Source organism: Lissotriton vulgaris, chromosome 11 (genome assembly GCF_964263255.1).
Source record: "Lissotriton vulgaris chromosome 11, aLisVul1.2, whole genome shotgun sequence".
NCBI lineage: Eukaryota > Metazoa > Chordata > Amphibia > Caudata > Salamandridae > Lissotriton > Lissotriton vulgaris.
Window position 1 is genome coordinate 392,700,531 of NC_141699.1, and position 288,358 is coordinate 392,988,888.

General features: G+C 44.2%; 1 protein-coding gene across 9 annotated transcripts; it reads left to right on the forward strand.

Annotated features, from left to right (window-relative positions):
• The first annotated feature begins 21,957 nt into the window (after window positions 1-21,957).
• On the forward strand, window positions 21,958-224,135 carry LOC147679851 (calcium/calmodulin-dependent protein kinase type II subunit beta-like). 9 transcript variants are annotated; one of them, XM_086943404.1, is made up of 14 exons: window positions 21,958-21,996; window positions 34,768-34,842; window positions 65,499-65,539; window positions 67,675-67,746; window positions 88,752-88,796; window positions 97,246-97,294; window positions 102,739-102,867; window positions 142,253-142,375; window positions 154,039-154,167; window positions 160,042-160,161; window positions 187,465-187,540; window positions 205,321-205,415; window positions 212,535-212,769; window positions 223,594-224,135. In XM_086943404.1, exons 1-13 carry the CDS (start codon window positions 21,972-21,974, stop codon window positions 212,765-212,767), a joined length of 1,212 nt encoding a protein of 403 aa, XP_086799530.1. In that variant the 5' UTR covers window positions 21,958-21,971; the 3' UTR covers window positions 212,768-212,769; window positions 223,594-224,135. The 9 variants fall into 9 exon arrangements, with proteins under 9 accessions (XP_086799530.1, XP_086799531.1, XP_086799536.1 ...); XM_086943405.1 differs by having other exon boundaries at window positions 65,502-65,539; XM_086943410.1 differs by lacking the exon at window positions 160,042-160,161.
• Window positions 224,136-288,358: the final 64,223 nt, after the last annotated feature.

Consider the following 288,358-nt stretch of genomic DNA (forward strand, 5'->3'; position numbering starts at 1 on the left):
CTAATCTAAATTTTCAAGTGAGTGTAGTTGCGTGTGATGCATCAATGTCAAGTCCTGTTTTAAAGAAGGGTGCCAGTAACACAAAGCCTCTGTCTAGCTAAGGCACCACAGTGGCCTGTAACACCACCAAGAACATCACCACACTGACTGCCAACTCATGGAATGGGCCATAAGCTTGCACATTTAGATCTTGCTGCAAAAACAAGAAAGGCAGCTGCAGTTTTCTGCATCTACCCCATTCCCAACGGTTCACTGCTGGAGCCATCACCATGTGGTGCTGTGAGCAGCCAGGTCATAACTCTCTGTGGCAGCTGTGACCACCACTAACTGCCATCTGTTGCATCCGGTTCCGAGAGTGCTGGCGCTTTTTAATAGCAGACTAGTACTCTGACAAGTTGAAGTTGGCTTGACCTTTAGTACCGCTGGCACTGCCCTAGTCAAGTGTATTTCAAACAAAATGCGATCCAAATTATCCACGAGAGCAAGTGAGGGGATGCCCCAGGCTGGTTCTCAATCATTCCAGAAGAAGTGGGCCACGAGCCTACAAAGAAACCTCTTCTGTGATAAGAACAGAGACCAGTAAACAGCCTAAGTGACCTAGAGAGACGAAGCAGTTGGTGACCAAATTCTCATGAGAATAGCAGATGGTATGTGCAGGTAGGACCATGCTGATCCCCTTCCCTGCCTGACCCATGCATTGCAGAGCAATAATAGATGGGACACCCAAACATCAAAATCTGTGTGGATCTTAGTCATCATGAAAAGCAGGTGTGCATAGAAGCTATGGAATTCGAGCTGCCCATAGTTTCTGACACTGGGAGCATAGGAGGCTAACAGTTTCCCAGGGACAGCGATGTCCATACTGCCATCTTGAAATAGGAATGGCTATGCTGTACCTATCGACATCTTCGTGTGTGCGAAGCAAAATGTTAAGTACCCAGTACCCAGAGAACCTTCAAGCACCAGAGATTGACATGTAAGCAACTCTTTGCCAACCTTTCTCATCTTTCGGAAGCCAACGGACAAAAGACTGCAAATGAGAAAAGCTGAGCAGAAGAGGCAGCTAGCTGGCAATAGTCTCTCAAGGATGCATTCATGAACACTAATTACTAACCGGCTGAAGGAAGGGTGTAGAACCCTCAACACCTGCTGTTAGCTGACCATCAAAGGTAGAAAGAAGTAGATGGCCGTTGAGGAGCAAAGTAGGAGATGCTGTAGGCCTGACCACAAGCTGGAAAGGTGTGTGTAGGCCCAACAAGAGCAACACCTAAGAAAGCATGGACATAGAGACTGTCTACTGACCATGGTAGAGAGTAACCATTCAGGAAGAGAGGCAGATCTGCTTTATGCCCAGATGTGGCCCCAAAACCTCATTGAAACATGACTGGGGGCAGAAGAAACAAAGATTCCACTATCAAATTCTTTCTGCAACAGGGCATAATCCACCGCACAGTCAATTCTGAAGGAGGTATGAGCATGGCCATAGCACAGAGGATCTTAGACCCCCAAGAGAGAAGAGACCAGTCTATCACCAGAGATCTTCTGCTGCAAACCTTCTGAGAAACGAGAGAAGAGATAAAGGCTATAGAAACTGACCTACAAAAGAACTTGAACGATATTTGGAAGAATATCAATGAGCCAGCCGATAGTGATCGATCTAGATACAAAACTTGATGAGCAGGTTGACAACTGTGAACATCTTCAGTGGACTCTAGGTTTAATGGTGAGCGACCAGTACCTTCCTTTTGAGGAGACTAGCCAAATGGAGTGACCTTGGGTGGATTACCGCAAAATTGGTTGCTGTACCTAGGGAGGAAGGTTAAAAGTGTTAAGTTACTGGTGGAGAGCGTTAAGTTTAGGGGTGCATGCTAGGTGAATATTCCTGAATTATCTTTTATAGAAATAAAATGCCAACAAAGGTGTTTTAAACTAAAACAAACTGTAGCAGATCTTGCACATTCCCAATTAGAAGACTTGCCTTTTTCAGCTTGCAGGTTTGTAATTAAAGACACTGCAGTGCTACTGCCTAGCTTGCATTGACTAGGTTTACACATGTGCAGTCTTTTGGGTTTTCTTTTTACCAGAAAGTTGTACATGGTCATAAAAATCTTAATTTTACTTGTCTGAGTACACTGAAATGACTGTTGCACTGTGTATAAACACCAGTCTGTTTCAGACCAGCAAGGATGATATCGATCTGTGGCTTTATTTGTACTGAGTAACAGTAGTGTCCTACTGCATATATGCACCAAATCCAGATAGTCTTAAGATAGGTCTGTCTTACCATTCATTCACAAAGAAAGTTTTCTTTCATGTGGTATTTTAGGTATATTTGAGCATTTTGTTTACCAACTGGGCTCAAAGGTATATTGAGCATGGTCACACGCAGAGGAAATGAGTAGTAATAGCTCATATCTGCCTTTTCCCAGATTCCCTAACACATATCTCTGTGTATCTCCTCAGTCAAGAAATGTACCTATATTTAAGAAACCTTCTCTAGATCATTTTCAGATGCCAAAAGATTTCCCTTCCTTTAATGGCAACAGGGTTACATTTCACATGACATTACATGACATCTCTTCCTGTGAGGCAGTGAGGGTCAAAGGTTGTATGATGTCACTTCCTGTGGTGACAAATGTTGAATATTTGTTACAACTGCTACCCTAGCATTTTTTGTGAACCGACAGCCATGCTTTAAAGTCTATTGACATGTCCCCAGTCATCATTTATCACATGAAAATAGATGTGAACGTCCAAAGTAGAGACATGAAAATGCCTTTGCAAAATGGTAGAAGGATGTTTATTAATATAACCTTTTCATTCTCTAACCTTGTAAATAACTTTTTATATCAATTAAAGAATAAACTAAATAATCAAAATAATGTAATATGTGATTGGGGTAAAAAGTTCAATAAAAAAAAAGATGCCAACAGTGTTACAAGAGAGGCAAGTTTTTGATTGATTATGTCTACAGATACATTCCTTGTTTATTAAAACATTTCTGTCCAAACTTTCAGGTCTTCGTCCAGTTTATAGTCAATGTGTGCTTTACTCGTGCGTGTTTTCCCAACAACTGACCGTTTAGCAAGATTGATGTGCCATCAATTATATTCAAGTCCCTTTTCCAACAACCAATGGATTGCTATTCATCATTTTGCAACGATTAAGAAAGAGAAATTCAAGATGCTCAGGTCCTGTCGGCCTTGAACCCCGGAGAATAGATGGTAGCACTGTCCTGCTTCACACTCCCAAATAATTGAAACACAGCACTCCCACATGGAGAGCCAAACACGGCAAAGCAAGAAAACACCTGGAAAGGGGGTTCACTCTCATAAAATGAGGCAAATCAATAGACCGTTATCAGAATTAAGCGTGGGGTTTTATTTGTGCAACACCCTCTAACAGAAAGGGTTTCTCTGATGTCAAATGAAACAACATGTAAATATATATATGTGTGCAAGCAATAGCACACTTACAAGTAAACAAATGCAACTGTTAAGTGCATGGGATAAAATACAAGCAGATAATAAAGATAATACTGGACGTCCATTGCTAGAAATAAGCATTTAAGTAATCAGACACAAGGAATCAAAGGAAAGTATGAGAAGATATAAAGATATACACAGAAAACATCATACGATTATGACCACTGGAGACTTGAATGTGCACACAGACACACTCACACATCACAATGCCAATAATCAGAAAAAATACATCACCGGCTGCAATAACTTCATCTTAGACCACACCAGACTGGGGACTCTCATCTGGGATCAAGATACTCCGCAAGCCGGGAACTGCCACACTGAATAAGACCCGTCCGTCGCTTAAGGTCAAAACAAAATCCCGCTTTCCAAGTCAAGAAACCTCAGTTTTATCATCTCAATGCACTAGAAGATTCCGAGAACCTCCTGCACCAAGGAAACTTACTGGAGTTGGCCCATCTCCCACAATCATTTCAAAGGCAAAGGAGTTCTCACTCATTCTTCTGTGCTCCCACATGTTCCAGCCCCTTATCTTAGTGATGAAGCGTAAGTAGAAAACCTCTCCAAAAGTACAGAAAACAATATTGAATGTGAATGTTCTAAACAACGCAAGTAACCTGAGGGCCTGCTTGTGTTTGCAAAGCTCAAGCTAGACTGAGTCCGAATTCAAGTTTGCATGAGAGCATGTCAAAGCCAATAGTGAAAACTTCATAACACTTCCCAACGAACAACCTAATGCACATTTGTGTACCACTTCTATAACACTACATCCCAAAACAGAGAAGTACATTCCACACGTTTCTCTCTCTCATGCTTTCAAACACACATCCCAGACATTCTGTTCCTGGAAAGGCTGTGCTACTCTTTGACTTGAACAAAGAAGGGTTTGGCTTAAGCGCAGTAAAGCTACGCCACATTTATAAACAATTGCCAATACTGCTCAATTATTATCTTAAAGAACAAAAAAGCTGAGCACCTCGTTCTCAACTTAATAGACCACTCTTTCAGTCTTAAAATGTATCTCAAAAATCTTTTATTTATTTGAAGGAATTTTTTAGTTATTTCTTTTTACTTTTAAACATCCGACATTGATGTATCACAAACTAAAGTGCTACTCTTTGAAACACTCCCATCCTGAAGATACACAGAGACACAAAATGAAGTCTCAAAGCCATGCAAGTGCAAAAAACGTGTAAAGAGTAAAGTAAAACACCTAAAGTCAATTTAAAACAATGGTAGTCCAAGGTCATCGTGTAGTCCCAATATATAGGAGTGCCTCTTGCACTACATTCCGCCCCATGACCTTTGACTATCATAACATATGTATCTAAAATCCACTTTTTAGGTGAAAGCACAAACATAAAATGAAGCACACATTAAAACAGTGACATTCTAAAAGCATGACACACATTACTATAAGGGTTCCGTCTAAAATAATTCATGTATATCCAATAATAACTCAGCTACAGAAATAAATGTGTGATGAATACACAAACATAATCAAACGTGTTAAATTATTAATGCTTTTAGTGTTATAAATGTCTAATCCTGGGACGTCTACTATTAAAGCAGCCAAACTTATATCTGCTAAATGAACTTCAAAATATTTTCATCAAGCTGAACAGTTTCTCCTGTAACACTCTGGATATGCAATGCTGGATTCAATGAAAATATCCTTCACCAGTCCTAACTGTGTAAATGTACACAGCCTTCCTTCTACATTTAAAACAATATCCTTTTCAAATTTTCATTTAAAAGGACTCATGAAATCATTATTTTTCGTTTTCAGAATCAGATCAGTTCAGACTCATTTGAGCACATTCAAAAACATTCTGTGCTAGGTAAGCCCATCTGGTTGATTCAGCCAAAGGATGTCGACAACTGTGTCATTCTGCACTGTCAGGTGGTCACTTCAGTATTTAGGGCTCCCACACCCTCACAGCCCCGCTCAGACATAAGCACCCACACTCAGGGCAGGGACAACAGGTACACCAACACTTCGGAGTATGATCTAGAAAAGAAACTAGCATCACTCTTCTTGCAAAAAACATTTTCTCCTTTTTCTGTTTTAGGTCTAATGAAAACGTTTTATTGTTTCTGTCTGCACTGTTCTCAGCTGGTTCTTGGAAATTATCTGGGAATTCTACCCACACTTTGGCCTCTGGATTCTTAGTAGTGTTGTCAAATCCTCCTTTCCCTCACACAGTAAGAAGGGCTGGTGCAGTCTCCTTCCTGACTATCTCTCCCTACACTGCTGAATAAGTGCATTCTTGATCATTTGGCATGGACCAAGGCAATCCATCTGCCCGATTTGCGCTGATAATTTTCCTTTTTCTAACAAGCCCTTCACCTACTGTGGGACCGGCCTGTGCTGTGTATGCTGACAAATAGTAATCACAGTTCTAAGTAAGTCTAGAGGAATATGCATCCCTTACTTCTCTGCCCAACTGTTAGTGTCTTCGGCTGCCAATGGTACATATTTCTGGTGTTCCAACTTAGTAATTCCCACCAATGTGGAATTCTTTGTTGTCACCTCTGCCTCCAAGATTTTAGCCTTTTCATCTAGAAGGAAATTAAAGCATCTGTCTAGTAAATTTATGGGACAATGAGCGTCTACATCATACACAGTAACTGCTTTGTAGTAACATTCCCCAAATTTCTTGCCACAACTCCTTGTTCCACTTCACTGGGGAATCCTGTCTCAGGCAACTCAAACACCACCCCTAGATGATTTTGTACTGGGACCTGCACCAGCTGTCAGTGCAAAACTACAGCTTCTGCCTGTATATACCACTTGATCATCACATTTGCTTCTTGTGCCTTACCTGTTCTGTATAAGTCAGAATGCAGAAAACATGATGTTGTACATTCAGACAAGAGTGAAGTAAAACACCTAAAATCAATAAAAACAATGGTAGTCAAAGGTCATCAGGTGGTCCCAATATATAGGAGTTGCTCTGGCACTACAAGCACTTGACTTGTCGGATACATGTTGTCATATATCCGTCCTCCAGGCCTTACCAGTGCTACTGTTAAGGTCAGGGGTTACAGTGTTCCCCTACTTTGACGATGGGCTATTGAAGGCAGGCTCACCCCAGGTAGTCTTCACCCACCTTCAGACTACCATGGACCTCCTGCATTTTGGAGGTTTCATTATAAATGTGCCGAAATCATACCGGGCTCCCTCTCAGATGCTCCCTTTCATTGGAGCCATCTTGAAAATAGTGCAATTTTGCTCCTTTCCCCTGGAGCAGCGAGCCCAGAATATTCAGGCTATGATACCGAGGTTTGAGACTTTATCCTAGATTTTGGTGAGACTGACTCTCAGGCTGCTGGGTCTCCGGTTCTCTTGCATCCTTCTGGCGCAGCATGCCTTGTGGCAGATGCGGGCTCTGCAGTGGTACATGAAGTCCAAGTGGGCTGAGAATCAGGTTAATTTCTCTGAATTTGTATCAGATATCGACTGCAATTGCAAACAACTTGTAGTGGTCGGTATGAAACCATGATTTAGTCAGTGGCAGACCCCATTACCTTCCCCACCCAGATCTCACAGTCCTGACAGATGTGCCACTCTTTCGTTGGGGCTGCCATCTGGGAGAGGTGGCGATCCGAGGACACTGTCTTCGGCAGAGTCTCTGCTCCACATCACATTTTTGGAGTTGAGAGCGATTTGTTTGGCATTCAAAGACTTTCTCATCCCCATTAAGGAAAAGGCTGGTTTAGGTAACAAACAAGGTGGTGTTGTAGATCCTTTGCCAGGAGGCTCTGCCCCTCTTTACATGGCTGGAACGCCAGGACATTTTCCTGGGCGTGCATCACCTAGCGGAGTCTCTAAACAGGACAGACAAAATCAGCCATCAATGCCTCATGGATCATGAATGGCATCTATATCCAGAGGTGGTGCAATGTCTCTTCCACTACAGGGGAAGACTTTTGTTAAATCTATTTGCCACCACCAAGAACAAGCAATGTCAGCATTGCTGTGTGTTGGAGTTTCCAAGGTGACTACCGGAGACCAGTGGCGGTTCGTCAACTGGGGGCGTTGGGGCGTTGCCCCACTATCCATGGACGACCGTCACTGCTATCACAACATTTGTCTGACAGTCTAAAAAAAGTAAAATTATGAGCGCCGCACAAGCAGTAAGCACATGCCGGACCGGAGTCACAAATTGTGACGTCATCCAGTGCGATCGCGGAAGGTGTGGGGGCGGGCCTGCAGCAATGAGTGTCATGTGGCAGGCTGGCAGCGTCGTAACAGGCAGCAGTCAGTGTGTGCGCATTTAGGACAAGTCATTTTTATGACTTGCCCACGCATGCGCACACTGGCAATAGCCCCTTCCCTCCTCCTCCTCGCCTAGCCGTGACACAGGCAGAGACCCGGGGGAGCCGGGTCTCAATATGGGCAGTATTAGCCCTGCTCTTAAGCCAATCCTGGCGCAGTGGTGATGTTATGCCTGCGCCAGGATTGGATGAGTCCACACGCATGAGGATGGTGGAGCTGCCGCGCGTGGGTCTCTTCGAGTCGACTAACGACGTGAGACTGTCTGAAAGCACTGGTAAGTTAAGTTTTTTTAATGGCTGCTGGCCTGTCTGACTTACGTTACGTAACTAAACTAGTTATCACCGTCAGACATCAGTCACTCACTTAGAATAACAAGTCAGTGAGTCACTTGACTTCTTTAAAATAGCCAGCCAGGGACTTTCAAGTGAAAATGGCCCCTGTCGCCTCAATGTTAAAGTGAGGGAGGTATATTTATTTCCGCTCAGGGCCTCGTTCTCGAGCAAGAGCCAGCTCTGCCGGCAGCTATTACTGACTACTAGGACCCCTGGCCGATGTTTGCTCCTGAACAAGCATCTCTCTGCCCACCTCGAAGAATGAGAAAAAAGTGAGCACACTGTCACTCTCCCAGACCTCGCCAGCATCAGCAAAGCCAAGCCTCACTTGGCACTAGCCGGAATTTATTACGGAACGTTTCTGAAATTATTACAGCAGGTCGGTCCGTCACTGAAATCTGCAATTCAATGTATACCTGAGACCTACTTTACAGGGTTCTGGTTTAAGGAAATAAATCAAAGCAGGCTATGTGGGGTTGTTTTTGCACGTGTCCTGCAATGTGACATGCTTTTTAGTTGGCCCTCGTTCACTAATTATCTGGCCTCTAAGCACTTCTTGTTGCAGATTGCAAGTTAGAGGTTATGGGTTTTACCATATAGGGCAACTTCTTGGGTTTAGGAACCCGATGAAGCGCAGGTGTGTATGTCTGAATGTGGTTTGAAGGTGCCCCTTATGGTTGCGCATCATTGAGGGGGGATCGGTTTTGCCACCGACTTGCCAACCCGAGGCAGACGAAATGTAAGCTATTAATGCCCCTGTGGAGTGCATCCGAGGTGGGCCCTGATCTTACAAACGGAACCTAACTTGTGCTGAACTATATAAAAGCTGATTGCTACTTTTCTGGAAGAAATCACTTAAATATATCTGAATGATGGTGCAGGACCTGTGAGTGAGTCATAAAACTCGGACAAGACCATAGGCATGCCCCAAGGGTGTGCAAGTTGTTTTTTTAAATATTAGCTTTCTCAAAACAAAAAACAAAACAAAAACAGAGACCGTTTCTACAGGAGACCCCCCTTCCTCCACTATCAGTCACAAAAGCTGTGCAAACACTGCCCTGTATGGGACCCAGACTTCAACACATCAGGCCCCAGATCCTGCAGGTGGAGAACCCCCAGCGAAATTACTTCTGCCATAGGATAATAAAGTATGATTAATTCTTAAAGAGTATTCTTCATGGCAGAGAATTCACCTGCTCACAAACCGGAGGATTTTTTCTTAGCACCCAACGCTAAGGCAGGCTCTTTTTATTCCTGACCATTGCATCCTTGAAAACAACAGTTTCAGGAGCCTGATTAGAAACAGGGCCGTTCTTACACTAAATCTTTGCGTGCTGACATCCGGTAATATTAGAGTGTTCACATGCATTAGAGAGGTGCAACGCAACAATAAATGTCTCACTCTAGTGGACATTACTGATTTATTTTGCCCTAGGTTACTTTTGAAAGCGGTGGGTGGTCATACACAACGGCTCATCTGGAACCTTGCTTCAAAATTCCTCAGAAATCAGTGGCATACCTGGACGTAACTTCACAATTTTCTAAGAGGCAAAATGATTTTCAGACATGCGGATATTGAGTGATTAGCAGCTTTTTAAAAAGGCAATACAATCAGGATCACAGTGCATCTTGATTAGTCATTCATCCACCAATTACAGTCTGTTCTAATGGAGGATGGCGAATCTGTCTAATGAGCTAGGTACCAAGCAGCCGAGTGTACAGGCCGAGAGAAACAAAGAAAGAGTGAATGAGAAGGAGCAACGCCTCCTTCACTTTCAGAAGCAGGAGCTCAGTCTACAATGTTTTGCATCCCCTTTAAATAAGGTATTACGACTGTCCTCCCCTTACTGACGTCTCCTGTCCTTTGGGGGCATCATAGCCCTGGCGATTACAGGTGCAGCACACAGGCTGTGGATGTCATGAAGGGTACACGGGCTAAGGGCCTGTGCACAAACATTCACTTTCTACTGCTAACTGTCCTGTGAGTTGATAAAGTTTGAGAAATCCTGTTGTGTGAAGGAAGATTGGCAGATTGCAAGACTACTGTTCGTTCTGTGCAGAGGGGCAGTTTTTACCAATGCTTATGCTATACATGTTACATGGGAAGTAACCTTGCCCTAACTGGGTTTCTTTTGTGTGTGGAGGAAGTTGGCCTACTGCTAATGTTGCTGTGTATAGCTGAAGCTTGCCCCACTGTTAAACATGTTTTGTGCGCAGAAGCCTGCTATAATTCTGCTTTGTGTGAGGAAGCTGGCCTCTTGCTGCTTGTTTTAAAGAGTTTGGGTGGGGGAGTTTTGTTGCTGGCCTAGTTTCACTCTACGTTGCTTGTGGGTGTGAGACCCCGACCACCGAGGCCAAACATGCTCTGTTAGGCTCAGAATAATGTGAGGGCTCAGATACCCATTTGCGGGGTCCTGAAGGAACAGAGCTGTGCAGCTAAAACACGCTTTGGCAAGACCAATAGGCCTGGATATAACGTGCAAACACAGACATACACAAATGCGCAGTGGTGCCTACGTGCATTTACATACATTAGTAGATTAAAACTAGGTGTGCTGGTTTTGCTAATGCTTGTTTTATGCTGCTGTGCTTCTTGCCACAAATCTAAATATCGAGGGATAGGCTTGGTAGCTCCATCGGCATGCCCAGCACATGCATGTAGCACAGCACTGCATCATGAAACGTGCCCTGGGTACACAAGAGGGAGGGATGCTGGCGGCAGTGGTCGGACACTGCAACACTGTAACCTGCCCTGCTCTCTGCCATTACCCTATTGGGAACCAACACTTTAAACGACTTACCTTCCCCTATCAGTCATGAGAGAGAAAAGAGAAAGTGGTGCAATTGTCACCCCTCTGGCTGATAGGTGGGCGCGGTGGGCTGTTAATTAGGCATATTCATTGGGATGACAACAATCTGCTGAAGTGCAAATACAGGCACGTGTGATCGAACGAGTGAAGAAGACTCTTTGTGAATGGGTGACAGCGACGTTAAGAGGAGCGTCAGATGTGACGTCAGCAGGGGGTTGAGTGATACATTGGCCGGATTCTGAAGGGCATGTTTTTTTAAGAACGTTAAGGTTTTGTTGAAAGCATGAGGGTGCCATTGTTTGACCTTTAATCTTAAAATTGCGCTATCTTTTTGTTTGTGGGTAGATTGTTTTTCAGCTCCTCTGATCACTGGAGGGATTGAATCGTAGATATATTGCAGTGTTTATACTTCTGCTGTATGTTGCTGTATTTGTTTTCACTGTGATGTGGTTGCAAATTCGTTTTTGATCAGTGGAGGAGGCCGATCAAACAATGGCCTTCTTAAACAATGCAGGCTGGTATACCTCCCGAGCAACATTGTGCTGGTTTCATCAATTTTGCATTGTGCAGGTATGTTATGAATATTTGTATAGCACAATAATCCCCCAGGATGGTATCCAGATGCTCAGCAGGTGGTCAGACAGCTGTCTCCTGTAGGTTCATCGAAGAGCCAGCGGTGTATGCTTGACAGTGAGAGTCTGGCTGAGCGGCATTGCCTGGTGGGATATGTGAAAGTGTATGGGGCTGTTCAGGTATGCAGGGCCGGTGTAGTGTTTTGTGCAAGGTGTGAGCAGTTTGAATTGGGTGTATTTGTGGTTTGGGAGCCAGTGTAGTCCTCTGAGGTGTGGGGTGAGATAGTTTCAGTATGAGTCTTGCTGCAGCATTTAGAATGTTCTGGACTGGAGCCGAATGAGTGGCTTCTCAGTGATTTCTGCATACAGAGTGTTGCCATAATTGAGTCTGCTGTTGAGGTAAAAAGACAGACTATCAAAAACAGAAATATCATGGACCAAAATATTGTGCCAAGAATATCGAGAACACAAATATCGCAAAGGAACGTTTCTGTAGGTAACAAAAGTTTTACTATATATAACTCCCAATGCATGTGCCTTGATGGTATATATATCATCATGTTATGTAGATGTGGAGTTAAGAAGGATACATCTATACTTACATATTAGCGCTTACCTCTATATTTTGGTCCTCGATATTTTGACACAATATGTCTGCACAATATTTCTGCTTTCGATAAACTGTCAGTGATCCTGCTGGTGATCAGTGCCTGAGTAACTGTTTTACTTGCTACATAGAATCTTGAGGAAGTGGAAGCAGGTGGAGGTCACTGCATTTATTTGGGCTGTCATGTCAAGCTTGTTGTCCAAGATTATTCTTAGATTTCTTACGTTGGTGTTGGGTTTGGAGGGTCCTGGGTTAGTTTGCCTGGGCCTGGTGGCATCATACTGGGGTGCCGTGCCTGATTTGAGCAATGCAGCCAGGAAGTGGCTATTTTTAGCAGGCCTTGGCTGACTCATTAACATCAACGAGTCAACATAATGAGTGGGTTTATTGAAATGAGGGCTATAAACTTGTGAGATTGAGAACAGATTACTATAGGAATAAGTCCCAATGTTGTGAGTCTTACTGTGGCACGGGAATGCCACTGTAAACAGAACAAGCATTGGCATAGCCAATATGTCTCGCCGTTGGGACCTAATAAAGGTTTAGCCATGCAACACTTGATGTTGTTGCACTAAGGATATTGTTAATGTTTTTCCTAGAGAGAGATCAGAGTTTTTGTCTAATGGAAGTTTTGATTCACGGAAAGGTAGCACAGAAGGTTAATGTGCCTGCTGCAAGAACAAGCTTGTTCAAAATATTGCTGACTTTAACATTCAAGTAATTGAAAAATTTGCTGCGCTTAAAGACAGACGTGCTGAATTTAGATACAAAAAGTAAATATGTTGAATGGTGATAGTTTGTGACCTGTTTAGTTTGTTTTTATTTAAACTGCAAACAACAAAAGAACCATCTGTTAAGTTCTCAGCATTGTATATTGAAGTCTGTTATAAAGCTCTGTGGTTATACTGAATAAGCAGCTACCTATGTTATATGACAGCTCTTTAATAATGTGATACCTGCACTTTCACAATTGCTTTATTAACCTTCCTGCTTTCTCAAATTTGCTTGAAAATGCACCATTTTTCCACAATTTTTTCAAAATTTTCTTGGGGGGAATTCCCCCCGAACCCTCCTTAGGGGTTTTGGGTTCGCTCTCTCGCTACGGTGCAGTATGATTATTAGTTTCCGCCCACCACTTTCAAATGTCACCAGCCGCCACTGCCGGAGACCAATTTAGTCTTGAGTTACTCATGACGCCTTTCCGCAGATAACACTCCTGCCCAGAGTTCTAAAGAAGGTCAAGTCATCTTTATAGCTCTGGATTGGGCATGGAGACAATAGTGTGCTAAACTCCTGAGCATAGGTGTGCCGATCAGGCTGCCCCTTCAGGAGAATCTCCTGCCACAGCAACAAGGTAAGGTTCTGTGCGTGAACCTGCGCACGCTCCCCCTTCATGCTTGACGATTGAGCTGTGGCAGTTGAGTCTTTGATCTCCCTCCGGAAGTCTGTGAGGTCATCTTAGCAGCCAGGCGTCCCTCTACAAAGACCATATATGCCTCTCCGCTGAGACAAGTTTGTGGCTTGGTGCACTGAAAAGCATATTGACACTCTTTCTGCACTCCCGCCTGAAGTATTGGTGTCGTTTTTTCATTAGCCTGACGAGGCCTGTGCTCCAGGTACAGTTAAGGGGTATCTTTCAGTCATCTCTGCTTTTTTGCGTTTGCCGGATCCCCCTGTTCTTCCAAGTCAAACCGGTTTTCTGCACCCGTGCCTGATTTTGCAGAAGGTGATTACACCTTTCCACTTCGGCCAAAGCATCCCGCTGCCTGTCTTCTTTGCTCCACCTCACCCATTCAAGGAAGTGGAGAGAATCCACCGCTTTGACCCAAAAAGAATGTTCTTCATCGATCACACCAAAGCACACTAAGTGGACGATCAGCTCTTTCTTGGGTACTGGATTGAAAAAGGGGAAAGCAGTTCAGAAACGGACCATCTCCATATGGATTGTACTCTGCATTAGGATCTGCCATGTATTGGCCAAGAAGCAAGGCCCCTGAGGGCTCGCAAGCTCTTCCTCAAGACCCAAAGCTGCAACCACTACATTAGCTTGTGGAGTCCCCGCCCTGGACATCTGTCTTCCACACGTTTACCAAACACTGCTGCCTTGACAGTCAGGTCTATTGTCATCCAGGACTTTTTGGTCTGAGCGAGTTTGCAGGCCCACCTCCGTGGAGGCATTGCTTTGGTATCTATTCTGAGGTAAGGAACCTGTGGCTAGAAGACTCTAGCAGATTAACAAGTTATACAGTAGAGATTTTATCTTGCCGCCGATTCCCTACAAGCCTCCCAGTTTCTGAAGGCCATTCTTCCTACCTAAAAAGGTTCCTATAAGCCCTTCGTTTCTGCACACTAGTCAATCAGCCTTCTGATGTGACTCCGTGCTTCTGGCGTGGAAAGAATCATATAAAGAAAGTGATGTCAGAGCGCTGGGCGACACCTATATATGCATGCACAGGTCACATCAAGCACAGACGACTGACTGGGAGTTGATCAGCGACCCCCTCCCCTACCGGTGCGCAGAGGTACTGCTCAAGCTTTTCCGGACCTAATCTGACACCCAGGAAATATTCTAAGGGAAGGAATCTGTGGCTAGATAGTCTTTACCAGATAAAGCATTACCAAAAGTAAGTAACTTGTTCTTTGTGATGAAGACAACCACTGCTCCAAACAGTTCATCACGTCTTAGTATACATTCTTAGTATACATACAATGTAAAGTAATTTGCTGTGTCTTTTTAGCACCTTGGCCTGCCCGAGTGCACAGTGGAAATTCTTTGAAGGACAACTGGTGTGAGGCGTAGTCTGTGTAGGAATTTTAAATGGGCTTGTTTGTTAATACCTTAGTGTATGCTAGTATTGTGTTCCAATTATTTTTGGGGATTGGGCTCAGTCTCCTTTCCATTTGGATTTAATCATTAATAGATGTTTGGGGCATTCAAACTTCAAAGCATTGTATAATCCAGAAATGAGGCTTTATCCTTGCGTCGACAGCAACCCCAAGAAAAGACCAGATTTTGAGGGTCTTCTGGGGAGCCTTTCCCAGGTGGCATGTGCCCTGAATATAACGCTCCAGGTATATAACGCTACAGCTTGACAGATAGCTGAAAATGACCCATTGAGGCCCCCTTTGTAGCTTTTTCAAAGGTGCACAGGGTCTCCTCCTCATAAATGTTGCCCTTCTTGGTTACAGTCTCCATCGAGCCATTCCATTGCTTTAATTTCCTTATACAAACTACGAAATTGCGATATTCGCTCTAGAACGCCCTTAGTTGCAAGTTTGCAACTCTTTGGCAAAATTAGGACATCAAAGTGGTTATATGCGACACCCTACAGCTGTGTGAGAAATTGATAATTAATTTCTGCGTCACCATGCTGTTGGCCAGGAAACTCAACAAGCCACTCAGAGAGACAGACACTGCTCTGTGCAGACAGATAGTAGCACTCTTTTAGACACTCCCAGGTTGCCCACCTTGCAGACACCAGTTTTATTCTAGGTTCTGCAATAGCCCAAATGAGTGTAGATATGATTGTGTCCATCTCCTGGAAAGTATATCTAGGAATTAAACAAAATGCATCCGGAAAGACATAAAGGCACTGAGGCCTGCCCAATATCTGAAGGTGCTCATTTCTGCCAATCATTGTAATTTCTTCCAGAACTACACAGAGCTACACAGAGCACACAACCCATATTATGGTTAAAATATTCTTAGAACTTGTGCAGTACTTTAATACCCAGGTATTTGAAATGCCTAGTCTGCCACTGTAATCCCAGATCAGGCAGTGCCTTGGCAATCGTATGGGTCAGGGTACCCAGTGAGGACATTTTTAATTGATACTGTTAGCTTGTAGTCCACACAAGTCTCCATAATTGTTAAAAAATAGCAATGTTGCTGGAACTGTATAGGTTGGGTTTCTTGGGTAAACTAATGTGTCATCTGCACATAAGGATACTGGATGTGGTGTTTTTCTCAACTGTGATTCTCATTTCGCTCTTCTGTAGTGCAGTATACAGACCCAAAGCTCCATTATTAAAGCAAACTAGAATGGTGCATTGAATATCCTTGATTGGCTCCGTGCCACCACTGTCCGAGGTCACCATTATGCTTTTTCCTCTGGCTTGTGATCTGGAGGAAAGTAATCTAATGCAGTTAATGTATAAACCTAGATTAAAAGTGTCAAGGACCTAGAACACGAACTCCCATTTCTCCCTATCGAAAGTCTTCTCGATATATATAGTGGGACTTCTGCTTGTTCATCCTTAGACATATTGAAATAGCATTTGATCTGGACCAAAAAGATCAAATTCTGCATTGTAGTACATTATGAGATAAAGCTTGATTGGGTGGAAGAGATCCGTAATCACCAATAACAGCCAGCCCATGATTGCTTTACTAAGGACCTTGTTGTTTGCTCTCATCATTGACAGTGGTCTAAAGGCCCTGATGTCATGTCATCCAGGCTTCCCCGTGTTTAGGGACCATTGCAATAAATGCTTCCCTCATTGAGGCAGATAACCGACCAGCCACACTAGAAGATCCCACTAGAGACCTCTAGACAGTTGTCTAGTACCATATTATATATGTCTGATAGAACTCTTTCAGGAGTCCATTTAACTCACTGTCTTCCCCCTCTTCTTACTTTTTAGCAAGGCCTGTAGCACACCCCTGACCAGCGGGCTGGCCAGCATTTCTTCTGTTCGTGAGTTAATTTGATGGTGTCTCTCTTTTTTAGTAATTATGGGCATTTCTGGGTTTGGAAGTCTCTGGCCACAGTACAGGCTCTGTAAATAGTGCACAAAAGTGCATTAATTTCCAACTGCCAAGATGCACAGTCACTTTGCAGTGACTAATGTGGAGCATAAGTTGATGCGGTATTTTTCATCCCAGCAACCATGCCTGCAATCTCCTAGACCTGTCCCCAGCTCTATCGAGCTTCTTCCGGAAAGTAGAATGTATTCAGAGAAAAAATATTCTTCTCTGTAGTCTTGCTTATATTTAGGTAAATTTGTTCCCCAATCAACCTGGGGAGCTGTCTTGCCCCTTCGGTAATGGTCCCTTCCGTCTTTGCTGTTTTACATTTCAGAACCTGTCATGCATATATTTCCCCCTAGGACCTTCATTGCATCACATTTTAGTGCTCTAATAGATGCATCACACCAATAATTTCTAAAGTACTCTTTCAGGGTACCGGACAGGTTGTCTCAGATTTCTACACCTTACAACGATTCAACACTCAGGCTTCATGTAGGCACTTTAGGTCTCTGCTTATGCCATATGTAAAACGGCAGTTGATGTGAGTGGTCGAGATATATCTACAAAAATATTAGGAGTCTCTACACCTTCATCAGTCATGTAGCCTGACTGATGAAGGTGTTGTATGAATTGTTCAGCGTTGACCAAGAGCAACCTCAGGTCTTTAAGTGAGATGCAAAAAGTGGTAGGGCTATAAAATGGGTGCGTCCTATGTAATTAAGGGTTTGGCTTAAACATGTGAACTTAATTTTTGTACTTCCCATAGTGTGCCTCCCGACTTGTATTTTGATTCCTCTGAGCTTTGTTACCTCCAGGTATATAACGCTACACCTGACATGCATCTAAAACCAGCCAGGAATGTTGGCTTTGTCATTTGTTGTTAGATGTTAAGATACTTGAGTAACAACAATGATTTTGCTGTAAGCAATTAATTTTGAAAAAATATATAATTCTGAGATTTTGAAACTGCGAATTAAACATAATAGAGACCCTTTGGCAGGGGTAGTGGTCTTCTGTGTCTCAACCAATGGTTCGTTTTATATGATATTGTTGGGAGCTATGAGAAAAACAAATGCCTTCTTGAACCAAAACAGCACAATATATCCTGTTTGGGAAGGGATGCAGTAGATATTTTTGCAAACACCGTAAAGAGTTACATTGTTCAGAGCCCTGTTGCCGTAAGGGACAGGCATCTTCAAATTAATGATCTAATCCTAGTCTTCCCTGAGAATTTGACAGCAGAAAGTTCTGTACTTGTACATTACAATGACGTTTAATGGAGGGAGAGAGACACTCTGAGACTTTAATTTGCAATATAAGTTACAAACACTAAAATGTGATCAATGTGTGCATGGTCACATTATATGATGCAATTTTCAAATAAGTATTGCACAGGTTCTGTATGTATTTGTTACTTCTATTGCGCTTAAACCTTCAGCGATCTTAAGTGCCTGATGTTCCAGGTTGTTAAAGTGATAATCAGATGCTGCAGACACTCGTTTCTATAAGACTAATTGCACAGCTCGTAAATTTGATGCATTCTAGAGTGATCTGGTCTATGACAAAGCAGTTTTTGAAACTGAGAACATTGAATTTGCAAGCCGTAGTGCTGGGTTGCCATTATTGTTTTCCAGCCATCCAGCAATTGTTTTGAAAAATTGAGTAATCTGGAGAGGCGTAGAAGCCAATATCGATGTTGATAAGAAGATCATGTGAGGGACTCAGATTGATGTTCTGCACACGAGGTATAAAGCAGAGCCCTGATGCACCTCACGGGTCTAGATTATGTTTTGCATATGGTGTCTGTTGATTGGTAACAAATTAACCATATTTAGGATCCATTTTTAATTTTTTTCCCCAGCTCTGGTCAGTAGGGTTTGGTGATCAGTGGTGTGAAAGGCAGCAAACCAAAGAAACTGAGGAAGCTTGTGCCCTATTTATCAGTGATAAGGGGCATTTTTGCACATCGAGAAGGGTTGATTAATTTCCTCCATCATGTCAAAGTCTCAGTTGACACTTGTTCACAATGTGCTTATGAGCTGAATTGTGACTTCTGGGTGGTGAAGTGTTCTCATGGATTGAATGTCAGACAATTTAGTCATTTTGGGGTTGTTTGGGGTGTTCAGAAGTTGATAGTACACTAGTCTTCAAATAGAGTTCCAGTTGTTTGATGATCTTGAATTATTTGGTTTCCTCTAAGAATCTTGTTTGGGTAGAATTGTCAAGTCCTCCTGGATGTTTCTACATTGTATTGATTTGCAGCATTTATATAGTGCTTACTACCCCTAGGTGGGTCCCTGAAGCGCTTGTAGCATGCTATACCATGTAGTGTGTATAATTGGAAGGAAGTTGTATTTGTTTTGATCCTATGTGGTAAGTGTTTCCATGTTGAGCGTGATGACCACATAGGTACGGTTATCATGTTATGGGAGACACATTGTAGGAGTGTGTTTGGTGACGAAGTGTAAGAGACAGACACTCATTTTTATGCAGTATGCTAAGTGTCACTGATGTATTTTGTAACCCAGTAAGTCACATACATAAAGTCTGTTCCTCATCTTTGCACTCATGAATCCATTCATCTATCCACTGACTCATTCTTGCATTCACCCTTTGACACTTTTGTTTTTGAGTTTGTGTGAAAATTGTTTGCAGGTGTTGGGAGGGTCAATGCAAAAATGAACCAATGAATGGATTCATGAGTGCAAAGATGAGGGACAGAGTGCTTGTATGGTGACTTCTTGAGTGGCTAAATCCATCAGTGACACAAAATGCACTTTCATTCATAAGCAAGATCTATTGACATTGCCAATGCTCGATCTAAATATAAAAGAAAATGATCGTGCTCATGGTGCATGATGTGGGAATGATGAGGCTAGCAAACAGAAATAGTGGGTCAGGGTCTGCTGGCACCGGTCTTGTTGCGATTTAAATAAATAATTTTGAAATAAGGTTGGTCCTGGAGCGTTTCTATCAGACCTTCTGTGGTCAGTTTGTTTGGTTCATTTTTTGGACAAAATCTCATGCCAGCAGTTAATGCATTCCTAGACTCTTTAGCAGCCTGGGGTTATTGACTGGAGACATAGCCTGAGCAATTGGATCCACAAAGACACTTCAGAATAATTCAACCCAGTCTTTTTTCTGCATGTCTAACTACCTTATACATTAATGGGGACAAGCAACATCCCAGACAGGAACGCTGAAGTTGACTGCACCAGAAACCTACATCGTCATTGCCTTCGCAGTGTTAGGAAATTGCAGTCTGATCTGATGCCTCGTTGGAGAATGCACCAGAACCGAGGGAGTAAAGCACATAGTTCTTATTAGGTGTAGGTAAAACTAAGATTTGTCTCTGAATCCGTAAACGGGAAAATCACAGACAGATATTGGGAGCAATCCTGCAGTGAGCCACAGCCTGCTGCAAGATGACAGACGCCTAGCTGCTCGATCCACCCCCAAAAAAGGCAAACCTTTTGACTTTTTGACTTTTTGACTTTCTGGCTTAAGGTAGTCTGCCAGTGTCTTAGGTGGGGTGTGTGGGATACCGCATATTCGGAATGGCTAAAAGCCAGGCAATCAAAATTACTGAAACAACCTGCTTTTTCCGCCTATTTAATTGCTGCACTTCAAAGATAACAATTGACTTTTAGGTTTAGATCGTGAAATTGGTTACTAACTTGGGGCATCTAAAATCTTCCTAGATCATTTTGTAAACCATTGAGGCAGGGATTGGCCGAGTAGATGTGGTTCTCTGTGTTTGGCCACAGAATCTGTTTTTTATTTTGGTGCACGGTAATGTTTTAAGTAATGCAAAGCAAAATCTGCTTTCATTGTCATGTCACTTCTCCTGAATTTGTTCACTCTCTCTTCCTCGTCCGGAATGGGAAACATCTATAGCAGGGGTCTCCTAACCGGTCCTGGAGGGCCGGATCCATGCCAGATTTTTGGGATATCCCCATTGAGATACAGGTAGTAATTTTAAAAATCTGGCATGGATCCGGCCCTACAGGACCGGTTTGGAAACCCCTGATCTATAGGATGGAACGCTGGTAAGGTCTGCGCCCAAAACCTTATACAAGAATCTGAAACATTGATATTTGGGCGATGGGGGTTCTTTTTACACACCTGGCAGCGATGGTTGGAACCAAGAGTATACCACAAGCTAAAATCTACAGCGTAATGTCAACTACTGGGTCAAATGATTGGGAGCTGTGAAAAATAATGGGAGAAGCCATGTGGGAAACAGAGCTTGAAATATGTTAGTAGTTCAAGACCAAGTCCCGGACCACAAATGTGACAAGAGCACTGGAACTGCAATTGGCAAGTGCACGTATACGAACATCTGGCAGATTTATTTTTTAATGAGCAATAGTGGGGGAAATTAATTTTTTTGTAAAAAATTCACAGGGCTATCCCCATTAATTATCACTACTAGATGGTTCTAACGTAATATGCCTTGATGTAACTCCAACATCATCACTCTTTTGAAGCCACATCCACTGGGGCGGTGACTCTGAGGTTTGCTATCCCTGATTCATGCAGATCTGTGCCAAAATGTGGGTGCCCTTCACTAAGCCCCCACCGTATTTTGGACAATGGCACCTTATCAGGGACAGTGCTTTGTGTTGAACATCCTCCATCCTGCACTCAAGTTCATAGAGTGTTAACTTAATCTGTACAGGATGTAGGACTCTCTCCTTCTGACTGAATATCCTTCAAAAACGTGTTTTATTGTCTTATTAGTGGAAGTCAATATAAAATGTAAGAATGTTGTATTAACATTGAAATGCATTCTGTGGCCCTATTGAGGTTGTACTGCACTAAAAATAAATCGTATGAAGTAATTAAAAAAAGGTGGTATACTTAAACAACAGAATGCAACCATGTGAATTTTCTAGTGATGTGCGCAACCGCGATCCTCTTGTAGGTTTGTAACAGAATCATGAGTGTGATGGCCCAGTGTCTCTCACTTTAGTGCTAGAGTTCCCCTTACGGTCGTAGCTTTTTTTCGTTGTCCCCGCATAAGCGTGCCAGTATTTCTGTCTATACTAATCTGACTTTCATGCTTGAGCCTTACATTCTAACGTTTAATGCATATTTTTTCTTCTGTTTTAGGGGGCTATTCTCACCACTATGTTAGCAACAAGAAACTTTTCTGGTAAGTTTCAGCAGGTGAACTCGCATCTTCGTACTATTCCAGAATGCTATTAAATAACAATAAGCTATAATTAAATTGTGGTTTTCCTGATTAACAGTAGCATTTAAGAAAATCAGCCCGTGTTAGTTAATCAGGCATGTATTAAAGGATCCTGCACTATCCAAACAGTTTGTCGTAAATATATACATTTAAACTACAAATGCAGGATGTTTCACTTTTTTTGTATAAGCAGTGTATGATCAAAGTAGAATGAGTGATTTTCACTTTTCCTTGCTCTGACCTTTTTGTGGATAAGGTGAAGTTATGGCGGTGGTCCCGCACCTAACTCTTAAAAGCTCCCGGTTCCTAAGTTCTGTCTCCCTCAACAGTAGTTTCCAGGCAGAGGAAGATATCTGTGTCCATGACTGAAACCCAACACTAGGACATGGACTGTTTAATATAACTCTTCCTGGACACAGCCATTCATACTTACTCCCATTTGAAATGATTCTTTTGAGCGGTTCTACAACAAAACCACTTTAAGAGGGTTTTTGAAGAATGCAGATGTTGTTTGTGTTTGTTTTGGAGCTACATACAGAGTTGCAGAATATGGTCAAATTGATGTAGTAAGTATCCAGTCTTTCTATAATGAAAACCTGTATGATTTGTAACCTCCTACTTATTAGTTGGGCAAATGACTCTTAATATCTGATCATCAACACCTCCTTCGACACCGCTACCTTCCCGGAGAGCTGGAAGCACGCCGAACTCAGCGCTCTACTGAAGAAGCCATCAGCAGACCCCACCGACCTCAAAAACTACCGCCCCATCTCGCTCCTCCCGTTTCCGGCCAAAGTCATCGAGAAGACCGTCAACAAGCAGCTGGCCGCCTTCTTCGAGATGAACGGATCCCTCGACCTCTCGCAGTCTGGCTTCCGGGCAAACCACAGCACTGAGACCGCCCTCATCGCAGCCACCGACGACATCCGAGCCCTGCTCGACAACGGGGAGACTGCGGCCTTCATCCTCCTGGACCTCTCCGCAGCATTCAACACTGTCTGCCATCGCACCCTAGTGCAGCGCCTCAGCAACGTCGGAATCCAAGAGAAGGCGCTAGAATGGATCATCTCCTTCCTCGCCGGAAGGACACAGAGAGTCCGCCTCCCCCCGTTCAGATCAGAAGCCACCGAAGTCATCTGCGACGTTCCTCAAGGCTCCTCGCTCAGCCCAACACTCTTCAATGTCTACATGAGCCTCATCGCGGCCATCGCACGCCAACACAACCTCAACATCATCTCTTACGCCGACGACACCCAGCTGATCCTCTCCCTCACCAACGACCCCGCCACCGCCAGAGCCAACCTACACGAAGGGATGAAAGATGTAGCCGAGTGGATGATGAACAGCCGCCTGAAACTGAACTCAGATAAGACGGAAGTCCTCATCCTGGGATCATCACCCTCCGCCTGGGACGACTCCTGGTGGCTGCCTGCCCTGGGCAGCGCACCAATACCAACGGATCACGCACGCAACCTGGGCTTCATCCTGGACTCCTCCCTCTCCATGACCAGACAAGTCAACACCGTCTCCTCGTCGTGCTTCAACATCCTGCGCATGCTACGTAAGATCTTCCGGTGGATCCCCACCGAGACCAGGAAGACGGTCACCCAGGCCCTCGTCACCAGCCGACTGGACTACGGCAACTCCTTCTACGCCGGAACGACTGCCAAACTCCAGAAGAGACTCCAGCGGATCCAGAACGCCTCAGCAAGACTCATCCTCGACATCCTCCGACACAGCCACATCTCCTGACACCTGAGAGACCTGCACTGGCTCCCGGTCAACAAGAGAATCACGTTCCGACTCCTCACCCACGCACACAAAGCCCTACACAACCAAAGCCCAAGATACCTCAACAACCGCCTCAGCTTCTACACTCCCACACGCCAGCTCCGCTCGACCAACCACGCCCTCGCCGCCGTCCCCCGCATCCGAAGAGCCACCATGGGAGGAAGGTCCTTCTCCTACCTGGCCGCCAAGACGTGGAACTCCCTCCCGACCCACCTCCGCCAGACGCAAGACCACCTCGCCTTCAGGAAGCAGCTCAAGACCTGGCTGTTCGAGCAGTAGCGGACCTCCCCGCCTCTCCAAGCGCCTTGAGACCCTCCGGGTGAGTAGCGCGCTATATAAATGCATTGATTGATTGAATAAGGAAACACTTTGAGGAACAGTCCGTCTTCCCCACCTATCTAGTGGTGTTCGATGAAGTTTAGAATCATCCTCACAATACCATTAACTTTATGACATGAAAAGCCAAATAATGCTTCAAGTGGTTACTGAATGGGAGTCTGTGAGAACTGCCTAAAGACAGGCAAATCTCGAACAATTCATCCTCTCCTGTAGGTTGAATTTAGGGCCTCTCCCGGTACAGCTGGAGATGTGAAAGCTTCACCTAGGCGGATGTATCTCATGAAGGTCCAGTCGTTCTGGGTCCATTTAAAATCACTATGTATGTGTATATTTATTCTACATGGCTATACTGAACATCTTAGAGCCTGACAGACGCGCAGACCATGAGCTTTTCGTCTGAGGAATGGTATACCACCCACCTAGTTTAGAATTGATGGTGTAATATCCTTTTTTTCAGTCGTCACCATCAGTTTAAACGGAACACAATAAAACAACTACTGACCCACGATGGGTGCTCATTTGGGTTTTGTTTTCAGAAACAAACTCCAGCTTTGGGATTTGGTTTAAGAAAAACAAAAAAGTTTAAAAGATTGTTGACTTTCTGTCAAACCCAATGCCGCCATTCACCAAACCTTTTGTATTTTGAAGGCGACCGCCGAAACAGCGGTTTCTTTCAAAATACAGAGATAGCCTCTGAGCGGGTGGACATCTTTAAATTAGGCAGACTGTACTATGTGAAGGTGGCTGGGATAATGTCCTCCGCCAGCATGACGGATGGAGTTCCATCTGCCAAAGACTAAATCAGGCCCAAAGTCTCAGTTCCTGCCACTTTTGCCGGGCACCAAGGGAAGTTGTTCGTTAGATGGAGAGACAGTGATGTAAGGTCTTTTTATGTATCTGTCTCCGCTATCAACATTCGATTATGGGCCTCCCTTGAAATGGTGCAGTATTATGCTACGGCACCTAGTGTGAACATATTGGGGTATGTCGGTGCATTATTAAGTCGTCTTTCGTCTGCTTGAAGTTCCTGCGTACACAGAGAGCCGCCTCTGAAATACCTCTCTAGCTTAAAGGCAGAAAGGGTGGGAGGTTCTTGCACATGCGGTGTAAAACAAAATGATTGGGCCAACCTGCAGAATGTGATAAGGGGCCCAAATCCCCAGCATATCACAGATGTTTGCTTTGGACTGAAAGGGGGGCCGTGTGCCGCAGGTGCTGGTGTTACGCCCCTGCTTTCACTGTTTTTCCCTATGGTCTTTTTCTGATAGCTAATGAGAGCAGAAATACCTAACCATTTCAAGAGTTTGCAAAATGCACATGTTTTGAGGCCGCATCAGCGACTTTCCTGCTCTTCTTAATCTGTGATACATTTCACCAGGAATAAGGTGCAATCCCTAGAAATGCATATCAATTGGCCATTGCTTGGTGCATGTCACGAAGAAGAGGCAACAACTGTTATTTGTGCAGTAGTTCTTTTTTTTTTTACATAGCAACCAGAAGAGTTCGATTCTGCCTCCATTTTGGATTGTTTTTTTTTTCTACCCACAAATTGCTATTTTTTCTTAATTTGCCTGCAGCACACATTTCCTTTGTCGGTTCATCAATATTTCCACAGATACTGCAGTTTATTCAGCATTTCAGATTATTTCTTTCCGAAGATCTTCGACTGTAGCCTGGAGCAGATAAGCACATTGAGAAAATTAGAAATTGTGCACTAAGGCGGAGGGTCAAAAATCTAACCATAAGTTAAGGAATGTAGCTTCGGAGGAGGGAATATAATACAAAATGTAATGGATACTTCTTAGCCAGAAAGGTTAAAGAGTAAATGGAAGCAACGAGAAGGAATCATGGAAGCAAGGAGGAACAAGTGAGAAGCTTGGCAAACAGTGAAATGTTGTTAAGCGGAAAGAAGGTGTAGGAACAAGTGAGTAGACAAAATAAGCGTTGGTGGCGTAGCATTCATGGAAAAGACTAAAGGGCACAGTGAAGGAAAAATTAGACCAGAGCAATGGATTGGAAAGGATAGGAAAATAACAGAGTAGATAAAACGGAGCATTAAGCAGCATATGAGCGAAACAACTGAGTTGAGAACATGAATGCGCCCAGCAAGAATATCAGATAGCACAGATGAGGGAAGGAGAACTTGAGCAAGTCCAACAGCAGATATATATTTTCCAAGTTTAGCAAGGAAAGTGTCCTAGGAAGTCCACTGTAGATTTGTTTTACCCGTTGGCATTTGGAAATTGGTGTGCTGTGTTCTGAGAGTGGTTGTAAACTAGTAACCAAACCAAAAGTATTCAAAATATATGGGTAATTTTAATGTTAGTTTTATATAGCGCAAACTTGACCTTAATCGGGTATCAGAGCGCTTTACATAGCACGAGTTGCATTACATGAGGACACATTCATTTTTGTTAGGCACTGGGAGATTAAGTGATTTGCCCAGAATCACAGGATGTTCAGCGTCATTGCCGAGACTCGAACCCAGTTCCCCAGATGTGAGGTCGACCGCCCTAGCCTTTAGGCCTACTCCTCTCCCATTACTAAGGTACTAATTACCTTCTTCCCAGTCGTGTTAACGCCTTCAGCACACAAGGCACAAAAGAAGCAGAAAGTTGCGATAGTGTGTAGGGATCTTTTTCTTCGAGATTCTTCCCCGAGTCAGGTTTATTTTTTGTGCTTAATCGTGTGGATGTAAAGATGAAGCTCTCTTTCAGCTCGGAGTTTTCATTCCCATGTCTGGCTGGAGAGTGTTATCTTTGGAAGTGAGCGGCAGCGGCGTGGACCGTTCCTCAACATTTTGAGGCCCATTATTCAAAGTGACATTTTGCAGCTTCCCTCCCATGGACATGGTTCCATATTTGCTGCAGGCGGGGTCAATCTGGGGGCACAATGCTGGTATTGCCTCGAGGGAGTGCCTAGCATTGCACATCCCTGGCTCTGAAATGGACAGCACAACACAAAAAGGTACCGGTAGGTTCACCAAGATACAAAAAAACAGATTGTCACAAGGAACACAACTTCCTAAACTTTAGGGAAGTGTTCAGCACTTCCGCCAAACGTACACAACAGGATTTCTGTCCAGCCCAGTGGAAAAGCCATCCTTTATGGAAGATGATGCCTCACACACAATAGCGTCATGCCTTATCGTCCGCATCCTCTCCCCACTCTGGTACGGTAATACCACCAGGGCGAACTCAACCTCCTTGAAGACTTGGCAGTAGGAGGAAGTTCTTGAATAAAACTATTGGACAAACATGGAATCCAGGAAATCTAAAAAATACCTTTAGGTTCCTCAGTTGTCCCCTTTATTAGTATGGGCTCTAGGTATAGCTAAAAACACTATACCGGGTGGGTAACTGGAGTACAATAGCTCAAACCTGTCTCATACTAGCCTGAAATGACCATGACTTGCCTGAAAAGAGGACTGCCTTCATGTCTACAAAGGTTGAAATCAGCAGGATATCACTTTAACGCTTCTGCATCCCTTCGACTACAGGGAGGTTCTTATCAGTAGGTCAACCAATGGTGACCTTGTAGCTCTGAAGTGGCGAACAGTTTCAAATGCTGGTGCCACATTTCCACATTCCTTAGACTTTCTCTACAGGGCCCGGTGCTGTAAGCCTGCTCTCTACTGTCGTTTCTACAGTAGTGCGATGACAATCGCACAAGCTCAGAAAGAGGGAAGGTCTTAAATTTGGGGCAGGTGTAAGCACTTTGGGGCAGATTTATGTTGCCTGGCGCATCTCTGCAAATCGGCAGAGATGCGCCAGGAAAGATACGGCACGCAAGTTTATCCTTGCGCCACCATGGCGCAGGAATAAACAAATGCGTGTCTCGTCTAGGGCTTGAAGTTGGCGCAGTGCTGAAGTTGTGTTGCGTGCGGCACGCAACTCCAGCACTATTCCAACTTGCCCTATCTCTAACGTGGTGCGTCAAGCCTTACGCCTGCTTCAAGCAGGCGCAGGGTTTTGACGCATAAGCGTTGGGAAAGTGACTGAGTAAAATCTTGTAGATTTCACTGAGTCACTTTTCACGGGCGTTCCTGCGACGGAACGCCCCCCCCCTGTGTGGAAACGCCCACTTGAAACCTGACGCAGGTTTGATGTGGGGCAGAGCCTTACATCGTGACGCTTCTCCATAGATGCATCACGATGTAAGTATGTCACAACGTGGTGCAAGGTTTACGCCGCCGCTGCGTCACAGAAGTGACACAGCGGCGGCGCAAAAGTGCTGCAAGTCCGACATAAATCTGCCCCAAAAACTTTTCGTACCGATAGCACGAGGAGAGAATGCTCATTTGTGGGCTATATTAATCATCCAAGCATTAAAGAATTTTGGAGGAGAATAGGAACACTGATGGATTCAGTCATCGTACCAGGAGCATAACTTCAAAGAGAGATAAAAAAAATAGCTCAAAGGACTGTGCTGAAGTAAAGGCAACATGACGGTTCGCTCTCAGAGTTAAGCTCAGTTTGTTAAGAAGAATGCTCCCAGGCTTCTGATGTGTATTTTAGAGCAGAGGGCTCAGACCGACCCTACAAAGCAGAGGAATAGTCTCTGTGAAGTTGGACAGTGGGATAGTTTCACAACTACCAGTTCTACCAGTTCTAAGAAGTCCTCTTCCCATCCATCCCCAAAGGTAGCCCTAAGAGAAGGTAACAATTTTCTCATAAGCACTTACTTGATTTGCTCCTAAAGAGAAATAAGGCTGGGAACTGTGGTAGCCCCTTAACTATTCGGAATGTTTATGGCTTTTGGTCAGAATGTCCTATAAAACTTATGGACGTTTTAGTCCGTTATATGTGGTTTTTGTGCTGTAAAATTAATTGTTTGGTACCAACTGGAAATAAAAGAAATCTTTCTAGAGGGAAGACCCCTCTTTGGGGTCAGTGTACACTTACTACGCTTTCTCATTTGGGCAGTAGGGGCTTGCTATTAAAACATTTGCTAGGAATGATATCTTTTTATCTTGTCACACAGCCTGCAGTCCCCCTTTATTGTTTAGAGCTTAAAAAATGCAGATGCACTGCTCAAGGGGACTATTTGATTCTACCAAATTGCCCTCTCTTTTGTAAAAGTCGTGTCTGTTTTTAAAACTATAACCTATTTGGAGTGTGGACATAAAACCTGCAAGCATCCTATTTAGTTTTGCTTGTGGCGGAATTCTGTCAAGAGTACCTTTCATTTTGGTCAGGGCATTGTTGGATCTGACTGCGTGAAGAACATCGCTGATTCACTGAGAATGACACCACAAGAGCCTCAGGATACTAAGGTGTGTGATCCTGAAAAATGCTGAATACCAGGAATTTTAATTACAGAGCTAATGGCCTGAAGGCAGCTTGTTGTGGCCTGGTCGCTGAAGAGATAACGTGATGCAGAAGGCTGGTTTGCCAGTGGTACAAGCCTTGCTCTTGGATGTCACAAATGGTGATCTGTGGGCCTTTAGAACTAAATAAGATGTGAAAGTTGTGCTTCCTTTGGGAATCTGCTACGACTGCTCTCTAAGATCCTGACGGCACATAGTGCATTGCCCTTCCGCTGGCCTGTTCTTTTCAGAGTTAGACTATGCAGTTCTTGGCCTGCAGCTGAAATCTAAAGAGTGGAATTATGCGAGCAGGCACGACGAGTGTTTGTGAGTTATGTCATCTGGTTATTAAAAAAGGGTGCTTAAGAATGATGCAGCAATGTTTGACTTGGGGAGAGGATGTGGCCGTGTGGCCAGAGCTGCCAAGTTTGGATCTGCGGAGCAGGTCCAGACTTCTGCTCAACATCCTGCGATTCTTGGCAAATCATTTCATCTCTCCGTGCCTAACAAAATAAATGACATTGTGTAATGTAACTGGTGCTAATATGAAGCGCACTAATTCCCTTGGGCTGAGTTTGGCCAATGCTTAATTTGTAAAAAAAAATATAAGTGCCAGGGCCCTCATCAGGATCCCATTGTAACTAGCACTACCCATTGCTCCTGCCAACGATGCCAGTGACAGTACCAACTCAACTACAAATCATCACACTCCTACAAGTGTGACACTCCAGATTATTTCAGGCCCCCAAAACTATAAGATTAACTTGGGCGGCAGGCATTAGCCATTTTTAATGTATATTGAATTAATATACAACAGTTGTTGCGCTCATTTGTAAATTAGACAGACAGCAGCACCATATGGTAGACTGTCATAAGCGCAGGTGATGACAAATAAATGCTGGTGCTGAGCACAGGAATAACCGGCTCAAATTAAGCACTGGTTTGCTCTATATAAAACTTCCAAAATGAATTTCAACAAAATAATAGTGTAAGTTTCTGGGTGCCAAGCGGTGGCGTTCTACAGACTTTGATGGGTCATCATTACAGCTTGTTATGGTAGTTCCAAATCGCCATTTATGGACACCTTAGTTGGCTTTTTGGCTCAGCTTGTATATGCGTGCATTGGTGTTATTTGACTTGGCTTTTACATACAATTAATGGATTCAGGTAAGCTGAAGTCATACTCTTGAACTGTCAGACATTTATTTGGTTTGAGGATCTTAACTTCATATGATCGATTTGTCAGAGTGTCCTCAGCATTTTGCAGAAGGTTCATACTTTAACCTGTATCTCATAACATTTTTATTATGGTATCAACAATATGACTGACAATTTTTCATTTCAAAAGTGAAGTATCTTATGAATGGGTTGATCACAGAAATGACAGCGATAGTTAATGAGGCACTTTTTGTTTCAGGTGTCTGCATATACCATTTCAGACTTGCAGCCATTGGTTTAATCACAGGCAACCAGTGATTGGCTTAATTGCAAGCATACTGATGAGTGCAGTTACATGGAGGCAACATACGTTTGCTGTCCATCTCAGATGTTTCTCAAGTGGGTGAATAGTTTATTCACCAACAGACCGAGCGCTAGTGTCACCGGGCTGTGCTAAATGTCTCTGGTCAGGTCTGGCAAGGTTTATTGTGTAGCCACATTTTTCTTTGATAACTCAGGTTTGTAGTATTACAACCCAGCTAGTCAATGTTTGCTAGATAGGTTATGACTTCTATTGGATTGGTCTGGTTCCACCAGGTATCTTGATCTCAGCGTTCCAGTGACTTCATTGGAGTACCCAACTCCTACGCTGAGAAATTGTGTTCTGTCAGCCAACGGATGAATGGTGTAATCCCAGATTGGCAAATAGGGGTAGTGATATACCCACATGTTCTACCTACTTTTGTTCATGAAACATCAGCCAGTGGATGATTGTTTTAATTGCAGAAAAGAGAATGGGATATTGACAGGTTGGCTGATGGAGCTAGCTAGCCCACACCAAGGGCCTGATTCAGAATGTGTTAAATGGGGAACTGTGTCATGAACTCAACAGAGTACCCTGCCCACCAAACTGTGGGTCTGCCTGCCTCATTTAAATACTTGTTGGGTTAAGCTTTCCGACAGAGCCTCAGCTGGCTTCATCGATGGAAAGCTTCCTCTGACTGCTGTTTTTAGGGGGGCGGGAGTAATGGCCTTTTTTTCTGTCTGTTAGCGCCAGGTAAAACCTGGCACTGAGTGACAGGAAAAAAAAACATGTTACCCCATCACCCTAGAAGAAAACTCCCACGGTGTGGGGGACATTTACAGTAGTTTTTGTTTTTCAGTAACAAACTCCTGCTTTGGTAGTTTGTATCTGGAAAACGAAAAATAAAATTTTGGGGTGGATGGCCACCTAACTTTTTGTATCTTCAAGAGAACCACCATCATGTTAGAGGTGACTGGTGTGCTAGCAGTCATCTCTAAATTTAACAGTCGAAGTACCATGGCCAATACTGTCCTCCGCCATCCTCACAGACACTACTCTATCCATCAAACTTTGCTAAATCAGGCCCTAGAATTCTGTATGAACATGTTAATTCATAAATGAATGTTTTACTGCAGGAAGTCAATTAAGCAGAGCAGAGTGGATATAAAGACTTTCTTCAGTTTTACTCTGGCATTCTGATTTCCCTCTTTCCCAATTTGTTGAAAACTCCTGCAGCTGAAAGTGCGCAGGAAAAAGCCCCCTAAACAGACCTGTCACTTTACATAATTTCAATTGAACCACGTAAGTGTTGCTCCTCCCACCCTGGCGCTGCTCCCACTAATGCCACCATTGTTCCTGCTAAATTCCTATCCTGTTACTCACTTGTCAGCCGTGTTAGGGGGTCAGTACCTATATAAGGTCTTCCCCTTCGAGTGGCATATATCCATGTCTCCCTTTACTACAGGGGCATTTTATTTTTCACTTAGGTCTGATTAGGTTTGAAAAGGGAAAAAAAAACATTTGCCTCCCTCTCCCTCATGGTGTTTGCAAGCTGGCAAAACCAGCCATTAGATCTGGTGAATGTTCAGAGGCTGGCTCACCCAGAACCTGGGTGACCTGCTTTGAGAACTTTAATCTGAGAGGATCTTGTGTGGTGTTTATGAATACATTCACGCAATTGTGGATGCAGTATTTCACGCCTACATAAGAGGAATTAGACCTATGGGACCTTTTTGAGGGAAGGAAACATTGACATGAGTCATGAGTCACATACATTGGGCAAAGAGAGAGAGTTCTCAGTTCATTGGGGGCGGGGTGCTAGGGAAGAGTGCTCGATTCATTTAGGTGGGGGGGAGTGGGTGATTTAAGTAGCTTATCCTACAATTCAGATTGGCTTGGGGCCTTTAGCTTTTCCCACACCCAGGATGTAAGGGTTGCAACAAGGAAAAAGTGGCAAAGGGCTCAGCTGGCTGTTGGACCTGAGGATGGTCTTACATTCTTTTTGCTTATCTGGATTATTTTGATGTTGGTGTGAAGAGGGAAGAAGACTGTTTCCCAGTAGGGGTTTGATTGGAGGATCTCTTCTCTGTGAAGCGGTCTTCGTGATGGAATGAACGTTCGTAAATGACAGGAATATTTAGAAGGCTAGAGTCAGTGGGAGCTCAGTGAGCACTCAGATGACTCCACTGGATCCTGAGTGGTCAAGGTGTACACGCTGTGTGCATTTCTTTGTGGGCTGATCGAATTGTTCTAGTTACAACTTGGGTTCTGGGAACAACATTTGTTCTCATAACATTTGTTCTAGTAACAAGATGTTTTGGAAGCAGAATAGGTCCTGTCCGTTCTAGTGGGGATGAGGAGAGAGAGCATGTGTTCTTGAAATAATTCTGCCAGCTTTTCGGCAAAGGTCTGTTGCTTATTCACATAAAGCGATGTTGCTGAAGCTGTGCTCCAAAGTTTCATTTAGAAAAGACATCCTTTCGGATGTTCATTTCATGTCTTCATCACCTAAAGCGGCTGCTACAAAGCAAACAGCACCGGTTCCAGATGTAAAAAATGGGTGGAATGTCGGTACTTCAAAGACTTTATGCCCATTCAAAGAGCAACGGTATCATTGATGGTTTTCTAGGAAGGTGTGCCCTCGAAATTTGTATGGCAGCAATGTAGAGCATGAGCCATATTTTTCATGTGCATTAATTAAATATAGCGTCCAAAAGGTATGCAAATTTTTAAGCGTACGAGGGCTCGCTCCTCTTTGCTGTGCCACTAACTATTTAATCAGGTTCAAAATCCAATACGAAGGAAAGGGGCCACCCCAACAGTGTAAATAAAATATCTATAGGGCGATTCTGATATTGGTCCTCTCCAGTGGTTTCCCCCTTTCGCAACACCCCCAACCATCCTCCAAGAGCATATCCCTTGCTTCAAACGTATATATCTCAATGCAAAGGAACAAGGGGTATTGGTATGTCCATAGGAGCGGTAAGATGTGTGGTCGTGTGTCACTATCAAATTCTTTAAGATGATAGCCGCTTTTGGAAACTCTTCTTCATGCCATGCCTGCTTGCCTTTTTCATCCTGTTGTGAAGGAAGAAGTGAATAATAAGAGTTCCAGAATCACCATGAAGGTAATTTTGTTTATTGTCTGCGTTGTGTGATCAATGCACACGTGCTCTTGGGCGGTAGCCTCCAGCTCTTTATCTCACTTGAGTTTCTAATCTTTTTTTTCTGCTTCCTTTGTTTCTTTTGTTTCCTTGTCTTTCCCTCCACGTTTCTTCGTATATCTATGACTCCCCCTCCTTTTCACAATTTGTTTATTTACTGTTCTTTTTTTACTACTCCTTCATTCCATCCTCCGTCTTTCTTTCATTTTCATTCATGCTCCTGAACTTTGTCTCCATCATTTGCTCTTTCCCTTCTTTCTTTTCTCCATTCACAATAATTCCTCCGCTATACTTATTTCGCACCATCTTTCTCTACGTTTCTTTCCTTGTGGCTCAACTTTTTCTAATTCTCTCTTGTTCTCTTTTCACCTCTTTTTCTATTTCACTCCTTATTTCCTATTTTCTTTCCCACACCCTCCTTATATCTACCTCTGTTTTCCTTCCTTCTCACCTTTGCCTCCGTGTCTATCTCCCTCACGTCTGACCATTCTTTTGTTTACTTTTCTCCCACCACCTTTTTACACCACCCTTCTCTTCACTGTTTCTATCTCTCCTTTTCCTTTTACCCTCCCCCACTTCCTCTGTTTCTTTTGACTTGCTCATGTGTTTCCTTTCCCCTCCCCTGTTCTCCGTTTGCTGTCCGTCATGTCCTCACGTGGTTCCTACAGTGGGCAGACAGACCACAGCTCCGGCCACCATGACGGCCGCTTCCTCCGGCAGCAGCTTGGGGTTGGTGGAACAAGGTAGATGTGTCCTGAAGGGACCTTCTCTCCCTCTTCTTACTCGGTTTGCTCCCTCTTTCTTGGACTGCAGTTCGCATGTGACCCTCCCCTCACCTCCCTTCACACCACAAATGAGTGTTGATCCCGGTGCTGTGGACCTGATCATGTCCTGTCCAGTTAGTGCTTTCCTACTTGCAAAGGACAGTTAAGCATCAGTAATTGGAGAAATGCTGCAAAGAATAAGGAGGCCAGGCATGGGTTGATTAATAATCACAAGCAAGCAAAGAAGTTGTGGCAAACCTGTAGCGGACAGGGCCTGTATATATTGCTAGATCTTAAATAACTGGTATTGGCCCATGTCTGGGACCCAGTATCGACATTTTGAAAAAGATATTTCGCACGCTTCTGCAGTAGTTTCTGTATTGTTCGCTCACCCCGTGCACATTTACACCATGAGGGTGAAAGTCTCTGCCACCTCCATTGCCAAGTGTGCCTTCTCTTGCGCTATTCCTGCTGCTATGTCCTACCCTCGCCTGTCGCCCACCCTCGTTCTTATCTCTTTGCCTGTGGGATGAGCTGTTGGCACTGCATGGGATCTGTTAAGCCTTGCTGCATGTCCTGGGGCTCTGCCTGGTTTACTTCGCTCTTTTTACTAACAGCTAGGCTCCTTGCTCCTGCGTGTGTGTGTATTCTCTCGCTGCATGCAGTCAATGGCGTGTTCCTGCATGGCGCCAGCAAGAGGAGTCACCTCTGACGAAGCAAACACAACACCGTTTTTTGTGCTTCCCTTGTTCTTCAGACCGGAAATGGGAAATATCCTGCTTGGAAAGCCTCTTTCTCTTAAAAGAAGATATTTTACTCACTTGAACTCCCACCCCATCTTAAAAGTAGAACTCTCTTGTGCATTATGATTACTTTTAGAAGTTTTTAAACCAAGCAGTAAAAGAAATCCTGTTCAACACCATCTTGAGGAACTGCTTAGTTTGTTCTAGGTACAAGTTAGTCATCTATTCTTGAGAAGTGGCATGAACAGGCTGCTGATGAGAGAAACAGTTAAAGCTCTGGGAACCCAAGCACTTTAGCTCCTGCCAGTGAAATGCTGTGTATGAAAATGTCTCTACAAAACCTCATGGCACTGGTCGTAAATTGTTGGATTTGCCCGCTGCACGTCTGATTCACTCGTTGGAATTGAAGATCACCCTTTGTCAGGAAGTCTCCCTTCTTCATCGTAAGATTTTCACTGATAATCATAAACGTAGAATAGTCTGCCAGTGTGTGAGTATCTATATCCATCTTGATGTTGAATTGAATTGAAACTTTGACAGGCAAGTTAGCTCCATTTTTCTGTGTAAAACGACAGCATTGTAAATAAAATATAATCCATATTTCCACATTTTGTGTATAAATGATCTATTTAGTGAAATAACCTAAAAATAAAATTAAAAAGACAGCAGCTTCCATTACCCAGCTTCCGATCCACATGAGCTGTGTCTGATATGCCTTCCTGCTTCTCATTTTGTTAAAGACTGTCCCTGTTGTGAAGAAAATTACAAGAAGGGCTCTTAAAGATAAAGCAGGAATACGTTTGAGGGGCACACTAGAACAACATAAAGCGGAAGAGATAAGCTAAAAACAGAAAAGAGAGGGCTTCCTCAACTGCACCAGGTTCCTCCCATGAAATGGACACCATAGAGGTAGATCCAGGATGGAAAACACTAGAACCATCACCACCATTGCTCCAGACGCCCCTGCACCTCTCAAGAGCACCAGTCCGCATTGAAACCATCAGCGCCAATGTGTCCATCTTCGAGAACCTCTACGGTTCCAGCTGCATCGACATCTATAGCCCAGGTACCGATCACCACCTCCTTGGTATCATTTCCATTGACCTCTAGTCCATCAATGACAAGAACGACTCCTTTGACAACATAGGTTACAATATCAGCAACTAGACAAGTGGACAAGTCATGAAATCATCACATCATAGACCTTCAACAGCGACAACTCCATGACATCAGCAATCTACACTAGCACACTCCACTGAGCCATCTTCAGCCTCAGATAATCACATATTGGCACCCAGAATGACCATGACACCGGAGTCCATCATAAGATTGAGGACGAGAAGATCAATCTAAAGAATAATTAATGTTGAGGCACTGTATAGCCTCAACCCACCTTATCTGCTCATTTTGATGCAGTCATCCCTATGGATTAACCTTTTTTACTACCCCAGACCAAGATATATCATTCCTGCAGAGGACCCGGTAAAAGAGCCTTTACAGCTGCTGACACCATCACCTCTTCCAAAAACTCCAGTACCATATCCTCTCTCCTCTGGCATTAATAATGCCAGACCCACTTTTACCACATGATTTTTCAATGGTAGCAAGACTTTCTGAACCAACAACACCTTGTTCATCATGTACTACAGGCAGACGGAGAACATCCTATAACTCCAAGTGCATCAAGAGGCAACGCAACAGGATCATCATTGCCTATGCCTCTCGATTAAGATCATTCCTAGTGGATGACATTCTGACAATCCAGGATATTTTTGTTAGAGCTGCGGCAAAGCTCAGCATACAAATAGATGTTCCCCATGTGACTGTATACGTTGTAATAGAGACACTGCAATCCTGTGCTTCTCCGAAACCAACACTACCACTGGTTCCACGCTTCACAGATCTTGCAGAAAATATATTTTTTACTTTAGCCACTTTAAAATTGTCTATTACGTGTTTCCTTAAAAAATACAAACTTGTCCAACAAGATCCTGTATTTCTCTGCCAGGAACCAAAACCACACTTGGTGATAGTCTCTGCAGCACAAAGGAAGTATAATTTGGCACCAGAGACATCCGTGCCACTAGTGAAAGGAAGAAGATGGATGCTGTGAGTAGGAAGGTTTGTGGTTCAGCAGCAATAGCCCTTAAATCTGCTATTTACTCTGCAAAAAGAAGCACGGATTCCCATAGTGCTTTGTCATACTTGCAGAAAAGAGCAGACTATGCCATCAAGAGATGGAAAACAAGAGTCCACGAAGTTTTAAGTGGCATACAAATTTTCTGTAACCAGTTCATAAGTGCAACCATTGACACAGCAGATCTAGCAATGACTACATTCGGCTGTGGCATTGCTTTACCTTGAGCATCATGGCTTCGTCTACCATCACCGAAGCCATATGCACAATAAAAAAAATTAACATACTTTTTTCAGCCCGTATGCTCTTCAGCTCTCACACTGACAAAGAAATGGAAAAGAATGAAAAGGACTCTGAAACTATTAGCTGTGGGCCTAGAGGAAAAGAAGGTATTTTGCTGTGCACAGTTCTAAGATGGAGACACCAGACCACGTCACAGTATCCCTTCAAGGGTCCTCCTGAATCCTTCACCCAGTCTCGGGGCAACAAACACATCACCAGCCCCAATATCTCGTAGACCTACAAGGGACCATGGACCAAAGCCATAACATTTTTACAGAGATTTTACTCCAGTGAAATCATGCTCCCATAACAATAACAAAAGTAGAACACTGCATATACTCTGTTCGGCTCTCCAGTGAGAGGGAGTGTATCTAAAAACCTAAAAGAAAGTGATTACAACCATCAACTGGTTCTTAAAAATTATCCAGAAAGCCTAAGACATCCAATTCAAGTCTCCACTGCCCACAGTTCCACAGAAACAAGCACCACACGATCAGCTCCCTAAGCTTTGGTTGCAAATTACAACTGTACTCCAAAAACAAGCACTAGAACTGGTTTCTGTATCAGGAAGTGAGAATGGTGTCTATTCAGGATATTTGTGGATTCCCTAAAAGTCCCTTAGGAAGAATTCAGACCCATTCTATACCGGAGACAAGCCAACAAATACATAAAAAGGAGAAGTTCAAGTTGCTAGAACTACATCCGATCTATCATTAAACTCAATACTAATTCAAGGTACTACCTCAAATCAGCCCCTAGAAGATTTTCAAAATGCACAGCAGTAGTCACAGCATACCTCTGCAAAAACTACATTTAAGTCTACCCATATTTAGATGATTGGCAGATAAAAGCTTACATGGCATGTAGGGTACAAAAGGATTTTGACTTCACAGTTGCATTATCAGACAGACTAGGTCCTTGTATGGATCCATAAAACTTGATCATGTCCCCAGTTCATATTCTGGATTACTTAGGAGCATCTCTAAACACCATCACAGGAGAAGTGTTTCCTTCAGAGTCCAGAGTGTGTGCCATTTCTCAGAAAGTTCACCAGTTACTACGCACCACAAAGCCATCAGTGAGAGAAGTTTCATCTCCTAGAATTCATGGCTGCTTCCATTTCCATAGCTCCCTATAACCCCCCTCACAAGAAATCACAACAACAATGCTTAGAAGAGTAATGCTTATAACATCACAGCGTTTTGGGAAGACAGATTATCCTTGACTCAGCAGGCTTAGCAGTCCTTTTAGTGGTGGCTCATCAAGCAGAATCTACCCAAAGAAGTTCCTATTAATCAAGATATTCCCACTCAGACTATTTTGACAAACATTTCTCTCAACAGATGGGGAACACCCATCAACGGTCTTAAAATTCAGGGTCTGTGGTCTCCCAAACAACAACTATACCACATCAATAATCTTGAGCTCAGAGCAGTTCACTTAGCTCTCTGTGCCTTCCTTCCAGCTCTATCCACAAACAAAGTTCTAGTACAACTGGACAGTACCACCACCATGTACTGTTTAAACAAGCAGTGAGGATCAAGATAAAAAAAATCCTCTATCTTAAAAGACCAAGTAATTTGGCATTGGTTGCTAGCTATTTATCTCTTCAAACTCTGCACCTTCCAGGTCTACAAAACCATCAGGCTGATCTACGCAGCAGGTGCTTCTACGAAATCATGAGTGGGAGCTTGACAACAGTATCTAAGATTCTGTCTTTTAAGATTGGGGTCTTCCACTGATAAGACTTGTTTGCCTTGAACCAAAATACTAAATGCCCAATCTATGGATCCAGCATGTGGAACCCACAGTCGATGGGCAGCACTCTATAGGTGACTTGATAGAACAGACTTATATATGATATTCCCCCAATACCGCGGATACTGTCAGTAATTATCAAGTTCAAACAGTCTTACTCGACCATGATCCTAATAGCTCTGGAGTGGCCAAGGCAATGCTCTTTCAAGGGCTACTATACCGGCCACTCATGCCCCACACAAAATGACCATGAAACTCAACTTCATTTTGTATTGTCCGGAAAGAAAGGTAAGATTCTCCTCCCTAACATACAATACTTGAATTTGGCAGCATTGCTTCTGATGCCATAAAGTATGGACACTTAAATTTACCACCAGACGTTATGAGCCACTTTATGATGCAAGAGACACATTATCCTTCCTTATTTGTTGATTCATTCCAAGCTCTAGTTTTCTTTGATTAAAGTACATATAGCTCTCTCCATGGCATATTGCAAAAGCCCAAACTGATCCTAATAATCAAAGACTTCTTGGAAGGACTAAAGAACACTTACTTTCCAGTCAAAAAAGCCTGCTTCCCATTGGGAGTTAAATGTGTTTCTCTCTAAATATATAGCTACTTCCTTTGAGCCTATGCATAAGACTACATTGCAGCATCGTTTGTGGAAAGCTGCTTTCCCTGTTGCCATTACTTAGTAGGTTACAGACTTTATCTGCTATTGAACCTTACTTAATTTTCCATCACAATAGGACACTTTTAAGGACACATCCTTCTTTCCTACCTAAGGTCAAATCACATTTCTATATCAGTCAAACTATTCTTCCCCATTATTTTTCTCCAGTCCATCATCACTAGCAGAGAGATCTTTACATTCCCTAAATCAAAAAGAGTTCTAAAGTATTATCTAGAAAAGACCAAAATCACCAGAAAAAAAGGGCTACCCTATTTGTAAATTATTGTCCATTGCGAACAGGATTAGCATCCTCCAAACAGAGTATTTGTCTATGGATTGTAGCCTGGATAACATGTTGTTACCCTCCAGCAAACAAACCTGATAGACTCGGAGTTCATTCCATGAGAGGAAAAGCAGCATCCACCGCTTGGGTTAGGGATGTCCCTCTAATAGATATGTAAGGCAGCAACCTAGAAATCTATTCATACTTTCACTAGACATTACTGTCTTGATGAAATTTCTTGAGGTGATATATTGGTGGTTCTGGCTACACTATGTAATCCGGTTGGCCAGCACACTCAGAGCTGCTCACATATATACTGCATGCCTTAATTGCAGACTGTCTTATTTCTCTTTTTCTTTTAATTTACATTGACATCCTCGTAGTGGGGATATGCTGGCTACTCTATTCTATGTTTGACTATCAGTGAGAATCCTACGATGCAATTTTATTAAAGCTTGTAATCGTGGTCCTGCATCATAGATATTTTCACGGAATTCATAAACCACTCTCCCTCCTCCCAGGCTGTCAATTTACATTATTCGTTCTGTCACCCCTCCATCACCCCCCTAGCATTTTATATTCTCCAGTTCAAAAATAACGGAAGCTCTGAGACAAGCTGCCAGTACAGTGCGTGCTGGGCAATGGAGACTACTGCCTTTTCTTAATGTCAGTGTTTGCTGAGTGCAGGTAATGCACCTTTGGCCTGTTAGGTACCTTCCCCTTAATTTTTCTTCATAGTTAGAGCTGACATTTCAAGTTATTCACTATATAGCACAATTCTATATAAATGCTCCAATGTAGTTTATATTTCATTGACACTGCTGTCATTTTCTAGAGAAAAGTACAATTAAAGCTCGCCTTTTATATGTGCCACCGGACTGTTGGATATTGAAGTGTCTACTTCCAACATCAGAAAATGTATATATGCATACATTATTTTATATATATATATATATATATATATATATATATATATATATATATATATATATATATATATATATATATATATATATATATATATATATATATATATATATATATATATATGTACATAGTGTCCCAGGGTCTCGTGCAGACAGTACTATTCTATGTTTTTGACTTCAGTGATAACACCTGCGATGCAGACCCTAGATTACAAGTAAGTAACCTTTTCTTCTTCCTCGGAGAACATTCTCAGTATTTAATGGTTGGAGAAAATACCTTTGTAGACAGCATGCTGAACCAGTGACTAATGTAGTTTGAATGGCTATAGACTGAAAATACTCATTGTCCTGCTAAAATGTCATTTTTTACCCCAGCACTTGAGTCTTGCACTTATTGGGCTTTTAACCATCAAATGCAGCTGCTTGTTCAAGATGGCTGTGTGCCGCTCATATTCCTACTTTTTTGATTTGAAGAGATATGAAAGTAAAAAACTTAAATACAATAATGGTTAATTCATATAAAAAATAAACTATAAAATGTTAGATCTGCGAAATAGCTTCTCAAAAGAAAAGGCGTGTTTGAGCATGATAGCTCCCCTTTAACACTCTAGAAAACTTTTAGGCAGAGCTAACCACCAGTGTAAAGCAGCCAAAAGGAGAGCCATATATTAAAACATGTAAGGGATTGTTGGTGCATTTATTGTAAATCAGAACTGACGAGAATGGGGATTTGCACTGCTTATTACTCCTACTTTTAATCACACCTTTGGCTGTACTTATATTGTTGGTGTTTATTGCCTACAGTTTGGACTGTCTACTTTGTGTACTGAACTTGTTTGTGAAGCAAAAGCTGCATCCGAATTCAGCTGAGCACCCATCTTTGTCAATTGAGCTTCTTCACCTCCCCAATATTTTGGAATCCTTGGGTCAGTGCGAGTGCTATGTTGCTTAAAGCTATGATGCATATTGTGTCAGCTGGCTAGATCTTGCATGGTTCTATCTTCACCTTCCTTACTTCCCAGTACATCAATTTCTTTTCTAATTATTCCAAACCAGCTGGGTATCTCTCAGCTGTCTACTGAAGCAATTGTAAAGTAGTGAGCTGACTGTCCAGGTGACATTGGGCTGGCCCATACTGTACATGGTATCACTTGGTACATGCAGGGGATGTAGTTATGACTTTTCAAGTCGGTGTCTTACCTCACCAGACCAACTGTGTGGGATTGGTCCTCAACAGATTAAAAAATATTGTTGGCTATTGGTCTAGTATGGTGGTACTGTTTCACTATGGCCTTTCAGCCTCATTTATTCTTTGGAGTCTGTCTGGTGAGCGAAAGCCACGGCCTCATCTAACTTCTCCAATTATGCGCAGCTGTCATTTGACATCTGTCGGGCATCTTTGTATTGAAAGTGCATCCACTGGTGTGATCAATGCACTTTAATTACGGCTGAATGCTGAGCTGGCTACCTTGTTGAAAAGGGGCCTTATTCTTGCAAAGCAAAAGACAAATGTCCCTAGCATGAAGAAAGTTTTGTGTCTGCATGTCACGGACATTTGAACATTTTCAAATATTTTTTAATATGAGTCCATTGGTTTTGTTTTTAAAGTGGCATCTCAACAGCTTTCAAAGAAGCAGACCCACATAGGTTCTAGCGTATTGTAGTGAGTAACTGCATTTGTAAATGTGTTCCTTTCAAAGGTAGCCCCTGATTGTAAACTGAGAGACAAATTCCCTTCACTTTTAAACCAAAATTTCAGCTACAAGAATTCCAAACTGAGGTTTTATTGAGGGATAGTTGCCATGTTGCTAGAGCCAGCAAAGATTATATATATGTAGCCAGCTATCTTGAAGGAAACGTCCTCATCAGAATTCAAAGTTGTCTGATAATTATCACACCTGCTGTTTTAATTTGACAGATTCAGGCAGATCAGCGTTCAGAAGTTGATTAGGGGACAAGGCTCATAAAAGTAAAAATATGCAGTATTTGGTTAAAAAACCATTTTAATTTGTATACCTCCTTTCCAAGCTGAAAACTAGTGTTAAATATCTCACCCCCCACTTGTGGTGAATGTCTCCCATCAATCTGCACAAATTGTAATCTGTACCCAAATTTATGAAAATGTATTTTATGTGAATTTCCTGAAAGTCTGACATTGAGCCAGCCTTCTCAAATACAAATTAGGAGCCTCCTCCAGTTATACAGATTACCTTAGAAAGGTAAGTTGAACTGTCCACAGACCATGAATCTCTGACATCAGCTTACTAAAGTGTAGCATAGCTTCCCAGTCTTCGTTTTTATGACAGTAAGTAGTCCAGGTCACTTTGGAAAGAACTGGGCCTAGTAACAGGCTCTGATAGAGCACTCTGGGCTTGCATTTCTAATGCTTTCTTTTTACCTCAATAGCCATTGATCTCACTGCATCCTTATAACCCTCCCTTTGGTGGGGTACTCAGATTTCAGGACTTTCATCTTAATATCTTGAGTGTCCCTAGGTGTCAGGACCATGGTCGTTTCAGGTCCTCCCCTCTGGCATTGCACCTACATTCTTCCGTCAGTATGTAAATGCTCCTTTGAGTGCCTCACAGTCCTGTAAGTGCAATGCTCATGAGCCTGTTGGAGCCATCTTGGGTGGCTTCGCTATAAAGGGAAGCTGCACCCAGGCTCGTCGCTCGTTATTGTGAGGACCTCATGACACCAAGAGGTTCTACTTAATCAGCTCTTCAGAATTTGTTTTTGAACAAGGAGCTTATTTATTTGCACCCAAAAGTGTTTCATGCCCTAAGAGATGCTAGAACTGTTATCCAACTTTTGTTTCTGCTCATATCACCTTCTCAAATTATCCATTTATTGAAGGGTTCCCTGGATTAATAAATGGTTACACCTTTTTGAAGGAACATGGTCCCACTTGTCCTATTTTGATTTCTGTAAGTGAAGAATTACAGTGATAGAGGTGAAGTAGTAAAAGACTTACCAGCTGACATAGGAACATTCTTTAGACAACTAAAGAACGTGGTGATGGTATTTCTTAGTTTATTGAGTCTTCATAATTAACTTCTATTCCTGCATAGCTTCTCTGGATAAATATTGAGTCATGTTTTATCAAAAAATTAAGCAAGCTACAAAGAGAGGAAGAAGTGAGATGTTTATTATGAGGCAGTGAGAATCAGCCAATTGATCGTGGTGTAACTTGGGGGCCAAAAGACGCTACCGTGATCATGAGGTACTTTCCTCACAATCCATCCAGTATCCTTTTGCCTCAGCCACAAACTCAAAAATATTGCTCTCTATTAAAGACTCTCACAATTTTCAACCTCTCAGAGGAAGAGAACATATCTTAGCAGCGCCCTGGGGTCAGAAGTTGGATTCTACCAATCTTACATGTGTAAAACAGCTGGAGACTCCTGCACATTCCTAGATTTCTTTTTTTTAAAGAGCCAATTTCCCAAGGTACTAAAGTTTAAGATGGCACCTAAACTCAAATGCCAAAACTGATCCATTAGAGGGACAGTTTGAATCTTCTATCGTTCATCACTCCAAGGATCATGGCTTTCTCTTTTCAGTGCTTTAGTAGCCAAGAGTACTTTTTCCAGAAGACACTCCCAATCTTTCAAATAAAGCTAAGACAACAAGTGGGGCTTACCTCAAGTTTGATCACAGAAGGCGGCGTGAAGGCAGTCACATTAGATATGCTACTCAAAATTCTATGAGCACCTCTGCTCTGGATCCAGGTTTCAGAGTGGAGGCTTAATTTAGTCAAATTACGAACCTGAAACCTAACATGAACAACATTTTGTCATCAAATCCCAGTCCTTTGTTGTTCATATTCTATTCAAAAGACCTGGCTCTGTAAAGGAGGAGGAGGACAATTTAAGGGGATACAACACACTTTAGTACCGAAACTCTAGCAGTCCTAATTCACTGGGTCATTTGCACTGACAATAGCCACCTTCAAGTTCCTGTTCAGATATGCATTTGGGGTTGAATCTACCTCTTTATTGGAACTGAATGTTAGGCAGCAAAGCGACATTATAAGAATAGAACTATGCACAAAGGATGTTTAAGTATAGTCACATAACCTAATACAGGCAAACCGTGTCTGTTCTAATTGATGGGCTCAAAGTTTCCAAAATAGAGTAGTTCAGAATAGTTTGTGGAGCAGAGGTTTCAGAATAAGTATGGTAAGGACCATTTCTAATTTTACTTAACCTTCTTCATCCAAATATGGTATTTTTGTTTATCTTGAGAAGTCACCCATGTGTTCTCCTCTAACTCGGTCATCTAAACTTTTGACAATGAGGGTGAGAGTTAACAGCTCTTGGTGGGTCTGCTTCAATTGTGGGTGTTGCAGAGTTTGGAGCCATAATCCATTGTTTGAGAACATATATCCAAATCCAAACAGACACAAAGGAAAGGGCGCCTGAAGGAGTCATTTATACGTATTCAGAATCCAGTTAATATAGTAATCCAACTTCTATGGAATGAAACATCAAATGGTAATGATAAGGCGTGCCAAATTCTGAAAAAATATTTTCTTTTATGACCCTGTCAACAAATAAGGATACATTACTGATGTTAAGTCATTTAAATTTGAAAACATATATCTATGTATTACATATGATCAAGTCTAACAATGTTAAGTCAGGGTCCCTAATTAATCATTGTGAAAAACACAACCAACCCTTAGGATCAAATCAAATTCTCCTACGTGTTATCTTGAGCAACCGAGATCTCTATATCCACCTAACATGATGCAGACTTTCTGACAAAAATACGTTCACCATTGAAAGTATGTTTGTAAATTATTTCTGATAGATACATCTGCCGTGTGGATTCCTCACCTTGTGAATATCCCCCTGCGTCAGCAACATTTGGAAATTCTTTTTGTAGCTTCGCGCCCACGTGGACCCGGACGTCATAGAGGCACGGCATCGCTCGCGACTCCGCTGACGTCACCAACGCCTATAATTGGCCCACGCCGGCATGATGACATCAGTTCCCTTTTTTCCGTGTCGTCGACGCTAAAGGTTTTCTGGGATCGTCTGTAGCCTTGGCTGTAACTTTGTTACTTGCTATTTGTTTCTAGTCTTTTTGTCTTCACTTTCTTTCGACATGTCCTCAAAGAAGACCGGGTTTAAGGCCTGCGGAGAATGTAATAAGATAATGTCCATCACAGACCCACATGAATGCTGTTTGTGGTGTCTGAGCTCCGACCACGATGTCGAGGACTGCCAATCCTGCAGGAAGATGACACCAAAGGCCCTCCGGGAAAGAGAAGCAAAACTTCTGGTTGCCAAGTTTAAAGAAGGAAAGGAAAAGAAGAAATCAAGATCGCGGACTCGACGCTCAAAGTCAAGGTCTCGCTCGAGGCCTCGATCGGATTCGTCCTCAGCCCATGCTTCAAGGTCTTCGAAAAAGAAGCATAAAAAGAGAACCCATGAATCCCGACATCGTTCGAGGAAGGAGTCGGGTTCCAAGCCGAAGTCGCAGGTGAAGCTGGTCGAGAAGGTGGTGGTTTCTTCGGCTTCGGAGGAACAGGATGCCGAGGTTGAGGCGTCGCATGCAAATTCACCGAGTTCGCCGAAGCAGAAAGCTGTTCCATCTCCGGACCCATCCCATCCTTCAGGTCGGGAGGATGAAGGTGAGGAGGAGGTGGTTGGAGAGGGAGAGGCTCCGTTGCCCGAAGGTCTGTCGACTCCGGTGCACCAGCCTGAAGAGGAGGTCGACGTCGCATCGACTCCGCGCCCTCGGGATCCACCTGGGCGTTCGTATCCAGCCTTCCCAGGTCCAGGTCATGATCCTTCGCATTTCCTGAATGCGATGTTCGGAATTTATTCAAGGGCTATGTATCCCTTTGGGGCTCCTGCTGGTCCCATGGGTCCGATGGCATATGGTCTGGGTGTTCCTCAATCCTATGCACCTGCGCCCTTTATGCCGGCTCCGACGCCGCATTGGCATTATCCGAATCCGGCGAGGCCTTCGACTCCGAAGCCTTCAACGCCGAGGTCGATGTCTCCGAATCCGTCGACGCCAGTCCCATCAACTTTGAAGCCGAACCCTGATCGACGTCGTGGATCTCTTCCTCGTCCGACGTCGGGTTCGACGCCGGCTCCGGCTCCGTTGGAGTCGATTGCGGATCCGTCGGCTTCGAATGTGAAGCATAGATCAAGGCGTGAGGCCCAGAGGTTGATGGAGGAGGAAAGATATCGAGAGGAAAATCTGGAGGAAGGCGAACTACAGGAGTCTGAGGACCCTTTTGAGGACCTGACTGTGGCTAGTGGCCTAGATCTGTCACCTGAATGGGACCTTGTTTCGGTTTCTGATGAGCCCTCAAGGGATGTGACGCCTTATCATGTAGTGATAAAGAAGGCTGCAGGTTTGTTGAACATTGCTCTTCCAACTGCAGAATTTAAATCTAATCTGCTCACGGAGGTCCTTCACTCTCCTTCATCAGTGACTGAACCGTTGCTGCCTTTTAATGATGCCTTAAAGGATCCAATTTTGGAGATTTGGAAAAAACCTGTATCAGCTCCTGCTGTATATAGGGCTGTGGTATAGGGCAGCTCCTGAAGACCCAGAGTTTTTAACCTCTCATCCTCTACCAGAGAGTTTAGTGGTGCAGGCTGCCTGTTCCAAAAGATCTACGGGTGCATTTCCGCAAGTCCCAGCTGAAAAGGAGTCGAGAAAGCAGGATCAGGCTGCTAAGAAGGTTTTCTCCTCTGCCAGTATGGCTTTGAAATCCACGAATGCTACCTGCTTGATGGGGCGTTATATCCACGCTCTTATGGACACTGTGAAACAGTTGGTGCCCAAGGTGCCTGAAGAGAATAGAAAAGACTTCCAAGAGGTAATCTCTGATACTCAAGCTGCAGCACGGCAGGTTATTCAAAGTGGATTGGACACGGCAGACTCTGTGGCTAGGGTCATGGGTTCTTCCGTAGCGACAAGAAGAGCTGCATGGCTGAAGTCAAGTGAGTTTTCCACAGATGTCCAGGCGGCATTAATGGATCTTCCATTTGACGGGTCTGGATTGTTTGGAAAAAAAGCGGACACTGCTTTGGAAGGCTTTAAAGACAGCAGGGCAACAGCAAAGTCGTTGGGCCTTCAGACCAGGGGCACTTTTGGTAGACGTTCAAGAGGAATTAGCACATCTTCTTTTCGAACCTATAAGTCAACCCAGCAGCAGCCGCAGCAGCAGCAAAACACGTTGTATAGATCTTATAGAGGCAAGCAGAGGTCCCGGGCTCGGGGCCGTAACGCTTCCTCTTCTTCCTCCTCTTCCCCATCCCAGCCCCCTGCCTCCGCAGCAAAGCAGCCCTAGATCCGCCATTCCGGATCATGTGGGCCCAGTGGGGGGCCGGCTTACCCATTTTCTTCAAGATTGGGAATTGATAACATCGGATCTTTGGGTTCTCAATCTTGTAGAGAATGGGTATGCTCTTCCCTTTCGGGAGTTTCCCCCAAATTATCCTCCTTGCCAGGGTAATTGTTCGGAGGACCACCTGCTTCTCCTGCAGGAAGAAGTCCTGGCACTGTTTCGAAAAGGTGCGATAGAGGTGGTTCCGGGGCAGGAGAGGGGTCAGGGATGCTACTCCCGGTATTTCCTGATCCCCAAAAAGGATGGCAGGCTTCGGCCAATTCTGGATCTCAGGAACTTGAACCTTTACCTGAAACAGGAGAGGTTCAAGATGCTCACCCTTGCTCAGGTTCTTCAAGCGCTGCTGGAAGAAGACTGGATGGTGTCGCTCGACTTGCAGGATGCGTATTTTCATATCTCAATCCTGAAGTCACACAGAAAGTATCTCCGTTTCACGGTTGGGTCGCAACACTACCAGTTTGCGGTCCTTCCGTTTGGTCTTACTACTGCGCCTCGAGTCTTCACCAAGGTGATGGCTGTGGTGGCAGCACATCTCAGAAGGTCGGGGATACCTGTATTCCCGTATCTGGACGATTGGCTGATCAAAGCGGAATCTCCGGAGATAGTGCTCCATCATCTGCAAGAGACAACTCAGTTGTTGCACAGGTTGGGTTTTTCGATAAATGTACCCAAGTCTCACCTGGTGCCCTCCCAGCGCAACCTGTTCATAGGTGCGGTACTGGACACTACTGTATGTCGTGCATTCCCTCCTCCTCAAAGGATTCGCGACATTCAGGAAATGATTCCTTTATTTTTCAATGGAGCGGTTGTTCCAGTCCTGAAGGTCTTACGTCTGCTCGGTCTGATGGCTTTTTGAATTCTGTTGGTCAACCATGCACGCTGGCACATGAGGGCACTCCAGTGGTGCCTCCGCAGGCAGTGGTATCAGCACAACAGGGATCTCAGGGAGTCAGTGAGGATCTCCAGAGAAACTGCAGCAGATCTATCTTGGTGGAGCGTGGAAGGCAATCTGTTGCAAGGAAAGCCTTTTCATCTACCTCCATCGGTGGCCACAGTGATATCGGATGCGTCCACTCTAGGGTGGGGTGCTCATCTTGGGGACCTGGAGGTCAAGGGTCTTTGGTCTCCAGAGGAAAGGTTGCTGCACATCAACCTGCTGGAATTACGGGCGATACGTCTGGCGCTCAAGGCCTTCCTCCCTTCCCTTCGCGGGCGGTCAGTTCAGGTCCTGGCTGACAACACGACCGTGATGTGGTACATCAACAAGCAGGGAGGGGTGGGGTCGCAGTGTCTCTGCAGAGAGGCTCTGCGTCTTTGGTCCTGGGTTCAGGACCATCAGATTTGTCTGATGGCAAATCATCTGGCCGGAGTTCAGAACGTTCGTGCAGACAGTCTCAGTCGGCAGTTCTCTGCCGACCACGAGTGGAGTCTTCACCCAGAGGTTGTTCACGGCATCTTTCAGATGTGGGGGACTCCTCGGGTGGACCTGTTCGCCACTCGCAAGAATGCTCACTGCCTGTCATTCTGCAGTCTCCAGTATCCGATGCAAGGAGCTTTGGGGGACTCGTTTCAGTTGAGTTGGGACTCGAAGCTCCTTTACGCGTTTCCTCCCATACCCTTGATTCCTCGGGTTCTGAGGAAGATTCGCCAAGACCGGGCCCAAGTTATATTGATCGCCCCGGATTGGCCAAGAAGGGTGTGGTACTCAGACCTTCTCCACCTCTCCTCTCACCCACCGCTCCGTCTCCCACACAGGGCAGATCTCCTCTCCCAGAGGAAGGGGCAGGTTCTACACCCCCATCTCCAGACCTTACACCTTAATTCCCGGAGATTGAACGGGGCAACTTGAGTTCTTTTTCTCTCCCGCCTGACGTGGTGGATGTCATCTTGTCAGCCAGGCGTGACTCCACTAAGTCCATTTATTCTTATAGGTGGACTAAATTTGTCACTTGGTGTGGAGAGAAGTCTATAGACCCTTTGAAAGCACATTTGTCTGATGTTCTTCAGTTTGCCCTTTCTCTGGCGCAACAGGGACTTGCTGTTGCCACAGTGAAGGGCTATCTTTCAGCGCTGTCAGCTTTTCTCTGCTTGCCTGACCAGCCTTCTCTTTTTAAATCTCCTGTGGTTTTAAGGTTTTTGAAGGGCCTTACGAATAAGTTCCCTCCTACTCCTTTTGTTGTGCCTCAGTGGGACTTAAATCTTGTTTTGGCCTTTCTGATGGGTGCTCCCTTTGAGCCTCTTCACAAATGTCCTATGAGGCTTTTGACCCTTAAGACAGTTTTCCTTGTTGCAATAACCTCTGCAAGGAGGGTAAGTGAGCTTCAAGCTCTTAGTTCCAAGCCCCCTTTCTTGTCCATTCATGCTGATCGAATGGTTCTTAGGATCAGGGCTGCTTTTCTGCCAGAGGTGGTAGCTCCTTTCCACCTTGGTCAATCTGTTACCCTCCCTACCTTTTATCCTCCCCCACACCCTTCCAAGGAGGAGGAGAGGTTGCACCGTCTGGACCCCAAGAGGGCGGTGTCCTTTTACTTGGACAGATCTAAAGACTGTCGGTTGGATGACCAGCTCTTCATTGGCTTTGCTGGCTGCAAGAAAGGAAGAGCGGTCCATAAAAGAACTTTATCAAGATGGATTGTCCTCTGTATAAAGATCTGCTACTCTTTGGCCGATAAGGAACCTCCAGAGGGTACAAGGGCTCATTCTACAAGAGCTAAGTCGCGTCAACCTCTGCATTGGCTAGAGGTGTTCCTGTAGAGGATATTTGTAGGGTGGCAACTTGGTCTTCCCTCCACCCTTTCGCGAAGCATTACTGCTTGGATTCCGAGGTGAGGAGGGACGGCCACTTTGCGCGCTCTGTCCTTCAGGATTTCCTGGTTTAGAAGAGTGGACACCCTCCTCCGGGAGTGGGGACTGCTGTGGGACTCTATTCACAAGGTGAGGAATCCACACGGCAGATGTATCTATCAGAAGAACAAGTTACTTACCTTCGCTAACGCTTTTTCTGGTAGATACAATATCTGCCTGTGGATTCCTCACTGGCCCACTCGTCTCCCCGCTGTCCACTCTTCTATGCCAGTGTTTCTATTATGTATTTATTTTATTGTCAAATGTTTTATTGCATTTACTTCACACTGTGTGTGTTACCTTGATATTGGTACTGCGTATACTGTGTATATGTCTACTGTCATTGATCCGTCCGTGTGCCTCGAGGGCACGGAAAAAAGGACGGAACTGATGTCATCACACCGGCGTGGGCCTATTATAGGCGTCGGTGACGTCAGCGGAGTCGCGAGCGATGGCGTGCCTCTATGACGTCCGGGTCCACGTCGGCGCGAAGCTACAAAAAGAATTTCCGAATGTTGCTGACGCAGGGGGATATTCACAAGGTGAGTAATCCACAGGCAGATATTGTATCTACCAGAAAAACGTGTTACCGAAGGTAAGTAACTTGTTCTTTAGTTGCTTCTTGAGACTTAGTGTGGATGCACTGTTGACGTTTCGGTCTCAGATGGCTAAACAGTCCGAGAGACCATCATCAAGGCTGTAACGTTAACAGGCCCAAAAGGACTGGGCCCTGAGAAACACACAGTGACACCTTAAAAAAAGCCATAATTCCAATCTATGTAGATAGGAATGACCTCAAAGATCTGTAATCTCTCCACAGTTTAAACTAAGCAGTCACCAACACTCCGACCAGCGTAATCCCAAATCAATGTAGGAAAACAAACCGATTGTACTCTGCTCTTTGCAAAGAAAGTATGCCAAATTCAAATGTGTTATGCGAGGAAAGGAAGGTTGGTTTCTGGAGGGAAGTGGAGACAACTTGTATCATTGCAAAAAGCGGTGCAAGTGCTTGTAGAGCTCTTCACCTGCTGTAATAGATATTTCAGTGACTGCTTCAGGAAGTTATGGCTACAGCTGTAGTGACCTGTCGAAAAACTAGTTCTTGCCTCTGATTTACTGATTAAACTTGATATGTAGGTTTGTCAGCCATGTTAGGCACACCATGTGTGAGTGACTATACCTTAACCCTTTTTAGCTTTCAGAAGTACCAGCCAGCTCAGATTTCTTAAGAATGAGAGGTATCTCTCCTATGCGTACTCCAGTCTTTATTCATGAACATAAGCAAGGGTAGAAAGGTTGTGACAGTAGATGTGAAATCACCTCTATCACCAAGCACGCTAACCCCTGCTGAAGCCTGTGCATCGCATTTTGTATTGCAAGACAAAGTGGCATGCCTCCAAGAAAATCATGTCTGCTGTCTTTATCTTCATGGAACCTTGACTTGTGCTTTCTCTTTTCTCTCCTTCTGAACTCCTCCATCTCCATCTGACTTTTTCACTTTCTCTTCACTAAACTGTGCACCTGTTTCCCTCTCTGACTTTGCCCTTCTATCCATGTCTTGTAAGGTAAGGATCCTTTTCCACCTGTGATCTTTTTAGCATGGTCTTAATACCCGACATTGATGGTGAAAGGGGCGGGAGTGATGTACACATTCAAGAGTCCTTGGGAACATTCCCAGGAGCGCCCCTGAATGGAGCTATCATTGTCTATAGACAGAAGGGCTGCAATTATGGAAACTAGGTTTATAAAAAAAAAAGGTCCAAACCCGAATAGTTAGTTTTACAGTCCGGCACAGGACAATAAAGGACAGGCCTTGCAAGACTATGAAGTTTCCTTACAAGTTAATGCGTCTTCAAAACTATTAAAGCTGGAAATTAGTTGGCCACACCTTAGGCTTCCCTCTGAGAGGTTGGAAGTAGGATAAGCCACGAGTCAAGCCCACATTACATAGATATGACTCTTCTTAATCCAGACATTATGTTCAGAAAAAATGGTATGCATTGAAATCTGTTAACTTTCCAATAGACCCGACTGTATCAGTAGGCCTTCTTACATTGAAAAGAGTCACACTCGAACAACCTAAATTGTAGGTTAGTTTCGGTTAATCAAACTATCAAACATTTTTTTGTAGGTGATTGTAGTTGTAACACTGCTAAAACTGCCTTCTCAATCTCGTAGACAACAAAAAGCATGTTTTTTGGTATTATGCTACCTTGGAGCATTTAGAGTTAAACCAACTAAATAGTAAAACACAAAAACTGGAAATGTATGATGTAGATTACTGAAAATTCCCAAACGTGCAGGACATAATTATCTAATTTGATGATATGTGAGTTACCTAGATGTATAGCACATATATTGAGCAGCTATGGGGTCACTGCAAGCTTATGCGGTAGTAATCCTGAGATAGCATTTAAACCACAGTAGTTAAAGTTTCTGGTAAAGTAAGGCTACTTGCGATTGGACTCAAACAATGCAGTTGGCCGTTTCACATTACAAGCATCCTTATGCCCCCTTTACCAGTATATGACAAAAGCAACATCTTGATAATTACATAACTGTCCTTTATCAGGGATGCTTCTAGGAAAATAACTCGAGTAAGAACTCATCTGCCAAAATTGTAATGCCAGATTTTTTTTGTCCCAGATGCACAATTTCTTGTGTAGAATCTTATTTTCAGGCGCATGCTCCTAGAATCCATTTATTTATCCACTTTGAGGCTAAAGAGATACTATTTAGTGCTCTTTGAATTACATTTTTCCTATGATACTAAGTGGTCCTGCATGGTGTAGAATGATAATATTTCGAACCCTTCATAAACCTTTAGGGTATTTTATTTTTTTGCTCCCGTGTTTTTTCAGATAATTTAAACAAGTTCATTCCTTTTTTTAATGTGTCTGTCTATCTGTGTACTTTGAGGCTGCCATTTTCGGATTGACAGTGTAAAGATCAAAATGTAATGGACTTGCATGTTTTCAGGTTTTGTTCTTGCCATAAGCATACAATGGCATGGTTAGACTGACCCAAAGAGTACAAGGACTGCCTCCCACCTGCTCATAAATCAGTTGGATGTGATGTCTGTAAAGCGCTGAACCTAGAGTAGTAAAGGAAAGGAAAATGACAATTCCATCTAAAAAACACAAATTGTCCAATGTGGGAAACTGTGCCCTTCCTCAATGAAAATTTAGAGGCTGAAAGTCTCTGCGAGGTGTTTTAGTTGACCGTGATCTTATGGTTCTTCATCTAATGTTGAACTAACCATACCCCCCAAAAAAGGAAGACACAGTAGAATCCAGTTTTTGGGAGAACAAGTCTTCTGATTCTTCATTAAATCTTGAGGATACAGCTTTTTTTTATTGGATTCCAGAGGTGCTATCGGGCCCTGTGTCATCTGTCCTGATGCCCAGGGGTAGCCTTTCCACTTCCCAGGTGATCATGAATTCACCTTATTCGACCTCAAGAGGTAGAATTCCAAGAGAATTACTTTGAATAATACTGAAGGCGTATCACTGACTGTTGGCCATATTACTTGCATAATTTTTGTTTAGAGAGTTGTTTAGGAGTAGTGTTCATCTGCGGCCCATAAATTAGCACACCGGCTTTCTCTTTGAAAACTGGGTTAATCCATTTATCACTGTAGTGAATTTCCCTTAATGGATGCTCTTCCACATACCTGGATCTCGATATTATTTTATACTTTCTTTTTTCATTCTTTGGCGCAACTCAACTTAGGTGACAACAAGCCGTAAGTTATGGTTGACTGTAGCAGCAGAACAATGGTTTGTGACGCATCCTATGCAAACATCAATGCCTCGTGTTAGTGAAAATATTAAGATTACCAATTACTGAGGAAAGAATGTTGCCTGAGCCTCTTAGTACTACTAACAGCCTCAAATCATCATTCCTAAAATTGAGAGAGGATTTTGGTACATTTCCACTTTCATTAAGTTTTTGCCAAGGGACAGTTAACAAGGCACCTCATACTTTCTGTAGGAATATAAATTACAGTTCAGGAGGTTGTGTGAGCTTCTATTGCTCCGACAGGTCCTGTTTCCTGAGTTGCTGGGGTGTTAGACTGCATAGGCATTCTTGACTGAGTGCCTGATTTGCAAATGTTTTCAGAGAGACTTATCTTGTATGGCCTAGATGTGATTCCCAAGATCAGACATTCCTAAGTTACTCGTGCATACATTCCATGCATGCAATGTTACAGGATTTTTGTGTAACCTCATATGGTTTCATTGATATTTTGTTCTCACCATTCGAGTAGCAGAGAAGTTAAGAGAAACACAGTGCAAATAAGGTTTATGCCAATTCTGGTGTAACTTGGTGGACAGTCACAAACATGTTCACGTTCATTCCCCACAGTACTGCACATCTAGATTATCCCTGAATGATTTGAGCACGAGTGGTTCATAATCAATGAAGGAAAGTGTGAAAAGTGAAGACATTTCATGGAGAATACTTTGTTTAAAGAAAAAAGGGAAATAGGTCAACCATTCATAGTTGTATTCCAAGCATGTCTGAATTGAGGACAGTTTGTGAATTTGCTAGATGTCTAGCAAGCTCTAAATAAGGTACATAATAGGCTTTTTTGTAGTGATTGTGGCCTTGGATATTTATTTAACGGAAGCCCAAAGAAAAGAAAATCAAACATTATTGCAAGATTAATGTCAACTTTGCATCACAGAACACCAAATGCTTTATAGATGTTTACTTTTATAGGGAAGACAGCCTCCATTTTCAAACCACGTCCAGGTATAGTTCAGAAGCAAAATGGAAGGCACAGAACAGAAGTAAAATTGAAGCAAATTGAAGAGTTCGTAGGAGAGACAAGAGATTACTATGCTGGCCTGCCTAAATAAAGAAAGTACAAACCATCAATGAGACCAGCTGATGTCTGTTGTGAGTTACCAGGGCTCATTCCCCTTTGCTCTGGAGGCTTTGAAAAAACAAAAGAACTCTATTCATGACTCTGCCAAGTGCACAGGGCAGTATATGGTTGCACTCTTGGCTGTCAAAGATCTTGCCTGTGTTCAACCACACCAAATGTACTTGCTGCCGGGCCAGCCAGATGTAACACATTTAGTGGAAGATCCATATAGACTGGCCTCATTATCGGCTACAATGTGACAAGAGTGGCACTTATGGGTTTGCCACTTCCAAAGCTTTTTGATCATCCTAGTTATCCTATGGTTCTCATCCAGGGGATATTCATCAATAGTCATAATCTATGAATAATCCCCGCCCGTGTGCGGGATCCCGGAGCACATAGAAAATACATATTTATAAATATATATATGCATATGTGAAAACATATATACATGCAGCCTAAAATATTTCTATAATGGACAGAATGCTGAAATTACATAGGTTTGTTTAGTAGCACCCATGCTCCCCCAACTCCTAAGGAAGAAAGAGAGCAGTAAGAAAGAGAGCAGTAAACATTTGTCATGCAACAATGCTTTATTGCCATAGAGAAACCTGTAATTGCAGGCATTTGCCAGTAGGCTGCAGTAGAGTATAAAGAAACAAAGGAAAACTGACACCTTGCCTTTAAGGCATTATAGTAGGGGTACCGTGCCCTTAAGACCTGCATGAGACCCCCTGCTCCCATGATCCACCACAGGTGGCAGTTAGGTCAGTTCTTTTTTCCTGCTTCTGAGAGGATCCTGGAGCTTGAGCTCTTCAGTTTTTGACTAAAACTGTTTATTGAAGATTTGTTCAGAAAATTCTACATTTTCTGGTTTATTAAGGCTACTACTATGGTTTCTGTGGTGCTCCACTGAATTTTTTAGTCAGTATGCCAGCTTTATTTAGAAAGTGACCTTCTTGTGACAAGAAAATGGCTCTGGCAGATCCACACTCGGTGTGCATTGTGTGCCTTCCATCTTCACACAATCCTGACCAGTGCCACTATTGTCAGAAGTTCTCCAAACGGACCTTGCGTGAGAGAGAACGAATCAAACTCCATGCTATGCTGGAAAAAGATAAGAGAATCCGATGGGGATTTCGTCCTTAGCAAACCAGGTATGGACGTATTTACAATAATATTTAACAAAAAAGGAATACCTGGTTTATGTATTTCACCGCTATTTATTTAGTGCGGAGAAGAAACAACGACCATATGGTTCATATGTTCAATGTGTGCAATTTACATTTTTATAAACACTTACTGAAAGTACACATTCATTTCTTGTCTGAGAACCAGTACAACTAACATCCACCAAAAAAATGTTTTGGTCAAGTGAAATAGATTGATGATACAATGTGACAATTTTATACAATGTGACAATTTGAAACAAACAATATACAATATTCAAAAAATTATTCCAAAAATTACACCAGCAAGACATTTTCTTAAACAAAACAACTCCATTGACCTAACATTAAGCAATTATCACGGAGCTACTTTAGGCCACATGGGTGATTTTTCTTAGCCCCTGCGGGTGCATAAACCATTGTACACCCTAATTCTGGAGCATAGGAAGTAGTAGATGCCATATGTGGCAGATATACTGAAAGGGCAGAGGTGTTTCTAATCCCTGCGTTGAATCACAGGATTATCATCAGGGCACTGGGGCACGGTGTAACCTGAGGTTCATGAAATCGCTTCAAAGATGATGGATATGGCTTTTAACTCATCCAGGCAGGATCTAGAAGTTTTTAACAAGCAAATAGGAGGACGTCAAAGGAAAGCTGTTGCTTATGTCTCCTCCAGCTACTTTGTTAGTGTTTCACCGATTTTGTTTTTTTTCCGGTTATTAGGTTTTCACGATCCTTTCAAGCGTTTTCAGAAGACTTGTAAGAACCGCCCTTTATCTTTCAATTCCAAAACGGTTTTCAATTGTAATAGACATCCATCGTGACAGCTTAGAGACAACCGGTGGGTTGCCATGGAGGCCCCAGAACATCGTCTACCAGCAAGCAAGGCCAAAAACGGCGACGCTCCACTTCTCCTGACCCCAGGAAGAGGAAAGGGAGAAGAGATTCACCGTCGACGTCGAAGTCACCGATAAAGAGACCTTTCAGTTATCATGGCGGCAGCCATGAAATTCCATTCTGCTTCCACCTCGTCCTCTGCACCCCCAGAAAAGTATAGTTAGCAGACGGATTTGTATGGAAGGAGGATGTGCAGCACTTCGGCGCCATTCATGAAGGTTGCCAGTGCCTCCGCTCTTCTCAACGTTACGATAGATACCTCTGAGACTCTCTCACTCGTTTCACAGAGAAGCTTCCCAAAGAAGACCGGCAGGACTTCTCCGAGATTCTCCAGGAGGGTGGACTTGTCGCCAACCAAGTAATCAGTGCGCAGTGGATGCTTCTGACCTCGCAGCGCATGGTTACTCCCATGGAGTCTGCTCACGGCGCTCGGCTTGGCTACGCCTTACAGGCCTCAAACCTGATGCCCAAAAGAAGATATTAAACCTTCCTTTCAATGGCACATCTCTGTTTGGGTCTCACGCCGACGACGAGATGACTAAAATTAAGGCGAGATGGACACGGTTAAAGCTGTGGGATTGGAGAAACTCAGAGTTCAAAAAGCACTTCCGTCAAGGCGACAAGCGATCAATCCAACAGAGGATTCAAACCCCTCAGTGGTCATCGCAAACACAGCAACGGTCTTAATTTCAGCAGAGACGCCCTGGTAGAGGCAGAGGAAATAACAACAAACCAGTCCACCTCAAAACAGCCTCCAAAGCCTTGAGGCGTTGCTTCCTCCTCAACTGTTCGCCACTCCGGTGGGAGGGAGTGTAGCTGGTCACCTGGAAGAGTGGAAATCCATAACAAAGGACAAGTGGGTGCTGAGTATTGTGCAGCATGGTTACTTGCTGAGGTTCAAGTCACCTACTCCGCAAGTGTTCCCCTTAACTCAGGTACTTTTCTCGTCTTCAAAGTCAGCTGTTGAAGGACAAGGTCTCTACCCTCCTCATGAAGAAGGCCATAGAGGAGGTCCCTCTCATGCGAAGGAATCAAGGAGTATACTCCCGATACTTTCTAGTCCAAAAACGAGGAGTGGGCAAAGAGTACAAACCTATCCTCGATCTACGTCTACTGAACAGGTTCATCAGAAAAGAACATTTTTGCATGCTATCCCTGCACCAGATTTTTCCTCCCCTTCACCAGGGAGACTGGATGTGTGCCATAGACATGCAGGACGCATACTTTCACATACCTGTCTCAGTAAAGCACCAGAAATTCCTCAGGTTTCAAATAGACCGTCGCCACTACCAGTATCGAGTGCTTCCGTTCGACCTCAAGTCCGCCCCACGGACATTCTCCAAGTGCATGGCGGTGGTGGCTGCCTTCCTCTGTAGGCGGAAAATCTTCGTCTATCCCTATCTAGACGATTGGCTTCTAAAAATCTCCACGCCTGTCCTGCTTCAGAAACATCTAACATACTGTCTCAGTTTGATGCATTCCTTGGGGATGCAGGTCACCTACAAGAAGTCAGTACTAAACCCCTCCCAGTGAAAACACTACCTGGGCGCCTCCTTGGACTCCGCAAAGGCAAGCGTGTGTCCTTCGGAGGAGAGGTTGTCATCAATGCCTCATAAGTGCCGCATCCTGCTAGACAATGTTCTATCTGAACAAGTAGGGAGGCACGAGGTCACGAGTTCTGTCTATGGAAGCCCAAGCCATCTGGCATTGGCTTCTGGCGAGGGGCCTCCATTGTGGCAGTTCACTTGCCAGGAATCCTAAATGTTCAGGCGGACAGCCTAAACAGAGACTTCGTAGAAGCGCCCGACTGAGTGCTCAACGAAGAGGTCACGCAAGAGGTGTTTCAGCAATGGGGAGTACCAGACATAGATTTGTTCGCAGACGCGGCAAACACAAAATGCCTCTTCATCACATCCATATATCCCCAACAAGGATCACGGGGAAATGCTCTTTTGATCAGCTGGTCTCAGACATTGCTCTATGCCTTTCCTCCCTTGCCTCTGATCCCGGCGGTGATACAGAAGTTCTACAGGACTAACACCAGGATGATCTTGATAGCACCGGAGTGGCCACGGAAGTGATGGTACCCGGATCTCCCCCAGCTGTCGCAAGTCCCTCACAGGAGACTGCCATGCTGCCCAGGCTTGCTGTCCAAGGACAGGGGGGAAGGTGTTTCACCCCAACCTCCCTTCCCTTCGCTTGACGGCATGGCTCCTGAGGTCACCAATATGACCACCTAGACCTTTCACCTGATTGCATGAACATTCTTAAAGAGGCTAAGAGGCCCTCTACGAGCCAATCTTATGCTTTCAAATGGAAAAGATTTTACATTTGGTGTCTAGAGAACTCTCTTGATCCTATCCACAGTCAAGAGCAGGTGATTCTACCCTATTTGTTACATTTGGTAAGGTCAGGCCTGAAGTACCCCACTTGGCGGCTATCACAGCCTACAGGAAGTCGCCTTCTCAGACGTCATTCTTCCTTATGCCTGTGGTTAAAGATTTCCTAGAAGGGCTTAAGAATGTGTTTTCACCAGTGAGATCCCCCTCTCCTCCCTGGGAACTCAACATTGTACTTACAAAATTGATGGGTGCTCCATTCGAGCCTATCCATAAGGTGTCTTTGCAGCACCTGACCTGGTAAGCTGCCTTTTTGGTAGCTATCACCTCTGCCCGTAGGGTAAGCGAGATCCAGGCCCTATGTTGCAAGGAACTTTACACTGTTTTTCATGCCAATAGAGTGGTTCTGAGGACGCACCCAGGTTTCTTGCCTAAGGTGGTCTCGGACTCCCACATTAATCAGACCATTACTCTGCCTACTTTCTTCCCTCAACCAACCACTCCCTCAGAGAGATCTCTACACTCTCTTGATCTCCGGAGGGTTCTGAAGTATAACCTTGCTAAGACTCTTCTCCTTAGGAAATCAGACCGGCTTTTTGTTAATTATGGGTCAACTAATACCGGTCTGTCAGCCTCAAAGAGATCTATCTCACGATGGATCGTTTCCTGTATAGCGCTGTCTTACCAATTAGCTAACAAAGCGTTACAGGGAAAACCTCATGCACACTCTACTAGAGGGAAAGCTACTACAGGTCTCCTTCGTAACATTCCAATCTCTGAGATTTGTAAGGCTGCTACATGGCGTTCTGTACATACCTTTACTCTCCATTATTGCCTTGATTCAGATGCACAGGCCGATGCCCAAGTCGGACAGGCCTCTTTAAGGAATCTGTTTGAATAATTGCATTCTAAATAAGATGTTAATTCTTGTTTTTTGCTGTATACTTGTTTGCTCTTCCGCGGGACTTTGGGTATGGGCTTGCTAATCTATTCATAGATTATGACTACTGATGAGTATCCCCAGGATGAGAAGCATTAGTTATTTACCTGTAATCCTAGTTCTCATCCAGGGGTATACTCATCAAAGTCATAAGCTCCCACCCACCTCCCAGGACGAGAATAATTACTGCAAAGTTATTGTATGATGATTGCGGATTTACTCAGGTGCTTCACCACCTCCAAAAGAACTGACCTAACTGCCACGTGTGGTGCATCATGGGGGCAGGGGGTCTCATGCAGGTCTTAAAAGCACGGTACCCCTACTCTAATGCCTTAAAGGCAAGGTGTCAGTTTTCCTTTGTTTGTTTATACTCTACTGCAGCCTACTGGCAAATGCCTGCAATTACAGGTTTCTCTATGGCAATAAAGCATTGTTGTATGACAAATGTTTACTGCTCTCTTTCTTCCTTAGAGGTTGGGAGAGCATGGGTGTACTATACAAACCTATGTAATTTCAGCATTCTGGCCATTATAGAAATATTTAGGCTAAATGTATATATGTTTGACATATGCATATATATTTATATATATATGTATTTTCTATATGCTCCGGGACCCCGCACATGGGTGGGGATTATTCACAGATTATGATTTTGATGAGTATACCCCTGGATGAAAACTAGGATTACAGGTAAGTAACTAATCCTTACTACACGCTGAGCGATCAGACTCTGTGCTGATTCTAAAGTTCTTGATTATTATGCCCTTCAACAACAAGACTGAGCACACATATTGTCACAAGTGCCTTGGCCCCTATCTGCAGTGCCTTGAGGCAGCCATAAATGCTCTGTGTTAATTTCAAAAACCTTAAATGAGCCAAGTAAATAAGTGAAATAAGGCAATCGTCACAAAAACAGATGTGCAGGTCAAGTCTGTGTTGCTCGCCACATGCCTGCCCTACTCACTAAGGGTAATGCAGAGTGTGGAAGAGTTCATACTTTCTACATTCTTTGAAAGATTAAGTATCTGTTATAGTGCAACTGGGTCACAGAATCTCCGTTTCACAGTTGCTTACTGACATTACCGTTTCAAAAGCTTCACTACAGGATCACCTCTGGAACAAGAAGTGCAGTTTCAGGGGAGGCCAGAAAGGCAGGTCCAGTTATGTTCACATTTGAAAATGTCTACTTCACGTAAAGACTAATTTAAATTAAGGGTTTTCAATGAGTACTAGACTCAAGTTTTATATGTATATGATTGGATTTCTGGATGGTGACTACAGAAGCGAGGATACCCATCGAACAAGCTAAATTATTTTTATCCATAAATCGTTACTAAACATAGTTACATATTACAAATTGGAAAATGGCTAGGAAAGTTTCTGACATTTGTATAAGGGAAAGTACATTATCAGTGCAAAACTTCACTGCTCTGTCTCAGATCGTTGCCAAGATTGTTCACAAAAATGCATTGCAGAAGTGACAGAAACAGGAATCATGGTCCTCGATATCTTGGATTCAAGGAAACAAGACAGCCATAGAGGCAACGGTGCACCTCTTACACAGCTGTTGCCTCACAAGAATTGAGGAGAGGTTTCCCATGTCATAGATTAAAAGGCTTTAGTTGCTAGAGAAAACTCTAAACTTCACTGAAGAATGCCCCTACACTAAGCATACATCATAAAGCCTACTTTACACCGTGGTTCTCTTTACTACTGGGAAGGGACACTAGATCTTAATCTGCAACATGAGTAAGCAGAGGTTCTGAGGTTTTGCAAATATCCTACTATCACACATATTTTGAAGTATCCAATTCACAGCTTTAATCAGTGGTAATCTTTAACAATTTTTTTTTAATAATTAAAAACAAAATAGAGAAAACAATCTTCTTCTACACAATTACAGAGAGAAGACCATATCTAATCACTCTAGTTGCAGACTTTATTATTGCATGAACCTAGAAATGAAAAGCCTGGAAGGCATTCCGAAGAACTCCGCATTTAAGTTTATAACACGATTCTAGTAATCTTAACCTCTTATTAAAGATAATTTTGCATACTCTCTGAGGCAGTCCTATTATATAGAAACTCGGTCTCATGACACTGAAGACAAGAGATGGAAATCTTCAGTTTCTGATTAACCATCTATGTATGTGTAGCAAGGTAAAGTAGCCTCATTCCTCTGTGCTCCGTTATAGTGTTAGCTCTTACCGCTTATGATACTGCTGGAAAAATATGGGAATATTCAGAAGACCCCATATTGCTAAAATAAACTTACCCGGCTGTCACAGACAAAGTTCCAGAAGAAAATTGAGGGGGAAGTGAGCCTTTGGGTACTGCCCACATTTGACAAAGGTTTGCTAATTTTGACGTCTTGTGTACATTCCTGTGAAAGTGCATCCACCCATTCTCCTGCCCTACTAAGTTCTAATTCCAAAGGAATTCAAGTAATTCGGTACTGGAGGTTTTCTAGTTCAATCAACTTACTGCCCTGTGGTCTAAATAAAATAGCTTCCATTATAATACTGACAATTTGTGCTGAATATTTTCAGGATTTTTTTTATGATGTGAGGGCAGTAACCTGATTACAGATATAAGACCACTGCGCTAGACAACTGGTATGAGACGGCCTGATTTCCACATCTTGGGCAGTGTGATGTCACCAGGCGGTGCATTCTCCTTACTCTTCGCTTTTCCTTTGTGCTATGGAAAAACAGCATTTGTCTTTTTTTCCCTGTGAAATGACAGAATACCATGGATCACTCCACATATCGAGTAGAGCAAACTGCCTTAGTTAGGCAGAAGGACATTAGTGTGCCACATCAGATGGCAATGGGCAAAGGAAAACAAAGTGACGGAAGAGTATTGGGTTTCCCTTACTGCAATCCACTTCCACCTTGGTTTAAGAATATCTGATCTCCCTATTTAACTTCTTTCACACGAATGTTGCTTCCTCTTGCAGTTGTCCTAGAAATTTTCTATTATTGACTTTTAGCTTGAGGAAGTGCCATTTATTTTCTGCCGTCCCTTTTAAGTTATTCTTCCATCTGTTGGTTTTTTCGTGCGTGTATTTGACGCTCTTGAATCTCTTTTCCTTTTGGAAAACGCAGCCTCTGGATGCTTGCCTCGGTGTTTGGGGTGTTTAAAATAGTCTTCTAGGCCATACCCTCAAATGTTTGTGTTGTCAGTAACTGAGTCCTGAAGGGGACTGTCGATGCTAGTCTTGATATTGGTATGTTAGAAGTCAAGCGCATCTGTCTCTGCTCTTTCTGTGTTTGCTAGTTGATCTTGAACGTTTCCTCACATTGTGCAATAAATTCCTACCCTGTGTCAGGGTGCACACACATCAACTCTCTATTATTGTTTTCTCTCCATTTTGCTTCCACCATGCAGCAGCTAAGAGTTTGCTTAACAAGAAAACCGACGGAAGCAAGGTAAGCGACTCCTACCACTATGACGATCCTTTCTGCCTTCTCCATTACTCATCAAGAAATAAAGGGTCTCAGATAGCTCTCGGCTGTCCGAGATTGGTTGGTTACTTGTTAAAACATAGACAGAAAAGGGCTATGTTGTGGATTGAATTGCATGTTAAAATATTTGCACCAAGATATTTAAGTACAGTAGATATTTTGGTAGTAGATGTTTTTTTTGCACGCTGTTGTTTCAGTCTATTGTGCTATCATCCCGAGGGGTTTAGCTGCTGCTGCTGAGGCAAAGAAAGAGGTAGGGTCTGCTTCAGGACAGCATCCCCTCACTAAGGAGTGGCAGTTATCTCCCCAAGCATCAGCACGGGTTCTCCTATTGGATATTCGAGCATGTACTGCTGCCTGTGGCTACTACTGTTCCCTGGGGCCCTGCATTCTGTTGATTGCTCAATGGCATAGGCACTAAAAAGAGGTAATGGGTGTAATATCATCAATGTTAAAGCAAGGTTAGGCATGCGGAGGCAACCCAGTAGGTGTATTTATCGGTTTTATGTGATTTAATAGAAAAACGATTTCATGGAATACCATTACTGAGAAATAATTTCATCTAAACTATTTAATGTAAATTTTCGGAATGAATGGTATTTACCTTTTCATTGAAACCAATTAATTGAATGTCTTTGTGGTCAAAATTGGCTTTTGAATGCTTATTTTCTAAATATAAATACAATGTTTGAAGGTCTTCCTTTCAGAAACAGTTTTGTTGGAGTTATTTAATGCACTGCTTTAATCAGGGGGCATTTTTGAATATTTATATCTTTTACATTGTCAAACAATTACTTAGGATGCTTTTAATTCTCTGACCCATCACACCCGTAAACATCATCCATGGCTGACCCTCACAATCCCTAAACACCATCAGATCCTGCCCCCTAACACACCTCACCACGCCTAAACTACACTCATTCCTATAGCCTAAAAGCCCTTTCTATCCCAAACATCCACCATCCCTAAGCCATAAAATCACTCACTACCCCTCACTCCACCCATTCCGGGACCCTAAAAATTTCCTTTCTACACTTAAGGCCCACCCATCCCAAACCCATTAAAATACCACCCGTCCATGAACCCTAAGAAAGACCCTCACCTTCCTTCAACCTCAGCCATTCATGACCCATGAGAACTCCTCACCCTATAGGACTCATCCCAGCATCCTAAAAACCCTTTATAGATCTATAATCCAGCGCTTTCTGATGATTTAAAACCACTCGCCAGCCCAAACCTCTGCCCATCCATGAACCCTAAAACCCCTAAACAACCTTACACTCCACCCATCTCTGAATCCTAAAAACCTCATTCTATGCCCAAACTCCAATTATTCCTTACCGCTATAAACCTTTCATCACCCTAAACATTATTCATGACTGAACCCTAAAACCCTACAGTACATTTTTCTTTAAAGTTGTTTCCTTTCAAAATGTTTCCTTTAATTTTCGATTGGATTCCCCTACAACTTTTCCCATATTCACCAGCTCACACTTCAAATCCTTTGCTCCTTTCCCCCTCACCTGTTTTTTGTTGCCTCTCTCAAAATATACTTGGCCTTGTAACATTATAGCCCAGAATGTAGTCACACTCCGATCTCTGTGGTATCTCCACATCGGTGGAGTTTATTAAGCTACAGCACCCTTGGGAAAGAATATAGAAAGAACGCGTTTGAATGGTCTCATTGTACTGTTCTAAGTCACTTGTTGAGTTCCTTTTGATTCGAGTGCAGTGATGACAACCGTGATATGCCATGACTTCAGGTCTTAAAACGACACTGTTTTGAAATTGAGGTAAATGGTTAATAACACCAATTTGTGGTGCAGGCGATAAATTCACTGTTTGAAGATTCTGCATTAGTGGAGAAACAGTCAATGGAATTACTTTACCCTGTTGATAATGGTGGTGGTAAATATGGTAGTGGATTCCTCATGGACAGCGAACCTGCCAGTGATGAACTACCACCTTTTTCACAAGTCTGTGGTTTTACAGGAACCACTCGCCCCCAACTAAGCCTTTCTGCTTTGCATTTATGATGGAATTTTGTTCTATGATGCTTATTGTATTATCTAGTCCTTTTTATTGCTTCTCTCTTACAGCCTCAGACCAACAGCACCAAAAACAATGCCGGAGTGACCAGCCCCAAGGGATCCATTCCCCCAGCCACACTGGTACATCTCTTTCCCTATCTTCACTTCTCTGGGAAATAATGGTGTTATGCAGGGCGGGCAACTGTCTTGGGCGAATTCAAGTTCTAGTTTATGCAGGCCTTGGCTTCTGCTGAATGATGCACTAAGCAATCTGTCTGTGCCCTAGTACTAATGGAATGCCTGGTCTATTGCTTTGCTGAACAATAACTAGCTACCTAGATGCTCTTCTGCAATAGTAGCAGTTCTGGCTAATTACGGTAGTAAAAATCCTTACCATTTCTGAAGAAATATTGCACTCATTTTACATCATGAGATTGTACTTTTCCCTATTTAAACTACATTCCTTATTTAGAGTAATGTCAATGGTCAGCCCTCTGCACCCTTCAGTTTCTTAACTTGCTTTGACATTTATTTCTGAAGAGTACTGCACCTGTAGCGATGCTGGATATTAGCATTTCAGACTTTTAGGCTCAAACTTCAGTTTAGTCTTTGTAAAATTTTAGGATTAGGAGATGAGCCATTTAAACTACTATATACAGTTCTATTCCAATTAAGATCTTGTGTTCATAACATTCTGGGGTCCATTTGAGCCATACCACAATCCTGTACATTGATTGTAAATTATATAGGCTGATAATCTAACTTCAACCATTTCAATCAGCATGTTATTTGCCGAAAAACGCCCAACTTAATTTAATGTATTTGCCTCTGTGACTTGTCAGCTTTTCACTTGGTGCAAAGTGCTACAGAAATACTCTATAATAAATATTGAATGTCTCCGAATTCAATAGCCCTCTGGCTTGTCTGTGAGTACCCCTGAGTTTATCATTGATATCCTGTGAAACCTTTGCCTTTTCAGTAACTTCCTGGATATTTAGAGGTGAGTCAGAGAGTACTTTTTATCTCATTCGGCATTATGTGGCTTGCCATTGACTTGCATGGTCCTGTGCGACTTGAATGGTACTCTCTGGCTCAGGGAAGGGTCAAAGATTTCCTTGATAATCCATGACTTCCATGATACACTTTTGCTTTCCAGTGACCTTTCTTTTGCTCTCTGGATTTTCTGTGGATTTCTGAAATGCTGTTTGTTTAGTGCCCCAAGTAGGGATGTTGATAACCTCCCTCAAGCATACCAAAAGGTTTGTTTTGTCTAAAATTTGGGAAAGCGTATAATGTGCCAGGGATTTTTTGCATTTCCTTGTGGACCCCGTGCATTCCTCCCACAATCATGTCCCCGACCCTCTGTGTCTATCTGTCTGTCGAGTCATAGCAGGCACCCCTGTATTATTGTGTCATTGTTGCAGGCAGTTCAGAACTGAGAACATAAACCATGCCTTAAAGAGTTTGGGTCCTGCAAAGAATTTCCCTAAAAGCTCCTCCTCAGACCACAGTGTAGGTACTCATTAAGATTGGGTTTTCTTAGGCCATCTTTTGGCTATACTGGAACAACAGTGAAGTGTAACCTAATTTACACACAAATTCCAGCAATCCACGAAAGACCTAACTATACTAACAGAAGTCTGTGAAACTTTCACTTCACTCATGAAGGAACAGATCACAGACAGCAAAGTCACACTAGTACATCAATAAAAGACTACGGTCCTGGTTTAGAGTTTTTGGGGCTGGGTATTCCATCACAGATGTGACAGATATCCTGTTTAACGTATCAAAGTGCATTATATCCTAAATGCACTTGTAATAAAGTGGATGGGATATCCATCACGTTTTTCACAGAGCTCTTGTCTGCTTATCTCTAAATCAGACCCTAAGATCCCAGCAAAGAAGGCTCGGTAGCCTCAGAGGCTATGTGAAGATGAAAAGTAGTAGGCCACATAGCATTGACCCCTCTGGTGATTATTGACAAATACTTCGGCACCTGGGTACAAGTATCTGTATAAATGATGGTCTGTCCCAGAGACCAGTCATTATGTAACATGTTTCGACATGCAAGTAGGAAATATGTTATAAACCTTTTGTTGGCAGAGAGATATTAGAAGTCCATATACCTCTGGGGATGTACCATGTTACAATGCATACCGTTACAACTACCTACTATTACAACGCGACCATTACAACGCATACCATTACAACGCATAGCGCTTTGAGGTGCTGGATAGTGGTAAGTATAATTTACTATTCTAACTCCAGTCCCCGTGGACCCTAGGGAAGGTGTTGGATGGTAAATTATACTTATTCCCTATCCTAGAGCGCCCCCCAGCGCAATGCGTTGTAATGGTGTGCGTTGTAAAAGTCGCGTTGTAATGGTAGTGCGTTGTAACAAATGCGTTGTAACAGGTGTATACCACCTCTGGTAACCAAATACAAACTTGCAATATAAAAAGATTGCATGGTGCATGAAACTGCGAGTGTTGAGAACCATTGCTATCAATAGTGCCCGTTCGTGTAAAGCAGGAGTACAACCATCATTGATCATGCAGCGAATACTCAAAATGTCTTTGACCTTAAAGCGAATTGGGGAGAGCGTATTCTGCTCACCTACAGAGGAAATTTTTATACTGTAGAGGACATTGGCATCCCAAATTCTCCAGCATTGGATTTTCGATATATTGACATGCTTGAATCATTACCTGTCATCAGGATGAATATTTCCGGTAACTTTAAATAGCATTAAACAGTGCTAAAATAACTATAGCTCTCAGCAGCAGAGTTTGTTTAGTAACATATCCACCTCATTTGACACACCCCTAATGCCAGCCAATCAGGGAAAAGTACTGAGCTCTCCTTCTCCTCCTAGAGACCACCATATCTCAGATTTCTGCTGCAACTCCTGAATCTGGGAATCCTAGAGAAGAGCTTTGCCCTAACCAGTGTTTGACGTTATATTGGATACTTTTGAATCCTTATTTCATCCTCCCTGGATTTCTGCCAGTTCTGACTTCACCTGTTTAGAAACTGAGAGTTGTGTTATGGGATTTTAGAGATTAACACATCGGGACTGGCCCTGGGGACCACTAATTGTCACCATCTGCCTCTAATGGCTGAGAAAGAACAAGGATCTCTTTAAGTCCTGTTTAGATTTTGGTCAAAGAAAGATCTACACTGATGATCCTCGTGATCACTGCATTTATTTTCTTTAACCAACTCATAAAGCCTCTCGCTGCGACATATATAAAACAGTTTGTTCAAATATGCTTAAAGACAGAGAAAGGAGGTTAACTCTTTATTTGCCAGAAGAGAAGAAAATGTCCCCTTTCAAAGGGATTGGCCCCTTATTTGAATCCGGGAAAGTAGCACGAAAAAGGAAGCATGGGGAACTTCTTCAGTTGGGATTTAAATCAAAGGCATACTCAGCCACCTCCTCCAAACATCATTCAAGCCTTCCTCAGAAGCTGCATTAAAAAAAGATAAAGAATTTCCTGTGCAATTATTTTGCACAGGAAATTCTTTATCGCAGTCTGACATCCAGTCAGATTTATCTGACAATCCAGTTAGACTTACCTCCCGAGTCATCAACAACCACAACTCCACCATCTGTAAGAAATGCCCCGTTGATGATGATCACCCTATTGACTGGCACTCTCATCAACAAGAAGCCGTAGACAACATAACCACCTCCAACAACATTGACAACAGTAATGTTGATGACCTCATCGACGGCAACAGTGCTTCCACTGTTGACAGCATGACCTCCTCAACGATAACTGCATTGACAGCCTAGGTGAAAATGGGGCTCACTGTCGACCGCAATAGCCAGCTTGTCAATGATTACAACATTGATGACACCGTCAACAACAGCAATTACTTTGCATACTTTAACTTTCCCACAGTCCTTACTGAATAATTTTGTGCACCCTTCTTTGCAAATACTTAATTCAGAACTGAAGGATGATTCCGGTGACCAGAAGCAAGTGAGGGTTTTCTTACAGTTCCACACAGTTAGATTTACGCTATTTACCAGAATATGAAGAGGCGCTCCATGATGAGGAACAGCAAAAGGAGCATGAATATCACCCTCTGAATATCGCAAAGAAAGGCCACTCTAGCAGCTCTGACCAACCCTACCCGTGACCTCTCTACAGGGACCCACCAATGTTGCAGGTGCCATTGTCATTAATAAACATGTTTCAAGAGATGCTAGACATTTTTCAATGGTAACTTCGACAGCCACCACAATCCCCGGCAATACCGCCTCACCCTCTTCCTCAGGTGAAAATACCCCCATTGCCACCTCCTTCGCAGGAGATGACTGTCCCTCCACTCTTCCCACCGCACCTTGGGACATGATGAAACAGGAAACTTCAAATTTGGACCAGATGTCTGATGGGGAAGAAGAGGTCAACTCTTTTGGGGAAGGACAGGATAAAAAGCGTGCTAGGACTACAACTTCCATAGAGACTGTGATTGAATCACTTGCTCAGCCTTATTCACCTCCAGAGGACTTTGCCTTTTTTCATGCCCTCATAGAAAGAGAAGTGAAAACGTATGACCTTCACTTGACTTCTGTAGAACAGCAACATTTCATATAAGTTTAAGGTGCAATCTTGCAAAACTACTAAATCCTTTCTGATTCTTAGATTTGGTTATATTAGCCTCCGTTGTGGTAGTTTTGCCCCTGCCCACACGATTTGTCTTATTCTCACAGAGAAGACTAATCCCCATCCTTATTCTGACAGAGGATTATAAATAGGGCTCCCGGTTTTATGGTATTTTTTTTTTTAACATATCCGTTTGTATTTATCCATATTTAGTTTTTGGGCAACTCATTGGTGTTCATCCATATTTATTTTTGTGTTTTGAAAATAAATGGAGCTGTAAAATGGTACATTTCAATGTTCATTTAACTCTTGGACGTGCACTCATACGTGGATGCCTGTCATGTTTTAGCAAATTAAGCAACTACTATATCAAAAGATTACACTCACAGGTATATATTAGTTTTATACTACACATTTTATGTTAGCATGTGCCTGTATTTAAGGAAATGTAATTCTGTTTTTTAACTCCATGCTGTCTATCTGCTCAGCTGTTGTCTGGAATACATAAAAGACAGCATGGAGAGTCTCTCAAAAGAAAACAGTTTTCAGTATTTTTCCACATTTTATAATAAATACAGACAAGAAACACATTGTTTTCTGTCTGTATCTGTAAAAATAAGTAAAAACTGAAAAACGGAAGCCTTAATTATGAAGCAGTTTATGAAAGGTCTTTTTAGGGCTTTTCCTTTGGTGAGCGACCTCCAGTTCCATGAGAGTTGAACACTGTGTTGATCCAACTCATGCTTCCTCCTTTTGAACCTATTCCCAGAGAGCATCAGAAGTTCATTTAATGGAAAACCATACTTCTGCTTACGCTCACTTAAGCTAGAAGAGTCAGAGAGTTACAGGCGTTCTTTATAAAGGTGTCAGATTGTCTGTCACCACTTTATGCAGACCAATCCAAGATTTATGCCCAAAATCCCTACAGACTTCCACTTGAATTAACCGGTTATTCTGCTTCCTTTTTTCTCTAATCCATGTGCTGCGGCAAGATCCTTACATTTGGTGGATGCTCTCATGTGTAACTGGTTCTATATGGACAAAATCAATGCATTCTTCCGATCAATTATTTCTCATTCAGCCATCCAGGAAGAGCCCACCCTCTATTCAAGCAAGGCCTCTTACATTAACTGTCTCTGCTTGTATCACTTTCTGCCACATTAAAGCTAAGTGTCCACTCCGAGCAGAGCCTACTCTAAAATCGCTAATGACGAACAAAGTTCTTGGTTTCTTCTGAGTCTCAGATCACCTTAGACATTCCAGTTACGCTGTTAGTGTCCTATACATCACCCATCAAAGTAATGCCAGCAATTCCTCCAAAGATCCAGGGCACTCATGTGGAAGGGGACGGTGTACAATTTGGCGGTGACAGTCCCTTTGGGTGCTCGTACAGCCATGCTCATCTAAAAAAGTGTTTGGAGGATGAAATTCCCAAACAGGACATTCAATATTCTGTACATTGTCACGCTCCAATAATGTCCTACTGTCAGGAGGATGAGAGTAGAGTTTGGCATTAACCCCACCTACGTGAAGACGAACATTACGACCCATACTTCGAAGATGACTCATGCCATCAAGACTTATAACATGAACAGCCCATAATGAAGGTCCAGGTGGTTTTCCAGCATTGGATATTTCATATATTCACATACTTTGAATCATTGCCTGGTGGCAGGCTGGGAATCTCCGGTAACTTTAAGCAACAGTAAACCGGATTAAAATGCCATAGGCCTCAATTACCATGTTTGTTTAGCAGCACATCCACCTCACTTCACTTGAGACAACCCAAACTTCAGCCAAGTACATGGAAGTGGTGAGGTCTCCTTCTCTTTCTAGAGGCCACCTGGGCTCATCTTTCTACTGCACATTGTAGTGTGAGGGATTCTTCTACAGAAACTCCACTCTGATCTGTGTGTAATTTCACCCTTGTTACTTCTTGATGAATTCTCATGTGTTCCCTGGACCTCAGTCAGCCCTAACTTCAGTTTTCAGTTTATTGTGGAGAGTTGTAAGGTTTTTTGGATCAAAATCTCCACTTTCTGGACCAAGGGGACCCTTCCTTGTCACCGATTGCCATTAGGACTGAAAAGGAAAAGAAATGTCTTTTAGTCCTGCTATGATAGTGGACAAATGAAGATGTACACTTATGAACCACACGATAAGTGTATTTATTGTCTTTATCCAGCCTGCAAGGCATCTCACTGTGATATTTGTAGGACTTTTCCTTCCAAGACTTTGAAGAATAGAGAAGGGAAGTTGGTAATATTAGAGAAGAAGAAAATTACTCCTCTACCTCTTCATGGATCACCTCACCAGTGAAGTTCATTGTAGCTACGTCATCAACAATAACTGCACCATCAATGACCAGATCCTCGTCCAACTACACCACTGCTGACTGTACCACAAGTAAACACAATCCCACTGTCAACAGCCATCTGATGATTTTAATGAGTTTATCTGGCAAGCCGTAGTGGCAGAGGAGTTTCCACGGGTCGCTGTCCACGTTGTTGAAAGTCTTCTCATAATCAATGAAGTTGACATAGAGGGAGGGGGAGTTCCATTTGACCGACTGCTCAATGGTGAGTCACAGTGTTGCAACCTGGTCTGTTAAGGATCTTTATTTGCTCCAGCCAGCTTGCTGGTCTCGCAACAAAGTGTCATCATGTTTTGTGATTATGTCAAGATGACTCTGTTGAACACTTGGCCTGGGCTTGACAGTAGCGTTATGCCACTGTAGTTTGTGCAGTTATTCAGGTCACCATCCTTGAGGATCTTGATTAGATATACCTCCTTCCAGTCTGATGGCAACGTTTCCTCTTCCCAGATCTTTCCGAAAATGGGTAGAGCAGGCCTCCTTATTTTTCAGTGTCTGCCTCGATCCTGCTCCCTTTCCATTTCTCAGTTGTTTGTTGGCTTGCCTTATTTCCTCCTTGATTTGTCTGCTGCAGTCGATTAGAAAGTCCTTGTCAGCTGGCTGTATGTCTTGTGGAGACTGGGGCATGAGCTGGTTAATCAGTCCTAAAAAGTGCTCCACCCATCTTCATTGTTGGCCTTTGTTACCCATGATTGTCTTCTCGGTATTTGTTTAAACAGCAACATAAACACAATCCTTTTGTGTGAAGCAGAAACTTGGAGGACAACCGTGACCACCACCAACAAAAGCATAGACCTTCAGCAACACCTGTCTAAGACACATCCTCCAAATAAGCTAGCCAAACTCAATCAGTAACAACAACCTATGACAGAAGCCATTTCCAGCTTTGTCAATGAACTGCAACCAAATACTTCCTACAGACTTGACTTATTTGCACTTATCAGCCTGGCTCCTGAATACAATGAGTTTGCAGATTTGAGGATCCCACAAGACTGCAAGGAAATTCTCCTCAAGGCCAGGGCTGATTCTGTGAACAAACCTTGTCAACTTAAATAGAAATGTTTGTTTATGGTGTCAGAAGTCAAATGTTCACCCAATATCCGCACTACCAGAGCATATTCTGCCCTATCTGCTACATTTAGCCAAGACAGGTCTGATTAATCTTTAAGTAAGGTACACTTGGCAGCAATAACAAGATTTAGAAGACTCTCCTGTTTGCCATCTTTATGGTGAAGTAGAATTATCAAAGAATTTCTTCACCCGTTCACGGCGCGTCGGCCGTCGCGAGCACTACCTCCGTAGTGGCGTATTGCGGCCCCGGGCACGCAATAGAAAGCCCGCACTGCGGTGTATTTTGCACTGCGGTTAACGCTTTTTAGAGCCTTGCCTCCATTTGAAGCTTAATATAGTGCTCTTACAATTTGTGATAGCTCCATTCTAACCCATTCAGAAAGATGAGATACAATTTCTGTCATAGAAAGTGGCACTGTTATTAGCCTTGACATGTGTCTAAGGAGAATTAGTGAAAGACAGGATTTCACAATCAAAGAACCATTTATACTGTTCAGAGAGGATAGAGTGATTTTATGGACCAACTCACGATTCCTTACGAATGTTCCGCACAGACTTTCATCTGAATTAACGTATTGTTCTAAAGACATTCTTTCCAAATCCACATGATGGAGCGGATAGATCATTACATATAACAAACGTTAAAAGATGTCTAAAATACTATTTACACTAACAAAGCAATTACAAAAATTAGATAAGTTATTGGTTGCTTATGGTAACCCTTAAAAAGGGTTTCCACTCCCCAACATAGCATTGCACGTTGGATTGCTACAGCTATCCAGTTTTGTCATCGTAAAACTGGAAGACCTGTGTTATCCAAGGTACGGGCACACTCTACAAAAGTGTCTCTACGTCAACTAAGCTTTTGAACATTTCGACTCTCTTCAAAACATTTGTAGAGGAGCTACATGGAAGAGCAGACACATGTTTACACAGCACTACTTCTTGGATTCCACAGTGCAGAAAGATGTGGCAGTGGGACAAGTAGTGTTATGTCATCTATTTCAATAAGGTGAGCCTGCTTTGTTCCATTATCCCACTAGCTGGTATTATTTCATTAATATGTAGAATTAAGTGCATCTTTTAACTACTAACTATTCTGATTCAATCATGTGAATCTATGAAAGATCAAATACTGGCAATGAAAATACGTTATTTGCCTGTAACTGGTTCTCCACTATTGGCATCATTCATAGATTCACATACGACCTTCTCTCCTTCCCTGAGAGGCTCGCCTTATATGCATATTGTTGTATGATCACATTAGTGCTTCATAATCTGACGGTGTGAAGCCTTTGAGGGGAATATTATACAGGGTGCTGCTAACTGGTTGGCTGGAGTTATGGTCTCATTAATTAACGTGGATAAGATACTGAAATTAATGTTTCCTAGCCCTTCTAGACTATGTAAAACGCTGTACTGCTTGCTAATATAATGTGGGACTCCCACTTCGACGGAGAATGATTCAAGCATCTGAATCTATTGAAGATGCCAATACTGGAGAACCACAGTTACAGGTAAGTAACGTAGTGGCATATGTACAAAAGCTTTTTGCATTTCTTAATCGGCGGAATCGCAATTTCGTCCCGTTAAGAAATGCAAAACAGCCTTTCCAAATGTATAAAGGCAGATAGGGAATTGCAAAACAGGATTTCTTCCCAGTAGAAATCCCATTCTGCAATTCCCTAAATAAGAAATTGCAAATAGGGATTTCCTATTTGTGATTTCCTAAGCACATGTACAAATCATTTCCTAAATGCGAACTGGGCATTTAGGAAATGCTATTCCCATTGCACCTCAAAATGCATATTTTACAGTGGCAAATAGCGCACACTTGCCCCCAAGGTATTTATGCGCTTTACATATGCACCACTTTTAGGGGGCAGGGGAAACTTAGGCTAATAGGCACCCTTGGTTTTGCATTTGCTAATTTGCGATTTTCTATTAGAAAAATGCAAAACCATTTGTACCTATGGGCCACGAATGGTTTAGCATTTTCTAAATTGCGATACTGTGTACGAATTACTATTTGGAAATCCCTATTTTTGCACATTAAGTTTTCCATTTCCCAAATAGCGATTACTTGGGATTCGCTATTTAGGAAATCCAAAATGGAAATTTCGTAAATGTGGCCCTTATTTTGTTCTCCGTAACCTGTTACAGGAAAGGGGAGTCTTCTTATTCAGATATAATGTATTGCCTGCTAGCTATTCTGATTGAAGCATAAGAATATATGAAAGGTTCAATATTCACATGAAATCCTCCCTCCACCGAAGTCATAGGCTCACATTTATTATACATACTCCTAACACTTGTGCTATGTACTCTTTGCAATGGTGGCCTCTCAGGGGAGTAGGAGAGCTCAGCACTTTAACTTCATTGGCTGAACTTTGGATTTCAAATGTCCATAGTTTTTTAACACTGTTTACTGCTGTTTAAAGTTACTGGAGATTCCCTGCCAGATGATGGGGAATGAGTTAAGCATGTAAATATACGAAAGATACCAATGCAATAGAATTGGAGTTACAGGCTAGCTACTAATTTAATCTACTGCGTTACTTTTAGTAAATGATGATGGATTATTATGCAACATTCCTGTTGGCACCACAACCATCAGTACCCCAGCCTTAACAACCTCTGCCAGCTGTGTAACAGGCATAATCTCAACCATTGCAGCGTCCTTCACTTCTCCAGCAGCCTCTGCATTGTGAGACTCTGCCACATCAGGTTGCACAAGGCTAAAACAGAGGATGATGAGGCGGAGGAAAGCAGTTTTTGATCACACTGCAAATCCTGATGGGCAGGAATGGGAGGACTGTGTTGCAGGTCCCCTGGAAGACGCAGAGCCATAACCAGAAGACGTTGCACCAGATAAAATGTAAAGTTCCATACATTAATCGAAAGGATTGACCTTCCATTGACTGTTCAGTGGGAGAACTGTTCTTTGTATGACTTTAGGGGTCTTTAACCCAATCCCTATCGTGGACCACTTGTGGATGTAGGGTAAGAAGCTGAGGTAGAGCTGAGCTTTGGCTCTGTCTACTGTGTTCCATCTTGAAAAGAAATACAGGATGCATAACACCCCAGATTACTCGCTGGGTATCTAAGAGCACATTACTTGATTATCCAGGTAGATCAATGATGTTCTTGAAACCCATAATCTCCATGCACAGGTCGGCCAGACAGAAAAAGTCTGAGTATAGACTGCTTTGGTGAGCAGGTCTCGTCTAGCACAGCCATTTCAAGCACATTTATGGACATTGATGATTCAGCATGGTATTTGCTAGACAGGTCTTCCAGAATCCATCAATGTATGAGCAGGTCAGTGGTGGAATGCTGGCAGGGATGGATGCTAAACCAACCAACTTTGAACAGGACATTCCATCCATGTGAGAAACCCAAAAACCTGTTTTTACAAAGGGCAATAGGAAATGCCAATTCCTTGTCAGTGGACACTTGCAACCCCTAACAACAGATGCGGAGAAAAACATTTGCCTATGCCTTTCTGCTGCTTCCTCTCATTCCACAGACAATCACCGAGTTCAGATGAGAGCAATGTCCCATCATTATATTGGCTCTAGTAAGATCCAGGCAGTTTTAGTACGTGAACCTGCTACAACTATTCATTGCCACTCTCATCCCTGTGGGCAAGAACCCACTCCTACTATCCAACCTTAGAGGCCAGATGTTTCACACTAAGCCATCTTCTCTGAGATGTATTGCCTGCCTTCTGAGCACAATGGGTTCAATAGTCTAGAAATCCTGGTCCACCGCAGGAGGATACTCATTTAGGCCAATACATAGTCCACAAATAATGCTTATAAAGCTAAGTGGAAACACTTCGGTAACTGTTGTGTATCAAAAGTGTCTCCATTAAATTCATGCCAGACTGTATAAGTTTATTTCACAACCTCCTGTAAATAGTAGAATCAGCACTTGTACTTCTGTGAAAACTAAAGGCAGCTTGTGACGATATCTACATACCGCCACACCCAATTTGATTCCATTTGTAATGTCATGTAGCCTACCCAAAGAGTATATCAACGCACTCTCTGGAGCCCTCCCACCAGTGCAGATGTCTTCAGTACAATCAGAACTGAAAACAAATGTCACAATTGATGAACCGCATGGTTGAAACCATGATCGAGCGGACTTTAAATTTTGTATTTGGAAAATACTTCTGCTTTCAGCTCTAACAAGCTAAAGAATCAGAGCGCTTCAAGTCTGCTAACAATAAAATAATCTACTTGAAGTTCACGAAAGAAACAGGCTCTGATTTAGAGTTTGTCGGATGAGGGACAGTCACCAAAAAGTGGCAGAATCATTATATTTATTTATTTATTTTATTTGAAGAGTTTTCTATAGCGTGAACATGACCCTTGGGTATCAGAGCGCTTAACATTACATGAGGTAGATTAGAAACAATTCTTGTATAGTATAACGATTCACAGTAATAAGATGTAGTTAGGTATACTTACACAAAGGGTTAAAAAGGAATAAATAAAATACAATACAAGGTGAACAACCGAATATACAATGTCATGAGGTAGGTTTAGGAAATCACTATATATGGTGTACTATTGTTTTGTACTAGGGCTTCCCGTATATGATAGTTATTAAGTGTATTTTCCTGTGCATTCTATATTCTCCAGTCCTCGGTCAGGGGTTAGTATTGTACTGGCCGCTGATATCCTCATAAAGCTAGTGACTTTCTCTTCACTTCCCTTGTTGTTGTATCTTGGTCACCTTTATGTCATGGTACTAGTGATGAACTGTCTTGCCTATGGAAGGAACTTACTCATAAGGAAAATCTTAGTTTCCCTCTTAAATGTTGCTGTGTTTGGAATTTTTCTAATGTTCGGGGGAAGTGAGTTCCAGATTCTAGGGGCTGCTCCTGAGAAAAGCTCTATCATAGGTTTTTTCTTCCTGAAGATGGGTGGCCTCAGCACCAGTTCCTTGGCACTCCTGGCTGGTCTATTTCCTCCAGATATTACAATTTTCTGGGCAAGGTATCTAGGTGTATTGTAGTGGAGCGCTTTGTGGGTAATACATGCCATTTTTAGCTGAATTCTGGCTTTGTAAGGTAGCCAATTTAATGCTTTCAGATGTCCAGTCTACCATATTTACAGTGTATAAATAAATGTCAGTGTACTCTAAATACGGTGGATCTAGCGTTTGGCACTTTTTTGGGGATATCCTGCATCTGCCAAACTGCAAATTAGGCCCAAATTCATTTTACAGGCGAAACCAACTTTCATTCTTAAAGTACATTCTGACTTTCACCTGAATAAGCTGGTAGGCCTCAGGACTTTTTTTCAAAGCCCTCAAAGGGGAGGAATGAGCACTGCATTCTTTGAACGTTCGAAGAAGCAGTAGATTTTACATTGCAATGCATTGTCCTTTCAGGTGATCGGTCCAGCTCTTTGTTTCCTTCTGACACTCCAATAGGGGCATACTCCTTTTCATACAAGGTATCCCTAGATAGCAGCTGCTATTATATTTTGCTGTGCTAAAGACAACTGTCACCAGTCATGAAGAGTGAGGGCACACTCCAGCAGAGGTGTTACACCACTGACAGCTCTGTATGCCAAAATCTAATTGGCTCACTAAAGTATTCAAAAGCATGATGGATATAATGCCTGAATTAATCTCCACCACTGGTTATTACTCGGGTCGCATCCCAGCCCATTGTTATTTTGCACACCATATCACCTCAGTTTGAATCCACCATATGGAAATCAGTGAGAGCAGTTCAGCCCGAACTGCTACGTCACGTCCTCCCTGAACAGGAACACAAGCAAACCAGGACAGGTTTTGCTCATGTTAGGGCTCATTAGTCAGGAGCATCTTGGCTCCAGTGACAGTGTGCACGGGGCCCACGTCTGGGCATCCTCATACTTCTTAGTGCAAAATACTAAAGTATACAAAAAAGTGATGCATGGACTGCTTGAATTAATTCTAGCCAGCAGTTCACATTGGAGAAGGGTCAAGACTTATTTACATATGGCTGGGTTCGAAATGAGTTTGACATGGTGTGTAAAATAACAATGGACTGGTATGCGGCGCTGAGTAATTACCAGTGCCTGAGAATAATTTAAGCACTCCATCCATCACTTGTTTTATATACTTCAGTGTGTAGCCCCAATAAGGACGGGTATGCCCAGACATGGGTCATGTGCACACTGTGCCTTTAGAACCAACCTAGACCTGGCTGATGAGCCCCAAGTATACTAAAATGGTCTTGGGTTGCTTGTGGCCTTGATTCTTCAGAACATGTTGATCCCTGTCTTTGCATAAGATTCACTACAAAGCTTAGTTCCCAATCTTTCAGTCTTCATCCATATATATATATATATGAAAGCATATGAACTGTTTAGCAGTCATTTAATACCAAAAAATATGTATTCTTAAAACATATTTGCTCTCTTTTGTATTGTTGTAATATTCTCATAATGTGTGGTCCTTTCAGGAAAAAAGAATGTTGCTTTTGTGTTGAGAATTCTAAATGTGATCTAGCTATTCACAAAGGTACATTTACATGAGTAGATTTACTGAGGTGTACACTTAATTCGGCACATAGTAGTGCCTTTACACTAAAAGTGTAAAGTTGCTATTAGATGTAGATGTATGTTTCACCACCCCCAAAGCAGAGTGTCAAGTTACTACTAGTAACTTTTCACATGTAGGCAGATGTTTCTGGCATTGACAGAAATTTCCATGTGGTAAAGTATAGGAAAAAATACAAAAGTTTTATTATTTAAAAAATATTAAAACATGTAATGTAAAATAGCAATGTAAAGTAACTTTAAATAATTATTATTAACCTGGAGCTAAAAAGAAGTTACAGAACAATAACTCAACGAAGGAAACGTTTACCAAATAATTAAATTTAGTATAGTTATTTAATATAGTGTTAAATACCCCCTTCACTTTCATTTTTCTATTTATTATTTCCTACATGTTATGAAAATGTGATTATTTTTTTTTAATTAAAATTATTTAATTCTTTAATGTAATATTAATTTGTTTACATAAGTGTGTGTGTGTGTGTGTGTGTGCATGTATGTATGTATATATATATGTGTGTGTGTGTGTGTGGGTGTGTGTTTTTAAAATTCTAAATAATTTATTTTATTCAATATTATGTCCAATGGGCTGTTATTTTAAGTCCCTGTCTCCATTTGAAGTGCCTGTCTCCATGTGTTCCTATGGAAGTTCGTTATAGTACATGTGAGTGACTGTGTGGTACTGGATTCACTCAGAGGCTGGGCGGGGGTACTTTTCTGATTGCAGCAACTTCAGAGGTGCAGTCTGAGTAATGATGGACCTATTATTTTATTGGCGAGTGTTTGTATCTGCAGGTCCCTCCTTAAGCCCCACCTTACCTCCCTGAATCCTCTCCCGTTATGTGCCTGACTACGAGTTTAGGTGGCTTTTATAGACCCTGATAAATATCGAAATGACGTGGTACGTTATTTACCCGGTGCAATAAATAACATCTACGACGAGTTTATGGAGAATAACATATGGATTTGGGTGTTTAACACGCCAAAATCCGCATGATACAGTAAATACTGTATGTTTTACCCTGGACCTGCCGAAATTTCACGAAGATTGAGTTCTTAAACGCATCTGATTATCACAGGAGTTAGTGCATGGGTCAGATTATTACGAGCAACTCTTAATCAGCAGTAAGTAGACTCCATTTTCCAGCCAGTTCCCCAGGTTCCTCCTATAGTTACTGCTAGTACGTATACTTACATGTGTCTTACATGTGCTGAGACTTCGGCTACCGGGTGGATAGTTCTGTATGGAAATGATAGGAGAGGCGAAGGTCTCTGCACTTTCATTTTGTAGTGATTGAGTGGTATTAATGAAGTTCTACAAAATTACTACAACTGCAGTTTGTGAAAAGGTCCCTCTGCGTGCATTTCATTAAAATTGCATTTAAAACTGCTTCAAGATCAGTTTGAAGATTGAGTATAGATCTAAAGGTAATAAACATGATGAAGAAACCCATGAGCTAATATGTTTACTGGCAAGGAGCTTTCTATACTCCTAAAGCAATATGGTCTAATAGGAATGTCCTTCATTTAAAAATGGCAGGAGTGTATGCCTTTCTTCAGAGCTCGATCTACATTTTGAAAAAAAGTGAGGCATATCATTTTGGATCCATCCTTGGGATTTGAGCCCCATGATGCCTTATTCCCATGTAGTATTTACGTAAGATGACTGCCAGATAAAGTCAGATGTATACATGAAATCTCATTCCTTGATAGCCCTCTGAGGACGGCCCTAGTTCATGCTTTGATTCTACATTTCTCAAGAGGTTCCAGAATCCAGATGCTATTTACACGTGTCCAACTTTACACTACAGTGAGCTGTTTGCTGGATGTAAAAATTGTAAATATATTCTTGAGATCTTCCCGATAATGTCTAGGCCCCTCTTTTTGCAATGGGAACAGACTCTGACAGCTTTGCCTTGAACATAGTCTCAAGAAGCAACGCCCTTAGTTCCAAAGCATGTATCTTGACACCCTCCAAATCTTGTTTTCAAGTCCACATCCGTATGGCTGCAGATGCGGTGGAAGTGCTTGCTCCACAGGAGGACGGGTTAGCATGTTAGGAGCACTCTCATAATTTCCTGGAGAGTAAAAGCCAACCTGGAACTTGAGAGATCCGAACAAGTTCCTGTGAAATGGAATTGTGGAGGGTCTAGCTGAATAAAATGCTCTCTGGTTTGAGTCGAATTATTGGAAGTCTACCTGGAGAGCAACCAGAAATATGCTCCCTTGATCTGGGTGCTAGTTTATAAGCTAGTCCTGAAGGGTGTGTGCTTGGACATGTCAAAGATGTTGTAGTTGTGCCAATATTTATGAAAACTACCCTAAATAATAGGGAACTGTGGCACTATAGACCCATTACAGAACAACAGCCATAGCAAAGATTACGTCGGTAAGTGAGGGATTAAAATGTAAACTCCGCTATTTTGGCATACAAACATGTGACCTAGCTGCATTCAGATTGCCTTTCCTAGGTACTCCCGCACTGCACCCTTAGGAGTGTAGGGGAACACTTTGCATTCCGTGTTGTAAACTAAGTTCTAAGTAAGGCCACCGTGTTTCTTTTATTGCTGCTTAAGCTTGGAATGATTTGCCCACATAGCTCAGAACTGGTCCACCCCTAAGACGTTTTAAGAAGAAAAAAACGACCTCATGTAATTTACTGCTGATTTGTTTGCATTTTTCAAAGAGTTTGTCTCGCCTACCAATAACCCTTACCTGGCCTGCTCAATTAGGAATAAAGTAGCATTTACCTACTATTTTAATTAAAAACTGCTCTGGTGAAAAGGTTTACAGCTGCCACCATGGCTTCTGTACATTTCCTCACTACTGTGAGGATGCCAGTTCTAGGATGATGCCACTTCTAGCACACTAGCCCTACAGAACCTTTGAATTTGACATCTTTCAACGTTCTTTAAGCCCATCTTCTATGAGGGCATCCTATTAACATTTGATTTTGTACCTAGAATCGAAGTGCTGGATGGATCAGAGGAGATACTAAAGCACACTTGTCTAAAGGGTCCATAACAATTACTCTGAGATTAATCAAGTATATGGACTACCATTGTTTCTCCCTCCAGCACTGTGCGAGAACTGGAATAAAATCCACTTTTTTGGCTATTGTTAGATGCCTAAAAGTTGGGAAATACCACATGCATGCTCAAAGCTTCATAAACCATCTGAGCAGGCATGAACACATGAGTATCAGCACTCCTTTGTATTTTTTAACCATGGCCCGCCTGACACCATGGACATTTTGACAAAGGCATACTCTGCTGTAAAGAACTTGCTGATTCAGTAGAACAGCTTCCCAAGATAGAGGAAACGTGGGGCTTGTCGTGCAGGTGTGACGTATACAGAACACGACTTTACTTAAATAGTCACAGCAGGCAATGCTGGTCTAGGGATCCTGAAACATTCCAGTCTCTAAGAGCCTTTTCTGTGGTCCAGGCAGCAGGTGCCCTGTTGCAACCCCGCACTTTCTGGCAGAGCCTGTGGTTGGTAGCAGTGATCATATGCCCCGTGGAGTGGTGCTTGAAGACCTCATCTGGTTTTAATTTAGAATGGGTCCACTTTCCTTTTTTCCATTCTGGCCCTTGCCTCTTCCATTTTTCCAATGTATTCTACATTTCACAGCATAACAAGTCCGTCACGCACACCATAAAGGATGGGGAGAGAAACAGCTGAGAATCCTCTGATTTAGCGTCCTAATAACTGTACCCTGTATTATAATCATGTCGGTCCATCGTTGATTGTAGCATCGTCACAGAGAGCTCTCCTCTTTGTGATACTGCACTATGTACTAATTGGAACTTTCCATCACATCACTGACTTTAAGGTTCCCTTCACCCTTTTCAATAATTAGAATGTTCCCTCCAATATCAAGAGTGCTATGGAACTGTGCCTAAATTTACCAGTGTCATAAACTCCTCCACCTTGTATACCATTTTGTAATATTCCTTCACATTCCAGCCCTTGTTGTCCACTGGATCATCTATATTTCACTGCCAGAAAGATCAAATGTTTGAAACTAAACTTGTGTTTTTCAGATGATATCACATGGTGCCAAAAGGTTTTATTTAGAGGGTTTACAATCGTTGGGTATTTTAACCTGTTTTTAGTCTGTACTTTCTTGGGTTTTTGTTGTTGAATAGTTTTTGAATGTATTTCTCAAGTGGTCTCAAAATATTCAGTATCCTGCAGTTCTAGTCTCTGCTGATACCCCCATGAAATAAGGACAACATACCAGAGCTATGTGTGTTCCTCTTCTTTAACAGGTGAACGCTGAGGAGAGGTCAACTTCATTGCAGTGGCGGGTAGCTGGTACTCTCATTTTACCAAATCACTGCAAAAAACGACATTTGCACTGACTGACCAGTTGAAAAACAACATTTTATATACGTCATACAGCACAAATGGTGTTTCATGTCCTTTGGTGAAATTGCAATGCCAATCTCCCCTTCAGCACTGAAGATTTGCTTGACAGTGGTGCATTCTATGTAATCACGAATTCGTTGGTCTCATATAAAGTGTAGACATCCCCACTACAGCAGTAAGGAGCACAATCATAATAGGACAGTTTGTTATTGGTGAGGTCGTTTTTGGATTTCTAGATCTGGGAGCTTATTTCAGACCATTGAAAAGAAAACAATTCTTGTGGCCCCTTTTAGCCCTGAAAAGAGGGGACTAGCTTTCCCCTCCAAATCACTAGAAGCTTGTGGCATTCCACTTTCTGCTCAGACTCAGGAGATTTTCGAGTTTCTTGTGTAGCCTTTGGACGATTACAGCTGGCTTTTGGTGTGGTTCCCGAATGTCATTGAAGAGTTGGAAACAGTGGATCTCCATGGTGCCATCCTTGGAGATTCATTGGTGCTGCTTACCAAGGGGGGAGTAATCCCCTTCCTATGAAAGCCTCCAGCGCTGCACACCAACCATCAGTCCGATAGCACATTTTCTGAACAGGTTATGAAAATGTTCACAGACTTGTGGTGGGGAAGAAATCTGTCCCACGTGAATAGTTGTCTCTTTTATAGCAGTTTCCCACCCTTGTTAAATCTGTTGAAAAAAGTGCAATAAATTGCTTCATACTTTTTTTTAAACCAAATCAAAATCGTTAATTTATTACTTGAGTTTTGATGTCTGTACTAAGCAAAGAGCCATTTATTCAAATTACTGAATTATGCACAGAAAAAAATACCCTTTCTGGATTGTTACTCGGGGGTCTGTCTTTGGGAGCAGAGTGGAGCCTCGGAGTTTTAAGATGTGTATGACTTCATATTTGATTTATTTATTCCCATGGCCCTTGTAGCTTCAAAATTGGGCAACCGCTTCTCAGGCCTTTCATGGATTCTGATTGGGTTAGGCGGTTCCCAACCCCAGGGTGATTTCGGAATGCAGTAATGTCCTCGTGGTCTATTGGCAGCTTCCATCTAAAGTCCCATCTCACTGGACCCTCTATGCCTTGAGACTGAGGTAGACTCTCCCGAGTTCCTATGTGACTTTGAATTGGGGTAACCTCTTCCCAGTTCTGATGTGACGCCTGAATAGGTTATCCTCTTCCCAGTCCCTTAGTGACTTGAGATTGTGGGTGCACTCTTCCTGTTCACTGTTCCTGGACACACAGTGTTTTTTAAGGGGCAGTGTCGCTTATCTTGGTCTAAGAGGCTGCAATGTGCAGAGGAGTGGGATTTGGCTTACGTTTGATCACATGATTCAACTCTGATTTTCCGCTCACATTCTTCAGATTCATGTTTTTTTGGACTCTTTGCTCTCTGCCTCTTTAGTTTTCTTTTTCAGCCATTCGCCTTTTGCTGAACTAATTACTTTTTGCCTTTTTCCTCCGTGTCTGTCTCTCGTTTACCTCGGAGTCTTACTTTCTCTCTTTCTCTGTTCCCCTGTCTATTTTTGTCTTCTTATCTCTATCTTTTTCTAACGCCTCGTCTTCTTTGTTTCCGTCGGTCTTCTCTTTTGTCCCCTGCATCTGACCATATTTCTATCTTCACTTTGTCCTCTCTTCTGCTCCATGTTTTACCTTTTCCTTTCTCCCTCTTTCATCACCTCCCCATCAAAACGTTTCACCCATCTTCCTTGCTCACTTTCGCATTAATTTCCTTCTTTCCATTTCTCTTCTTATTGAAACTCTTTCTGATCCTACACGTTTCACATGTAATAAACTTTTTCTCTACCTGCACTTTCCTCTTGGGGCTTATAACTATTGCCAAATCTTGTTTACTTTTCTTCTTTCCTTATTATTTATTTCTACCTTCATTTCTGTCATGCTTAATTCTTTCTTCTATTCTCTATCTCTTGTTCCCATCTTTTCTTTCTCACTTGTTCTCTTTTTTCTTCTATATTTCATTCTTTCTCAATCTTTATTCATTTCTAATTCTTTTTTGATCTTTCACTCGTGGTCTTTCATATTCTCTTTATTTGATTTATATTTTCTCTCATTCTCCTTTTTCATGTTTTGTTACCCCCTCCTTGTTTTTTGTTTTCTTCTGGTCGTGATTTGTCCTGTTCCAGGAACCTCAGACCACCGTTATCCATAACCCTCTGGATGGGATTAAGGTATTTCCATCTCTCTTTCGCTTTCTCTATGGAGAAGTCATGAATCAATCATGAAACTATAACCAACATTATTTGCTCAATTACACTCTGCTGTTACTGTTTTGTGCCCAGCTTAGATTACACCTGTTTTAGCATCACTTAAATGGTAGATCCTGCATTCCAGGTCTAGGTTTAATAACCAGCGTTACTTTGTGGAATCCTACTTTACTTGAAAACTAAAAATGGGTTGCTACCCTTGTTTAAAGGATGATTGATGATGGGTGCATGTGTCTAGGATGAGACGTACTCCATCACTCACCTGCAGGAAGACACTGCATAGTGTGGAGGATACAACCCCTGGTTGTAAGACACAGGGTTCAACAGAGGAGATGTAAATGTCCAGCAAAATGGCAACTGCCTCCTAAAACAAAATATTAGGGCAACCTCATCCAGGTGAATGACAACTGCATCAGGCAATAGGAACAGTCACTCTAGGAATTCTATATTTGTTGGCTAATGGAATGATGCTGCGTCCAATAGGAGTGCAAACGCTGCTAGTGGTGGCCTGTTGCTTTTAGGAGACTCGTATTCTCCGGATACCACCACATCCCCCCTCTCTCCCCCCCCCTCCCCCCCCCCCCCCCCACACCCCAAAAGTGACCGTTCCTGGTGCACCTGGCCTTAGTAAGTCACAGCATCTTTTTGAAATAGGAACTTGACTAGCATGAGCGGAACACAACCAGCTGAGGGTCAACCATAGTTGCTCCGCGTCATGTGGTGGGACTGTTCCCAAGGTCGAACGTGAGAAATGTGGTCCTAGAGGAATACCGTGGACTACTGTTTATTATTCAGCCACTGAAGGAAACCTTTTGTATCATATGATGTGGCTGCATGAAATGTGTTGACGGTCATAACTTGGTTCTCATTGTGGAGGTGTTAGCGTTCCAACAAAAATATCTTCTTCGCTTGTAACATCTGGTTATTCATTTCAAAGGGCATGAGCTCACCTCTTACAAATAAGGGGTCCTTCAGAGGCAGAGGCTAAGCTTTGAATATGTATTGAAGCTGAACATCCTGCCTTTAAATATGGTGGTGTCAGAGCGAGGTCAGGGATGAAATGGACAGCGCATCACACTTCTATTTATCTTCCAATTTCTTTGTGTCTGAAACAAAACCTAACAATCACAGCAGCGATATGGATCACGCACTAAAGGGGCATGGGGACGCAGTAAGCATGAAATATTTTCAATAGACATGGGGAATCTCTACAACAAACAGTGGAGGCACTGTGGAGTCCCGGCTTCTGCCATTGCCGGACTTGTTGTGTGTATTTGCGAATAAGGTGAAATTGCGAGAATGTGAAATCTGGGTAGTTCATTTGTGTCAACTCCCAGACAAGCCAAAGCATCAACTGTGTATATCCAGAAACATGTAACCAATAAAAGCCAGTCAGAAGTCCATGCTCCCTCCAAAAGGCTTGGTGGAGGGCCCTCAATTCACACCAAAATGTTTTGATGTAGTAGCTGAGGGAGTGTTCTTTATTTAAGAAGGAGACACACGAACGACCTCATTAGAAGAGCAGAGGCAACTGGCTTTATATGGAAAGTCCAGAAGATAATAATTCCTGCCCAGCAACATCCTGATTTCACAATCTAGTTCATCACATCTATTTACAAGTTCATGCTCTCTGCCAAGGCTTATTATTTACACCACCAGCTATCGTGCAAACATCCTCCAATAGAATCATTGCAAAATATTGCGCTTTCTCTGGTGTCTTATTTCCGCCCCCCCCCCCAACCCCCCGCAATTTAGGTTCACCATGACTTCCTTGTAGTAATATATTGCCACCTCCTTTGTAAATCCCGCGAGGGCTAATGTTGAGGTCCAACAGTTAGGAGTGTGTTCTTGAATTTACTTCCCATCTTCAGTGAGAAAATTTATTTTAGATCATAAAAGAACATGTGAAATCATTCATGCGCCCATGTCCTTCATTTGCATCCCTCCAACCCCAGGTCATGGGGTGCCGCTTCCAGTAATGGAGGGTGTCAAGGTTCTGTCTTCAGTAAGACACTTTTATAATGTGGGTGAGCCATGCCCTTTCGCATTTAGATATCAGCTGTCCTCAACCCTAGGGGATCAACCAAAACACACACATTCATGTTTGTTGTAGGGACAGCCTTTCTTATTGTCAAAAGCATAAAGGATGAGAATAACAGACCGAAAGAGAGAAATAAAATGTTGAGTGAAAAAGAATGGGATGGAATTGATGTGGCCTAAAGAACGAATGGTCAGAGAAGTCAGATGTGCAAACACATCAGGACATCACACTCCACTATCGGGGACAACACGCACGCAGTGACTGTATGCATCTAAACTTCAAACCAGTTACTGTGAACGTTAAAAAGAAATTGTACATCGGATTCTTAACTGCTCCTCAAACCGAGGGCAGTCTTTGAGAAGACTGCTTCACAAGAGAGCTTGTTTGCTTTATTCTCTTCAGAATCCACCCTTGAGTAATGGTAGGTGGCCTAACCAAACTTAATGAAGAATGTGTTTTAGATTAATGACATTTATTGGTGGCAGGAATTCACCTGACAAGAGCTTAAGCAGCCTTCGTGCAATGGAGAGTTGAAGAGCCAGGTCCTGTGGGTTTTACAAGATATTTAATGATTAGCTGTAAGACACAGATGGAGATATTTTTTCTTTCCCAAGACCATTAAGGCACCTGGTAGAACACTGTACTCTAAAATGAATCGGCAGTAGTGCCCATCTATGGGAAGATACATTCCGCACTGAAGCAAAATAACAAAAGTAAAACAATAACAATTAAACAACAATTTTGAGTAAACACAACCATTCAACTTCAGAAGCCTCTCCAGTGGCCACAATCTTGGCCCTCACTGCTGTCATTTTTCCTATTACACAACATGGCACACTCATTCTGTCAATAAAATGACCAACCCATTAAACCACTAAAGATCTGGGCTTCCGGCCATGCTTACAAATGCCCCCTCCAGGCTTTCTCCTCCAAGCTTTTTCCTCCCTCCAGGCTTTCTCCTCCATCCATCTCTAATAGGATGTATGGCCTGATGTAGTAATCCCAGTTTCCAAACTAGGATATGCAAATTGCACAGAAACTGGTTCGCGAACAGGGATGCAATTTGTTATTCTACCTTTGTACAAAGAGGTTGCATGATCATTGCACATAGTCTTTTCCTAGAGTGTCTCAGTGTCCAGCATAATGATCAGTTACGAAAGTCTGATAGGTTTTGCAATTGGCTACAATCCCTGGGATGGTGGCTTGCAAGGAACAGCTGACCTTCTATTGAGGTCTTTGCATTTCCAAATGGAAAACGTTTTTTTCCCTAACCGGGAGAGATGCTACTTTTCGAAAACAAAATGTTCAGTTTTAAAAGACATCGGAGCCCTGTTTGCTCCTGCTCCCCTGAAACAATTCACATAGGGGAAGCTGCCCCAATTCAGTTGTCGGTATGTGATCAGTGGACTTGTCATTATGACTCAAGAGGACTGTCCTTTCACACATACTCCCTTATAATTGTGATTTGGAATGAGTTGCAGAACCCCTTTTGTGAGTTAAACAGACTAGTCTGACATTCAAAAGGGGTTTAGTAGACTAAAAGCACGATTTTGCAGTCTCAAATCCTGCAATTTATGTGAATCGCAGGCTTTGCGACAAGAATAGCAGGGTTTCCAACAGCAAAATAGTGTCACTCATCAGTTTCCTCAATTATATTCGCCCTTGGGACTCTGTATTGTGAGTTTTAATGGGACTTTTACTTCTATTGTGAACTCTTTTGAGGTGCTCAAAGCAGGTGATGTGGAACCCATTTACCACATTCCAGCTCTTCATCCAGCCTCTTATGGGATATTTTGCTGTATTCTTCATCACCATTTGTGCTCATACTGTTTGCTTCCCTAGAAGTCACCTCCTCATGGGGTACATTTGATTGAGTAGACAAAATAAGAATTATGGAAAAACAACTTTTTAAAGACTGTTCTAGTATTCGTTTCAGTCAAACCTTCAAAGTACCCTACCTCTTTCATAATCTGTAAATCAAAGACCTATTCACTAGTCCCCAATAGGTTTTCTCATTCCTTCAGCTTCTCTTTCCTTAATAAAAATTGACGTGATACACCTCACTTATATCATCGTAACATTTCAACACAGCCATTTTTAAGGACCGGATAATCTACCCCAGCTGGTGAGTGAAATCTGCAAAAATAAGTGGTTTTACCATGGAGTATCAATAGCAAAGTATCTGTCCAGTTCAATGGCAGTAGCAACAATTATACGTAGTCTGATCAAAATACTATTTAATAGCTCTAAATATCTATGCCTTTTATAGACGACTGCTGCACTTTTTAATATCCATCGACCCTGGGCACTAATCATGTCCATACTGGATACTCCTAATTGATAGTGCTGTGGCAGTTACCCATTCCCCCTCCATGGAGTAGTGCTGCTTTGCTGCTTTTAGTTGCTTCTGCTGCTTAAGCTCTCTTGTGTGGCTGTTAAGAACTAGATTTCTTCTCGCTGTGCATTGTGATGCAACTTCATCCATAGCTCATCAGACTTGAGTTCTCCATGACACATTTCCCTTACACCTTATCTTTTCTAGTGCCTCACCATTCTGAGTGTTGCTGTGTCAATGCGGTGAAGAATAACTTGTATCTTACTGACAACATGGCAGGCCCACTGACATTCCGCGTTAGTTTTGTTTGAATATCTGTCTCCTTCTCTTCAACCAACTTCTTTCCTCTGAACCTGGAAGAGCTCCTTGCCATGTGTCTCAAAGTTTTCCCACATGACATAGAGACTTCTTTCTTGTCCGCCATGATCCCTTACACTCCTATGCTTTTGTCTTTCTCCTTCACTGCTTGATCCAGCTGATGGTTCAGGTACCGCTCCTAGATGAGTGACCACTCACTGCCATGCCACAAAGGCTTACTCCTACTCTTTACAATGTCCAAATCTCCAGGATCACTAAATTCAGTCTCTGGATAGCCATGGAGGCCCAACTTGATGTCTGTTTCTCTGTCTACCACAGAACCAGCTTTAAACAACTTGCTGACCGCCCTTTCTCAAGGTTTTACCTTATGTGCCTTTCTCTCTTCTTTGCTCATGAGCTGGTCCTAGGGATACTGACCCCACGGTGCAGTGCTCCAAGTCTTCCTGGCCTCAATTTCCTAATCCATTTGCCATCCATCTGCCTACCTATGGTCTAAAATGGCAGTCATTGTGCTAACCGGACAAAAAGTCTTCTTTATCACAGAGCTTATTCCATTAACCAACCCACATTCTATCCAGCAGAAGCGCTGGTCAACCTCCTCTCTAGTCCTCTTTTGAACATAAGCCAGAGAAGATTTACTAAATAACTCCTACTTTGAGCTGTGAAAAAAACGATGTGCTCTGCTGTTGTCAAAGTACGTAAAATCCACAGCTTCTTGTAAAATCAATGGGAATCGATGAATTCACTGCATTGAAAGTTACTTAGGAGGAGATGAAGGTGTTTATTAATCAACAATTTGCAAGCATCCTAAAATGAATCAGAGAAAAGAAACAGAACAATATTGCTCTCAACTTTGCTCAGCCGCACACAATCACCATAGTTCCCCAGTAGATTTGTAGTTTCATATTCAGCACGTCTATTTTATATAAAAATTTGGAGTGGTCATGTCAGCAACTCAGGGACTCGTGAACACTAGTTTCCTGAGGAGGACAGGTGGCAAGAGTAAACTCTTAGGTGAATGAGTGAGGAAGTGACTGAGTGAGTGTGATGATTTGTGCAACACATACAGGAGATTCGACTCCCCCAATGCCACCACCAGTCAAGTAGATTTTCCCTCCAATTCCTCTATACATCACCTGCTTAGGGTCAGTCACCTAGCAAGACTATTGTGGGCGGTAATGCATGTAAGGCGAATGGACAAGTGCCCCTAGTTGGGTAGGAAAGCAAAACAGCCATAATTTGAGTGAATTGGTCCCTATAAAGCTCCAGAATGCCCGTGGCAGTGTACGTGCTGCACCATTGATTGCTAAGCTCCTACTTACTCATCATGGGGCGTGGAAATCAATGAGGCAGGAACTCAAGCCTGTCTAGAGAAACGCATATTTCAATATACATGAAAAAAAATGCCCCAGCATAAATCATTAATGCAAATGCATGGGGTATGATATACTATTTACTACTATTGTTAAGTGAGAGTAGGGGCACCATGACTCACTTGAGGTTCTAGTGATTCATGGCCTCGGGCCCCTCCGTACAATGGTAGCAAATAGCATATTACCATCCAAGCCAACCTGGAAGGCAAACAAGCATGTCTTGTGGGTTGGTTTTATTAATTCCAGGTTGGCGTGATCACAAGATTTAGGTGGAGAGCAGCTACTTTATATGGAAAACTGTACAACACAACCAACTTCAAATCTGCTCACCTCAATATCTGGTTTTATAGCTTTGTTTTTAAGCACAGGATTAGCACACTGCCATCCACGCCGAGCTAGAAAGTGACAACACTTTTTCCCAATTTTACAGCAAAGTATTTAAGCAGATGGTTAGCAGGTTCCATCCACACCAACCTGAAAAATGACAAAAGCCTTTTACCATTCCAATCACAGTGTTAAAGCTTTGGAGTGGTAAAATACCATCCAATCCAACCCTGAATTAATAAAGGCAACCCCTGACACACACTTAGATGCTTTCCAGGTTGGTTTGGGTGGTATTTTACCACTCCAAAGCTCTAATTCTGTGCATACAACTGCGACAGGCTGCTCTATTTAGAAAAATTAGGAAATTTAAGTGTTTTACAAGTAACGAGAGAATTGAAGGTTAAACAATAAGTGGCCAGAGGTGGAAAGACGCTGGCCAGTAAATCACCCCTGTGTCCCACCTGCAGACTTATGCAGCATCTCCCCTTTCCTTGCTATCCATTCATTATTAGTTATGAAACTAAACCCATGCATGTAGGTGGTTCACCAAAAATCACTCCAAGCACGCCTTCCTTTTAAATCCGTTCAAAATACCAACATGCAGTGATTTCTAATCGGTAGTAGAGTATATATTTTTCATATAGAGGGCATCCGGTTTAATTCCTATCAGCCTAATTCGAACATATGGTGGCAGCTTTTAACATAGACATAGTAAGAACTCGAACATGAACAATAAATAATGCACGGCCCACTGTCCTTGTGGCCCTTTAAATAACTCTGGGGCTTTCAGATATTTAGTGAGCCTCCGTCTGACGGCGGGTTATCCCATGAAAATGTCGGTTCTCAGGTTTCCTTCCTCGACCCCTCCTTTACTTCACACATGCACTTTTTGATATAGTGATTAATAATACAAAATGTAGAGGACTAATAAATCGGGTTTAAACTAGGATATCCGTGGGACCTCATCTGCTGCCTCCCCTGGTAAAAAGTTGGTGCAGTGGCTAGTTGGCGGTACCAAGAGATAGACTATTTAAGGGGTCGTACTTTCAATTGCCGCCAAATGTTTAAATACCATTTTAACATGAAAAGAATGTCTCCTTAGGTATGCGTTGATCACGGACTATGTATAAGTGTACACAGGGCGTGCATTGCTGCTGATAGAAATGGAACTTTGATGAACGAATGTGGAGTCCAGAAGAAGAGGCAAGCTGGTAGAAGTGGGACTGTGATGAAAGAATGTGGGGTCCAGAAGAAGATGCATGGAGAAGGGAGGAACATCGACACAGTAGGAGAGAGACTGCCTGTGGGGAATGGCGGCCCAGTGTAAGAAACCAAGCCAGCCTTTCGAGAAAGGAGCGAGGGCGGAAGGCGAAGGCAGATAGGCTGGGTTAAATGACTGTACATGAAGAAAGGGAGAAACGGAAATTTGATTTGACACTGGTGAATGGAAATCATGCTGAAAAGAAAGAAGAGATGGAAAGCCTGTGGTGAGTAAGGGGCCGTGGAAATGAGAGGTTGAAGACTGGAGTGTAGGGGCATGACGAAAATGAGAGAAATAGTGCTGTGACAATCCGAGGACAGGCTGGGATTGAGAAGGGAGGGCAGAGATATTGGAATAGGAATTCCTTTGACATTTATATGGGTGAATGTGTGGGTGGGTGAAAGAAGGGACTGTATGAAAATAAAACCATGGTCTGGGATAAAAGGATGGACTTGAAGAGACTCGAAGTGACTGGAGTGGCAGAGCAGGGCGTAGAGATGAACAGAAGATACGAGATACGATATTTTTAATTAGAAGCGGCATTTCCCAAACCAAGATGGCCGCAAACCTCAGTGATCTCATGTGTCTATATCGGGTCGCAAACCTTGGTGCCCTTGTCCCTAGGAACCCGAGCTCTTCCGGTGCCACTGACAGCTGTTGCGCGATGATTATAACCATAACGTGTTCTTCACTTTCTTTTTTTTCTCTCCTCTCCCTCCCACCTCCCTTCTCTCTCTCTCTCTCTCGCTCCCTCTTATTAGGAGTCTTCCGACAGTTCCAACACCACCATTGAAGACGAAGATATGAAAGGTACTGTGACAGCGATGGGGCTCGCCCTCCCTTCTTTCACAAATTCAGCTTCTAAATTGCTACTGAGCCTTGATATGAAACCAGGGCGTGTTATTGTTGTGCTACGCTGCTGTCAGTACGCCTCCGGTGCCAGAAACGTCTGTGTAACCTGCTTCAGCTTTGCGGTTTCTGCCTTTAAGTATGAAGAAAATTCACATCTCCTTTGAAATGTTGTAAGAGCTCGGTACTAATCTTTTCACTCTCTGTGGATTTATCACTTTCTAGTTGGTAACAGTTTAATTTGTATACGCCTGAATGACACGTGACACCATATAAAAGTAAATAAAAGTAAACTCCCGAAGCCCAAGCACCAAAGCCTAAAATCAGATCTCCATGTAAACACACTAGAGGCAGAGAACTTCTTTAACATCAAATGCGTCCCCAGCAAAGGAGAAAGTAGCGCGTGCACACTAGAGGCTTGGACGAGTTTCCCTATCCCTACATACGAGCGAGGCCAGCACAAGGGCTTAATGCAGTCCATGAACACCTCGGAGGAATGGGAGGTTCTTGGCAACGCCCCCCTGCACCGGAACCTAATGCAGCTAGTTCACACCTCCAGGCTAAGAGCTTCCGTATCACTAACCAATCATCTACATCATAGCCTCTTGCAAACAGCGCATGCAGACCTTAACGGAAGAGGGCCTGTGTAAATTAACTATTCATCTCAGTACCAGCTTAATGCAATGCTTGCCTACATCGGCGGCAGATAGTTTCTCTTTTAGTAGCTAACACACGACCCCACGAACAAGAGCGTATGCATTGTCTCTCCGCCTCAAAGGCAGGAGCTAACCGATCAGTAACAATCAACAGCACAGGAGTCTAATGCGATTTCTGCACATCAAAAGGCATGGCACTTATTTATCACTGCCAAAGCATCCCCAGCGTATGCCCCTAATGATGTGTGCAGACCACAGAGGCAGGGAAATGATCTTTATCTATTTATTTTTATTTAATGCGATTTTATATAGCACGAACATTACCTAAGGTGTCAAAGCGCTTTACAAAACAACCAGTTGCGATGCATAAGGACTTAGGATTACATGAGTTAGATAAAAAATACAAACAGAATAAATTGCAAATGTACAAGTTGTAAAGTCACTCAAGTAAGAGATACAAATGGATAAACTCTAAGAATCACAGGAATGGTAGTGAGTACAAGGGTCTACGACATATACTAGTGGTTAGAGTTATTTCTATATACATATATATACAAATAGATTTGCTCAGGATTACATTTTACTAGCGATTAGGCTGGACAATTATATATCATTTACAGAGTGAATAGGGAAATAAAAAAATGGGTAGAGAGCGGCAGGTGGGGGAGAAGAGTCTGAGGCTAAGATTGGTGAGAGGAGAAAGGGGGAACTGAGGGGGAGAAAGAGATAAGGCAGTCCAGCAAAAGATAAATGACTGAAGGTCGGCAGGATGGAATCCAATGGATCAAAGGAAAGGACAAGAATCCACAAAATGGCGGACCCGGATCGTGGGCATCGATGGAAACCATCTCAAAATGGCAAGATGCACCCAGGTCAGGACCCAAAAACCATGAGCAGAGTTCCATTAAGTGGGGTTGGAGGGGGGACGCAGTCAGAACACTGAGGAGTACTCCACCATCTTGTGCTGATAAGAGCAGAGTTCCATTAAGTGGAGTCGGAGGGGGGACGCAGTCAGAGCACCGAGGAGCACTCCGCCATCTTGTGCTTAGCAAGCGCGCATCTGACCCGGAGAGTTTAAGGCCGGTGGGGGGACACATCATCTGAGCCCCCCACCGTCAATACCAGAACATCTGGTGGAACACCCGGGTGATTAGCAGTGCCCCCGCTCACCGTCTACCATCCAGCGGTACGTGACCGCAGACAGTGGAGACCTCATGCATCCAGCACTGTGCTCACCCCTCAAGAAGAACATCGCCAGCCGCCAACTCCGCTCCGATCTCCCGCACCGCGAGTGGTTAGGCGAGGCGCGCTGAAGTGCTGGGGGTCTCCGAGAGCGCCCGCGCTCACCGTGTGTAGTGTGAGGAGGTGCTGGCAACCGCCGGCAGTGGATCAGCCTCGGCAGGAGTGATGACGGGTGACGTAGCTCCGCCGATGCCATCTGCGGTTCCTCTTCATCACCGGCGGGGATGCTAGCTAGGTGGCACTGGTGAATCGCAGTGCTGCAGCCACCCAATACCTGGGTGTGTTGGAATCAAGATGGGCCTATTTCAGGGATATTTCGCTGAAAAGGCGATCCCTGGCCCGGGAACTCCTGGCCGGAGCTCCCTACTCATCATCAATAACTAACAACCTATCCCAGAACATGGGCCTGCTACCCTGCATGCCCACCACAGAGGCCAGAGGGGGCTTGGGGGGGGGTTATCTATCACTAACTGATCATTTCAAGTGCATGAGCCTAATGCTGCCCCAGCCCACCTCAGAAACCGGGAGCTTACCTGTCAATAACAGGCCATCTCCAGGGAGGTAGGAAACATCTGTCACTAACTGGCCATGCAGAGCGGTGCATGCACAACCCAGATCACTACCAAACCACCCTAAGAACAAGAGCCTAATCTATCGCATGGGCCCACAGAGACAGGAGGCATTCGTATCACTAATAAAGCACAAGAGCCCTGGGCACGGTCTGCACCTCCCAGAGGCAGGGAGCTTACTACCACTCATTGAACCACCCACAGCACAAATGTCAAATACTCAGACAAAACAATAGGAGCTGATTTCCAACTAATAAACCACCCCCAGCCCAGTAGTCTAGTCTAAGGCATTGTGTGCATAACAGAGAGGCAGAACGTTTCATCACTAGCACAATATATCTAGCAATAGCATCTAAAGCAATGCACGTGCACTCCAATAACAGGGAGATTCGCCATCACTAATAAACCTTCCCCAGCACAGTGCCTAAAGAGGGCCATAAACATATGAGACAGAAAGTCCCTTTATCGCTATTAAGCCCTCCACAGCACAAAAGCCTATTGGAATTCGTGCACGTCCCTGAGGCAGACTGATTCTGTACCATAAATTCCCTCCAGCACATGATACCAAAGCACTTTATGCACACCACAGAGGGAGAGCTCTTCTATATCTCTAATAAAGCAACCCTAGCAAGAGAGCCTGATACTTTGTGCAAGGAACCTTTGCAACAGTAAGTTTCCTACGAAGTTCACAAAAAGTGTAAATGGTAAGAGAGTACCAGTGATTAAGGTAAAGTGTCCAGAGGGACAAAAATAAGTAAATACATGGAACCTTTATCTTGTGTATTTCTCCACATCAGCATTTGATTATGTGCAAGGACCAGCATTAGCCGGGCTGTGTATAGGAAAAGTACACCCACTTTCTACCATAAACAATTAAAGGGGCAGAGCGGAATTGGCCTAAAGTAAATCTTTTATTTTCTTACATGGAAGGCTTTTCACAGACCGCTACAACGGTGTCAGGGTCATCATCTTAGGCAGAAGTGACATTATTTATACTGCCCCAGCCCTAACAGCCTTCCTCCTTAGCTACATCATCAGAGTTCACTTTCACAATTTGAGGTGACTTTTTGTAATAGGGTCCCCTCAGTACGGCTAGATCCCTCTTTAATTTAAATGCTGATTTCTGGGGTGTACTTTTGCATAGTTTGTCATTATTGGCTTACCCATAGCTTGCAGAGTGTGCCATGCTTAAGCACTTGAGTAGTTTTTTTCCGTCACAAGTGTTTTATCGTTACTACAGTCATTTAGCATGCCAGTGCATACATTTTTCAGTTTTCTCATGTGCTCAGAAATCTTAACACAGTGATAACTTGCGGAAATTTTGTATGCAACTTCATACTTTCTTAGCTTATTCTGGTGAATAAGTTGAAGCTGTGTTGCGTATGTCATTTGAGAGTAATTTGTATGACTGAATACTTTGCTTACCTTTTCCCTTATTAGTGGTTCAACACAAATTACACCTTTGTGTAAAATGCACATGAAGGTCAAGATTTTCATGCACAAAGAACTTCTCAATCTTCGTATATTTTTTATAGTTTTTTGTCATAAATACCCAAAGTTCACAAGAAAAGAAAAAGCATTGCAACTTCGCTCAGTCCTACTCGGCACAGTAGTCACTTTTGGGTTGCGCGGGTTGGGTCACTCAGCAAAGCATATGTGTTTACACACATGTAGGAGATTCATATATGAAAGTAGAGTTTAATAGGGCTGACCTGACAAATGAAAGTTTCCCCTCACCTACGCAATGAGCTGAGTTTAGGTATTTTATGAAATGAAATACAACAAAATGTAGGTGTCTTCGTATCAGTGCCCAATTTAACAAATGCATGTGGCACGCTATAAATACATGCTCTGGCCTCAAGGGGAATCACGACTTTCCTCAACAGGCCTGCCCAGTCTTATATTACTGTATTTGTATCCGAAGAAGGTCCAAGTTAGTTTTTTCAAATTAGTATCACAACCTTGGATATACGAGTTGGAAGTAACTATTCTAAAAGACAAAGGTCGGAGTGTCACCTATCCTAGCACTCCGACCATTGCTTTTTATCATGGTTTCATGCTCTCATTGTGTAGAACCTCCATTTGTACCTTTTTAATGTTAGTTTGCACTCAATTATTATTTAATCTCATGTTATGGTATTGTCTGTGTATTGTATACCCCATTTTCTTTTTTTGTTTCACTTAATCTTTTCCCCCCATTCCTGTTGAACTCTCTCTCGCTGTAGGTCCACCTATTTTCTATCTCTTCTGCACTATCCTTCTCTTCCATTATGAAATATTTTTATTTTCCTAGCTCTCACTCTTTGTTTTGTACTAGATTCACCTATTATGCCTTCTCACCTTTCCTTTTCTCTCCTCGCTCTTCTAACTTAAAATGATTTCCTCTTCCATCACTTTCCTCTTTTTTTGTTTTCCTCCACATCTTCTTATCTGTCCTTCTCATTCCATCTGTCTCTTTCCCTCCCTTCTTTTTTATGTCCCTCCCAATATTGCTTTGTTTCTCTTTCGGTTTCCTCTCATCCTAGCTTTTATTCTCTCTCCCTCTTTTACTGTTTATAGAAGGTCTCTATTCCCAGTCATTTCGCACCTCTCAGGGTATTGATTGATGTTGCTAACTGTTTCTACTCTGCCCCTGCCGTCTACATTCCTATCTCTTCCGCTGCCTCGGTCTGTCTCTTGCAGTCTCTCTGTTTTCACTTTCATATCCTTCATCTGTCTCCTTACTATTTTCTCCCATTCTCTCCACTGCTCTCCTACCCTTCCAATCAGGGTTTAGCTATAAGGAGTCCATTAGAAGTAGTCTCTGTTGTTCATACATTCATTTTTTTTCTTCCTATGTTTCCCTATCTCTCCTTTGTTCCTTTTTTTCTGTCAGTCTCTTTTAATCTTACCCTTTCCTCCCACCATCCAATCATTTTCATTCATTCATTAATTTCAGGCAAGAGCAGTGACAGCAACTCCCCAAAGAGCCAGTCGGGTTCTGGATCTCCTGCTGAGCCCGCCCCTTGTGCGCGTGTCCCGCTGGCCACTCCCCTTCCCGCTGCTGCTGCCGCCGCTGCTGCAGCGTGTAAGTGAACTTAATACATGTGTGCTTCTCTGTTTTGATGGCCAGACTTTTAAGGCAAAAGGGGGAGTTGTTCTTGCCACAATGGCCCCAAAAGTGGCTCCATTAACAGATCCCTAAACAATCTCAGATTGGCACAACAGCCAGAGCAATGCCCCCAAAAAGATGAGAACCCGGGCAGATTAGTGGCTCAAGCTTGGTATTCACCAGAGTTCCGGCACAATGGTTCAGAAATAGTGTTGGGGAGGTCCTAAAGAGAAACTGCATCCCAGCTCCACTGACCTTTCACTGGAAATTTCCCAGTTTCACTTTACATCAATAGAGACACGTAGAGACAGACTTACCAGACTTTGGACTGTCAGAGTCTAATGCAAAACTGCATCTGTAGGAAAGGAAGAGGTTGCATCACTTGAAGAGAGAAGCCTTTCTATTCTTGGCATGGACATCAACTGTGGGAGAAAATACTGGGGTACCAAAGAGTGGTCTTGAGTTGTCTCGCTAACAGTAATCCACACAAATACAAAAGAGAGTGAGACAAGTCTGTCTCTCTAAAGCAAGGACATTAGCTGTGGGTCTGATGGTTCAGGAATCAATGATGGATCTTGCTAGGTCTGCAAAAGGGGGAGTCTTTGTCGGAGATCCTGCAGGTAAAGGAAGACCAACCTGTCTTCCATAAGACAAACATAAGGTCTGACAGACACTATAGAGGTAACAAGAGAAAGCCAGATCGGCCAGTCTATAAACATCTCGGAGTCAAATCACAAAGAAAGTATGCCAACATATGCATGGTGATTAAGAACGCTTTCAGTCGTGTTTGTTTTGTATTCACAAACGTAGCTTTGGTTTTCTAACACTATGTGTGCAGAGACTACACATTATGTAGGGAATGCTTGCTAGGAAATTAGTAACATTTGCAAAACCTACAATGCTTGTATTGACTTTTGTTTCTTCATAAAATGCTTTCCATGATATGTATTCAGTTGCTGCTCAAGAACAATTAAAATGTAACATAATGAGGTAGTGTCCTGCACTTTGCAGGAATTACTCTGGGATTATTCGGGTGTACAGATGTGCAGATTGCTGGGTACATATTTGTGAATGTCCACAAAGTTACATGTATGTGGGTGTTTACCTCATTTGCATTGTTTTCTCTTACCACCGCTTTGAAACTCCACGATTTCACTTCTGTACAGTTAAGAGGAATTGGCATTTTCATATCATATGCATACAGTGCATCATTTAAACTTTAAACACATATGGATGTGTGAAAGAGCATTTCCTGCTGGCCAAACCCGCCAAAGCCAACTTTCAAAGTTTTTCAAACCTCAAATAATCCTCGACATTGATAGGCTGTTCTACAAAAGAAACCTCGAATGTTGGCTTTTTCTTTCCATCTGATGGCTCTTTGAAGTTAGATGTCCTACACACCTTCCCCGGCGGGAAAGCTCGGCTTTTCAATGTGTTTTTTGTTGTGGTTGCATGCAAGTCTGCTTTAAAGTTTTTCAACTGCTTAGGAAAGTTTTCCCCAGTTTATCTCATTTCCCGAACAATGGGTTTAGGACCACTGTCATGTAGTCTAAGGTACAGATTATGCTATGTTTGGCCTGCATTTTATGAATTTTCTTTTTTCCTGCTTTTTTGTTGCTCAGAGCATTTTATTATGAGTCAGGTGGAGCCGTATCAATGGGTGAGATACCGCTCTGCCTGATCACGACTGGTCCAGTGTCCTCACACTCTGTTTTCCCTGGTGCAGGAACACAAGACCCGATATTACCAGCCAGTAATTCTGACCGGTAAAATAGCATGAGGCATTATCTGCAGTAGCAACCAGTCATCACCCCTCCCCCCTCTGACTTTTTTTCTCTGCAAGTGGGGCATAGTCCATGCTCCCCACTGCAAGAACTAATCTTACCCTTTCCTCTCCTACCTTTCCTACCCACTCCCTCCACCCACTGGCCCACAGAGAGGCCCCCCCATACACATTTATCATGTGCTCAGAGGGAATACTGTGTGGAATTTTACAGGCTGATTCAGTATCTGCAGTGATTTCACATTCTGAGGAGTTTTACTTGTAATTGAACTGTGCTGGTGGGGTATTATCACAAGATGACCTCGTGTGTAGTTTGCGACACTATTATTACCGTGCAACCAGCGATCGAAGTGCATTAAAAAAAAGTGTGGGAACTATGGATCTGCACACAATGGGGGCGGGGGTAAGTGAGTGTGGGGGCAGGATCAAAGGCATGGCTAAAAAAACAAAATATTCTGTAACGTCTTTCACCTTCAGGTAAATACATATAAAATAATGCACATGAAATGAAAAAATGCAACTTAAGCTAATCAGTGGGAAATGCACTGTTGCACATTATGAAACCTCTGTTAGTTAATGTACCGCAGTAGAGAGCCACATAATTGAATCCTCCTTATTGATGCAGTGAACAATAGTGACTTATGTATGGTTAGTGCTACCAGATCCTAGCATGTGATAGAACGCACAGTGAATATGAAAGTCATTATTTTAAAACTGCATTGCACGCTGTATAAGATCGGCTGCTACAAAATGAACGAAACGTTTTAAGATAAAGTACTTCCAAAATATCATTTTTAGTACTAACCAGACTGTATGTAGTGCATTTTTTTAAAAATAACTGTTCTTTAAAAGCGTACACTTCACAGCTCAACTAGTAACTCCCTTTCAATGTCGCTCAGAAAGAATACATTTGTGTCACCCAGAATTTTAACACCTCCTCCTCAAACTATGAGAGTTGTTGTACAAGATATTTTAAAAATCTGTCCAAGGCGAACACACTAGCACACCGCATCCAGCAAAGAAAGGTTACCCATCACCAACTCTGGCTTTGGTTGGAGAGCCTTAAAACACACACACACACAAACACACATCTACTACATTGTTAGTGCATTGTAGACCATGCTGAAGAGTTAGCTCATTGTAATTCCTATTAATGTGTTTGTGCACTTTAAAGTCTGCTATGTAAACCTTGCTGATGTACTTGTGCTTTTTAAACTCTGTCGATGGTCTAACAAGTGCAGTAACAGAAACAATCTTAAGTCATGTTGCAGGAAACTATGTCATGAATGCATAGCCTTAACAGATTTGATGTTTACCCACTTACATTGCAGAACCTTTTCCAAACATACCTTAATTTAGGAATGAGTTTCACTCCCTTCATTGCATGTGCTCAAAAAACCTGCAACAAGGAGTGACTAACCACTCGTGGAAAAACGTACAAGCACTGATGGATGTTCTTCCATCATCTTTATCAACTTTAACATGTATAGCTGTAAAAATCCCACAGTGGGCACACAGTTGCTTGAGAAAAAGGAAATCAAGAGCGAACGCATAAGAAATGCAATTTTAACTCCATTAGAAAATAATGTTTAATTAGGCCATTGTAAGCAGTGACTTGGTCTAATTCTGGCCCTCAGAGAGAGACATTTTTAGAAGTATGGGGCATACCTACAGATTCACTTAGTGAACTACTGTCCTGTGTAATGTCATAGTGCTTCTGGAACTTTGGAAGCCTTTCTTTGTTGCTGGCACTAGGTGGCGTCTAACAATGTGTCGGCCTGCATCATGAGGGGGACTGAAAGTGACTCCAAAGCAATGCAGTTGAGACTCCACTTCTGAGGTCCAGGATTCCTTGTTGCCCTTCCAAAACCTTTGGTGTCTGAGCCAGTATCTACATTTGTTCTTAACACATGCACCATGCGTTCTTGGAAGAGGCTAAAGCAAAGACCGAGGCATATAAAAAGCAAATGTAATTTCCCGACATTCCTCCAGTGACTAATTCTTTCAGCTTTTGACAAAATTCAAATGTTGCATGGTGTAAGTTCATGGAAGATTGTCCTTTCCATCAACAGGACAATCCTGTTCCTCCGATGGATTCTGATTTCTCATTTGCTAATGAGTCATGAGGATCCTAATGGACTTCATACTCACCTGAAAATGATCTTTAGCATCCAGAGGCTCTTCTTCGCTGATTGTACTCAATTTTCAATGGTGCTGTGTAAGGCAGTGGAAATGCTTTCTATTCTAGTGCTAGTCGACCACCAGGTGCTGTTCCATGCAGAAGGGGTGTTACCGAGGACGAGGATTTCGGTACCACTGCAACGTCTTGCATTCCTTTCTGGAAATTGAGTTTGGCAGTGGTGTGGTCTTTGGTGAGGGAGAGGATGAGCTGGGTGTCATCGGCATAGGATACGATGTAGAGGCCGTGTTGTCGGACGATGGCTACGAGGGGGGCCGTGTAGATGTTGATGAGGGTGGGGCTCAGGGATGAAACCTTTGGCACTCCACAGGTGATTTTCGTGGGGTCGGAGAGGAAGGGTGCGTCCAGGGCTGTTCCTTGTATGCCTGCGTCTTGTAGTCTGGCGACTTGTGTGCAGTGGGAGATGGTGTCGAAGGCCGCTGATAGGCCGAGTAGGATGAGGGCTGTGGAGTGGCCTTTGTCCAGGAGGGTGCGGATGTCGTCTGTGGCGGCGAGTGGGGCGGTCTCTGTGCTCTGGTTTCTTCGGAATCAGGATTGGGACGGGTCGAGGACGGCATTCTCTTCAAAGAATCGCGTCAGTTTCCTGTTGACTGTTTTCTCTGCAACTTTGGCTGCGAAGGGTAGAAGTGAGATTTGCTGATAGTTCTTGTGGTCGGTGGTATGGGCTTCTTGAGCAGAGGTCTGACTTCTGCATGCTTCCAGTCATCTGGAAGGGTGCCTGTTTTAAAGGTGGTGTTGATGGCGCGTTCTAGTTAGGGTGCGATGGCGGACGCAGCTCTGTGGTATATGTGAGGGGTGCAGGGGTTGGTGAGGGCCCGAGGGGATACTTTTCATGGTCGAGGCGGTGTTTTCGGCCATGTTCGGTGTCCAGTTGGAGATGGTGGGCTGGCTGGTGTTTCTGGGGGGCAGGGGCAGTCTGTGGCGCCTGGTAGATTAAGTTCTCTGAGAGGTTTATGATCTTGAGGTGGAAATTGGTTCCAAGCGTGTCGCAGAGGTCTTGGGATGGGTGATATCTGTGGCTTTGCTGCATGGGTAGGTGAATTCTTGAATGACACTGAAAAATTCCTTGGAGTTGGCCAGGATTTAGTTGTGGATGAAGTTCCTCTTGGTGGCTCTGATCTGGTTGTGGTAGTCCGTCATGGCGTCCTTGTAAGTGGTGTGGTTTTCGGTTGTCTTGCTGTTTCTCCAGTTCTTCTCCAGGCGTCTGGTGAACCAGGCGGCTTTCCTGGGAAGTTGCATGTCGGGGTTGCACAGCGGAGCGAGCTCGCCTGCGCAGTCGGAGATCCAGGTGTGGAGTTCTCTGGCTGCGTCGTTTGCGTCGGGTTCCCAGGTGTGGTTGTCTCGGGTGAGGGTGGAGTTAAGTTGCTTGTCGGTAACCTTGCTCCAGTTCCTCCGTGGTGGGCATGGGGCTGGTTTGGGTGCCTTGGGTCTGTTGATGGTGAAGTGTACGCAGTGGTGGTCAGTGCATGAGGCCTGCATTGTGTTGCGCAATTTGGATGCTGTTTCCTACCGCGAAGATAGGGTTGAGGGTGAGTCCTGCTCTGGGTTAGTGTGTTGACTAGTTGTTAAAGTCCGATGCTGGCGTGGTTGTCAAGAAGGATAGTGGAGTTGGGGTCGCTGAGGTTGTCGAGGTGGTTGTTCAGGTCTCCAATGAGTATGTAGTTTGTTGGGGCGATGGCGCGGGGTGCAATGAAGTCGGTGATGGTGAAGGGTGTTCGGGGGCCGAGGGGTCTGTAGACGAGGGTTCCTCAGAGTGGCTTTGGGGGTGGTCTGGATCTGGAAGTGCAGGTGTTCGGTGGAGGGAAAGGTTTCGCTGGAGGTGGTGAGGCGGAGGGCCCCCTTGTGGGGGATGGGCGTGGTATCAGTTTTTTTCCTGTGATTCTCTAGGTTAAACAACCTTCCCAAAGGATTGCTTCCATCCCACGAGTCTCTGATAGATCAGCACTGTCAGGCTTGGGAGACATATCAAATGACTACTGCTGGTGCTTTTAGATTCTTTATATCTCCAGTCACATCCTACACTGGACAGCTAGGTCTTCTGGGCATTTTCTGCCACCGTTAAGGATGATGTGATTGTGTGCATCCATCCAGACAAAGTCCAATCATCTGGACCAATTGGGCAGGAAAATGTTATCTTCTGGCAGTGCTGCTCTTAAGGCAAACAATGTGTCATATTTGCTGGCTTGCTATTCTCATATCAAGATGGGAAATTACCTCAGCTGTTGCTAGCCAGCAACAGATGATGCCAGATGTTCTTATTGTAGTTCCCAAATTAGTATCACTGTGGTCTTGGATACTCTCTCATTTCTTTGCGAGAAAGTAGATAATTCATTCAAGGAAGTGACAAAGTAAGACCACTGTGTAAGAGCTTGGCCAACAGTCAACTTTCAAGTAATTCCTTCGCAATGACGAAATTGAAGCGTTATAAACATCCTTTTGAGCATTAACAAATGCAAGGAACCTTACATCAGTGACAGGTGTCACAGATGCCTTTCAGGCAGTAGACAGCCACAGCCCTCTGCTTCCTCAGCGACCTTTTAGGTACTTCGAAGCAAATGTGACTTACTGTACTTTAGTGCAAAACTCCATTTGGGGGAAGACTTGTCATGATTTCTGCCAAAATGCCGGGCATAACTTCAGATCCAGTTCAATGACTCCCTGTCATTTACAAATAAGCCTCCCTTGGTGCATCTTTCCCTCACCCAGTTCCACCACAAATCCATCAACACAAATCCATCACAAGAGAGGTTTCTCTCTTGGCCAAAGGCATTGTTGAGCTTATTCCCCCTGCTCCGAGAGGATTTGAATTGTAGTTCCTTGCTCCCAAATAGGGAGGAGGATTTAGACCTGTATTAGACAGCATGTACTTTTAACAAGTTTCTTGAGAAGAAGACAAGATGGTTATCTTGCGCTATATTTTAGCTGGCCTATTTTCACATTCCAGTCTTTCCTTGGCGCATACAGTATCTCTGCTTTGTATTAGATCTTCATTTTGAATTCAGAATTGTCATTCAGCCTCATGTCAGCTCTAAAGATTTTTATGAAAGCGTCTGCAGTAGTGGCAGCCCATGTGTACAAACATACTGTCCACATGTACCCATATCTGGATGGCTGGCTTGGCTTTAAAATCAAATTCTTTACAGGCTGTCCAGTAAACCTTGCAGTCCTAAATCACCCCTTTGCTCCAGCTGGGATTCTCTCTGTTTGGAGAAATCCCATTTGAATCCTACTCGGAGAATTTCGATCATAAGCACAGTATTAGATACCTGCCAAATGCAGGTGTTTCCTATTCCAGGGCATTTGATTCACATTCAGCCAATGACCCAATCACAAGCTTCCAAAGATGTTTTGAGACTTATGGATTTTATTGCCTCCTGTATGTTACTTGTTCCTGATGTACGAATCTGAAAACACCAGTTTCAGTGTCTTTTGCACAGCCAATGGAATCCATTTCATGAGAGCATGCAGGACCAGATTTTGCTGGGGCAATGAACAATCTACTCTGCAGTGGTGGACTGTTTCAGAAAACCTGTCTCCGGGTTGTTGCTTGTGTCCACCATATTTGGACTTTACTATAGTCAGAGCTTCCTCCTTGTCTGTCTGGGAACACATCTGGGCAGCTTAACAAATTATGGTTGGTGGTCCTAGGAAGAGACAAGATGCATAGCAACCTTCTGGAGTTTTGCGTGATAAGACCTGCTTGGAGGGTTTTTCTTCTGCAAGAACAAACCAGTACAAATCATGAAATGAGGAGCAGTCAAGTCACAGATCTTTGACATTCAGCAGTCCGAGACAAATTAGGCGGCAAGCAGCTTAGCTGATCGGGAGAACGAATCGGGCAGCAGATCCCTTGAGTTATTTCCTCTCCACAAACCAGGAATGAGAACTACACCAGGAGGTTCTGGATCAGATAGTCTCCCATTTGGATGGTCTCCAATAGGTCTTTCCGATAGACTTATAACTGCAGATTCCTCGCCTTTACCAGGCATCACACTGGACCAGGAAAATCTTGAGCATTATATCTGCATGCCGTTAGGTGGCTACAGGCAGCTCCTCATCAACATCACCCTTGTCAGAAGTGATGTGTGCAGTGCCAATGCAACTGGCATCAGTTCCTTTCTGCGCCAACAGCCAACCATCCAGAGAGCTAATACAGTAATTTTTGACCAATTGTTTTCCAACTTTTTGTCGAGTTTGTTTGGAGCTTTGCTTCCAGAGTGATAGGGACATGTCTTCCAACAAACCCATGGGATTTCGACTGTGAGGAATGTCAGCGACATATGTCTATCTCTGATTCACACTGGTTTGGCCTGTAGTTCCTAGGGTCGGCTACGACCCCAAGGACTGCTCTGACTTAAAGCCTATGAATCCAAAGGCGATTCACAATGAGGGGGAGGGAGTTGAAGCTCCTGGTGGCGCGACAAGAAAAGGCAACACACTGATCCCGGTCCCACTCCCAAGGGAGATCGCACAGACCTATTTGGAGCTTTTCCCACAGACGGTTGTCATCCCACTCCAGGTTGTCATCCTCAGTCAGATAAGTCTAAGAAGCACAAGAAAAAGAAGTTGAAGAAGTCTAAAGCTTCTCCTAGCAAATGCTGTGCTTCTAGGCCCCTATACCGCACTCCACCCGCAGAGCTGGAGGCAGGGTCTGCACCATGCTTCCCTGAGTTTGCCAGAGCAACTCCAGCCCAACTTAAGGAGTTATGCAAAGCCATGCCCTCCATCTTTGAGCCTATGGCCTCCTCTGGCGCATTAGGCATTACGGGGCTGAGAGGTGCCCCTGCTTGGTTACCGTAGGAAGGTACACTTTAGGTGCAAGCTGGGCCCTCTAGATTTGCAACCAGATCCAGACTGACACAGACACGGGTGCCACCACCCTTCCCGGCCCCAGTTCCCCTCAACACTTTTACTAGGACTGATCAAAGATCTGATCTCAATCTCCGACTCCAAGTTGGCACTGCCAGACGCCGCTCGATGTGGACACTTGTGCCGTCCGACCCATGGCCACCCCAGGACTTGCCACCCTGGACAGACCCTTTTTATTAGAAGGGGGTTGAGGAACAGGATGATCCCTACCATGAGGAAATGTGGTATGGTGAGCTGGGTGACGCCAGTGGCATGGTCACATCTCCAGACTCTGTCTTGATTTCTCATCCAAGCCCTACCACAGAGGAGGGCACATCTTTTGCAACAGTGATGCGCAGGACGGCGGAGGTCCTGGACAGTATCTTCCCTCTGTCGAAGTGAAAACCATGGCGCAGGTGCTTCAACTCGGGGTAAACTGTTCAGAGCCCATGCTCCCCTTTATTGAGGTCCATACTGCGGTTCTCCTGGGGGCCTTGGTCAACCGTGCATAGTGATTGCCCACCGACATTGTACAGCCCCCAGAGACCCAGCCTTCCTCCCCCAACAACCCCTTCCCAGAGAGCCTGGTGGTGCAGGCCTCTACAGCCAAGATCAACCCCCTGTGCGTTCCCTACTGCGCCACCTAGTAGGGAAACTTAGAGGCTGGACAACTTTGGGAAGTAGAACTTCTCTTCTACCAGCTTGGTGTTGCAGTTGGTGAACAAACTCCCACTCAACATCAGACGCGCCTCCTCTCTGAACACCTTCAGGAAGGCTCTCAAGACCTGACTCTTCAACTGAACGGAACCCCTCCCCCCAGCGCCTTGAGACCCTCACAGGTGAGTAGGGTGCTTACAATTACCTGATTGATTGATTGTGTGCCTCTTTGGTCGCTTATCCAATGCTTTGCGGGATTTGGTTGCAGAGTTGCTGCCCATATTTCCTGAAGAGGGCGAGCCATCCTGAAACAGGCATTGGACAATGGCTGGGACGCAGCCAAGTGTGCCATTCAGTGTCTCCTGGACACCACTGACTCACTAGACAGGTCCATGGCCTTTATGGTGGCACTTTGCTGCCACGGCTGGATGAGGTCCACTACATTTTTTGGCGATATCCAATCATCTCTGATCAACATGCTCTTTGATGGCACCTCCCTATTCTGTGATAAACCTGATTCGGCCTCGAGTACTTCAAGGAAAGCCGGGTAACTGTCAGTTCATTGGGCCTGTCCTTAGGCCCTGGCACAACTTCAGTCCTTTCTCACCTTCCATGGATACGGTCGAGGCTTCCATTGGCATCCGCAAAACCAGTCTTACCCCCAGCAGAGCAAGCTTCCAGTGCTTTTGTGGCCAGGGATGTGGATCCCATAAAAAACTCTGGGTCCACTCACAACATACTGTCCTGTTCTGTACCCCTCTGGCTGCCACAGCCTCCTTATCTCTTTAATAGACCCCCAGTGCAGCACACTATCCTATTGGTGGCAGGATCATGCCCCACCTACTCCATTGGCAAGCTATAACCTCAGAAACGTGGGTGCTTCAAATTGTACAGAGGAAGTATGCCCTTCCATTCCTGAAAACCCCACCACCTTTGACACCATCCCCAGAACCGCTGATGGAGGACCATCTCATTTTGCTCTGTGAGGAAGTGCAGTCTCTACTGGCCAAAAAGCCACTGAGAAGGTGTCAGCATCAGGAGTAGGACATGGTGGTGACCCTATACAAGATATCTGCCCTTTCAACGCCCTTTTACGGAAAGAGAAGATGCTCACCCTGGCTCAGGTTTTGTCTGCCCCGGACCCCGTAGACTGGATGGTAACACGGGACTTTTAGGTTGCATATTTCCAAATTCTCAGTCCACAGGCATTACTTGCTGTTCACGGTAGGCCACAACCATTTCCAATTTGCTGTGCTCTCCTTTGGCCTAACCAGTGCCCCTCAGTGTTTGCAAAAGTGACTCCTTCTCAGATGCTCCCTTTCATTGGAGGCATTCTGGGCATGGTGCAGTTCTGCACCTATCCTCTGGAGTGGTGGGTCGAGGGCATTTGGGCTGTGATACTGATGTTTCAACTTCAGTCCAGACATTGAAAGCCGTTCTTCCATCTAACAAGGTAAGACTGGTTCAGGTGTTCAAGGACAACACAATCGCATGTGGTATTGCAAAAATAAGGTCACAGTGGAGTTGTGGACACTGTGCTAGGAGACTCTGCACCTCCGTACATGGCTAAAATGCCAGGACATCCTACTAGTTGTGCAGCACCTGGTGGGATTGCGGAATGCCAGGGCACACAAACTCAGCTGCTGATGCCTTGTGAATCACAAATGGCATCTACACCCTAAGGTGGTGCAAGGTTTCTTCCAAGAATGGGGAGAACCAATACTAGATCTATTAGCTACTGCCGACAGCACACAATTACAGCTTTTCTGTGCATTGGAGTTTCCAAAGCGGCTTCGCTCTGAGACACCTTCCGCTTCTGCCCCGGGTCTTCGAGAAGATTAGGACCGACAGATCCCAAGTCATCATAGTGACTCCGGACTGGACAAGGAGAGTTTGGGATTCCGAACTCCTGAGCATCTGTCTTCTGATCAGGCTGTCCTATCGGGAGGACATCGCAGCAACACTGCAGGGTTCTGCACCCAAACTGCACACGCTACATTTTCTCACGTGGAGATTGGGCTGCGACTATGAAATGCTTTTGACCTTCCTCTGGTGATTTATAATGCCATTCTGCCAGTCGAGCATCCTTCAACAAAAACTGAATACATCTGCTGTTGGGACAAATTTATGGCTTGGTACTCCTGTAACGTTGCTCTCCTTTCTACCTCCTTGCCAGAGGTGCTTTCTTTTGCCCGGTAAGGCCTTGTCTTGGGCACTGTTAAAGGTTACCTTTCTGCCATTTTTACTTTCTTGCGGTTACCAGATCATCTCTCAATGTTCAAGTCACCTGTTGCAATGCATTTCCTTAAGGGCTTGATACACTTGTTTCCTCTTACCCTTTTTGTTATGCCCCAATGGGACCTCAATCTTGTTCTAATGTTCCACAAGTGTTCCCCATTCAAGCCCATGCATAACTGTCCTCTGCAATTTCTGACCCTTAAAACAGTATTCCTGGTGGTGATTACATTGGCCAAGAGGGCGAGTGAGCTTCACGCTCTTTTGGCTGTACCTCCATATACCAGCTTCTAACCAGACAAACTGGTTCTTTGGTCTCGTGCCTCCTATCTGCCGAAAGTGGGGACTCCCTTCCATGTCAGCCAAAGCATCATAGCATCATGCTACCAACATTTTTTGCTTCACAACATCCTTCTAAGGAAGAGGAGAGACTCAATTATTTGGACCCAAAACAAGGTCTTTTTTTACATCGATCATACCAAAAACCACGGGGTGGACGATCCACTTTTCAAGACAGTGCAGAAAGGGACCATCTCTTGATGGATTGTGATCTGCATTAAACTCTGCGACCACCTAAAAAGGAGCCTCCTGATGCTTGCGGGTCCATTAAACCAGGGTCAAGGCCACTACTACTGTTTTAGTATGTAGGGGTACCTGTCCTAGAATTCTGCCAAGATATACATACTAGGGTGTTTTTCACACATTCATGAAGCACCCTTGCTTGGACAGTCAGGTCTGTTGAGACTGGAATTTTCCCCATGAAGTCCTCCAGGATTTTCTGGTGTGAGCTGCTTGCAGACCCACCTTTGGGGAGGTATTGCTTGGGTATCTATTCTGATGTGAGGGATCTTCAGTTAAAAGTCTCTATCAGAAGAACAAGTTGCTTACCTTTGATAACGCATTTCCTGCTAGAGACTCTATCTAATAGCAGATTCCTAACCATTCGTTCCTCCCCGCTCTGTGATATCGGCTCTTCACCATAAAACCTGTTGGATATGTGCACACTAGTCCCACATCATTAAGTCGTTGCTCTGCCTTTTTGGCGCAAACAAAGCCGATGTCAGTGGGCCGGGGTGCACCTATATTATTGGCACTGAACTCGTCACTGCCGACGTGGATGTTGATGCGGTGCCGTGCCATCTACCAGAGTGCAGAGGTACTGCGCTAGATTTTCCGTATCTAGTCTGACACCTGGGGAATAGTCTAGGGTGAAGAATCTATGGTTAGATGGTGTTTGTACCACAAAAAGCGTTACCAAAGGTAAATAGTGTGTTCTGAGCTGTCAACAAAAATTGACAATTTTTCTGCTGCAGAGAAATTCCTCTGCAGTGGTCCTTGATAGATGTTTTCAGCCTATGTGGTTGTAAATTCTTAATTACAAATTGCTACCAGTTGCATTGATCCAAAAAGTCATTGTGAACGATAAGCTTTACATAGTCAAGGTTATAGTCATAGTTCAGGATTGGGTAAGGAGGCCCTGGTATCCTGACCTTCATCTGGTGCTGAATGCTTCTTTACCGGTAAGATCTGCTTTCTCTAAGTATTCGGCTAACCTGATAGTGAAGTCCCCTTTAGTAAATATGTGCATTTTGGAAAGTTAAGTTTATTTAAGTTCCAGATAGCCCCACAATTGGTTGATATTTTGCTTTCAGTTAAACAACATTCGTCCAGGGTTGTTAATTCTAGTACGTGGTTTACTTTTTTGTTAAGGTGTTTGGACAATGATTTAGATACTTTACAGGGTGATATCAGTATTTTTCTTTAATTTACCTTAGATTTGATGATGAGAGGCACAAAATACCGGTACTAGACCGTCAAAGACTATTTGGCAGCACTTATTGCTTGTGTTTTGTCCTGTGACCAAGGATGCATGTTTAAGGTTTGGAGGTACAGAAAACCTTTCTGCTTTCTGTGTAAATTGTCGAGCATACAGAAAAGGGAATAGGCACTAAAAGGAAAGTTGTAATAAAGTCGAAAGAAGAGGCAATGCAGATATATGTTGTAAAAGTAGAATAAAGTAACAAGGAGTATGGGTGAAACCTTTTGGGTAAGTTGGTTAAAAACCAGGAAGCCTTAAAATTGGTGTCATGTGTAAACACAGAGCCTAAGAAGCCTTTGGTCAAGATTGATATAAACAGATCCTAGAATGCCTTCGAGAGATGTGTGTACAAAACTGAAACACAGATGTCCAAAAGATGAGTTGGAAATAAACAGAGCCTAGGATGTTTTCCAATGAGGTTTAGATTTTAAATATAGACTCTAAGAGGACTTCAGAAATGTTTGATGCAAACACAGAGTCAGGCAAAGGCTTATTTGTCAGCACTTTCTGTTTGTTTTCCATTGAACAAGGGTCCCTATTTATAGTCCCTTTGGTGGTACAATTTCTCAAGTAGTTAGAAATATTTTCTCCGCCTTCCCAGATAATTGTCATGCTGTGGGACATTGTTAGTTTTGACTTTTTTTATGGACCAACCATTTCAGCACCTTCATTTCAAAGGTCTTCGAAATCAGTGTCCCTGATTTCAAAACATCTGCTGGGTGCAATATTGAGCTTCAAGCCTAATCTACTACCGCACAGTGTATTATATCGTTTATGAAATGCGAAACCTTGAGATTAAATTTAAATTTGATCTAAAACATCTTGCGATTTTCACATTTCCTAGGCCAATTATTTGCCTTTCATTTTTCTGCTTCCTCATTCTTCAAAGATGAAAGAACCTTTGTACCATCTTGTCCCACACAGTGGACTAAATCATTTAGAATGGATGATAACCTAGTAGTTGATTTACTTTGTACTCGGAAGGAAATTCATGGTCCTTTTCAGGAGGAGTATTGCATCTACTTCTGCTTTTTACATGGTCTTCTGATTCAAAACATATATAATGCAGCGACTTTACATCTGTCAGGCAATTTTCTGTACATTATTGCATTAGCCTGATGCAAGACCATGCTCTTAATTTAGTAGAGCAGTTCTTTAGTTCTTTCTTCTTGACTGTTGTCCATTTTGACCCTCCACCATGATGCTGCTTTGGGAGAATTCAATTAAGGGTTCTGTGGGAGCGAATATCTATTAGCAGAACAAGTTCGATGATGGCACAGATTCCCTGGGCAGAGCGGTTTCCTCAATGGTGGCCTAAAGGCGCAGCGCCTGGCTGAAAACAACTGGCTTTTCAGGGGATGTCAAAGCATTGCTTATGGACATGCCCTTTGATGGCTCCAGTGTCCGAGCCAGGCTGATGCAGTAAGCGAGCACTCAAGAACAGCAGGGCTACGGCCAGGTCTTTAAGACTTTCAATGGCCCCTCGCCACCCCCAATCTGCCTTTCACTCCTTTTGTGGCCATGGAACGAGTTTCCAGCTCGTCTGCACTCTCCCAGCCATCACGTCGCTTGCTTCCCAGCTTCTGCCTGGCAGAGGACGCAGTACCTACAGGCCCTGTAAGTCAGCCAGCGAGAGGTTAGGCCAGTCCACAACCCCACTTGTAATCGCAGCCCCCAAGCCCCTGTAGTCCGCCCTCTTACCATCATGTGCACCCAGTGGGAGGCAGGATACACCATCATCTGCCCCACTGGAGGTCGATAACATCAGACCGATGGGTTCTCCAAATTGTCCATAGGGGATACTCCTTCCCCTACATGACCACCTTCTTGTGACAGGCTGATGGCGGACCTTCTCCCTAGGCCAAGGGAACCTCAAGAGGGTGCCAACGCCAGAAATAGATCAAGGTTACTATTCCAGCTACTTCTTGGTGCCCAAGAAAGACTGAGGCCTTTGTCCTATCCTAAACCTGCACCCTCTCAGTTTCTTCCTCAAGCAGAAGTTCGAAATGATCACACTCTCTCAAGTCCTTTCTGCCCCGGACCTGGAAGACTGGTTGGTAGCGTTGGACTTGCAGGACGCATATTTTCACATTACCGTCCTGCCTTCCCAAACTGGTTACCTGCGGTTCACGGTGGGCCACAAGCACTTTCAGTTCAACGTGCTCCCTTTTGCCCCTACCAGCGCCCCTCTGTGTTCACCCAGGTGATGGCGGTGGTTGCAGTTCATCTGCAGAGATCACAGGTGCCATTCTTTCCCTATCTTGATGACTGGCTGTTGAAGGCGGGCTTACCCCAGGCTGTCGTCTCCCACCTCCTGCACTTGCTGGGTTTTAATGTGCTGAAGTCACACCTGGCTCCCTGATAGACATTCCCTTTCATCGTAGCTGTTCTGGACACAGTGCAGTTTCGGGCCTATCCTCCCAAACAGCGAGTCCAGGATATTCAGGCTAAGATACCGATTTTCTGGACTCTGTCGTGGATTCCGGTGAGACTGACTCAGAGGCTGCTGGGCCTCATGCCCTTCCGCATCCTGCTTCCACCCTCAAATATGATCCAGGCTGGGATGGTAGAATGCCAACTTACAACCTGGCATTATCAGGGGCTGCAACTACACTGAATATTTCGCAATGTTTGAGTATAGAAGGGATCCTTAAAATATCACACCTTTGTAAAAGGGAAATAGAGTAAAGTGAACTGAAATGGGCATCCCAAGTTATGGAGTACCGGGTTTTTATGGACCCGGCGGTGCCAGGGAGAACACCTGAAAACTCAGAGTCCTTCCTGTTTCAGACTACAGAAACACAGAGTCTTCTGGGTGAAGTCAAAGATCGTATTTATTGGCTGCAACCAGTAACAGGTATCCTAGAAGTACAACGGCGTGTATGTTCTCAGGAGACTGCTCAAACTTACAAAGCCAGCCTTCGTCTTTTATACAAAATAATAAGCTTCGGGCACAAATTCCGTATTTTACAGTTGACCATACAAATATCTTCACTACAAAGGAAAAGCAGAGTCATGATGACAAGCACATATTTTAGTTCATCCAGCCCGTAATTGATTACCCGGCAAAACCCAGTATTTTCATCAGATATCGACGGACCCCCAATAAAATCGGGCACCTCCTCCACGTAAAACGAGTCATAAAGCAAGAAACAGGGACAGGTGTGTGTAAGATTAGGCATGGTTTGTGTACGATGAAAGGTTTATGATATGTTGTGCCTTGATACTAATCTAGCTCGGCCACTGGGAAGGACCTGGCCGAACAGGTTTGGCTTCGGGCAGTGGAGTCAGCTTGCCCAGGTCACAGAGGAGTCCGCTAAGGTGTACGTGTCCTTCGGACCAGGTTTTGGCTTTCAGTCATTTAGCTATGTGAGGGCAATCACAAAATGGATGCCGTTCACAAAATGGAACCCAAGGGTTCGGAACGGAAATGCTGTTTTCAGGGTGATTCCGTCACTCAATCGTGACGGAAATGCTTATGTATGATGCTTAAATCATTACCGGTTCGCTGATACCAAAATCGTCATAGTGCGACGATGTTTGACACGGGTCCAGAATTTTCAGTACCACAGACCCTCCTTTTGCCCTTACATAGGCAAAACAACCAATACTCATGCTAATCTGAGTCTAGGTCTATGTTCACAAAGTCATTGAGATGTTGCTGTAGCATCATCCTATTACTTAGCTCGTTTCTTGATACAGGTTTCCTTACACACAATGTAGCACAGAGGCCACATATTGCAGGAGCGCACTGTACACATAGGCCGAACAGGAAAAGAATGGCTAAGGTCACCCCAATGACTATCAGAATCTTCCATCCCCAGGCCGATATCAGTTCCAGAACCACCCCACCAGTGACCAGTCTCCTTTATCCACATGAATGGACTCAGAGATTTTATGCAGTTTGGAGATGGCCTGGTATACTGTCGGAGCGTTATCTGGGATGAAAATGCAGCAGCTTGATTGGATCACTTTACATAGCCCACCTCGTTCTGCAAGTATGACGTCTAATGCAACCCTGTTCTGAAGGGTCATAGTCAAGTTACTAAGGGCACCGGTAGTTTCAACTATTGTAGATTCAACTACCCTCGTCAATTGGCGAATGTTCCTGCTGTTCACCATAGGCCCCCAAAACGGCAGAAAACCCTTTATGAAGTCACCAAACTCCTGACCCGTAGTGTCGTCTTTACTCACGACACCTCTAACTGTCCTTGTCCTATGGTAATCTGCCGCGGCCATGTAGGTGGGAGGCAACAGGAGCGAAATGAAACATGTGCCCGAGAAGTCAGGGGGCAACCATGTATATGCCCTATCGTGGCAGATGAAGTAGGTACCCTTAGTCGCTAAGAACGGAGGAGAGGTCTGGGACGAAAAGACATAAGTTTCAGTGCAGACACTCTTCCCTAACTGAGCTCTGGGGTTCTTGCCATTTCCTTGCAGACATAGGTGACCCTGATTGGGTACGATCCAAATCGGGGAGGATCTCTTTGCTAGCATGTTTTCACTCAAGGCAACTCCATACCCCGTTGTGTCCCATCTACTGTAAGCCTTCAACTCATCTCTGGGAATCGTTCTATACGTGTCAATATCTCTGCTCATATTTGTGATTCCCACCACTAGTGCCTTGTTGCTTGAGTTGCTTCTTGTGGAACATGGGGGATATGGTTCGATGGCAAATAGGAACATGGTTTGAAATGCCCATAAAGAACCATAGTAGCTAAATGGCAAGTCAAAATATGGGATACCCTTATCTGTTGTGTGTGGCATAAGTCCACACACCCAACAATTAGTCGTGTTCATTATCAACTGGTGTTGGTGCAAGAGCTGAACAAATGAATTATTTACAAACTCCAACCTTCTGGCAGACTCGTGTTCAGGCAGAGGGTGAAAAGAGTGCGGGGAAACAAGAGGAGGAGGTGTGGGCTGTGTAATGTGTGCAAATGTCACTCGAAAAGTGAATAGAGCGTAGCCTATTAAAAACATCATTATACTACACAACATGAAAATGCATATTATTAAAAATCGTGTTTTTGCCATCACTGTGCATATTCTGTCTTGAAAAACTCCATCGTCTAGAATTGCTGCCCGCGGTGGTAGGGTGTTCTATGCTAAGGAATGCTTCTGTCAGTCCAGGGCAACTCCCTTAGACCAACCAGAACCGTCGACCTAACGTCTTCGGCTGCACCCCAAAGACTTGGACGACCGCGACCCTAGCAGCAGAACCCGGATGGCGGTTCGAAAAACAAAAATAAGCAAGTTTCTCAGAGGGGAGAGAGAGCTGCACTTTCAAAAACAGAAAAAAACAATTTTTATTTGTCCATAGTCAGAGTTCTTGGCCTCAAATTGTAACGTGTTCTTCCAGGTGTTGTCTGGTCCTGGAACAAAAGTTCAGGCTCTGTAGTGTCCAATCACATTGACGGTGGCACAGATCCTTGCAGAATGTCGTCACTTTCGCGTACAGAGTTTGTTCCTTTTACCTGTGCGTCACTAAAGAGCAGGAAGTGAGGCAAAGTTTCGGTCTCTGAGTCAGCAAGCCCCTCCTGGACCCACCGGTCGTAAGGCAGAGGTAACGGGACCCTCTTGCAATGGGTCCCGTGGATCCAGTGTTTCTTTCCTTCTACTCGAACTGCTGATCTTGTCGACAGAAGTACTAGGTGGGGACCGGTCCAGCGGGGCTCATTCTTTGTCCGCTGGAAATTTTTCACGAGGACGTAGGTTCCAGGATCGATAGGGTGTCCTGGAGCTTCAGTAGCTTGAGGTAGAGTATCATGTACCTGTTGGTGTAAAACACGCAATTTAGCCGTCAATTCGTACAGATAATCAAGCAGTACAGGGTACTCTAATTCGCTGAATTTTGTGGGCCTTGGCACTCCCCAAATGTTGGCCGGACGTCCGAACACTATTTCATAGGGGCTAAGCCCCATTCTCGAGTGTACAGTCATTCTCGTTGATAGGAGTGCCAAGGGTAGAGCGTCAGGCCATTTAAGACCAGTGCTCGCTTGGATTTTGGCCAGTTTCAGTTTTAGGGTGCCGTTATAGCATTCTACTAATCCAGCTGATTGGGGGTGATTTGCAGCGTGGAACTTTTGATCAATGCCTAGCCCTTCACATACTCTCTTCATCACTCGTCCCACAAATTCACTCCCATTATCACTCCAGACCATTCTCGGCATTCCAAACCTAGGGAAGAATTCTTTGACAAGGGCTTTAGCTGTCGATAAGGCACTATTGTCTTTCAGTGGGTATGCTTCTATCCATCTTGAAAAGGCACAAACAACAACGAGTACGTATTTCAGATTGTTGCACCTCTCCATGTGGATGAAATCTAGCTGCAAAACCTCGAACGGGTACGTAGGAGGAGCAAAGTGACCAGCTGTGACTGTCAGTGTACACATTCACTCGTTTTCCTTTCGCCAACACACATGCTCTCGTAAGTGCAATCAACTCTGCAGCTTGCGCTGAATTATGTGGGATACGTGCGGTTTCAACACTAGTATGCAAAGTCGTAACAGCATATGCCGCAGTCGTATCACCATTCGGCAACTTGAAACACGAACCATCAACCCACAAAGTACCATCACATGCTGTAAGAGGAGTTTAATGTGGACATGACTTGCTAGCAAGGTTAGCTCATAACCTGACAATCGAGCACTAGTTAAATGCTGTGTCTTGGTTCTATTTAACAAAGTGTCTACCGCATGCGGAACAATTACAACTAATGTGTTATTCATCACCAACCCAGCAGACTGTCGGATAGAAACAGCTGCTGCTGCTGTGGCTCTTAAACAACTTGGCAATGCCCTAGCTACCGGATCCAAAATCGACGAGAAATACGCACATGGACGTTGCTTGTCCCCAAAAGATTGTGTCAGTACTGATAGTGCACAACCTTCCTTCTCATGGACATATAGTGTAAAGGGCTTACTGTAGTCGGGGGTACCCAACACAGGAGCCGAACACAATGCATCGCGCAATTAGGAAAAACTTCTCTGACACTCTTCAGACCACGGGATGGGATTTGGTGTATCTTTACAAGTTAATGCCACCAAAGGTTTGGCCAACAATGAGAAATTCGGTATCCATTGCCTACAGTATGATGTAATGCTCAAGAACGCACGCACTTCTCTCTGTGTCCTTGGCACACTCAATTTTGCAATTGCCTGAATTCTTTCTGGGGTCAGTTTCCTTCCCTCCTTCGATAAGAGGTGGCCTAAGTAGGTCACTTCTTGTCGACAATATTGTAACTTAGAGAGAGAGACTTTGTGATGAAAATCAGACAAATGACGCAACGACAACGTAGTCTCTTTACAAATCTCCTCAGTATCTGCAGCTACAAGCAAATCTTCAACGTACTGAACAAGGGTAGCGCCATCAGGTAAAACAATTGTGTCAAGCTGTGTTTTCAAAGTCTGACTATATATTGATGGACTTTCACAGTAGCCTTGAGGAGCGCGCTTGAAGCGGAAGCTTCGGCCTCCTAAACTGAAGCCAAAAATATCTCTGCTCTCCTCGGCAATCGGGATGCTGAAGAAAGCATTCTTCAAGTCAATCACCGAGAACCAAGTGGCGGAAGCTGGAATCATAGTCAATAGGGTAGTGATGTCAGGGACAACTGGAAACTGTGGCACAATGATCTTAATCACTTCCCTAAGATCAATCACAAACCTATAGACAGGTGGCTGGGAAGGATCAGTACGCTTTAAGACAGGCAGAACCGGACTATTACAAACGTTGCCTCTTGTTTCTTCGATTACATCTTTCTCAATCAAATCATAAATGATCGCTAACAACGCCTTTTCACCTTCGTTAGAGATCTTATATTGTGGAATGCGCGGCAATTTAACATTGACTTTCAATGTCACAACATATGGCGGTATTTCCTAAAGACCCACATCATTAGGACCAGTAGCCCAAAGAGTATCCAGAAAAGAAGACCGTTCTGTCGGCAATCTATCCTTAGATAGATATATTGGAGAAACCACTCTTTTACCTAGTGTGAGTTGTACTCCCGAAGGAGAACAGTACAAAGTCGCATATAGTCTTTTCAACAGATCCAGACCCAACAAGTTTTCACCACAACCTGTTGTAAGAATAAGGGGTGCTTCGAATTCACATGGTCCAACAGAAAGAGACATAGGACTAGAGATCGGGTTCCTAACCGGGGTGCCAGAAAAACCTACTGAAACATTCATTTCGCCAGACAAAGGTGCGCCAGGGAGTTTTGAGTGCATAATAGAACTCATTGTAGCACCAGTATCCAACAGAAAAGGCTCTGACACACCTGATGTAATCACCTCAACATAGGGTCCACTCTGATCTACTAGAACTGAAACAACTCTCTCTCTTTGTCCATGGCTGTCCTAGCAATCATTGCCTACCATATTTTCATCCTCTGCATAGTAGTCATCAGCATAGTACTGAGTCGTCCTACCAGACGCGTTATTCTGTTGGTCAAAACTGTTCATTGAATTCCGTGGTGGAAACGGACGTACGTTTTGTGGCAACGCACCGCGTCCCCTACCTCTGGGCATTTGTTGAACACCGCGGCCTCGCACACTGGAAGCACCATTCGCACGTTGTAACAAAACCGGGCAACTAATCTTAAAATGGCCTTCCTCTTTACAATATGCACACTGATTGGGACCATACAGTAAACGCTGTTGAGAAGACTCGTTTCTTTGCGAGTTCCTCGAATATTGCTAAGGCTGCTGATAATCGCGCTGATTATTAGTGCGGGGTGGATATGCTTGCTGCAACAGAACTTTAGTTTTTAATTCTTTAGTCTTTTTATCCGCTTTCTCTAACTCATCTTTGCGCCTATTTTCATAGTACTGGGCTGTGGCTAGAATCTGCGCTGACGTTGAGACAGCCCAAGCACTCTCGGAGTCCTTCAACTTAGCACACAACTCCGGAAGTAGATTATGCACAAATTTGTCGACGAACAATCTCGGGCCACCTTCAGTAGCCATATCCTGACCGCTATGATCTACAAAAGTCTCTTCAAACCGCGTGAAGAAATCGGATACCGCTTCGTCTTTCTTCTGCTTACATGCAGACAACTTATCCCAATTGACACGTAATTCAGGCATTAAAGTCTTCATGTAAGTTATTATTCTACCAGGGAGTTCTGCAATTAAAGGCTCGGGTTTAGCACCACCAACTTGTCTGTTATCTACAGCAGCAATATTAGCCCATGTATCCCCCAACTCCTGATCGTGATCGGTGTGGCGAATCTTTCCCCATAAAGGCTGTGGAACCACGTTCCCAAACAACATGTCTATATCGGCTAAGTTCATAATGCACGAGCTTGCAGTCTGGGACAATTCCTTATAATACCCTGCAGGATTTTTACGAGGATCAGGTAATGTCTGTTTGAGGGCCAAAACTTCAGATCTCTTCCAAGGAACATGTACCCATACACGCTGAAAATGCGGCGGAATGGCTGGATTAGCATTTGCGTCCCCTTCCCTCCAAACCGGCGAAACCTCTCTCATGGGGTACTGTTGCGCCTTTTTCCTACTGGATGCGTCACATTCAGATAGTGATCGAGAAGTGCCCCCTTTACTCCGATACGACAACAATATCGCAACCGCTCTTTCAACATCGGCGCCTACAATCATACCCTCCACGAACTTAAATCTCACACGGCACAACTCAAACAGGTCGTGTTCCGGATCATTTCCCTCCAGATCTTCACGGAGAAGTACACACATTTGTTCAAAAACATATCTCTGCTTCGATGCTTCCCATTGACGGAAGACTTCTATGATAGACTCTTCATCATATCTGGCAGTATCGACAACCCATTTACGCGCTAACCTATTCAGAAATTCTCTCTCCTGATAGTCAGGCAGCTGACTTCGCAACTGTCTTCGTTCTGTGCTAGCGGTCGTATTAGGCGGCCCAAAGAAAGGTGAGAAAAGACCAGTAACAGTGTTTCCCATTCTCTGTCGAATAGAAGGAGAAGCTGACGGAAGGACATGAGGAAAGACAGGGTGAGGTAATGCAGAAGCGGAGGCAGAAACAGAAGGAGTATTAGGATAGACAGTCGGAGCAGTAGGCGAAGTCGTAGGGAACACAGATGGAGTAGGTAGCAAAAGCGGCGGCCCTTGAGGGGGCTGTGCCGGAGGAGTCGGAACCAGCTGAAGAGGAGCTGGTTGTTGTGGTAGAACCTGTGGTCCAACAATGGGGTGTTGCACAACCAAAGGTTGCTGAGGTGCTGTAGCACTCTGCGCATAAGGAGGTGGTGAACTCAGTAGATGAGACATTAAAGGATCTTGATCAAGTTTCTCCTTTGACTCTTGTCCTCTACGTGGCAGAACTGGGTAACATTTGTCTTCCGCTATCTTCCTACTTCTAAGCGTTTGTTCACTCTCTCGCTCTTCCTCATTATCCCTGAACGCAACTGCAGCTTGTACCATTGACATACCTCGTTTACTTTTCTTTGCTAATTTTATTTCTTTCTGTTTGGCTTCTTTGCGCCATATGCAAAAAGAGTCAAACATTGCCGGCCGGGCTTTCTTCTTAAAAAGTTTAACCTCTAGATTATCTAAAATCTCTGTCGAAACTACCGTATTGGGGCCATTTTAAAACACCATCCTTTCTGGTGTATCGGATCCATACTTCATTGTATGTGATGGGGCCTACGCCGTGCTTTAAATAGAGTTCAAATGTCGGAGTTCCAATCGGAGGAACCGGACACAAGTCCTCCAATCGGGAATCCTTATTACAACCAAGACCAAACAAATTTCCAAGTCTGCTAAGACCAGGCATCTTCGCTCTCTAGTCTAGCTTCAAACTTCGAAGGATTATCGAATACGATAGTCTCGTGAATACACGAGTCCTTCGGTTTTGGCACTTGCAAGTTCCAATACAAAATAATCCCGAAGGATACCAAGAACTAAGAATCAAACTAAGGACTGGGAGACGCTCCACTTATACTTAACTGAGGTATCGATGACGTCACCAGAAGACTCGTCTATCGTTTCGCTCTACCAATCATCAAGGGTCCAAAACAGGGCGATAGGCAGGGCAGCAGTCCTTCGTAGCCGTCGGGACGCGGGGAACCTCGCAGCAAAGACCTTCGGACCACGTCGACATACAGGGGTCGCTGAAGTGGCTGGCCGTCCTCCGGAATTTTCACACAAAGCTCCTCACGAACCTCTGGCTTGGACCGGTACCGCTGATACCGCCCCACATTGGGCGCCAACTGGAGTACCGGGTTTTTATGGACCCGGCGGTGCCAGGGAGAACACCTGAAAACTCAGAGTCCTTCCTATTTCAGACTACAGAAACACAGAGTCTTCTGGGTGAAGTCAAATATCGTATTTATTGGCTGCAACCAGTAACAAGTATCCTAGAAGTACAACGACGTGTATGTTCTCAGGAGACTGCTCAAACTTACAAAGCCAGCCTTCGTCTTTTATACAAAATAATAAGCTTCGGGCACAAATTCCGTATTTTACAGTTGACCATAAAAATATCTTCACTACAAAGGAAAAGCAGAGTCATGATGACAAGCACATATTTTAGTTCGTCCAGCCCGTAATTGATTACCCGGCAAAACCCAGTATTTTCATCAGATATCGACGGACCCCCAATAAAATCGGGCACCTCCTCCTCGTAAAACGAGTCATAAAGCAAGAAACAGGGACAGGTGTGTGTAAGATTAGGCATGGTTTGTGTACGATGAAAGGTTTATGATATGTTGTGCCTTGCTACTAATCTAGCTCGGCCACTGGGAAGGACCTGGCCGAACAGGTTTGGCTTCGGGCAGTGGAGTCAGCTTGCCCAGGTCACAGAGGAGTCAGCTAAGGTGTACGTGTCCTTTGGACCAGGTTTTGGCTTTCAGTCATTTGGCTATGTGAGGGCAATCACAAAATGGATGCCGTTCACAAAATGGAACCCAAGGGTTCGGAACGGAAATGCTGTTTTCAGGGTGATTCCGTCACTCGATCGTGACGGAAATGCTTATGTATGATGCTTAAATCATTACCGGTTCGCTGATACCAAAATCGTCATGGTGCGACAATGTTTATGACACGGGTCCAGAATTTTCAGTACCACAGTTAGACGCACAATAGCTAAGATCTGCGTCAAATAATCATTAGAGCTAGAACAGTGGCAGTTAGGGCAGCAGATCCCCAAACAGGAGCTACGCGCAATTATAAGTAAAACAGCTCGAGAGGAGGATTTACGTTATCTGGGGAGCAAATCGTCCACCCAGTTCTTGGTAAAAGGATGGAGCAATGATCATATGTTCCCTTAAATTGAGTCCCTGCCTAGTCCTAAGCGTAGAAATGTTGTATTGAAATTTAGAGTTGGTCTTAATCCATGCAATGCAGACAGGAAGATAAAAGCTGAAGTCAGAAATGAACAAAGCTTGTGCACATGTGGACTGAAAGTAAAATGTAGTGGCCCACATATTTTGTTGGATTGCTTGTGGTTCCTATATGAACGCAAGAAGTTTTTAAAACCTCTTTTTATTGCTTATAAGATCATTAATAGGGATCAAGTCTGTTGATAAATGAGATTTTTAAATGTTGTATGTGCAATAGGAAGATTTTTATTCGCAATACAGGAGTCATTAAAGAGCTGCTAATATAACTTAAAATGCCCCATGGGTTGAAATGAGATTTCTCCCATTATTTGATGCCACTTTGATGTTCCTGTATGCATACAGAAATGTACATTTTACTTCTATACATTTCCATATTAGTCATGAATTTAAAACCTATCTGATAGTGATACTGCTCCTATTTGTATTGTAAGTTTTATTGTGCTTTGTTTTATTTTTGATACCCTATTTGTATTGCTTGTATTTTCAACTGTATCTTTTTACTGTGTTGTCGTCTTTTATGGCTATACTAGCTGAATAAAGTATATTGAATCGCTTGTGACATATGCCCGCTGGCATATGCAGGTCTACCTGCATCAGGGAAATCTCTGACATGGTCCAGATCTCGGAGGGGACTGCAAAAGACCTGCAGTGGTGTTGAGCGAACCGTGATTAAGCGGCAGACTCCCATCCCTTCCCCAACCAGATCTGACACTGGTAGCAGGTGTCACTCGTGGGTTGGAGCGGCCATCTGGGAAAGATGGAGGTCAGAGGCCTCCGGTGGAATCTGGACTCCACATTAACCTTCTGGAACTCTGGATCTGGCTGACATTGAAAGCCTTTTTACCCTTCATCAAGGGAAGGCTAGTAGAGGTGCTCATAGAGACCACCGCCACCATGTGGTACTGCAACAAAACGGGTGGGGGTCAGTTTGTGGACCCTTTGTCAAGAGAGCCTGCATCTCTGGACATGGCTGGAGCATCAGGGCATCGCACTGGTGGTTCAACACCTGGAGGGCTCGTGGAACGCCAGGGCGGACAAACTCAGCCAACGATGCCCAGCAAATCCCGAGTGGCTTGTACATTCAGAGATGGTGCAAGGTCTCTGTCAGCAGTGGGGAGAGCCTTGGTTGTATCTGCTTGCCACAGCCGAGAATGAGCAATGTCAGCAGTTCTGCACCCTGGATTTTCCAAAGCGGCTCTTGCTCGGGGATGCCTTTCGCCTCGAGTAAAGCTCAGGCTCTTGTATGCCTTTCCACCCATATCAATTCCTGCCCAATGTTCTCAAGAAGATCAGGAACAACTGGACCGAAGTCATCCCTGTGGCTCCAGGCTGGGCTTGGAGAGTTTGGAATCCTAAGCATGGCCATCGGTCTTCCAATCAGGCTGCCCCTGCGGAAGGATCTTCTGTCGCAGCAGCCGGGGTTGGTTCTCCACCTGAACCTGTCAACATTTCGCCTACTTGCATAGAGATTGAGCTTTCGGCCTTCCACTTGAAGTCTGCATTATTATCTTGGCAGCCAGGGTCCCTCCACCAATGTAGTATACGTCTGCCTTTGAGGCAGGTTTATGGCATGGTGTGCAGAAAAACAGGTTGACCCCTTTCTGCTCCCCTTCTCAGGTTCTTCTATTTGTTTTTTCCCTTGCCCAGCAGGGCTCTGCTTTGGGTACCTTAAAGGGCTCCCTTTCTGATATATCAGCATTTCTGGTTGCCTGACCATCCATCCCTTTTCAAAACTCCTATTGTACATCGGTTCTTAAAAGGTTTGCAACATATGTTTCCTCTTTACCTTTATCTAGTCCTAACATTCCTGTTGTCCGCTCTCTTTGAGCCCTTACACAACTGTCCTCTCTGGCTCCTTACTATCAAGACGGCCTTCCTGGTGGCAATAACATTTGCCCGGAGAGTCAGTGAGCTTCAGGATTTGTCATCCAAGCCTCCATATTTAAATATCTACCCAGACAAGCTGGCACTGCAAACTAGGGCTTCCTTTCTGCCAAAAGTTGTCACTCCCTTTCATGTAGGCCAGTCCATCACTCTAATTTCTTTTTATGTTCCGCCACATCCTCTAAAGGAGAGGAGCGACTTCACCGACTGGACCCAGTGAAAGCATTGTCGTTCTACCTTGACCGCCCGAGAAAGTGCCGGGTGGAATACCAACTCTTCGTGGGGTGTGTTGGAGCGAAGAAGAGAAGTTGAATGGGAGAAGACCATCTTTTGATGGATCGTACTCCGCTCTAAAATCTGCTACGTATTCGCCAAGAAGCAACCCCCTGAGTTGCGTGCTCATTCCACTAGAGCCAAGGCTGCTACCACTTTTATCATGGAGAGTCCTGGTCTTGGACATCTGCCAAGCAGCAACAAGGGCCTCTATGCACATGTTCACCATACACTACGGCCTGGACAGTCTGGTCCGTTCGGACAGGCACTTTGCAGGACTTATTGATGTTAAATTGTTTCAAAGACCCACCTCCTGGGAGGTATTGCTTGGGTATCTATTCTGAAACTGCGGCTAGAAGTCTCTATCAGATGAACAAGTTACTTACTTTCGATAACGCCTTATATGGTAGATACTCTGTGTAACCACAGATTTCATAATGACCTTCACTGCTCTGCGAACAGCTGTATGGGGACAGGGCTTTCCACTTTAAGGGCCCTAGTTTCCACACCAGTGCTTATTGTTTGTCGTGGCTCTGCGCAATGCCATCAACTGGTCTGCAGGGGTACTGCTTATTAAACATTTCCAGATACAGTCTGATGCCTGGGGATACTTCTAAGGTAAGGAATATGTGGCTAGTTGGTCTCTACAAGATAATGTGTTACCAAAGGTAAGCAACTTGTTCATTAATAGCCATGTCGATTTCTATTCTTCTAGATGTACGCTTCATGCTTACTTTCTTCATCGTTCACTCTTTCGTCCTATCCCCCTACTCACAATCTATTTTCCTAATTCTCCTGATCGAATCTCTCCCATTTCCTATCCCTACCTTTGTCTTTATAGATCTATCTTTTTCAAAATGTTTGTGCTGCTTCTTTAATTTTCTGTCTCCTCATAGCTGTCCAACCATGCCTCTGCCTATCTCAGGCCTCCTGTGTTCCAATCCCAACCTTTTTTCTATCTATTTCTCACCCGACCTGTTCCTTCTTTCCTCATTATCTCACCTTCTTTCTATCTTTCCATGTGTCTTTTACCTTTGTCCAAGTCTTTTTTAGTTTCCTAGCTCTGTGCCTACTGCCATCCCCACGTTTCTTTTCTTGTCCCTATTTTTCGACTTTCTGATGGATACTTCTAACCACAGATTCCTCCCCTTAGAATACTCCACAGGCTTCAGACTGGATCTGGAAAACTTTTCTCCAAGCAGTGCTCCTGAATGCAGCTAGGTGGTGCTGTGCAGTTCTGTGCCCGAACCACTCCACCCTGGAAGTGACAGAGCAGAACCACAAATAAGTGGCACCCCTGCCTGCTGTTGTCAGTTCTTTTATTTCTGTGACCCGGCCCTATATAGCGTCTTCGACTTGCAATATGGATCGCAAAGGTGTCTCTCCCCCTAGTGCTAAGACTCCCGCTCTGGCGTCACTCCAGAGCCTCCCAGTTTGCCCTGGAGTCGGGTCGACCTGGAAGCGGATGGAGGAGTACTTCGAGGCTCTCCATCTGGGCTTTGGGCCCTGGTCTCCCTCTGTAGCACCAGTGGGCCCCAAGGAGGCCGTAGGCGCTGTAACTATGTCCTCGCTGGTGGGTTTATCTCGGCGGCAGAACCAGCGCTGGTGCACGATACTTCAGGGCTACCGATGGTGGTCGACTCCAGCGTGAAGTAGGTCGCTATTAGGATGCCAGTCGTTGCGGTGCTGGTAGACCCTGAGCTAGAGTCAGTGTGCACAGTGGAGCCGGCTTCGCTGAGACTCCAGATATCTGCACAGAGACTGGCTGATGTCTCTCCTCCTTTCCAGGTGGATGTCCGCACAGCGTCGCCTCAACGCCGTTCACCGTAGTTTATGAAGCTGTATGCAGTGGCTATAATTTCTGTGGAGGATCCACAAGGCCTGTTGGAGAAGGTTGTGAGGAGGTGACCCCCCCCCCCCCCCTCCCCCTCCTTGGAGCAGCCAATGGCCTCTTCCGGGTTGGACAGCCGGATGGCGGAGCTGAGTGAAACGAGTGGGCTAGATTTGTTCCCTGCTTCCTCCCTTTTGTCACCGCCTGGCCTTGCCTTGGAAGCAAGTTCCTCTTTGGCAGAGGTTTTGAGGAGAGTGGCTGATGTCTTGCATTATACTCTTCCTACTGTAGAAAAGGTAATCATTTGATCAAGCAAGTATTCTTTATACCAGGGAGGTATTATTCTTCTCCTTTCATGGTGGAAGGAGTGCATCTTCAGTTTTGTATTGAGGCTCATTCATTCATTCATTCATCTTAGTGTAATGGGTATGAGTTCTTCTTCATGGATTTTATCAGGACCTCTCCTCTGATATTTCTTTATTGAGTTGAAAAATACAGATTAAAATGTTTTCGTCTTGTTTTTTGCCCTTTAGGTCCACGAGTTCTTTCTCCTTGGAGGATAGATGATATTATCTGAAAACTCTCAGATGGTTATTTAGGTTTTTTTCCCGCTTTTCCCTCAGGACTTGATTTTTTTGGAGCCTATAGGCTAGTTTATTATTTATATATTCTGTGATAGTGATCATAGGTCCTATTAAGAGCCAAACTCTTTTCCTACTATTGCTACATTCATGTAGTCGGTTGTTGGTATTGACCGGCTGGTTCTCTTGGGAACTGTTGTAGAGTTAGTTCGCAGACCCTCCTCCAGGGGGGGATAGGTATGGTATTTAATTCAAAAGTTGAGGAATCTGCTGCTAGATGTCTATCAGATGTACACGTTACTTACCTTTGGTAGCATAATATTTGGTAGAGAGCCAGTCTAGCCACAGATTCCTTAACACCCTGCCCATCCTCCCAGCTCTGTGAAAGACCTATGAGACAAAGGGTTATCCCCTGTACCAATACTGGTTCGTATACCAGTGGTCACTATCTCATGTAATGGTGACTCAAACATTTTATTGTTATTTCATGGGTCCTGTATTGGTATGGTCATGCCTCTCACTTCCATTGGTGAGTGGTCTGTAGGGTGGACGGTGTTCCCCTTTTTAAGGATGGTTCGGCTTCAGTGTGCAGGGTTTCACGTAGATGAAGCATCGTTAATTAATGTGGGGGTTTTGCCTTAAACCCTTTGGATGGTATTGGCATACCATTTCATGTTGTTTGTAATTGGTGTTTTAAAAGATTTTTATCGTTTTTGGGCACACTCTTTCCACTCTTTTTAGAGTGGTGTCGCATTCTGGTGTGGAAGTTTTCACAGAAGAAACTGACGTCCGTGTGCCCGGAGGGGACTTATATGGATCCATTGATGTCCTATCCGGAGACGACGTCATCACGGAGCCGTACAACACCGTGTACCAGTGAGTAGACCAACTGCTGAAAGAATTTCCAGATTCCAGACTGGCGCCTGGGGAGAATTCAAAAGTTAAGGAATCTGCAAGTAGACTGTGTCTCTGCCAGATTTTAAGTTACCGAAGGTAAGTAACTTGTACTTTACGACCACTTCTAAACAATTTCTGCGCCAGTTCAGCCCTGCCAAAGCTGTGCAGGGACGTGTCTGGTGGACATTTCCGGTCTTTTCTTTTGCCGTTCCCACTCTAGTGCCTTGAATACAGGCACTGTAATGGGAATGCAAAACAAGTTCCAGAACGGCATGGACTTCACAGCAATGGAACTTGGGGTGCACACGAACAGGGGGCACATGTTGTTCCCCCCTCCCCATGGCGGCGGGGGCATTGGAGCCCTGTAGGTATCTTTTCTTTCCCCTCCTCCAGCCTTTTCAAGGCGGTGAGCCCTCCATGAAATGGCTGGCAGAGGGGAAACTCCTAATATGCTCAGCAAACCTCGGTGGTCCAGTCTTCCATATTATATAGGCTGCTGCGCCACTGCCAGGGAAGAGCAGTTCTCTGGCGCAGCCGGTGCAGCGGTGGTGGTCCAAAAAGCTGCCTCGTAATAGAGCGAACGCAGGACCGCCACCACTGCGCCACCGCAAGTCTGGTGGTAGAAGACCGTCTGACTCGAAATCTGGCCCTTAGTTATTTAATGAATGATAACATAGATTGTATTAATTGTCTGTTATATGGTGTTTTACGAGGAGTTTGAGGGATCCGTTCTTTAAATTTTAAAATTAATTTTTGTGCAATTCTAATATATTTGGTAATTTATAGACATTATTTTAATGTATTTTTATATATATACAAGTAGGACTTTCAACGTTTTTATTTATATTTCTTTTTAAAAAAAGTTTGTGTTTATTTTAATTCAGGTGTAGGGAATATGAAACTTCCAATGTATGCACTTTCCTTAATATTTGTTGAACTGAAGTTAGAATCATAAATGTGCGCTCCCTCCCACTCACCTTCCTAAATATAGTTTCACTTCAATGTTTGTTAGAAAGGAGTCGGAATTGCAAATATGACCTTCCACTATCCCTGCAATGTTTGTTGGAAGGAGTTAGAATTGTTAATCTGACCCCCCTAAGTATGCACTTTCCACAGTATTTGTAAGACTGAAGTTAGATTGATTTTTTCTTCTATCCCTCCCATAACATCCATTCGGCACTATATATAATATCCCTACGTTCATAGGATTGAAGTTAGAATATTTTTTATTAGTTTCTTAATGATTTTGGGAATGGATTACTAAATGTTATTTTATTTTTGAAAATGTATAGACACATACATATTTGTGTATTTTAAATTAATATTTTTCTTTTAATTATTTTTCTTTTTTTATACTTTCTATTTCAGTTATGTTTTTAGATTAAAAAACTATTTTTGTTGGCACATTTTCAAATATTAGTTAAGTGTAATTTTTAAAATCTTTTTACAGTCAATAATAGTGTTCATATTGTGTTTCTGTTGGTTTTATTTGTTAATATAAATGACTAATATATCTTTTAAGAATTATTTTTTGTATGATAAATGTATTGTATATTATAAAGTAATATTGCAATTTATTTCTATTCATTTATACATTTTTAAGTTACATGTCATTTAAAATGTTTTTAAGTTAATGCATTATTGTTTGTTATTTATATTATAAATACGTATTGTAATAATGTTACTATTAATGTTATATATAGGTATTGTAATAGTAATGCTGGAAACAAATAATTTAACTTTCATTTTAAATTAAAGTAATGTTGATTGCAATTACTTGCCATTACAAAGCTGTGATTTTGGACTGTGATATATATGGTAGTTAACATTTTTACATTCACATTATATGTTCGTAAAGTCAATATTTTTCTGATCTGTGTTTTGGTCACAATATATTTGTTCCACAGTATTTTCAGGGTTGATATTTTGTGAAACAAACCCTACCAGCATGATTTATCTGAAGAGGAATCCATACTGCTGAACTGCAGTGGATGGAGCTCCACACTGAATAGCCTTTGCTGACTTGGATTTCCTAAAAGCAGGACAAGGAGCTTGATCATTACATAAAAGTTGTTTCTTTGTACAATTGATGCCATAGGGGTCTCCGAAGTTCTATTCTGAATGAATTAATTAATACTATGACTGAATGAATGAATTAATACTATTACCACTTTCCTGGATCGCCACTCACCCCGACAGCACTAAACCTAGAATGACAGCCAGTTTATCAGAAGTGATGTCGCAAATGTGGATTGGGTATGTTTGGCCGGACACACACCCTGCGAGGCAGGGGTACACCTGCTACTCGGCCACACATGGAACTTATAGTAGACTCAACAGGGTCTTGGCGCCTCGTCAAAGACGGCTCTCAAAGTGCTAGAGTGCCCATCCGGGATCTGGTAGATCCCTGAGGGGCTGAGGTTCGCACCCAAAGTGCAATCCTGGAGGTATTCTTGGGTCATCTTGAATAGGCATACGCATACTCAGGTCACCCTACCCCAGAGCAATTTGCAGAGTAGTTAGAAGATCTCTTGGTCCCACAACTGGGGGAGGAAGAGAGAAGAGACCTGGACGAACCACTACTGGTAGAAGAGATACAGATGGCCATTAACTCACTCCCGTCCAAGAAGGCGCCTGGTTTACTGCAGAATTTTATCCGACATTCTCGGCGGTTATGGCGTTGCGCCTCCAGCATGTTTATGCAGAGGCCCTGGACAGGATTTCTCCCCCCCCCCACCCAACCCCCACCCGCCACATTTAGAGAAGGCATTATAGCTATGATCCCAAAACCAGGCAAAGAACCCTCAGATCAGGCCTCCAAACACCCAATCACAATGATGAACCTAGAAAGGAAACTTTGTTCACCATGTTGGGCCAGAGATTGGGGCTGGAGATGGACGACCCACCCCAATGCGTGTTCATACCTGGTAGAAATACCACAATGAACATTAGGAGGCTCATGGATGTCAATCATGAAGTAAAGGACCACAATCAGGATCTTGCTTTGGTGTCCATTGATATAGCTAAAGTGTTTGACACATTCAGTTGGTGTTATCTCCAGGCGGTTCTGGTGAGAAAGCAGTTTGGCACCCAATTGCGGTCCTGGGTACGCCTACTCTATACCAAGACTTCTGCCAGGGTTAGGCTGGGGCAACTACCCTCTGAACCCTTTGAAGTCCATAAGAGTACCAGGCAGGGGGGGGGCAATTGCCGCCTTCTATTTGCATTGGCGCTGGAACCCCTAGCTATCAAAATTAGGAGGGACAAGGGTCATTATGGGATAGATTGGGAAAAGAGAGCACCTGATCTCCTTGTACGCTGACAACACCTTATTTTATCTGAAGGCACCAACAGATTCGCTGCTGTATTTACAGGAGCCTTTTAAGGCCTTTGGGAACATTTCCGGACTGCATATAAATATGACCAAGTCCTTGATTTTTCTGCTCTGCGCCCTTGCACCACCCAGACCCCGCCACGCTTCCCCTGCTCCCCTTAAGTTGGGAAATGGACTAGTTCCAATATCTGGCCATTGTAGTCGCACACACTGCCTAGAGATGGGAATAATTTAATATAGACCGAGTGATAGAGGGATTGACCCGGTTGGTCACCTGGAAAGCGCTCCCCTTGTCCCTCATGGGGCGGGTGGCGACAGCGAAAATGGTGTTGCTACCCCAATACCTTTATACCCTTCAGCACTCGTTGGGCTCGCTTCAGCGGTCAGTGTTTAAACGACTTCACTCCCTGCTATTAAAGATGATATGGGCAAATGGCAGAAATAAGGCAAGCACAGAAATTCTGCAGCTGCCGCAGGAAGAGGGAGGGTGGGCACGCCCCAATATGGAACTCTGTTATTTAGCGTACCAGCTCCAACATGCAGCACTCTGGCTGACTAAGGAGACTTATTGGGAGAAAGCACTATTGACAGATGAAAACACCTTGCCCCAGCTACTGCATGGAGTTGGCAGGGGGCAGGGTGCAGGCCCTTACTTGATTAGGCACACAGTGGGACTCTGGGAAAGAGCAGTGAGGGTGGTTCTGAGACATGCCCCCTTCGCCAGGGAGTTTGAGTTCTGGGACCTTCCGGCATTCCTCCATCTGGCGTCGGAGGTGGATATTACTGGATGGGAAGAAAGGGGATGCCTGACATTAGCAGACCTTTTCCCCAATGACACACTGATCTCCTTTGAGGTAGCGCAGGAGAGTTTTGGGGTAGGAATGGGTCACTTCCTTATCTACGAAACCATTGTTGATATACTCCGAAACATTTGGCCTATGTGCCCGGTCGCCCCAGCATCCTCAGCCCTGTTCAGGACGCTATTAGAGTTTGGAGGGGGAAGACGTCTGATCTCCCACTTATATAACGCTATGATTATGGACATGCCTGGACCAATACCAAAAGCGGGAATAGCCTGGGAGGAGGATCTGGGTACACCAATGACCATTACAGAGTGGAAGGAAACCTGCAGACTAGTAAAAAGGGGTTTGTGTAATGCACGGTTTAAGCTGACCCACTTAAATTTTTTGCACCGCACATATGTCACCACGGTGCTGCTGCACCGCATGAGCCCCACAAAACCGAATACATACCCCGATGTAAAACCACACCAGCAACACTTCTACACCTGGCCTGGCAATATCCTGAGGTACACACTTACTGTAAATGGGTGTTTGAAACGATACAGAATGTGGGAGGTGCGACACTGAGGCTAGAACCCGCTACTTGTTTATTGGGGAAACTAAAACAACGCAAGGAGGGGAAAATGCATTTGAGATTTGTACAACTAGAGCTATTATAGGCGAAAAAGGCAAGTTGCTATAATATGGATGGGCACAGGGGGACCCAACCTGCAAAGATTGGGTATAGATGTGAGCGAATGGGCAGTCGCAGGAGAGGTTAAGCTACGCAGGTGTATAGTGAACATGCCTAGGAAGATTTGTCGACTTGGACAGAAGTCATAGTGGAGTTTGAAGCAGCGGTGGGGGGACTGGAGTCAGGGGACTCAGGATCTGACGAGAATAGATATACTTCGGCTGGAGAAGGCCCCAGAACTAAAAATGTTGAAACTTGATATATTAATTATATGCAACACATCACCTGTATTACTGGAGACCTTTAGAAGATTAAAATCTTATTAATAACCGTACTGGGAGTGGGTGAAATGACTACAAAGTTTGTTTCACATTTCTAAATAGTGTTCAGTATTGAGCTTTGCATGTATTCATCAACAGTGAAATTGAAAAATAAAGATATTCTTAAAAAAAATATTACCACTTTCCTCTGGCAGCAAAAGTCTCACTCGGGTGTGTTCCAGTGTTGGTGGCAGTACTAGGTAGATGGTTACTTGTGAAATGTTCACATCTGGTTTTAAGGACCCAATCATTTGGGCACCAAATCTGTGGTTTCAATACAAGGCATGCAGCTGGCCCAAATGTCGTTTCCTAACTCCTGAAAGTCTGAGACAGAAGAACTCTATTCTTTGAACTGTGATCTCTTGGTTTTGCGACCTTATTGCTACCAGACAGTTACAGGCCTGAGAGGTAAGCTCCGCATAGCAGGTAGTAGGCACCTCAGCAGATCAGAGATTCTGCTGGTTCTGGGACTCAATCAGGAGGCCAGCTGCACTAGTCCCTATACAAAATCATTACTCCAGTAGAGACTGCTAACCTGCAATAAGGACCTCACCTCTCTGTTCTGACAGAGGCTACTGTGCCCCCTCTTAATCATCCTATTGTGGAGGAAATAGTTTAAGTTCGGAACAGCAAATGGCTCCCAGAGAAGCAAGTCTTTAGTCTCAATTAATTGCCCTGTCCATACACTTTTGTGAATCCGTGTTTATCACAGAGTGTCTGTAAACCATTAACTTTTCATAACAATAATGGTAGTTTGTTCCAGATTCTTCAAGATTTTCTAATATGAATCTAAAATCTGACATCATTCCGAAAATTCCCAAGATTGTGAATATTCATTTTGGAAAGGGCTTATAGGGCTCATAATTGCTTAGGCACTCTGACAAAAAGTGGTAGTTGGCAACTTGGTAAACACCACAAGACAATGTGGAGAACCTTCCCTTTTTTACTGCTGTGCGATCCTAGTACACCTTTGAGTAGACAGTGGCGACTCAAAACATCATTCCTAGCATACACAGTGAACCAACAGTTCACTGATAATTAATAATTTACAACTCGCAGCACAGCGTGAAGCCCTGCCAAGTGACAGACCAGCCTATTGACAGGAGTTTAAAGAGAGGGCTCAGTAAATCTATTTTGAAACATGCATACTGGTACCAATCTTTTTCAGCATGCTCTGAGGCCAAGTAAGCTAAGAAACTTAGGAGGTTCAAGTGCAGAAACCGAAGGGTAAACCAAGTGCACTTCGTATTTCTTATGTTAGGTATGCAAGAGGAACTACCCAAGTGCCCCGGAGACATTGTGTGTAAGAAGCAAGTCTGTCACTCTACAGACGACCTGCATCAAGTGTCTTTGGGGCTAGTTTAGCTTTGCAAAGACAAATGTACCTTGAAAGTAGATCTGTTGATATTTAGACTGAAGACATTGGGCTTTAAAAAGAGTCCCGGTACTTGGGTACCCTTCTTTCTATAAATATCACATTTAAAGTTTGGAGGACCTTTTGTAACCTCATCATGTAAACAAAGCAGTTAGGGCCTCTTTACGATTTTGGGCGGAAAGTTCCCGCCCAACACAGTCTCGGAGTCAGGAACTGACCGACTTGCAGTCGGTGGTTCCTCCCGACCAGTTACAATGCAACCAAACACTGTTCGGTCGGAGTCCCATTGTTCCCTATCGGAGATAGCCACACAGTGCAGGGTTTTACAGGGGGTCCCTTCGATACCCCCTCGACCCCCAACCAGACGCCGCAGGATTAAGGGGGCCCTGCTTGGGGCCCCCAAAGTCACTTTCTGGCAGCCTTTTCGTGTCGGACAGGCCAACTCGTAAAGGCTGTTGGGAATAGACATCATAATTGGTCGTTCAGAAATGCTGTCCGTAGAGCTGCACGATGTGGTACCGACTGACGCGACTTCTCCCAGAGCCAGTCGGAACCGATTGGGAAGGTCGGGCGGAATGTAAACTGACTGAGCGAGTCAGAAGAGTTCTGACGCGGTCTAAGACATTCCCACTGTCGGGCGGAGGCCCTCCGCCCAACATCAAAAAGAGGCCCTTATTGTTTAAACCACAGACATCAGATTGGTAAAATATCCTGAGGCGCCAAGACACATCTGTCAGCCTGAAGATCAGATTCTGTAGGTGTTAAGGATATAGTCAATGCAGAATTGACAAGTCTCAGTATAGAGGAGATGATGCATTAGGCCATGAAGGAAATGAACATAAAAAAATCAAAAATTATTAAACTTTAGATGTCATATGTAAGGTAGTGACTTTTTAGTTATCACTGAGGTAGATGTATGAATTCTGCTTCTGAAAAGTAGTGCTCCTAGTAACAGTGATGAAATACTTGTTATATACATCTGCAAACTTACAAATGTACAGTAAGTTTCAAATCTGCTAAAGAAATATACTGTTTCCTCCCTAGAATTTGAAGATTGTACTATGATAACTCCGTGGGATCATAATCTGTATGTTTCTACAGAGTTCCATAGATGATCTTGGGGTGCCTCGAGTGACTTCCAGTTGTAGGTCAAGGGTTAGTGACTAGGAGCTAAAATAGCTAATGGAGTCTGGGATGGCTTTTATATGTGGGTCACAAGTTCAGACCATGATTTTAGGCGAATGTTGGGGACAGATTCCAATGAATCACTGGTTACTACCAAGACCTAATGCTGTCTGTGGTGGTTTCCATGTGTGAGTCGCTGGTTTCTGCCAGGAGGAAAGGCTCAATACTGTCTTGCATATAGTACCAAGTAGCAGCTGTTTGATATCAGGACCCCGGGACACCCTATGGTGTGGTTTTATTTACCTGTCCTTGGTTCTGATTCTTTTCTATTTCACTGTTTTTTTCTTCTCGTCTTCCTTCTCTCATCTGTTTTTCATTCCCAGCTGCCAGGTTCTCTGATATTTTCAGTTCAGTAAAAAGGACCCCAGCACCCCCAGATGCTGGGTGCCAATCGCCTGCAGTCACCCCATCATCTCCATCTCCCTCAAATTCTGTGCCAGCCCAATGTGAGTAGCTCCTTGTAGTTTGTGACCCTCGCTAACACATCCTATCCCTGCCTGTCTGTTGTTGTTGCTCTTAGAATTAGTGTGTGCAGAGCATGCACAGTGTGTTGCAATCCAAAACAATGCAAATCTTGCTGCACAAAGCACCGTACATGTTTTATTGTCACAGCTTGAAAGACTTTAGCCTTTACAGAATATCTACAACCTGCTTAATACTGTAATTCTTTTCAGCGCATTAAATGAAAACTAAATAGCGACATCACATGCCTAGTTTTCTTTGATGCCTGTAAGCTATTGTTTTGTAAAAATGTGAACCTGGATGACCTTGTACTATTGCTACATAGCTAAAAGCTGCCACAGTGACCGTAATGTCATGGCATGCGTAGCATTGGGAAACAGCTCTTAGGTTGCTGTGCCACAGTTTGCCCTTTTCCCAGGGTATACTTTGTTGACTACACCTATTACGCCTTAGGCTGGGTAATTTTGTAGAAATAGCTGTGTAGTCACTGTCTGCCATATCATAGATCATATCATATGGATGATATATCAGAGGGATTCTATCCTGGAAAGAAGGTCTTAAATGGGTGCAGCTATAAAGCATTTTCAGATTGCAGAGTTTACAAAAATTAAAAATGGAGCAGCTCAATGGCAGACATTTAAATCATTTCTTGAGGGTATTTTCACAAATTTAGGTTGGAACAAAAAACATTCTTGTAATGTTATTATTATATTTCCCTTTTAAAAAAGTTCTTCTGCATATCATAGTCGCCACTCAATATATATTTAACACTCTTCAGCAGATTGGCACTGTTCTGCACATAACCAGTACTGTAGCTCTCGCCTCACCTCTGCCAACTTAGAGTACCTCATCTAGTCAGATTATTTAATCTCTAAATGGTTCCAGAAAAAGGCTCAAGGACTTGATCTCAATTTAGAGCTTTAAATTGGCTTCCATGATTCATGTGAAAAGCACAACATATCTAAGCAACAAGCCATACCACCACATGCACAGTGATATCTCGGGACTTTCTGTACTTATCTGAACCTACTCAACTTTCTCAGAACCCGCCTTTTAACCAAAGCCTACTCTCACATTCACTCAGTATATAATTGAACCAGAACCCACTCTACAAGCCCAATTTCATAAAAGGGTTTCAAAAAAAGATTATGCTCAAGTCTGAGCTGGCAGGTGTGGAATCTGACAACATCCAAATCCTCATTTGTATGATTCATTTCATATCTAGTTTGAAACTTCAATGCACAGATAGACCCCCTAAGAGGTAAATCAAGAATAGGACAATAAAGAGAGGAAGCAGCTGATGCCATTGCCTGGTTAGACCCTCAGAGGTTGGTCAACAGTATCACAGACTACGGAGGTTACCGGCTTCTCGATTGAGTAAACTGAAACTAGTCCCCTGGAGCGAAACATGGAGACCAGTAAAGCCTGCAAAGAAAATGACACAAATAGGCAAGAACTATGAAGGAAACCCTGATTTAAGGGACTAGAAAGGAGTTAAGCAAAATATAAGCTGAGAGGCACAAAATTAGTGCAAATTGGGCATGGCAGCAAGAGCCCATACTCCAGCTAAAGTTGCCATACACAGTTATTTGTGCAACTGCATCTTATGGTGACGCTTACCATGCTGACCTGGAAGTGCAAGCATAATTTGGATGTGGAAGTGTGAGTCGTAAGTGTTACTTGTCCAAGCCCTACCTTCTCCTGTGCCCTAGCTACCACTGTTCAATCTGCCACTTTCTCCATTCCTGCCCAGTAAGGTGCTTTGTGATGCTCGTAAGTTTTTCTTTGTGTTCAGATGTCTGGCGTGTTAGACTTAATTGAGTACATTTGCCCTAATCTCGTGCATCATCTCTAAACTTGCTGGATCACCTATAAAGGAGTAACAATCAGCACTTGAGAATACTGATCTCAAGAACTCACCATCTCAAGAGGCTATTACATGCAGGGAGTTAAGACATCAACAGAATCCAAAAGAAGAAATGTGAGAATTATACAAAAAGAGGACTAGCCTCCCAGTACATTCTATAATGATCTGAAACAACATTTCGCCATGTCCGGCTCACTACATCAGTCCTCTGGTTCGCTTCAAGGAGCATCTCATTAATAATCGATGGGGAACCCCAGCTTTTCAAGGCTATAAGTCTCACATTTAATGTATAGTTCATTATTCCCTAGTTAGAGTTCAATGTGAAAAGTAACAGCATGTACATACATACCAGAAAACCTCCTCTGATGAATGTCTTCCTCATCTTTGCAAACAACAAAAGTGTGCCAATTCTAATTTCTTGAACATCTCTAGGCCTATGTTCTCAAACATTTAGTCAAGATCTATGCTGTTCATCCAACCGACCAATACAATCAAAGACAGTCCTGTAGCCACCAAGGTTCCATGCAACCAAACCCCATTCCACATTCTGTCTTCCCAAACAGTAAATACAAAACACACAAGATGATGGACGGAATGTTGCGCAATGGCAAAACATTCACCCCCAGTCACAGATCTGGGCTTAATCCATCGTTATTTTGCTCACCAAGCCACCCCAGTTCAGACATGGCCATATGCAAATCAGTCTTCACCCTGTGCCTCATGGGAACAGTCCAGCCCGAACTGCCTAGCCATGTCTTCCCTTGACCGGAATCCAGCATCCTAGGATCGGTTTCTGGCTATCAGCCGTCTTCAGCCATGATAGCTTGACTCCAGTGGCTTAGTGAGCACGGGACCCACGTCTGGGCATACCCTTCCCATATAGGGTGAACAGCAAAACACACAAGATGATGGATGAAATGTTGCGCAATGGCAAAACATTCACCCCCAGTCACAGACCTGGGTTTAATCCATCGTTATTTTGCTCACCAAGCCACCCCAGTTCAGACATGGCCGTATGCAAATCAGTCTTGACCCTGTGCCTCATGGGAACAGTCCAGCCCGAACTGCCAATCCATGTCTTCCCTTGACCGGAATCCAGCATCCTTGGACCAGTTTATCAGCCGTCTTCAGCCATAATAGCTTGACTCCAGTGGCTTAGTGAGCACGGGACCCACGTCTGGGCATACCCTTCCCACATAGGGTGAACAGTAGAGCACACAAGATAATGGACGGAATGTGGCTCAATGGCAAAACATTCACCCCCAGTCATAGATCTGGGTTTAATCCAGCGTTATTTTGGTCACCAAGCCACCCCAGTTCAGACATGGCCATATGCAAACCAGTCTTGACCCTGTGCCTCATGGTAACAGTCCAGCCCGAACTACCAAGCAATGTCCTCCCTGAACCAGAATCAAGCATCCTAGGACCGGTTTCTGGCTATCAGCCGTCTTCAGCCATGATAGCTTGACTCCAGTGGCTTAGTGAGCACGGGACCCACGTCTGGGCATACCCTTCCCACATAGGGTGAACAGCAAAACACACAAGATGATGGACAGAATGTTGCGCAATGGCAAAATATTCACCCCCAGTCACAGATCTGGGTTTTATCCATCGTTATTTTGCTCACCAAGCCACCCCAGTTCAGACATGGCCATATGCAAACCGGTTTCTGGCTATCAGCCGTCTTCAGCCACGATAGCTTCAGCTTGGAGTCAAGCTATCCTGGCTGAAGACGGCTGATAGCCAGAAACCGGTCCTAGGATGCTTGATTCCGGGCCAGGGAAGACATGGCTTGGCAGTTCGGGCTGGACTGTTCCCATGAGGCACAGGGACAAGACTGATTTGCATATGGCCATGTCTGAACTCGGGTGGCTTGGTGAGCAAAATAACGATGGATTAAACCCAGATCTGGGGATGAATGTTTTGCCATTGCGCAACATTCCGTCCATCATCTTGTGTGTTTTGCTTGTCACCCTATGTGGGAAGGGTATGCCCAGACGTGGGTCCCGTGTTCACTAAGCCGCTGGAGTCAAGCTATCATGGCTGAAGACGGCTGATAGCCAGAAACCGGTCCTAGGATGCTTGATTCCGGTCCAGGGAAGACGTGGCTTGGCAGTTCGGGTTGGACTGTTCCCATGAAGCACAGGGTCAAGGCTGATTTGCATATGGCTATGTCTGAACTGGGGTGATGTGGTGAGCAAAAAAACGATGGATTTAGGCCCAGATCTCTGTACTGGGGTGAATGTATGACATTGTTCTGCTTTCTGTCCATCAACTTTTGTTTTTGCAAACAGTAAATACAACAAAACTATTTCATATATTCTCATCCCTAGGACTATAACTACCCAAAGTCCAACTTTTCCTCAGAAAAAGTAATCCGTTGAAATCTACTTCATATTCTGTGTCCAAACCACTATGGGCCTGATTACGAGTTTCGGCAGTGAGAGGGCGGGCTGTACTCCGCCACGTCCCCGAGACTCGCCACCGCCCGCTAGATAAGTGGGCGGCGTGGTGTTCTCAGGGCTGTGCCCCTTTCAAAGGCTGCAGTGACTTTGAAAAAAGGCACCACAATGGGAATACCTCACAAGGTTCTTGCCCGGCATGGATTGAAAGTCTGTGCCATGCTGGAACTCTTTTCCATGCACACACGGGGGCACATTCTATGCCTCCCTGTGTGCATACACAAGTGGAAGAGGCACAGAACCTCCATGGCACCGCCGGTAGAGAGGAAATTCCTAATATGCTTGGTGGGAACTCGACGCTTCTGCCAAGCATATTGCGGCCTTCGACTGCCGTGCCACCTCAAGGGAACAGCAGTTCCCTGGCGGTGATGATGGTCCTAGGGCGGTCTAAGCATCCAAGTAGTAATGGGTCAGTTGCACCGCTGGTGCAGCGGTGGCTGGACAGCTCCACCACGAGTCTGTTGGTCCTTGGGCCGACAGACTCTTAATCAGGCCCTAAGTCCTGTCTTCCCAGTCAGCAATCAGCTGATCCAGCCAAAGCCCACATCACATACCGATTCTCAGAGCATCCCATCCAGACAAAACCTATCTCACATGTCCTGTCTCTCATGCCTCATCCTACCAAATCCTTTACCACCATCACCATGAAGATCACAGGAGAGACACCACCTAACCATGACTCTCACCAGAACAGCTAATACCTTGCCCTGATCTCACCAGAATTGCCACCACCAACACACCCAGACCATGATCAGGAAATACAAAGCCTCGCTCTTCTTAACTTCACCAGGACAGCCACCACATAACTCTGAACTTTACCATGACTGTTAACCTCCCTTTGAACTTCACAATAACAACAAACATCTTGCTATGAACCTTCCCAGGACAGCAACGCCCCAACCATAAATCCTACCATAACCCCTGCCACCTTATACTGAACTTCACCTGAGCCTTGGCAGGACATTCACCACTTCATGATGACCCTTACCAGAACGACGTCCACCTCACTGTGTGCCACAAATCTATCACAGACCCTTTCACAACTCTTTGGGGCGCTGTCTCAGGCTGTTAAAACTGGCACCTAACTAAAGCATCAACAATACACAAATAGAAATGCAAGTTCACCATATAGCAAATTGAATCCTCACACCATTGCCTCCCCCTTAAAGAATGTAGCTGTAGTGAAATATATCCATGCCACCAGAACACAGTCATGATAGGGTTTCCAGCACTGTAACCTGACGTTATATGTACTGCTACATACCTCAAACTCCTCATACTCACTATTTTGACCAGAAGAGTCCTTCTAAACTTTCCATTTAAAGCAAAATAAAGCAGAGCTCCTTCACCACCTGGTTAAGTACATCTTTCAAGGAGCATAGCCACCATGTGTAAGCAAATCACCCCCCTACCTGGTATGGACCAGTGGCATGGAATAGTTGTTGCAGCGTTCTCACAGTGATCTCTCATGTGCCGTGTGGGAAGTACAGTGTTTTTGTCCCCTCAAGAGGGACAATCATATAGGGTCTTGTTACTCACTGCAGTCAGCCCCAACATCCATTTTAGGATTCCGGTGGGAAGTGCTGCAATTAAGATAGATACAACTTCCAGAGGACACAAGGGCAAAGCTAGATCTGGAAGTCGAGGAGTTCCACAGCCCTTTGGCAAAATAATACCAGATTCTGATAGTCGCTAACTTAGGCAACTAAAATATACTCATTCAAGCTTCAAACTGCAAATCAGACACCCTCATAGTCCTGCCCCTTTATTTTTTCCAATAGAACCAGAATAACCAAACCACTTTTAAAAACAACTGATGGAGACTTGGAAAGAAGTGGTCTTAAAAAGCTAATATCACTTTCAGTTCTGTAAACTACTAATCAGCAAATGCATGCTTTTTCAGAAAAAATAACCCGATATTCAGGAAATGCAGAAATATCGAGCATGTTTGTAAGTCTTGCCTAGACAGTGCGTGCATTGTCATTACGAGACATGCTGTATCCGGAATTAGGGATTTGAAGCTCTTCCCATCTTTTTATTTGGATAATGTGTTCATAAGGCCATCCTTTTGTACAGTTGTAACCACCAATGAGGACTACTCCCATTACATGTTATCTTACTCAGTTTTTTTTTTTACAGTTTTTCAGCACTTTTTGTTCTGATTTTTTGGGAGCTTGTGTTGGTGTCACGACAACAATACACTTCCCTGACCATATTGGTTTATTTTTTAGAGTTTCTTTTAGATGCTATTTTTATAGACATTTTCTTTTTGCACTCCAGTTCCCACACCTGTTGCTTGTTTGCAGTTGGGAGTGCTCCAGGTCCTACACTTGCTATGGAGCAGAGCTCTCCCGGCCTTACTAGCTTTCACTTTAGTGCCTCTGCAATAACGATCGAGGAGAGGTCCCATGCTCCTTAGATGAACTGCTGCGCTCAGAGTGCAGTCCCTGAGGCTGCACCAGCCAAACTGCAGTAAGTTTTCTCCCAACCGGGGGTCTGTTTTTTTTCCACACCAGCCCTCCCAACCTCTTCCTCCTCCTCCTCCTCCCCAGACTCGTATGCTGTTTTTATAGGCATTTTCTTTTGATTTGGGCACTTGTCAGCGCTCCACTTCCCACGCTTATTGTTGCTTTGTTGCGTTGGTGCTTGTTGTGCACTTCCCACCTCCCCCGTTGTAAAGGAGTCAGTGTGACTGTGTGTGTTTGTTTTTTAGCTTTCTTCGTATCAGCCCTCATTTCCGTTCTCAATTTTGTTTTGCGTGACTTTCTTAAAATGGCATGTAGTATTAAAAGCGTTACAATGTAAATGATTGTAATCCAGTTGACAATATTGTGTTTGTTTGGTCTGATCAGCATGTTTTTAGCTTTGGAGTTTCAACAGCATTTTAAATATTATTTGCTAACCCTACTTTCGGATAAGCATGTTTATAGCTTTCACGTTTTTTTTAGAGTGCAAACCATTTACATTCTTTTTCATTGTATTGTTGCACTAGCAAAGATTTGTGAAGTAGTCCGTGTGACCGTATGTTTTTGTTTTTAAACTTTCTTAGTATCAGCATTTTTTTCCGTTCGCCATTTTTGTTTACATGAGTTTCTTTAGATGGCATATTGTATTCAAGAAGTTACAATGTAAAGTATGCATCTGTTTTTAGGTTGCAACTGTTCTGTGTTTCAGAGCTAATAACAAGTTTGCATGTATATAGCATGGTTGAAGTCCAGTGCGGCGTTATTGTCTTCAGACACACTTGTATGATGAAAAAAATAAAATATGCTGATTATGTACACTATTTTTCTCTCTTAATACAAAGTTCTTTCTGAAACATCGGGGTTGTAGCCGCATTTTTTATGTTTACCCCCATTGCTGCTGGAGCTAGTCACTCATGAGGCCATCTTCCTTGGCGGCTGGTTATTTACATTGAGCACTTCCAAGAAGTGCCTGCCAGCACTCTGCCCAATTTCGACGCAATTGCTATTTACAATGCCAGTAGCTCTAACTTTCACAAATGCGGGACCCATTGCATTGTAAATGCTTATTTTAAATTCTTCACTGTAAAACATCCCTGGACAGACTAACAGCAGATCCGCTACAACTGGTTTTCAATTCGACTTTAACTGCCTTACTATCTCTTTTGTGTCACTGTCTGTCTTTCCCTCACCACTTTGTAGGCACCCTGTGCTTTCTCTGGTTTATCCCAGTATCATCTTTTTGTGTTATTCCAGCTCCTTATGACTTCCGTACCAATCTCCACATCTTTTCCTCATTCCCTGTCTGGGCCCTATTACTTTCTATAACTTATTCCCTTGCTGTCTGCTTTTCTTTTTTTCCTCTCTCGTCCACTGTATTAATATGTGCCTTGTCCATTAATTTGCTTGTGTGTGATGTACTTTCATTAGATGGTACTGGAGCAGGCGTCTTAGCACTTTAATAGAACATAGCCACCCAGTGTTGGAAGTCTTTGGGTGGATCCACTTACTCTCATGCTGAGTTCCCTTCTCAGCCAGGTAGTTCCTGTCAGGCAAATCTTCTTTTTTCAATGTTCAGTAGTGCGAGGAGGTTCTTTCTTGTGGTGCACCTTCTGGTGTGAAACGAGTTACTGTAGGATATTGGACTCCTGCTATAACAGCCAGTTATCCACTGTTTCTTTGAACTCCAGGTCCCCTAGTCCCAAGGGTCCTGCTTTCCAGGATTCTGCAAAAACCATAGTATCAGCAATCTTGAATTCAACAGATGCTACACAAATGTGTGCTTCTGTTTCCTAAAGAACAAGAAATTAAAATAATATTTTTGCTCCTGCTTCTTGTTTTGAAGTTCACTGCAAAACTCTGCCCTGAAAGTGGCAAACGTGTTTGTGTGAACTCTTTAAAAAGTCAGACCAGAATATCATTTCACAGGTGACTTCAGTTGGATATTTGTCACCCTTTTACTTTACGATGCAAATTTCCATGTGCCAGTTTGTCATCAAACTTAGCTGTTTTGTAGTTGGAGATTGTCATAACCTGTTCTAGGTTTTGCCAGTGGTCCCGAGCAGTTGCGTAACGCAATTTGATGGGGCCCCCCTGCAAGGTACGTGGAGGGGCCCCCTAAGACTCTATCAGGAGCTCCCCGGCTAAAGTGCTGTGCTGAGGGGCCCCCTGTAGCTTGGGGCCACTGCACCGCAGGGGCTGTGGGGGCCTGTGTTACGCCCCTGGTCACGAGGTCCACCCCCTGCATGTTTAAAATTATCTTAGTGCTACTTATGCTAGCGGTGGTTAAGTCCAGCCATACTTCTATTGCTGGCTGATGCATGCCCCTCCTTAGAAGGAACACCGATGGTCACTCTGATGGTGTGTGTGCTCCTCAGAGCCCCCAGACGGGCAATTAGTCTAAATTTGTCTAGAACTGATACAAAAATTAGAATGTATTTGCAGGATAGGTTTTCACTGCACCACAGTTACATGCTTCAGTCTTAGCTGATGACCTTGCTACTGGCTAACCGTGGTACCTCTAGGAGACATCACATGATGGCAGAAACTTCCATGGTCCCCAGGTAGGGTTACTTCTAAAGCCACTTGTGCATCTTCTTTGCCCAGCTCTACTCTCTTAAAGTAGACTCTCCTATTCTGATGTCTCAGCTGACAGTTTTCTGTAGTAGCAAATATTTGTTGCAGTCCTTAAATATTTGAAGGTGATCCCTCATTGGACCAGTTTGTTGTCTGGCTATGAAGGAGAGTGTTTATCACTTTTAGAAAGAAGCAAGTCTTCTGTCTAGTGGACCTAAGACTTTTGTTTCACACCTCATGTGCCTTGATCAGACATTCCACTTATACTCCACTTCCATTTTGCATTGGATATGAATGTGGTTCTAAATGGTCTACCACATAACCCTTTCAAACCCGTGGTGTCTGCTTATATTAAAAATGTTCAATAAATAGCAACAAAAAGTGCATCACTTTAGATGTCAGTAAGCCCAGACATATTTGTCATGCTCATGTCAAAATGAAAGCAGGTTACTTGCCTCTGCGATTCACTTGACCTCTGCCTGTCTCTTCTCTAGAATGAACCAAGCCGTAGTTTACTGGTCATTAACCATACTATTTAAGTCATGTATGTTATCAGACATTTGGAAGGTCCAGTGAGATTGTTTACACCAAGAAGTAGCTCCCATCCTGCATTGGCTATGATTATGCCCTGCTGCATAAGTCATTCAAACCTGTGATGCCAGTTTATATCAAGTAATGCTCGATAAATAGCAGCAAAGCGTTCTTCAATAAGCCGAGGTATAGTGATTTACGATCCTGTAAAAATTAAAGCATGTTGCTCACCTCAACCCTCCACCTGTCTCTTCTGTAAAATTAGCCTTCTTGTAATTTACCAGCCATAAACTATATTTGTTACAAGTCGAGGTTCACATTTGGAAGGCCCCTTAATATTGTTTGCTCCATTAACTTGTTCTCATCCTGTACTAGGTATGAATGTGGTTCTAAATACCCCACCACATAAACCTTTGTGCCCGTATATCAACTTAGTGACTTGGAAAACTGTCTTCTTGTTAATTCCTATCATGCAGAAAGGGAGCTGGAGCCTTTATAGCCCAGGAGTGTTTTCCTGTTTTTATGAGGGATAAAGTTGTACTGTAGAATCACAACTCCTAAATTTTGTAGATTAAGTAATTTTATTCTCCACTATTTTGCATGCTACTCTTCTTCTGGAATAAAAGGACTCTTCATAAATCAGAGGTATATAGAGGTGAAAGCTAAAGGCAGACCGAAAATTTAGTGCCCGCATCATATGGATTGGGTGAGTGGGGAAGTGAGCACCCAGAGAGAATATCTTTATTTGTTTTTATAAATCCCACACTAATTCAGTCAGGGCACAGTTTTCCATATGAACTGGCTAAAAAGCCAAAGCTTTGAAGGTGTTACTCATATCAAAACAGTGACCTTATCCTCCACCTCAGAAGTTGTTGTAGTATAGAGGAGAATTATTTTTTATTTCAGCACAACTCTTTTATGTGCCCATGCTCACATTGTGTTCCACTCTTTAGAGTCTGGTTTCGGAGATGAATGAATCCATGGTTGCCACCCATTTCGGTCAGGCTCTGCTCAATAATATGTGTAGTTAAGACCTATGCTTAAGTTTGCCAGATGATTCTGTGTTATTTGGGACACCATTTTGGATTCCAGTTTTTTCCAGTAATCTAAACTTTTAGTCCAATGTATTCAATTGAGATGAAGCAATTCCCAGAATGCATTGGATTGTAAATGACTGCAAAGAGCTGGAACATGATGTCTGATCACATGGAGCATCTGGTAAGTTTATGTATGCTAAAATGTAAGCCAGGCCAGTTACACTGCATTTCATTAAATTTCATGAACGGGAATGATCCGTACACATAGGATGAAAGTGGCTGGGATTTAAGAATAGATAAGTTACTCACTGTCGTAACGCCTGTATTCTTAGTGCGTAAGCCAGTTAAACAATACAAGGCATTAGTGGTCACATCTGCTCCAACCTGTCTATAATGTATACTTTACTCCTTAGTAGAGCAAAGAAGATTAGCCTTGCAAGAGCAAAAGCAAGGAAAAAGGGAGAAGCCTTTATGTGGGAGGAGTCTAGTATGTATTTTTTGAAGAGTCCATCCCACTTACTTCAGTACCATCCAATTGGAAGATGTCCCACATATATGGTTGAAGGGGCTAATACTACATGGGTTACCATCCTAATATTTGCTTGTCTTTTACCCTGCCCTCCTGCCTGCTGTTTTTTTCAGAGTCCACTCTTATGCCCTCTGATTCTTATTTCCACTATGGCTTGTTCCTATCTACCTTTTTTATTCCAGCTGCCAGGTTAAGTGATGTTCTAAGCCTGGCCAAGAGAGCAACCCCCGAGGCAGAAGCAACGAGGCCCGTTGCCCCCAGATCTATCCCCCCTCTGGTTCCCTCTATCCCAAACTCTGTGCCTTCCCAATGTGAGTAGCCGGCCAGGATAATGGCACATTGGTGTGAGTAACTGACTTGGCTAACGGTCATGAAGAGTGTGTGCGTATAACCTGCTTGTCTAAAAGCTACATGTTGTTAAGCATCCCGGCTAGGAGCTCTTCGGTTTTGGGCTAGCAGCATGGCTAACGGCTCTGAGTTATGGCTTACCAATCTGTTTAACAGCTCAATGGTGTGTGAAACCAGCCTGGCTAAGAGTTAACTGAGCTCTGTTGGTAACCAACTTGTTTGTCAGACATTGTTTGACTCTGACTTGGCTAACCGCTATACATGTGCCTATGCACCCTTACAATTTTACGACCCAGCTGTACTAGAAGTTAAGCTTTGTGGACATGTAGGCTGCCTTTTGAATTAAAACACTGTGTGTAATTAGCCTTGGTAATTGCCAATTATTGGGGCCAACTAGTTGTCATAAAAACTAAACATTGTGACAAGATTACCAGCTGTGTAAGGGTTTAGATTATGTGTTTAGCCTGTCATAGAGGTAAGCGACTTCAGCAGCCTGCTATTTCCATATTTAAACAGATTGACAATCTGAACTGGCCTAAAGAACAGGAGTTTACCTGACAGTTGCCGATTGAGAGGGACTGCTGGTCTCTTTTAGTCGTTTAATATGGTATTTATTTAAAAAAAAAACTCTATTCCAAGAATGTTAGTCAAACTGGGACTTAGCACTCAAAAGTACTCTCGGTTATATGAAATGAAATACCAGTATTTGTAAAGCGCACAGCTACCTCCGAAGTGGTGTCCCGGCGCTGGGGGCCCTCGGGAAGATTAATTGCCTAGAGTCACATGGGGCTGGGCTGACTTGCTGCCGGTGCTGGGGATCGATCTGTGAGCCCCAGATTTCAGCTGCGCCACACCTCTTCCACATGTTCTTCTTAGTGAGTCATTGCCAGCTGAACCTGCAAGCAGCCACTTGCAATAACTAAAGCAAACAAAAATGTAACTGTTTCTACTGGGTTGCCGTTTACTTAGCTCTTTGGGCACTTTGACTGCTGTCACAGCTACATTAGCATTCGTAAGGCATGGTTTTCTGTCTTTTTATTTTCATATTGTTTTTGATTTATAGTAAATGAACCATGAGACCTACAACGTTGCAGCCAGGCTCTGCACCCAGCTCTATTGACCCTAGCAACTTCTCATTACAGTGTTTAGCATTGAGGTGCAGACTCAGCGCAGATCCTGGTGAAGTGCTTAGCCTCCATGCCCCCAGACCCTGCTGTTAAACATCCCCAAGCCTTGGGCCGTGGGAACTGACTCCGCATAACCCTGTCTTCCACCCCTCAATGTCCATTTCTTATCACTGTGGCTTTACTTTGTTTACTATTATTATTTTTAATCCACCGATCTCAAATAAGACCCAACTATCGTAATTTTCTCCCAAACAGACTCCTTTGATTTGCAGTGGGCCTTTCAGAGCTATCGAATTTATGGGTAATTATTTTCTACTGTGATGGGCTTTATATTTTCAGGTTTCAACAATGAACGCTATACCTCCCTCCCCTCACTATCCCCCTTCCGGGCGCTGGATCTGCGACCATCCATCTGTCTGGAACCTCACAAAATGGCAGTCATATGTATTTGCACATTCTATGCCAGGATCCGTAAATCCAAAAATGCAAAGGAAATGTTTCACCCATTTGAAGGTTTTGCCGCTGACATCTCCCCACATCCTTTCCTGTGTTGAGGGATGTCCCACCTTCGCCCTCTATCCCTCCAAATGTCTATTACACTGGGATTTAGAAATACGTGTGGAATCCTTCCAAAACGTATAGCTTGGATCCGCTGATCCAGATAATGAACTTGGCAATATGAAAAAATGCTACATCATGCAACTATATATTTTTTTATTTTAATGGCATGATTCTTTTGGAGCTGGATCCATTGATAACCTATGAATAAACAGTCATTATATATGAAAGATTAACCCTTGGAAGTGAATATCTCAACAACTACTTAGTGGAATTTACTTAGGGGATTTTCACCTCACCACAAACGATACCAATTATGAGCAAAGAGTTACATTAATCTCAAATTTTCTGTAAGCCCTTTCAGCAGTTTTTGCTGTTGCCAGACCAGACATTCCAATAGGGCTAAGGAACATAACTTCAAAAACACCTTGAATAGCTCTTTTGTCTGTTTGAACAATCTGCATGACACCTAATAATTTTCATTCGCAAAAAGCAATGGTTTCAGAGTCCATATTTCACGGCAAAGTCATAACCGTAAATTCATTTCCATAACTTGTTTATGTGACATGCTTCTGGTTAATTATGGATATTATTCCTTAGGAACACTAAAGAGGCATATTTTAGTCCGGTGGAGCAGGATTCTCTCTGTAAACCAGTAGAGCTCCTGCTCTACTAAACTTGTAGTTCTGCTGCCTCGTTTGGAGCAAGGGGAAGCACCACGTTTACCGTGTGGAGCCTCGGGTGACTCCGACGGCGTAAGCCTTCGAACTGATTGCCTGTCTGCCACTGGGCCACCAAGTCAAAGTGAAGGTTACCCCATACTATTCAGGAAGGGGCAACCGTCACCAGATTTGCCTGCCCTGGAACGGAACTCAAACAATGGTCCTGACACTTCGCATCATGACCATTGCCTTTTTTATTTTCAAGAAACAATTTCCTTCCTTGGCAGTTTGTTTCTTGAAAACGTAAACCTTGTTGAGCAGATGCAACAAACCTTGCTCCTGCTTACTCTGCACAGTTAAGCACCTTAAGTGGAGCCACCAGACCAATAGCTCCACTGAAGTTACTGAGAGGCCTGCAAGCTTGCTGCACTTTCTGAATTTGACCAGTGGTCCTCCTTAAGGAGAGCACAAGCCTAGACTTCTGCCAACCTAAGAAGTCGGTGGACCACCTGCAGGGTCAAAATTACTGTTAGTCTGTCTTACTTCATTCCCTCCGACTAAATAGGGACTATGCATAACACTGCATTTAGGTAGTGGCAGCTTCAAACCACACTGCTCAATCAATCAATCATGGGGATTGTAAGCACGCTCCTCAACGGTGAGGGTCTCAAGGTGCTTGGGGGGGGGGGGGGGGGGGGGGGAATGGGGAGGTATGCCACTCCGTTCAGCGAAAGAGCCAGGTCTTGAGGGCCTTCCTGAAGGTGTTCAGGGATGGGGCGCCTCTGATGTCTGCCAGTAGCTCGTTCCTGGTCTTGGCTGCGATGTGAGAGAATGATCTTCCGCCTGATCTGGCTCTGTGGATCTGCGGTGTTTCGGTCAGTGAGAGGTTGGATGATCGCAGGTTTCTTTTGCTGAGCTTCGGTATTAACCTTTGATTAACATCCCCTTCATGAAAGATAAACAGGACCTGATCATTCGAACTGCAGTCCGGGCCCATTGTTATCTGTAGCTTGCAGACAGTAGTTTTACAAACCGCTCATGCACACATCTCTTTACCAAACCCCATTTTTGGATCTATGTAATTAAAGATGTTTTTACTTTAGACAACCAAAATGTAAAGTTAATTTTTAACTAATTCTGTTAACCCTTTGGGTGCTTCGGACGGCCCCCAGCCGTCCAACTTCACGTGGGCGTGTGCGGAGGACGGCGCGGGGCTGTATGAACCCCGCCCACTCATTAATTCACTCGCAACCCTGGGGAATTCACGCAGCACGCAAGGGGTTAAAAATCAATTTTCATGCAGGCTGCATAAAAATAAACATGCAACATAAACAATACATAGCAGGTATCATGTATATTACGGTCGAATACCACAATGGGGTTATGGTAGCATTGGTTCACCAGATCTCCTCAATGGCATTATTTAATCATAATTCACAGTTAATAATATATATCCTCATTGTATGCACCACTATCAGTCCTAGCAAAACTCTAAAAATGCCAAACAAGAAGTTGATTAATACTTAAAAAGCTGCTGAAATTCCCATTCACATTAAAACCATTCCTCAGCTTCATTAGTAAGTCAAGTTTTCTGATCTCCATAAACACACGTTCATCACTTAATCCACATAACAAAGGATACATGAGAAAAACCGGAAATATTTTCACAAATGGACAATGGAAGAAAACTTGTTAAAACCATAACTACGGAGCTGAAATGTGCCTTCTCACATCGGAATGCCATTACCCAAGTGGCTGAAGAATTTGGAACCTAAAATAGTGGTATCCATGTTAGCTTATGATTAACCAATGTATCGAAATTCACTCATCGTTTTTGTTCGCCATCAAGACTCCTCCTTCTTTTTTTATATGTCCAAACCATATCCCCCTGCGTTTACTCGGGTTCGTTAGTAGCTGATTATAAGAATTTTACGGTAAGCATCTCGCATATTATAACGTGCAGCTGTAGAAATATTACAGATTATCATATCATCAACAAGAGATAATGTCAAGATATGCGCACAGCCTTTTTTAGGGAAAATATTTTTCTCGACTTACTATCTCCATGACATCCCTTACAGAGATCTTAAACCGATAAAAGGCAAGTAAAGATCCCTGTCTTTTGCTTCAGTAATTACATTTTGTGACCTCAGTGCTTTCAGTCACCTTAATTCTGAATTTAGTATCTTTACATATCTCCCAGAAGGCAGAAAGTCATTCAGAAGGATCTCCCGGTTTAGACATCTTAGGCCACAATATAGCTTGATTTACGTTATCAGACTCCTGCCATAGAATGCTCTCAGATGGCACCATGTCTTCTGTCACAGTGTATATCACATTCTAGAAGAATAACTGCCCTGCATCACAGATTGCATCCAGTTCTAGATAAAGCGTTTAGGAGCGTACCTGCTATTCCACTAGTAGCTGTGCATTCTGGAAAAGCGCTTACGTCGCCATGCTTGCTTTGTCACAGCTTATGGGGTATTCTAGAAAAGGACACTGACTTCTACATCACAACTTGTTCTTCATTCTAAAAGCAATTTACAGTTTACCTTCTACGCTTGCTCAGTGTTGTAGGAAAGTTCTCAGCGTAGGCGCAGGCTCTGATATCTAGGACTGTATTTGATGGTGGGAACATTGCGATGCAGAAAAAAAAATGTGAAAAAGGGAGGGAGCATTAATAATTAAATCTGGTAGATGATGACCATTCGTTCTTACGAATGAAAGAGGTGATGTAATAGCTGTAACCGCGAGAATTTTGTTTTTTGCTCTAATTGTTTTTCAAGAAAGCATTATTCTTTTGCAGAGAAGAGAATAGCACACTTCTGAGTAGTTGACAGGAGGTAGATCTGGCCATGTGTGCCTTGTGTGTCCAGTAAAAGTATGTTGCCCCTTTTATTTAAAGTCTTTGTCATTATTTTGAAGTCCGAGTCTAAAAATGTTCAACTGCCGATTGGGTCATATGATTGCAGGAAGCAGATGTTCTTGTTCCAGAACCACTAGGATTCTGGGATCTGTAGCCCAGATCACGCCCAGGACTACAATTCCCAAAATGCCTTTGGGGAAGAACAAAACAATTCAGAACCGTTTTGGCCTAACCCGGTGCCTCACGGTTCCCCTGTCTCCCACCGTCCTCATTGACCATTTTTTGGTTGCTATGTACGTGTAGGGTGGCCCTATGGCTCCATGTCACCTGGACTCATATACAGTCCCTGCTTTACCTTTAACAAGCCTCTGTATTTTGGTGCGTCTAGTCAAAAAGGTTTCATTCTAAGCCAAAAGCAAAACTCCCAAAATACCTTGGTTTTTTAAATGGAATGCCAGGACTGGAAGTGTGGCATCCCACTGATATGAAGCCATTTGGTCACACTACGTAAATGTACGTATGCTTGTTCGTCCGTGTTTTTAGCTCTCATTTTTTTCATTCTGTTGTTGTTTTTTCTTTGTTCCTCTCTCCTCGTTCCCTTTTCTCTCCGTCTGCTTTCCTCAGCTGCCAGGTTCACTGACATATTTAACACAGTAAGAAGGGGCTCAGAAGTGGATGGGGCACAGTACGCCAACACCCAACACCGGCTCTCCCAACCGCACGTTAACTCTCCGTTTATCCAGCGTAAGTAGCAAGTCCACCGAGCCACGCTCCCTCGCCACCCAGGAGCACCCCATAGTCTGGACGCATTGTTTGTTTGTTCTTCATACCTGTATGTCTGTCTGCTTGTTGACTTCACCATTCACCTCAGTCATAATCACAGTGGCATCTGCCTAGGACTGCACCAGAGCTCTAGGTCGCTTGGCAGACTAGTTCTGCAAAGCTGCAGCAACTGGGGGGTGGCTGGTGTTCAGTGGTTCTACATCAGAGCTACAGGACAGGAGAAGCTGTAGTTTTTCCAGACATACTGTCAAGCTCATGGCCACTAGTGGAAGATGCTGGGGTTTTCCAGAGCTGCAACAGAGTTCCATGTCTTGCAAGATACTAGAGATTTCCAGAGATTCCTCAGGGCTCCAAGCCTATAGAGCACAAATAGGGGTTTGTCATGGGCGGCCTCAGATCTCCTAGAGAGCACTTTTCTGCATCTTGGAAATAGAATCCTTGTAGTCACCTTGGAGAACAGTTTACATATAAATTGGGTTTCTAAAGTCATCCTATGGCATACCAGTCTTTTACCGTTGTCCTTGGCAACTGGGATCACATAGGAAAGCCACAAAACTGGACATGACTTATAATGTAGACACTTTTAGCTGAAATTCAATAAGGAACCCATGGGACCAGGGGAAGGAGACTATTCCAGGGCACAAAAAAGTATTTGTGGTCATCAGCACAAGAGTGGGAGGGATATGCTGCAACTAGAAACCAGCAGACTGAAGGTCAGTCACTGAAGTGGGACCGGAACTGCATTCAGACGCTCAATTACCACTGAAAATAATATTGGTTAAGAAGAGAGGCTAATTTATTCTGCTCAGTAAACCTATGATTATGACGCATGCACCTAATGTTAAAACCTAGGGGTTAATATATAACTCAAGTTTCACGAACTAGTTCACAATTCTATGGTGTGAGCAATTTCTTTGAGACTACCTCCTCCCCCTAGGAGTCGAGGATCCTCCAGGCCCAGTAGAGGCCAGAGGGCAGGTCTGTAAGTAAGCAGGTTTGAATCTTGTATGCACTCTGGGTTCACCTTGCTGCCCTTTTTATCGTAAGAAGGCAAATGCACAGGATAAGTGAGTGAAAAGGGCTGGTTTACTCATTTAAATCCAAGCTGAACACAGCCCAGACTGGGAGTATGCATCTGTCATTGAGGGATACTTGCAGGTTCCTAAGCTTCCAGGTAGTCGCATTTCACCGAAGCATACAAAGACCATCACGCACTATCTTTTGAAAGCATTCCTAGTCCTACTCCGCTAATCTGCCTGTAAAACCTGGGATGTTGTGGATATTAATGGACTTTGGAGGTCTTAAAGAGAAAGCATGGCTAATGTATGAGAGCAAACATGAGGCTTATGGAAAAGTAGAGCAAGGTAATAAGGGAAGCATGGACTGCCCAAACTAGCAAAGAGGTTATCAAGAGCTCATGCTTAGATCCAGTAGCCCTGATTAAATGAAAAAATCACATAAAGCAATCACATTTTTTTATTATTTATGGAACACAGTTTGACTCGACATACAGGTGTTCAAATTTCAGTGTCCATTATACAGAACGGCTTCCCCTTTATAGTTTCAACTTCCTCCAAGAAGCTGAACAGTCTAGCCCCCAGTTCAGCAAAATAAAATACCTTTTAGCCAGTCAAAAAAGCCTAAAATTTCACCCAACGCTCTTCTTAATGGCCAGACCCAGGGTAAAATGCCACTGTCCCACTCAGCCATTTTGATAAGACACTCATAATAAGGGGCTAGTAGATGGCATTAATCACAATAAGGGGAGAGGGTCAAAATATTTAAGCAACTCCACCACCCCGAACCCTCAAAACACAATTTTACACTCAAGAAAGGGGTGTGGAGACTAGAATACATGTATAATAGCACGAGACAGAACAAAACATTTGTTTTGAAAAACTGCCCTCACTCACACACCGAAGTGTGTGACATGCTTCATCATCGGGTCTGCTTACAAAACGCCCTGGTGTAGCCACACTCAGGGCAGAGCATAAGGGAAGGGGTAGAAAATAAAAAATTACAAGACACAACACAAAACAAATATATCAAGGACAGTGATGGAACAGTGAAAACCACCCTGTGACTGGGAATGGTGATACGACAAAGTGCAGTTGATGGAAAGTGCTCTAAAACTGGTTTCAGGATACCAATCAAGACTTTATTTATAGGTTCCTCCACCAGGAATAAAAGAGAATAAGGTAGGTCGTGTTTAAATGAGACAGTTAGGTTCTCAAAACATCCCTCCTACTACTGCTTGTAGATGGCACTCATGTTTGGGTATAGTGAGAGTCGAAAAAGGCCCAGTTCGTGCTGCCTTCTTAAACGGTGCAGGTGTGAGGTGGGATATGTTACCTTCCTTCTACTCTCTGCTTTTGATGCGCAGACAGACTTTATCTCTCGTCATTACTCACACGGCCAAAACCAAAAGTTATAAAAGTGAACCTCAGCGGCTCCACCATATCTCTTCTGCCATCCTCAGTGGCAGCCTAACGGCAACTTATTGAGTTCAAACAGACTTACCACGGGTTGCATCAAGTCAATTTAAAAGAGTAACTCTACATTGAGTTATTATCTCTTAGGGTTATCCGTCATTGATTTTGTGAGCAGAAACTGTCAAAAAATGCCAAGACTCATTTTCCTGGGGCAAATGATATTGTTCCAGTTGTTTAAGGTAGTTAGTGATTTATCGGTAGATGTAATACTATTAGTACTAATATTGGTAGTGAGACTGGTAACACTACTTGTAGCACTAATAGTACTGATACTATGCCTGGAAGTGGTATTAGTAGTGTTGAGCAAAGAAGTACTTTGTGGTCTAGTAAACATAATGGTATTATTAATACTGGAACAGAATATAATAAATGCTATGGATTTTCTTTTTGTTTATCAAGTAAATGAAATGGGTCACTAATGGGTGAATACCAAAAAATAGATGTAATTGAATTGATACGTTTAAAATAAGGCAATTTTGGACTATAAGAAATGATTTGGGGCTAGTTATACAAAGCCATTTTGCAATCCCATACCATGCGGTTCACAAAATCACAGGATTTGCAACCACATAATAGCTTTTTAGTGAGTATTAAACCTATTTTGGCATGTACTAAACCCATTTTGAGAGTTGGAAAATCATTTCCAACTTGCAAAATGGGGTTACAGACCCATTCTGAATCAAACCCATACTGAATAGAAGGGACAGGAAAAAGTCTACCCATCCTAAATATGATTTGGTATGGTATGTATCAATGGTTTGCAACCAAAATTGCGGTCGCAATTCATTGATCAGTTACCGACGCCTTAAAGGTGCGGGAACTGATTCACAAGGGAAAATATGTCCCTTTGAGACACTTTTACCTTTGTGAAATATGTTAGCAGACTCTGGGCGATTAGACAGTGGCTCATATTTAAATATGTTACCAATAATCTCCTTATTATTTAACAAACCTGTACAACAGTGCAAAATGTTACAAAATGGAAGGATCAACAGACATACATAATGGATCTTAGTACATCATGAGAAATCTTTAATTAACAGTCATTAAGTAATTCAAATATTTTTCAGATGGGTTTTGAAGACGAGTAAGGCCTGTGTAAAGCACATGTTTAATTTAGGGGTCACATGCATGTACAATGTATATGGCTGATTTTGAGGTTGCTGGCATAATTTTATTTAGATAAGAAATCACAAAGAAGACTGTATTTCTATAGTCCAGTTGTAACTCCAACAATTGGGCTTACAACTGGTGCAAGATAAAGCTATTCGGTACAGAATCGTATATCTCAGAACGAAAAGAAACTAAATAATGACTGAACTTAAAAAAATAATTTTTATGTCATATATTTCTTTCATTTAGTAATCTACGTAGGCCAGGGGTTTCTCCTAGAAATTACCATCACCCTTTTTCTCTCTTTATTGATCACGTCTCTTTCAATTCAGTATATTCATAAGCATTCACAAATTTGTGAGCAGTATACATATATCACATCCTATGATTTGGGGTAAAAATTATGTTGAGATATGTAGCGGATTAAGTCAAGAGTTAAGTGTATAGAGATTTAAACAGAAGGATCGCAGAAAAAACAGTGGTCTATAGCAAAGTAAGTGTAAAAAATTATCAAAATGAATCTCTGTAACATGAATAGATTCAGCAGCAAAATGGAATAGGATAAGCATTTATGACAAATATTTCAAACATGATGAAACCTGTTTATACAAGAAGCATGTAGGCCTGAATGTATGAACGCTTTTTCCCATAGACACAGAATAGGTAAAACCCTTTGATACATCAGACCCACTGTGTAGAAGTATAGAGGTATATTAAAAAATAGGGACATGTAAAACCTACTCCTCTTCATGAGCAGTTTCTATCACAGGGTGGTTTTACAAATCTGCTGCACGAGTTGGTAAATTGGGGAAATACATGTTTCTTCATACATGTATCAGTTTCCATCACAAGGGTGGTTTTACAGATTTACTGTACTAGATGGTAAATCACAATAAAATCCTTGTTCCTTTAAATTCTTCAAGGTCAATCAAATGTTACACCATACCCAAATAATGATGAACCTGACATATGGTCTAAATATCTATCCGTGCTTCTTACAGTGGGGGAGGCAAAATGCTATTAGATGGAAATGTCATTATTATTTACCAGCATATGGATCTTACTAAAACTGTGAACTATATAAATTTAGAAAGCTTATAGCATTTGAGTGCATAATAAAGCTCGTTTGAATTAACTACGGTATGCTCAAAATCCATATTTGACAATATAATTGTATTCATACCATAATCAAAGCTATTCAAGAACTGTCAATTTTTATATATCTGAGATGTTAAATAGAACACACTGTGAGATCTTGCCTAAGTGAGCTCTTGAGCTCTTGTCTCTGAAATTCTTGATTTTCTTAAGAGGGAAGTTAAAGCGGATAGTGACTCACTGGACTTGTGATCGATGATAACTGGAAGACTCATTATGTTTAATAAAATGGAACTATTGAGGAGTATATCTCTTTAAAACACCTGGGTAATAGTGTGAGACTCCTGTTTTTGGAATAGCAAAATTAAAATTTCATAAATCAGAACGAAAGTTGTCTTTAGGTTAAGCTTAAAAAAACAGTTACTTCATGCCGTATATTTAACAAATAGTGATTCACTGTTTCTTACACACAACATAAATTCCACTTGCTGAAAGCTAAATTTGTAGATATACTACAAGGGGAAGTGACTGTGGGGTCAAGGACACTCTGAGATTAAATATTTGAGCTCAACCAATAAATAAGGAAGATTCTTTTAGAACAACTAAAATATGTGACACAAAGTAAAATCTCACAAATTAAGGATGTGTAAGAGAACCTTATGAATGCAGCAGAGAAGTTTTACAAAATATTAATTGAGTTCTGTTACTCCCTATAAAACCAAGACATCTGATTTGGAAGCAAGAAAATGATCTTGTCAGGTCAAACAAATAACAAGAGGATACAGTAACTCTGTTTACAAGGGATGACATTAAAGAGATAATATAGCGAATAATATGGCAGCAGGTTCCGATTGCATTTTTTGTGAATTTGATGAACAATTTATTAACAATTGTTACCTATGATTTAATTGCTCAATATTGAAAGTGTTTAAGAATTTATTTGACTTCACTTAAGCTGAGGTGACCATCTAGCCTAAAAATTACAGGGACAAAACTAGATGATCTTCCGGTATTCCTGTTAAATGGTGATGGAAGTGGCTAAGCTAAGTTAGACTTAAGGGAAAGCCTGTGAATGAAGAAGTGCATGGGTTCCCACCTTTCTCCCACATAAAGATAGGGTTGGCTACACCAATCAGGCTCCATGCCTATTAGATTATGTAGTAACGGACTTAGCAGAACCTGTTATTAAATGCCAATATGGCATTTCAGAGTCAATTGAAAATATTGAAGGCAACGGTTTAAGGCAAAGCACTCCTTTTAAGGTTTATCATATGGATCAGAAATATATAACACACTATTAGACATAGTATAATTTATCGAGATTGCAACTTAACCTTTAAGATTGGCAGGGCAATGCAGCATGGCTGTCCACTTTCAAGGGTAATCATTGCTTTGTCTCTTGAGCTCTGCCTCTCTCATCTTAATAAAACAAAGCATATAACCAATAATTCTAGGTTGTAAAGCTGTCATATTGGCCATTGTGGACAATACTTCTGTCAATATTGAGGTGTTTGTTCCTCTTGAAAACAGAACTGAAGATCGGAGATCAGCTCCTCCTGTGGCAGGTTTCCAGACACTGCCTATATGCACTGTTTTGCCTGCAGCTGCCTTGTTTTCCGGTATTGATTACTATACTGCCTGTTTACCTCCAAACTATTTCAGTATCTGTGTAGCCTGTTAGCCTTTTTTATTTTATTTTGCAGTATCTGTGTAGCCTGTTAGCCTTTTAGTTTTATTTCACAGTATCTGTGTAGCTTGTAAGCCTTTTAGTTTTATTTTGCCTCCAAGTTTATTTTGCAGTTGAGGAGCCACTCGCTCCTTTCCCGCCTGTTTGCACTCCCGCTGTCCACCACCCAGGGCCCCTCCCAGGACCTACTTATTGGAGGCAGCAGTGCCGCTCCATTAAACTAGACCCCCACCCCCGATCAGCTCCACCATTAGCAGTTCTCCGGGACGTTGCCTTAGTGCATTGCTTTGCCTGGTGCTGCTCCATTTGCTGGTATTGATGATTTTTGTAATGTCTGTTAACCTCCAAACTATTGACGTACCTCTGTGGCCTGTTAGCTTTTTTTGTTTAGTCTGTCCTGCCTACTCTTTCCCGCCTGTTCTCCATTCTGACACCTGCCACCCACCGCTTTGCCCCCTCCCAGGACCTTCTTAATGGAGGCTGCAGCATGGATGCACTGATAGCGTGCTGAAGGCAAGTCCATCTGCACTTGTCTGCACCTGGACTGCGCGCAGCGCCATAAACCCTGGTTCCTCCACCCTGTTCAACACCGCCGCAGACCTTGCAAGTCCTTGTTCCCAAGCTTATCGACGGCAACTGCTTCCGTACATTTACATGCACCACCAGAGGACCTTTCTCCTGCCAACCCTGCTGCTTCACCTGCAACACCAAAGCAACCAACACCAGAGACACCTGCATCCACCACACCGACCAAGACCACCATGGCACAACTCCAGTGCATTCTACTTAGTGCATGATTGCTCGGCAAACATGCCACAGAAATCTAGGGCATGATCTCTTCCTTCACCCTGGATGTCTTCATCCTCACAGAGACCTGGCTGAACCCCGCCTCCAGGCCTGGCATAGCCATTGCCACACCCAAAGGCTACAATTTAACACACCAGGACTGAACCAACAAACAGAGGTGGAATTGCCATCTTCTATGAGATCACCATCTGCCGCACAACCTCCACAGACGACCTGACCCGGTAATGGAGCATCTCAACTTCACACTCTACACAGACGAAGAAAGCACCATTATAGGCACCCTTGCCTACAGACCACCAGGAGCACACCTCAGCTTCTGTAACCCCATCCCTGACCTCATCGCCCCAATCGCCATAGACTCGGGCACTACATCTTCCTTGGGAATCTTAACTTCCACCTTGACGACCCCAGCGACACACACACAACTGACCTCCTGGAAAGCATGAGCAACATCAACCTCAAGCAACTTGTTAGCAACCCAACCCACATCGCAGGACACACTCATTACCCCATTTTCACGTACAGCGACAGTCAAGAACAACTCACAGCTCACCTGGATCGACCACTACAGTGTCCACTTCACCATCTCAGTACTTACCAACACTGGCACCATGCCCCTCGGCTCCATGCACAGAAACTTGGAAAAGATATCAGAAGGCTAGTGGAACAACGCTCAACTCCCACCGCCTGACACAACATTCAACCCAGAACAGGCTATGAAGAACTTCTCCCAGTGTATCACAAAATGTGCTTACACAATCACCCCCGCCATGTCTGCCAAATCCAGAGGACATGCCAGAAAAGCCAGCTGGTTCACTGCGGAGTTGAAATCCTCCAAATGCAACTGCCGCCAACTAGAAAGGAAGTGGTGCACCAGCAAAGACACAGGTAACTATACCACATTCAAGACAGCACTAAACCAGTACCACCACCTCCTGAAAGAAACAAAGAAGAACCCCCTAGCAGACTGCATAGAAGCCAGCACAAACTGCAGCAAGGAGCTCTTAGCCATCGTGAAGGAGTTTGCCAAACCTGCAGCCGCTGAGAAAGACATCACCCCCTCCCAAGAACTGTGTGACACACATGCGGATCTCTTCCACAATAGGATCTCCGTCATCTATTAAAACTTCAAACCCCAACCCCCACTGCTGACTGTATCAGCCTGCTCACACCCACAAACACTAACCCTGAACACATCCAAATTCTTTGGGATCTTCTCAACTCAAGCCACAGTCACCATCATGAAATCCGTGCACTCAGGAGCACCCACGTACCCCTGTCCTCACCACATCTTCAACTTATGGAGCAAGACAATTGGCCAAAAGGTCAAAGTCCTGAACACCTCCATCAACTTGGCCTTCTTTCCTGAAGACTGGAAACACGCGGAAGTCAGACCACTCCTGAAGAAACCATCCGCGGCTCAACAGACCCGAAGAACTACCGGCCCATCTCCCTGCTCCCTTTTCCAGTAAAGGTTCTCGAAAGGCATTCAACCAGCAACTCACCAAACACCTGGAACACAACAACCTCCTGGATCCCTCTCAATCTAGATTCCCAGTCAACCACATCACTGAGACAGCCCTGAACGCAGTCACAGACGACATCAGGGCCCTCTTGGACCGCGGCAAAATGGCAGCCCTTATCCTCCTGGATCGGTCAGCTGTCTTCAACACCATTTCCTAGCACATCTTGATCAACAGACTTCACCACATCGGAATCCATGGGGACGCCCGCAAATAAATCGCCTCATAGCTCAACAGAAGAACCCAGAGAATTTGTCTTCCTCTGTAGACTTCGGAACACAAGAAGATCTGCGGTGTCCCCCAAGGGTCATCCCCCAGCCCCACCCTTTTCAACACATACATGACCCTGCTGGCCAACACAGTCAGATCACACAGACGCAGCATCATCTCCTACACCAACAACACCCAGCACATCCTCTCGCTGTCAGAAGACCGCACCACTACCAGAGCCAACTTCCACAAAAGTAGGATGAATGTTGCTGACTGGATGAAGGACAACTGTCTCAATCTCAACATGGACAAGACAGAAGTCCTCCTCTTTGGAAACAACACCTCGCTCGCAGCCTCAGCATCATCTTGGACAGCAAGCTATCTATGAAGAAACAGGTGAACGCAGTCTCATTCGCCTGCTTCCACACCCTACAAATGTTCTGCAAGTTCTTGAAGTGGCTCCCAGTCAACACAAGAAGGACCGTCACACAGGCCCTCATCACCATCAGGCTAGACAACAGGAACACACTACGTAGGAGTCACTGCATGCCTTCTGAAGAGACTACAAACAATACAAAGCTCATCTGCAAGACTCATCCTTGACCTCCCCAGACGGGCCCACAAAACACCCCACCTCAAGAAGCTGCACTGGCTCCCGATCCAGAAGAGATGCCAGTTCAAGATGTTGACCCACACATACAAAGCCCTGCACAACGAAGGACCAGTATACATCAACAAATGCATAACCTTTCACCAACAAACCAACAAGACACCTACGATCCGCCTCCCTCTACCTCGCAGACACCCCCGGATCTACCGAGATAACCGAGGAGGACGCACCTTCTGACACCTGGTGGCCAAGGCTAGGAACGACCTTCCCTGCACCTCAGGTCTGCCCGAGCAATTCAGGAAAGTACTCCAGGCCTGGCTATTTAAATTAACAAATCACCGCAAAGCAATTAGCGACTAAAGCGATCTGAGACCCTCACGTGTAATATGCCGTGCTTTTTAAATCCTTCATTGATTGACTTGGGACTCTGGATACATTTTTGTGTTCTTTTTTGTGTATTGTATAAGCATTAGTCTACCGCTTGCTGCCAAAGCTGATATTGTCAAATCTGGATTCCTTATACCAAGCATCATCCAGTAACATTAAAAGATGAATGACTTGCTGTTGACATTTATTGACTGCACAAGTCAGATTACAGTGTTGCTGCAGTCCATATATCAATATATGTGTATTTAGGCCTATTCCATTATATGTACCTTCAACCTATTTTAAGGACTTGTCGCCTATATTAATTAGTTTATTTAGAATTATAAAAACGTAGGCAGCTTTGTCATCTTAAACCAGTCTTTCTAATAATGAGGAATCACTTACAGATTTTCTTCTTTATTACTGAGCAGTCATAGAGGCAAAACTATTTAAAATGATGAACTGTGCTTGGCCGGGATGTCATTGACTAGACTTAGTTCTCATTAATCAGAGTCTGGTGGAGCAGTTTCACGTTTGCACATGTACCTTCCCTCATAGGTTGCTCTCCACTTGCAGGCTTTGCTAATTTCCCTAAGATCCCATGCATATGTTCCACCCCAGTAATGGCTTAATTCTGGCATTCGCATTGTAATTGGTATCATGTCCTCTGGTGGACTCCTTTCGTTTGTGGGGGTGCAAGACAAATTTCACATCCCTTAATATAGATTCTTTAAATATTTACAAATACATAAATCCAAACAGGAACTTATTAATAAAAGGAAGCTGCTAAACTTGTTGCCTCTTAATAAAAGTGCAAGTCAACGAAATCACCCATTCTTGATTTTCTTTATTTGCTCACAACAGATTTAACAGTTATATGTGAAATAGTTTGAGACATTTGACACAGTCGTCTCTGGACAACATATGATGGCCATCAGAACCTTCAAAACAATGTAGTAGGGCAATGTTGTGCATAATACACACTTTCTGATGGATACTTTTAATGTAGATTCATCACCTTGTGAATATTCCCTGGTGCAAAACTGGATCCGGAAATTGTGAAAGTAGTGCTCCTGTGCGCCGGAAGATGGTGCCTTGCGACTGCATCAAAGTTGTTCTGCAGCGGAAGTTATGATGATTCATCAACACCGACGCAGACTCTGCTAGCGCTGGAGAAGGATTTGTGGTTTATTGATCTGTTTGACTCTGATCCAGCGTCCGCTCAAGCTCGACAGAGGCTACACCCAGAACTTGACATACCGCATCTTATTGCAAACCCATCAGACTCAGACATTATTCCATTACCCTGTGGGCATGCACATACTTTGTACCAACTATTTTGCCTCGGATTTTTACTAGAGCTAGCCTTATGGAGAGGACCCTGGATGAGAGGAGGAAGGCTTTTCCCTCCTTATGATGCAGATGACTTATGTGAATGTGCAAGAGCCCCCTCCCCCACCTATAACCAACAAGATTCCCACTGCCATAGACCTACTCCAGCCGAGGTTAATTTTTCGACCAAGCATCTAATGCCCGAGAGCTTGATTGTTCATGCTACCTTCAGCAAAGTGAACACAAATGTCTTTCTGACCTCTTCCACCAATAGGAAGTCGAAAAGAGTGGATTCCTTTGGCAATTGCATGTTCTCTTGGGCTAGTCTTGTCTTGAGATCTGTAAATGCATTTTGTCTCCTTGGCCGTTATACCCACATATTCTTGGATGGGAGGAGTTAGATTTTGCCTGCAGTCCCATAAGAACTGCAACCTTCACTGGCCCAGCCTATTCAAGATGCAGCCAAATTTGTTATTTTGATTGGGCCGGGATACCACGACTGTCTGGGCAGAGCTATGGGTACTTGTGTGGCTTAGATCTACTGGCTTCTCCGGGAAATTCAATTGTTCTTGATGGACATGCCATTTGACGGCCTGTTTGATAAGATACTCATTTGCATTTATCACGCTTTGTCACCATTAATAATCTTCTTCATCCCTCCCAGTCTTGTTTTCGTCAGGGTTTCTCCACTGAAACCACTCTATTGGGAGTGACTGAGAATCTTCGCCTTCTATTAGATCGAGGTGAAACGGCTGCACTGATATTGCTTGATCTCAGTGCAGCCTTTGATACTGTTTCGCACAGTATCCTCCTGAATAATCTTGCCTCCTTTGGCATTAGTGATAAAGCCTTGCACTGGTTCTCGTCTTTTCTCACTGACCGGACTTTTCAAATTTTTTCCAATACGTCTACATCCAACACTTACCTCTCTCCACATGGTGTACCCCAGGGTTCAATTCTTAGTCCTCTTCTTTTCAATCTTTATGTTGTTCCTCTGGCCCATATTGCACATTATTTTGGTCTTAATCTTTTTACTTACGCTGACGACTCTCAGATTGTGTTTTCCCTATCCCAAGCTGATCCCTCCTCTCCTTCATCTTTGCAAACGGGTCTTAGTGAGATCTCCCGTTGGATGAGCCGCAATTTACTCAAACTAAATAGCGATAAGACGGAGGTGCTTGTCTTTGGTAATAAGCCTGATCTATGGAGTTCGAGACATTGGCCTTCGACCATGGGCGGCCTACCCATTCCTTCTGAGCGAGCGCGAAATCTTGGGGTCATTATTGATAGGGATCTATCGATGAAAGACCAGGCCAATAAAGTTGCAGCCACCTGTTTCACCATCTTAAGGTGGCTGAGAAAAATGTTCTGGATTCTGCCTTCCGACACCCAGAGATCCGTCGTGACAGCCCTGGTGACCTCTAGATTGGACTACGGGAACGTGCTCTATCTGGGGGCTACCAGGGCGGTCATGCGCCGTCTTCAACTAGTTCAGAATGCCGATGCACGGCTTCTCTGTGGCTGTCGGAAACGCGATCCCATTACTGAGCGTCTTAAGGAACTGCATTGGCTCAACCTTGACAATCGGGTAAAATTCAAGGCATCGTGCTTTATGCACAAGATCAAAATTGGAGTTGCCCCTTCCTATCTCCAGTCCCTTGTTAAACTTTATGTACCTGCACGTTCTCTCCGTTCTTCTTCCCAACACCTGTTCTGTGTTCCTAAGTTCAGGCTTTCCAGAGTGGGTGGTCGCTCTTTTGCCACCTTGGGACCCAAACTCTGGAACTCCCTTCCCCTTGACTTGCGTACGGAGCACTGCCATTTCCGCTTTCGTAAAGCCGTAAAGACCTGGCTCTTTGTCCAATAATTTCCCTTCAGACTGTATTCTGCCATTGTCATTCAGCGCCAGGAAACCCTTACGGGTAGCTGTCGCGCTTTATAAGATTAATAAATAAATAAATCAATAAATAGTGGACTTGGCCCTGGAACAATTTAAGGAAAGCGAAGCAACAGCACTCTCTGGGCCTTTCAGCCCTAGTCCTGTAGCCCCGCAGCAATTTCGTCCTTTTCGGGGATCGGCTGGGGGCCTGGCATGTAAACAGCAGTCAACCCCACTGCCCACATCACAGGCTTGCCAGCCCTTTTGTGGTCAAGGCTGCAGTTCTGGCCAACTGCACTCAGGCCAATAGGGACAGCTTTCCACCCAATCCTCCTCGCCCAGCAACTGCCTCAAAACGTCTGTAGTGTGCCCTTAGAGGCACCCAGTCACCTAGTCGGGGTCTAAATCGGCCACTATATGTAGGAGTAGCAAAATCTCACATCAGAGAAACGGGTCGTGCAGATTTTCGAACAAGGCTTATGGACTTTCCAATCTACTGTACCTGCCACCGATAGTGGAGCGCCTAATTGTGGGCCCAGCTCCAAGGTAACCTGTCAGACTCCAAACAGGTGTCAGAGGAGACTGCAAAAAGGTCTGCAGTGGTGTGTACTTGACCTCAGTTGGACCAGTGTCGATCCTCTCTCCCTGCCCACCTGGAGTTGACTGTGATGAAAAATATGTCGCAACTAGGTTGGGGAGGGAATCTTGGAGATGTGGAGATGAGTACTCTAGCAGAGTCCTGTTTGTACATCAACCTACTGAAGCTGTGGACGATTCGATTGATATTTAAAGTTTTCCCACCGTCAAGGGACTACTGTTGCATGTTCTTGTGGACATCATCACAGCTATGTGGTACTGCCAACAAGCAGGGCAGAGTGGAGTCCTGAGTACTGTGCCGATAATGATGGCTTTCTAGATGATGCCACTTGCATTAAATATGATACAGGTTGGCAGTGGGAGCCAGTGGAGTTTTATCAGAGTGGCCATTGTGTTGTCATTTCTTTTAGGTACTTGTTGAGGCATGCTGCTAGGTGTAAGTTATCTTTAAGAAGGGACAGCGTGGAGTCTTGAATGCCAAGGAATAAGGCAGTGCCACCGTTCATATGCAAGAGTATGAGTGCTTGAATGGCAGCCAAAGCTGTTTTCTGGGAGAAAATGTTTCACCTTTTAGGAGAGATTGCTGGTAGCAGGCCATCTTGGGTTTCTTTGTTATGTGTTCCTCGAGGGTGAGGTCACTGTTAAACACCTTAGCTGCGGCGCAAATATCCCTCCCCAGTGCTGCGCTGTCCATTGGAACTAGTGCTGAATGGACGTCCAATGGTCGTGCGCAGCACTGGGGAGGTAGCGCTCGTGACGACCGTTGGCCGTCAGCAGCGCTTAAGAGGTTAAGGTGAATCCAAGCCAATTGACCTAGGATGAAAGGTGGAGTTCAGATCCATTTCAAGCTCATGTCATTAAGTCAGGTTTGAAGTAGTTATTGCTTGGTGTTTTTAGCGAATAGTAGAAATGCTGTTTCGGTGGGGTTGTGCCTCGGGTAGTTGTTGAACATCAAGGTCTGCAGGAACTGTTTGACATTACTCCACATTGCATTTCACACAGCTACTACTGAAAGCATTCTCCATGACGAATACATGGTGCACTTACATCCATATGCTCCTTTGGCCCTACACATGGTATGTCCAAAACCAGTACTTAATTTGTAAAATGAGTGCAGAGGCCCAAAGCTCTGCACAGAAGTCTGCGGCCAGTGCAATTAAACGTCGGCGCATCGAATACAAAGGCTTTGTAGTCTTGAATTCACCCAGGCCTCTTTAACCCTCTGCCAGACACCCCTTGCATCTCACTTTTGCAGTTTTCTGCTTTCTTCCTTTGTGGCGGATTTTCTGTCTTTCTGTTCCTCCTTCTTTCCCCTTTGTATGTTTTCTCTCTTTTGCTCTTGAGAAATGTTTGAAGATGATAAATAAGTGTCGGTCCCCAAAATGAGTGCTCATGGGCCCCACCGCTCAAATTAAACAATACAAACACAAGAAGATGATGGACGGAGCGCTGAAACTTTTCAGACACTCCGCCCCAATCACAGATCTGGGTTAAATCCATCATCGTTCTTTAGCTCACTTCTCCACCCCAGTTCAGGCCCAGCCATATGCAAATCAGTCTTGACCCTGTTCCTCCTGGGAGCAGTCCAGCCCGAACTGCCAAGTCAGGTCTTCCCTGGACCAGAAACAAGCATCCTGGGACCACTTTTGGGGTAACACTCCTCATGAATCCAGTGGCAAAGTGAGCAAGGGAACCACGTCTTGGCATACCCTGCCAACTCAGGGCGAACAAAGAAAACACAAGAAGATGATGGACAGAGCGCTGAAACTTTTCAGACACTCACCCCCAGTCACAGATCTGGGTTGAATCTATTATTCTTTGGCTCACTTCGACGTGGATCCCTTGCTCACTTTGCCACTGGATTCAAGCTAGCCTGGCTGATAAGGGGTATTAGCCCGAAACCGGTCGCAGGATGCTTGTTTCCGTCCAAGAAGTCCCAGTTCGGGCTGGACTATTCCCATGAGGCACAGGGTCAAGACTGATTTGCATATGGCTGGGTCTGAACTGGGTTGAAGTGAGCTAAAGAACGATGATGGATTCAACCCAGATCTGTGACTAGGGGTGAGTGAATGTTTCAGCGCTCCGCCAATCATCTCCTTGTGTCAAATTAGACAATGTCCAAAAAACTTGTAAATGGACAGCATGGGCCATAGTACAGAAATAATCCTGAAAAATAAACACAGTTAAATGGCAAAACTGATAAACTGCAGTTTTTTTTCCAGCGTAATTGTGGAATTCAGAAGGAACCGCATGACTCCTTCTGTAATTGTGAAATTGCAGTCACTCTACAAATGCCAGCACTTTCCTGGGTGGGTGTGTCTTTATTTCTGGGACTATAGCCCCTTTCAAATAATGACGTTTCTGTTTGCTGGCGTGCACTTACCATTAGACATTTTCTGCAGGGGCAAACACCCTGTAAGGGACGATCAGAGTTTCTTACGTTTTGGTCAGGCCCTGAGAGTGGACTGAGTCTGAGAGGTGGCAAGAAAGGCCCCAAAGACTACTAGGAGAAAGTAGAGTTCTCTTATGCACTGTACTTGGGGCCTTGCCCCTTCCAAATCCAGCATTTACAGGACACCTGGTACCCTGACTATAATAGTGTGAAACTACACCTTTGCCATTTCCTTATGATACTGCAGTGCTAGGAGAGAGCATTTTGAGCTGGTGAGACGAATGGTCTTTCTTGCACAGACTTTACATTTTTACAAGCAAGTTTATTTTCTGAAAGTTAATAATTAAATCCTTAAGTACTAAATCCTGCGCCACCATACAGTATTCAATAATGTAATTTCTTTATTGTATAGTTGATAAAAACCATAACAATTGACATAAAACGACGTTCTGCAAACATTAATTTAAAATAAAAACAAATTTACATAAAATTTCCTATTATTGAAAACTCGATCAAGCAAAGCATGCTATGTATTTTTAAGTTTTCATACATTGTGTAGCGCTGCATTTCCAATTGGCATGTATATTTTTAAAAAGGAGTCAGCTAAGTTTAAAAGTTTTAACCACACATACTTCGCAAGCATAATAACTTTTGCTTTGCTTTTCAATAAATTCCGAAAAAATCTGAAAAAAGTAGGTCTTGCGGAAAAACTGTTTTAACAGGAGAACTCTATTGCAACACTGTTTTTTGAGAACATTGTTGCACAAAAATCAAATTTTGCGAGAATTGTTGCTGGAGGCCATTTGCCGGTCAATTACCGGTCCTCAGTGCCAACATAGGGACTAAACTTGCTAGACCTGGAATTAAGGGGTCCAATACAGCATTTGACTCCCAGTTTCGGTCTTGTTTCTGCATACATTTTCCTCCTGCTGTGAACAGCAGGAAGGTACACTTGCTATTAGTGCAAGGTTTAATTCCTTTTCAAAGCACATCAATGCCCTTTTTTGTATTCCAGAACTTTTCATTACTTTTTCTGAAGTTTAGATAAAATTAGGTTACCATTAAATGAACAAACGTTAAGACAATTCATCAGCAGTTAAAACAACTACCTGTCACTGCATTATACTTAAAAAAGATACAAATTCCTAACATTTTGTTTATATAGAATTATAGATAAGTAGCAGTGAATATCTGGGAAGTTTTTCACTGAGGGGTTCTAAGTGACTTCAAATAGACAACAGAAACGAAGATCTGGTTGTCTATGGTGCTACTCGGAACTATGAGGTGAAAGACATCCCAGTTAGTTGTTGGTTCCCATCTATTATGTTATGTATGGCCTCCAGCCACCCAACCCACCACCTATGGTGCTGTCTCAACCCTTCCTCTTCCATCCCGTAACTGTTTCCTCTACGCTCCATCAGGGCTTAGCGCTAATGCTATGCTGACAGGCTCTTAAAAAACCCTCTCAGAGTAGGCTGGAATTCCTCTATGATGTAGCAACAGTGGGCCAGAGAGTCATTATTTTCTACAAAGAGCTACAAGTAGTTACTATGAAGAAATTTAGCTGGTAAAGATCAATTAAAAACTGATCAAAAGTTGCCAGAACTAAACGGCTCTAAAGACGTGTTTATAATGGAAGGGTTACTTCTGAATTTACTTTTAAAGGACTTTCACTGTGATTCAAAGCTGTCGTACTTTACCAGCATTTACCAGCTAGGTGACCAATTGCTCATAGAGATGGGAAAGGAGATTCATCAAGCTAAATTGCGCTCGCAAAGGGCCAGATTCTGAGAATCTGGCCCTTTGCCAGTGCAATTTTTGCATTTGGGATTCATCATCCCAAAAGCAAAAATCGCTATTTGCGAAATCGCATATTTGCGAGGAATTGGATTTAAGGAATCTCTATTACAGATTCCTTAAATGCAATTCATTAACCAATTTGAAATTGCGAATTCGCAATATTTGGTCGCTATTTACCACAAAGTCTGACTTGGGGGTAAATTGCGAAAAAATAGAAAAAAGCACTTTAGTGCTTTTTTCTCTGTTGCATGTTACACACACACATGTCCTTTGGACATGTGTGTGCGCAACACCTGTGTAAATTTGCATTTCAAGGGTGCTACAGGGTGTCCTTTGGACACCCTGGCACCCTTGAAATCGCTATCTTATTTGCGATTAGCTAATTGCTAATCGCAAATAAGGAATACTCCCCATTCATTCCTATGGGCCTTTAAGGCCCATAGGAATGAATGGGGATTTAGGCCTTTAGGCCCATAGGAATGAATGGGGAGTTATTCCTTATTTGCGATTAGCAATTTGCTAATCGCAAATAAGGAATGTGTAGGAATCGCAATTTATTTTGCGATTCCTACATGAATCCCATTTTGCGAGTCTGTAATAGCGATTCCTTATGAATCGCTATTGAAGACTCGCAAAACGGGTCTTTGATGAATCTACCTGAATGGGACTAATTTAGAATTTGGCACATGGGATGCACCATCACAAACACGATGGACATCCCATCTGCTATATTAGAAGTCCCAAAGGATATAATACAGTTGTAATAAAGCAGACATGATATCCGTAAGATTTGTAACAGAGTATCGCACATGCAAACTTTAAGTCGGGATCCAGAGGTCAGAATATTTTGTCACAAAAAGTGGTTTCAATTTGCAACTAGTCTTTTTGCCACCAATATTGGATTTTGCAAACTGACCTATCCACTCGTAAGATGTTTAATTAAAATTCCAAATCGAAATTTGTTGCAGTCAAACCTGCATTATTAAAATTCATGTTGATGGCAAATTATGACTCACTGCAATTGGAGGCAATCACATAGATGGGGACCTGCAGGGTTTAGCAGACTACCACATCTGTGATTGCTTTTAAAAAAGATATATATATATATTTTTTATTTTTTATTTGGAGATGCTCAATTTCCTTAAAGTAAACGGAATGCTTTTTAGAAAGATTTTATAAAAAGCTCATGTCAGAGTTGGCAGTGATCTCTTTAATTAAAGGCAATCACATGGCATGGATGATGGCCTGCAGGGGTTAGCAGACGACCATGTCAATGTTTTCTTTTTAATAGAGATTCATTTTAACCCCTCCCCTGCTGGTGACGGAACCACTCCGTCATCAGCCGCGGTCGCGCTGTGCTGCTGACAGAGCGGTTCCGTCACGGCCCGCTCTGCACGCCTGCGCGGCGCGGATTCCGCGCCTGCGCTGAGCGTTCCATTGAGCGGGCAGGGCCGTGACGGAACCGCTCCGTCATGAGCACAGCGCGACCGCGGCTGGTGACGGAGCGGTTCCGTCATCAGCATGGGCGCGCCGCGCGGCCCCCCCACCCCCTTAGCGCTGCGGCGGAATAGCCGCCGCAGCGAAGGGGTTAAAGCAGACTGATTTCTCTAAAGGAAAACCGCTGCTTTAAAAAAAGAAACATTTTTTATAAAAAGCTTTTGTGAGAATTGGCAGTGGTCTCCGAGACCAATCCCTAGACCACAGACCAGAAAGGGGAAAATGCCCCTTCACTTTTGCAAATAAGTTACCTTCCCAATTTGTGAGTTGGCACATTTTTATTGATGACCAGAAATCCTGTCACAAACCATTGATACATCTGGTACTGTTTCACTATTTGGAATTGATGCCCACAACATGCCCCTTCCAAATACCGAATTGATAGCCAGTCGCATTCCTATTTTAAGACTCGTCAACCTTTACAAATTCCTAAAATGGACGTGGTACATGGCCAAAACAGTTTTACAGTCGCAAACTCCAAATCTGAGTGTTTGCAAATGCAAAAATGCTTCACACATCTGGCTCTATAGCTTTGCAGGAACGGATATTGAAATGTTTTAGATTGCTTGAGCTGGTACAGAGGTAAAAGAATGCAATTGTGTGAGGCTAAGAGTATTCCTTTGGGATTTTAGGGGAAAAGTTAGTTTGATAGTTGCACTTAAATGGAACAATAATATTGTTGACTGCAGATAGGTTGGAGAAATCAATGATAACTTTAAATTATTTGTCAATATTGATCGTTTTTAACAAGCTGAATTATTTAATGATGGGTGAGCATTAAAGATAACTTGTGTAAAGAGAGTGTTGGTAGAGTAACCTGCTCTCCATTTTCGTTACAAAGCACATTTATGAGATTTAGTCATTGTTAGTTCTGAATAAAACCAAGATGCTTTCTTTATCCTAGATACCTGCTTTTGTGTTCTATAAATAATTTGGTATATGTTGAGCAACAGTGGCAAGAGTATGGAGTCTTGAAAAACGCAGTATAAGATATCTCTTCTACTTTATATGGAGAAAAGGCTATCATTTGCATTCAGTGTTTGAAAAATGAGGACAGCAGTAGCAAAGCGTTGCTTATTGTACTATTGGCAAGTAATCTGGACTCTGAGAGAATGGTCAAGGGTGTGAAATGTTGCAGACAATCTACTTAACACCAGCATGCCAGGTCCACCCATAAAAAATGGGCGATTATTGCTCAGTATTTCTGTATCAAGATCAGCCTTCTTCAGAAGAGGCTTGGCTATCACCTTTTTTTCCATGTCAAAGGAGCTAGACCATTTTCTAATGAAACTCAAAAATGTGCAAAAATACATTAGGGCTGACTAGCAAAGTTTTTAATTCAGTAGTCAGACACAGATAATCGGGCGAACCAGAAGCACGCAAGTTGTTGATCTGCTATTGGCTGTCTAACTATTATAGGGCAGTTTATTACATAGTTGAACTGTGATATGTTTTCGCTTCTATACTCTGCCCCAATTTTTAGGAATTTTATTTTAAAACAAATTAGCTAATTCCTCACAAAACTTAAGGGAACTGCTTCCTAGTATAAAACAACTGTAAGGTCCCTGGAAAATTCTTTAGAAAAAGTTATTTAGGGATATTAGGGGCTTTTATTCTCCACTCAAAATAATATATCCTCTTGAAAACACTAATTTCTTAAAAGTTCAGCCTACTGGTGTAATCAGTCCTAGAGATATGGTCGTAATTTCCCCACCACCTACTTTCAAGTTGCCTTAACTTCAATATAATTCCACATAGGTATTCTGCATACAAAGGTTGATTAGATCAATTTTTTCCTTGATGCTTCAGAAAATGAATGTTTATATCGGGAATTTCATTTAAGAAGGCATTTAAGTTATACATCATTTCATCTGGGGCAGCGTCTGAAAACATATTTTTGCAATTGAGATTACGCACAAATCAATTCAAAACAGTTCAGATGGGCATTTGTTCAATTTCGACCTAAGTATGTTTGATTACATTTTTCAGTTTTTAAGATTTCTGAGAGTGGAATTTCAAACAGGATAGCTACGTGAACCCACTGACTTAATGGGAGGTGGTCTTTTATCACATCTTCATTAATTGAGTAATAAGTTTGTTCGAGAAGATGTCTGGCTGTGTTAGTTGAAAGGTTAATGATACAGTCTAGATTGTAGGTTTTCGGTCCATTTTTAAATTGTAAGGACGGGTCAGCAGGAATAAACCAGAGATTTATTTCCGATAGAAAGGTGACATTGTTTGTGGACAGGGCTTTTTGTCTAGTATCTGCTAATAGATTGTTTAAACAGCTGAGAGAGTTTGTGGATCAATATATAATAGAAGTTGTCTTATTTAGTTTTGCAAAAGACAGACGTAGCATTTATATCATGTTCTGTTTCAAAAGTCTATACCTGAATATTAAGACATAATGGAGCTAAATCTGTCCTCGCCCTTCCCTGGCTTACGTCCGCATTGTTGAAAATGTATTTCTGCATAATGCTATTCTTTAAGAACAGCATTATTATAATCTTTAAACATGGTTTCAGTTAAAAATCAAATGTCTAATTGATATTTTATTCATAAAGCGCAGCCATCATCCCCATAGGGACATCCCGGCACAAGATCAAACACCCAGAGGCTCTGCAAATTCAATGCCACTAGAGTGTAAAGCCAGGGACTTACAAAATGCAAGGCAATCGTCTGTAAGGCAAATTTCCAAAGGTAGGGAATACCAATGTTGTGCCGCTATATGCCCAAAGGAGCGGCCACCCACTCTGGGTTTCCTGAGTTGTGTACTGTGGATCAAGGCTTGATGAGAAGAACGCAATGCTCATTTAAATCCCAAATGTGGTGGCGATGTGCTGCGTCAGATCTAACATTACACAAGATAGCCTTTAATTTTAAGTTATGTGTATTGCTATCTTTCTGAGTATGCAAATGGCCTTCAGAAACTACACAAGCCCCATTAATAAACAATGTAGATAAATATCTCTTCCATTCTTATAATCCTCCATTCATCTAAGTATAAGGGTAGCCATCTTAGACACTTAGGTCAGAACCACAGCAGCAGTACAGTTCCTCTGCTTGCGACTAGGTTTTCAGTGGCAAAAATTAGATGCAGTGTGGGGATTTCAATCTGTGAATACCACTAATCGCCAGATTAAATGTACATAAAGATATTGCATTAAATTGGCTACACTGCAATATAACCTCACTCTGTACTGTATATAATCCTACATTTTTGCCGTTTTTTGCCCTCTACCACAATCATCCTGTGTTTTTTGCCTTCTCCACAATCATCCTGTGTTTTTCTCGAATCTTTTTCTTTCGTTCTTGGGGGAAACGTGTTGATGCTCCTTTGCACACCCCCAGTGTTTTCCTCTCCTTCTATAGCTGCTTTACTGCCACACTTGTTCCAGTTCTGGGCTTTCTTCTTCTGGTTACAAAACATTTGGGCTGCTCCAAATTTCTCACACTTTTCTTCCTCTCTGTTTTGCACAGAGCAACAAATGCCTTTGTGTACAGCACGAGTGAGCAATACAGGACCCATAAAGCACATCCTGTCAGAGCATGACCATTCCCGCCTCCATACCATTCCCCAGACGTGCTATTGTGATTAGATTTACTCTTTGAGGGTCTCTATTACAGCCCTTATTCAGAAGCTCGGACTTACCTCGACCAGCATACTGGTTTTCATCCACTCCAGGGCAACTGCTTCCTTCCCCAAGCAGGTCTCCATCTGCCACTGTTTTATGCCACAAAATGACTTTGTTTAAGTACTCTGAAGTCAGACTTTCCTCAAGTTACTGGTATGAATGAGAACTTCCACTACACCCAGATCCCTTATCTGTTTAGTAAAGACAAACAAGCTGCCTAACCTTTCTATAGACATTTTGCAATAGTTGTATCAAACTAAACTGAAAAGAGCTGCACTGGGCATGGGTCAGACAAGAGATAGGACCCCATGTAGAAAAAGGAAATGTATCCAACACAGGTTCTTCAGTGTGGTCTTGTGTTTAGAATATCCACAGCTGTTTAATACAGAATTCTGAATACTTAAAAGTAAACTCATCTTAGTTTCCTGACTTTGTGAAGGGCAAAGAACTCATAATGTTCCTCACCACATTTGCTCACAACCAATTTTTAAATCTGTCCTTAGTCTAGGAAGGTATTGTGAGACCTTATCGAAGGTTGAGAAAAATGCAACATTGCACGAGGAGATCTAAGCAGAGAATTAGGAATTCCACTATTTGTGAGGCTATATTGCAACTGATGTTGGTACATCCAGAAAGGACATTATAAGTAGAACACCGTAATCACGGCTGTGACTTGCATTCCAAAAGAGGATTCTTTGCCTGGTTTGTCGACAAATTTCTTAGTGAGAAAAGCATTGAGATTACGTCAGTTTCATATTTCTAGTATGCCAGTCAATCGAAAATTGTATCTGCGCTTGCGATTGTTGTGGTCATTCTCTTTTAGCTATGGCTATTTAGCATCCTAGGCTGCATTACCACCCTCAGAGCATGGTTGTGACTATGATCGAGTACAATAATTAGCCTTACACACACTTTTAAATGCAGTTGTCCGGTTTACTTTTTACAGTCGAAACGATTAAGTTGGGACATGTAAATATATTTACCTGCCCACCACGTGACGCTGCAAAAAATCATTTTCTTTTCATCTGAGCATGTTACATGTGTACCTCTTGTTAGTCTTGAAAGCACTCCCTTTCAGGACTTTAGAAAAGCTATTACATTTCATTATTCGAATTCCACTAGAATTTCACTGTAATGCCACGATTCCGTTATTCTGTTATCATGGCTAGTAATTATGGTAGTACCATGAGTTCACCCTAAAATATGGATTTAGTGACAGTAATGCCACATCACTTCAAATCACAGGCGTGATGTTATTTGTTGAACTCACATTTAATGTGACTTGGGGACATTTCCAACTAGCTTCAAAAGGGCGTGTCAAGTCTGGCTTTTTCTATGACTGACACTCTCAAGGGGTGTGGCTTGCTTTTATTCTATGCCGTCTTAAATTAGACCAGACAGTGTCTGTATGTCTATGCAGCAGAAGCAGTGTATATGTTCCATGATTGAGCTGAATAAGATGTAGTGTAGGAAATGAGGATCTTGCTGAGGGCGTTTCCCCAGGAGGCTAGAAGGGTTGTGGCCGGTTTTGTCGCGATGGGGACCGGTTTTGTTACTGGGGGCCCATTTTGCAGCAGGGATGCAATATCGCCCCCTGGTAAAAAAAAAAAGCAGCAGTTTTGGATGCACTTTTATTTAAGTAGCAGTGCTTTACACTTGCACCCTCGACCCCCTCCCTTTCCTCGCCGCCAACGTGCCCGTCTGATTACATTGCCAGGGCTGATTTGTGTTCAGAGTCCGGCACCGATGTTGCCGTTTTCCGTATCCAACAGGTATTCCTAAGCCGGATCTGGGATCAGGCTGAAGGTGTGCAATATGCAGAGTGAGTTGTGGAGTAATTTTCGGACACCAAGACAATTCAGCAGCAGCCGCACGTTGTCCGCTTTCTGTTGGGAGTAGCAACCTGTAGGTGATGAGGGCTTTCTTGTTTTCACTTCCAACCAGGCCAAAAACAAAGACCTTATTTTAACCCTTTCGATGCTGATGACGAGCTCAGCTCGTCATGATGCACGGTTGAGCTGTGCTGATGACGAGCTGAGCTCGTCATGAAACCATAGCAATGATGAAATATCAGCACAGGAGGGGAAAACACCTAGCAGCCAAGGTGTTAAGGGCCATCAACATTGCTTTGGTTCAAGTTCCTCTCTGCCTTAAAGCTGTCTCAGTAGCAGCCACCATGGAGGGGAGCAAAGAGCCACACCTTGTTATTTCTTCACAATTCACAAGCAGTTAAGAGACTGTGTAATGTGGAGACAGGTGTTTTACAACCCCCATCCCCATGTAAGAGATGTGCATGCACTGTAAGAATGCTAGATGTATTCGCGTATATGACTAAGTAAACCAATACAACATTGAACAGCATTTTCTAATTCATTTTTTATGTAATTTTTAAAGCACTCCTCACCCTTGTGCAGAGCGTCAAAGAGCTTCACATAAATACGCACACAAAGGCAATAAATTATACCAGTGTGTAAATTAGTGTACAAGAAATGTTACGTAAAGCAATGAGTTATTAGGTGTACGAGTCCTATATTGTTCATAGTTGTAGAGTTGTGGATCTACCGACCATCATCTCTTAAGATATAAAGTCAGAGTTTAAAATGTAACATAGCGTGTGGTCGGGTTCCGGAACCCGACCACACGCTGACCGAACCCTCGCCACCTGGCGCTTTCATTATGAATTCTCCTTGATTAAGGACACCATGCCCGAAATGCATCGGAGTCTTCATCAAATGATCAAATTTTGACTTTGCTATGAATTTTGTTGATATACTGCTAATATCACGAAGAAACCATTCATGATAATGATAATAAACTACTTCTTCAAATAATATCGGAATCAGTTTTTTGATCCACCCCGGAGTGCCTCTCATTGGGATGCATACGCATCTTCATGCGTACACTACTCATTAATATATTACAGGCGTCGGACGGAAACGCCACCTGAGAGTGCACCCAACCTTTCAATCCTTCACTAAAGATTCAAGGATTTTGTTCAACTTCGCAGTGCACCCTCTACCTCTATTCTTTGTCAGCTCCTAGATTATGCCTTCCACTTGCTTGTCAAAGATGAGTTTAAGGTGTGCAAGCGCATTCTCCTGCCCGCCCCCATCCAGGATGAGTCAAGAAGGACAGCCTTGTACGTAAGAGTGCCTTGCTGTTGCCAACTCCTTGAACTACCAAGGCGCAAACTCCATTCTCTACGGACTGCACGGTACACACCTTGATTGGATCTAGTTTATACAGAGAGTGGAAGTATTTCTCCTCCATGCTAACCATTTTTGTCCACCACCAATCTCTGCAATTCTGCTCCTCATTCCACTTACTAGCACAGACAAAATGTCCTTGGATCTAGAGCAGTCAATCCTCCATAACTTGTTGAACACTACCTGCGGTGGTATCTCACTCATGACCATTAGCTTTGTCCCTGAAGCTCTAGCTCCCCCATGTCAGCTCAACTAAGTTGAAAATATACTGCTGTTCAATGTAGTCTAAGACCCCACCACCTATACCTTTCAAGTTGTTTTACTTTTTATACAGAGAGAGTGCTAATGCATCCTTTAAAGGATTTGATTCTTTTCCATTTCACGTCTATACTAACATCTATATCGTGTTTTGACCCAGATGAGAAGGGGCCATGCATTTCTACAATGCTAGAACCAACGTTTGATAGCCATCTTACATGCTGCGAGGCCATGCCCCCAATAACTGTTTGAGAGGAGAATCTATAAATACCCCTTTTGAGAGAGAATTTTACTCCTCTGTGTCACAGAAAAAAAGCAATACAATACCTCAGCACGTTAAGTGATCACTGCTAAGATATCTGTAACTGGCTGGTCCCAGGTACAAATCCCCTCACATGCAACTTTTTTATACTTCCAAGATCAATACACTGATTGTTGTTGAATTGAATAAAATTACGCATGGCAAAAATGCAAAAACAAGCTCTTTATAAAACCGCATTTTAGGTTCTGGTCTTACCTTTTCCATTGGACCTCTGGAGAAAACTGGAGCCTTTGGAGGGCCAAAGGAGTCACAAGGGTTATATTGTCATCATTAGTCAAAGATGCATGGTGTCCTTTCAGCTATCTGTGCATTAATTTGGTGAATTAACATTCTGACTGCCAGACCAGCATTCTCTGGCCTTTCCACTGACCACTCATATCCATCCCTAAATCACCAATAACTGTAGACGTGCTTGTTCTCACCTTGTTCTTCTCTTTTCCCAGCTCGTAAGCAAGAGATCATCAAGATCACGGAGCAGCTGATCGAAGCTGTGAATAATGGAGACTTTGAAGCCTACGCGTAAGTCTTGGGGTTTCAGAGAATGGGTGAATGAAGATACCTTTTTCTCAGGTTTATGTGCATGTTTGTTTTTTTTGTCATTCTCTTTATTAAAGATTTAGTCATAATACAGTGGGTATAACAGTCATGATTCATTGTGAAGGTTTCCATTACCATGTACTGATCTCATGACATGAAGAAATTCCCAGGCATCAATATTATTCAAAGCGTTGATATTGAAAGTACCCTCAACAAGGAAAGAAGACCAAATTAATAAAACAAATAAACTGAGAAACAACAAATAGCATCGGCATGCAAATATAACTGATATGTGTTTGATTCAGTTCATCACATCAAAGGAAGACAACCTTCATGGTAGTGAAGTGACATTTCAGCCATATGATAGAGCAGTATTTGTGATCTACAAATATTGAAATAATAGTTGTTCTTTTGGTATGAAGCAGGTGTGTTGTCATCTAGCTTCGCTGCAGTGGCACGAGTGCACCGATATTGCATCAATGTGAACCCAATATCTTCTGGCCGTGATTGTATAGGCATTAATTCCCAGTACAGGGTGAGCTGGTCCTGGCAGTACACCGCATCTGCAAGCCTGTGTGTTATGCGTGGCAAAGCATGGCGACCCCATCTTATTGCCAATCTGCACTTAGCCAATTGTAGGAGAAGCGCAGTCAGTCTGCGCCTGTCCGAAGGTACCTCTTGCACGAATACTAATAGTGCTACCGGGGGAAGGGGCGCTCAAGGGGCCATCCCAGAACACTATCAAATGTAGTAAAAAATCTCCTCCCAGTATGTAGAGATGCCAAGCCAGATGCAAGAAATCTGCTTCTGAGAAAAGGCACCTATTACAACGAGAGTCTGTACTGAGTCCCCTTCTCACCATTCTCAATGGGTGTAATATAATCTGTGAATGAATTTGAAATGGATGAAGCAAAGGTGATAATTGGGGGACAGAGCATGTGCCTGTGTGCAGCAGTGATGCTATTGGGCGTCAGTCAGTGGTGGTGGGATGTCAATAGCCCAGGGTGCCCTACTACTCAGGCGTGTATTGGTGCCAATGTTTGCATGCTAGTATATAGTTTCGTAACGAGCCAACGTGGTGGTGGTGGGGGGCAGGTTAAGAAATGCTTCTAGCACCTGAAATGTCGGCGGGCATCGGGGAACATAGTATGTAATGTGCGAATAGCGATGCGGAATTGGTAAGATGTAAATGTATCACAAAATGTGGCAGTATCGGCCTGCAAGGCGTCCTGTGGTGCTATGAATGTAGCGTTAAGATATGCAGAACTTGTACAAAGACCAACTTTCCACTTGAAACAGCCAGGATCGGAAAGTGGCAAAGATCATGCTACCATCAGCCTTCAAACTGTGGGGAAATCTTAACAGATAATCCACCTTCTGAAGCAAAACAAGCATATGTACATACGTTGGTGCCTGGTGCACAGTCTGCTATGTTGAGTAGAAATTTGTTGAGACAATTCTGTCTAATAACTCAAGGCTGGTTACAATACTTAGTAAGTAGTACGCAGAATATTTGCCCTGCTGGAAACATTTTCTACGGTACCAAAAAATGTATGTGGCGCATACTGGATAGAACATGTCAACTGTCACCTGCACACAGATTTACTCTTCAGTACAAAGATTTATAATATGTACAATACCTCTACACACCTATGGTGCTTTAGGAACACATCCGTTTTGTAAACACTTATACCCAGTACCTGGACACAGGCTGTACAAAATTAGGTAGAAAAGTAATATGGTAGCTACCAGCCACTATGTAAACTATGAAACAAACTAGCACATCACCAGATGATGTCATCAGTGATGTTATAAATGATATCATAGAACATGTCATGAGTGATATACTATGTGAGATCATAAGCAGTGCATAGCAGGGAATATCTATTTTTTTAGTTCAACACGTTAATGTTATCTCTGATATATTCACATAACAAACGTTCCTTTAATCTTATTTTTTTTTGTGAAAGTTTTCACTTCCTTTTTTTAAAAACAAAGATCTTTTTTTTATCACACCTGTAACTTTACTTCAAACTGGGTTTTTTCAGTGAATTTCTAGTTAACGTAAATATTTTATTACCATAAGTAAACCCAACAGGGCCTTATGTTTTTCAAAGGGAAGTGGGTGCACGTGGGCCCCCTCCCTGAGCCTTCTTTGTTTTTTAAATAAGGGGGAGGGGGCCATTTCCCACCTCACCAAGCTCCATTAGGCCCTGGGGACCCCATCCTTATGAGACTTTGTTTAAAAAGAAAATGTATGGAAAGAGAAGCTTCGCGGGCAAGCAAGATGGCCGCGTAAGCTCGGAGCTCCGGAGACCCTCCGACCCTCCACATATATCCTGACTGAAATCCTGATCCACGGTGGTGGAATCTGGTTGGTGAATGGTCGTTGAGACGGGAGCCGCTGTCCGATCTAAAATCCGACGCTCCTGGACGGAGTTACACCGTGCCGAAGAATCGTGCCAGAGACGGACTATTGTCTCTGTGATGGCCGACGACAAAGACACTGCAACGCATGAACGAAATGCTTTATGAGTGACTGCTACGCCGGCCAGCGGAGCAAGCGAAGTTGCGGAGTGGTCTTTCGCTGAACAACTATCGGAGACCGCTACGCTCTGTAACCGCTTTGCATAACCGGAGTGGCCTTGGTGTGCCACCCTTTGTTCGGTCCCCCGGCTCCAACATGGCGGGCAAGGGCGAACCGGACAGGACGGCGAGCCGAGTTAGTAGGAAGACTACTCAACCCCAGTCGAATAAGATTGATCGCTATGCCCAACAAAGGATCTCTCCGAATGCGGCTGCCCGGCCAAAAGACTCCCTTCGAGAGGGATCGCCAGACACGTCGGAGCCGACACTTAGGGACGTCATGGGCGCCATAGCTGGCATCAAGACGGAGATGCACAAACAGCATGAGGTCTTAACGCACAAAGTCGACACTCTGGCGATCGACCTCAACCTGATTAGAGCTGATTTGGGCAAGACTAACGATAGGGTTAAATCGCTGGACATCAAAACTGCCAGCCTCATAACTGATGTCTCGGACCTGCAGACGGAGGTCCGGGACCTGAGGTCCGCCAACGATCTATACTCGAGGCGGCTGGAAGATTTTGAGGGACGTGCCAGGCGGCAGAACGTACGAATCATCGGTGTACCGGAAGGGGCAGAGGACTCGGCCACTGATCTCTTTGTGGAAGACTTGATACAAACTCATCTGGCCCCTGCGGGCCTCAGCCGTTTCTTCTCAGTAGAGAGGGCCCACAGAGTACCGGGGGGGCGCCCAAAGTTGTGCCCCACGGCGAGACCCATTATAGCACGGCTGTTCAACTTCAGAGACCGGGATGTGATTCTGCAGGCCTCGAGACGTAATGGGCCCCTCAAGTTTCAGAATGCTGATATCAACTTTTACCCGGACTTCACTAGGGCGGTTCAGCGCCAGCGTCAGAGCTTCGCAGGAGTGAAGAGACGTCTCAGAGACTTGGGGATGAAATATTCGATGCTTTTCCCTGCGAAACTACGTATCGAGCATGATGGCCGTGCTCTATTTTTTGACATGCCCGAAGTGGTCAGTGAATGGCTGGACACCTTGCCGCACAGACAGGAGGAACGGGAAGATCGTTCGGAGGGCGCCTCGGGAGGCCCTGAGCAACAAGAGTAGACTTCACTTTCACAACTCTGACAGTCGGTGGCCCTGTCGACAATGGCCAATGACACACTGCCGCACTTTAAGATGTATATCCTTCTTCCCGTTATGGAGGGTGGCGGGGGGGACTGTGTGATCTCCTTTCTCCTCTAGGGTCTTTCTGTAGTTTAGTTAATGGGGCGACAGGCACACTGCTGGTTGGGGGGGCTTTTTAGTCTGATGCAGGGGTGCAGGGTGGGGGGAGGTTTGATTGTTGGATCTGTTTGTTATCTTTCTCTCTTCTTTCTTCTTTTAAGGCAAACCAAAGACTGTTCTATTTCCGTTTGTGTAACTGATACCTGTCGGGGGAGGCAAGGGCCCACGATTTGATGATGGGGGGTAGGAAACTAAAAGTGCTGTGCTGGAATGTTAACGGTTTGGGTGATCGCATTAAGAGAGTGGTGGTTCTACAACTGTTTAAGAGATGTATGCCTGACGTTATTCTGCTACAAGAGACACACTTGGTGGGAAATACGTGTCAAGCGCTTAACAGGAAGGGATTCAAGATGGTGGCACATTCAGGGTTCTCCTCAGGATCCCGGGGGGCGGGTATCATGGTGCGCGCGTCTCTCCCACTCGAGATTAACTCTAGCATTATTGATGAGAGGGGGCGGTACGCTGCTGTCTCGGGGAGATGGGAGGGACGGTCTTGGTTCTGGTTTCAGTTTACGTCCCCCCTGGGTTGCAAAACAACACTTTTCAGGATCTTGGAGGTGCCATTTTGAGCCTACTCGAGGGGTTGCTTATTGTGGGGGGCGACTTCAACTCTGTTTGCTCGGGGACCTTGGACAGATATCCGGTCAGAGATCTCCGAAGTTCGCAATCCTGGCTACCCGATTTCCTGGACACCATGGGGCTGATTGACTGCTGGAGGCTTAAGCATCCTACCCAGAGGCAATATTCATTTCACTCCGGGGCACATGGTAGTCTTTCTAGAATCGACTATATTCTGGCCCTAGCGGCCCACGCTTCGGCAGTTTCCGAGGCCCGATTACTGGCGAGGGGCATCTCAGACCATTCCCCGGTTTGGGTGTCCTTCGACTTTGATATTGTGGTTACCGAGCGGGTGGTCGTAGTCAATCCGTGGTATTTTCGCAACCCGAAGACGCGTGGACTCATGGCCAAGGCTATTGAGCTCTACTTTGCCGAGAACGTGGGGTCGGTTGCCTCGGCCGTCACCCTGTGGGAGGCGTTCAAGACAGTCTTGAGGGGTGTGGCGCTCTCTCTTATTGCGGATGTCCGGAGATGCAGAGATGCGGATGTGGTTCGTATAGAAGCCGAGATTAAGGATCTGGACTCCCAGCTGGAAGTCTGCCCGACACCTGAACTGCTCCATATCCTCTCGCTTAAACAGTTGGAATACAGAGACCTTGTCTCCTACGCCGCCAGGACCATGGGTAGAGAGCAACAGGGTAGGATCTACGACGTCGGAGATAAGGCGGGCAAGCTTATCGCTTGGCTAGACAAAAAGGAAAGGGCTAGTCGGGTGGTTCCAGAAGTGTTGGGGGAGTACGGCTTGACTGTCACCGATCCGAGTGCAATAGTTGAGACGTTCGCAGACTACTTTGATACCATTTACACTTTGGTCTCTGACTGATCGGAGGCCGACTCCGGAGAGCTTTTGCCGGAGATGGACCTCCCGTGCCTTTCGGAGACGGACCGGGATGACTTAGATAGGGAAATTACCGCAGATGAGATAGCCCTCGCTATTCGCTCCCTTAGATCTGGCAAGGCGCCCGGTCCCAATGGTATACCGGTTGAACTTTATAAAATCAAACCCGATGTTGCTTCTCTGCCCCTGCGGAATATGTTTCTGGAGGCGCGGGAGAAGGGCATGCTTCCCCACGACCAGAGGCTGGCCACCATTGTGGTCATCCATAAGGAAGGGAAACCCAGAGACCTGTGCCGATCGTATCGTCCCATCTCTCTGTTGAATGCTGAGCCTAAGATTCTGGCTAAATTGCTGGCCAACCGTTTGATTGGCGCAATTAGCGACTTAGTGCACCCGGACCAATCGGGCTTTATTCCACACCGCAACACTGCCCTTAACCTCCGGAGACTCCACGGAGCCCTTGCCAGGGCTCACACACTCAGAGAGCAGGCCGTCCTGGCGTCCTTGGATGCCACGATGGCGTTTGACTCCCTTGAATGGAACTACCTATGGGCAGTGTTAGCGAAGCTCGGATTTGGTCCGGAATTCGTGGGGTGGGTCAAGCTTCTGTACGCCGGTCCGCTGGCCAACGTAGCGGTCAACGGCCGTGTTTCTGCGTCCTTTGCTCTCCACAGGGGCACCAGGCAGGGTTGCCCCCTGTCGCCCCTGTTGTTTGCATTGCCGCTTGAACCTCTGGCCGCGTGGTTACGACACCACCCTGATATACATGGAATCCGTTGGTCCCCTGGACTCGAGGACCGAGTGTCATTATATGCTGATGACATCTTGTTGTATCTTACCTCTCCTTGTAAGTCACTTATTGTGGTGTGCGACTTGCTGCGCCTCTTTGGCAGACACTCTGGCTTGGTCATTAATTGGTCGAAGTCGCACCTGTACGTTCTGAGAGGGGGGACGCCTCGACTTCCAAGGGACTGTGGCATACAGGTTGCGAGACAGGGTTTTAAATATCTGGGGATTTACATCTCAACAGACCCCAAGACACGCTACATGAACAACTTGCTTCCCCCCCCTCGTCCGTGACGTAGAGGGTTGGCGTAAACTCCCACTCTCCCTTCTTGGGCGTGCGGCACTATTTAAAGTTATGTCCCTGCCCAGGTTCCTGTATGCTCTACAAAATACCCAAGACCCGGTCCCAGCTAGTTACTTTAGAGAGATCGAGAGCTTGCAACGTGCCTTGCTCTGGGATGGCAGACCACGCATAGCCATTACGAAGCTCACGCTCCCGTGGTATGACGGGGGTATAGCATTGCCTGACGTCCGCAGATATTACTGGGCCTCCCAGTTGGCAGCCCTAAACCACGGCCTTTACGGTCCTGTAGAAAGCCCGGGCTACGCCATGGATCGGTGGCTCCTGGATGACGGGAAATACCACAGGGCGTTGTACTCGAGATCTCTGGATGGTCGAATGTCTGGGCCAACGAAAACGGCAGTGCACATATGGAGGACGATCACGAAGTCGCAGGGGTGGAAGGGTAGGCTCACAATGGCAACACCTCTCTACGATTCTGAGATACTGGGTAAATTGTGGCACACCAAGGGCTTCGACAAGTGGGACATGATTGGCATATCCAAGGTGGAAGATATGATGGTGAGAGGGGAGGTGAAATCTTTTGCTCTCCTGCAAACGGAGTTCCAGCTGGGCGGAACGGAATATTTCCGGTACGCTCAGCTGCGTCACGCACTTCTGGCGGTCATGCCGGAGGGCGAGAAAATCCCTGGAGGATAGGGTACTAGACGGCCATATGCCTGATAGCGCTATCTCCTTAATCTATAAAACACTGATTAACGTCCGCACTGATCTCCTTTTGGGGGTGAGAGACCAAAGGTTACAAGACGGTATAGAGCTTGATGATAAAGACTGGCAATGTGCGGTGTCCTCACCCAAGGAAGTTGCTATCCCTGCCAGGCTGCGGTTGGTACAATTAAAAATTCTACATAGAGTTTATGTTACGGGTCCCAGGTTAATACACATGGGGCATTCAGTGGATGGCCTCTGTAGGCGCGGCTGTGGCGCTCTGGCCACCTTTATGCACATAATTTGGGAGTGCAGTGCGATAGCGTCCTACTGGAGGAGGATACATATGGTTATGAGTGAGGTGACCGGGGTTGAAGTGCAGGCGGAGGCCCGGCGCTGCCTCTTGAATATCTGGGGCCCAACTGATCACAATAACGCACAATCCCAATGGGTTACCCTGGGAAATATGGTCGCAAAAAGGGACATTGCACAGATGTGGGGAGCGAGAACAGCCCCGGAGGTGGTACAGTGGAAGGCCAACATGGATTGGTGTATGTTCCGAGAGAAGACGGTGTACGTGGCCAGAGGTAAACCCAAAAAATGGCGGAAAATATGGGGGGCCTGGAATGAGTATAGGGGTGACATTTGCATACCACCTGATACCGCCCCACTGGAGGAACGCCTTACTCCGTAACCCATACCTCCAACACGCGTCCTGATTGCATAGCTATTCCATGTTTCCTCTCCCCCTATGGTTCTAATTATTAGTACTGCTTTTTGATTGTATCTGTGGCTATTGAGCCTAGCCGACTCCGGGATCAGGCCCGGTTGCACAACTGTTTTAATTGCCTTATTTCTTAGCACTGGTTTTGGTGCTTTCTTTTCTGTGTTTGTTACCCTTTTTATAAATAAGAAAATATAAAATTACAACCTTGAAACGTTCTGGTACCTTGCTCCTTGCACACTTAACTTCTGGTTACTGATTTGCTGCCTAGCCTCCGGGATGTAAGGCTAAATAGCTGTGTGCACTGATTTGAAAACAAAGGTTTTAAAAAATTAAAAAAAAAAAAAAAGAAAATGTATGGGGTGGGAGGCCAAAAGGCTTTTGCCCGAGCCTTATTAGGCCATGGGGACCCATCCCTCAGAGCTTTTTTTGTTTATTTAAAGGGGAGAGGGGACATGCAGCCTCCCTCCCGAACTCTACTGGGCCTGTGAGCCCCACAGCCTTTTTTTAATGAAGGGGGATAAAGGCCATGTGTCTCCCATCCCGAGCCTGTTTAGGACCTGTGGGTCCCATTCCGCCAAGCTGTAAAAATATGGTAAAAGTGGAGGGGGCTGTGCGGCCCCGTCCCTAACTCTCTTTTGGCCTTGGGGGCCCAGTCCCCCAGGTCTAATGTTCAGGACAGGGGAAAAAGTCCCTGAGTCCTGTAATGGCTGCCAGCAAAATGTTCCTCATGTTGGTGGCAGCCAATCAGAGCGCTCGCTCCCACAGGAGCAGGATGGCCCAAGGGAAATAAAGCTCTGTGGGCCAATCAAAATGCTCTTATTTTTAAATTGGTGCACCCGCAAGAGTTTCTCGAGAATCTCACGGACCCAACTGGCCAGATATGCAATTCATTGTTCACCTTAATTTCTCGAAAACGACTCCATGGATTTACACCAAATCACAAAAAGCTCACTATGTGGACCAAGATCTAGCTTCCTGCCAAATTTGGTGTATTTCCGTTCAGCAGTTTTTGCTCTCGCCTTGTCTAAATAAGTCTATGGAAAATGCATGCAGATTTTGTGTTTTGGAACTCCCTTTTTAGGTCGCGCATTCGGGACATCTTGTATATCCTTTAGTATATACTTATTGGGTCGAGCATTGGAGACCTCTTGTTTATACTTTAGTATATACTTGTATGTATACTTATATGTATATGTACTTTGTGGGCTCTGCGCTAGGACTTGTCTCCTTCCGCTTAGGGACTTTTTTTCCTGTTCAACTGCTTCTATTTAACTGTCTTGATAGAAAACTACCAGCAGAGGTCCGTAAAATACCAGAATTGCTTTCTGCTGAGGGACATTATTTTGTTAATTTTTCTGGCAACTGGCTCTATTTAACCCCTTGATAGAAAGTGACCAGCAGTGGTCATTAAAATACCAGAATCACTTTAGCATTCTCTAGATTCCAGTCCATTGAAATTGTCTTCCACGAGAAACCCGTAGACAATATTTTTTTCAAATCTTGTATTTTCAGTGATATGACCACCGAAGGCCCTGATTTTATATTAAAAACATAGCTTTGAACTATACAATTTCCCGCTGAAAGGCAATATTTCTCTCCATGTGTTCCCATACCTGGCATGTCACGCAGTGTGGTGCTCACTTTCCCTTCATGTTAAAGAACAGTAGATGTTTCACACCCAGGCTAATGTTCTGCATAGCTAAATACATATAAGGTCCCAAAGGCGAGACCGATTGCATTACAAACGTTTGTTTTCTCTCCTCCGCTTGAATGATCACCCCGTATCTTTCCATGCACAAACTAGTCGAAAACTAAGCACCTTTTTGGAACGTTTTGTGAAAATTCGTCAAATGGTGCCAAAGTTATTTGCAACACAAAAAGCTTTTCCTATGGAACAGCTGACCTAACTATACCTACCTAGTTTCAACCACCACAAGGTAATGTTTTCAAATCAAATAAGCGTAAAACATGCCAAAGAAGGCTACATTTATGGATTTTTTTATACCAGCTAGCCAAAATACAGACCAAACAGTGTACTTTAAAGTAAAAGCAAAGAAGTAGGGATGGCCTGCAATGCAAAGCATACACAGAATTCAACACTACTCCTTTACGTACCTTGGAAGGCTGTACTAAGCCTTCTGGGCCAGCACTGTGTCAGGTAGTTTTTTTCGACACCCACTTTGCAAAGAAGCCCCCAAACACAAACCTGGTTATGGCTAATTGCTCCAGGTTTTGGGTGTTTTGGCTTTCATTTGACATCTTAGGACTTTTCATATCTTTTTCATCATTAATCTGCAGTAACAAGGTTTTCCCATCACTTTTGTAGGACATCATCATCCTGTTCTTTTTTCTTCTAAATAAATACTCATCTGGTGGAAGGAAATGTCAAGGAATGACGACTATAATGTGTGTTTGTCTTCCTGACACTGCCCCACTAAAGATTGTGGGATTTGTCAGAAGATGTCCTATGCAGAGGAAGAGAGGGACAGGGAAAAAGGATATGCCTCAGGGATAAGATGGGGAATATTGGTCAAATGGCATCACATGCATTGTTCAATTCTACCTCTGAGAGGAAAAGTCACCAGTCCTTTCTATTGCACCCATGATACATCTTCTACTACTTCTGGAGATGAGTGGTCAGCTACTATCACTGGCACTTCTGACCTCTCTGGATGTTGAGAGGGTCTAAAACTAGCCATTCGGGGTCAAGAAGCAAAGGTCGATGTCTAGACATACTCATATTTCAACGCCAAGAGGCTCAGAGTAGTCTGGGTCGACGTTGAGGCACCTGTCAACATTGAAAGACAGTTCCATGTTGAGGGGGCTCCCCATCTCTGAGACAGTTCCACCTGCCCCATCTCCTTTGAATGCAGATGAATTGGTGAACACCGTTTCAAGGGAAGATGATGACCTATTCTAACCAGATCAGTGCCAAGTTCTCCCTACAAGGTCAACCACAGCAACCTCACCAGCCTTCTCCAGTGGCCACATGTACATCTCTCTTATACAGATCTATTACTTAGCCTTCCAGGATGATGTGATATTTCCAGTTGACCATATTTGCGGTACCATGGATACATCACCATCTTTGCGTTTCCACATGAGCTTCAGGAAAGAGGAGCCGGAACATGTCTCTATGCCGATATGGTGTGCACTATTCTGAGTTACCTGATCCAAATCTTCACTTCGAGAGTTAAACTCTATATGTAGTTTGCCATCTAATTGGTGTGATTTGGTTACTGACTTTCCAAATTTAGTTCGGTCTCTGTTGATAATCTGGTGGCTTATCAAGAGCTCTCAAATAGAGCTGGAAAGAAGTACAATGTACAGACTACCACACCTGAAGTCAGTTCTTCCATAATGTTTTTAACCCCTCCAGAGAAAGCCTCCAGCTCTCCATACTGTCCCTTAGGTTCCTTGTCTCTTACAACCTAAGACGGATACATGTATAACCCAAGGTTGCAAGAAATACTGTGTACTCTGCTTCCGACATTTGTCATGTAGTTTCGATCATATACTTGTCTAGGACTCAATTTGTTTACCCCACAAGCAGAGCAAAAAATGCTGAAATTGCCATACATGTGCAGAGACCTTCGGGTTTGTGGGTCTGCAGAAGATGAAAAAGTTACTCTGCACACAGTTTTAATCATTCAGACAGCAAGGGGAAGCAGCACTGATGCATTGTTTTACTGGGAAAGACAACAGCTGGAACAGACACACCAGCAGCAGCCCTTTCAGAGGCAAAATCATAAGGAAAAAAGGCAGTGGATAAAAATCTTCTGATACCATAGGAAAGGCATATGCATAATAACCATCATCTTGCCTCTACCTCCAAGTACCCTTGTAGGAGGGAGTGTTTTCAACCATTTCCCTGCATGACAGGAATTTGCGAATTATCTGTTGGTGCTAGATAATGTGCAGAATGGGTACAAAATCAGGTTTTCCAACACTCCCAATGATATTCCACCAAGGAGTTCAAATCCGGTAATGCTGGACCTCTGGTCTGAGAGCCACAACAAGTGTGACATCGAGGTTCAATAGGACCAGAGCCAAAACAGTAGTTCAACCAAGGAGTGCTCCTGCTTTTTCATAAAAGGGTCCATTTGAGATTTTGTCTTATTTTACATCTAAAGAAGGTGAACAAGTGGGGGGAAAAGAGAAAGATCCATATTGCTTAGTAGTTAAAGCTGACTCCTGTGCAATGGGAATAATCATTTATCTTTATCTGGACAATGTGTTAATCATACCTTTCTTTCATGCCAGATATCTTCAGGACAGGCAATTAAAAGTACACTTTCTCTTCGTGCTCGTTCCTCAGAATATAAAGAAATGTTTGTTCTAACACAGAATTCCATACTGAGGAGTGGTCCTGGACACAGAAAAGGGAAGCACGTCTCTTTTTCACAATAGAAATCTTTCCATATATATGTAATGTGTACAGCTTCACATAAGTCAGTCTCCTTCAGTTTAGCAAATGTCTAGGATCCATGCCCTGTCCACCTCTCTAGAATGGGATGCGTATATCAGTAAGCCAACATCAAAGAAGGCATGAACATTGTGCAACACGCTGAATCTCAGAAGACACAGGTTACTATTTTGGTGGTTGTAGAGGAAGGGAGATTGGGATACTAGTGTTTGGTACTGGGCTGATTCATAGGGAGATCTAGCTAGTCACTTCACTATCAGACAGAAGGATGCCTAGGGCATGAAGGGCAGAGACAGGATAAGAAGTCCCAGTCCCAAAAACTTAGTGCCTGACAACAGCAGTTAATGGGAACACTTCTCTAAGCTCACATCCCTTCTGGCGTTGCTGCTGGTTTTGATTTCTCTGCGGACACTTTCTGTCTTTAGGTTCCTTTGTGTATTTCCTTATTTTACATGCTCAAAACCTCTGCTTAGTGCTATATTCCAGATTTACCTCTCCTTCCATATGGCAGCTAAGCAGCATACTCCAGGTCAGAGTTTCCATTTATTGCCTGCCTTCATTCTGTTCATATCTCTGACTGATTCCAGTTAGCTGGGGGACAATTTACAGTGCACATATTATCTTGGACGGCAAACATGGTCATTTGTATGTATTCACAGTAGTGGAAATGAATTTCCTTTAACATACTTTTCCTCCCCTTTACTTTGAACTGGCTGTGATCCCTGCTCTTGAAAATCTCCAGTCCCATACTCTGAAGCTCCAGAGGAGTTGCCTGCTAAATCCTGTTTCTCTCTCTTCGCATGCCTGTTATCCCACCATGGGTTTTCCTTTTGCCTTGATTTACCAAGAATAGGGTTTTACCATCATGGGTAGAGAGCAGAATTAACATCCACATCTAGAGCTAATCTGGCAGTAAGATTACATATGAGACTGCTACAGGACTGTTTGGAGGAAGAGTAGTGTCAAAAGTCAGCAAATTGGGATGACAAAATACAACAGTTGGTGCACTCTCTGTAGTCCCCAAGATGTTGGTGGAATAAGATTCTCCTGGCCGGAGTTCCATTCATCCTCTGAATCTTTAACAAACAGTAATAACAAACATCTCGCTGGAGGACTGGAGTGCTCATGGACAGTCTGAAAACTTAAGGGTTGTAGTTCCCTGTGAAGAAGAGATGCCACATAAACATGTTTATTAAGAGGCTTCACATAGCTCTTAATTGATATTTATTTACCCTTGATGAAAGCAGAGACTCAGGCCCTCTTCAACGTTAGATGGATAACCTATTCACTATGTATTATCTGAACAAGCAGGGAGGGACGAAGCCTAGGGTGGTCTCCCAGGAAAATCAAGCAATTTGGCATTTATTTTGCAGGAGAGAGGCATTCAGTTGATGGTGGATCGGATTCCTGGACCCCAAAATGCAAAGGTGAATGAGTTGAGTTGTAGTTTGTTAAAAGAACAAAAATGAGTTTTAAACAAAGAAGTGATAATAGACATATTTTTTGGGGACATCCAGAAACATAATTGTTAAATACAGAATAAAGCGCTAAATGCCCTCTTATGCCTCCAGGTTTCTATACACTCGTCCCCTAGATAAAGTACTTTTGTTGAAAGGATTTCTCTACATTTTTCCTTGGATCCTACATTTGTGAAGGTGATTACCATGTTCAGCTAAGCAACACGAAGATGATTCTCATTATTCAAGATTGGCCTTACCAGTGGTGGTACCAGGGCATTCTTCAGATGGCCCTTCTGTCACAATATAGGTTGACAATCAGGTCAGATCTAGGTCTTAGAATGCTGGAGCAGAATCACCCATCCCAGCCTTCCATTACTTAGCTTGACTGACAGGCTCCTGCGGCCTCACGGTAAGGACACTTGAAATTCCGAATGTCTGACCCGCCAATCCAAAAGAGGTTAAGTGTCCCTCCAGAATGTCTTCAGGCGAATTCAAAGGGAAGAAGTTTTGCTTATGGTATCAGGAAGCAGACAACCCAGAGAACATGCCAGGAAGAAACAATGCTACCTTATCTTCTCTATCTAGTTGGTTTACTGAATTATTTTATCTGAGTTATTAGGCTGTTATCAATCGTAAATCTCTTCAGGTATTTTTCTAGACCATTTTCCTGGCATGCCCCCATTTCTACATTATTTCATTGATTAAGTATTTCCTTGAGGGGCTTATGAAAATGTTTAGTCTAATTAAGTCGCCTTGTCCTCCCTTTGAATTGAAAATGGTCCGCCTACGTTGATGGGTCCTCCTTTTGAACCTATGCACAAGGCTGATTTACAAACCTTTACTTGGACTGCTCTGTTTTTTTGCAGTGGCTATTATCTCTGCTAGAAGGGTGAATGGGCTTCAGATTCCATTTCCAGATTTCATCATAGCAAAGTGTCCTTAAGAAATCATCCTTTATTCTTCAGAAATCTTTTTCTAATTTTAATATGAATCAGACCACTTCCTTGCCTATTTTCTTCCTAAATCCAACATCCCTGGTATAGAGGTCTGTGCATACCCTCAAGGTCAAGAGGACTTTGCTTGAAATTTTCTGATAACACTAAAAGGATTCATAAATTGTCAGATACCGTACTTTACTGACAGGCATGGATTCCTGTTAACAGACCATAGCAGGTGGATAGTTTCTTGTATTATTTGTTATGAAAAAGTTAATAGGTCCCTATCAGATGAGCTTAGGGCCTATTCTGTAAGAAGTAAGGCAGTGACTGATGTTCTGATGAGAAACGTTCTCATTGATAAAAGGTAGAAAAGAATAGCAAGCTAACCCACCTTAAACACACGTTCTTGGCAACAGAAATTAACTCATTGGGCAAATGAGTTACAAAGCGAAGCCTGACCCAGCAAAGTATCTTTCTTGGAGTCAAGACAATTACGTTTTGCAAAAGTATGGACTGACCTCCGCCACAAATGCCAGAATGAGCTTCTCTCTCTCACTGTCGGGTGATGGAAGCAAATCCAAGACCCATGACTTCCTTCGGGGGGAGAGGGGAGGGGGAAGTGGGGGATTAATGGTTGTTTCTCCCCCTCACTTTATTTTGATTCTTCCTTTTACAGGCATTCTTTCAGAGTTGACTACCCTGATGCATAAGTTGCACAAGTTCTCACTTAGGGCCATATCTATCAAGGAACCAATTTCCGATTCTGTAATAGCGATTTTTAAGAAATCGCTATTTCAGATTCGCAAAACGGTATGTATCAAGAAAAACGCATTTTTTTTTGCGAATTCTTGATATTCCTTATTTGCAAATTGAGAATTCGCAATTAAGGAATACTTTCCCATTCATTTCTATGGGCCAGGAGGCCCATAGGAAGGAATGGGAATTTTTTCTCAATTTGCAATTCGCAATTTGCTAATCGCAAATTGAGAATAATTTCAAGGGTGCGGGGTGTCCAGAGGACACCCTGTTGCACCCCTGAAATAAGCATAGGTGCACATGTGGTGCACATACATGCCCTAAGGGCATGTATGTGCGTCACATGGCACTTTAAAAAATGTGCATTTTTCAAGGAATTCGCAACTTAGCACCAACTAGAAGTTGGTGGTAATTTGCGATTCCTTAAGGTCATTTAGCAAATGTTTTTGCCTTCTTACATTGCATTTAAGAAATCGCAAAATTTGCTATTCCTTAAATGCAATCGCAAAATAAGGAATCGCAAATTTTGTGATTCCTTATTTTGCATTGAATTTTCCTTCATACATATCATTTTGCGAAATCGCATTCGCAAAAGCCGAAATTCTGCGAATTTCGGCCTTTGCGAATGCGAATGTCAATGATACATATGGCCCTTAGATACCAATGTGTCTCAAAATTACAAATAGCAAAATATTATTTCTCCTAAGTCTTTGTAGTGGAGAGGTCATCCTGGAGCTTATTCATTGTCATTCATCTCATCTAGTTCAGCTGAATACTTATTGATTGATTATTGAATTGAGTGCAAACTGCTACGCTATTGTGTCCCGATGAATAATTCAGCTGCAAAAGTCTAAAAATAGCAACAGACCAAGAGAACTAGATTATAAAATGTTATGTGCTGAGATGTCTTTGTGAAACACCATAGGAACCGAGGAAGGGAGAGTGTTCAAAAGGATTGCAACTTGTACCAGACAGGATCACCTCCTTAGGCCAGCATGGCAGATGCTAGGAACAGAGAGGAAGATCTAAGTGGGCAAGAAGGAGTGTCGTCTTGGAAGCCATTGTGTAGGAACAGTGTTGCCATTTTGAAGTTTGACAGAAATAAAGTGACATAGTGCACTTACACTAAAGTTATTCCAAAGGTACCATTTTTATTTTTATCTGATGAAAAGACTAATTTACCAAGTTTCTTTCCTTCAACCAGAGCGGAACGCTTATTGCAATCCTTAAACATTAAAATACGTTATATTATACTATTATAAAAGTTACTTGCCTGCAACTACCTGTCAGCAGCATTACTTTCATTCATAAATTCACATTCACCCACTCTCTTCCCCTTTCGTGCGGCTGCTAAGTACTCCATATCAATCTATAAAAATTACATAGGCAAAGCCTCAGGGGAGGGTTCAAACCCCTTTTTCTTCCACCTGATTGATTTGCCTTCAGGTCATGTAATGAGGTGAATGCGCTTTTAAATGCCCATTCAGGTTTTTCCATTTGTATTCAATACCAGTTGGTGTATTGAAACACTGATATGATAACATTGACTATCAAAGATTCCCAGCCTGATGTAGATTATTATTTCAAGCATGCTTCCCCATGAAAAATACCAATGCTGCAGAACTGAAGTTAAAGGTAAGTAACTTTTGCTCATCACCATTTCAATTATCAGGTGATAGGAACCTGAGTTCCACAACAATCAGATGTAGTGAAAATGACCTTAGGTCTCATGCATTCTGTTGTTCCAATTGCATGTAGTTTCAGCTGACAGCTTACACAAGCCACCTAGCGTGCCAATAGGATGAAGAAAAATATCTCCCTCCTTAGAGGATTCTGATTGCCGGCAGCCTCCGGCAATACTGTCTTGGTTGTCCGTCGCTACTCTGTCCCTCATATCTTAAATAGAGCCCCAATACAGTCAGTAACTTTATTTTAGAGATTAATGATTAATTCTCCATCCAATCTTATGTCATAACTTTTCGTTCTGGGGGCAGTTTTTAGGTACTCTGTCCCCAAATTATAAGTCATAATATGAGTGTTTCTGTGAGGATTCTCATGATGGGTAAATAGGAAAAAAAGACTATAATAGAGGGTAGAAGCCTGTGGACAAAGCTGCACATCTGATACATCAACTTGCAAAAGTAAACAAAGGCCAGAAACACGCAGGCAGAGTTGTAAATGTCTTGTTATAAATATTAAAAGGATCCCAGCTGTACTCACAGGAGCTGGTTGGCAGCAGCAACAAAGTTCTAGTTGACATGTAAGGTGCAGTGCTACCAGTCCGTGTTGACAGAGCAACATCAGATGTGGTTACTTAGAAAACACTCATTTGTGTTCATGATAGTTTGACATGTCTTTTCCTCTCTTAGAAAGATCTGCGATCCAGGGCTGACGTCATTCGAACCTGAAGCTCTGGGCAATCTAGTGGAGGGGATGGACTTTCATCGATTTTACTTTGAGAACTGTGAGTAGCCTGTTATTTTCTTCCCTTGGATGCCGCATAAGTGGCAGTGAGCCTTTATAGCAGTTCCAGAATAAATTTCAACAGCAAAATGCTCCCCTCGTTCATGGCACAATCCTACAAAACGTGGTCTGTGCATAGAGGAGGTGGTAAGCTTACTGTACTCACAGCTAATTATTACTGGAGAGTGGTAGGAAAAAGAAGTTTGCCGAGATAGGATATCTAGCCCTAAGTATTTTGAGTTACTGTAACTTCCCTACAACCTCTCCAGACTAACCACTGCTTTTCCAGCTGCTGAGAGGGCATGTCCTCCGAGTTTGAGTGATGGTAGTCTAAGGCTTCCTATTACTCCTCTGGAGGTTTTCACCTTCCATCTGCTGTTTCATATAGCTTGCCTTCTCTACCTTTATACCCATCCACATGTCCTGTGTTTGTCTATAATGAATCTGCATTGAATCTATTGGCATTATCTTGTCCGACTTTGTTGTGGTCTGTACTATACTATCCTAATGTATAAATCTGTTTATTTATCCATGAACAAAACTGTCCAACTTGACCATCTATAAAAAATATACATTTCAGCTATTGACCAATTGATTAACTGTAACTAATTACCTCATCTATGTACATGCTTCACAGCTGTTAATACACACATGCAATTAACTCTAAGTATTTAAATCAGTGCTGATATTACCTACACTATATCACAACTCACCCAATTAAAGTGAGCCCGCTATTTCTGAAACAGTGAGGACTAATCTGATGAGGTAAGACAAACATAAAGAAGTGTAATATACAAATGATAATGTCCTAGATATACTTACGGGTGAATTCACATGTCGAAATGGCCCTGTTATTAAGCATATTTACTGCAACCGTACTAGCAAAAAGATGGGAGAGGCATTTCTTTACTGCATCTCTAAATGTGGAACTGCAGAACAGCCAGAGGCAATATACTCCTATGTTCCCTATTGAAGCCAAATACTGGTTAACAACTCACATTTGGGCCAAACCCTCCCTTTTGTGGTATGATTTGTCAGACTAATTATCTTTTAGTACTTGTGATAGGAGTCTGTTGAGTTCCAAGTCTTCATGTCCGGAAGGAGAGACAGTAGATCACATCCAGCACTCTTGGGCATTTGAACTCTCAAATAAGTGTGTCGATTTGTGATAGCATATTTTGCATGTGCATTTTGAGTACTTATCCATCAGGAGTTTAACTTGCACCCCGGTCTGCTATTAAGTGAGCAAACGGCGAGTAGTTCTTTGAGACTTTGCTGCAGCTTTTAAGTTATTTGATCCTCCCGCTAAGTTGCACAGCTTCATTCTCCAGTATTGTATCTTTTATAGAATCACATGCTTGAATCTTCCCTGTCGTCTTGGTGTGAGTCCCACGGTAACGGTAAAATAGTAGTATAAAGTTTAAAAGTTAATCACCCTTGAAAATCAATAGCATTTAGTAATCAGTTAACCTCATTAAAGAAAATCCAAACTCCAGCCAATCACATCACAGACCCAGAGTATCCATCCCCTACAGGGCCACCAGATTTCTTACCGCATGTTGTGTGTTAGGGAGTCTCCTTGAGCTCTGCTCAGTCAGTGTTTCTACCTTGATTTTTTTCAACTTTCAGCTAGCAGTTCCTTTTCCTCAACCTTCTCTTCAACTGAGGTGCTGCTGGAAAGTGAGTTTATCTTTTTCTTTCTGTATTTGCTGCAGAATGTCTGAGTCTAAAAAAGAGCTGTTTAGGCCCTGCAAGACTTGTGGAAAGTCCAGGCTCTTCTCTGAAGATCGTCATAAAGAGGGCTTATAATGCCTTTATCCAAATCACAGGCCTAGAGACTGTAAGCACTGCTGTACTTTTTCTTCAAAGACTGGGAGGGAAGACTGCTTCTATGGCTTCAAAAGACTAAACCTGTTAAGGATTCTGACTCCGAGAGTGAGGAGAGGCCTCATAGCTCCTCTAAGAAAAGGAAGGAAGAAGAACCTCCTTCTGTCCAGCAAGATCCAAAAAAGTCAAGATCTCAGAGCAAGTAGTCTTCTGTGGAGAAATGTGCGAAAAAGGAGCATCCTGGCTCTTCTCATGCCCAAAAGAGATCTGGCTCTGCACCTCCATCTGCGCCACATACTACCTCACAGAAAATCTGCTCTTCCACAAAGCATTCTCTGCCTACGAACATTGAAACAAGGGCTTCGTTTACGGTTTCTTCAGCAACATTGTCGACGGTCAGGACGACGACGGCTGTAGCGTCGACAAAAACTGAGGTAGTGATGTCGGTGGCTTCTGTGAGGAGTTCTATTTCGAGAGCTTTGCTATCAACGGTTCAATTGGGTGCTGCGTCGTCGACTAGCATCTCCGCCCCATCGACAGATATTTCCACACCGTGGGAGCAGTCACTGACAACGCGATCCCGTTCACAAAGAAAATGGGCATGCCAGTTGCAAAAACAATTGCATCATTGTTGCGGGACTTCTTCAAGATTTTCTGCTGCCTCCTTATCGCCACCTGGATTTCCAGGAATCGGAGCCTGAAGGACCTTATGGTCCCGCATGCAGTCCTTTTCAACTAAGTCAAGTGCCAAGAATCAGAGGAAGAAGATTCCTTCTGCGTATTTGGAAGAAGATTCCTTCTGCGTATTTGGAGTTTGAATATTCCTTCTCAGACAGAGGACGCACAGGCTTGCAAAGCTTGGACACTTTTCAAGAGCATTACCCCTATTATGAGCAGGAAGAGGAAGACCGTCCGCAGGAACCCGCCATTAATGTTCCAAAGTCACTGGTCACAGACTTGCGTATGATGCCCAGTGACTACTACAAATGTTTCCCTGATGCTAATGTAGCTCAAAAGCCAGCTCCTCTACAGGAGGATCCTGTTGTCATCCCAGATCGGGGAGGTCCACCTGCACCACCAAAACAGAAATCCTTAACTCTCCTGCAGATTCATGCTCCAACATTAGACTGTGGTGATCAACATTTGGAGGAAAGGGAGCTATAAGTAGATTCTGATGTCCATGATGAATGGAGGGACTAGGTGGCACACACCGCCTTCTCCCACCCTGTGGCTGATTCTCTTCCAACAGATATCTGCGGCTTCCATGACCTTCTAGAGAGGGCGTCAAAATGTTTTGATCCCCCCCATGCCGGTCAAACAAGCGGAATGCTTCTTGTATGATTTCAAGGCTGCCCCTCAGTGTTCATTTGGGCAATCCCTATTGTTGACTTCCTGTGGCAGGAAAGCCTTAAGCTGATGAACTCCAGCTTCTGTGCTGGCAGCTATTCAAAAATTAGGCAAACCGTATTGGGAACCTGAGAACTCTCCTGCATGCCTCATATGCCACCCAAAGCCGGATTCTGTAATATTGCAAGCAGCTCAAAGGCGATCTATGAGCCCTGCTTCGCCATGTACCATTCCACTAGACAAGGAAGGGCGCAGGTTAGAAAATGTCGGGAAGAGATTTTCCACGCTGGCACCAACGGCCATCAGAGCCTCCAATGCCATGGCCATCCTTGGGAGGTATGATAGGCAGATGTGGTCGGACATTGCTTCATTTCTAGAATTAGAATTTCTGCCTGAGGACAGGAAGGAGGTGAAAGAAATACTCTCAGAGGGTGAGAGCCTCACCGGAAGTCATTGATGTGGCAATAGACATCGCTTCCATTGCCTTTAGGCAGATGGCAGGCACTGCCGTGTTACACTGACAGGGTTGGCTGAAGGCAACGAGATTCCACTCAGAAGTCCAAGCTAAGGTACTTGACATGCCTTTCGACGGTGAAAACCTTTTTGGTAAACATGTGAATGAGGCGCTTAAAGCTATTAAATCAGACACAGATACAGCGAAGTCCTTAGCCAATCTGCAGCAGAGAGGTTCGCTGCCTTTCGAGGAAGGAACCTATTTGTAGCTCTGCCCCAGCTCCAACAGCGCTTTCAGCCCTACTATCGTCGGGGTTTCCGGCCTCAATATTCTGTGCAGTCCTTTCGTCAGACGCCCGCACCAGCTCATACGAGGGCTCCCTTGCATGACGGCGTCCTCCATCTGGAGGAAAATCCTATGATTCAGGCAGAAGGCAATGGGAATTTTCAGGCAACCATCACTCCAGTCCCACTCCAAATGGCTCGAAACTGCTCCGAATTATTCGTTCACTGGAATACCATTTCTTCGGACATATGGTTGTTAGACGTCTTCAACCATGGTCACCCCCTGTAATTTATTCAACAATCTCCGAATTTCCCTCCAAGGAAGACTGCTCGCCGCCATCTGGTGCTTCTCAAAAGGGAAATAAATCTCCTTCTCCACAAATAGGCAATCGAAGTAGTGCCGCGCAGTCAGTGCAACCTAGGCTTCTACTCTCACTTTTTTCTGATAAAGAAAAAGACTGGAAAACGGAGGCAGGTTATGGACCTCAGGTTGACAAGTGCATCAAAAGTCAGCCTTTCAGGAGGTTGTCGCTCCATAATATTCTTCTGCTCTTGGATACAGGAGATTACATGACCTCCCTGTATCTTCTGGATGCATACTTCCATATTTCCATTCATCCAAGCCACTGTTGTTTCTCCAGATTCCAAGTTGCAGGGTGCCACTACCAGTTCAAAGTGCTACCTTTCAGGCTAAAGTCAGCTCCCAGAGTTTTTACCAAGTGTCTTGGGCCAGTGGCGGCACATCTCTGGCGTTCCGGGCACCAGGTTTTTCCCTCCCTGGACAACTGGTTGGTCAAGGCCCCATCCTTTCAGGGCGCCAGGATGTCTACGAATGCTTGCCTTCACCTTTTTCGCTCTCTGGGTCTCAATCTCAGCAGAGAAAAGTCCTCTCTCCTCCCCTCTAGGTTACTGGTGTTTCTAGGAGCGATGCTAGATAACAGCCGCTCAATGGTCTTTCCCACATAGGAAAGAGTTTCTTGTTTTCAAAGGATGGTTCAGTCCCTTTCCTCAAGAAGGGGCGTTTCTGTGAGGAACTACAAGTCCGTGTTGGGGATGATGTCGCCTTGCATCTCGTTGATACCTCACTGTCGATTGCGGATGAGACCTATTCAGGATCAACTTGACTCCCAATGGATTCAAGCTTGAGGCTCCTTCGACTACACCGTGTCAGTCATGCCAGAGATCAGGGAAATGTCCTGGTGGACATTAAGAAGCAATCTCACAAGGCCTACCTTTCCTCCCAGCGAAGCCATTGTTGATAATGTCAACGTATGCTTCCATGGAAGGATGAGGCACTTACCTCCAGGAACTTCAGGTCCAAGGGAAGTGGTCGGACCAGGAGTCTCTATGCCTCTTAAACCTGTTGGAGCTGAAAGCAGTCTTCCTAGGACTCGAATCCTTTCTACCAAGGATAAAGGGATCGTCGATTCTCGTCTGCCCAGACAATACAAACTACCTACAGAAACAATGCGGCACAAAATCTCTGGCTCTCTCAAACCTCGTGCAGCGAATTTGGAATTAGCTGATTTCCTACAACATACTGATACAAGTCTAGCACGTTCCATGGGTGCTACAACGTATGGGCCGATTCACTCAGCAGAGACACCAAGCAGTGTCACAAATAGGAGTTGGATGCTGTTCAGCTGGGAAAGGTATTTCAGTGTTTGAGATAACGAACCATGAATCTGTTCTCTACATCACTCAACAAAAAATGTGAATTCTGCGCCAGCAAATTTCCTAAGCCAGGTTCTTTGGGGAACGCCTTCCATTTTTCCTGGGAAGGAGCGTTTGCTTACAAGTTCCCTACGTTCCCACTAATACCAAAAGATCTACAGAAGATGAAATGGGAGCCTTAATGCATCATTCTCATTGCTCCGGCGTGGGCAAGACAATACTGGTTCACAGAGCTGTTTCACCTATCAGATACTTCTCCAATCCGTCTTAATCCTACCAAACTTCTGCTTTCCATGGATCAAAGCCAAGTGGTTTATCCACAGATTCATTCTCTTCACTTGTCGGCCTGGCTCCTCGCAACACGGAGTTTGGTGACTTAACTATCTCTGAGGAGTGCAGTTTGATACTTAACAAGGCCCGAGCTCCCTCCACTGTCAAGTGTTACTTGGCCAAATGGAAAAGATACTGTTCCTGGTATGCAAAACACTCTTTACATCAGCTCTCTTCTCCGGAATACGTTTTGTCATATCTCTTCTCTCTGGCCAAAGCTAGCCTTTCCCACTCTTCGATTAAAGTTCATTTGGCGGCAATTTAGAGGTATGAATGTACCCGACATCTGCAGGGTGGCGACATGGTCAAACGTCCATACCTTCGCAAGGCACTACTACCTGGATACCTTCTGGAAGACTGATCCTGCTGTTGGTCAAGCGACCCTACGATGTCTGTTTGCTTATGGTAAGCCTCATCTTATTGAGGTTTGGTAATGTCGTTATTATTAATATTTCTTTCCTATACTGCCATTCTGACTTTTATTCTTCTCTTGGTATTTTGGCAAATGTTATATATTTTATATATATATATAGAGGATACTTTACTTGTTCACGATTCTGGTTATAATACTATGGTCGGATGATGGGATGATTCACCTGTTTTTCCCACCTCCTTTAACTGTTATGTGCTGCTTACTATCTTGATTCTAGCATGTGAATCTATAAAAGATACAATACTGGAGAAAAACCATATTACTTACCTATACACTGTGGTTTTCCAGTATTGATATCTTTTATAGATTTACATGCAGCCCTCCGTCCTCCCCTTCCACGTGCACATTTCATACCTCTACTATTTTTCTAACTACATTCTTGCTCGAAATCTGAGGATGGTGGCCCTGCAGGGGATGGATACTCTGGGTCTGTGATGGGATTGGCTGGAGTTTGGAAGTTCTTTAATGATGTTAAATGGTTACTAAATGCTATTGATTTTCAAGGGAGATTAGCCTTTAAACTTTATACTGCTATTTTACTGTAACCGTGGGACTCCCACAATGACGACGGAGAAGATTCAAGCATGTGAATCTATAAAGTTTATCAATGCTGGAGAACCACAGTGTACAGGTAAGTAACTTGTTTTTTCCAACACATTTCCAATAAGAGGTCCCACTGAATGCAATGATTTGAGAGAAATACATACATCTGGAACTGACACCAACAACATATATTTATGGTTCCCTTTTTTCCCTCCTTTTTCTCTGCAGTGCTATCAAAAAACAACAAGCCAATCCACACAACTATCCTAAACCCCCATGTTCATGTGGTGGGTGAAGATGCTGCCTGCATTGCCTACATCCGGCTGACGCAATACATCGACACACAGGGACGCCCTCGCACCAGTCAATCCGAGGAGACCCGGGTCTGGCACCGTCGCGACGGCAAGTGGCAGAATGTGCACTTTCACTGTTCAGGAGCACCAGTGGCACCACTCCAGTGAAGGTACATTTATTTCGAATATCCTTCCTCTATTGACCTAGTACTTCCAATACCTAGTCACCTTTCTGATTTCTCACGATAGCCTCGCCTGTTTTCCAGTATGCTATTAAAATAACTACGTTTCTGGTGCCATTATTTGAAGGCCACTTTCTCAGTATACCATGCAAGGTGTGGCATATGTGCTACAGTGATTTTATGGACTATTTGGGGTTTTAGATTCATGGAGGTTTATTTAGCCACGTGCAACAGGCCAGTGAGCCAAGGTAGTGACCCATCTGCCATATGTAGAGATCCTCCCTGGGTTTGCAACGATTTTTCTGCAAGAATTCTTCCTTCAAGATGGTGGGAGCACTTTTGGGGAAACTGTAATGCCAGCTGCCCTATGATGGGCCATTTAGTTTCATTATAAAAACTGCTAAACTGTTGAGTTTAAAAAAAACAGCACTGTCCCTGGCATTATTGGAGCTTTGGGAACATTATTGCTTGTTTGGGTAAGCAACCTGAAAGAAAACAGTCCTGAGGATCCTTCCAGTGCCATTATAGTGACGTTCTTGTGGCACATAAATCAATTATTGACAGACAACTGTAGCATATCCCGCTGTACTATCCAGAGAGGCAAAAATTAACAATTTAAAGTCTCATTCAAACAGTTAATTTCCAATATTGTAGAATTTCCATAAGGAAAACTTCTGATGTTTGAATCCATGAGAGCTTGTTGTTTAATTTAAAATACTTGAAGCTGACAGTAAAATGACAGCCAATGCATTTCTCTTACAACACACAGAACTTATTCAGGGCTTATTCAGGGCTGTGAATCAAGATATACATAAACTAGAACATCTTTTATAAAAAGTACAGAAAGAGTCTATATACAATAAAAGTACATATAAGGGCAAAAAACACAACATAGTTTAGTATTCACGAATTATCACATACCCAACACTAGGATAGTGACAGGAATTAATAATACAGTTAATTTGCTATCATGAAAAGAATAGTCTATTTTAACACATTACTTAGGTTATAATTGCAACTTGCTATCATAGGAAGGAAACCTTGATCAATCAAATAATAATGTCTATTTCTGTGTAGACGAAGGGATGCAAACATCATTTCATAATTCCCACTGGGCCCACCACTCATCATTTTCAAAAAAGTCAAATTAAACACTAGAACAGTCTAAACCGTGAAATAATACTCAAAAGTCTCCTGCCATGATTTATAGAAATGTTCACTCATACAGTAAATTGGTTTGGTGGACTTGCATTACAGAATCTGTAAAGCACAAAGGATTTTATGTCAATTCTGGCTTAAAACATAGGTTTGTGACAGAAGGAGGGGATGATGATAGTGGGCACTGCTAGAGCATTTGGGCCGCCAACAGGAGTATCTGATTGCAGAGGCAGCAGAGGCTCCTTTGTCTCAAACATATCAGATCACCATCTGTAAATGAGGTGGTTGGACCTAGAAAGTAGGACTCAGCATTATGATTTTTGACTGATAACTCCTTAGCCTTAACCTTTAAATGGCCCCCAAAGATATTGGCACTAGGAAAGTCCTGCAGCTTTCTTCATATATCCTGGCTGCTAGAATGATGCAGTCCATAATGATATTTGCTCCTATACAAGATGACTTTGTTGTAACTGCTAAGTCTCAGTTAGTACACAATTATTTGACAGTGAACTACTGATCATGAGTAACGCTACAAGCATTTTTGGTTGACTCTGCATGCTGTGAACCCAGACTTTAGAGTTTCATTCCCGAATTCAGCATCTTAGCATAGAAGCTTGTCCACTTTAAAAGAGACCATTAGTTATAGATTCCTTACCTTAGAATTACCCCCAGGTGTCAGACTGGATCCAGAGACTTGTTTTTGTAGCAGTACTCCTATGCGTCAGTCGACTCCACGTTCGGCGTCGTGGTCGCCGGGATACATTGTGGCGTCTACTTAGACGCCGCCCCTGCGCGGTGACCTCAGTTCTCTCTGCCTCTCTTTCAGAGGTTGTCCTCGTCATTCTTTCTTTGGCCCAGCAGGGCTCTGCTCCTGGCACTCCTAAAGGCTATCTTTCGGCCTTTCTTCGCCTTCCTGATCAGTCTTCTCTTTTCAAGTCCCCTATTGTTAATAGATTTCTGAAGGGCATTACTCATATCTTTCCTCCTTCTCCTTTTGTAATGCCCCAGTGGGACTTTAAATCTTGTCCTCACTTATCTTGTGTGCTCCTTTGGAGCCACTACATAATTGTCCTCTTGGTCTCCTTACTTTGAAGACTGCTTTCTTGCTTGCCATCACCTCTGCTCGCAGGGTGAGTGAGTCTTCAAGCCTTATCTTCGAGACCTCCCTTTCTTGCTGTCCATCCGGACAAAGTAGTCCTCCGTACTAGGCCCTATTTTCTGCCCAAAGTGGTTACCTCTTTCCACATAGGTCAGACCATCACATTGCCCACCCTCTTCCTGCCTCGCACCCTTCCAAAGAGGAGGTAAGACTCCACTGTCTGGACCCAAAACGTGTGCTGTCTTGCTACCTTGACTACACCAGGTGGACAATCAACTTTTAGTGGATTATGTGGGCGCCAAGAAAGGTCGGGCAGTGCACAAACGTACCATTTCACGACTTGTCATCCTATGCATTAAGATCTGTTATTCTTTGGCTAAAAAAGAACCTCCAGTAGAACTGCGCGCCCACTCTACCAGGGCACCAGCAGATAATTTTGCTTTGGGACGTGTAGTTCTGCTGGTTGACATCTGCCAGGCAGCCTTGTGGGCATCACTGCACACGTTTACTAAGCATTACTGTCTGGACAGCCTAGTCTGGAGAGACCGCTTTTTCGGCCTTTCTGTTCTCCAGGACTTCCTTGTGTGAACTTGGTTCGCAGACCCACCTCCCGGGTTGGTATTGCTTGGGTATATATTCTAATGTAAGGAATCTATAACTAATGGTCTTTCAGATTACTTACCTTCGGTAATGATGTTTCTGTAAGAGACATACATTAGATATAGATTCCTTACTTCCCCAACCATCCTCACTGTTCTGCAAACTGACTTCTAGGGATAGGGACTCCCTTATCACCTTGGCTGCTAGTCATTCTTCCCCTGTGCTGGGCCATAATGGAAATGGGTGGCTTGATGACAAGCTCAGCTCGTCATTAGCACAGCTCCACTGTGCCTCATGACGAGCTGAGCTCGTCATGAGCACGGAAGGGGTTTTAGGGCCTTAGTTTTGTGCACCAGTGGTCAGTGTCTTGCATGGCTCTGCTCTGGAAAGTCGTGTCAGAACTGACATCAGCGCACAGGGGAGGCGCCTTAGTAGACCTGCGCGTCATCCCGCAGATCACGACGCCGACGATGAACACTGAGTCAACCGGCGCCACCTACCGACACACAGGGGTACTGCTACTAAAAGATTTCTCTGGATCCAGTCTGACGCCTGGGGTAATTCTAAGGTAAAGAATCTATAACTTATGTATGTCTCTTACAGATACATTGTTACTGAAGGTAAGTAACTTGTTTGTCAAAAACTACGAGCTAAAGGCCTTCTACGTTTCCAATGATAGATCTCTGCTTGTTCCCAAAAGACCATGTAAAAGTTGCCTAAAGTCATCTGAAGCTTGTCCTTCCACTATCCTTTCCTGTTTACCTGAATCTTTGGTTGTTGTTAATTGTAAATCGCTCCACTGCCTCTCTAGTTCGCATTTTGACCAGTAAGTACATAAATACACAAAATAAATGATACAAGCTGCTTTTCTGGTAGAAAGGGTTGTCTCTTTCTACCTGCAGATTCCTCATCTGTAAAACAATGCCCATGCGTCAGACCGGACCAGGAAAACTTCAAAGCAACAAGGTTGCCAATATAGGGCGCGGGACTCGATTGGAGCCAGAAGTGACGTCGGGCGATGCCATCAAGGCTAATAAGTCCCCATCTTGATGCTTCAACGTCAGTTCCCTTGTTTGCAGGTCTTCAGCACGGATTCAGAGCTTCACTCGTTTGGGAATTTTCCTCACAAAGTTATTTTGCAGTACAATGTCTCCTCCCAAGAAGTCTGGGTTTAAACTCTGTAGGGATTGTGAGGGACAGATGTGCATTATGGATCCCCATGCAGTCAGTCTGGTGCTTAGAGTCGGACAGTGACTTGAAGACCTGCTCCTCCTGGCCCAGCATGCATCCCAAGGCCATCAAGGAGCAGTAGGCTAAACTTCATGGCCAGGCCAAATGACTAACATCGACACCAGAAATGTTTCCGGCACCGTTCGTGCCCTCCATCTTCATCTTCGCCTTAGGAGAGGAAAAAAGGTGGAAAGAGAAGAAGAGTTCCATAAGTAAGTCTCCTTGGCGATCTTCATCGCCCACAAAACCTTTGACCTCGCAACTGGAGCTTTTCGATCTGCTGTCAGTGGGCCCGGCTTCTCCTATAGACCCTACTCTAGACAGCCCTCCACTCCCAGAGCCTTTGGCACCAAAATCTCCACCATTCAAGCCTCTGATGCGTGCCCACTCTTCCAGACTCTGGAATTAAAACCAGCAGCATTCTTGAATGTCTTCTTCCTGTCTAATCCTCCTTAACCTACTCCCAGCATTTGACACGTTAAGCAGAACAATCTACTAGACTTGTTGGAACATAGAATTTGGTTATCTGGGTCTGTGCTAAACTGGTTCGGCTCCAAAACAGAATTCAAATATTTAAGGTAAATCATTCCCTATATCAGACCACTCTGGTCACATTAGAGCGTCACACATGGTTCCTCCCTCTCACCCACTCTCCAACTTGTTCATGGAGCCTCTAATGGAAATGCTAGTTCATCCAACATCCACTGCCACATGTTTGCTGATGGCACCCAATTATACCTGAAAGTCTCATGTTCTGAAGACATCAGATCTCTCACCTTAACTCTACAGAAAACCCAAAATTGGCTGACATGCAACCACCTCCAACTAAATACTCTAAAAACCGAATTCCTCCTAATCGCCCCATTTAACTAGTCACCTGTTATTGAGGAATGGTTGAAACAACTAACCGCCCTTAGTAGCTTGCCAAACGTTATAGAATCAGCTAAATAACTGAGAATAACGCAACTAGAACCTCAACTAGCAGAAATACATAAGTGTGGCCACCAAAGGAGCAAACCTCCAAATAAACATTTTAAGAAAATTAAACCCTGCCTCCCCCTAATGACTTCAAGTGTGCAGTGCAAGCCATAGTGATTCCCAGGTTGGCCTAAGAAATTGAACCATCTGCTGTTTGCCCAGACCCAAAAAGACTCCTCTAAGGGCCTCTCATAACTCTGTAGCGAGGCTTTTCACACAAAACAACCACATCACTCCAGATTTTAAATCCCTCAACTGGCTATCTTATGAAGCAAGAATTCAGCAAAAAATTGCCTTCATGACCCATAAAATCCTACACTACAATACCCTGCGATACCTAGCTCAGAAGCTAGAACTCTCTGACAGCTGCATATCCTCTAGAATCTCTAGATCGTTACTACTGAAACCACAGAGATTCTTAAAAAAGAAAACCTAAAACAGTTTTCACTGGAATTGGGAATGCATTGCCCCCTGAAACCAGTCAGAATCCCTAAACAGCATCATTCAAGAAAGAAGTTAAAGTACTATTTATAAACCGATTTCTGCTCTAGATCATAGGATCTCCTCTCTTTGATCTTTCATGACAAGTCAATTGCATTCTTGACTATTGCTCTCCTTTTGTTACTGTTTGTTTTTGATCCTGCCATTGTGTTGTACCTTCTCTTATCGGTGGTGCTACAAGGGTAAGGCTTGCGCTATATAAAACTTTATAAATACATTTAAAAAATAGTTTTTTTCCATCTTCGAGAAGGCCACAATGGCATCCAGTGCACCTGCTGGTTCAGCCCCCACTTTGCATCTACCACTGCTCTTGCCTTTTCAGCTGAAGCCCTTTGGTGCTGCAGCGTCGAAACCGGTGCCTTTGCCACATTGTTTTCATGCTGTGCTCAGCCTCTCGGCACCACAACTGATTCTGCGGACCGAGCCTCCACCACCGCCGCCTCCTCTGGCTCCAGATATGTGCCATCGGCACCACAGCCCAACATAGAGCCTTAAAGCTATTCCCACATATAGACCAAGAGGATATTGGTAATGGATGCTTATAGAGCCCGTCTCCATGAACTTTTTGGGACATATTCTGACCCTGTAGAATACTTCCCTTGTGGTGCTCCATTGAATTTCAGGGCCTGTCTTCAGCCAGTGGCTTAGATACCTTGCTCAAGCTATGGACTTTATCTCTAGATTACAAACGCCATGAGTAATTTCATTGCACAAGGTTATGTTGAAGGCTGCAGAGGTTCTGGACTTGCTGTTACCAGTTACTGAGACAAAGATCAGCGTTTTCACTTTAGTACCCCTTCAGTGAGCCTTTGCTTTGTAGTGTAGTTCCTATATTCCCAATAGGCTCTGCGCATTGGAATAATATATCCTGTAGCTTAGACGTAGGACTGAGGTCTACTAGGTCTCTACCGGCTATATTAGACTTAATTGTGAGTGCCAGCTAGCTCAGAAGTCACTAGAAACTTTCTCGAATAAACAAGAAGGGATTAGTTTCTGACAACCGCATAAAACATGACAACTTTGTTTCCCAAGAATAAGAAATCAAATCTCTAGAGTCGCGGAAACAATAGAAAACTATTTCACTCAGTCAATCGTGCATGCTTAGTTTCACCAGAGGTGCAAGAGAAATAGAGAGACGGGCGTTTTCAATAAAAAGGTATTTATTGAACAGTCTTCTTTCTCAAGCATTGAAAATGAACTGCTACAATAGTAAAGCTTACTATGAAGTACAATGCATATAATACGAACAGTATTATAAAGTAGTACTGTAAAAGCATGATATGGTTTCCAAGCCATAAAGTGCATAAAATGCATAAAATACAACGATAAAAGGATGACTAAAATACTCAACTGGTGCTTCTAGAATACGCCTTCCCCGGTGTACCTAACCTAAGTCTGGTAAGAGGGAGGGAGTATAAGAGGAGGAGTTTGCCAGGAATCTGATTCCGATAATTCTCTAAGAGGTCTAATCAGCTCCGTACCTTTGTTCTAGAATGAAGGAGGTCTTGTATCTCGTTCTCTGGACTCGATTTCCCAGATACCCGCAAGGGTAGCCTGGAAGCACTGGAGCTGGATTTCTCGGCAGGAGAAATTACAGAGTGTCGCAGTGCGTCTGCTGGAGGGTCGGCTTCCTTCAGCACTTGCTGCTGCAGGGCGTCGGGCAAGTAGATAGTCGATCTGCTCCAAACCACCGTGTGTTTGTTTAGGCAAATCAAGGCATATTTATACTTTGAAGGTGCCGAGTTTGACGCATGTTTGGACTTAACGTCACTCAAAGGCTCATTTCTTGGAAAACGCCGGGAGTTCTAGGAGAACTTAATATTCAAGAAGGGGGAAGTCCCAAACTGCTGAAGGCGGGTTTTTCCAAGAAAACTTTGTTAATTCTTGGAGCTTAGTGGAAGTATCCATGCCGTATTTGGGCTGTATGGTTTAGGCCAAATATGGTAATGATTTCTATGCCTATATAAGGAAATGATAAAGTATACCTATATAAGGGCATGAATCGGGAAATTTATACTAGGGCCCGAGATTCATTTACAACCGCTTGAACCCATTCTGGGATAATGGGAGAAGACTTCCTCTGCTCCGGCAGTCAGTAGGTGTGTGGCTTGCCGTTATCGCTCCATTTCTTGTAATCCAGCCCTCCTCTCCAAGTACCCTTCGCCAGAGAGCTTAGTCATCCAAGAATCCAGTTTGGGTGACCAATCTGGTGGTGCTTTCACTACAGCCGCCTCTGACAAGGAGTCCAAATGTTTGCGGGGAGTATGGCCCGAAATCCCTTAGTGCCAACTTCCTTCTCGCCACTACAACTATGCCTTGTGGGACGCAGCCCAAATGATCGTTCTGCATGTTCCCACTGGCATGAAAGAACATGTTCAGGAGCTTGTTGCATATAGTCAGAAAGCCTTCTGGCATATTATCAAGCCTGGATTAGACACTGCAGACTCCATCTTCTGATCATGGGTGCCATCAGTACGGTACAGCATCATGCTTGGCTCGGCCATTCAATTTTTCATTTGATGTCCAAGATATTCTGATGGACCTTCCCTTTGGTGGAGTGCACTTGTTTGGGAATAAAGCTGATTAAGCGCTGGAACAGTTCGAGGACTGTGAAGTCAAGACCAGATCCTTTAGTATTCATCTCCTGCCTCAGATCAAAGGCTACATGGCTTAGGATAAGGTTCTTCCTTTTGGTCCTGGCAATACATACCAGCGCTCCAGCAGCAGAATCCTCTAGTCTGTCAAAACAGATGCCGTAGAAGAGGAAAAGACAGCAGATCTGCCTTGCAACATTTCTTAGTTTCATCTTCCTCCTCCCCTGCACCAAAGGCCTAGTTTGCTTCCCAAATCCTACACAGAGCCTGTAATTGGACGGGTACTTGGGACCAGAGGGTCCATCAACGCATAGAAAGGGGATACACCCTTCCCTTTCTTTAGGTTGTGCTTCCCATCCCGCCCCTCCCTCCTATTCGCCTCCTGTCTATTTAGCCATTCTACAGCAAGAGGTGGCAGCTCTCCTACTCAAAGGAGCAGTGGAGTAAGTGCCAGAGAAGGAAATGGGATGTAGTTGTTACAATCGCTACTTCCTGGTGCCCAAGCAGGAGTTAGATCTGTGTCTGATTCTGGATCTCAGGGGCCTGAACTTCTGCCTCAGAAAGGAAACGTTCAAGACGCTGATCCTAGCTCAAGTTCTACTGGCACTGAAATTTGGAGATTGGACAGTGTCCCTGGACCTGCAGGATGCGTACTTCCACATCCCTTTCCTGCGTTCTCACTGGGAGTACTTGTGGTTTGTGGTGGGTTCTCTGCACTACCAATTTGCTGTACTACCCTTTAATTTTACATCAGCACCTCAAGTCTTCATTATGGTAAATGCAGTGGTGGTAGCCCATCTTAGACGGTCGGGCATCCCCATTTTCCTGTACCTGGACAACTGGTTCCTCATAGATAGCTCATCAGAGATGCTGTTGCGCCATCTGCAGACGACACCATCTCTGGAATCAGGGTTGCATTCCTTCCTTAGGTGGTCACTCCTTTCATCTTACCCAATCCATCACTCTTCTGACCTTCTACCCCCCCACCTCATTCTAGGAAAGGGGAGTGGTTGCATCGGTTAGATTCTCTGTGTGCCTTTAGCTACTATCTGGACCGCACAGTAGAATTCCCACCGGATGATCAGCTCTTTGTCGACTACTGCGGTGCCAAAAAGGGTAAGCTAGTACAGAAGAGGACTCCACCTTGGTGGATCATCGTCTGCATCAAGACATGCTACAATTCTGGCCACGAAAGAGCCTCCTGAAGAAATCAGGGCCCATTGCACCAATGCTAAGTCGACCACTTCTGCACTTGCTCAAGGTGTTCTGGTTGCAGACATCTGTAAGGCAGCAGCATGAGCTTCCGTGCACACTTTTGCTAAGCATTATTGCCTGGATGTGGAGGTGCCCAGTGATGTGCACTTTGCAAGGCCCATCTTGGAGGATTTCCTTTTCTAAACATCCAAAAACCTTTCTCCTGGGCAGCGTATCTGTTCTACAGGTGAAGAATCTCATAGTAGAAGTATCCATCAGAAGAAAGTTACTTACCTGCACTAACTATCTTTATGGTGGACACTCAAGCTGCATATTCTTCACCGGCCGCCCACCTCCCTGAATGATGGATGAACTATAGGTAAAGTTAATCCCATGTTACAATCTTTTGGTACTACATTCCTTCATCAATGTCAGTCTGCCATCTTGCCTCGAAAGCTTGTAAAATACGGATGGAAAACTGCTGTTAACCCCTTCGCTGCAGCGGGAATTCTGCCGCAGCGCTAAGGGGGCGGGGCAGCCGAGCGGCGCTCGCAAGCTCGTGACGGAGCCGCTCCGTCACGAGCCGCGGTTGAGCTGTGCTCGTGACGGAGCGGTTCCGTCATGGCCCGCCCCGCTCAATGGAACGTCCAGCGCAGGCGCGAAATTCGCGCCGCGAAGGCGCGCCAAGCGGGTCATGAAGGAACCGCTCCATCATGAGCACAGCTCAACCGAGGCTCATGACGGAGCGGCTCCGTCATGAGCATAGAACGGGTTAATGCACCAGGGCGGGCTCTTTATGGACTCTGTTGCATTGCATGACATTACTTCCATTGCAGAGTCCAGTGCCCTCTAACAGCGACCTTGTTTCTTTGAAGAGTTCCAAATCCAGTCTGATGCCTGGGAATTATTCTAAAGGTGAGGAATCTGCAGGTAGATGGAGTATCCACCAGAAAGATAGTTACCGCAGGTCAGTAACTTTTTCTTTTTGGCCCTAGTTCTGCTTTCTTGCCTCATCTGTGGGCTTTTGTTTTAGACACAAATGCCAGAGTTTCCCCTTTCTCCTAAAAACTGCCTTGCCTCTGATCTGTTAAGAGCATCGCCATTGTCCTTTTTGAGTTTTCCAAAATGTATGACATCTTAGCACACTGGGAAAACTACTTTCAAAATAGGTATAGACACAGGCAGATATTTTCTTCACAAATAAAAGTGAAAGAACAGGTAAGACATTGGTGAAATGAGCTCTGCAGACTAACACAACCTTGTCCTCTGCATGAAGAACTTCACATTAGCTCTCAGAATAGTACCTGTTCAGATTAACAGTGTAGCATGGTTAGGTTAGTGTAATCTGGGTAGCCTCCTCCTCTAACATGTCATTCTCAGTGCGGATGAATAGCTTGTTTGCAGCCTTACACTTGACAGTATGTTAACACCTTGTTCTCTATTCTTTATTTGTTGCAGGTTGCGCAGCCGTTCGCCCTGGCTTCATCCGGAGAAAGCAGGATGATGGTGTTTTAAGCTGAAGCCGTTGCTTCGGAGAGCAGCTGCAATGACAAGCATGTGTCAGCATGCTCATGTCTTGTCTTTTCCCTCCCTCCGTCCTCTTCTTTAGTTCCAGTGCCTGTGGGGGTGTTTATTTTTTCCCTAGAAGATTAACAGCAGGGAAGAAATCTAAGAGACGAGATGGCGATTATTTTTCTTTTTTTGGGAGGGAAGGATTTTTGTGATTTTTTTTATTTTTTTTGTCCTGAACAGAAAAAAAGAACTTTAAATAACCTCTCACACGCACGTGTGGGGCTTGGAAAAGGATTGAAGGGAACGGCGCCGTTTCTTCGTATCTGTCAGACGTCAGTGATGGGGATGTGGAAACGAGTTAAAGAAACAAAACAAAAAAGACACAAAAAAATGAAAGAATATGTTGTTAATTTTTCGAAAAGGCTCCACCTTCCTCCGTTGTAGTCTCATTGTTTGATAGTGTTAGGTTTTGTTAGATGAAATGATTTAAAAAAAAAAAATGAAAAAAAAATAGCACGGTAGACCTGCATTCTCAATGCCAAAGCATGGACTTTTGAAACCGTGTGAGCCGTCAGTGGTTGTAACTTTGCGCTTCTAAGTCTGTCGCCCGTTTTTACCGTTGAACAAACGGATGCAGTTCTGGATATTTGAAATGTGATTTCTCTTGCTTTCCGTTTGTTTCAGTTCCTCTCTTTCTGGCTGTGGGTAACTTTGTGCCTCTGTCACTGGGGTCCAGGTCCGTTTTTTAGCTGGGCTCCCATCTTCTTGAGTATGGGGGTAAGCAGTCCCTTTGCTTTGCCTGATGTGAAAGGAAGGAGCCAGGCAGGTCTGGGGCCGCCTAAGGTAAACAAACTATTGAGTCTCTTGTAACCTAGCAGGGTCTAGTCAGCCTGGTGAACGTAGCAGTGTCGCTAGTCACCTGGACATCTTAGCCTACTAGAAAGAGGAGTCCTTTGTTCCTAGTGGTGTAAAGGGGATAGAACTGTTCAGGTGTTCCAGTCTGTTCCATTAACCTGACGTTCCAGGATAAAGAGGGAGATCCTGCTTTTATTTAGTAATAAAGTGGTTATCTTGAGGGTGTAAACTACTTTCTTCTGGTCGCCTAAGCTTCACTGGTCAAATCAATAAAGACCTCTCTGTTCTTTAGTACATAGGCAGCATGGAGAGTGGCACTATATTTATTCCTTGTGACCAACCTCTGGGTCTAATACATACAGCCAGTCTTTTCCAGCTGTCACCAGGATGAGGACCAGCCTGACAATGTAGAACTCAAGGTCACCTTAAGAAGAACTAACCTTTCGCTGCAGACTTGAATGTCTGTATTCACTCACTAGAATACCAGTTGTGTCCACTCAGCTCTACGGGTTTTGTTCTGTGGTCACGTTGCTTAACATATTGATGATTGGGGATGGCTGGTGGAGGTCATCAGAGGTTAGAACAGAGACTGGATTCATTCATCCCTCTGCGATGAATATCTTATAAAAGGGAAAACCGATGGCATGGTCTTTCAATTGAATTTGAATTAAGCAGGGTTCTGGCTATGGCAGTAAGGTCCAAAGTCAAGTTTTAAAACCTTCCCATCTTCCTGTGAGTGCCAACACCGGAAGCCTCCTCCACCGTGATTTGCCTTTCCACATCGTACTGCATACTACAACGAGGCAAGTGGAATGCATGAGGTTTCTCAAAAATATTCTGCCTCTAGCCAGACGGCACCTTTTTCAACGACTTTTGTTGCCAAAAAAGCAGGTGCACATACTATCTATCCCCAAGACTTTTTAGACCCATATTATCTGCTGCCCCTGGAAATGTCATAAAAAGTGAGAATACAAACCAGACTGGTTCACCCTGCATAGACAGCAGTAGCAGAAGTTTGGCAGCCATCTTGGGCAAAACAAATCTAGTTTTACACTGGCGAGGCTATGAGGCACCATTCCATTTTTCACAAGAACTCCATTTATACGAAAAACGCATTGTTTTACAAAAAATATACGTTTTGCTAAAACAAAGATAACTCTCCATTAAAAATGAATAATTGAGTATCTAGGACTTATAAACTATTTGCTAAAGATAGCTTTTAATTGTTCAACATTTTATTAAGTTGATCATTAATTGGTATGCTTGATGTGCAATTCCAAGCTACCTGATGTTTTTACTGATTTTACTAGCAACCTGGATTACCTTCAGGGTCTGCTCCAATAAGAGGAAACTTGAAAATCTTAGATTCGAAAACTGCCATTATTTTCATATGCAGCATTAAGTTTGGTGGGTTGGTTTGTGTTCATTCCACATCCCCGTCCACACGTGTAATAATCTCCCTATGTTAACGTTAACACGTGATAGGCTGTGTCTGGGTCCTTTAACTTCTTTCTGTATAGGGTTGCAAGCCACCTCTTTGGTTTTTCACGCTGACTATTATTTGTTTGGCTGGTCTGTTGAGGTCAGAAGGAGCACTAACCTTATGTTTTGCTTATTGGCCCGGATACAGCGCTTTATTGTTGAGAATGTATGTTACACGCACAGATTGTGGTCCGGCACTGACCTTAACAAAATGTGTCAAACTGCAGGAGAACCAGAAAAGGATATCAGTGTATGATTAGCTCCCCTTTGCGGTGAGAGGCATAGGGTATCAGTGTATAAACTCCTTCTAGTGGTAGGTTGACTTGTATGGACTTTCAGTGCATGATTGACGCACCTAAGCGGTCGGAGAATTGAAATAGGAACTCATTGTTTAATAGACTCCTCGTCTGGAAGTATTTGGCCATACTTTTATTGCTTTGGCCGGTAGAACTGTGCAACCTCGCACATCTTTCTTTCCCAGCCCTTTACATTAGTACTCGAATTTTTGCAGAAAATAGCGTTCTTCCGCACCCATTGTAGATGGCTATGTTATGTCTTCCTGAATAATTCATTAGCAACAAGGACAGACCAGCCTTGTCAGGGGCTGGAGAGAAGGCAGATGGCTCCTCAGCTGACCAAATAGATTTCCTTGTTACTAGGGTGCTCTAGGGGGTTATTATTCTGTTCTCTAGTCCGACCCAGACCTCCTGAATTGTTTTTGTATTAGCATGGATCCTTTCATGATCAGAGAGGGAAGCAGTAGACTGGGACAGGACCAACGAAAAATGATTAGAACTGTGCAGTCAGAACCAGGGGTTACCAATGTCCCCTTCAGTCATAATCTGTACATTTGTGAGCAAACACTAGTTGGAGACTGAGAGTTTTCAAGTTAGATTGTGGATGTCTACCAAGGAGTTCGGAGTCCGCCCAAATCATGGCACTCTTGTGAGGTCTTTAGTGGAGGACAAATTCATAAAAACCTCAAAACAGCCTAGCATGTTCTAAATGATGTATTTAATGAAACATTCATGTGGCTTACTTTGTTCTTCATGGAAATACCCCAGTTGGTCGTGGATCAGGGGAGGGGGCAAAGAGTGCAAACGGGTGTTGTTATCATTTTTAAAGTATTCATTATTTGTCTGGTTTGGTGGGAGGGAGGTAATTTTGGGGTGTTTTCCTTTTTCTGCATGATCTTAAAAAACAGAAAATATATAAATATATATAAATATATATATATATATAAGATAAACAGAAAGGCCTGTTTGTTTGTTTACATGAATGACAGTGGATTTGCTTTGTATCCTTTCTTTTTCTCTTTTTTCCTTGCTCTTTTACCTTTCCTTTCTCCCTTGGTTTCACTGCCTTTTCTTTCCGAGCCTTGTCAGTGTAAAAAGGATTCTGATTTTGTTCTGTCTCGGGGATACTGCAAATAAAAATAAAATAAAAACAAAGACCTCTGTTTTGTTGCTTCATTTCAGTTTAACTTTCAAAACATCATAGTTCTTGCAAACGATTTTTTTAGGTCGGGGATTAGACAAGACCTTTTGATTTTACTAAAATTATATTTGTAATATTCTTATATCCAGGGGTCTTTCAGTCAGTTCTTTTCATTCATTGGTATGTTATTATATCATACACATTTTATTTCTGCCCACTGCTGAAGTCTACATGGGGCAATGGGCAATTCCCACTTCAGCTATTGGCTAATTTTACTGGAGTGACATTCTTGCCTATCACAAGGAGCACATCCACATGCAAAGTAGCTACTTTAAGTGCCAAGGCACTGTGTGCTTTTATGATCAAAACATTATTTTGTTTTTAGCCATTTTTTTATTTTTTCTAATTGATGAGGGCCCACCAGCTTCTCCAGCAATAAAGTTTGCAAACATATGGCAAAGCAATCATTGACAAAGACAAAAGGCTAGTGGCCAACACCAGACCTATTGGCGTCACCAATACTTGTTTTTAATTGTTACTGTTACCTCTGGAAATACTTTAGCATTGAATATCCTAGCCACATGTCGGGCAACCGGGTGGCATCCCTTGCGTCCCAGTTGACTCACTGGCTTTGTGCAATGCTATCAGACGTGATGACACTGAGTACATAAATGCAGATGCTTCTGCCTGAACTCCTTTAGTTCCCTTTTTTGTATCCAGGTTCTACATTCAGATCTTCACCTCTTGAATATCCCAAGTCCCAGACTGGATCCGAAAACGTTCAATGGCTTTCCCTGCTGGTGGAGTGCGCCAGCTCCAATGTGGGACCAGAAGTGATGCTATTGTGCCATCAGTGATTCCATAAAGTACCCATCCCAACATCCTGACATCAGTTTCCTTTTTTCCATGCCTTTGATGCATATTCAGAGCTTACTCTCGCGCAAGGGTTACCTCAGAGGTAACTTTTATTCACACTACATTTTGGGGCAGTGCTAGGGTTCTCTCCCACTAAGAGTTTGAGTTTTAGGGCTTTCCAGGATTGTGATAGACTAATGTCCATCCAAGACACTGTGGTGCTGGTAACCGGAATATGACTTGCATGTCTGAGACTCCTACCTCTGATGCAACCTTAGGCAATAAAAGGGAGGGAGGCCCGGGTTGTTCATGGCCTGGGCCCAGTATAATTTTCAGAGCTGCCGTCAATCAAGGGCTTGTTCGAAGCCTCCCTCTCCTTCCTCCATGTTATCGGGGGAGCTATGTAAAAAACCTAGGTGATACAAGAAACAAAATTGTGCTCCTCTACCAGGTAAGTCACCTCATCGTCGTGTGGGGATTCATCCTTGGAGCTGAAGATACAGCCCATCACACCCCTGGATCCGGTGCTGGGGGAGACAATGGGCCCTCCTCAGGGCCAAGCTTTTCAGCACTGATGCAGTTTCGGTCCTACTCGGAGTTCCCTATTCCAGGTACTGACCCTGTAGCGTTTCTGAACTTGATCTTCGACCTCTTTTGTCGAGTGACAGTTCTCCCTGAAGTGCTGTTGGGCCCCATGTAACAGCAAGGAAAACCTCTTTATGCTGAGGCTTCTTCATCAATGCCGCATGACCTCTTACCCCAAGCAGGCCCGACGTCTGGTCTAGGTTGCCATTCTGCCCAGTGCATGTATTTACAACCCCACTTCTGTTGTTCATACCACGTCCGTCACTCTTGCTAACTAAGCCACGGGTACTGTTGCTGAGGCCAAAGACTGAGGCTGGACAGGACTCCTCTGGCACCAAGTTAGATGCTATTGGCACAGATGCTGCAAACTTCAACTCCAGCACTGGGAGCACAGCCTCCACCGAACTATTTTATTTTCTACTCAAGAAAGGAATCATAATGTCTTCTGGAGGAGGAGGGCTACAGAAAATAATATACAGGTCCCAAAGGTCAGCCTTGGCAAACTTTGCATGAACTCTTCCATTCGGATACAGACTCAATGGAGATTCATGACACGAAAGACAGTGATGATGGACAGTTTGTTCCACCTTTATAGTAAATTGCTTCCGACCTTTTAGTAATATGAACAGCTAATGACTGAGATATTTCACCAGAGCAGGAGGTAGAATTTCCATCTGGTCCATTTGTCTTTCCATGCAGTTACAAGGGTGCAAAGGTATTAGAATTGCCTTTCCCTACTGTAGAGACCATAAACATCCTTATTGAGGTAGTTCAGCCAGCAACACAAAACACATAACCCTTACTACCATTTAACAAAGCTTTGCTGGACCCCTTTAGGGCAGCCTGGGAGAAACCAAGTTCGGCCCGGCCAACCATCAACAGATATGTGACCCAGCTGTAGGTACCAGCTCCTCGGACCCTTTTTTCTGTCATCCCATCCATCTCCTTAGAGCTTGGTATTTTAAGTTTCTTGCTGTCTGAAATATGTTTCATGGGGGTTCCCCACCATTCTGGCAGATAGCAAATCTAAAAGACTGAGCCATGGAGTAAGAAGGTCTTTTCTGCCTTGTAATCCCTAAATGTCACAACCTTCTTAGGAAGATGCACTCATGTGCTTTATGACATAACCCAATTGGTCATCCCCCATGTACCAGACCACCTTAAGGACCATTTGTCTGCTGGATACTTCTAACTGCAGATTCCTCATATTCAGAATATCCGCCAGGTTCCAAGTTGAATCTGGAAATTCTCATAACAGTGCTCCAGTGATCCACTAGATGGTGCAGCGCGACTTCGTGTTGACTTCGTTCTGCCCCAGTAGTGATGGAGTGGAGCCGCATATAAATGCCATCCTTGCCCGTCTATGTCGATTTCTTTCTTTCTGCAGCTTTGAACATGTATCTGACGCTCGGCTCCCTTTTTTAAGTCTCGCCTAGTGACGCAGCGCATGCACCTATTGTCATTGGTTTATTGGCCGAAGGTGAATAGGACATGTGCACGCGCCCGGACAGGTGATATGCGCGTTCACGGCTCCGGCCGGCTCGGGCGCACTGCTCCCCTCCCATCATGTGCTGTGCACGCGCCGGACAGGCGATGTGCACGTTCAGGGCTCCGACTGGCTCGGGCGCACTGCTCTAACGTGAGGCCGATCCAGAGCTCCATGTGACGTGCACTGGGGTGACGAGGGCTTTGTTGCTGTTTGTAGCTGGTTTTCTGTGATGTTGCTGGCTCGTACGCTCACTGTAAATAGACCGCCTCATCCTCTGTTCCCCTGAAGCTATGGACCAGCCCCGGTTGCGGGTACACAATTCTACTCGTGGGCTGGTACCGGTAAACTGCCACGCCACTCACCAGCGCATCTTCAAGATCATCGTCATTAGTGACTCCTGTGCAGGCAAGACTTGCATGAGCTACCGCTTCTGCGGGGGGGGGCCTTCCTGGAGACCACAGAGGCCACCATCGGGGTGGACTTCCAAGAGCGGACCCTGGACATCGACGGCGAAAGATTTAAGGTGACTAGAGTCCAGGTGCAGGTTGTGTGACCTACTAAAGGACATGAGCTGACTGCATGATATCACACGTAGCAGTAACACAGGTCACTTATGCTGTAGTCGCCGTGGCCCATCGGAGTTGGCAGTAGTAAGGTTGTTACATATTATAGATTTAGAATGACAGTCTTTCGGCTTTTATGAGAAAAATAATGTTAACTTTTGTATATTGTCTGTATCTTTTGCAACTCATCATGCAATGAATCATGCGAAATGTTGACTGCGCAGAAATAAGACCAGTACAATATGTCTTCAATAACAATTCTGCCAGTGAGCTCCTCCAGCCATTTAATGCTCCCACAGACATTTTCTCTCAAAATATACGCGTTTAGTGCAAAGCCATCCATTCATGTTAAGTTATCCCTTTTTTTGTTTAAACCACCTATGTTATAGTAAGTTTTGGTGCTCTCGATACCTCCCCCATGATAATAGTGCTCTTGCATACAACGCTGGATCTATGGTCAATTTCTGTTGTATTGTATCGCAACATTTATATTTAGCTTACTACCTCAGTGTGGGGGCACTGAATCATTTGCCTATATGGGCAGTAAGCTATACACTGTACGGTGTTTGGGTGTTGTCTTTGGTCCTACATGAATGCTGTCATGTCGTGCATGGTTTTCATTAGGCTGGCAGCTTTGTGAACTCTGTAGGGCCAATTCTGGTATTTCTTGTTTCTCTTCCAGGGGATCCTCATCAAAGTCATAAGCACTGAATATTCCCGCCCATGTGCGGGACCCCGGAAACAATATAAAAAATATATATGTTCTGAGGCACAGAGGGCGAATCTCGCTCACTCTGCGAGCTGACGTGATAGCCACCAAAAAAAGCCGCTTTCCATGAAAGATGTAAAGTAGCTTTGTGAATGGGTTCAAAAGGAGAACCCATTAACTTTGATAGCACCAGGTTCAACTCCCAGGGTGGAGAAGGAGGACGCACTGGAGGGTATACTTTTTTCAACCCTTGCAGGAAGTCCCTGACAGATGTTAGCTGGAAAAAAGAGGTTTGAGAATGTGACCGCCTATAAGCCGTTATGGCCGCTAGGTGCACCTTGATGGAATTAAATTTTAAACCTGCTTTAGCCAGATACAACAAATAAGGAAGAACTGCTTCTTCTTGACATTTGATCGGATCATGACTATTCTGTATACACCACATATAGAATCTCTTCCACTTGCATGCATACGAATGTCTGGTGGAAGGACGCCTTGCCTCTTTCAGAATGAACATGCAGTCCTCTGGCAAACCTAGATGGCCGTATTGGATGACCTCAGGAGCCATGCTGCCAAGCTCAGTGACGGAAGGTTGGGATGATAGATCCTCCCGTCCATCATGGACAACAGGTCCGGCCTGCATGGTAGCCTCTTGTGAGGAGTCACTGACAGGTGAAGGAGGTCCGTGTACCACCACTGCCTCGGCCAATCTGGAGCAATCAGAATCGTTGTTGTGCACGAGTGTGTTAGCTTGGTCACCACCTTCGGAATCAACGGGAGAGGTGGAAAGGCGTACACAAATTTGTTTGACCAGTCGATCAAAAGAGCATTCCCTCTCAAGCCTGGCCGGTGGAACCTGGAGGCGAAACTTCGGCATTTGGCGTTTTGGTCGTCCGCGAACAGGTCTATGGTGGGACGACCCCAGGATTGAAAAAGTTCCTCTACCACTTCGTCGTGAAGAACCCAGTCTTCCTTGTCGTCGAAATGACGGCTTAGAGCGTCTGCCCTCACGTTTTGCTCTCCTGGAAGATGAACCGCCGTGATAGACAGCCTGCGAGCCAGAAGCCAATGCCAGATCCTCTGCGCTTCCAACGACAACGTCCGGGAGCGCGTTCCCCCCTGATTGTTCAAGTAGTACATTGTGGTGGTGTTGTCCGTCTGTACTAGCACGGATGCCTCTTGAATTGAGGGGAGGAACGCTTTGAGAGCTAGGTGGACTGCTCTCAGCTCCAGCATGTTGATATGGTAAGTGCTTTCTTTGTGTGACCACTGACCTTGCACCTGCAGTGGCCCATGTGCGCTCCCCAGCCCAGAAGGGAAGCGTCCGTGATCAGTGTCTGCACAGGGGGAGGTTGATGGAACAGGACTCCCACCTGCATATTCTGAGCTTTTGTCCACCACGGAATAGAAGCTCGAGCTGCGTCTGAGATGGTGATGTGATCGTCCCAGCGAGCCGATTGTTGATCCCACTTGTCCTCCAGATCCTGCTGAAGAGGACGCATTCGAAGTCTGGCATTCGGGACCAGGAAGATGCAAGATGCCATCGACCCTAGCAAGGAGGCAATCCTGCGCACTTTCTGAGTCTTGCTGCGAAGAACCAGTTGACATTTCTGGGTGATTGATGATTGTCTCTCCTCCGAAGGAAACACTTTTCCTGCTTCGGAGTCTAGCAGAGCTCCAAGGAAGTGGATCCGCTGGGTGGGCTGAATGACTGACTTTCCGAAGTTGACATGTAGCCCTAGTCTCTGGCAGAGCTGTATACAAGTCTGGAACTGATTTCGTACACTGACTGGGGAAGGACCTTTCACCAGCCAATCGTCCAAGTATGGGTACACGAAGACCCCTCTGCGGCGTAGAGCAGCTGCCACCACTGCAATACACTTCGTGAACACCCGAGGGTCCGACTTCAACCCGAACGGTAGGACTTTGAACTGATGGTGGGAGGTTCCCACCCTGAACCGAAGAAATCTTCTGTGGCTGGGGTGTATTGGAACATGAAAATTAGCATCTTGAAGGTCCAGCGAACACATCCAATCTCCCTTCCTGAGATGTGGATATATTTGGTGAAGCGCCAACATGCAAAATCTTTCCTTTTTGACGTGCAGATTTAGTGTTCGCAAGTCCAGAATGGGTCTATATTCTGCCTTCTGTCCTTTTTTGTTGTCCAGAAAATAACGGGAGTACACTCCATTTCCCCTCTGAGAGACCGGCACACCATCGATAACTGACTTTTCGAGTAGAGTGGCGACTTCTCTTTGCAGTAGGTGCAGCTGATGATTTGATGTTGACATCGGGGGAACCGGTGGAGGCAGATGATTGAAACGAAGACAGTACCCATTCTGAAGCGTAGACAACACCCATCTGTCTTTTGTGATGCTTTGCCACTCTTTCAAATGATTTGCCAGGCTTCCCCCCACTGGAGTGGTCCACGGCGCTGGGGGAAGAAACAACTCATTGCTTGGATTGAGTCTTGCCAGTGTTGTTGCCTTGGCGTGGATTACCTCCTCCCTTGTAATTACGCTTTCCTTTGTACTGGGACTTTTGCTGCCCCTGCTGATAGTGGCTCTTCTGCCAGTTCGGGGTTTGAACCACCCGCTGCTTTGTAGAGCCCATTTTAAAGGAGCAAAATTTCTTCTTGAACTCCTTCTTCTCAAGACCCACCGCCTTGAGAGTTTCCAGCTCTGCCTTCATGTGCTGCATCTCTTCGTCCGCACTTTTGCCAAACAACGAAGTACCTGAAAAAGGCAAGTTCAATTTGCGCGCTCGGGCTTCTGGTTTCAAAGCCGTTAGGCGCAACCATGATGACCACCTTGCCGTTACCCCATGAGCATACCCATGAGCTGCTAGGGTAGCCCCATCCGCTGCGGCACTTATCACCTGGTTGGAGACTTGACTGCCTTCCAGGGGTATTTCTTCAAAGTCCTTACGATCCTCTGCTGGGAGTTTCTCCACAAAACGCTACAGAGAATCCCACAGGGATCGGTCACAACGCCCCAAGAGGGCTTCCGCATTGGCAACTTTGAGAAAAGCCGCTGACGTATTGCAGACCCGCCTTCCCCACGAGTTTTGCATCTTACTGTCCTTATCCGGAGGCACAGTGGAGGATGAGGCGACTGCACTGGACTTCTTCGCCACCGCGATAATCACTGAGTCCGGGGGAGGATCAGCTCTGAGGAATAGCGGGTCGTTCTCTGGAGATTTGTACTTTTTAAGGGCCCTTGCTGGAGCCGCCTTGACCGTCGCTGGGGTTAAGAAGACGTCCATAACTGGCTCTATAATTCCCGGCACCAAAGGCAGAAGAGGTTTGGGTGCAGACCTATGCTGTAGTGTTTCAAAAATGACTGTGGTTTTGATCTGCTGAGCTTTTAAGGTAACTCCCAGCTTAAGAGCTCCCCTACCAAGTATGTCCTGAAAAGTGAAGATTTCATCAATCGGAGATACCCTCGATGGAGGAGAATCTGTTAGGGTGGGAGAGTAGCCTCTGTGAGAGTGGGTCGAGGAAGAAGAAGTAGAAGGAGTTCTTCGCTCTCTCCTTGTGCTCCTTGATCGTGATCTACGCCTGCTGGTTCACACCCTGGAGGGTGATCTTTCCCTCTGGCGAACTGGGGAGCGTGATCTTTCCCTCTGGCGAACTGGGGAGCGTGACCATTCTCTAGGCCTAGAGAGCGGTTGCTGCATCCGATACGCTGCTTCCTCGTCCTTAGCCCAGTGATGAAGTGGCCTGTACCATCTCGGTGAAAGCCTGACAGTAGGCGACTTTGGAGCGGAATCTTTCACTTGAGAGTGTGATGAGGCATTGCATCCCTTTGCGAATGCCTGGATTCCTCGCTACCCGATTTATAAATAATTAAATCCGGGCCAGACTCTAAAACAGAGCCAGCCCCAGACCTGGAGCGACTGCGGGAGTCCCTCTGCTCTGGAGACCTCTTCCGCTTGGCAGCGTGACTGTCACTCACTTGCGAGCCCTGGTCATCCTCCGCAGCTGAAGTGGATCCAGAAGACCTCAGAGACTGCTGCGCCACTGGTTGAGGCTGAACCACTGGAGTCCCATGCCTCGACATCGACTTCCGAGGAGGTGAAGTCCATAAAGGCTTTTCACACGTCGAACGTTGTACATCTCTCGACGGCAAGTGTCTATGTCCTGCCGACGATTGTGAATGCCTCGACGTCGAGCGTCGATGGTGGGACGCCGATGGAGGAAGCTTGGACGACGAAATACCATGGTCCTTCGACAACGATGAATGCCTCGACGTCGAGTGCCGATGGGTCGTTGACGGAGAATTCCTCAACGTCGATCGCCGATGACCTGGCGACGACGGAGGATGCTTCGAGGTCGATCGCTTCTTAGGCGTCGATCGCCGATGACCTGGCGATGACGGAGGTTGCTTCGACGTCGATCGCCGATGACCTGGCGACGACGGAGGGTGCCTCGACGTTGAGCGTCGATCGCCAGACTTTGACGGAACCTGCCTCAACGCCGAGCGACGATGACTAGGCGACGATGGAGGCTTCTACGTCGAAGACTGTACCTGAGCCTTCGACGACGGAGGTCTTAACGTTGAGCCGCCCTGCTTCAACGGGGACCTCTCTCTCGACGCTGCACGTCGCCCGGTTGACAGCAGCGGAGTTTTCTTCAGACTTCACCTTCTTCGTTGTTGGAGACTTCGACGCCGAAGGAGAGCAGGTCGGGACTTTTGTCGATGTCGACCGCTTCTTAAGTCTCTTTGGAGACCTACCTCTCTCAGAAAGTCCATAAATCCTGCTTCTTTCTCTGTCCTTGATAGTTCCTCTAGGGTAAAAACCCGTCGAGTAATATCAAAAAATTGAAGAAAATACCAAGTAATTCTGACAAAGTCAAAAAAAGGTGGGAGCTGTTAACCAGGGTCCTGACAGAAGGAGCCGGAAAGAACAACTGACCTAACTGTCACCCCTGAGGCATGATGGGAAGCCTGGGGTCAGAGCTGCCTTAAAGGCACAGTGCCACTTTTTGTTGAAAATGCTTTCATTTTCTATGTTATTGCTTTTCAATGCAGCCTGAGGCTAACAATGTCTTTTTATGAGCAATTTTCAGGAGTTATGAGTGGTTTTACTCATTAAAACACAAAATTCAAAGGATATTTGATTTAATGTGTTCTTTGTTTCCTTTATAATTGCAGTACATGTACAAGGTTTTACATTGTGTTCGCCTCTTTTTGGGGCTGCATTGGTATGAGAAAAATAATATATGTACGTACATATATGTGGAGCTAGATATATGTGTTTTTACAGAAATATTTTTATATTGTTTCCGGGGTCCCGCACATGGGCGGGAATATTCAGTGCTTATGACTTTGATGAGGGTACCCCTGGAAGAGAACTAGGATTACAGGTAAGTAACTTATCCATTCATTGTGTACTTAGCTGCTTACTGCACTGGGTTACCCAACCAGATATCTTGTGTAAAGTGTACACAAAATTCAGAATAATTATGATTCATAATTTTGACTCTGCCTTGATTTTATACCTCCAGTCCTGGTCAGGAACTATTAAGAATATAATTTATTTTAATATATTTCTGTAGGAGGGTCGTGAAGCTCTAAACCTTTCGGGGAAGATTCGCTGTTTTGCTAGATTCGCACTGAACGGAAAGAATTTTAGTGACATTTTAACACGGAAAGTTGCTGCATTGCTAGTTTGCACAGTAGGGACATAGTATTAATTGGTCTAATTTTTCATTCTTGTAAAAGGTTGGTGATATGTATTATTCTGTTGTGGCATATGAAGTATTATTTGTATTTTATTGTATGCTTTATGGATTTGTAATCAGAAATAAGCAGTTTTGATGATGATGAGAGGCTGTCTCGGTCTTTTAATTTTCAAGGTTTGTAGTTTAAGATTTATTGAATGGAGTTGAATTACACCCAAAACTGCAATTTGTATACAGGTACGCTGGCACATTCTGTCCGTAAAAATAATTTTTTCTTTGTAAAACACAAAGGGTAGAGAGCAGATGAAGCGACTGTGCACTTAATGTTTTCTGTAAGGGATCACCAATTAAGAAAGAAGCAATCTAAAAGTGCTTTGATTAAAAAAAAATCATTTGAGTTGAACAACGTAGTAAATAGACATGAGAACAAAAGACGTAAATCCTTGATTTTCAGGAGCGCACAGTCTCTTTGAGACCTGCTGTAATCAGTATGTGTGCATCAACTTCATCCCCTTTTTTGCAATTTGTCCATGTCCGTGTCCTTTAAAAATCCTTGCTTGCTAAGGGTCAGTCCTGCCTCTTTGTCCCTCATTTCTCTCTTCTGTTCCTCCCACAGAGCAGGTGCTTAGTACTGTCTCATTCCGCTGTGGTTCTTAATCTATTCTCTGCGGGACTCTTTTTTTAGGTCTCGCAGAACTAGCACTGGAGCACGTATGTGCTCCTCGCTCTGCGAGGCTTATTGCAGTCGAGAAGATTTCAGAAGGGGACTTAAAGCTCCACCCATTATTCCCATTGGCTGGCGTCATCATTTATGTTAAACACTGGCCTCAGATTGGAAATGAGGCTTCTTGGTTAACGCCCTGTCTCCTTTTGGCCCCGCCCATCCGGACTGGGTGATTTCCTTGCGGCGATATACAGTCTCCTTTAAATTAGTCGGTAAGCACTTTTTGTCCAGCTTGTTCACACTGACACCAGAGGGAAGGACACACGGCAGCATAATAAGAAATCACGCTTGGAGTCTCAAACACAGTGTCAAAAACAACTACAATATTAAATAACGGTATTCTGTCAAATATAAAACGGAGTTGACACAGAGTAGGACACAGGAAATTGATTATTTACTTGGGTTAATAAATGACAAACACGTAGCAGTAAAGTGAACATGTCTCACTCTGCACAGCTACTGAGAAAAACATTTCTAATACAACTGCGCCATCTTCTGGTCAAATTAATGTCCTGCATACGTCCTAAGGAAATGCCTTGATGTGTCCCATGATTAAAAACAGGCGACAAAGGTTCTGATCAGCGCCAAACACATAACCGCATCTCGTTTCTTTGAATGGACCCTGGCCACCAGCCAGGGAAATAGTTAAAAACTAAAGAAACTCCACAACACCATGAGTTGTGATGTTCACCAGAATGTGTCTGTCCACGCATATAGAGTGCATGTTAGCACTCATGTGTTCCTGGCTGACCAATGGCTGACGCTGAGCCTGGCCAGATGGCTACAGAATATGTGAGGTGGTGTAGTGTGAAGTTAGGCTGCGTGAAATGCTTCACATGAGACTAGCTTGTTTTCAGCATCCCTAGACTTACATCGTGACTCTAGTCTGCACACTGAGTGCTAAAGCCTCCAAGGTTATCATAACAAGGTAGCTGTTGTCCAGGCTGATCGGCTCTCGTTCTAGCCATAACATATATGCAGCTGCAAGCCAACATGATTCTATCGCCATTAATATCACACTGTTGGCATGATTTCAGGCACTTGGAAGAATTCCGTTTCCAGAGAGAAAGAGCTTTTTTGCAGATCCTGATGTGATTCATGCCTCCTGATCTTAATGGTATGGGGGTCCCCCAAACAAGCCTAAGAGACCTTCTATAGTTTATAAACATAGTTCCTAGCTGGGGAGGGTGATTTACTAGGCGCTATAGTACCTATTTTCACCAACATTGTAATATGATTTCTCTTTTTGTGTTTTGTGGAATTGTAACAATGCTGATCATATTATTTCTAATCATATGTCTGCTTATCTTAGCAAAGATACTGCATCTTAGAGCATGTCGTTAAAATAAATATTTTAACCCTTCCTGTGTCTTTTTGTTACTCCTGTTGTGGACTGGTATGAGAGTATAACGAAAGAGTGTTCTTTCTTCCCACCATTCCTGAGTATAACCTAAGTCGCATGTTCTGGGTTGTCTAATCATTGGTTCCTTTGCTATAGGACAAAAAGCTAATGTGACACTGATGCTAGCTCTTTAGGGTTTCTAGGCACTGAGGTGAGTTTTTGGTCCACCACAATTCACTCAGGTCCTGGGTCTCTGTGCACAGTTCTGTGTAGGAGCAGAAACCCTGCGACATGGCGCACCTAACGTTGTGGTCTTATTGTGAGACACTCGAGTAGTGCTTATATCAGTCCATGACCCCCTCACTATTGTTTTCGGTTGACGGTGGTGACGGATAAACCTACCTATAGTTAAATAGGTCTTTTCAAACTCGACATTTTAAAACGGTTTTCTATTGAATTACTACCCCAGTTGTGCTATTTTCATTGCATTGTGCTTTTTTCTCTCTGTGTCATTATGGTCGTTGACATCCCGCAGCATAGTAGGATGGCGGAGCGTAATCATTTACAGGGCTATATCGTCGCCTTGGAAGGCATGGCATTCGATTTTGTTGTAAGTGCAGACGCAGCTTACCAATTTGAGCTTTTCTACTCATGGGTTACGTTTCCTGCGGTTAATGCACATACCAATATGTTTCATACTTACACTCCCACTGCCCTGCCTGCGGAGTACACTCCTTACAGGACACATGAAGTTCCGATTTCTGCTTGGCAGCACCTCGTTTGGTTTGATGGCGCCCTTCCCCACCCTCTAACACCAATTAATTAGGTCTTTTGTCCATTCCAGGCGCTTCTTGGCCTGTTTTGGCTGGATTTACCCGCATCCGCATGCAGGGTAATGTCCCTTACTTGAATTGAGGCCCCTTTATTCCTCTGCATTAGTGGTTATTAGGGCTTTGGTTCATTACATTTCCCGCAACATACCAGGTGGGGGCCCTGGTGTTGCGGCACATCCAGTTTGGCCGAACGGGTTGAAGCTTAGTCCCGTTATGGTTAATACGGTTATGGGCAAGCATCCCCAAGATAAGGATGAAATGCCTTTTTGGCTTGCCGAGAAATTTGACCAACTAGAAGCAGTATTTCCTAATACGACTCCTGTGGAGAAACACAGGATTCTTACAATTAGTTTGCAGAAAGACTTAGTGCCTGGAGTGACTGACTGTACCACATGGGGTATAATTTTTGCGGCAGTCTATACGAGATGCTTCGGCACCCCGTCAATGTCTGTCCTACCCTCGGTCATTAAGCGTGTTCAGGATGAGCACAGACCGGAGGCGGCTGTTGAATTGGGAATGAGACTCGTTGTAGTGTTTGACATAGTTTTCTATCTTGTCCTTTCTAACGTTAAGGGAGATGCGGTAAGCTTCCAGGTGTCGAATAATTTGCGCGATGTCCCCGATGCAGAGAAACCCCGTCAGTTACCGAGAATTATCACGGCAGCTTATAAGACCGTTGGCCGTAATAGTTTAGGTGTTAAGCCTTTTGCCAATACAGCGCAAAAGCAAACAGGCGGTGAAGTCTGACAAAGATGATCGTCCCGCAGGAGGTCCAAAACAGACTTGGACTAAAAATAATAAACAGGGGGAAAAGCCACAGAAACAGGGGTCCCATTCTGCCTCGCCAATACCTGTGTCTACTGAGCGTACTTATGAATTACGAGACGGCGCTACGATTAAGTCACCTGATCGCTTCCAGGTTCCTGAACAACGTTCTCCTCGCTCTTTGCAGGATTTATCGGTCTCACCCACCGGTGTAGGAGAAGGCGGCCGGGGGAGGGGTGCGAAGCAAAACCCACCCGCAAGACTGACAGTAAAGGCAAGCAGGACGACTCTTCTCGTCAGAGACCCCAGTTTCAAAAGAAGAAAGTTGCTGCTGTAACAGCGAGATATGCCACAGATAGTGAGAACGCAGGTTCGGAATCTGACATGGGCGCTGACGCTGTTGGACAGCGTGGTGGAGATTACCATAGTGCGAGAGGCCCTGTGTCCACTACTGAAAGTGACAGCGACTGACACATTTGTTGTAGTTGAGACCGCTGACACTAGGGTGGCTCCCCACTGTAAGACTTTTTGAAATTGTCCTTACAATTGAAGGTGACATACAACGTACCATAAAAGGGGTATTTTGGGAAAATCTAACTACTACCTATGACATTTTGTTAGTGGAGGTCGACTGGCCCCCACCGTTTGTTTTAGCAGCTCCGCAAGGGGAGAAGGTGATCCTCCCTAGTTTCGCGCACACAGTGCCAAAGGAGCAGGCCATGCATTTTGCAGAAGATTGGGCTAAGGCTTTGTACCATACTCCCTGTGGTTGGGACACATTTTCTCCCAAACATGAGATTCCCTTACGGTCTATGCCACAGTCTCAACCCCAATACCACATGCGGCATGAAGCGAAAGCTCCCGTGGCTGAGATCCTTGAACAATTGGAATATCAAGGTGTGATTGAAACGTGTGTGTCTCCGATGAATAACCCTCTTTTTACTCTAACTAAGCCTGATGGCTCGTACCGTTTGGTACTGGAATACCGCCACTTAAACTCACACTGTCGTACGTGTGCGGTACAGAGTACTCACAGTTCTGCTCTTGTGGACAGTCTTGTGCGCAAAAGGTTCAAAACCACACTTGACATATCCAATGGCTTTTTTGCCCACAACCTGTCCCCGATTAGTAGTCAATGGACAGCTTTTACCAGTGGTGGAAAAAAACGCGAATTCCGGTGTTTGGCTATGGGCTATAAAAACAGTCCAGGGGTATTTGCCGCCCGCATAGTCTCTTTTAGAGGGACTCGACCCAGATGCATGTTCGTATGTGGATGACATTTATCTCACAGACAAAGAATTATGGCCGCATCTGTGTCTTGTAGACCGCATTATTTACCGTTTTTCAGATTTTGGCTATAATTTCAACTTTGCGAAATCTCACATTGCAGGTTACACAGTGTTGTTCCTGGGCTACGAGCTCAACAATCAAGGTCGAGGTTTAGCATCTCACTTCTTGGAGAAATGCGCATAGCTGCGCGCTCCCACAAGACTGAAAAAACTACAATCTTTACTGGGCTTTTTAAATTTCGGGCGTACTTACATTCCTGTATCAAGCCTCTTTACGCTTTGATGCAACCTACTGTATCCAAATTGTGCTGGCTGCCTGAACATTCAGCCATCTTGCCATCTTTGCAGGCTGATCTTCTAGAATCTAAATTCTTGTTGACTCGTGATAACCACACCAACCTGGTAATAAGAATCGTACCGGGGGCAGTGGGTTTCACGTACCTCACTTTTAATGAGGGTGACACAGTCCCTATCGCCCACAAGTCACACTTGTACACTTCGGCTGAGTTGCGGTTTTCCACTGTGGAAAAAGTTTTGACAGCAGTGCAAATGGCGATTCTCAAGTGACGTGCACTGTCGCAGGGAAAACGCATTTTGGTTGTTACTCCGTATCCTGCCTTGGAGGCAGTGACGAAAGCCAGTGTACCAAATTCAAAGGCTTTGCACCCATGATGGATACAATGGGCCACGTCCTTGACATCTCCGGATGTCACTTTCATTTTTGATTCCTCTCTGCAGACTCAGGAGTTTTTGCAGTATGAATTTGTTCATCCTGCTCCTCTGACCATGCGCCCACTTGAGGATTTTCATTGCATCATTTACACTGATGATAGTACCCAAACGGCTACGGTTTCAAAGCAAGCATATTCTTCGGCCTGCGCAATAGTGGTTGGTACTATGGTGGATGGTGAATTCAAGTCTGATGTCGTGCATACACAGACATTAGGGGACTGTACCGCCCAACTGGCAGAGCTTCGTGCTCTGATGCTTGCATGGAGTACGCAGATCCTGGTGTGACAACTCTTATCGTATGTGGCTCTTTCTACTGTGTTCAATCATACAATGACAATTTATGCTTTTGGACTCAAAATGACTATTGTGACCCCAAAGGTCGCACAATAAAACATAAAATGAGCTGGGTTCGAGTGGCTGAGCTTAAAGAGAGACTCCCACTCATCTTTGTAATTCATACTCTGGGTCACCACCGTGTAGAAGTTCACGCTGTTGGCAATAGTCTTGCAGATGAAGCCGCCAAGACAGCGGTTGCAACGTACCGTGCCTATACGCTGTTGGACTGAAGTTGCAACTTTTTAAAGCTTCGTAGACACGTATTGGTATGATGGCCTTTGTCCCTTGGCCCGTTTTTAGGTCTCTTTAAACATATCAGGGACTTTAGCCAAATTCTGTCTGTCACTAGTGGCTGATGCATTCACGTTTAATATGGACTCTACTTCCTTGATCAGATGGTCGATGGCATCGCGAGTGCAGTTCCTGGAAACAGTTATGAGAGGACTAGCTTTACTCTTTGCAGGTTTTCACTCGTGAGGGGTTTTGAGGCTTCCGTCGCTTGTCCATCCTAGCAGTAACAGTCACTAACAAGCATTTGCAATGCAATAGGTCTCGCAATTGCGAGAGTTTGAGCTTTTGACATTGTAAACGACAATGCTTTTGACGCTGTGTGACTCGAGGCAAGATGGTGGACACGGCTGTGTCAGAGTGATGCAGGAAGCGGGTGCTCTCCTCGATTTCCCCCCCCCCCCCTGCTCACCCCTGTCTACTAACGCCGAGAGGAAGCTAAGGGGCTCTAGAAGGCGTTCTGTTTGACCCGCAAAGCAAAGCAAAGCGGAATCAAACGAGAGTCAGGCATGCTGAGTTTGTTGTTGTTTCTATCAACACCCCGCCACAAACGCCAGCTTTACTTACTTACCGCGGGGATCTGTGGCTGTCATCCCGCCGTCGGCAGCGGCTTTGGAACCAGGCTTCGACAGTTGGAAGTGCTTCGGCAGCCGGAGGAGGAAAAAGGGGCTGAGGCCATCGGTCTCCGGTGTTGGAGCTACCTGGAAACGCTGGGGTGGGGTGCTGGCTTGAAGACACGCGCAGCGGCTGCTACGAGTACCCCGACCACACCAATGCAGATCTCTCAGGCGCAGGCTTCCAGCGGTTGCCGCAGAACGCGCCAAATCTTCAGAATGGAAACCACACAGTTCGAGTTGGGAGCCATGAAAACACGGGACTCTACTGCAAAGGTACATATAGACGCTGTTCTGGCCCCCGATCCCGCGGACCTTGTAGGATCAAAGGTAACAATTCCAGGGATTTTTAACTAAAAAAAACCTGTTTCCAAAACTAAGTTAGATCAAGCGCTGATCCCACCTGCTCTAAGTAGTAATAGCAACAGCACTATCTCTGGTGTACCAAACACGGCAACTAACTCTTTGGGGATTCCCCCCTCAGCTTCACCCCCTAGTGACCAAGTGAATACACTGTGTGAAAATAGCGGAAACCATGCTCACCGTTCAGATTCCGCCGACCCTGTCGCGGAGATTGTAGCTCCTCTATAATCTAGGGTTGAAGGTGTAACTGATACTCAGAACCCCTCAGCAGAAGTGGCGATTGAGGTGGACTTCTGCTGGTCAGGGGGGAAATTGTATTCCATGTCTGATGTCTCCATCGTCTCGGAGGGCGAAAGTGTGGATCTTGACTGGGCGGACGATAGAAGCCTAGCTAGCTCTGCGCCCCTGGAAGAAGAGGAGAATAGCTTGTTACTGTCAGTGGGAGAAAATATGGTTCGAAAGCACAAGAGGTGGCTAGTCCATTTAATCCAATGCGAGGGCAGGTAACAAGCAATGATGGATCACCAATCTTAGTCTCCTCTACAATAGCTCAAGCTGGTGCGACAATTGACAGTAGAGGGATCCCAGGTTCTATCTTTGAAGAATCTGATAATGTTATTACCCTTCAGTCATGGTCTAATAAATGTATTTCAGCTACATATTGCTTTTTTGAATTTTTAGCGGCAGCAAGCATCATAAATATTAACATGTGAGGGCAGAAAATTGTGGGTTCGCTCAATTATGATAAAAACAATTTTTGTTTAAAGATGGGTAAATTCGCCATTTGCTCATGGAATGTATGTGGGATAACTATTAGAAAAAAGAGGAATTATGGCTCAGATCCTCAAAACAATGGGTGGAGAACTGTTGTGTGTGCAAGAAACACATATTACTTGGAATAGGGCCTGGCTGAAAGATCTGGGTTTGGAACTTTTGTGTTGTACACGACAAGGGTCGACTACAAGAGGGGTTGCCATTTTGAAGTAATACGGGTGGGGCAAGTGTAAACGTGTTAAGACAGATCAACATGGTCGGTGGGTGATTATCGAGCTGAGGATTGATGGCCTTTTAGTTACTATATGCTCATTGTATGGCCCCAACACTGACGATCCCGATATGCTGAACAATATTAGCATCGAACTGGCTTCTTGGCCGTCCGCTTTAATCCTTTGCGAGGATTTCAATCTACACATGCGAGGAGATGAAGATATTCGTAGTAATCTCCGGTATGAAGGGAAAAAGAATAAGATTTTCAAAGCTACCAACGGTCTTCTTAATGATTTTGGTCTAGCCCGTCCGTGCCTGGCCCGTGCCTAGTGCCGGTCCCCCTGCCCGTTCCGTAGGGGTTTCTAACATTATCTGGTCCAAAATAGCACTACTACAACTGCGCCCTAGGGCATGTTCCCTGATTCCCTTATGCTGCCCCAGCCATTTAGAGGATTCCTCGTTTAAATGTTCACTATGTGCTTTTAGTCTGCGACCAGCTAAGAAACGTTTTACCCAAAACGGTAACATAAGTAAGCGTCATACTCTAGCCCCAACGCTTAAAACTGCGTTGCTTAACTGTCGTTCCCTGCCACGCCATGCTGGTGAGATCTGGTCATCCCTTACTGCGGACGCATGGGATGTACTGTTTCTCACTGAGATGTGGCTGAAGGATTCCTCGAACCCCGATATTCATTTGGCCACGCCTCCTGATTACCTCTTCAAAGGTTGTCATCGTGAGGGTGGCCAAATGGGCGGGGGTATTGCTATTATTGCTAAGGCACATTTCAAATTGACGACTACCAAACTTGGAAATATTGGTAAAATTGAAGCCATGTACTTTACTCTGGCAGATTCCGCGGCTGTTATCTTAGCTGGGATTCTAGTATACAATCCACCTACTGCCTCGTCTGGCTCTCTTATGTCGCTTGTACATTTGATTGCTGACCTGTCTCTTAAACACTCGAATTTTATTGTACTTGGTGATTTCAATTTACACGTGGATGATCCTTTATGCTCTCCGGCTAACCAGTTTCTGGATGCTTTGAGGGGTCTGAATCTCCCTCAACTAGTTCAGGGCCCCACGCATAAAGCAGGCCATACTTTGGATTTGGTCTTCTCAGGGCACCTGGACATCCTGCTTCATCCACCTCTCCCTCTTACCTGGTCGGACCACTATCTCGTGCCTTTTGATCTTCCCCTTATCTTGGCGCCCTTACCTACTGTACTCAATAAGGAGGTCAGGAGAAAATGGCACAAAGTAACCTGCGCCACCTTGAGTCCTCTTCTGCTTAATGGTCATGCACCCTCGTCCTGTAACACTGTTGATGAAATGGTGTCCGAATTCAATGCAACTTTGCTGAGCGCCATAGATACCATCGCGCCCCTCCAATCCATCACGTCTGCTAGATCTCGTCCTTCATCACCCTGGTTCTCCCAGACGCTTAGGGAGGAGAAGAGCCGTTGTAAAAAACTTGAACGTCTATGGCGAAAAAACTATGATCCAGAGGCCAAAGTTGTTTATAAATCCGCTCTGAGAAAGTTTCTCTCCTTAAAACGGTCAACTATGAGAGATTTTTTTGTCCTCCAAATCGAGAAATCTAGGAATTCCTCCAAATCCCTTTTTAAAATTGTGAAGGACTTCTCGCATCCTGCGGCCTTATCTTCTCAGATCCCGGCCAGCCAGGTACTGTGTAGTGGTCTCTCCGAATACTTTCAGGAAAAGATTGTGACCATCAGGTCCTCCTTCCCCCCAGAGGGTATCTCACCAGCCCCTAGTGAGATAGATAGGGACATCCCTCTCCTCGAATCTTTTAAGGAGATGACTATTGAGTCTTCTCAGAGACTAATTACACAGTGCAAATCCGGCTCTCCTCTTGATCTGATTCCAGCTACCATGATGGGTATTCTTGCCCCTATATTGATTGAGCCCCTTCTCGACATCTGGAATTGTTCTCTGGGTTCAGGCCAGTTTCCCTCCATTTGGAAGGAGGCCATGCTGGTCCCGATCCTAAAAAAGGCGCATTCAGATCCTAGCCTCTTCTCAAACTACCGGCCCATTTCCCTTCTTCCCCAGTCAGCTAAGATCTTGGAGAAAGCAGTCCAACTGCAATTGGCTGAATTTCTGGAGACTAATCTGCTTCTCCATGACTCTCAGTCGGGATTCAGAGCAGGCTTTAGTACGGAGACAGCTCTCCTTGAAGTCTCCGAAACTGTCAGAGAGTGTGTGGATAGGGGCGAGGAGGCCATGTTGGTCCTCCTCGACCTATCCGCCGCCTTTGATACGGTTTCCCACACAATCTTATTGGATCGCCTGTGCCAGTTGGGCATAGGAGGTACTGTGTTGACCTGGATTAGTTCCTTCTTGAAGGATCGTTCTCAGAGGGTCTTTCTGAAGCCTTTTACTTCGACTGAGAAACCTCTTCTTTGTGGTGTCCCCCAGGGCTCGGCCCTGAGCCCTTTATTATTTAATGTATATCTTGCCCCTCTGGCCAAGGTGGTGGAATCTTGGGGAGTCAGAGTGATCTCCTATGCTGATGATACCCAGCTGGTGTTTTCTTTTAGGGATCACTCTGACACCTCTTTTGCCAACTTTCGTCAGTGTTTAAATAACATCTGCAATTGGATGACTTCCAACCACCTCAGGCTTAATACTGATAAAACGGAGGTTGTTTTTTAATCAGAAAACTCCTATTCCATCCAGCCTGTGGTGGCCAGTGGTCCTTGACCCCCCCCCGATACCAGCTGTCACAGTTCCCAATCTGGGCTTCCTGTTTGATAATACCCTTTCTTGTGCTCCTCACATTACTAAGACTACATCTGCCTGTTTTGCGAAATTGGGTATGATTAAAAAGATTCTGCCTTACCTCCCATTGAATGCTCGTAGAACGGTGGTTCAGTCACTGATCACGTCTCACTTAGACTATGCGAACAGTCTCTACGCAGGTGCCCCTCTGTACCAGATTGAACGTCTGCAAATTGTGCAGAATGCCGCTGCCAGATTGATTGGCAATATTCCGTTTCGACAATCTGTAGCATCCTATCGTAAACAACTGCATTGGCTCCCTATTACTAAACGGATCTACTTTAAGATACTGATTCTTGCTTTTCGAGCCTTGAACAATCTTGGCCCAGGCTATCTGAAAAAACGTCTTGTTCTATCACACTCTGTGAGATCCTTACGATCCAATAGTTTACGTCTCTTGGTTGTCCCACGCTTCCGCCTTTCTAGAGTAGGCGGTAGAGCTTTTGGAGTAGCAGCAGCTAGACTGTGGAATAACCTCCCCTTGGAGCTTAGATTTGTCCCCACTGAATCCATCTTTCGCCGCAAACTAAAGACTTGGTTGTTCTCTTCTTGATTCTCTCCTCCTTCTTTGAGCTCATTAGTTGTTAGCGCCGGGACACCCCCTCGGGGGTAGCCGTGCGCTCTATAAAATTCAAAAATAAATAATAAATAAATAATAGATGTTTGGTGGCTCTATAGAACTGCTGACTAATGCCAGGATCGACACTCAACCTAAAATAATATCGGATCATAATCCGATTATTTTGGAATTAGAAACAGAAATGTTGCACAGACCCTCTTAAAAACCATGGACGTTAGAGCGTCAGTTACTAGTTGATTCTGCCTATCATGAACAAATGGGTAAATGGATGGCAGAGTTCTTTGACTTTAACACTGGATCTGCCCCAGTGGGTATGGTATGGGACGCGTTTAAGGTCGGAGTGGGTGAAAAACCCTCAGATTCTCCATTAATAAATAACGCAGATTGAGGACAGAACAGGATGACAAGCTGAACAAACTGCGAGTTTTAGAGACCAAGTTTATGCTGGCAGTCAGGAATATGATCAAATGACAACAGATTTGGCTATCCAAAAAATGAAAGTGTACCAAATCTTTGCCACTAAATTAGCGGCCCAGATTGCAGTACATCGCTCTGACCTTTGAGGTGGGAGAGAATTTGGAACGGTTACTTGCTAAAAGGTCAAGGCAGAAAGAGGTAGCTAGGAGGGTTGGCTCAATTCAGGATGAGCATGGGTAAATCCATACAGAACCAGCGAAAGTATTGGAGACTTTTAATAAATGTTATAGTCCGCTTTACCTAAACGAGGATTCTATGGAAATAGAAGGAAAGATCGCAGGGTTTTGGGGCGATCAGGAGTTTCCTAAATTAACTCTCGAACAAAAAGAAGAGCTAGAGGCCGATATTTCTTATGAGGAACTTGAGGCAGCAATATTATCGCTCGCGGTAGGTAAGTCGGTGGGACCAGATGGGATCACGCTGGAATTTTTTACAACTTTCCTGTTGGTCTTAAAGGAGCAAATGCTGGGGACGTTTTTGAGTGCACAAAGGGGGGCAGCTCCACTCTCCTGGCGGAAATCAATAATAACGGTGTTCTTAAAAAAAGATAAACCTCCCCTTCTGCCACCCTCTTACAGACCAATATCATTAATCAACGCCAACAGTAAAATCTATTCCAAAATTGTAGCCACCCGTCTTTCAAGGATTATCTCAACTCTGGTATCACCATTTCAGCAGGGGTCCATACCCGGCCGGGACACGACTGACCACGTGCGGCATGTGATAGCTTTGATGGACTGGGCAGAAGCTACGAAGACCTCTATTGGAATCACCCTGTTGGATGCCGAGAAGGCATTCGACAGGGTGTCTTGGCCATACTTGTGGGAGGTTCTACGCTTGAAGGGATTTGGACCTGGCATGCTTCAAGCAATGAAGTCTTTATATCAGCTACCTACTGCGTGTATACCCTTTGCTGTAGAGAGTCAGAGCTCTTCACAATCACTTGCGGAACGCGACAAGGTTGTCCGAGTTCACCTTTATTATTTGCCTTATATATTGATTTTTTCTTATCTAAATTAAACCAGTCTACTGATTTCAAACCAGTTAAAGTATGTGACATTGAGTATAGAGCCCTGGCGATATTGTCATTGTCAGTACTGATCTCTCCTCCGCACTGTCAACAACTGAAGGTCTGGCATCACAGTTTGGGCTCTTGTCTTGCTACAAGTTAAATTTAACTAAAACTCAGATTCTTTGTGTTGGGGGCAACCCTCCGGACGGTATTTCCACCGTCCCAGAAGCAACCTACTTGGGAATTAAGCTCTGCTCACCCATTAATAAGATTTCTGAAATTAACATGAACCCAGTTTTAGACAAAGTGAATTCTACCTTAGAGCGATTAAATCATCTTCATCTGTCGCTGTATGGGAGGTCGAATGTTTTAAAGATGCGTGTCTTGCCCAAGTTTCTTTACCTGTTCAGAACCGTCCCACTCGAATTTCCAGAAGTCTGTTTCAAAAGACTACAGACTATCAGCTCTAGATTTGTATGGGGCTACAAAAGGCACAGAAGGGCATACAAAAAGATGGTGCTCCCTAGAACCAGCGGGGGCTGGGGGATCCCGCATTTTTTGTTTTATTATTGGGCGGCAGTTTTGCAATGTATTTCCCCTTTGCTTGTTGGAGACGGGGCTAGGCCTTTGCCCTGCCATAGCCCTTCAATATATGAATTCGGGGTGGGTAAAGAGGCCAATAGTTGTTTGGTAAAATTTGTGGAACCCAGCTACTGTAAAAAAATCAAGTTTACAATTCTTAAGGCTGCCTATGGGGTCTGGAGGCCGGTCAAACAGCATCTAGGCTTGTTGAATGTAAATGCCCCTTTTGAAGCCGCAGGTGTACTTCCCCTTATTTTTCGAGATCAAACTATCGTTAAGTGGTGGCAGAAGGGGATTTGTCGCTTAGGAGTTCTTTGTCAAGAGTGACGGCCAATTTACGTCAGTTACAGAGCTACAACTACAATATGGTTTACCAAAACATGACTTTTTAAAATACTTGCAAATCCGTAGTTTTTTGAGTACGTTAGGCCCAGCGGCTATGGTCCAGCTTAGAAAATTTCCTTTAATAGAGTGGATGGGGAAAGGGATTCCCATTGGTTTTTTCTATTCTAATTTGATAAAGCTATTACCAGATGATTTACAGCAATGTCAAGGAATTTAAATATAGAGGGAATTGATTTAAACACCTCTATTGCCTTGGCAAATGAAGTTTTGTTGACTGGCAGGATGAGGAGACAGCACTACATGGCCATTTATGATTTATACTATACCCCGGGTAAAATTTCTAAATGGGGCACAGGAGCTGGAACTAAATGTAGTAGGTGTGGTGCTTTTGCCGCAGATGCTGTGCTTATGTTCTATTCATGTTCTAAACTGGTGGATTTGTTATCCTCAATTCAACGTTTTCTTGCAGTACTATTGGGATCACCAGTCTGTATTACAGGGTAGCTGGTATTGATAGGAGTTAAATCAGAGTCTGAAGCGCAAATAAGATCTAAATCTATGACTTCTTTTCTGTTTAAATGTATGGCGATTTTGCGCGCTTGTATCACTAAGGGTTGGATTTCTCCTGATCCTCTGCTATTTACCTCTTGGAGGGCTCGGCTGCTGGCGATGTATAATCTTGAATCTGCAATTCATAAGACCAAGAGGAACAGGAAGAGAGTAATGGGGATGAAATGTGGGCTCCTGTGGCGGAATGGATCTAAGAGACTCTGAGTCAGGGTATAGTTTGGACATGGCCTTAGGCTGATTGTTTTTCACTTGTATGATTCGTCTCATTTCTCTCCTTGTTCATGCTCGCTTTGCCATTTTCTTGTGTTTTCCCTAAAGCATTTTCTTGACTTGATTTTTATGTATTTGTGACCATATGCTCTAAAATCTGTCTTTTGTAGTGTCTTGATTTTGTTTCCACTTACCCACTGCTGTTCATGTTTGAAGTATGATTATCCTATGAGCCACTTAGGCTAGTGGATGCCTTCTGTATTGTCAAAGTTGTTGTTTACCATCGATTCCCGAGCGCTTAGAGGCCTGTAGGTGATTGAGCGCGCTACAAATCAAAAATAACAATAACAATAACAATAACAATTCCTGGCATAAAAATGTAAAATAAAAGATTAAAAATGATAATGCTTTTTAGTTGTGTTGGTTTTTAAAACATAAATAAAAGGCATTATCATTTACAATGCCAAGAGCTCAAACTCTCTCAAATGTGAGACATATTGCATTGCAAATGCTTGTTGTCTATTTAATGAGTTTTTCAAACTGAATTCCAGTGTGCAAGAGAACGATGTCCCCACCTGAAAAAACTATATGCTTAAAAGAATGCTGTGACTGTTGTAAGTAGATGTTGGTAGCAGACTCGCCCAGGGTGTCCCACTGGTGTTTGGGTTAGGGGCATGACTTCAGGTCATGTGATGAATGTGCCCTCATGCACTCAAAGGCAATACAGAACCAGGAAGCAAAGCTGTACTTCACCAAACATCTAAAGAATAAACGCAAGTGCTGCTCCCACTCTAAGTCAAGGACACAGACCCGTTCCTGCTCTTACGATCGAACCTGTGACTTTTCGCGGTTGAGGACATCCAACAAGATAAAGCACAAATTGAAGAGGAAACATAAGAAGGTGAAGTGGGACACAACGCCATCCTGCCACTCTCGATCTGAAGAGAAGCTACGAGGCTATGAAGGTGCAATTCAAACTCGCTCTCTGTCTGATGGAGGAGCCCTTTCCACAGTTGATCCCAGCATGCCCTGCCTTCACCAGGCCATCAGCAACAGCACAGCAAGTGGAGGCCTTTTAGTAAGCCAGGCTGCGGGGTTTAAAAAAAAAAAATCTTTTTATTAGAGTGAGGCAGTATGTCACATAATACAACCCCACTTTCTTATCCATATGACAATAAATCTAGGCATTACAATGACATTACAACAGTTATGCCCAATCCCAGTGAAGGGCTTTTCAGTATTCATCCCACCCGTGGCCCAATCTGTTCTTTGCCCTCATTAACTGGGGGCAGCATCTGCACAGCAGGGGGCAGCACACAGGCTTCCCCTGTGAACATTCCATTTGCCCCAGACCTTTTCCCACTTCTGGGGACAACCTCTATTTTCATAGACTGTCTTTTCTACCACCATGCACCAGTCCATGTCTCTCTTCCGGCCTCCCACACTTTAAGGAGATACCATTTAGCTGAGAGTGATAGGCTCTCACCACTGACCCAGCTTATGCACGACACCACCGAGTCCCAATGGACTAAATCCTAGGACATTCCCAAATACTATGATAAAAATTGCACCCGGTGAAGTATTTTAAGCTGCACCAATCTGAAACGTATCCTAATTGCCACCTCCCTGGGCAATGCTAAGGCCTCCTCGCACAGATCATCTAGGTCCACTTCCCAACGCTCCTGTAGGCATAAAAGTGTGTCATGGGAATTGTTAAAGATTTTTTTGGTACGTGAGGGAGATCGCTCTAAGGATGATGCGTTCCTCTAACAATCTATTTTCTAGTGACAACAATTCTGGGAAAACCTCTTGCAATTCAGCAAGTGAGACCACCTGCTCTCCATAACAAAGATCGTCCACCCTAGAAACCCTTATCTGAAAGAAACACGTTAGTATTAGATTCCTTACCTTAGAATATCCCCAGGCGTCAGGCTGGATCCGGAAACTTTTGCGTAGCAGTACCCCTGCGCGTCGGTAGGCGTCGTCTGCAGGCGTCACCTGCGGCTCCGCGTCCGTCGTCGGCGTCGTGCGCCGTGATGACGTCCCTGGAGTATATAGACGCCGCCTCCGCACGCTGACGTCAGTTCTTCTTTTTTCCGCGCCAGTAAGCGCAGATCCAAAGAGCAGTACTCCGGTCTTTTGACCAAGTTTTGTTAACTCCTTAAATCTTTTTGGTGCCGGTAGGATGCCCAGTTTCAAGAATTGTGACGGTTGTGACCGCACGATGTCGGTCATGGACCATCACCGACTCTGCCTCCGGTGCCTGGGCCCCGACCACGACGTGGACGCCTGCGTCGATTGCCGGGCCCTGACTAATAAGGCTAGACGGGAGCGGTCCCGCAAGCTACTCGAGCTCCGGGTGTCGGCCCGCGTCGAGAGCGGTCCCGGTCCGGCCGGAGGTCCAGGGAGCGTTCGAGGGAACGGTCGCGGAGCCGTGCCGAGCGCTCCGGAAGTCGTTGCCATTCGTCGAGTTCCTCAGGTAAGAAACACAAGAAGTCGGGGCGTCGTCATCGTACCCCCGACTCCCCCCGACGCTCGCACGACGCGGCCGGGGGTTCGGGTGACCCCACCCCCGCGGCTCTGCGAGAGTCGCCGGCGCGGCCTGCTCCATACCCTCCGGTCCCTGGGCAAGGTGCGATGCCTGAGGAGATTGAGGCGTTCCTCATGGCCATGAGGGCGCTCACTTCTCCGACGGGGCCTACGGCGCCTTCGGGCCCAGGGCTACCGTCCGGGGGCCCTGGCGGTCCGGGTGTCCCTGCCTCGACGCCATCGGGTGCTCCGGTGCCGCCGACGGCTCCGACCTCGGCGCCGCAGGGGCCTTCGGGGTCGACGCTGGCTGGTCTACCGGCCTCTCCGGCGCCGATTCCATCGGGGTTACCCCCGACGCCGTCCCCGCGCGGCGCCGGTTCTCCTGTGCCGGCTCCGGGCGGCGTCGTCCCCATACCCTCCCCGTATCCGGACACGGAGTCGGACCGGCATCGCTTGACGCCGGGCTCGACGCCGATGGGGCCTGTGAACCCCGAGGAGCCGGTCTACATTGTTGACTCCGAATATGGAGATGATGTAGAGTACGGAGAGGGTTGGGAGGGGTCTGAGGACCCTCTGTCCCGTGAGTGTCAGTACGACGTGGACTGGTCAGGTGACTTGGGTGATGCCAGTGGTCTGGACGACTCTCCTAACCCTGGCTTTGTCCTCCTACCGTGGCATCGGAGGAGGGGGCTGTTTATTCAGTGGTGTTGTTGAGGGCTGCCAAGGCCTTACACCTTGAGCTCCCCGTCGCGGCCGTGAGGCCTAACATCCTCACTGAGGTCTTCAAACCGCAGTCATGCCCACAGGAGCCACTGCTGCCGTTTAACGAAGCCTTGTCGGACGTTCTTTTGGGCACGTGGTCCAGGCCCTCTTCAGGTTCGCCTGTTAATAGGAACGTGGCCAGACGCCACCGTCCGTGTCCGGACGACCCCAAGTTCCTGTCCACCCATCCCACCCCTGAGAGTCTGGTGATCCAGGCCTCGACTTCCCAGACCACATTCCCGTCGGCCCCGCCCGACCGGGAATCTAAGAGGTACGACCAGTATGGCAAGAAGGTCTTCTCGTCCCTGAGTTTGGGACTGCGGTCTTGCAACACCGCTTGCCTCTTGGGCCGCTACACCCACTCTGTGTGGGATACGGTCGCGGAACTGCTGCCAGAATGCCCCATGGAGGTGCGGGCGAAGCTCGGCAAGGCTGTGGCTGAGGGCCGAGACGCAGCAAAATATTCCATACGGTGTGGTCTTGATACGACCGACTCGCTGGGCAGAGCGATGTCCACGACGGTGGCGATTCGTCGCCACGCCTGGCTGAGATCCGCCAACTTTTCGGCAGATGTCCAGAATGCCTTGATGGACATGCCGTTTGATGGCTGTCGCCTGTTTGGTGACAAGGCGGACCGCGCGCTGGAGCGCTTCAAGGACTCCAGGGTCACGGCCAAGTCCTTGGGTCTCTCGACCCAGCGCCAGCAAACGGGTTCGTTTCGCTCCTTTCGTGGCCACGGAAGGGGCGTCCCCACACGTGCTGCCAGCCACGCGCCGCAACAATCTTATCAACGCGGTGGCGGCCGTGGAAACCGCCGTGGAGGCGGTCGGGGTCAACGGCGAGGTCAGGCCACACCTCCCCCCGCAGCATCAGCCTCCAAATCCTCCTAGTCCGTGCTTTCAGGCCCATGCGACGCCAGTGGGTGGCAGGGTTCGCCATCACCACGCCCGCTGGCGCGCAATCACATCGGACAGGTGGGTGCTGCAACTCGTCCGAAGGGGCTACTCCCTCCCCTTCGAGACCAATCCTCCAGCCATGCCACCGCAGAACCACCGTGTGTCGGGGGACCACTTGACACTTCTGCAGGAGGAAGTTACGGCCCTCTTGGCCAAGGGGGCCATCGAGCGCGTTCCTGGGCCAGAAGTAGGGTGTGGTTGCTATTCCCACTACTTTCTGGTGCCCAAGAAGGACAAAGGGGGCCTACGTCCTATCTTGGATCTACGGAACGTCAACGGCTTCCTCCGGAAGGAGAAGTTCAAGATGTTGACATTAGCTCAGGTCTTGGCTGCTCTAGACCCACAAGACTGGATGGTAGCGTTGGACTTGCAGGATGGGTATTTTCACATCCCCGTCCTGCCGGCCCACCGGCGTTACCTGCGGTTCACGGTAGGCCAGGAGCACTTTCAGTTTATCGTGCTCCCCTTCGGCCTTACCAGCGCCCCAAGGGTGTTCACAAAGGTGATGGCGGTGGTCGCAGCCCATCTGCGCAGGTTAGGGGTTTCAGTCTTCCCCTACCTAGACGAGTGGTTGTTGAAGGCGGGCTCGCCCCAGACAGTCGTCCACCACCTTCAGATGACGGCAGACCTCTTGCACGAGCTGGGGTTCTCCATCAATGTGCCGAAATCACACCTGTGTCCCTCTCAAAAGCTCCTTTTCATCGGAGCGGTTCTCGACTCAGCGCAGTTTCGGGTTTATCCTCCGGAACGGCGGGTCCGGGATATACAGGCTTTGATTCCCATCTTTCAGCCGCTATCCCGGGTTTCGGTCAGGTTGACGCTGCGGCTGCTGGGGCTGATGGCTTCCTGCATCCTTCTGGTGCATCACGCCCGGTGGCAGATGCGGGCTCTGCAGTGGGACCTGAAGTTTCAGTGGGCCCAGCATCAGGGCAACTTGTCCGACCACGTCTTGATCTCGGAGGGCACTGCGAGACAACTGCAGTGGTGGCTTACGGACCGCGATTGGGTCAGAGGCAGATCCCTCTCCCTTCCCCAACCGGAGCACGTTGTCGTGACGGACGCGTCCCTCCAGGGCTGGGGAGGCCACTTGGGAGAGGCGGAGATCAGAGGCATCTGGTCTCCGGCGGAGTCCCGGCTCCATATCAACCTGTTGGAGCTACGGGCGATTCGTCTAGCACTGAAGGCATTCCTCCCCTTTGTCAACGGGAGTGTGGTGCAGGTGTTCACGGACAACACCACCGCCATGTGGTACTGCAACAAGCAGGGCGGGGTGGGGTCGTGGACCCTTTGCCAGGAGGCTCTGCGTCTCTGGCAATGGCTGGAACGTCAGGGCGTGACTCTGACGGTTCAACACCTGGCAGGTTCTCTGAACGCCAGGGCGGACGAACTCAGCCGTCGGTGCTCGATGGATCACGAATGGCGTCTGAACTCGGACGTGGCGCAAGGCCTCTTTCTGCACTGGGGAGAGCCTTGGTTAGATCTATTCGCCACAAAAGAGAACGCGCAATGTCATCAGTTCTGCGCGTTGGAATTTCCAAGACGGCACTCGCACGGCGACGCCTTTCGGCGCGAGTGGAGTTGCGGTCTGTTATACGCCTTTCCGCCTATACCACTTCTGCCCAGAGTGCTGAAGAAGATCAGGCGCGACCGGGCCCAAGTTATCCTTGTGGCTCCGGACTGGGCTCGAAGGTACTGGTATCCCGAGCTACTCAGCATGTCAGTTGGTCCCCCGATCCGCCTGCCCCTTCAGGAGGACCTTCTGTCGCAGCAGCAGGGGACGGTCCTCCACCCGAACCTGTCCAGTCTCCACCTCCATGCTTAAAGATTGAGCGGCGACAGTTGAGGCCATTTGACTTGCCTCCTGAAGTCTGTGTTGTGATTCTGGCAGCCGGGCGTCCCTCCACAAAGTCGGTATATGCCTGTCGGTGGAACAGATTTGTGGCATGGTGGACCCTCTTTCTGCCCCTCTTTCCGAGGTCCTTCTTTTTCTTCTCTCTCTTGCCCAGCAGGGCTCTGCTCTGGGCACTGTCAAGGGCTACCTTTCGGCCCTTTCAGCCTTTCTAAGGCTTCCTGATCAGCCTTCTTTGTTCAAGTCCCCCATTTTAACGAGATTCTTGAAGGGCATCACACACATGTATCCACCTGTTCCGTTTGTGATGCCTCAGTGGGACTTGAACCTGGTTCTAACCTTTTTGATGTGTGCTCCCTTTGAGCCCCTTAATTCTTGTCCTCTCCGTCTCCTGACTTTAAAGACGGCTTTCCTGGTTGCCATCACCTCTGCCAGGAGAGTGAGTGAGCTCCAGGCTCTTTCTGTCAAACCTCCTTTCTTGTCCATCCATCCAGACAAGGTGGTTCTGAGAACTAGACCTTCTTTCCTGCCCAAAGTAGTTTCTGCTTTTCACATCGGGCAGTCCATCACCCTCCCCTCCTTCTTCCCACCTCTGCATCCTTCAAAGGATGAAGAGCGGCTCCATCGTCTGGACCCAAAACGTGCGCTTTCATTTTACATGGATCGCACACGCCAGTTCCGGGTGGATGACCAACTGTTTGTTGGCTACGTGGGTGCGAAGAAGGGATGGGCGGTACATAAACGGACCATCTCTCGGTGGGTCGTTCTGTGCATCAAAGCGTGCTACTCTTTGGCTCGGAAGGAGCCTCCTGTTGGGCTGAGGGCCCATTCCACTCGGGCCACGGCGGCTACTACTGCCCTGGGCCGGGGAGTCCCCTTGCAGGACATTTGCCAGGCGGCTACGTGGGCCTCGCTGCACACCTTCGCGAGGCATTACTGCCTGGACAGTCAAGTCCGGAGGGATGGCTTCTTTGGCCGTTCTGTCCTCCAGGACTTTCTGGTGTAGGAATGTATTGGTTCGCAGACCCACCACCGGGGTTGGTATTGCTGGGGTATCTATTCTAAGGTAAGGAATCTAATACTAACGTGTTTCTTTCAGATGAACAAGTTACTTACCTTCGCTAACGATATATCTGTAAGAAACATTAGTTAGTATTAGATTCCTTACCTACCCACCCATCCTCCCCGGTCTGCGAACTGATACCTAGGGTTAAGGACATCCCTTTCAGGGCCCTAGTTTCAAATGGCACCAGTGTTGGTTCTCACATGGCTCTGCGTGTTCTGGCGCGGAAAAGCTGTGTACAAAGAACTGACGTCAGCGCGCGGAGGCGGCGTCTATACACTCCAGCGACGTCATCACGGCGCATGACGCCTACGACGGACGCGGAGCCGCAGGGGACGCCTGCAGACGACGCCTACCGACGCGCAGGGGTACTGCTACGCAAAAGTTTCCGGATACAGACTGACGCCTGGGGATATTCTAAGGTAAGGAATCTAATAATAACTAATGTTTCTTACAGATATATCGTTACCGAAGGTAAGTAACTTGTTCATTAGGTCCCATGTGTCAAAGCCTGGTCTCGTTCACATTGTACCCAAAAGTTTGGAGTCCCACAAAGGTGTTGCTTCAGTGATCCTATTGCACCACCACAGTTTGCTGAGTGTCATGTGCCAAAGGCGAACAGTCAATAATAGGCTGGTTCGGTCATGGGCTGATGAACCCATTGATTGACAGTCACCAATTGCTCCACTTTGTAATATGATTGAATGTCGGGCAAAAAATTCCCCCATCATACCAGCCGCGCGTCAACTTTTCAAGGGCAAATAGTGGGGAGCCTTTATCCCACAGCAGGGTCCTAACCTCGCCCTCTATGGCCCTAAAATACGTATCGGGCACGGAAATTACCTGTTCTGCAACACGTACAGAAAGCAGAGTAACACTATCAGTTTGAATACCACCGTTCTTCCCATCAGGGAGAACGGAAGCCATATCCAATGCTGTATGTCGCTTTCAAATCGGGTCAGTGGGCCCTGCAAATTCCTGGCAGCAAGTAGGTCAGAGCTGGTGGCAATGAAGATGCCCAGATATCGGAACCCTTCCCTTATTATTCTTGCCTCAGTCAATCCGCAGACGTGGTACCAGCCATGGAGGACAAACAGCACAGATTTGGACTAATTAATTGTATATCCTGAGTATTTACCAAAAGTGGGTAAGATGTTCAGTATTCTGGGAATGTAGGACTGTGGCGCCGTCACATAAAGGAGGATATCCTCAGCGTATAATGATATAATGTCCTCCATCCAGCGTCGGCTGCTGATTAGTGGGTCTTCTTAGACCCAGGCGGCCAAGGTTTCAAGACTTAAAGCAATTATAAACGGCGATAAGGGACAGCCCTGACTCTGCATTTTTTTTACACTGCTCCAACACCTCCTGGCTTGCCTTCAGGCACAAAGGATCTGCATGGTCCTCCAGTTGGTTTACCACGGATTAATTTGTCTTTTGTCCTGCCTGAGCCCCTTGAACTTGCTTCGGATTCTACACTGACGACTTTGCCCAATGCCATTCTGGCACCAAATCACGCTTTGCTCCTAACATTGCTGATGTCCTGGGGGATCCTCTGTTGGCTTTGGTGTTCGAACCTCTGCCAAATCCATCTTAAGCCCAGCCGCACATAGAGAAGACAATGGTGAGGATGAGAACGATTTTCCTCCAAAGTTTGACCATGGCAATTTATACATGTATTTGAAGGAGGCCACTTGGCTTTATACTTTCCCTGAAACAAGGTTGATATCCCTCCTTGGGCCATCAGCTCAAGAAAGTGCTTCCTTTGATGAAGTTATCAGATATGCTGCTGAGGTCACGGACCTACACCTAGCTTCTGTTGACAAATATACTTACTAAATGTATACATCCTAGGCTGACTCCCTCTGAGCCCTTACTACTGTTCAATAAAGCCCTAACTGATACTCCTATGAGCACTTGGTCTAAGCTTTGCTCTTGCCCATCGGTGAACATGCAAGTGGCCAGATGCCAAAGATCGGCACCTGGTGACAGAGATGTTCTTGCGCATCATCATACTCCTGAGAGTTTAGCAGTAGAAGCTTCCACTACCAAGGTGAATGCTAATTTGTTCCTAATGACCCTCTCTTATAAGGAGTCGAAAAGGACGGAGGCATTTGGTAAATTAATGTTTTTTTCAGTCAGCTTTGCCCTCCGGTTGGTGAATACAGTTGTACCTCATGGGCCGTAACACGTACACTGGGCACCCTGTGGGACATAGCCAGTGAGATCTTGCTGGCAGTTCCAGAATAGTTTAGGGCCTCCTTGGCTCAAACTATTCAAGATGGTTGGGAAGCAGCTAAATATGTGATTCTGGTTTGTCTGAATACTAGATTGTTTGGGGTGAGCAGTCTGCTCTAGTGTGGTGCTCCATTGCAACATGTGGATGTGATCTATAGGCTTCTTTGGAGATGTGCAGGCATTCCTAATTGATATGCCTTTTGATGGATTCCCACCTTTTTGGAGAATAAGCTGATCCCACCCTGGAGCGCATCAAGGAAAGCAGGGCCACTGCACATTTTTTGGACTTTTTGACCACTGCCAGACAGTTTTCTTTTCAGTTCTGGTTCTTCCTAGGCTACTGCAGGGGTTGGCATATAGGCAACACCTATATTCTGCTCCCACTGCAGTCACACCAGTCCTTTCATGGCCGGGGAGTGGGATTAGGCAGGCAACACGCAGGTCACCATGGGCACCAGTCTTCAGAGTCCACCTCCCCTGTGGCATCAGCCTTCAAGCCACCTTAGTTTGCACTTAGCTGCACACAACCACCTTTGGGAAGCAGGATCTATAATTTTCTCCCAGGGTGGTAGTCCATCACATGCAACAGATTGTCTAGCATGGCTACGCCCTTCCATTTCTTAACGACCCACCACAGCTTCTTCCCTCATCAGAGCGGCTTTCAGCTGAACATCAGACCACCTTACTGCAAAAGGTACAAGCTCTACTGTTCAAAGTGGCCTTCAAAAGGGTGCCGGCATCGGAAATAGGAATGAGTTGTCACTTCACTATTTCCTTGTGCCATAGAAGTTTGAAGATCTTTGTCGTATTTTAAATCTTTCCCTTCTAAATGCTTTCCAGCAGAAGAGCACATTAAAAATGCTCACACTGGTCTAGGTTCTGTCTGTCTTGGATCTGGGCAACCGGATGGGAGCCTTGGACCTGCAGGAAGTGTACTTTCATATGCCCGTCCTGCAATCCCACCAATGTTACCTGGTGTTTAAGTTTGGCCCTGAGCATTTTTAATTTGCAGTGGTCCCCTTAAGCCTTACCAGCACCCATCGGATGTTCACAAAAGTAATGAAGGTGTTAGCCGCCCATTTTCAGAGGTTGGGATACGTAGTTTTCCCCTACCTTCAACACTGGCTGTTAAAGGCAGGTTTGCCACAGTCAGTCAGAGACCACCTCCAGACAACGGCAAACTTCTTGACATAGTTTGGGTTCTTGATCAACAAGCCAAAGACACACCTGGGTCCTTTGCAGATGCCTCCCATTAGTGGAGCTGTTCTGGACACTGTAGAGGTCAGGGCTTTCCTTTGTCTCTAGGAGTCCAGGACGTTCGGGCTACCATCCCAATATTTCAGCTTTGGTCCTAGATCTTGGTGAGTGCAGCTCTGAGCCTTCTTGGTCTATTAGTCTACTGCATCCTGCTTGTCCCCTTTGCCAGGTGGAATATGAGTGTTTTGTAGAGGAATCTTAAGTCTCAGTGAACCCAGCACCAAGGAACCCTGCTGGATGTCATCCAGGTTTCTTTGAGACTACACAAGATCAGCAGTTGATTGCTCAACCTACCTCAAACAGACCACCGGCAGACCCCTCTACCTTTCCAAACCTGAATTGACGATGGTGACAAATGCATTACTTCTGAGGTGGGGAGATCATCTAGGACAGGGTTCTCCAAACCGATCCTGGAGGGCCGGATCCATGCCAGATTTTTAAAATTACTACATGTATCTCAATGGGGATATCCAAAAAATCTTGCATGGATCCGGCCCTCCAGGACCGGTTTGGAGACCCCTGACTAGGAGAAACAGAGTTCAGAGGACTCTGGCTTCTGACAGACAACCACCTCAATATCAATCTGAAGAAGTTGCCAGCCTTTTGCCTGGCATTGAAAGCCTTCCTATTATCCATTAAAGGGAGGCTGATACAGGTTCTCATGGATGTCATCTCTATGTGGTACTACAACAAGAAGGGCAGACTGGGGTTTTGGGTCCAGTTCTAGAAGGTTCGAAGCCTGTGGAGGGGTTGGAATGGCAGGGAATCTCCCTGGTTGTGAACCACCTGGTGGAATCACTGAATGCCAAGGCAGATCAGCTCAGCCGGTGGTACCTGGCGGATCTTGAATGGCAGCTACACCCAGAGGTGGCACAAAGCATCTTCCTTCAATAAGGAGAACCCTGGCTAGATCTTTTTGACACCCCAGAGAATGTGCAGTGTCCAAACTTTTGCGCTTTGGGGTTTCCGTAAAGGTCTTCCCTAAGAGATGCAGTTCATCTGCTGTGGGACATGAGACTCCTGTGTGCCTTCCTGCTCCTGGCTTTCCTTCCCAGGGTTCTGAATAAGATCATGAATGACCGGGCCCAAGTCATCCTAATGACCCAGAGTTGGTCTAGGAGTATTAGTACACATTGCTTCTGAGCATGCATGTGCCTATCTGATCAGGCTACCACTTCAAGAAGAGCTTCAGTCACAACAACATGTGTCTACCTGAACCTATTTAATCTGCACCTTCATGCCTGGTGATTGAGCAGCAAAAGTTAGCAGCGTTTGACTTGCCACCCAAAGTTGTGGATGTCATCCTGGCTGTCTTGCATCCTTCCACAAAGTCTGTTTACCCTGGGTCCTGTGACACATGTGTGGCTTTGAGTGGTGTTCACAGGATAGGGCCTCTGTAAGCCAAACTGTTGGCTAGGTTTGTTTTGTCGTTGGCCCAGTAAGGCCTTTGAGGGAGCACTATTAAGGGTAGTCAGCCCTTTTGGCTATTTGAGTTTACCTGATCAACCGCCTTGTTCAACTCTCCTACTGTGATGCAGTTTCTTAAAAGTTTAACACACCTTTCCTCCTAAACTATTGGACCTTAATTTGGTCCTAATTTTGTTCATGTGTACTCCCTTCGAGACGATGCACAGCTGCATGTTCCTTTTTTGTCACTATAGGATGCTTTCCTTGTCGTGATCACACCTCTTCGCATGAGTGAGATCCAGGTTTTATCAGTGCAACGACCTACACCAACTTTATCCCAGCCAACCTGGTGTTGAGAACAAGGACAACCTTGTCAAAAGTTGACTCTTTTTCACGTTGAGCAATCCATCACCCTTCCAACATTATGTGAAACACAAATAGTGGTGCACCAAAACCAATGTTCATTCAAAGAAGTCAAAATCAGAGTTTGACATTCTGTATCTTCTTTTTGTTTGTGTAAAAAAGACCCCAAACGCTATAGCAGGCAACACAGCCAACGTGTTTCATTCGCAACATTTGAACTTATTCAGGACTGAACAATAGATACAAAAAATACATAAATACAAATGAACATAAGTATATTGTATTTCTCAGAATCAAAGACATGGGAAGGAGAAAAAAGAAGAAACAAGAGTTGCAGTTATCATGGAAAGAATAATGAAAAAGCGTGGATAAATCACTGTTACAAAACAATGCACCCATCTAAATAACCATCCTGCATGTTAACTCTTCTATTTATGTATAGTAACGGTTTGACTACATACCATTTCAATTATATATCATTAAGTCATTTATCAATTCATTGATTTTACATTCCACCATGAGATAGTCCTTTTCATAAGTGGACGGGATCTCTCTCGGGTTTTGAACCCAGGGTCCATTATGGTTCAGGCCAGTCAGCTGCCGTAGTGGATACCTAGTGATACAATACAATACTATACAATATATGAGTAGTATAAGTTACTGCATAAGAAAGGCTATCATAATAGCACAGAAGAAAACAAAATGAGGAAAGACTGTATATATATAAAAACATAATAATATAAAGAAAATACAAAATATGGAGTCCTCCTAGTAGGACCCCAACGATAAAGATGACTTTAACAAGGTAGCAGGACTTTAATAGCCGGTATGGCCCTGCTACGAAGGGCTATAAGGCTTTTAGAACATTCTGCCACTAGAGGGCAGAATGTTCTAACAAATTAAACAAAGGCTTCAGGGAGCACGAGGGAATTGAAATCCCATCATGCTCCCTGAAGCCTTTGTTCACAGCCCCAAAGAAACATTGGAATGTTGGAGCTCCGGGCTTATACTAGCCATGATAAGCCTGGAGCACGCCATTGTTTTCAATGGAGCTCCCAACGTTCCAATGTTCTAATTCTCTATAACCTCCCCTTGCATTAGGTGGAACATGATTGATGTCATGGAATCATATGTCCGCATTTTCCCTTATATTGTTCCATATTGTGAAAATTCATGGGGCATCTCATGTCCTTCTTTCTCAAAGCCCGGACATGTAACTGAATGACCGATTTCAAGGGCCTTGCAGTGTTGCCTACATACATTGTGTTGCATCTGCAACCAATTATGTGTTAAACGTTTTGCAATTAATGTGATGACATATCTCATACTTGTTTGGTATTGTAGCAGAATTGTTTGATCTTAATTCTTCCCAGTCTACAATTCATTGCATGTGAAAAATCCCTTTGTATGCAGGAAGCCATGTATTCACTTCCCTAGGTGTAGTCACATAGCTAGGGCAAAGCCAATCCTTTATTGTTTTACTCTTGCAGAAGATCTGTTTAGGTTTACTAGAGATGGCATCCCTAATCCAGGGTACCTCAGTGAGTAGATGCCAATGCCTCCATAATATCTTGTAGATATCATTACTGTGCATGGTACACGTAGTGATGAATGCCAGCTGCCCTTGCTTTTTCCCACTTAGGTTAAAAAAAATTCCAAGTGTATCTTCCCTCACAATTTGCTGTATATTGTGGTCTGCTTTTTGTTGGATCCCGTTTTTGTATCCCCTGATTTTGAAACTTTGTTTCACATTTTCAATACTGGGAGTAAAGGTGTCCATTTTGCTGCAGTTGCACCTTATGTGCACCATCTCCCCAAAGGGTATGTTTTTGATCAATGAATTTGGATTGGCACTTATAGCATGCAAAATGTTGTTACAGGCTGTGGCTTTTCTGAACATAGTTCTCTGTTTTGAGCCACCCTCCACATACAACTGGAGATATAAGAATTCAATCCTTTCTCTTCTGGGGTTCATTGTCAATCTGATATTGTATGTATTCTCATCGAGCTACAGATAATATTCCATGAGTTGATCAATTGATCCCTTCCACAACATGATGATGTTGTTGATATACCTTCCCTAAAAGACAATATATTGTGCCGAGGGGGAGGCATACCCACCCAATGCATGCTCCAGCTCTCACCAGCTCATAAAAAGGCTATCAAAGGAGGAAGCAAACCTTGAGTCTATCGCTGTACCTTGTATTTGGTGGTACCAACAACCATTGTTCTCTGCCCCACCACACCCCTCAAAAGATGAGAATGAGAAACTCCATTGGATGGTCCTCAAAGGGGCTTTAAGCGTTTACGTTGTTTCAAGGGCCTTCGGGTGATAATAAGCTTTTTGTGGGGTTGTCTGAATCGAAGACAGGTAAGACAGTGAAGGAAAGGACTTTGTTAAGATGGGTGGTCTTTTGCATGTAGATGTGCCACCCAATGGAATCCAGAAGGACCAGGGGCAAGAATGCTACCACTTCGTTCTCAACCGGAGTGCCTCTTTTTCACCATTCAGGCCGCAACTTGAACATCAGTGCATATGTTTACAAAGCATGACTGCCTTGATGCCAGGTCTGAGGGAAGGACATTTCGCCTGATCTGCAGGGCTTTTTGCACTGAGCTCACTCCACAAATCCTCCACCTTGGGAGTTACTTCTTTGGTATCTATTCTATCGGTGAGCAATCTGCAACTAGAAGTGTCCACCAGAAGAACAAGTTAGTTACCTTCGGAAATGCTCTTTCTAGTGGCTACTGTATCTAACGGCAGATTCCTCACTACACTTCCAGGGCACACTGAAGTCAACACTATACTACATCACCAGTGGGGCGCAGGAGCACTGCTAAGAAAACCTCCGGATCCAGACTGGGGAATATTCTATAGGTAAGAAGTCTGTGCGTGGTGTAGCCAAAAGAAAGTGCATTATCGAAGGAAAGTAATTTGTTCTTAAGAGGTGGTCAGGTTTTTCCAGGGCATGAAGAAATATTAAGGTGTACCTGAACATACCGGATTCCTTTGCAAAGACCATGGGCTATTAAGTCTCTGTTGCCATGTGTAGTTACAATCTGTTCTCCACAGAGGTGCAGGAATATTAATGGATTTGTCTTTTGATGGGTCAAAACTGTTTGGGGACAAGATTAATTCATCCATGGAACATTTTAAAACCAGCAGGTTTACCTCGTGTTCATTTGGCCTGCAGTCCCCATAGAAGGATTACAGGCACTTTCAGACGTTTGCAATTTCTAAAATGACTTCAGAGTTTGTCTACACCATCCTGTGCTACCCTAACAGCAACCCATAAATCTTTTTCTCAAACAATATGCAGGCCGAGACATGGGCGTATGGTGTTCAGTAGACAGCCGTCTTCTCCTCTTTCTTTCCCATACCATAAGCAAATCAGTACTAGTTCACTCTTTTTAGAGCACCGAGCCAGTGGGAGCATGGTTTCCCTCCTATCTAGAGAGGTGGAAGACCATAACGCCAGACCAGTGGGTCCTCCAAATTGTAGATAGCAGGTATACCCTTCCCTTCAAACTGGCCCCTCTCCAGACATCCACCCCTGTGGAAGATCATTTCCATATGGTGAAACAAGAGGTGGTAGTTTTATGTCAAAGAAGCGGCGGAGTTGGTGCCAGAGCAGGAAACTGGTGTGGGTGCTACTCCCTGTACTTCCTTGCTCCCAAGAAGGACAGCGTCCTTAGTCTGATCTGCACCCTTAGGCTCTTGAACCTGTTCCTCTCAGAGATGAAGTTCAACATGATGTCCCTAGCTGAGGTTCTTTCGGCGCTGGAAGCTAGATTGTGTCATTTGACTTGCATTATGTGTATTTCCACATACCAATCCTGCAGTCGCACTAGAGGTACCAGCATTTTGTGATGAGTTCCACTCATTTTAATTTTGTAGTCCTCCATAAAGGTGTTGGCACTGCTAAAAGGCCCATCTCAAAGGGCGAGAATCCCGGTATTCACATATCTGGATGACTGGGTGCTCAAAACAGAGTCGTTGCAGATGGTGTTGTCACTTGCTTTCAACAGTATCCCTGATGTTCGCCCTGGTCTTCTCTATCAGTGTGCCTAAATCCCATACGTAACCCTCATAGTGCCTCCTATTCAAAGGGGCAATTCAGGACAGAACCTTGATTTAAGACTATAGTCCTCCCCATAGGATCTGGGAGATTCAGGTTAATAATCTTATGCTGCGGGAGGGAGCTCATATCCCAGTTCTGATGGTATTACACCTGCTGTGTCCGCTGGCTTCCAGTATGTTCCTGGTCACACATGCAAACTGGCACATGAAGTCTCTGCAGTGGTGCCTTCACAGACCGTGATTACAGCATGGGTGAGACCTGAACTAAAAAGTGGTCTCCCTGAATGCTGTGGCAAATCTTTTCTGATAGTTGATAGAGGACAAACTTTAAAGATTGACCTTCTGCCATCCACTGGCGGTGACCACAGTAGTTACGGACTTCTCCACCCTTGGATGTGTTACTCCTCTGGAGGAACTGGAGATAAGAGCCCTTTGGTCTCCAGAGGAGCAGATACTTCAAATCAGCCAGCTAGAACTGAGAACAAGCCAACTGGTGCTCAAGGCCTATCTCCATTTTTTTCATGCTCAGTCTTTCCAGATTTTGACATACAACACAACTACGATGTAGGTCAACAAACCGGAAGCAGTATGGTCTCACCTCTTCTGTCACAGCCCAGAGGCTATGGACTTGGGCACAGAGGCAAGGGATTTGGTAAACTGCCAATAACCTAGATGGGTCCCTGAATGTCATGGCTGACAGTGTGAGCTGGTATCATCTTGCTGACCACAAGTAATGCCTTCATCCAGAGGTGGTGCAGGACATCTTTTCCCTGTGGGGCACACCTCAGGTGGATCTTTTCAACACGCAAGAAGAAGCTCAGTGCCCTTAGTTTTGTGCCCTCCAGTGCCCACTGAGGGGAGTCTTGGGGCACATGTTTCGGTTGAGGTGGAATTTTCTGCTTTACACTTTTGCCCTATGTCTGAGAAAAGGAGTAGGGCTCACCACTGGACCTTGCTCCCTCCAACGCTCTCCTCTTACTCACAGGACACACTGGTCTTGGCAAGCAGGCAGGTGTTGGTGCCCCAGGATCCTGGGCAGGTGGTCTTGGTTTACCTGGGTGATGTCCCCTCACCCAGCTGGGAGACTATGTCTCAAACGAGTTCCTCAGGAGCAATACCCTCCAATGCTCACCTTCTGGCAGCACCAATTTTGTGATTAAATACAGCAGAGAATCGGAGTGGCCGGACAGGAGGAAGGGTTTTTAGGGAGGGTATTGCGGGGAGGGAGACTCGGAATAATAAGCAGTGATTAGTTTTCAATCTAATCTACGGTGTTGAAATTCTTACTATGAATACTTCAGGCACCAACCTTACCGGTGGAAGGAAAAGGTAAGCTGTGTACTTTCACTCAATTCACACACATATTCGTACTCTTACTGCAGTATTCAAGAGCTCTTTATTGTTGTCACAGAGATGAGAATAATGCACAGCTGTCCATGGTTTTGTTATTTATGATAGGCAATGTCTTTTTGGTTGCATTCACCTCTATGCCTTTTATTCAGTACAATTTTAGGATTATGGAACTCACACTGTTATTTTGCTCACAATGAGATTGCAAAAACTCCTCTTCTGTAGTTTCGCAAACAACCTAGAAGGAATCAATAATAACAAATTAAAACACTAGTGGTATGCGAGTAGTCTTTCTTATCCATAACCATATACGATTCCTTTACTTCTGAACATGTCCATATTCGATTTTGATAATGCTTCTGGGTTTTCCTCATTAGGTAAGGTTATCATTCAAACGGTCTTTTTGCACTGTTTGTTTCCTCAATGGGTAAGGTTATCAGTAATACAATCTTTTTGCACTCTTTATTTCCATATCGAAATGCCAAATATATAACCCAGTTATAATCAATTACTTAATTCCTCAACTCTCTACAAGCCAATGTCAAGGAATCTCCTTTAATCAAGACAGCTCCCAACTAAAACACAAAGGGCCAGATGTAGGTAAATACCATTTACCGATTCTAAAATACCGAATTTTACCGATTCGGTATTTTAGAATGGGTAAATGGTATGTAGGTATTCATTCGGTAATGCCCCTAAGGGCATGTATGTCTGCCACATGGTACTGTTAAAAAAGCACAAATTTGCTTTTTTAACGGTTTTCGTTATTTACCACCAACTTGTAGTTGGTGGTAAATAACGAATCCTTACAAGTGAAAAGCACTCACTTGAGTGCTTCCTACATTAAGAATTCGGTAATTTACCAAATCGGTATTTAAGAATTCAGTAATTTACTGATTCCTTAAATTACCGATTCGGTAAATTACCGAATCCTTAAATTAGGGCCCTACATCTCAAATGCCTAATACCGGTCGGTAACGGCCGAAATTCGGTAATTTCGGCCGTTACCGACCGGTATTAGGCTTCCTACATCTGGCCCATAGTGCATACCAGATAAACGCCGAATCGCAAGCGTTATGGAACGGGTGCGGTCTGGTTATATAGCAAGTGCCGGCCTCATCCAATATGGGTGTTGGAGATCTCGTGTGACTACGGGGCTCACACTTGACCTGAAAAAGAAAGGGAGAGTCAGCACCAGCAGATACAGCCGTTCTCTGCTACAATGTGTGTCTGCTTCAAAGGGACTCCTGTAACATGCCACACTACATGCATGAGACAAAAAGGCTTCTTGTACAGAAAGCCTGTCCAACAAACAGTCATGCAGGCAAGCTGTGCTCAGGATCTCTGGAAAGGTGAGTGTAGTCAAGTATTTGTTGCAGCAGGGAAGATCCAGAATCCCTCCACATAGGAGAGGGGTACTATGTTAAGCTCGATCCGGGAGATGGGCGTACAGGACGCAAAGCGTGACAGTCTAGCAGTCCTTGGCCCACAGTCCGGGTCACAGGCAGAAGTCTTGCACATCTTCCACATTAAACACAGCCCATCTGGCTGCTTGGCAGATAACACATTTTTGGAGACTCAACCTCCACTTCTACTGGTCCTTTTCCAGGCACCAAATATGATTTAGGGTTTGGGCCTTTGAATTTTAAGTTGAGGTTCTGCTCATTTTGAAGTGGGAGCTTCTCCTTTTCATCTTCCTTTATGAAAGAAAGAAGTCTGCCACAGCTGGGAGGACTTTGAAACTGTTGTCCATAACACAATTCATGGGAGTGACCAGAGTTTGCACCAGGATTTAGGCGACAGTGAGATGTACATCAAAAGGTTAATCTCAGCCCCCAGGCCCTACTCTTTATGATTCTCTTATCAGCCCCAACTTCCTCCCTGAGATGTTTCCAGGCCACTTCCTTGTGATCTATCACTGAATCAAAGAGTAGTCTTTTGAAACGTAAAGGAAGCCTCGTCTACAAGTTCTGTAAAAGGTGCAGTCATAAACATCTAAATTCACTTACATGTTTGCTTTAGCAGAGGATTAATCTTTTTGAGATTATGTTGCTGTCTACCTTTTTTTGCTGGCTTTGATGAAGAGATTCTCTCACCATATTACTACACAGTGGAACCTCAACTTAATGGAAGCTCGGTAAATAGCTGTGCCTTTTCGATACTTTCATAATTCTGGTGTCAAGTATGTTACTGGTTTCCAGGTGAAAATAACTTCTGCTAGGATGTTCGTTCAGTCAGAAGCTAGCACCGTACAAAGAACACAATACATATATGAAGGCGAGTGAGTAATAGCCTTGTTGGCAAATGTGCAAAACACTGTCTTTATGAAAGTCAAGGAGACTTTGAGATTGAAGTCATCTAGCCTTCGATTGGTGGTAAAAGCTTTTACCTTAACCTGGCTTTTCAGTTGCCTGCTTTAATTATGCCTCCATATCGAATTTGAGTGGGGATGTGGCTGCACTTATCCAATCTGAGAAGAGCTCTCAGTCATGTCTTTTCGAGGTGTGATATGTACCGATTGAACCAGCTGTATGTGATATCATTGAAAAGCTATGTAATGGAATACCATTACTGCTAAATCATTTCACCTAAACTGCTTAATGGAAATTTGCAGGATAAATAGCATTTACAATTTCATAGAAACCAATTTATAGAATGTATTTATCTTTTTAATAGATTTTTGCATGCTTATTTTTAAGGTGTAAATGCAATGGTTGCAGGTATTATCTATAGAAATGTTTCCATCCAAGGTATTTATTTCAGTCATTTTCTTCTGAGGACATAAGTTTGCATTCATATCTTTCAAAAAAAGGAATTGCGCCCTCTAAAGTTAGGGAGCGACCCTCTGGGCGCTGCTTCTATGAATCGCCAATGCGATTTAAACAAAGTAAACACTAAGGTTATAACCAAAATTGTTCTTGAAAGAAAATATCCGTTGTATCACTGTCTGTACAAATGTCTTTATTCCACTTGTATTAAAGAACTCCGATAAATGTTGTCATTCACATAAACAGTGTTTTTCTTTCATCATTCCAAGTCCCCAATGGAACTGTGTATTAATTTAACATGGTCCCAATGCATTTCGTGCTCCATGAGGCACTTCATCAGGGGAATCTGATAAAGAAAATATGTATGTATGAGGACCCACATCAAAGGATAAAAAAAAGTACATCATAAACATGTGATTGTTTTCTTAGTGAAAGCGAAACAGTGCTGATGAAATTCGTGATATAGAATCAAAACGGTGTTTTTAAAGTATCTAAGGAAAAGACCAAGACTAAGAAAACAATCACATGTTTATGATGTACTTTAGTGCTAACTCAATTTACCAATCTGGCCAGAATTGGGGGCAGCACCATCTCCCATTTGGCAGTCCATTACTGAAATACTCTTCCTCAGAATATTTGCTTAACCTGAAGTCTTCCCACTTTCAAGAAGCTTCTCAAACTTGGCTGTTTAATTCTGTTTTGCTCTTTAAGGGGCCCATTAGGATGGCGGGCGGATTGCCCCAGCCAGGCTGGCGGTAGCCACCGCTGGCCTGGCGGGGACAATCCGCCCGCCATCCTTGCTCTAAAGCCCCCCGCCATATTAGTATGGCGGGGGGACCGCGGCGGACAGAAAGACAGTCCCCTGCTTTTCCGCCCCGTCGCCTTGCGACCGGGGTGGAAAAGGTATAATATGGTGGCGGTGTCTATCAGACACCGCCTGCCGTATTATGCTGGGCAAAATCGAATGCCTTTACGTGGCGGCAAGGCTTGTGGAGAATCCCTGCGGGGGCCCGTTGCGGGCCCCCAGGGACTCCGGGGGGGGGGGTGCACATGGGGGGTACCTATCGTACCCCCCAGCAGTTCCATGCACAGCATGGCAGGCACCGCACGATGCCTGCCATGCTGTGCATGGAAGTGCACAGCATGCTTTCCTGCCATTGTGGCGGGTGGTGCTGAGTGCAAAGTCCGCCCGCCATCCTAATGGGGGCCTTAGTGTTTTTCTATTGTGCTCTTTCATTGTTTTTGGCCTGGCCTGTGCCAGGATGCTCCTCAGGAGTGTCAGCGCATTAGAAATTCACTTAACAGAACGTCTGCCAGACTGAAATTTTGGGACTGTTTGGTCTGAGTGCACTCTACAGATCCTCCACCTCTGGGAGGTATTGATTTGATATCTATTCTAAGCTGAGGAGTTTGTGATTAGAAGTGTCCTTCAGAAGAACAAGTTACTTACATTTGGCATCCTGATAGTGCTTTTCCTGAAAATCTGTCATAGATTCGACCCTATACGAATTATGTTGACCCAAATTTATGCTAATGTTTACTTTTGTTTAAATACAGGATAGTGTTTAATGAATCAGCAGACATTCTTGGCAGGATTTACACATTTTCAGTCTGTAAGCTTGTTAATGCAGCATTTTCCTTTAATGAAATAATAGCCATTTTTGCTTGTAATGTTTTCCAGTATCAACTGAATGTTCTGATATACTAGCAGCAGCGTCCCTTCCATTTGGGCAGATGAGCATTGCCCCCCTGCTACCAGCGGTGCCGCACAAGTGAAAAATAAAATGGTAATATTATTACCATTTTATTTTTCCTTCTGCCAGTCGAGCCCTGTTTGGGGGCGGTGACACTGCTGCTGACTGGCAGCAGGGGAGTGGCACTCACTCCACCTATTTACACTGTGCATGTCATTTTGTCCGGCAATGGCCAGCCTGATATGTGCAATGTAAACCTCTCCTAGGCCCCCATTTCCTCGAGGAGCATCGAGGCACCTGCTCCAGTAAATCCTAGCGCTGCTTTCATGCTGCTCATCTGCAGCATGAAAGCAGCATCAGGATTTGCGTGGAGAATTCCATTGCTGCAGTCAGAACAACAAAGGACTCACAAAGCCTGGAGGAGGTAAGCCAGCAGGGGTATGTGCATTTTTATTTTAAATTTTATTTCATTTTCAGGCTCGTCCTCAACGCCAGTGTAGTCAGTCGTGGTTAGATATAAACACTGTTTATAATGAGCTGACAACCACATGCAGCTGGTACCCTAAATATTAGGGTGGATGTCTCACCAAATATTTATGTTTAGGGTACCAGCCGCCATTGTACATAGTGCAGTGAGGTTGACCCACACCCACCCCAGAATGATACATCTGGCCTGACATTGTTGGAGAGCAGGTATAAAGCCCCTGCACAAACCTGTAGCATATTCCTGAATTACATAATGTGCACACAAGACAAGCGATCGTGATATAAAAACTGGATCACTGACATAATATCGACAACCATAATACCGTCTGTACAAAATATCATCGTCATAATATCGACTACCAATACTTATTTAAATCAACACAAAAAAATATCAAATACACAATATAGTCTATTGCAAATATCGAACACCACAATATCGAACTAACAAATATATCATTAGATTAAATATTGATAATTTTTAAAACACATGAAAAATAGCCAAAGTATCGAATACTAAAATATAGACATCAATATTATCGTTTTTGTAACAATATCGACTATTTAAAAACAAGCAAATTAAATATATCTTTACCACCAAATATAGGTTTACATTATAAAAAAATACAAAACACTCAAATAATATAAAACGATTATTTTTAACACATCAAAATATAAAACAGACTTTTCTGCAAAATAACACTAATAAATATTATATAAAAACTTTAAAATTATAACGCTTAATCAGATCATATTCAAAGCAATCTGTAACACATTTGAAAATAAAAAAACTGTAAAATATTCACTTCCTACTAACATTTTCTTAATTAGCGTTTCCCATATAAGGAAACAAACTGCCAAAACAATCAAAACAATTAACTGGAACAAATGAAATGCTCACATTTTAAAATACACCAATGACATAAAGCTAGCAATTGAATAACCACTATATAAGCATGTAAATGTTTGCATTTCGTTTTCACTTCTAACCTGCAATAAAGAAGAAAGTGAAACTCTGCCCGACTGTTTCCTGAAAGAAAATTTTCATGACCGAAGAAATCTTTGGAACTGCACTAAGTAAGTAAAAGTGATTAAAAAATATAAAAATAGTAGTAGACTTCAACCTAAATTATTTATTACACATAAGTTATCTAACCTTTCATTTTTTATATTTATATTTTCTCTTCTAAAGCACAAATCATTTTCAACAATCTCACCAATAAAATATAAAATCATTGTAAGTATATTATGTTTTTCCTGTCCACCTAAAAATAATGTTCAAACATAATTAATTTACTATTCCCAATCCAGTTAGGATTTAGTCAGGGAAGGTGCTGGACATTAACCATAGATAATTTGCTATTCCCACTCCAGTCAGTTTTAAGTCAGGGAAGGTGCTGGACACTAACCATATATAATTTACTATTCCCAATCCAGTTAGGATTTAGTCAGGGAAGGTGCTGGACATTAACCATATATAATTTGCTATTCCCACTCCAGTCAGTATTAAGTCAGGGAAGGGGCTGGACACTAAACATATATAAATAACTATTCAAACTCCAGTAATCATTGAGTCATGGAAAGTGTTGAACACTAAACATTTTTAATGACAATTTTAACTACATCACCATTTTCTCATAATTACACAACATACCACTCCTAAAAATACATTTTTGATTTGTATTTTAAAAGGCACTAATGCAAATTAGTTTTTCTAATAAATTCACCACTCTTATCCCTTCATGATCCAACATCCCAACTCATATAACAACATATTTTTTTTCAAATTAAATTCCTAATTTTTACAATATTTATTAATTATTTTTTTATTTTATTTTTAAAACACCCCCACCCTTGTCCCCTAAAAACCCAACATGCTTCTACTAATCCAAATTTTAAATTTCAAAATGTAATCTAAATTTGTAATTTTAAATTAATTTTAATTTTTCGTAATTTTTTTTAAATGTGTACTTTTATACTAATATTTTTAAAACACTCCCCACCCTTATCCCCTATTAACCCAACATCCAGCTCCTAAAACAAAAATATAATTTAGATTTTTATTTTTACATTTCTTATTTTAAATTAATTTCAAATTTGTAATTTTTATTTAATGTGTAATTTTATACTAATATTTTTAAAAACACTCCCCACCTTTATCCCCTATTAACCCAACATCCCGCTCCTATAACAAAAAATATAATATCGAATTTTATGTTTAAATTTCTTATTTTAAAATATTTTCAAATTTCGAATTTTTAATTAAATGTGTAATTTTATGCTAATATTTTTAAAACACTCCCCACCCTTTTCCCCTAATAACCCAACATCCCGCTCCTAAAACAGAAATATAATTTCGAATTTTATTTTTAAATTTCCTATTTTAAAATATTTACAAATTTCTAAATTTTAAATAAATGTTTAATTTTATACTAATATTTTTAAAACACTCCCCAACCTTATCCTCTAATAACCAAACAACCCGCTCCTAAAATATGTTAAAAGAATTATTTTAATACAATTTCATAAAAAAGTAATACAATTAAACAAATAATAAATTAATATCAATAAACTTTAGATATTTACAAAAAACAATATTTTACACATTCAATATGTTTTCGATATTTTTCACAGCACTAAAAAACAATATTTTCTACGAACGATATTTTTGACTCTATATTTTATACTTTGATATTTTAACAACAAAAAAACGATATTTTTAACATCCATATTATTACATTCAATATAATGGCAATGTCGATATTAAACATTCGATATTACTGCAATTCGATATAAAAAAATTCAATATTATGTCTAAATACCATAAAAACTATAAGAAATCTACATGAAAACAGCTCATTTGACAGTATTTTCAAGGGTTAAGAGGAAGGGTCTCAAGTTCAGAACTTTCTCTCCAAAGGTTCAAAGCGAGGACACAGGATTTATCTAAAGTAGATCAGGATTTCAGTGAAAGAAAGAAATCTAGATTGTTTACAAAAGGACAATCACCATTGTTGTGTCAAAGGAAGACTGCGGCAGTGCGGTGGAATGTAGTGGTATTGTACAATGGGAAATTCAGATCATGTCCTAAAAGCCTAAGATGCAACTGATGATGTAGGAAATGATGAGAAAAGAGAGGGTTAGGCACTGGTGAGTTATGTTATGATATATTTATTTATAGAACACCAATTAACATAACAGGAGGTAACTGCTTACTAATTTAAACCGATTATAAATTGAAAAGGCAAGCTTTCAGCTGAGGCCTAAAATGGACAAGATTATGTTCTGGAAATAATAGAGCAAGTGTATTCCACAGGCCAGTGGCTGCTATGGTAACACACAGTCGTCGAAGACAATACAAATTCTTGAGATACCAAGATGGAAAAGATTTGCTGAACTAAGACTGCCAATGGGACAGTGCAAGGTAAATTTGTTTTTAGCTAGGAAGTCTGGCAAAAACTGACATATACACAATCGTCATTGATTTAAAATGATCATAGATTTAACTGGGAGCCCGCGCAGCGACCTCAACAGGAGAGTAATTTGAAAATACCTAGCTTAGGGGTCGATTACGATGGCGGTGAATCCGCATCCTCCGGGCCGGTGGAATCCACAGCCGGCCCGGAGGATGCAGATTCACCGCGGCGGCATAGAAAACACCCACCGCCAGATTATGATGGCGGTGGGATCAGCGGTGGACCACAGATCCCTCCGCCGCTGATCCGCGGGGTGTAGACTGCAATATCTACAAGACACCGCCAGCCACATTAGGATGGGTGCGGAAACATGCTTTTCTGCGGCGGCTTTTCTGCCGTGGAAAAGCATGTGGACCTTTGCTTCTGGGGGCCCCTTGCGGGCCCCCAGGGTGTTGCGGGTGGGGGGTGCACATGGGGGTACCTATGGTACCCCTCTGCAGTTGCATGCACAATGTGGCAGGCACCGTGTGGTGCCTGCTGCTTTGTGCATGCAAATGCACAGCATGCACTTTTAACTTTGTGGCGGGTGCTGCTTAAAGCAGCACCCTCCGCAATGTTAAATATATGGGATGTGACCGCCAGGGTGGCGGTCACATCCTAATTGCAATGGAGGGAACGCCGCTGCCCCTGCGGACGGTCCCTCCCACCTCGGGGGAGGCAGACGGACGCTGGTCCGTCTGCCATCATAATCGACCCCTTAATTGGTCACCAATATAAAGATGAAGTTAACTAAGACATTTCTGTGGGGCAGCAATATAGATTGCTGTAATCTTTGAACCAGGGCATTTACAACAGGAATATGCAAATTAGGTGTTTTACAGGGCAGAAATGTAAGATTCTGAGTTGAAGAAAACAAGTTTGGGATACTCTGGCAAGGCAAAGTTCGAATTACATGGCATTGTCCATAAAACCTCTTATGCTCCAGTCAAATATAGCATGGGAAGAAGGAGGGCCCATCATTTGTAGCCAACATAAGGGCTGCCAAATAGCAACCTCATCCTTGTTTGGGTTCAAGTGCAAGACGTTGACTGACATCCACCAGCGAAAAGGGGGCACATTAGTTGCAAGGAGGGACTGACTTTGTCCAAATGAACTTGTCCAGATCTAACGGAAAGTGCAAAGATCTACTGAGTACCATCTGTATATAAATAAAACCTAGCAACCCCACTGGTGAAAAAGAGGCATAAGAAGGCAAAGGTAGAGATAAAACATAAGAGAACACATCAGATCCCTGAGGTACTCCACAGGTGAGCAATTTTAAACCGGAGTAATAATGGTGCAACACTACCTGATGGTTTCCATCAGTGAAAAGAGATGCAATCAACTGAAAAACAGTAGCTCTGTATCCCGCGTCTTCCAAAGTAGAGAAAAAGATGTTACTGTATAAATAGCTGCCGAAAGATCTAATATTTTTCCTGAGTCAAAAAGCTTTCTCAGATAATATAACGTACATAGTATTACCAGTTCTGTACTATGCTGTGGACTAAAACCGGCTTTAAATTTGTTGAACAAAGAAGTATGTTCAGTAAACTACTGTAACTGGAGTAGAACAATTTTTTTTTTAGAAGTTTGCCTAAGAAAGTAAGCAAAGCTAGTGGGCGAATATTGCCAAGGTCTGAAGGGTCCAATGTAATTTTTTAAGCAGCAGTTATCACCGATTTTCAGATAAAATGAGTTGGGTGAACAATTAAAGGTTCTGGAAGAGATCAATACTGTTCAGAAGAAGACAACACTTTTCATTATTCGCAGAAGAAGAGCTGGTGGATAGGCTGTTTTTTATTCACTTTTAGAACCTGCTTGTGCGAAATAGACATAAAGGTGTTCATGCAAAGCTTGTCAATAGGCTGTTTTGGGATACAGACTATGGTTTCAGGTCTAGGAATAGCGTTTGAAATAAGACTCATGATTTTTCTATGAAAAGGTAGTCCATGTCTTCACCCAAGTGGGCGGAAAGAGAAAAATAATTTTTTTGTGCTTTTAACATCTTATAGCTTCAAGATAATACATTAGAACGTTAGCTGCATAAGGAGCTGAACAAATACATTCAGAGAACAGGCTTGTTTTGTGTTTTTTGGGCGGCAGCTCCCTGGTATAAGGTTTTACGGTTGGAATCATAATTTCTCTATTGCCTTAGAAAGCCAAGTTCAAGATTTCTAAGCTCGGAAGACAACAAAGTATTATCATTTTCTATATAGGTGGTTTGTGTTTTTGAAGGGGGTAGCAAGCTATCCAAAGCTCTGGTAAGAGTGGTGTTGAAACCTGACAATAGCTCATGAGGATTCTGATTGAGTGTTATAGGGATATTAATGGACACGTTGGCTAAAGCAGCAGTTAAAACTTTATACTTGGCAGTGTTCCAAGTTACGTTTCAGAAACTCTTAGTCACTCTTAGTGGCTAACTGCGATTTTAAATTGACAGGAACGTGAACAGTAAAACGTATCGCCAGATGTTCTGTCCATGTAAGAGAAATGGGAGAATGGGGTGTAATATAGTTAAGCACTGCATAAATGGAATCCAAAACGTGACTAAGCATACGAGTGGAATCTGCATTCTGAAGTTGAATAAGTTAAATGGCCAGATTGTTAAGCAAGGATTTGGTAGAGCTCGCAAGAGAATCGAACCATAGGTTAAAATCCCCTAAGAGAATAAGAGTTTCTTCCTCGGGGGTGAATATTGCAATTTCCTTTGCTAAAGTAGAGCGATGACTACAAGAAGAATCAAGAGGTCTACAGACTAAAATGAAAAATAACTCGTCCGAACCATCATTAGCCCTACTGATAAAGAATCACAATAAGAGCTTAAGCTAATAGGGCATAATTGAATTGAGAGCTCTGAGAAAATTGGGAAACTTGCTTTACACTTGTTTGATTACAACATAGATTTAAAGAATCATAAACATAAGATATATGAATTGTGAATTCTTTTACATGTATATTTGTTTTTTATATTGAAACTATTGTAAGAATGCTCCTTCACCTCAAATAATACACTCACAGCCTTAATATATTTTGTCAAGTTGGTTTATTCCTCGGAACGCAGGGGACACACTCCTGCTCTAGCTCGGGTCCGGCCGCTATCTAAAATGGCTGCCCTTCCGGTTCCGTCACCACATATCTCCCCCCTTTAGTGTCCTCAACAGTTTGGAACATTATAACAGAACAGTCTTATTTGATGCTCATCGTAAAGTCCTCAAACTTCTTCGGAGCCCTTACAACTCTGCCGGCTCTGGTTCTCACCACTTCCATCTCTCTTGCACCACTATTAACTTCCATGGCGGCCTTCTGCACCTCTCTTTCTCCATTTCTTCTTTGCTCTGACTCTCCGCTACTCTTGTCCATCTCCTTCCTGTTTTCCTTCAGATTAGTCTCTTTACTTGTCCCTCTGTCTTCTCTGTCCCAGGCGTTGCCAATAACACTCTCTTCCCTTTGCTCTTCTTCCCTCCTTCCATTTCCTTGTCCTTGAACCTCTTCTCTCTGGTCCATTGCTCCTTCTGAATCCACTTCCCATTTTATGGATCTTGTTGCATTTAGCCATCTGATCTTGTGACCATACCTTGCCGTCGCTTAGCAGTGCCGATCGGGCATATGGTTCAATGACTTTGAGTGGTGGCGTGAACTTGCTTTCACCCTTCTTTTTCAATGTTGCCACTTTCATCCTCACCCAGTCTCCTTTTTCTAAGGTCACTCCTTGTACGTTGCGTCTTTTATTGTAATGTTCTGTGTATACCTCCTGTGCTCTCTCCAGGTTTCTTTTTACCACAGCAGGAGACCATTTGCTTTGCACTACCAAGTGCTTCCACGCTATGTTGTCCTTAGTGAACGGTTCTCTGCCCTTCAACACTTTGATCGGACTGTACCCCGTGGCTCCCGGAGTGATGCGGCATGCCCATAGCATTTTGGGTAGTTCCTTCTCCCAATCTTGACCTGCACTGATTGCTGCCTGGATGGTTCCCATTATCACTCTGTTAAACCGCTAAACCAGTCCGTTTCTTGCCGGGTGGTAGATGGGGGTGTATTTCACCTCTATTCCATTTCGGGCCATAAACACCTCCCATTTGCTTGACATCTCCTTGGGGATCCCTCCCTTCACAAATATTGCTGTCAGGAAGGACAGCACTGCTTTCGTGTCCACTGTTTCTGTTACTTCCACCTCCGGCCACTTCAAGTACCTGTCTACCATTACAATGGCATATTTCTGCACTCCCTCGAGGTTAAGGATAGGACCTACGATGTCAATGGATAACATTTCCCACGGGCTGTTCGGTATAGGAAATTTTCCCAATTGCGGCCTTATCAAGGTTTGCGATTTGTCTACCCTGGAACACGACTCGCATTTCCTCACGTACTTCTCCACTTGGGTATCAATCGCCGGCCACCAGTATGCCTGTCTCGCCAATGCCTTGGTTTTGTGATCCCTTGGTGTCCTTCATGTAGAATCGCCAACAGGTGTTCCACCAACTGCTGGGGCGGAATGACTTTGTCCCCTCTCAACAAGAATGTGGGATTCTCCCCTATTGACCGTTCTTCTCTCATCTCCCAGTACTTCCTCAACTGGCTATCTAGGTGTCTTTTGTCCGGCCATCCATGGGTCACATACCCTTTGATTTGGTTTTGTCTTGTCTGTATGCTTCCGCCCATTCTTGTTCACTGATGACCTGTTCCATGTCCTGCATGGTCGCTACCCATGTACCTTTCCTGTTTGTCCGCTCCCTCCTTCGCTGCTGCCCTGCTTACGAAGTCAGCGACTCTATTCCTTGGGCCAGGTATGTACTCCACCTCGTACACATAGTCTAGAAGCCTCAGTGTCATCTTTGCTATCTGCGGTGTAGCATGTGCGTGTCCATTCGAGGTTAGTACCTTTATAAGTGGTTTGTGATCCGTTCGCACTAGGAACTTAGCTCCCCATAGGACTTGTCTGAAGCGTTCCATCGCCCACACCACCGCCAACATCTCTTTTTCGATTACACTAAATTTCTCTTCATTTGCGGCTAGGGATGGATGCGAAGCAGACCGTTGATACTTCCCCTGTACTTGATTTTTGCATCAGTACCGCTCCCAGACCTCGGTCACTAGCGTCTGTGGTTAGTATGGATGCAGCTGACTGATCAAAACCTTTTAGAGGGATGGCTTCACTTATCTCCTTTTTCAAAGCCTCAAACTCTTCTTGTTCTTCCGTGTCCCATTTGAATCCGTTTCTCTCCTTCAGTAGTTGACGCAGATGATGCGTTTTTGTAGCAAAGTGTGAAATGAACTTGCTGTAGAATTCAGCCATGCCTAGGAACGATCTCACATCTTCCTTCCTTGATGGGGCTGGTGCGTCTTATTGCCGCCACGTTGACCTTCTTAGGCTCAATTGATACCTTTCTCACTGATTTCATGCCCCAGGTATGTCACAGATGTTACTCCAAACTTGCATTTTCCCCACTCCGCCGTGAGTCCATTGTTCTTTAGAATTCCCATTACTGCGTGTAGTTTGTCATTGTGTTCAGGTTTAGACTGTCCCATTACAAGTATATTGTCCTGAAAGTACTGTACTCCCTCCACTTTTTGGAACATCTTGTGCATCAGCTTTTGAAAGACTGCCGCCGCTGCCGCTAGTCCAAACGGCATCCTCACAAACTTGTAACACCCAAACGGTGTTATGAATGATGTGAGGTGGCTGCATGCAGGGTGCAATGCTACTTGGTGGTATGCCGATGATAGGTCCACGGTGAAAAACCATTTTTATCCCTTTCGTTTTCGCGAGCATTTCGTTGATGCATGGCAAGGGGAATTTGTCAACCAGTATGTTCTTGTTGAGCTCTCTGAGGTCCACGCATAATCGTACCTTCCCATTAGGTTTTTGTGCGACCACCAATGGAGACAGCCATTCCGCACTTTCTATGGCCTTTATCATGCCTCCTCTCTCCAACCTTTCAAGTGCTGCTTGTACTGCTTCTCTGCACCGGAACGGTATGTTCCTAGCCTTGTGGCACACAGGTTTTGCTCCCTCCTTCAAGTGTATCATGTGTGTGTACCTTGTTAATTTTCCTATCTGTCCACTGAACACCTCGGGATATGCTCTCTTCCATGCCTCTCCCTCGTATCCTTGTTCCGTATCCATGAGCATCACCTTCTCCACTCCTCCTGGATTGAGTTGAATGCCCAGGGCCCCTTGATATTTCCATCCGAGCACCGAAGGCCCCTTTTCTGACACGTACAGCTTGCATTAGGCTTGTCGTCCCTTGATTTCAAACATTAAAGGACAAAAGCTCAGCATGGGGATTCTCTGTCCTGTGTAGGTGACTGGTCTCAAATCCATGGGGTGTAACTCCTTCCTTAGTACTTCTAGGAATTCTTCTTCCCAGACCTTTCTCTGCACGATAGTGATGGGAGATCCCAAGTCCGCCACTATGTCGATCATAACTTCTCCTATGTTCATGTTCAGTACAGGTTTGCTGGAACCTTTGCAGTCCACATCTAGAACTTGGTCCGCTATGTAAAGAACTTCTTCAAGGTCCTCTTCACCTCCTTGCTCCTCTTCTTCATGGGGCCCCCTTGGTCGATGTACTTGACTGCGGCTCCTCTGGGTTTCCGTCTACAGACTTTTTCGTAATGGCCGAATATGCCGCAGAAGGCACACTTTGCTCTGAACGCTGGACACACTTTGTCATTACCCACATGTGACGTGCTGCCACACCTGTAACAACTCGTCCTCTTTTCTCCACTCGTCTTCTGCGACGCCCCCACGTTTGGCTGGTTCCGTTTCCCATATTGGCCTCTGGGAGATCCTGTTTGTTTGGATTTGTCTCCTTTGTCATTCACCATCACTCTGCATACTGTCTGTTTGCTCACTGTGTCCTTCCTAGCTGCTTCCGCGCATCTTTTGGACAACTCAGCTTTTTTCACTAAGGCCCACACTTCCTTGAGGGGCGCGTCTCCATTTACCCACAGCTTTTCCTGTACTGTACTGTTTGACGTATGTATGATGATTTGATCTCTCACCAGTTCATCGTGTAGGTCTCCGAACTTGCATGTTAGGGCTAATTTTTGTAGCGCTGCGACTTATTCGTCTATAGTCTCTCCACTCTCCTGCTTCCTCTGAAGGAAATTGCCCCAATCTATGGCTACACACACAACAGGTCTATAGTGCGTGTCCAGATCCTCTATTGCATGTTGAAACACGTCCGTGTCCGTCGCTTGCCTTGTTTTCTTAACTATGTTATCGTACACTCTAATGCCTTCCGGTCCTAAATTGTGCAGGAGTATCTTCTTCCTCCTTGGACTAGAGTATTCTGCGTCGCCTTCTTCCTCCAGTGCCGACAAATAATTTAGGAAGTACCTCTTCCAGTCCTCCCACGGCACCATGGGCTCTCCCCTTTTTGGAAGAAAGGACACCATGCTGGTGAGCGACGTGGATGGTGTCGCCATCCTTTCGTTGCCCCTTGGATTAGCCTGGGCTTGATCATTGCCACAGGGCGGGCTGCCAGGTGCTTGCCTTTCTTCCGTGCTCCTCACCTGGTTCTGGCCTCCGTTGTCGCCTCCTGCTGCCCCTCTGGGTTCCAGGTTTGCTCACTGCCTTTCCTTCCTGGGCTGAGGGTTCTGTCCCCTTTGCGTGGTCTATCCTCTAAGCCCTCACGCTTGTCCAGCTGGCTAGCGTTACTTCTGTGTCCGCTTAGCTCTCAGGTCGCCTTGCATGGGGTCAGGCCTTGTTCCGCTCTTCCCTGCTCCCCCAGTGCCGCCTTCGCGCCTTGCACGTGTTCTCTGCTCGGGCCTATAGTCGGTCCTGCTTGTTTCACTCACCGGCTCCGTTTGTGCCCAGCCGGTGTTACGGCGCCGTGCAGTCACTGTACCGGCCTTCCTTGTAGTCCAGTGACCCCTGCTGATTCTCGCCCTCTGCCGCGCTCAGAGGCCAATGTGGTCAATATGCTGATTTTTTTTTTCCCCCAAGGCTGCGTGCTTTTTGGGTCCTCGTTACTTTTCGGCATCTCGCCTCATCGCCATTGTAAGAATGCTCCTTCACCTCAAATGATACACTCACAGACTTAATATATTTTGTTAAGTTGGTTTATTCCTCGAAGCGCCGGGGACATGCTTTTGCTCTAGCTCGGGTCCGGCCGCTATCTAAAATGGCCGCCCTTCCTGTTCCGGTCTCCGCCTACCCGGCACACTAGACCGTCACCACAACTATTTTTATATTGCAACAGTTTTTATTAACTATGCAAATAAACTTGAATTGAGAGCTCTGTGCAATAATCCCAATTCCTTCACCATTCCGATTGGTAGACTATAAAACTATCAAGCAGTAAATCACCAATGACTGGGGCACTATCCCCAGATAATCAAGTCTCTGTCGCGGTTGCCAAACTGGGGATATAACAAACTACTAAAATGGCCGACGTACTGGGGCACGCATGCGTGGTGACAAGCCAGGGAGTTTATAGCGCAGCCACCCCCGAGCGGGGACGCTTCGCGTTCCAGTTTCTGGAGTTTGCGGCTTACCTTCTGGGTCTTCTCAGCACTTCTGGGGCGTCGTGAGTCTCCACTGCGTCCTGCTTCGTTGGGGGGTGTTCTTCTTGGATCTCCTCTCTGTGTTCCTATTTCGGTGCGCCTTCTCCGCCTTCTGATATCCGTCCTCGCCGATTACCCGATGCCCTGAAAAAAAGAAAATAAAAACAAAGAGCTACATTACTGGCATATGATGGTTAACAGCACTTTGCGCTGTTGTTTATTTAAATTTTCCTTGCCCCTGCATATACTTATCTAATCCTGTGTTCCTGACGCTGTGGGCATCCGTTCCTTCTCTCTAGGATTTAGTTACCTGTACAAAGAAGAAAAAAGGGCATTAGATATAGTACCTGAATATTAAGGTTACTTTTATTTGGTTATTAGGAAACTTTTATTTTGTGAAGCACATTACACATACCGAAGTCTTGTAACAAAGGTGGTTTCTAGCCTAGGACCTTTTATTTCATTTCATTCCTTTTTATTAAATTTCCCTCTAACTAGTGGTTCCCTCCAGAGCCAGACTCATGCCTGACAACCCTAGCTATTTGAATAACTAAGAAGGAAAATCTTATGGTATGAAATGAAACATTAGAGAGAACTAGACACCGCTATAACCCTACTACATACTTACCAGTTTTCTGCTCTTCTCTCTTGTCTACAGTTTGTTGTGCCTAGTCCTTGCCTGGTCCTGTTGCAGCCTGAGGTTTGACGTGAGACCCTTATTTATTTATTTATTTAGTGTTTTATATAGCGCAAACCAGACCCGTGAGGGTATCTGAGCGCTTTTCAGTAGTATCAGGTGGGATACAGAACAAAGGGGGGGGGAGAGTCCAGGGATAAGGAAACAAATAGAAACAGTATATGGTAGGGATAGGAGCAAAAACGATGCAATAAACTAGAAAAGCAGCCTCATCACCCTGAGGGATTGTTCAAAGTGCAGGGTAGGTAACATAGGAGAAGGCAGCCAAGGAATAGTGCAGATGAAATCTGGCGGTTTTGGCCATCGCGTTGATATGGCCCGCATGTTCAGGTTGCCGTCTAAGGTAATTCCCAGGGATTTAGCAGCGTCCACAATGGTAGGAGAGCAGTTTAGCGCTGTGATAGCCTTGGTCCAAACTTAAATGTCTGTATTGGCGTTGGGTGGGGAGATTAAGAGGAACTCTGTTTTTTGGCGTTGAGTTTAAGCTGTTTCAAGGCCTCATTCAGGGAATGGATATCCTCTGGAGAAGAGATATTGGTGTAGAGCTGTGTGTCGACGGCATACATGTGGCAGAAGATATTGGCAGTGCACAGCACCTCTGAGAGTGGTTCGAGGTACAGACTGAAGAGGGTAGGGGATAAGGTTGATCCTTGGGGGACTCCAACTGTGATCGAAGAGGAGGCGGATAGGTTGCCGTTGATCAGGACTCTCTGCGAGCAGTTCTGGAGGAAGGAT

Coding starts and splice junctions, on each gene's coding strand:
- LOC147679851 (XM_086943404.1), top strand. CDS start 21,972: ATGTTAGCAACAAGAAACTTTTCTG. Junction 97,295..102,738: donor TGAAGACGAAGATATGAAAG/GTACTGTGACAG, acceptor CATTAATTTCAG/GCAAGAGCAGTGACAGCAAC. Junction 154,168..160,041: donor AAACTCTGTGCCTTCCCAAT/GTGAGTAGCCGG, acceptor TGCTTTCCTCAG/CTGCCAGGTTCACTGACATA.